The sequence below is a fragment of the Pelophylax lessonae genome, assembly GCF_965119305.1.
Source record: "Pelophylax lessonae genome assembly, chromosome: 10".
In the NCBI taxonomy this organism is placed as follows: domain Eukaryota; kingdom Metazoa; phylum Chordata; class Amphibia; order Anura; family Ranidae; genus Pelophylax; species Pelophylax lessonae.
This window is the reverse complement of record NC_138777.1, coordinates 220,603,889-220,892,246: the sequence shown is the minus strand read 5'-3', so window position 1 is coordinate 220,892,246 and position 288,358 is coordinate 220,603,889.

Below are 288,358 nucleotides of genomic sequence, written 5' to 3'. Positions count from 1 at the left end.
GCAGCAGGGACTCTTATGCACAGGGCAGGTGGCTCCGATTGCTTCCTGCCACCCACGATCACTCCCCGCTGAGAGAGAAGAGCGGTCAGTTGTTGTAAACACAGCTAACCCTTGTTCTCCCTGGAATGATCACAGAGCGCCTGTGATCCTTCTATATAGGAACACATGTCTCTATGGTCATTTCACAAGCCCTGCCCCCATACAGTTAGAATCACTCCCCTAGGCTCACATTTAACCCCTTAAACACCCACAATGTTAACCCCTTCCCTGCCAATGTCATTATTACAGTAACAGTGCATATTTTTAGCACTGATTACTGTAGTAATGTCACTGGTCCCCCCAAAAGTGTCACAAAATGTCAGTTAATTATTTTATACATTTTGTGCAAGTTTAGATGTTAGAATGACACAGTGTTCTTTTGAGATTTAGATGTTTATTTACTAAAGGCAATGTGGCTTTTCATTATGCAAGGGAATTTCCCCTTAGTGGTGAAATTTCTCTTTGCAAAGGAAGGATGCAATATAAAAAAAGGGCTTTTGCTTGCGTCACCTCATTCACTAAGCTCTGGGGTAAATTCCTGTGCAAAGTGAAAATTCCCTTACAACGTGAAAAGCCTATTTGCTTTTGGTAAATCAATTTCTTAGTTTTATATATACTTTAACCTTTCACAAAACCTTCATCCTGTGAACAACACAAATATAAATAAGTTGGTTGCTGTTGCGCTTCAGCGGGGTTTAAAAATACGAGAGGAATTTCCTTTTTTTAGAATATCGCAGGGACAAATGGAATTTTTCTCTGCAGGCAGCAGCACATTTCCAAGGCTGCAAGCCTGTTAGATAAATGTCACTCCGGGGTTAAGACAACAAATATATTACAGCGGTGTGACATCTGACCGCTGGCGTACAACATCGGAGGTCACCGAGAGAAATTGCACGGAGTCGCGCTTCAAAGCTGGATTGGATGAGAGCAATATGGTTCAGAGCACCAGGCACAACAAACGGCGGCTTGACATATTTCACTCAACGTCACGCGGCGACTAAGGCCAGCCAGTGGTCAGCGGGTTGCCTGGCAGTGCCAGTCCATGCAGAGAATTTCAAAATAGTAATATCTGAGTCGGTGGAGAGGAGGCTGACCTTGCTGTCAGGTTGTGTTCCTTCACAGTCTGACCGCTATGGTTTTTCTTCACACATGACCGCAATGTTCCTCAATGGGATGGGACAGCTGTGATTGCCACATTCGACCACCCAGCCAGAGCCTGCCTTTCTAGATCTCATCTACTTATACACGGACGTGACATTTCCAATGTCTCCAGCATCCCTGCATCTAAAATAGAATTTATTGTCAATCACAGTCAAGTTATAAACTAGAAAAGCTTGACTTGGTTTCCTCTGGTTATAAGTCTCGTAAGATTCCTAAAGCAGAACTAAAGTCTCTCCAAGTAAATGCTACAGCGCTGGATTGTCAGATAACTAGCATGGGTCAAATGTACATTAGGATCAAATCAGTTGAAAAGCTAAGTTTTTATGTGGAATTTCAAGTAGTGCCATGCGTGGGGCCACTGCTAAAGCCTCGTACACACGCACCGATTGTTGGCCGTGAATTTTCGGCCAACGTCCGATCGGCCGATTGTCGGCTTGTTATTATGATGCTTCCGACAACCGACTGCGACTTTTTGGCCGAACAAAATCTGGTGTGCATGCTATAAAATTTTTGTTGGCCGTCACCAGAACGACCGATTGTTCTTCAGTCGGTACAGATTTCACGAGACAAAAATGTGATGAGCAAGACTGGGCATGCTCAGAGAAGAAAAAACACACGAAAAGTAAACCAGAACATGACATCACTTCTGCAGTTGGTTGTTGTTGGCCGACAAAATTCGTGTGCAGTCTAGAGCACATTTCAACCAACACAACAACACTGGACAAAAGACAGAAGGTATAAACTCTGCGCAAAAGTCTCTATTTGAATGTGCAAAGGGCAAAAAAAGTGCAGATGTAAGTGACAATGTGGAAGTATAAATATATAAAATACAAGTGTGTGATAAATGAAAATATAAATATATAAAATATAAAAGGTAGTTATAAGGCTGCAGCCTCCCAGAATATTAGTCCGGAGACTAAATGTGATATGAATAGGAGATGGGTGTTGGCGCTGCCTTAGGTAAATAAGAAATCGGTGTATAATGTAAACATATGAAGTGGTAATGCAATAAAGTGGCAAGTGCAAATATTATCACAACTTATAAAGTGCACACTTCAAGTGATATTCAAATAAAGTGCTTAACAAATAAAGTGCTGGCATGCACGTGCAAAAAAGTCCTCAACTGTATCAAACAGTATGGTATAAGTGCTATAAGTGCTAGTAAAAAGCCAATTAACTCTAGGTTATAAAAAGTATGAAAACACAGTCCAGATTGGCAATAGTGTGCAACAAAAGGTTCAGCAGTCCAATATGGTGAAATCTCTAGAGTCCAATAGCTATGTATGACGTGAAAAGGTATAAGCCAAGACAGGTGGATAGTCAGGTGGGAAACACACTACAGGGAGATACTGTACCAGAAGGGATCACCTAGCACCTCACCGCCCAGCACGGGGTCACCCCTATAAGTTCACTTCTCGGTAGTGTGTTTCCCACCTGACTATCCACCTGTCTTGGCTTATACCTTTTCACGTCATACATAGCCATTGGACTCTAGAGATTTCACCATATTGGACTGCTGAACCTTTTGTTGCACACTATTGCCAATCTGGACTGTGTTTTCATACTTTTTATATCCTAGAGTTAATTGGCTTTTTACTAGCACTTATAGCACTTATACCATACTGTTTGATACAGTTGAGGACTTTTTTGCACGTGCATACCAGCACTTTATTTGTTAAGCACTTTATTTGAATATCACTTGAAGTGTGCACTTTATAAGTTGTGATAATATTTGCACTTGCCACTTTATTGCATTACCACTTCATATGTTTACATTATACACCGATTTCTTTATAAGTTGTGATAATATTTGCACTTGCCATTTTATTGCATTACCACTTCATATGTTTACATTATACACCGATTTCTTATTTACCTAAGGCAGCGCCAACACTGGACAAAAGACGGCCCATTGGTCAGCCAACAATCGGTGCGTGTGTATGAGGCTTTAGTTAAACAACTTCCTGTTTGTATGTGTGCCTGTGCACATCAAAGTCCAGTCTTCCTTTGAGACTGCCTATCCCATAATTCAGCGCTAACTGGTGTCTAAGGAATCAGAGGAGGGTGACGAAGATTTGGAGGAGCAATGAGAGATGCAAAGAAGCATTTTGTTGTTAGCTGGGCCTCCCAGTTATGGTGCAGGTGTCGAGGGCTCATCTGAGGCCCAGAACCTAAGTGATAGTTGGTCTTAACCAGAGCATCTGATGGTGGAGCTGGCCAGGAACCCTAGTGATCCTGGATACAGGATCACCCCGCCACAAGGGGTAGCTGCAACAGAAAGGGATTGGTGTGGAGATTGTCCATAGAGCTATAGAAAAGAGAATGGTCAGGTCGAGGCAGGGGTCTTGGAGGGCAACATGCAAGAGAATAGTCAGGTTCACGCAGGGGTCGAGGCTGGTGGCAAGTGATGAAGTAGTCAGGTCCAGGCAGAGGTCAAGGAAGGTGGCAGGTGAGAGAGTACTCAGGTCATGGCAGGGGTCAAGGAAGGTAGCAGGTGAGGCACTAGTCAGGTCCAGGCAGGGGTAAAGGAAGGCAGCAGGTGAGAGAGTAGTCAGGTCCAGGCAGGGGTTGATGCAGGCAACATATAGGAGTGTAGTAGGTCAATATGGATTGGCAGGGAACTGACATGTTCAACTCTGGAAGTCCTGGAAGTAGTAGAGGTCCTAGGAATCCTGGAAATCCAGGGATTCTGCAAGGTATCCTGGAACACCAGGCAGTGAACCTGCAAGGAATCTTGGAAGACCTGGCAAAGATCCTAAAAGGGCACCTGGAAAACCTGCCAGGGATCCTGCAAGGAATCCTGCAAGACCTAACTGGGATTCTCCAAGGAATCCTGGAAAACCTGGAAGAGATTCTACAAGTACTGTAACATACCCACCAGAACCAGTTGTCATTCTAAGCAGAGATTGGGCAGGGGAGGACTGGGCCAGGGGGCACGGGGGAAATTGCCCCCCAGGCCACTCTGATGCCCCGTAAAAAGGCTGCACCGCTTCTGCTACCAGACATGCCTAAAGGATTCCTGGTGAAGAGAAGTAAAAACTCCCCACCGCTGACTTACTGAGTGCGGGATAAAGACATGCCCCAACTGGAGACTCTCCTCCCCTGGAAACCCCCCGAAAAATAAGCTGTCCCAGCTCCCCCCAACCCCCCCCCCCAGTAGCCAGGTCGGGAACCCATATTCTGCCAGTGAGTAGAGAGTATCTAGAGCTTCAGCCTGGAATGGGGGTCAGGAGGAGGCCAGGGAGGAATGCCTGGTTTGTACTTGCCCCCTGGGCCGAATGTTGCCAGTTAGCCCCTGAGAGTTGGTGTCCTGGAGGGGGGAGAATCTCACACTGTATGAAACTGCCTACTGTAAAACATGTAGTACATGCTGTATCGGCATGTCCTTTCTGTAGCTCTCTTTTATGAGACAGCTTTTTGGTGGCTACGCTCCGAGCAGCATGGAGAGCCATGGAGAAACTGCATAGCCATTGATAACATGGAAGTGCTGGTGACCTGTATTAAAATATATTTTCCAGCGACTTGCTGCAAATGACCAAATACAAACTTCAAAAACCTGAAACACATTAAGTAAGCTGTATTATTTATTTATTTATTTTAATTTGAAGGCTTAGTTACATGTTAAAGATACAGCAGATCTGCTTCACGTTGAAGCGCAACTCCAGGAAACATTTCTTTTTATTGTTCTTTTGGGTAGAGGAGCAAGTGGAAAGAACTTTAGCTAGGTGTTTGAGATTTGGCATCACCATCTTTGCCACTAAATAGCTTAGTTAATTTCCCTGGATATGCTGTGCTGAGCCAATCCTTCTCGCGCCCTTTTGCCGATGCTCGACTGAACCTGGAAGTTGTCTGGTGGTATTGTTGGAACACCCTTCCTTTCTGGTTCTTTCACACATAAAGCTTGATGTTAAAGGAGAAGTCTCAGCAGAAAGTTCTGTTGTTCTTGATGTACCATGGGGGGGGGGGGGGGGGAGTGCAGGTGACTCCATTCAACTCCATGCTGTAGCTGGGAAAAAAAAGCATACTTGTTTATGCTGGTTGTCAGCTCCACCCTAGGCTAAAGCCCAATTAATGGGTATTCCTATGAGGGAGTTACATCCAGAATTATAGCCACTGCCCTCTTACCTCTATGTACTAGATGTGTGGGAAATGAAACCTTGTATAAGTACAATAAATGAGCTGATATATTTTATTCCAGATCTTTCTAGCAGTCATCCTACGCAAGATCTTCTCCATCATCTCCATTAAAGGGGGTTCTCTTTAACTATTTCTCCAACTGCTCTCCTGTGTGTGATGTCACTTACTTCTACATGCACTTTGTCCTGTGACTATTGTCTCAGGACAGAAAGCAATGGGAAATCCAATGTTTTGCAGTTGACCCCCGAAACAGGAGGTAGGGGGAAATGTTTTATTATGGACATGCATTGTAATAACTATCTAAGAGGGGATGTCCCCCCCCCCCCACACACACACACTTCTTGTTATCTCTCTAAGACAGGAAGTATAGAGAAATATCCACAGTGGAAAATAGACAACATAAAAAAAAGAAACCTGATAAGATTTCTGCCTAGAGATGGGCAAATTCAGAATTTTCAGTTTTTCAAAACTTCAGCAAAAATTTTGGCAAAAGAAAAACTGGGTATTTCTCTGCTAAATCCTTTTCAGGGAAATCCTCCACACATCCCTCGTTCTTAAAGTGTTACTAAACCAACAACAGTAATATCAGCCTGTATATGCAGTAAAGTATGCTTGTTATACACACTGTGGAACCTAAGGGGTTAATCCTGCACATTGTGTAAAAAGGCTGTTTGATTCTGTCTGATCGTCCTCTTCTTCCACAGTCCCCAGTCAATCTCCTGATACAACAGAGCCTTGGGAGCACTCTGCACATGCTCAGTTTGGTGTTTATTGCTAGAGATTTTTTTTTTCCTTGGAGGGTGCATGTGATCAGCGCACAGCCAATCAGCACTGTCCAGACAGAGGGTGAGGGGTCCTGCAGCCTCGCAGGACAGTCAGAGGAGAATGAAAACTCCTCCTAGAAGCTTTAACCAGACACTGATAGAAGTCACAAGACTGCTATATACTGATGTTGAGAAAAGGTAGTTAGCAGTTTATATTTACTAAAATAATTGCATTTCCATGTGCTGTGTACTGTGGGAGGCCAGATATAGTCAATGCAGGCTCCTGGGGAGACCAGATATAGTGACTGCAGGGTCCTGGGGAGAGCAGATATAGTGAATGCAGGATCCTGGGAAGACCAGATATAGTGACTGCAGGGTCCTGGGTAGACCAGATATAGTGACTGCAGACTCCTGGGGAGACCAGATATAGTGAATGCAGGCTCCTGGGGAGACCAGATATAGTGACTGCAGGGTCCTGGGTTTAGTAACACTTTAATAATCCTTACTCTATCCACATGTAAGGGGCTGAAGGATGATTGGATGAGAGGTAGGTTACATAACTTGCATTGGTCTTGGGACCAGGCTCCCCTTTTTTTCTGTACTGATGTACTGTACACTTGCTATGGAAAGCATGCAGAGTGGAATGTACTGTATGGATGAAAAGCTCATTTGCTATTTTATGTGTAGTGTTTTTTTTTTTTTTTCTTTCTAAACCAATGGTATGACTGTGGTAATGCCACACTGCTGCTTAAAAAAATAGACCCCAAAAATATATATTTTTTTCAAAAACAGACCAAAAAATACATTAATTTTTTGTGTTCTAGGTATTTCCCATCTTTGGAGACATGAAAAAAAAAATCTAATTTCTTCCTTGAATGAACCTGTATTTTTCTGCATTTGCAGACGCAGAGCTATGTGGGGGTCAAGCTGGTAACCTGCTGACATTCATATCCCCCCCCCCCGACTTATTCACGGAAAATGACAAGTGACACAGCACTAATGAAGAGCCAATCACACGATGTTTAGGAGAGCAGAGTCCATATGTCAGACTCCATCTGAAAACGTACATCAACCTTTGAGAATTACCTTATTGATTGAGAAGGGAGGAATCTATAATTCACAAACACAAAGCAAAAAATAACACGCAGCTCATTAATCAAACAAAATGCCAGAAAAGAAAATCTTGAAAAAATATAAAATAAAAGGGAAAAAAGTGCAACCTGAAAAATGTTTTAAAGTGAACCTGTCATTACAATTTACTCCCAAAGTGCTATTAAACCCAGGAGCCTGATTTTACTATATCTGCTCTCCCTTGGAGCCTGCATTCACTATATCTGGTCTCCCCAGGAGCATGCATTTACTATATCTGCTCTCCCCAGGAGCCTGCATTCACTATATCTGGTCTCCCCAGGAGCCTGCATTCACTATATCTGGTCTCCCCAGGAGCCTACATTCACTATATCTGGTCTCCCCAGGAGCCTGCATTCACTATATCTTGTCTCCCCAGCAGCCTGCATTCACTATAGCCGGGCCCCCCAGGAGCCTTCATTCCCTATATCCAGGCCCCCCAGGAGCCTGCATTCACTATATCTGGTCTTCCACAGTACACAGAACATGGACATGCAATTATTTTAGTAAATATACACTGCTAAATACCTTTTCACATCAGCAGTATATAGCAGTCTTGTGACTTCTATCAGTGTCTGGCTGAGCACTGGGTAAAGCTTAAAGTTTCGGAGTCTGCACCAAAGCCCGGGCGGGGCATGCGCACTCCTTTTTCAGGTTAAAAGCCCATATCTGAAAGGAAGTTGTGAAGTCTACTCCGCCATCTTGCTAATTCCACTGCCGCTGACGTCAGACGCCCTCCGGTTCCCTCCACGGCCGCAATCCCCCGCTTGCCTGGACTCACACGGTCGCCTGGCCTGGCAGCCTGGATCAAGGGCTTCTCTGCATTGCACGGACCGCCCTACACCACCTCGGAACTGCCGGCATATGACAGATGCTTTTACCCTAACTTTGATATAAGTTACTATGTAACTTGTGTTATAATAAATCACTATCTTGCACTCAAGAGGCGCTCTTCCCTCTTCCTTAAATGTGTACCTAGGGGCGTGTTTCTAACTGTATGGGGGTGTGGCTTGTGAAATGATCACAGAGACCTGTGTTCCTATATAGAAGGATCACAGGAGCTCTGTGATCATTCCAGAGAGAAGAACGGTCAGCTGTGTTTACAACAGCTGACCTTTCTTCTCTCTCAGCGTTGAACAATTGTAGGTGTCAGGCGGCAATGGAGTCCCCACTGACGAGTGGGGGTGGTAGCACGCCGCCAGCGGCGTGCACTTGTCCCCTAGTTGCAGGCGCACGACCAACGTATTCCTATGTCGGTTCACGCAGGAAAAAACCCGCAATGTTTCCTGATATTGCAATCAAGGATCTGTGCAACCGCATGCAGTGTGCCTGGTGGCTCCACTTGTGCCCCTTCCTGCTATTGCCCCCACCAGATGTCTTTCCCCTTTCAACAGGTGTATCCAACTTTTTACAGCTACACCCAGCTGTATATCTCTTGCAAACTTTCCTTTCAGTCCCCAGCGGTATCAGTAGTACATGTAAATGGCCATAGTGTGAATCCATGTAAAAGACTTTATTCAAAGAACATAATAGTGCACTTACATTTAAAAAGTAAACAATCAGCTCGTATCAGAAGCAGGAAGTCCGGGGCATGATGCGCTCCACAGAGCAAAACCGGAAGTGGTGCAATGATGCTTGGCTCTGCCCTACTCGTTTCGTCACTTTGACGTCATCAGGAGCGAATGAGGAATGAGTTGAGTCAGGAACTAGTGACAAGAGAAAAGCAGAATCCGAGATCAGGTCTGGAGTAAGCCGTATCAGCAACCAAGGGAACACACTGGAAGTACACAGGGCACAGGGAACAGCTGAAGACCAGTCAGCATTAGCAGAAGCACCCCAAAATAGTCCATCTGGCACCAACATGCACTGTGAGAATGCCCGTTTGCGTGCACATACTTCTGTGCACATTCCTGTGTGCAATTGTGCATTCCAGATTGCCGTTCTGTGGAGATTCCTGTGCGCATGCACATTTTTTATTAGCCAACCATCTCACAGGAATTCCCTGACAGGGAGTAAATCTTTCTAAGGGAGCTTTGGACAGAGATAAAAACACTTCAAAATAAAAATGCAAGCGAGCGCTCAGAGATAGAAGTGGCTTGCAGAGATAGGTGACCAACCAACCTAATATTCAAAAAAACCCAAAAAGGGAGCAACGCCTCAGCATAAAGTGCATCAAAGACTTATATAACAAAACGTGGATAAACATAAACATATAAAATGAAAGTGCATCCAACTGTAATTATATATGAAAAAAATTCATCAGGACGCTACTGACCATAAAGTGACAGTGTTTGTAAAAGTCCAAAAAAGTCAAAAAAAGTAGCATAACATTCACTTGAGATCCATTTTAGTTAATAAACACTACACTATATATCTCATCCATGGGGTCCGTGTGGTGAGCAATCTTTACACAGGTCCCCGGTTTGGATGTAAGAGGTCTGGATTGAGGATCAGAGAGCGAAGTCTATGTGTGGTTAACTTGTTATGCTAATGTCCATATTTTTCTGGTGATTGCATAAAGGTGGAGGTTCTTCACTTCTTGATCTGAGAATCACTGTCTTTCATTTACTTTATGCTGAAGCGCTGCACTCTATTTGGGTTATAGTGATAAAAACACAACCGGATTTCTAGTCTTTTTCTTTACTAGCCAAAACTAGAAAATATTTTTTTTTTGGCATGACATACACTTTAAAATAAAATTTTAATGCAGCCAGTATTGATATCCAAGTCTTTTCCAGTAATTTCCAAATTTTCCTGAAGTTGCACTTTAACTGCAGTTGGTAAACCTAAAGTCACAGACCTGGGAACTTGTTGACATGAGAAGATAGCAAAGTGATGACTTCATCAGTGTGATGATTGATGGTGATTTTTGTTGAGTAGAAGGGGAGCTTGTCCCTTTTTCTGCCCCCAGGGGTAGTGACTAAGTCTTAACAGAGCAGTGCCGGGACAAGATCATCTAGCCCCCAGGGCGAAGATGCCAAATGGTGCCCTCCCTCCCCCCAAAAGAAAATTGAGCACTATTCATTCTTCACACTTACCCCTAAGCATGAATTACCTTTGCAAGCCAGATTCTCCACCCCCCCCCCCAAAAAAAATAACCACTCCTCTTCCAGTACAAATCCTCCCTCCCAGCTCAAATCCTCTCCCTTCCCAACTCCCCCCTCCTAGCACAAATACCCTCCCCACCCAAATCCCCTCTCCTAGTACTTATCCTCCCCCCAGAACTTCCCCTCCTAGCACAACTCCCCCCCCCCATTCATTCCTACTAGCACGAATCCTTACGCCCCCCCCCCTGAATCCCCCCCTCAAATTTCCCTACTGAGTATAAATCCACTCCCCTCTCCAAATCCCACTCTCCCTGCACAAATACCCCCAAATCCCCTCTCCTAGCACTTATCCTCCCCTAAAATTTCCCCTCCTAGTACAAATCCCTGCAATCATGCCTACTAGCACAAATCCCCCCCCCAATCCACCTTCTTAACAAAAATACCCTCTCCTAGTAAAAATAGCCCCTTCAAATCACCCATTATAGCACAACCCTTTAAAATTTCCACTGCACCTAGGCCAGCCGCCCCCTCATTCCCACCCTTTGTTCCTACCCTGACCTTGAGCATAGGGCTCATGGAAAAAATAGCACCCTCCACTTTACATGAGGGATCAACTTTGGGGCAACCCATCATGGTCTACCTGGTTTATGTTGACTGTCTTTTGCATACTTGTTTCAGGCCTTACACCAACAGATCCTGCTCTGCCCTCTTGGACTCAAGTTTTGTTTCCAGGAGATGTCTCCATATACAGCAGTAGTTAAAGGAAGGAGGGGTCCACACCAAGAAAGCCTTTTTAATGGTTTATTGAATCCACAAAATATCAGTACGTACCTCTGCCATACCTTGAGGTGCTGCATACATCGTACAGTTAAAGATAGTTCAGCTTAGACCAGAGAGAGATGCAGAGTGGGTAGAGAGATAAGAGACCCAATACTTACAGAAGGGGTGTCCCAGAGTCCAATATCCCAAGACAGAGGTACATGAGTAGTCCAAAAACTTCATAATATCCTTACACTCCTTTAGGATTCAGCCCTAAGGATAAGCTAAATGAAATAAGGTCAAACTGCCTACATGTTAATCTGTAGAAATACAGAAATGAGCACTGGACCAAAACTGGATGAAAGAGTCCAAGAAATTTTGGTTGTGTTGGTTAATAAGACATAGATCAAAAATAGTCAACATGTTTTGGGGAACAACAACGCATTGAATATTTTGTACATGACTTGCTTGCTTACTAATAATTCAACTTATCTTGGACAATTTCATCTGGTATAGGTCTGGTGCTCTTTTTTGCATTTCTATGGTTTCTATGAGCCACTGTTGGGTTTTCTATTGAAGGAAGCCTTGATGTGTGGGAGCAGCCTTGCTTAAGCTAATGAGCTTGTTTGAATATTTCCTTCAAATGTTCCTGGTGTCTCTTGAGGATTTTGCTCCGGAGCGAAGCAACATACTCAAAGAGACACAGATCCCAGCAAATTATTGCCAACACTATATATAAGCCCAACTTGCCCCTCTAATGACAGGGGCAGGCTGGTATTTCGCTCCAACACTCCTAGTTGTAGTTAAGAGAGAATTACAATGGGCCACCTCTTTTGGTAGAAAGTCTGTATATAGCCCTACAGAACAGACAGTGCACGGTCCACGTGGGCTCTGCTGCTAAACTGCAGACAGGAAAAAAGGTACTTTATTATAAAGAGAAAAGACATAGAGTTTACCATAGAGCAGCTACAAACCTACACACTGCCATCTACTGGCAAAAGAATATCTGTAGTTCTTGTAAAAAAATCTTTGAACAATTTATTCCAACACCCCCATTCAACAACTGCTCCTACTAGTCCCATTTCAGATCTCAGTTCTATGGATCTGCTTCTTGTAAGAAGTTTTATCAAATCATCTGCAATCTTCATCAGCAGCTCTGATCCACTTTTTTTTCTCATGAGTTGGAAGTTTTGCATCTCATCCAATCAATCTGGCTCTGGTTTTAATGTGGCGCGAGCAACATAGGACAGACATTTGACTGTGATGCCTTTATTGCTTTTGTTTGATTTCCTGAATGAAGCTTCTTCTGGCCTGATTTCTATGTTTACAGTGTTTGGATTGTCTGCGTGCATTTATCATTCTGTGTCACTTTGTTGCAGCTGTGTTTCTGGCCATTTTCTTTTTGTTGTTATTGTAGTTTTCTTTCTGTTGCTGTATTTTACACTTATCTGCTGTAGCTGGCTATGACTGGGCTGTGACTGGTTTCTCAGCTTTTCTCTGGGTGGGTGTTTTTTCTATGTCTGGGCCCATAACCGCTTAAAAATTCTGTATATAGACCTAAAGAACAGACAGCCACCGTTGTCATGGGCTTTGCTGCTTAACTGCAGAAAGGAAAAAGAAACTTTGCTTTACAGAGAAAAGACATAGAGTTTGCCAAGAATGTCTACAAGCTTTGAAACACTGCCATCTACTGGCTGAAGAATATATCTATAGTTGTTGTACAAAAATACATGAACAATGTATTCCAACATCGTTAGTTTCAGAGTGACTCAGCTCTATTTTTTACCTGCAGTTGGGGGTCACAACTGAGCTGTGCTGTGTAACAGATGTTGTCTGGGTCATAAGACTGGCTGCGCAGAATTACAAATCCCTTAGCAGGTAAAATATTACATGTATTCTTACTTTGGCTGTCTGCCTGGAGCCCAGCTTCAATACCAGGGAACTATATAATCATTTCTTTTCAAGTGTGTCTCCAAAAACTTTGCTGTCATCTGGAAGGAAGAAAGACAGCCTGGCTAACGGACACATTGTTCATGCATGACCGCAGGTTTCAGAAATTGGTTTTATTCCTGCCACACGTAGACATGCAAACATAACTGGAAGCCCAAAGTCATCAAGGCAGGGAAATAGAGGAAGAAAAATTTCACTTGTCACATTCCTTTCCCCGTCTGATTCTTGGCATGACTGTCGTAACCTTTGAGTCATCTGCCCGGTTCTGCTGAAGGTAGCGCTGCGTTTTACTGACATCCAGATGGAATGGAATAAATAGCACACAACTCTCTGAGGGATCTCTCTCTCTGTCTCTGTAAACTTCGAAAACTCAAAAATAATCTCACAGGCAGTCAGGTAGAAATGTGCAAATCTTTTGCTGGGGAGCAAAAAAAGTAGAAATGAAAAAAAAAAAGAAAATAAACAAAACTGAACAATGAAAAAAAAAATCTGTCACCAAGAAGGATGGAAAAGTTAAGGGCTCAAAGAAATAGAGAACGAGGGCACTGGTTGTTACGCTGTCGTTGCACACAGAACTGCAAGCGGCATGGTTGTCCAAGGTGCGCTCGTTTATCATTTACAGGCGCGGGGACATTTCACAAAGTTGTCAAAGCCATCGGGCATAAAAGGCTTAGAGTGGAGAGCTGACGTGTGAGCCTGCCTGCCAGCTATTTGTTTTTTCTCCTAATTTTGTGTTAAGCCATTTGGGCGAAAATTGTTTATCGCTTAGATGTAAGAGACAGCGAACCAGCAAGCCACAAGTAAAATTAATCAGTGCTATGTAGGCAAGGTTGAGACGGGCTAAATTGATAATGCCCTTTCAGCTTACCTAAGTTTTTATTTTTGTTTAATTCCTATTATTGGACCAAGCAAGACTTTCAGAAGGTCTCTGGGTGGAGCTTCTCTTAAATGATTATGTGTAAAAATTTACACATGATCATTACACATGAGCATGCCGGAAAATGTAAGTGAATTAGAGTTTGGAACAGTTGGGTGTAGCATCACAAGTTTAGTTAATGGAAAAAAAGCAAGCATGATGCCAATATTCAAAAAAAGCCCAAGATATATACCTGGAAAAATACAGACCAGTTAGCCTAACATGAATAGTATGTAAACTAATGGAAGGAATTATAAGGGACCAAATCCAAGAATTTGCTGATGAAAAATAGTATAATTAGTAGTAACCGACATGGATTTATGAAAGACCATTCTTGCCAGACCAACCTTTTAACATTCTTTGACAAGATAAGTTGTAAATTGGACAGACTAACAAAGGTACACGTGTTTTGGGTCCTTCTAGGCACTCCTACCTTCAGGTCTCTGGAAGCCTATTGTTTTTTTTGGTCCAACTACTGATTGGATATAATATGTCTAGGATCATTAACCACAATATACACTTATTGGGGTTTTATTGGGATTTTTTTACCAAAAATATGTGGCAGAATACATATTGGCCTAAACTGATGAAGAAGTTTAATTTTTTTTTTCTTTATTGGTTGTGTTTTATAGCAGAATGTAAAAAATAGTTTTTGTTTTTTTTCCATAATTGCCATTTTTTTTAATTCATTTTTTTTGTTTATATTGCAAAAAATAAAAACCGCAGAGGCGATTAAATACCACCTAAAGAAAACTCTATTTGTGGGGAAAAAAAGGACATCAATTTTATATTATTTGGGTACAGCATGGCATGACCATGCAATTGTCAGTTATAGTAACGCAGTGCTGTATCGCAAAAAAATGCCTGGTCATTAGGGGGGTAACATTTTCCGTTCCAGAAGTGGTTTAGGAGCTACAATGGGATAAAGGCTTTGTACAGCAGGACAGATAGTGGAGAGAATCTTACCATCATGGCAGATAATAACAAATGCATTAGAAGACCAGAACATTAAGTAAACCCTCCTCTGCAACTTTTACCTATAGGTAAGCCTATGATAAGGCTTACCTATAGGTACTGTAAATATCTCCTAAACATGCACCGTTTAGGAGATATTTACCTTACATGCAGCCAGTGACATCACTGGCGCAGGCGCTCTGAAGGAACGGCCGCTGGTGGTGTTCCTTCAGTGCCCTGTGCCGTTCCCGTGTGCGGGAGTGACGTCACCACGACTCCGGCCAATCAGATGGATGGATGCCGCAATCCCGGAAGACGGGCGACTGGACATGTCGCCCGTCATACAGGTAAGCGGGCGGCACGGCGGGGGCTCATTCTAAGGTAAGTATTTCATAATGCACTAGGATGTGATGCATACTAGCTCATTATGTGTTTCTCTTTCAGGTTGAAAAAGAAAAAAAAATTGTATGGGTTTACAACCTCTTTAAGTTCTGCTAGATCACTTCATGCTGGCCGTTTTGTAGGTATACCTATGGAAAACATTAAAAATAAGTGCTTACTGTACACTATTTAAAATCCAGTAATACCTTCCTCATCCTGCTCTGCACATGCTCAGTCACTCTCCCTTTTTCATCAGTGTGCTGAAAATATAGAGGCTGCTCTGTTGACAGTCTAAAGATTTACTGTTGTTCAGGGGCCCTGGGCTTCAGCAAAATGGCAGCCTCCAGCAACAAGAAACAGAAACAATGCTGGAGGAAATTTACACCACACACTAATTTTGGTAGCAATATTATTAATGTGGAATGTATGTTCCTTGTTAAAGAACATTATTTTTATCAAGTTGCTATGAGTAAAGTTCCATTTTAAAGAATATCCAAAGTCAAAACCCTTTTCAGTTTAGAAGGTTCAGTTTAGAGAAAGGAAGGGTAATACTTTTTGATGTCTGTGTCCCATTGTGGAGATTTTCCTTCACTTCAAACACTGTAGACACAATGAGAAGTGAGGACAAATCTCTTCAAAGCTGGAAATGTCCTCCTTGAGAGAAATGGCCTCTTAGACAGTTGTCACTGGAACAAATATCCCCTTTGGAAGATTGTTGTTCTGGTGACAACTAAACATTTTGGATTCCTATCACTTTCAGTCTCAATTACAAGGGTCACCAGGACAAATAAATAGATTTATTTTTCCTAATAGGGATCTAACCTCTCATCTTTCTACTAATTTTTTTTCCAAAAACTGTGGCAGATGAACAGTCTTTGCAGATGACACCAAGCTTTGCAGTGGAATAACTTCCTCACAGGATGTCTCCAACTTACAAGCCGACCTCAATGCATTTCATTGGGCAACTATGTAGCAAATGAGGTTTAATGTTGATAAATGTAAAGTTATGCACTTGTGGGCTAAGAATATGCATGCATCATACATATTAGGGGGAGTAGAACTGGGGGAATCCATAGCGGAGAAGGATCTGGGTGTTCTGGTAGATCCTAAGATTAATAATAGCATGCAATGCCAAGCTGCGGTTTCCAAAGCAAGCAAAGTCCTTTCTTGTATTAACAGAGGCATGGACTCCGAGGAGAGATATCCTTTTGCCCCTGTACAAATCATTAGTAAGACCTAATCTGGAATATGCAGTTCAGTTTTGGGCACCAGTTCTCAAAAAGGATATCGAGGAACTGGAGAAAGGGCAGAGAAGGGCAACCAAAATGATAAGAGGCTCAGCTATGAGGAAAGATTAGAGGAACTGAATTTATTCTCTCTTGAGAAGAGGAGATTAAGGGGGGATATGAACACCATGTATAAATACATAAGGGGTCCATATAGTGAACTTGGTGTTGAGTTATTCACGTTAAGGTCAACACAGAGGACGAGGGCACACTCTTTACGTCTAGAGGAAAAGAGATTTTGTCTCCAAATATGGAAAGGTTTCTTCACCGTAAGAGCTGTGAAAATGTAGAATAGACTCCCTTCAGAGGTGGTTCTGGCAAGCTCACTAGATTGCTTAAAAAAAGGCCTGGTACAGGTCTCCCCAGGAGTGTGATGACTGCACGCCCAACTCTGTTCTTGATGACCGCACCACTCAGGGGGGGTGCCCTCCCCCTCAACAACTCACCCCCCCTTTTTTTATCCCCCCCTTACCCTACTTCTCGTCATTCCATACTTTCTGTACTGTTTTTACTATCTCTTTCTAACTCCCTTTAGCCTACAGGCCCACCTCCTCACGGACTATACTCAAGATAACGGAGCCCCTGTGTGAGACAGGTGGATCCTTTGGACCACAGGAATTACAGCATTCTCGTCCAACCTGGCTGTTCATCTTCTAACGCCTCTCTTTGGTACCTCTGGGGTACATGTATTCAGATCCCTGGTCAGATATCTGATAGTGGCGGGAGATATGAATTTCTGTATGGATCTAAGTCTTGATAGTACCTCGAGTGTAAGGACACTGTGAAAACAAAAACTAAAATTAAGAAAAAATTACATCAGATCCAATTAGTAGATGCATGGAGGATTTATCACCCAAAAAAAAGAGATTACACCTACTACTCCTCAGTCCACTTGATGTACTCAAGCCTGGACTATTTCTTTATAGATCACCGTTTATTGGAATATCTAGAAGGCACAGAGATAGGTATGATCACTCTATCCGATCATGCCCCCCTGACCTTAATAATCAAAATACCAATTTATCAAAGGAATACGGGAATATGGAGGTTAAATGAAGATTTAATCCAAGATGAAGAAATAGGAAACAGAATAGAAAAAGATCCCTGATAATTATTGCTTAAGTTGCCCGACCTACTCTGCCCTGCTATATTTGTGTAGGGTTATCACTGCTGCTTTCTTTCCTGAATAGCTCTTCGACAGCGTCCATTGAAGTATTATTCACTTTGTTACATTATGCGTGAATTCTTGTCTTTTTCATGCCATTTTTTGTCCTATTACTCTGTGGAAAATGTTTATCCTCAGTATGGTATCTGCTGTACCTCCTTTTATTTTCAATAAAAATTTTATGGAAAAAAAAAAGGCCTGGATTCTTTCCTAGGTGCACATAGTAAAAATGGGTACAAAAATGTATAAGTAAAGTTGATCCAGGGAATATCTGATTGCCTCTCTGGGGATCAGGAAGACCTTTTTTCCCCCTGCTGTAGCAAATTGGATCATGCTTTGCTGGGGTTTTCCACCTTCCTCTGGATCAACTGTGGGTATAAGATTGTGTATATGGGATTGTATGGTTGGGTTTTCTTTACTGTTTTTTTTTTTTTTGGTTGAGTCAGATGGATTTGCGTCTTTTTTCATCCTGACTAACTATGTAACTACAGTGCCTTGCAAAAGTATTCGGCCCCCTTGAACTTTGTGACCTTTTGCCACATTTCAGCCTTCAAACATAAAGATATAAAACTGTAATTTTTTGTGAAGAATCAACAACAAGTGGGACACAATCATGAAGTGGAACGAAATTTATTGGATATTTCAAACTTTGTTAACAAATAAAAAACTGAAAAATCGGGCGTGCAAAATTATTCAGCCCCTTTACTTTCAGTGCAGCAAACTCTCTCCAGGAGTTCAGTGAGGATCTCTGAATGATCCAATGTTGACCTAAATGACTAATGATGATAAATAGAATCCACCTGTGTGTAATCAAGTCTCCGTATAAATGCACCTGCACTGTGCTGGTCTCAGAGGTCTGTTTAAAGCGCAGAGAGCATCATGAAGAACAAGGAACACACCAGGCAGGTCCGAGATACTGTTGTGGAGAAGTTTAACGCCGGATTTGGATACAAAAAGATTTCCCAAGCTTTAAACATCCCAAGGAGCACAGTGCAAGCGATAATATTGAAATGGAAGGAGTATCAGACCACTGCAAATCTACGAAGACCTGGCTGTCCCTCTAAACTTTCAGCTCATACAAGGAGAAGACTGATCAGAGATGCAGCCAAGAGGTCCATGATCACTCTGGATGAACTGCAGAGATCTACAGCTGAGGTGGGAGACTCTGTCCATAGGACAACAATCAGTCGTATACTGCACAAATCTGACCATTATGGAAGAGTGGCAAGAAGAAAGCCATTTCTTAAAGATATCCATAAAAAGTGTCGTTTAAAGTTTGCCACAAGCCACCTGGGAGACACCAAACATGTGGAAGAAGGTGCTCTGGTCAGATGAAACCAAAATCAAACTTTTTGGCAACAATGCAAAACGTTATGTTTGGTGTAAAAGCAACACAGCTCATCACCCTGAACACACCATCCCCACTGTCAAACATGGTGGTGGCAGCATCATGGTTTGGGCCTGATTTTCTTCAGCAGGGACAGGGAAGATGGTTAAAATTGATGGGAAGAAGGATGGAGCCAAATACAGGACCATTCTGGAAGAAAACCTGATGGAGTCTGCAAAAGACCTGAGACTGGGACGGAGATTTGTCTTCCAACAAGACAATGATCCAAAACATAAAGCAAAATCTACAATGGAATGGTTCACAAATAAACATATCCAGGTGTTAGAATGGCCAAGTCAAAGTCCAGACCTGAATCCAATCGAGAATCTGTGGAAAGAACTGAAAACTGCTGTTCACAAACGCTATCCATCCAACCTCACTGAGCTCGAGCTGTTTTGCAAGGAGGAATGGGCAAAAATTTCAGTCTCTCGATGTGCAAAACTGATAGAGACATACCCCAAGCGACTTATAGCTGTAATCGCAGCAAAAGGTGGCACTACAAAGTATTAACTTAAGGGGGCTGAATGATTTTGCACGCCCAATTTTTCATTTTTTTTATTTGTTAAAAAAGTTTGAAATATCCAATAAATTTCGTTCCACTTCATGATTGTGTCCCACTTGTTGTTGATTCTTCACAAAAAATTACAGTTTTATATCTTTATGTTTGAAGCCTGAAATGTGGCAAAAGGTCGAAAAGTTCAAGGGGGCCGAATACTTTCGCAAGGCACTGTATGTAACTTTGTGGCTTTCGCTACACTTTAAACCAACCAATATGTTCTGTCAGCTACATACTCATTGCTGATGCTCAGGTTGAGTAGAGCCTTTGCAACCTCAAGGAGATCTTTGTAAAGTCAAAGTCATAAGTGGACCTAAACATGTAGCTTAGGTTGGCAGCACGCTTCTAGAGTACTGCATGATAAATAGGCCACAAAAAACTGCTATAGGTGGATCAGTGGAGAGAGCCAATCTCTATTTGCTCAGTGCGACTACAATTATAGCCCTCTTAATCGCTCTACTGATCAAGTCACCTGTCAACGACCGGTCACCAGCACCTACATTGCTGTCTTCAGCAACATCTAAGAAAAAATAACATTAAAAATACAAAGAAATGCCAGTTGGGGCCTCGTCTTCCGTTATTGTGAAGCCGTAGTTGATAATGTGCATGTGCAAGACATAATGAACCATTTCCTAAAAGAAGTGTAACAGCATAATGAATTTTTCAGAGGCAAAAATAGAAGAGGCAGGTTTTAAAAATACATGAGGTGCACATTTGATTGCATGTCAAGCGTCTGAGTGGGGAAAAAAAAAAGAAAAAAAGAAAATAAAAAAGTGAAGGTAAACGGCAGAAAAGGTTTTCAATACGAGTTTAGAATTTAAATCATCCGGTCCGAGCAAGCAAGGGAGTGCTAATGACTGATTAGCTAATTACCTTTGCAGAGGAAAAATTACATATGCATACTTGAAGTTGGTGCGTAACAGATCCATTTGTTGTGTCTATAGTAGAGCTATAAAAAGCTAAATAAAGGATTTTTAAAAAAGACATTTAATATTACATAATAGGATGGGTAATTTTTAGACACACAAAAAAAAAACCTCATGCCTCCAGGTTATTTTTCAATAGTCAGTTACGCGTTATACATGACAGTATTTTGCATGAATATTATGCATGCATGCTGGAAAATTGAATCTTATGCTCCTTTTTTTTATTATTCTATTTCTTTATTATATTCCCTGGGGTAATTTATGAGATCTCACCAGTTGCCATAGACATTAGAGAATCACATGATGGTTTTCAATCTGCATTGATGGATTCTTTACAGGGGGGGAGGGGCTTTTTTTTTATAACACTGTGACTCTGACATTCTCTAAACATTCACTGTAGGTAAATCTTCTGGGTGCATGTGTTTTTTATGGCAGTGATTGATTCATCACAGGTTAAAGCGAAGTTCCAGCCATTTCACTCACCTGTCCAACGGTCCAGCGATGCGGCCGCCCGAAGCCTCAATCCTCTCCCTCAGCGCTGGCATCACTGCTGTGGGCACCCGGCTGTGACAGTTTGCGGCTTTACAGCTGCGCGCTGCGCACCGTGATTGGCCGGCAATCTTCTGGGACCTCTGACACGTCCCAGAAGATTGCAGGGAGGGAGGGGGAGAGGAGAACTTCCGCTCAGGGCGCCGCGGCGCTCCGAGCGGAAGTGGGAGCGGGTACCTGTCAAAACTAGGTACCCGCCCCACCCCCCCAAAAAAAATGACATGCCAAATGTGGCATGTCAGGGGGTTAGGACCACCTAAAGCGGAAGTTCCACTTTTGGGTGGAACTCCGCTTTAATGTTTGATGAAAGTAACAATTACTGCTTAATAAATATGCACTTCGCTATAATGTTCTCCTCTAGTAATTGGCAGACTTCTCCCCTAGCAATTGGCTATCATATTGATCAAGTGATCAGGAGCTGGTCTCATCAGCTCCCAAAAGTTACACCAGGGATCCTCAAACTACGACCCTCCCGCTGTTGCGGAACTACACATCCCATGAGACATTGTAAAATTCTGACATTCACAGACATGACTAGGCATGATGGGATTTGTAGTTCCTGAATAACTGGAGGCCCATAGTTTGAAGACCCCTGAATTACTGAATTACACTAAGACCTGGAACTGTGGGTGACAGCCAATGCCGAGAAAAGGTCATCCCACACCCAGGGCAACGATGACAAACTGTGTTCCCCTAAGCATAAATTTCCTCTGCAAGCTAAAATTCTCCCCAATCAAATCCCTCCTACCAACACTAATCCCCCCCCTTCCTGCCTCCAAGCTGGCATTCACAGACATGACTAGGCATGATGGGAATTGTAGTTCCTGAGCAACTGGAGGCCCATAATTTGAAGACCCCTGAGTTTCACTAAGACCTGGAACTGTGGGTGACAGCCAGTGCTGAGACAATGTCATCCCACACCCAGGGCAAAAATGACAAACTGTGTCCCCCTAAGCATAAATTTGCTCTGCAAGCTAAAATTCTCCCCAATCAAATTCCTCCTACGAACACTAACCCCCCCCCCCCCCAATTTCTGCTTCCAAGCTCACATCTCCCCTAGCACAAATGTCCCCTCCCCAACCAAAAAGATCCTTTTTGCACACATCCTCCTTACCCTCAAATTTCCCCTCCAAGCACCAATTCTCCTCCCGCTTTCTACCCCCCCCCCAGCAAAAATCGTTCCCCCTCAAAACTCCCCTTCTAGCACAAACTTCCCCAAATCCTTCCTCCTAGCACAACCTTCCCAAATTACCCTTCACATCACAAAGCCGCCTCCCAATCCCCCTCTTAGGACAAGTCATTTCACCCACAACCCCCCCTCCCAGCACAAATCCCCCCAATCCCCCATCTTAACCCATATCAAAAGCCACAGTAGAATGATGGGATGTCACCAGCACTCTGTTGCAATCATACACATTTTTTTATTAGTGCAATGTCACATCAGTCAAGTAAGGCAAAGTTTTGGGGCCACAGCAGTCCCTTCCCCAAGACAACATAAGAGGGGACCCTTTGTGGCCCCATAATGTTGCCTTACTTAACTGATGTGACTTTGCATTATTAAAAAATGTATATGATAGCTGGTAAGGTCTCATTATCCCAAATAAGCAGATTTTGATTGATTCCTGTTCTGGTAAACACAAAAACTTACACGGCAGAAGTCCATCAGGTTGTTGGAGGAACCAAGTGGCTCGCCTTACTCAGTAGAGGACTTGTATAATAGTTCCTCCTGCCTGTATCAGACTGATAATGTCATCTCTGTCTACGCAAAGTCATTGACTGGAGCTCAAGGACGGCTTTTTAATGATTACAGGTGGAGCGTTCTTTTTGGAAAATTATACTGTTGCTGTAAAGGTCCACTTTAAAGATCTGAATGCCAAGAGAAAAAAAAAAAAAAAAAATATATATATATATTAGGATGGATAACCTCTAGCAAGTGAATAGAGATCAGTCTGCAGTATATGTTATAAATCAGCACATTTATGATCCTGCAGGACACTCAACTATAAAAAAGATTGGAACAAGAAACTTGCGCCTATGAATCATGTCTATTTACATTAATTCCAAATAATTAAAGTGTTACTAAAGCCTCATTTTTTTATTTTTTATTAAAATAACAGAACGATATATTGGGGGCCGATATGCGCTTTCCCCGATATATCGGTATCGGCTCCGGAACTGGCCGATATTGCTGATATTTCTGTGACGTCATTCTGCCTTCTTAGGTCGCCTTCCTGGCCTTGGACAGCCTTGTCTGGAGTCGGGAATAGTCTCGCGGGAGTATATCACAGCCATACACCCACCCACAGCAGCCCAGTGCCAGCCAGCCACCCACATCCACAGGCCCTGTACCAGCCAGTCAGCCACAGGCACTGTACCAGCGAGCCAGCCAGCCAGCCACCCACAGGCCCTGTACCTGCCAGCCACAGGCACTGTACCAGCCAGCCAGCCACCCTCAGACAGGGTGCCAGCCACTCACAGGCCCTGTACCAGGCAGCCACAGGCACTGTACCAGCCAGCCGCCCACAGGCCCTGTACCAGCCAGCCACCCACAGCCCCTGTGCCAGTCACCCACCTACCACAGGGTGTCAGCCAGCCAGCCACCCACCACAGGGTGCCAGCCAGCTAGCCACCCACCACAGGGTGCCAGCCAGCTAGCCACCCACCACAGGGTGCCAGCCAGCCATCCATCCACCACAGGGTTCCAGCTAGCCACCAACCACAGGGTGCCAGCCAGCCAGCCATCCACCACAGGGTGCCAGCAAGCCAGCCACCCACCACAGGGTGCCAGACAGCTACCCACCCACCACAGGGTGCCAGCCAGCCAGCCACCCACCCACCACAGGGTGCCAGCCAGCCATCCACCCACACAGGGTGCCAACAAGCCAGCCATTAAGCATAAAACAAAAATTAACATGTTCAGTACCAGATTTGTGTCAAAATTTGTCTTTATTTTTCAAAACTTTAAATGTACAAAATATCGGTCCGTACCAGCGGATACCGATACGTTGTGACCAAAATATCAGTATTGGACCTGAAAAAAACATATCGGTCTATCCTATAACAAACATGTCTATACCTACCTGCACTGTGCAATGGTTTTGCACAGAGCAGCCCCGATCCTCTTCTTCTCATGGATGAGCGAGTTTGGGGTCGAGGGACTTGATTGGCCTGAACAGAGTCCTAAACCTCAACCCGAAAGAACACCTTTGGGATGAATTAGAGCGCAGACTGCAAGTCAGGCCTTCTAGTTCAACATCAGTGCCCGACCTCACAAATGCGCTTCTGGAAGAATGGTCAAACATTCCCATAGACACACTCCTAAACCTTGTGGACAGCCTTCCCAGAAGAGTTGAAGCTGTTATAGCTGCAAAGGGTGGGCCAACCCAATATTGAATCCTACGGACTAAGACTGGGATGCCATTAAAGTTAATGTGTGTGTGTAAAGGCAGGCGTCCCTATACTTTTGACAATATAGTGTATTTGTTAAACATTCACATCATTCACACAGAATTCATTACTCTGTCACTCTGCTTTCTCCTCCTATCAGCATACTTCTTGTTAGCACATTAACTGATTGGCTCCTTGTGCTGCTTCTTCCTCTCACACTCAGCTCTGCTGTACAGGGACTCAAAGAGGCTGATCCACAACCTAACTCTCCTGCATTTAGGTGCTATGCTCAGGGAAAAGAAGTGTATCCTAGACTTTATTGAAGGCACCTGGGGTCTTGCTGCCCTCTCAGGACCATGGGTATCCACAAAGTACTAGAAGCGACAAAAATAAGAGAAGGGTGCACCGACCTAGTGCAATGCTATTAAATATTTATTGAAGACTAAAAAGTAACATACATCATACTTACAAACAAATGTAGTAAAAAGTGCATGTCAAAATACTGCATAGACGGGAATGCCTCCAGGACATGGTCCAATCCAATGCTGCAGGAAGACCAGATGGCATCTGTAATGGCTGGGTTGACGCGTTTCCAGAGAGAACCCTCTTACTCATAGGTAAATGACCCATTAGACATATATACCTGCAAAACTGGACCGCCTTCATTAGTCGGTCCCACCCCTTTCACATCATTGGTGGTGTGCATTATTCAAGGGTCCAATTGCAGTGCAAAGATCACCATCTGCAACTGAACCTACTCAGCAATCTGCATGCATGATGTTTCAATGCAATATATCATGTTCTAACATACAGTATTTCACAAAAGTGAGTACACCCCTCCCATTTCTGTAAATATTTTATTATATCTTTTCATGTGACAGCACTGAAGAAATTACACTTTGCTACAATGTAAAGTAGTGAGTGTACAGCTTGTATAACAGTGTAAATATGCTGTCCCCTCAAAATAACTCAACACACAGCCATTAATGTCTAAACCGCTGGCAACAAAAGTGAGTACACCCCTAAGTAAAAATATTCAAATTGGGCCCAACATGTCAATATTTTGTGTGGCCACCATTATTTTCCAGCACTGCCCTAACCCTCTTGGGCATGGAGTTCACGACTGTTTCACTGGTTTCCACTGGAGTCCTTTTCCACTCCTCCATAAGGACATCATGAAGCTGGTGGATGTTAAAAACCTTGTGCTCCTCCACCTTCTGTTTGAGGATGCCCCACAGATGCTCAATAGGGTTTAGGTCTAGAGACATGCTTGGCCAGTCTTGGAGGTGTGTTTAGGGGACATTATCATGTTGGAATACTGTCCTGCGGCCAAGTCCCTGAAGGGAGGGGATCATGCTCTGCTTCAGTATGTCACAGTACACATTGGCATTCATGGCTCCCTGAATGAACTGTAGCTCCCCAGTGCTAGCAACACTCATGTAACCCCAGACCATGACACTCCCACCACCATACTTGACTGTAGGCAAGACACACTTGTCTTTGTACTCTTCACCTGGTTGCCGCCACACACGCTTGACACCATCTGAACCAAATACGTTTATCTTGGTCTCTTTAGACCACAGGACATGGTTCCAGTAATCCATGTCTTTAGTCTGCCTGTTTTCAGCAAACTGTTTGTGGGCTTTCTTGTGCATCATCTTTAGATGAGGCATCTTTCTGGGACAACAGCCATGCAGATCAATTTGATGCAGTGTGCGGCGTATGGTCTGAGCACTGACAGGCTGACCCCCCACCCCTTCAACCTCTGCAGCAATGCTGGCAGCACTCATACGTCTATTTCCCAAAGACAACCTCTGGATATGACGCCGAGCAAATGCACTCAACTTCTTTGGTCGCCCATGGCGAGGCCTGTTCTGAGTGGAATCTGTCCTGTTAAACCACTGTAGGGTCTTGGCTACCCTGCTGCAGCTCAGTTCCAGGATCTTGGCAATATTCTTATATTGCTGATACTGTTTATCTCTGCAATGTGTATGCAACATAATGATTTAAAGTGCAATATAACATATTAATTAGCAAAAGGCATATAATTGCTCTTATTAGGGCAGCGGGTTCTAGTCAATGTACCCACCACTACCTACTTGGACCATCTCTGTGCTACCTCATAGGCGACGGGGGAGGGGGGTTTCACTTCAGCTGCCATTAGTCGTCAGTAGGTTTTTAGATAGCAAGTGATTGTGGGTTGTGGAGCCTCCTCTGTCGCTATTGCAGGACACCTCTACCGGAGTTGGAACGCACACTGTACTCCAAACACGGAAGTGCGGGCGAGTATGAGTTCCACCAGCCTACAACGTCCCTAGGGATGATCGAACTTTTGAAAAGTTTGGTTCGACCAGAACACCCGAATTTACCAAAAGTTCGGTTCAGATTCCAGAACCCCATTGAAATCAATGGGACCTGAACTTCTGGAATCAAAAAACACCATTTTGAAGCCCTAAAACCCAATAAATGCCCCTAAAAAGTGCCTAGGGTTCTGGGTCATGCCCCACGGACTATGAGTCAGGCAAAAAAAAGTTCTTAAAAACTGTCGTTTTTGATATATATATATGTATATATGTATACCCCTAACCCAGAATCTGCATAGTGGGGTCACCCTGACATGGCAGAGTCCGGTCACCCTGACATGGCAGAGTCAGTTCACCCTAAACTACACTATGGTCACCCTGACATAGCAGAGTCAGTTCACCCTAAACTACACTACGGTCACCCTGACATGACAGAGTCAGTTCACCCTAAACTACACTACGGTCACCTTGACACTTAAAGCTATCCCTACAAAAACTAGATTTTTGAATCTAACTATAGTGGTATATAGTACCCTAACTACACTGCATATCCCTTTCCTCACATTAATAATTGCAAAATGACACTGGAGCAACAGAAATGCTTCCACTCTCTTTCACAGCCTCTGCATTACAGTGCTAGAGTTTTGGCGGGGCTATGTTATATACTGGGGGGGCGTACGGGGGGCGTATTCACTCCTCATTGGGCTCTGGACCCCGTAGTCATTCCAATCACATTTTACTGATGTTTCTGGGCCAATCTTGGGCTTTTAAAGCCCAGTTCCTGTCCCATTGCATTTTGGGCGGTTCTGTTGGCCGAATTCCGAACTTTTACCGCAAAACGTTCGGAATTCGGCCGAATTTCGAACACCCAATGTTCGGGTCGAACCGATGGTCGACCCGAACCGTTCGATCATCCCTAACCGTCACCTCCGGCGTCCATCACAGTCACATCCGGCCCCATCTAGAGGCCAAGCAGTGATTGATCATGTGAGCGGCGGGCGGCAGGGGTGGGTCCACTGTTACTAAACCCTCACCTCACCCATTGGGTAAACAAAACCTACAAATAAAAGGACTAATTGCAACAGCGATCTATAATAGGCTTAATGCTTTAATAACATACCATGGTTTATCTGGGTCATTTACCTTCTTATAATTTCTTAAAGCCGTACTTCGACTCTACTATTGATAAGGGGAAATATAGTAAGCCGATTCCTAAATAGTAATAAATAAAAATAAAAATATTGATGAAAAAAACATACTATATCTGTATATATAAAAAATTTGATTATTTTTGTCGCTTCTAAGAGGCTGATACCAGGTCAGAGTCAGGTACTTCCACTGCTTGCATTTTTAAAAATACATTTTAATGATGTTAATTAGTGACTACAGGGCTGCTTTAATTTGTGTCTATTATATCTGCCTGAAGTTCATTTTTAAATGTTTCAGACAGAATATTTAAATCACGGTGCCTTTACTTTCCACTATAGGTCCACTTTGATGCTTTTCAGCTATAGACTTATTTCACTTTGTGTCCTACTTTCTCAAAGTTTCCCTTATCTGTTTTAATCTTGAAACTGGGAAGCTTATTTCTCATTATATATTTGATCTTGTTCTCTGTTCTATACAGCTCGCACGTTCACAATTATGGGCTTAATATCTTCTAGGAACACTTGAGAATTTTTCATCTCATTAGCTTCTCCCACCCTTATGTCCAACAGCGGCTGATGTCCCTCATTCATTATGCCTCCTGTGGTCATTCAACGTCCTCATCAAATTGTTCCTGTTGGTGTTGTACTGTTCATTTTCTAGCCGTGAATGTAACAGAGACGATCAGTGTATCTAAAAAAAAAGGAAATTAATGAGAAAATGAGTGGTGTATTTCTTGTAATTATAGGGGGCGGAAGGAGAGAAAGAAGGAAAAAAGGGAAGAGAAAGGGGGAAGGAAGGAAGGAAGGAAGGAAGGAAGGAAGGAAGGAAGGAAGGAAGGAAGGAAGGAAAACTTGGAAGGTGGAAAATGAAGAGAAGGGAGGATTTAAGCAAGGAAGGTAGAAGGAAGGGAAAGGAATAGTGAAAAGTAAGGAAAGGTGGAAGGAAGGACGGGAGGAAGGAAGGAAGGAAGGAAGGAAGGAAGAAAAACGTGGAAGGTGGAAAAGGAAGAGAAGGGAGGATGTAAGCAAGGAAGGTCGAAGGAAGGGAAAGAAATAGTGAAAAGTAAGGAAAGGTGGAATGAAGGAAAGAAGGAAGGAAGGAAGGAAGGGCAAACAAAGCTTGAATGAAGCAAGGAGGGGAGGAAGGAAGGACTAGAAGGAAGGGAATGATGGAAGGAATGAATGGCAAATGAAGGTGGAAGGAAGCAAGGAATGGAAGAAGGAAGGAAGGAAGGAAGGAAGGAAGGAAGGAAGGAAGGAAGGAAGGAAGGAAGGAAGGAAGGAAGGAAGGAAGGAAGGAAGGAAGGGGAAAGGTGGAAAGAAGAAAGGACATTTTGATGGTTAATAGAGAAGGAAGTAAGGAAGAAAAGGAAAGGAAGGAAGGAAGGAAGGAAGGAAGGAAGGAAGGAAGGAAGGAAGGAAGGAAGGAAGGAAGGAAGGAAGGAAGGAAGGAAGGAAGGAAGGAAGGAAGGAAGGAAGGTGGAATAAAGCAAGGAAGGAAGGAAGTGCAAACAAAGATGGAATGAAGCAAGGAGGTGAGGAAGGAAGGACTAGAAGAAAGGGAATGGTGGAAGGAGTGAAGGGCAAATGAAGGTGGAAGGAAGCGAGGAATGGAGGAAGGAAGGAAGGAAGGAAGGGGAAATGTGGAAAGAAGAAAGGACATTTTGATGGTTAATAGAGAAGGAAGGAAGGAAGGAAGGAAGGAATGAAGGATAGAAAGGAAGGAAGGAAGGAAGGAAGGAAGGAAGATGGAGGAAGGAAGAAAGGAAGGAAGGAAGGAATGAAGCAAGGAAGGAAGTGCAAACAAAGATGGAATGAAGCAAGGAGGGGAGGAAGGAAGGACTAGAAGAAAGGGAATGGTGGAAGGAATGAAGGGAAAATGAAGGTGGAAGGAAGCGAGGAATGGAAGAAGGAAGGAAGGAAGTAAGGACATTTTGATGGGGAATAGGGAAGGGGGAAAGAAGGAAGGAAGGAAGATAGGGAGGGAGGAAGGAAGGAAGGAAGGAAGGAAGGAAGGAAGGAAGGAAGGAAGGAAGGAAGGAAGGAAGGAAGGAAGGAAGGAAGGAAGGAAGGAAGGAAGGAAGGAAGGAAGGAAGGAAGGGGAAAGGTGGAAAGAAGTAAGGAAATTTTGATGGAAGATAGGGAAGAAGGAAGGAAGACTGGAAGAAGAAAGAAGGCAAATTAAAGGTGGGAAAAGGGAAGGTAAGAGAAAGGTGGAAGAAAAGAAAAGTATAGTTGGAAGTAAGAAGAAATGGAAGGAAGATAAGGAAAAGGAGGAAGGAAAGAAGGAATCACATAAATAAAACAAGGAAGGTTTCCAACACTTAGTATAAAGCATTTGCCAAAGCATTCAATACAGTTCCCCAAAAACGCTTAATTTACAATTTGAGATCTGTCGGCATTGACAATAGGGTATGTACCTGGATAATATATTTGGTTACAGAAGCATGTCCAGATGATGGTGATAAATGGCATATCTTCGGAATGGTCTGGAGTCATAAGTGGGGTACCCCAGGGCTCTGTCCTGGGACCAATGTTGTTTAAATTGTTCATAAATGATATAGTTCAATCGCAGTGTTTGCTGACAATACAAAGCTAAGCAAGGCAATAACTTCACAGCGGGATATAAAAAGTTTACAGGAAGACCTCAATAAAATAAAGGGGTGGGCAACTTCATGGCAAATAAGGTTTAATATTGAAAAATGTAAAGTAATGCATTTGGGGGCTAAAAATCTGAATGCAAGTTACACCCAAGGAGGAGAACCTCTGGGAATTGAGGACAGAAATAGATTTGGGGGGTCCTAGCAGATCACAGGCTCAGCAAAAGCAAGAAATGCCAAACTTCAGCAAGTAAAGCCAGCAGACTATAACGGGTTTATTTACTAAAGCTAGAGAGTGCAAAATCAGTCACAATTCTGCAGAGAAACCAATTAGCTTCTATCCTCAGTTTGTTCAATTAAGCTTTGGCAATAAAACCTGAAAGCTGATTGGTTTCTATGCAGAATTGTGACTAATTTTGCACTCACCAGCTTTAGTAAATAAACCCCAAAGTGTGCATTAAAAAGGGATTTGCTTAAGAGTAGTGTTGAGCGAACACGGACTGTATTATTCGTGTTCGTACCGAATAATTGGATTTTTTGTACCCGAACACGGACACGGACACTTTACTGTATGTTCGGGTAAAAATCCGTGTTCGGTCGTTTTATTTCCGGGTTTTGCATGCTTTGGCGCTCTTTTCATGGCGGGCTTTCAACAGCCAATCAACAATCGTTTAACTGGTGTGCCTTAAGCCATCCCAGCCATGCCTGCAAATGTCTCAGTAGCTGTGATTGGCCGTCTGAAGCATGTGACCAAGTCTTTATAAGTTCGAGGCAGCCGCAGCGGCGTCATTATGCTGCTTAGATTCAGGGACAGAGCACACATCAACGTGCTGGCTGCTGATTAGGGAAAGATAGGCAGGAAAAAACCATTTGTGTCCGGATAGAATTGAGGGACAGGTCGGAGTGTTTAGGCAGGGCGAGTTGTAGGCATTTTAGGGATAGAGTCTGCTGAATTATATAGGGTCAGTGTCTTCTACAAACTACAATCGATATTGCTGTGTGGGGGGTGGGGTCTGCACTCAATCCTGATCTACGATCTCTTCTCAATCCTGTTAGGGACAGAGTCTGCTGAATTTTAGGGAAACTGTGTTCTACAAACTACAATCGATATTGCTGTGTGGTGTGGGATTGGAGATAGGCAGGTGTCAGTGATCCACATCCATTTTTCTGTGTGTGAGCTGCAGTGAACACAATCTTTTTGGGCTGCAGTGAACACAATCTTTTTGGGCTGCAGTGAACACAATCTTTTTGGGCTGCAGTGAACACAATCTTTTTGGGCTGCAGTGAACACAATCTTTTTGGGGTGCAGTGAACAAAATCTTTTTGGGGTGCAGTGAACACAATCCTTTTTGGTGTGCAGTGAACACAATCTTTGTGGGGTGCAGTGAACAAAATCCTTTGTGGGGTGCAGTGAACACAATCTTTTTGGGGTGCAGTGAACAAAATCCTTTTTGGGGTGCAGTGAACAACATCCTTTTTGGGGTGCAGTGAACACAATCTTTTTGGGGTGCAGTGAACAAAATCCTTTGTGGGGTGCAGTGAACACAATCTTTTTGGGGTGCAGTGAACACAATCTTTTTGGGGTGGAGTGAACAACATCCTTTTTGGGGTGCAGTGAACAAAATCCTTTTTGGGGTGCAGTGAACAAAATCATTTTTGGGGTGCAGTGAACACAATCTTTTTGGGGTGCAGTGAACACAATCTTTGTGGGGTGCAGTGAACACAATCTTTTTGGGGTGGAGTGAACAACATCCTTTTTGGGGTGCAGTGAACAACATCCTTTTTGGGGTGCAGTGAACACAATCTTTTTGGGGTGCAGTGAACACAATCTTTGTGGGGTACAGTGAACAGAATCTTTGTGGGGTGCAGTGAACACAATCTTTGGGGGGTACAGTGAACACAATCTTTGTGAGGTGCAGTGAACACAATCTTTGTGGGGTGCAGTGAACACAATCATTGTGGGGTGCAGTGAACTCAATCTTTGTGGGGTACAGTGAACACAATCTCATACTGAAGGTTTGAGGGTGCTGCCTGTTCCATACTCCCCCTACTCCTCATCTAGCCTTTTAGGGGTACAAACAATAGTAATTGGGGCCTAGTGTGGTTGTGTACGTGTGATATACATACACTTTTTTGGGATCATATTTTCTATTCCGCTATTTAATCAAAAACCTTTGGGGATCAGTTAAATTGGGGGATAGTCTGTGTTGGTACGTGTGAGAGAGATCCACCTTTCCAAGTTGTTGGGGTTCATCTCATACTTCTGAAGGTTTGAGGGTGCTGCCTGTTCCATACTCCCCCTACTCCTAGCCTTTTAGGGGTACAAACAATAGTAATTGGGGCCTAGTGTGGTTGTGTACGTGTGATATACATACACTTTTTTGGGATCATATTTTCTATTCCGCTATTTAATCAAAAACCTTTGGGGATCAGTTAAATTGGGGGATAGTCTGTGTTGGTACGTGTGAGAGAGATCCACCTTTCCAAGTTGTTGGGGTTCATCTCATACTTCTGAAGGTTTGAGGGTGCTGCCTGTTCCATACCCCCCCTACTCCTAGCCTTTTAGGGGTACAAACAATAGTAATTGGGGCCTAGTGTGGTTGTGTACGTGTGATATACATACACTTTTTTGGGATCATATTTTCTATTCCGCTATTTAATCAAAAACCTTTGGGGATCAGTTAAATTGGGGGATAGTCTGTGTTGGTACGTGTGAGAGAGATCCACCTTTCCAAGTTGTTGGGGTTCATCTCATACTTCTGAAGGTTTGAGGGTGCTGCCTGTTCCATACTCCCCCTACTCCTAGCCTTTTAGGGGTACAAACAATAGTAATTGGGGCCTAGTGTGGTTGTGTACGTGTGATATACATACACTTTTTTGGGATCATATTTTCTATTCCGCTATTTAATCAAAAACCTTTGGGGATCAGTTAAATTGGGGGATAGTCTGTGTTGGTACGTGTGAGAGAGATCCACCTTTCCAAGTTGTTGGGGTTCATCTCATACTTCTGAAGGTTTGAGGGTGCTGCCTGTTCCATACTCCCCCTACTCCTAGCCTTTTAGGGGTACAAACAATAGTAATTGGGGCCTAGTGTGGTTGTGTACGTGTGATATACATACACTTTTTTGGGATCATATTTTCTATTCCGCTATTTAATCAAAAACCTTTGGGGATCAGTTAAATTGGGGGATAGTCTGTGTTGGTACGTGTGAGAGAGATCCACCTTTCCAAGTTGTTGGGGTTCATCTCATACTTCTGAAGGTTTGAGGGTGCTGCCTGTTCCATACCCCCCCTACTCCTAGCCTTTTAGGGGTACAAACAATAGTAATTGGGGCCTAGTGTGGTTGTGTACGTGTGATATACATACACTTTTTTGGGATCATATTTTCTATTCCGCTATTTAATCAAAAACCTTTGGGGATCAGTTAAATTGGGGGATAGTCTGTGTTGGTACGTGTGAGAGAGATCCACCTTTCCAAGTTGTTGGGGTTCATCTCATACTTCTGAAGGTTTGAGGGTGCTGCCTGTTCCATACTCCCCCTACTCCTAGCCTTTTAGGGGTACAAACAATAGTAATTGGGGCCTAGTGTGGTTGTGTACGTGTGATATACATACACTTTTTTGGGATCATATTTTCTATTCCGCTATTTAATCAAAAACCTTTGGGGATCAGTTAAATTGGGGGATAGTCTGTGTTGGTACGTGTGAGAGAGATCCACCTTTCCAAGTTGTTGGGGTTCATCTCATACTTCTGAAGGTTTGAGGGTGCTGCCTGTTCCATACCCCCCCTACTCCTAGCCTTTTAGGGGTACAAACAATAGTAATTGGGGCCTAGTGTGGTTGTGTACGTGTGATATACATACACTTTTTTGGGATCATATTTTCTATTCCGCTATTTAATCAAAAACCTTTGGGGATCAGTTAAATTGGGGGATAGTCTGTGTTGGTACGTGTGAGAGAGATCCACCTTTCCAAGTTGTTGGGGTTCATCTCATACTTCTGAAGGTTTGAGGGTGCTGCCTGTTCCATACCCCCCCTACTCCTAGCCTTTTAGGGGTACAAACAATAGTAATTGGGGCCTAGTGTGGTTGTGTACGTGTGATATACATACACTTTTTTGGGATCATATTTTCTATTCCGCTATTTAATCAAAAACCTTTGGGGATCAGTTAAATTGGGGGATAGTCTGTGTTGGTACGTGTGAGAGAGATCCACCTTTCCAAGTTGTTGGGGTTCATCTCATACTTCTGAAGGTTTGAGGGTGCTGCCTGTTCCATACCCCCCCTACTCCTAGCCTTTTAGGGGTACAAACAATAGTAATTGGGGCCTAGTGTGGTTGTGTACGTGTGATATACATACACTTTTTTGGGATCATATTTTCTATTCCGCTATTTAATCAAAAACCTTTGGGGATCAGTTAAATTGGGGGATAGTCTGTGTTGGTACGTGTGAGAGAGATCCACCTTTCCAAGTTGTTGGGGTTCATCTCATACTTCTGAAGGTTTGAGGGTGCTGCCTCTTCCATACTCCCCCTACTCCTAGCCTTTTAGGGGTACAAACAATAGTAATTGGGGCCTAGTGTGGTTGTGTACGTGTGATATACATACACTTTTTTGGGATCATATTTTCTATTCCGCTATTTAATCAAAAACCTTTGGGGATCAGTTAAATTGGGGGATAGTCTGTGTTGGTACGTGTGAGAGAGATCCACCTTTCCAAGTTGTTGGGGTTCATCTCATACTTCTGAAGGTTTGAGGGTGCTGCCTGTTCCATACTCCCCCTACTCCTAGCCTTTTAGGGGTACAAACAATAGTAATTGGGGCCTAGTGTGGTTGTGTACGTGTGATATACATACACTTTTTTGGGATCATATTTTCTATTCCGCTATTTAATCAAAAACCTTTGGGGATCAGTTAAATTGGGGGATAGTCTGTGTTGGTACGTGTGAGAGAGATCCACCTTTCCAAGTTGTTGGGGTTCATCTCATACTTCTGAAGGTTTGAGGGTGCTGCCTGTTCCATACTCCCCCTACTCCTAGCCTTTTAGGGGTACAAACAATAGTAATTGGGGCCTAGTGTGGTTGTGTACGTGTGATATACATACACTTTTTTGGGATCATATTTTCTATTCCGCTATTTAATCAAAAACCTTTGGGGATCAGTTAAATTGGGGGATAGTCTGTGTTGGTACGTGTGAGAGAGATCCACCTTTCCAAGTTGTTGGGGTTCATCTCATACTTCTGAAGGTTTGAGGGTGCTGCCTGTTCCATACCCCCCCTACTCCTAGCCTTTTAGGGGTACAAACAATAGTAATTGGGGCCTAGTGTGGTTGTGTACGTGTGATATACATACACTTTTTTGGGATCATATTTTCTATTCCGCTATTTAATCAAAAACCTTTGGGGATCAGTTAAATTGGGGGATAGTCTGTGTTGGTACGTGTGAGAGAGATCCACCTTTCCAAGTTGTTGAGGTTCATCTCATACTTCTGAAGGTTTGAGGGTGCTGCCTGTTCCATACTCCCCCTACTCCTAGCCTTTTAGGGGTACAAACAATAGTAATTGGGGCCTAGTGTGGTTGTGTACGTGTGATATACATACACTTTTTTGGGATCATATTTTCTATTCCGCTATTTAATCAAAAACCTTTGGGGATCAGTTAAATTGGGGGATAGTCTGTGTTGGTACGTGTGAGAGAGATCCACCTTTCCAAGTTGTTGGGGTTCATCTCATACTTCTGAAGGTTTGAGGGTGCTGCCTGTTCCATACTCCCCCTACTCCTAGCCTTTTAGGGGTACAAACAATAGTAATTGGGGCCTAGTGTGGTTGTGTACGTGTGATATACATACACTTTTTTGGGATCATATTTTCTATTCCGCTATTTAATCAAAAACCTTTGGGGATCAGTTAAATTGGGGGATAGTCTGTGTTGGTACGTGTGAGAGAGATCCACCTTTCCAAGTTGTTGAGGTTCATCTCATACTTCTGAAGGTTTGAGGGTGCTGCCTGTTCCATACTCCCCCTACTCCTAGCCTTTTAGGGGTACAAACAATAGTAATTGGGGCCTAGTGTGGTTGTGTACGTGTGATATACATACACTTTTTTGGGATCATATTTTCTATTCCGCTATTTAATCAAAAACCTTTGGGGATCAGTTAAATTGGGGGATAGTCTGTGTTGGTACGTGTGAGAGAGATCCACCTTTCCAAGTTGTTGGGGTTCATCTCATACTTCTGAAGGTTTGAGGGTGCTGCCTGTTCCATACTCCCCCTACTCCTAGCCTTTTAGGGGTACAAACAATAGTAATTGGGGCCTAGTGTGGTTGTGTACGTGTGATATACATACACTTTTTTGGGATCATATTTTCTATTCCGCTATTTAATCAAAAACCTTTGGGGATCAGTTAAATTGGGGGATAGTCTGTGTCGGTACGTGTGAGAGAGATCCACCTTTCCAAGTTGTTGGGGTTCATCTCATACTTCTGAAGGTTTGAGGGTGCTGCCTGTTCCATACCCCCCCTACTCCTCATCTAGCCTTTTAGGGGTACAAACAATAGTAATTGGGGCCTAGTGTGGTTGTGTACGTGCGAGATACATACACTTTTTTTGATCATATTTCCTATTCCGCTATTCAATAAAAACCTTTGAGGATCAATTGAATTGCGGGATAGTCTGTGTCGGTACGTGTGAGAGAGATCCACCTTTCCAAGTTGTTGGGGTTCATCTCATACTTCTGAAGGTTTGAGGGTGCTGCCTGTTCCATACCCCCCCTACTCCTCATCTAGCCTTTTAGGGGTACAAACAATAGTAATTGGGGCCTAGTGTGGTTGTGTACGTGCGAGATACATACACTTTTTTTGATCATATTTCCTATTCCGCTATTCAATAAAAACCTTTGAGGATCAATTGAATTGCGGGATAGTCTGTGTCGGTACGTGTGAGAGAGATCCACCTTTCCAAGTTGTTGGGGTTCATCTCATACTTCTGAAGGTTTGAGGGTGCCTCCTGTTCCATACTCCCCCTACTCCTAGCCTTTTAGGGGTACAAACAATAGTAATTGGGGCCTAGTGTGGTTGTGTACGTGTGATATACATACACTTTTTTTGGATCATATTTTCTATTCCGCTATTCAATAAAAACCTTTCTAGGGCAAGATCTTAAATTACAGAAATATGAGGAGACCGTCAAATAAGGGCCGTGGCCTGGGTCGTGGTGCTGCTGGTAGAGCTCCTGTTGCAAGGAGAGGACATGGTCGATCTGTGCCAGCTACACGCACAAGTGAAACACCTTCCTCAAGTGTGAGTAGGCGACAGAACCTGCATCAGTATTTGGTAGGGCATCAAACGCCCCTAGAAGTGATGAGGCCAGAACAAGTTGAGGCGATAGTAGATTGGTTTGCTGCTGACAGTGCCTCCAGTTCCTTCACATTGTCTCCCACCCAGTCTACTGCAGAAAGGTCAGAGTTGGCACCTGCAGCCAATGTCCAACCGTCTTTCACCTCACCCCCTTGCAAATCAGGCCAGCAGTCTGAGCCCCAAGCCATACAGCAGTCTCTTATTCTTTTTGAGGACTCTGTCAGCAGGGTTTCCCAGGGCCATCCACCTAGCCCTGCCCCAGAAGTGGAAGAGATTGAGTGCAGCGATGCCCAACCACTTATTTCTCAAGATGAGTACATGCAAGGATCATCGCAGCACGTCTCCGATGATGACGAAACGCAGGTGCCAACTGCTGCGGCGTTCAGCATTGTGGAGACCGACAAGGAGGGCAGGGGTGAAGACTGGGTGGAAGATGATGTGGAGGACGATGAGGTCCTCGACCCCACATGGAATGAACGTCATGCAGGTGAACTGAGTAGTTTGGAGGAAGAGGCGGTGGTCGCACAGAGCCACCAGCACAGCAGAAGAGGGAGCAGGGTGCAGAAGCGGAGCGGCCGTGCCCTAGACACTACGCCCGCTACTGCCCAACGCAGCAAGGGAACGAGCGCACCAAAGTCAGCTCAAAGGAGTTCTCTAGCGTGGAAGTTCTTTAGAAAATGTGCTGATGACAGGACACGAGTGGTTTGCACCCTGTGCAATCAGAGCTTGAAGCGAGGCATGAACCTTCTCAACCTGAGCACAACCTGCATGATCAGGCATCTAAGTGCAAAGCACGAGCTGCAGTGGAGTACACACCTTCAAAACCAAGAAACGTCTCTGGCTCATCCTGCTTCCTCTTCTGCTGCAGTCTCGGCCGCTCCAGCCACATCTGTAGTGATACCGGCACCTGCCACCCCGCAAACAGACGATCTGTCAGCAACACCACCACCTGGGTCACCAACAACCTTCTCCACAATGTCCCGTGGAAGCGTTCAGCTTTCCATCTCCCAAACACTTGAGAGGAAGAGGAAGTACCCCCCTACCCACCCGCGATCCCTGGCCCTGAATGCCAGCATTTCAAAATTATTGGCCTTTGAAATGCTGTCATTCCGTCTGGTGGAGACGCACAGTTTTAAAAACCTTATGTCGGTGGCTGTCCCACAGTACGTCGTGCCCAGCCGCCACTACTTTTCCAGGCAAGCCATCCCTTCCCTGCACAACCAAGTGGGGGAAAAAATCAGGTGTGCACTGCGCAACGCCATCTGTGCCAAGGTCCACCTAACTACGGATACGTGGACCAGTAAGCACGGTCAGGGGCGTTATATCTCCCTAACGGCACACTGGGTAAATGCAGTGGCGGATGGGCCTGAGGCGGATAGCAATTTGGCGCATGTCCTTCCACCACCGAGGATTGCAGGGCGCTTCAGTTTGCCTCCTGTTCCTAACTCCTCCTACTCCGCTTCCTCATCCTCTACCGCCTCCTCATCCGGACAGCGTAACACCTTCACCACCAACTTCAGCACGGCCAGGGGTAAACGACAGCAGGCAGTTTTACAACTTGCCTGTTTGGGGGACAAACCACACACCGCGCAGGAGTTGTGGAGGAGCATGGAACAGCAGACAAATGAGTGGTTGCTGCCAGCGAGCCTCAAGCCCGGCCTGGTGGTGTGCGATAACGGGCGAAATCTCATAGCAGCTCTGGGCCTAGCCGGTTTGACGCACATCCCTTGCCTGGCGCATGTGCTGAATTTGGTGGTGCAGAGGTTCCTTAAAAACTACCCCGATATGTCAGAGCTGCTGCAGAAAGTGCGGGCCGTTTGTGCGCACTTTCGGCGTTCTCACCCTGCTGCTGCTCGCCTGGCAGCGCTGCAGCGTAACTTCGGCCTTCCCGCTCACCGCCTCATATGTGACGTGCCCACAAGGTGGAACTCCACCTTGCACATGCTGGAAAGACTGTGCGAGCAGCAGCAGGCCATAGTGGAGTTTCAGCTGCAGCACGCACGCGTGAGTCGCTCTGCGGAACAGCACCACTTCACCACCAATAACTGGGCCTCCATGCGAGACCTGTGTGCCTTGTTGCGCTGTTTTGAGTACTCCACCAACATGGCCAGTGGCAATGACGCCGTTCTCAGCTTAACTATCCCACTTCTATGCCTCCTTGAAAAAACAATTCGGGCGATGATGGAAGAGGATGTGGCACAGGATGAGGAGGAGGAGGAGGATGAAGAGGTAACATTTCCAAGGCTTTCAGGGCAGTCATTCGCAAGGGGCTCCGAGGGTGGGTTCCTGCACACGCAAACGCCAGGGACGCAATTGTCCAGCAGGGGCACAGTTCTGGAGGATGAGGAGGATGAGGAGGAGGAGGAGCTGGAGGAGGAGATGGAACCATGTTCACAGCAGGGTGGCACCCAGGCCAGCTCATGGCCATCACTGGTGCGTGGCTGGGGGGATACAGAGGACACGGACCATACACCTCCCACAGAGGACAGCCTTTCGTTGCCTCTGGGCAGCCTGGCACACATGAGCGATTACATGCTGCAGTGTCTCCACAACGACCGCCGAGTTGCCCACATTCTAACTTGTGCTGATTACTGGGTGGCCACGCTGCTGGATCCCCGTTACAAGGACAACGTACCGTCCTTAATTCACTCACTGGAGCGCGATCGCAAGATGCGCGAGTACAAGCGCACGCTGGTAGACGCCATGCTGCTGGCATTCCCATCTGACAGCGGGGCCACAGTGGAAGCACAAGGCAGAGGAGGAGGAGGAGGAGGTCGCCAACGCAACCAGGGCACCGCCAGCACCTCAGAAGGCAGGGTTAGCATGGCCGAAATGTGGAAAAGCTTTGTCAGCACGCCACAACAAACAGCAGCACCAGCAGCTCAGATGGAACGTCTTAGCAGGAGGCAGCATTTTACCAACATGGTGGAGCAGTATGTGTGCACACGCCTACATGTAGTGAATGACGGGTCTGCCCCCTTCAACTTCTGGGTCTCCAAATTGGGCACATGGCCTGAGCTTGCCCTTTACGCCTTGGAGGTGCTGGCGTGCCCTGCAGCCAGTGTATTATCTGAACGGGTATTTAGCACGGCTGGGGGCGTTATAACAGACAAGCGCAGCCGCCTGTCCAGAGACAATGTGGACAAGCTCACGTTCATTAAAATGAACCAGGCATGGATCCCACGGGACTTTTCCGTACCTTGTGCAGAATAGCAATGGATACCGACCTTACCCACCCATTGTTCCATTTTTGCTCTTTCTCACTCTTTTGGGGTGTACCCTCATTTAAAATTTGTGAAAAGAAGCAGTGTTGGCTACCTCGTCCTCCTCCTCAGGGCCAGATTAATGTAGGGGCTATTGGAGCTGCAGCTCCAGGCCCCTACCTTTTATATAGGCCCCCGGGTTGGCCATATTCACTGTTACCGCTCTTCTGTCACTTGTAAACACAGAAGTCTAGCTTCTATGCTCACTTCCCCAGGCAGCACCCTCAGAACCTCCCCACACAGCGCGAAGGCCGGACAAGGAGGGACAGTTGGCGATGCATGGATGTGTTTATGGGCTTCAGAGACAGCATCCCATGTTGAATTAGGCATGCATGGCTGCACCCTTCCTCCTCTGGGTGCATGGCAAGGCACGGCCCTAAGGCCCTTCAAAATCCTCAGCACCAAGCCCATGATGCTGTTAATCCGGCCCTGGTCCTCCTCCACCGCCGCTTCCACCTACACCGCCCATAGGTGTGCGCAGCCTATTGCATTAAGGTGTGCACCCCAAAGTTGAAATACACATGCATGTGTTTGCCAGCAGGGAGAGTAATGTATCGGGGCCATGTACCTGTAGGCAAGGAGAAATAGAGCAGAGCAGGTCCCAGGGAGATCTTTCCCATCTCCTCACTGGCAATGCTATGTGCCCTAGGTGATTAGGGTGTGCCCAGGCACACCCAGCACACCCTGTGCGCACGCCTATGTCACCGCCACATCCACCACCACCTCAACCTCCCTCCTACTCCATATGGGCCTCGTCCTTCAGAGATGAAGAAGAACATTGTTTTATTTTTCTGTTTTTTTTTGTTGTTTTAAGTTATTTCCCTATCCACATTTGTTTGCAGAGCACTTGCCATGCTCTTAATTACGTTTTGCTGCCATTTGCAGCACTCTAGCCCTTTCCTTTGGTGTTTTAGAGCCATTTTAGTGCCTTAAAGTTCGGGTCCCCATTGACTTCAATGGGGTTCGGTGTCCGGGAAAAGTTCGGTAAAAGTCCGGGACACGGACCCGGACTTTTTTTTAAAGTTCGGCCGAACCCGTCGAACACGGACATCTAGGTGTTCGCTCAACCCTACTTAAGAGATAATAATTCTACCATATTATAAAATCTTGGTCCGGCCGCATTTTGAGTTTGCCATCCAGTTCTGGACACCAGTGCTCATGGAGGAGGTGCTAGAACTGGAAACAGCCCAGGGAACGGTAAAAAGCTAAGAGAGGACCTCGAGTGGCAACTACAAACATTAACCACTTTACCACCGGAGGATTTTGCCGCTTTTTCGTCCAGGCCACTTTTTGCGATTCGTCACTGTGCGACTTTAACTGACAATTGCGCGGTCGTGCAACGCCGCACCCAAACGAAATTTACGTCCTTTTTTTCCCACAAACAGAGCTTTCTTTTGGTGATATTTGATCACCTCTGCGCTTTTCATTTAATAAAAAAAGAGCGACAATTTTGAAAAAATAACAATATTTTTCTACTTTGACAGTTAAAAAATATCCAATATATTAAATTTTTGTCATATATTTAGGCCAAAATGTATTTAGCTACATATAAAATGAGGAGTTCCGCGCAAGTGGATTTAATTAAACTAAAGGCTGCAGCCTACCCCAAAATATAGGTAAACTATATCTAAAGATGTAAGGGTAGGTAGGGTATGTTGGCGCTGCCTATACAAATATGTGGGAGTGAAAATATTGGCAGTATATAAGAATAAATAGATAAAAAATGTTTTTAAATTAAATCAATCAATAGTGTAAAAGACTTAAAGAAGGAAAAATAGTCCTTCTTTAAGTCTTTTACACTATTGATTGATTTAATTTAAAAACATTTTTTATCTATTTATTCTTATATACTGCCAATATTTTCACTCCCACATATTTGTATAGGCAGCGCCAACATACCCTACCTACCCTTACGTATTTAGCTACATGTCTTTGACAAAAAAATTCTCAATTAGCGTATTTTTAACCGCTTTAAGACTGGAAGATTTTACCCCATTCCTGACCAGGCCATTTTTCGCGATTCGGCACTGCGTTATTTTAACGGACAATTGCGCAGTTGTGCGATGTTGTACCCAAATTAAATTGCCGTCCTTTTTTTGCACCACAAATAGAGCTTTCTTTTGGTGGTATTTGATCACCTGTGCGATTTTTACTTTTTGCGCTATAAACAAAAAAAGAGCGACAATTTTGAAAAAGTAACAATATTTTTCACATTTTTTATATGAAATTCCCCCCCAAAAAAATGTAAAAATCTAAATTTTTTAACATTTCAGGCCAATTTGTTTTCTGCTACATATTTTTGGTAAAAAAAATCGCAATAAGCGTATTTTGATTGGTTTGCGCAAAAGTTATCGCAGCTACTAACTACGGGAAATTTATGTCATTTTTATTGTTTTTTTTTTTAACTATTAATGGCGGCGATCTGCGATTTTTTTGCGGGACTGCGACATTGCGGCGGATAGATCGGACCCTTGACTGACATTTTTGACACTTTTGGGGGTACCAGTGACATTACTACAGTAATCAGTGCTATAAATATGCACTGTTACTGTAAAAATGACACTGGCAGGGAAGGGGTTAACTTTTATTGGTGATCAAGGGGTTAATGTATGCCTGGTGCTTTCTGACGTGTGTGGGGGGAGGGGACTGTGTGACACAGGCACAGATTGCAGGTTCAGCTATCCAGAATCCTGCAACCTGTCCCTGCCTGTCACTTAGGAGATCCGCCGGCTTTGTTTACACAGGCGGGCGGATCTCCACACTCGATCTCCGACGATTGGGGAAGAGCGGCGGTGATCACCGCCGCTCCTCCCCTGGCCCGACTCCCGCTGTGACTGAAAACAGTGGGAGGGAGCCCCCGGCGGCGCGCGTGCGCCGCCCATAAGGGGAGGAGTCCAGCGACGTAGGTCTACGTCGCTGGACGGGAACTAACCACTTTGCCGCAGTAGAGCTCGAGTGAGCGGTTGGCAAGTGGTTAAAAAGGGATTTTCTTAAGAGATAATAATTCTACCATATTATAAAATCTTGGTCTGGCCGCATTTTGAGTTTGCTATCCAGTTCTGGACACTAGTGCTCATGGAGGAGGTGCTAGAACTGGAAACAGGGAACGGTAAAAAGCTAATAAGAGAGGACCTCGAGGAGCAACTACAAACATTAAACATATTTTCCCTGGGGGAGAAACGCTTAAGAGGAGCTATGATCACAATATACAAATATCTCAATAGTAATCCTAGCAAAACGAGAAAATTACTTTGTATTCAATCTCAGGTTGCTAAAGACATGCGGCCACTCAAGCTGGAGGAGAAGCGGTTTAACCTCAAACTGTGTAAGGGATTCTTTACTGTTAGAGAGGTAAAGATATGAAACTCCCTTCCACGGCTGGTGGTGGCAGCGCAGAGTGTCGATAATTAAAAAAAACAAAAACTTTTAGATGAGTATCCTAATGAATGCAATATACAGGGATATAGGAAATGGTAATGACATAAACATACACCTACACACACAGCTTGAACTGGATGGACTGGTGTCTTTATTGAGCCTTACCAATTATGGTACGTAACTATGCAATTATATATCTTTGTATCCTTCACCTCTTCCAAGAAAACTGAGATAATGTTTGCTGTGAGTATAAAGATGTATTGTTACAATTTATTCACCATAAAATATACTCTGTTACATCTTTAGCAATCTGCCGTATCACAGCATGCATTCAAACAAAACAGTGATTACATGTTATTTATTCCCTACCAGCTAGATTTTTCAAAAAATAAAAACATCCTTTTATTATACATAACAAGACATACTAAAAACATACTCACATTTTCCTAAAGCCGTACAGACCCATTCCTTTTTCTTACAATTTCTAAATGAGCCATTCAATTATATTGGACACCTCATATAGTATAAATTTGTGGTAACCTTGACAATGATGCATATAAGCCCAGGAAGGTCAATTTATTATTTCAGCTTAAAGTTCTGTAGCCAGATGCCCCCTGGCTCTGTGTAAATGCCCACTGCTCACTCACACTCACCCCCTCCCTACTTCCGCTCTCTTACCGGTTGAGAGGAGCACCGAGCTATGTGTACTTCAACTGGCCTCCTTCCTCTCACTTTCCTCCTGAAGCTACATAGGCAGCTCCTGTTGAAGATCCCCCGCTCCCCCTCCCTTCTGGCAATGGCAAATCGGATCCATGGCATACGTGGAACAGCCGCTAAGGATCATGAGATATGTAGTCCTTAAAGGGGTGCTGCTCAATAGAAGTAAAAAGAGGCTAATGGCTGCAAAACGACAGGCCAAAAATTCCCTGTATACACAGAAGAGGTACATTTTCCTGGGCAAATTACCAGAACTTGGGCAGAATAGTCCAGGGGATCAATGAGTGCAGACCTTTTTTTGGAGTCAGGGCAGGATACCAGGAGGACAGCGTGGGGAAAACCAATGTGAAAAGACCTGTGTGCTGTGCTTGCCTACAACGAGGACAGAGCCCGTAAGGACCAGAGTGAGAGACTAAGACACTAAAAGAGTTGCTGTGTCTTGGAACTTGAGCTGGGTAGACAGACTGATGTGTGCAAACCTCAGAGAAGACCTGATTGCGAGGTTTTGGTCATGAGGAGCCGATCACGACAACTGAGAATGCTGGGCCAACTGATTGCCAAGTGTATGGGACCAGGCCTGTAGCATGCCAGGACTGGTGAGCAGAGGTACAGAGTTTAATTTCTTACCACCCACAGTTAATGCAATAGAGACAGATCCTCACCTAACAGGCCATTAGCTATCTTTTGTGAAAAGCATTAAAGAGAATGCTTTCAACTAGACTAACCATATAACTATGTAACTATGTACATATGCACCAATTTACAGAAGGGCCCCAATGATAGCCAGCTAATCTTGACAATCAGGCGCCAAGTACCTTAGCCACCACTGGGGGTACCCCTTTGCCAGTAATACATACACCCGCATGCTATTTGTGCTGCTCAATAGAAATAAAAGGAGGCTAATGGCTTCAGAACTACTTGCCCCAAATTCCCTGCATACACAGGAGAGATACAACATTTTCCTGGGCAAATTACCAGAACTCGGGTAGAACAGTCTGGGGAGCCAATGAGTGCAGAGCTTTTTCTGGAGTCTGGGCAGGATACCAGGTGGACAGTGTAGGAAAAACCAATGTGAGCAGACCTGTGTGCTGTGCTTTCCTACACCGAGGACAGAGCCTGTAAGGACCAGAGCGAGAGACTAAGGTGCTAAAAGAGTTGCTGTGCCTTGGAACCCGAGCTAGGGAGACCGATTGATTTGTGCGCACACCTCAGAGAGGACCTGATTGTGAGGATCTGATCATGAGGAGCCGATCACATGAACTGAGACTGCTGGGCCGACTGACTGCCAAGCATATGGGACCAGGCCTGTAGCATGCTAGGATTGACAGATCCTCACCTAACAGCCCATTAGCTATTTTTTGTTAATAACATTAAAAATATAGCTTTCAACCATATTATCTATATAACTATGTAAATATGTACATATGCACCAATTTACAGCCAGCTAGTCTTGACAATCAGGCACCAAATACTTTAGCCACCACCAGGGGTACCCCTTTTCCAGTAATACATACACCCGCACACTATAGGGGCTGTATACATGCCCACATTGCACCCAGGAACATTGTTTTGAGTAGCTATTGTTAAAGCGGAGTTCCACTCAAAAGTGAAACTTCCACTTTAAGGCCTCCTGACCCCCTGACATACCACATTTGGGATTTGTTTGGGGAGGGGGGACGGGAACCTAGTTTTGGCAGCTACCCACTCCCACTTCCGCTCAGTCTGACTAGGTGGCTCGAGGGGAAGTTCTCCTCTCCCTCTCCCTCCCTGCAATCTTCTGGAACATGTCACAGGTCTCAGAAGATTGCCCGTTCACTCAGGACGCGCAGCGCGGTTCGCACATGCGCAATGCGTACCTGTCACAGCCAGGTGCCCACAGTAGTGATGCCGGCACCATGGAGAGAAGAGGGAGAGAACCAAGGCTTCCCCCGGCCGCATCGCTGGACCGTGGGACAGGTGAGTGTGTGTTTATTAAAAGTCAGCAGATACACTTTTTGTAGCTGCTGACTTTTAAAAAACACAAAAACCAGTGGAACTCCGCTATATGAATTACAGTGAGGTTTATTTTACTCCATTCATGCTTTCATGAGTGATACTATTCTTACTGATACTGTGTGAACTAGTGTAATAGGGCTTAGCCTTATTGTAGCATAAAAGGTAGCGTTACAGTTCAATTCATACATTCACAGATTTCTAGCCAAACATCCACTTCCACACCTCCATAATCCTATATCCTGTGGACCGCTACAGGCAGAGTTATCTTCAGTGGCGGTTGGTGCATTGGGGGCGCAGGGGCACCACCCCCCTATCCATGCGCCCGGCTCCCTAATCTACATGCAGTTCAATGGGGCTTTTTTTTTTAAACCATGTGATTAGAGCCATAGGCTCTAATAGGCTAAAAAAAAGGGTGGGCTCAGGGCGCAGAGCACTGCGCCCCGAGCTTACCCAGTTGTGTGACAATAGCGAATGAATATTCACTATTGTCACACGGATCCTCCTCCTGGCCAATCAGGAAGCGTGTCCTGAGATCAGTTTCCTGATTGGCCGAAAGGAGAAGCCATGCCATTGGGCATGGAAGAGGAGGAGGAAGGAGCCGCAGAAGAGGAGGAAGAAGCCGAAGCCGCCGCCACCACCGCTGCTGCAGCAGATGTCCAGGCAGGGAGGGTGAGTGAGCGGGGGGTCCTGCTGTGGTCCGGCGGGGGGGGGGGGGTATGGTGTGCGGCCTGGTGTGGTCGGGGGGGTGTGTATGGTGCGGTCCGTCTGCCACCCCCCCCCCCCGTCCCATGGAGCACCAGCTGCCACTGGTTCTCTCATCAACTTGCGGGGCCCACGCCTGCGTCATATGAGCACCACTGTGTGTTCCTCTTCTAATTCAATCCTCCTTCTACTCATACTAGGTAAAACTGGTTCAGTATTGGTAGTATAATAGAGAGCAGTATAGCAACAGGTGTAGAGTAAACAGTAAATCAAGCAGTGAAGCCACAAATGTTGTATAATAAGTGCTGTATCAAGCAGTCAAGCAATAGTCTTCAAGACCCCTTGAAAAGACAGGTAATGCCGGCAAAATGTTTGGATTGTCAACCGAAATGAGAAAATCAGTGGTGTAATATTTGTAATTGTAACTCTTATATATTGGAATAATTTTATAATTAATGAGGAACTTCACTTCCTCTTGTCCCTTTTTTAACCCCCACTTACCTGTCATGCGGTGTTGTCCTCAATTCACATACTCCATTGTCCTGCTGTGTTTTGATGCTCAAATGTGACAGCCTGGGTCCTGTGCCACCATCTTGGTTCACCTCCATTATTGTTAGCTGCTTTACCCTACTTCTAGGATATGTAATATATATATCCTAGGAGGCTAAGAGAGCAGGTACTGTCATTATTGCCTAGGCAGATCTGTGTGATAAAAAGCTTTATGACAGCTTCACACCAACGATATCACACACATGAAAGCACCTTGTGCTTCATCATATTAAAGCAAAACATCTTTGTTCAGAAAACAAGGCACAGGTGCAGTTTCCTTGCCCTTGGGTTTGTGGCCAACATAAATGTATCAAGTCTGGCTTATTAAAGAAAAAAAGAGAGAGGAGAGGAAAAGAAAGGAAAACAGGCAATGAAAAGGAAAGGAAAGAAAAGGAAGGGAAAGGAAGGGAAAGGAAAGGGAAGGGAAGAGAAGGGAAGGGAAGGGAAGGAAAGGAAAGGAAATGAAAGGAAAGGAAAGGAAAGGAAAGGAAAGGAAAGGAAAGGAAAGGAAAGGAAAGGAAAGGAAAGGAAAGGAAAGGAAAGGAAAGGAAAGGAAAGGAAAGGAAAGGAAAGGAAAGGGAAGGGAAGGAAAAGGAAAGGAAAGGAAAGGAAAGGGGAAAGAAAAAGGAAAGAGGAAAGAGTAAAAAGGAAAGGAAAGAAAGGGGGGGGGGATGAAAAGTGAAAAGGAAATGAAAAGGGAAAGGAAAGGAAAGGTAAGGAAAGGAAAGGAAAAAGAAAAAGAGAAAGGCAAAGGGAAAGGATAAAAAAGGGAAAATGACAATAGGAAAGAAAGGAAAAAGGACAATGGAAAGGAATCAAAATGAAATGGAAAGGACAGGAAAGAAAAGGACAGGAAATTGGAAAGGGGAAAGGAATGGAAAGGAGAGGGAAAGGAAAGGAAAGGAAAGGAAAGGAAAGGAAAGGAAAGGAAAGGAAAGGAAAGGAAAGGGGAAAACGAAAAAGAAAATGAAAATAAAAAGTGAAAAGAAAATGAAAAGGGAAAGGAAAGGAAAAAGGAAATGAAAAGAGAAAGGAAATGAAAGGGAAGGAAAAAAAAGGAAAAAGTAACAATGGGAAAGAAAGGAAAAAAGACAATGGAAAGAAAACAAAACTAAATGGAAAGGACAGGAAAGAAAAGGACAGGAAATGGGAAAGGGCAAGGAAAGGAAAGGAAAGGAAAGGAGAGGAAAGGAAAGGAAAGGGAATGTGAAAGATAAGGAAAGGAAAGGAAAGGAGAGGAAAGGAAAGGGAATGTGAAAGATAAGGAAAAGAAAGGGAAAGGAAAAGGAAAGGAAAGGAAATGGGAAAACAAAAATAAAAAGTGAAAAGAAAATGAAAAGGGAAAGGAAAGGAAGGGAAAGTAAAAATGAAAAAGAAAATGAAAAGGGAAAAGAAAATGAAAAGGGAAAGGGAAAAGAAAGGAAAGGAAATGAAGGGGAAGGGGGAAAAAAAGGAAAAAATGACAATGGCAAAGAAAGGAAAAAGGACAATAGAATGGAAACAAAATGAAATGGAAAGGATGGGAAAGAAAAGGACAGGAAATGAAAAAGGGAAAGGAAAGGCAAGGCAAGGAAAGAGAAAAAAGGAAAGGAACAGAAAGGAGAGGGAAAGGAAAGGGAAAGTGAAAGGAAAGGTGAAAGGAAAGGAAAGGAAAGGGAAGGGAAGGAAAGGAAAGGAAAGGAAAGGAAAGGAAAGGAAAGGAAAGGAAAGGAAAGGAAAGGAAAGGAAAGGAAAGGAAAGGAAAGGAAAGGAAAGGAAAGGAAAGGAAAGGGGAAAATGAAAAAGAAAATGAAAAGTGAAAAGAAAATGAAAAGGGAAAGGAAAGGGAAAGGGAAAGGGAAAAAAAAGGAAAAAATGACAATGGAAAGGAAACAAAATTAAATGGAAAGGAGAGGAAGTAAAAGGGCAGGAAATGGGAAAGGGAAAGGAAAAGAAAAGGAAAAAAAATGAAAATGCAGGAAAAGGGAAAGGAAACCGTTCTTTTTTAAAGTGACGTTACAACTCTTTGATGTAAGTGGCATCAACAGATACTTTTATTATACAAATGTTACACAGACATTCTACTCACTATGATCACAACCCATCACCAAGTGTTCCCTTATTGACTTCATTCCCGAGCAGCTGTGAACTGTGAGCTGAATTTACTCTACTTATTCAGCCTCATCTTCTTGTTTCCTAAACGGTAATTTCTAGTATTTGTCACTGGCTTGGCGACAGGGGGGGGGGGGGATGGGGGGTTCTCTGTTATTAACTTATCATATGGAGAAAGTGTAAATTACTTAGCAGATAACCTATCATTCCTTTCTGAGGGATGCAAATAGCAGACTCGCTCCCCATGTATTTCCATTCTGTACGTGGGGGCGGTGTTCCAAAGGGCGCGCTGACTCTCTAGCCATCACATGCTAGATTAAACACGGCTGTACAAGTGATAGCAGAGTATTTGATCACACACCATGATTCTGCAGGAAGAACGGCTATTAGAGGATCAATAGAAATCCATCTCATGTACCTCGAGTGAGGAACCAAACAGACAACACAGGGAAACATATAATTACAATGACAGCTTTGTGCTGCTTGCTGAAATGTATCTGAAAGTACAATAATGAACTGCCTAAACTCATTTGTCTTTAAAAGTCATGTATTACAGGTAGATAGACAGATGGATGAACAGAGCGATCAATCGATGGATAGATAGATAGATAGATAGATAGATAGATAGATAGATAGATAGATAGATAGATAGATAGATAGATAGATAGATAGATAGATAGATAGATAGATAGATAGATAGATAGATAGATAGATAGATAGATAGATAGATAGATAGATAGATAGATAGATAGATAGATAGATAGATAGATAGATCCTATAAAGGCTCTCCCCTCTTTTTGTCCTTGTGACCACAAGTATTCCTTTACTTTAGGGCTCATGCACACAAACACATTTGCCAACACAGCATAAAACATGGCCGTATTTTGATGCCCGGGAGCAGAGCTGTGGCAAGGTTATCTAGAACCCAGGGCAAACTACCCCCCCAAGTTGTATGAGCGTTATGTGTAAGCAAAAATTCCCCCCAAACAATTAACATGAATCTGCATGCTTACCCCCTAAGCTAAGCATAAATTTCCCCTCCTCCCCAGGCAAATACACCCCCCTGCTGAAACCCCCCCCCCCTTACAAGGACGAATCTTTGCCCCTAGCACAAATGCCCCCCCCCCCCCCAAAAAAAAACACACCCCTCCTAGAACAAATCTTTTACCCCTTAAATTTCCCCTACAAGTACTCATCCCCCTCCCAGCACCATTTCCCTCCCCAATCCCCCCTTCTAGTGCAAGTACTCCCCCTCCAAACAAAATTATCTTCCTAGCACAAACACTCCCCAATCATCATTACTAGCACAAATTCAACCCCCTCCCCCCCAAAAAAAACCCACCCCCCCCACCATATCACCTCTTTTAGCTCAAACCTCTATATCCCCCTCCTAGCATGTATCATTTTCTCCCATCCCCCATCCCTACACAACTTCTCTAAATCACCGCTCCCACCTAAATTTCCCCTCCTAGGACAATTCTTACCCCCTGCTACCCCCCAGATCCCCCCTCCCAACACAAATATCCCCCCCCCATCTCCTCAAAGCTCATCCACCTTACATGAAGCCACAGTGCCCAGGGCAGCTAACACTGCTGCCCACCCCTTGTCCTGGCCCTGCTGGGGAGTCACAGGTGGTGCATACAACCCACTGCCAGCAGCCTGTCAAAATCAATGACAGACTAAAATATGTAGTGGATGTACGCACATCCAAGAAGTATTGCATACAGGGCCATATGCCTTCAGGAACCCTCCCTCCACACATATAGCCCTGTATGGGAGTACTGCTCAGATGTGCATACAGCTGTATACATATGCATGCACAGGAACTTAGAGTGATTTTTATCTCATTAAAAAAAAAAATAACAGTTTTTACCATTCCCTTATTTTCAAAAAAAAAATGTGATTTTACACATTGTATATATACTATATGCTTAAAGAGGAAGTAAACCCTCTGAAAAAAATTGTGAAAAAAAAACCTGTAAAGACAAAGGCATAATGAGCTAGTATGCAAGTTTAGGAGATATTTATAGCACCTATAGGTAAGCCTTAATATAGGCTTACCTATAGGTAAACGTCTTTAAAGTGGATTTACAACAACTTTAATAGAAAGGTTTGCACATCTCTAACCATTATCATAACATGTGCAATAAATTCCTTGTGTTTTTTGGGACGTTGGGACCAATATTTTAATTAGACAATGTTGTACTTTACAATAACTCACCATCTTTTCGGTTTCTTTTAGCCAGCCTCACTGTAAGCCAACCAGATAGTTTATTTTTTAGTGTCTAACCATATGGCCATTGTTCTGTTTGTCTCTAGTCTTCTGAGCATTTTTCCAGCAGCTGAAATTTTTCGGGAGATCCGTATTATTTATTATTATGTTTTACGAACTATGTTAAACCAATATTTTAACAAGGCAATGTTGGACTTTACAGTATCCCACTGGCCTTTTGGTTTCTTCTCTCCAGAAGCCCATCGAATATGTTATGCTTGTAAATTCCTTGCTGATGCCTCCAGCTATTGAAGCAACTCACAAATAATCTCCTCTTGGCCGGCTCACCTCTTAACATTTTTTACTTTACATTCATATGGCCATTGTTCTTTTTTGTTTCTAGTCTTCGGAGCATTTTAAAAGCAGCTGAAAATTTTCTGGAAATCCATATTTGGGTTTTTTTTTAGGGACTATGCACAACTAACATTTTAACAAGGCAATGTTGTATTTTACAATATCTTTTTGGTTTCTTTTAGCCAGCCTTACCGGTTATTTTATGCTTGTAAATTTCCTTCTAATGGCTCCAGATATTAAAGCAACTCACAAATAATCTTCTCTTGGCCGGCTCACGTCTTAACATTTTTTTATTTTATATTCATATGGACATCGTTCCATTTCTTTCTAGTCTTTGGAGCATTTTAACAGCAGCTGAAATTTTTCAGGAAACCTGTATTTTGTTTTTCAGGGACTGTGTACAAGCAATATTTTAACAAGGCAAGGTTTTATTTTGTAATATTTCAACAGCCTTGTGGTTTCATTTAGCTCACCTCACCGTAAGCCAACCTGTTATTTTAAGCTTGTAAATTCCCTTCTAGTGCCTCCAGATATGGAATCAACTCACAAATAATCTTCCACTTGGCCGGCTCACCTATGAACATTTTTTACTTTATATTCATATGGCCATTGTTCTTTTTGTTTCTAGTCTTCGGAGCACTTTAAAAGCAGCTGAAAATTTTCTGGAAATCCAAATTTGTTTTTCAGGGACTGTGTAAAAGCAATATTTTAACAAGGCAAGGTTGTATTTTGTAATATCTCACCAGCCTTGTGGTTTAATTTAGCTCACCTCACCATAGGCCAACCCATTATTTTAAGCTGGTAAATTCCCTTCTAGTACCTCCAGATATGGAATCAACTCACAAATAATCTCCTCTTGGCCGGCTCACCTATCAACATTTTTTACTTTATATTCATATGGCCATTGTTCTTTTTGTTTCTAGTCTTCGGAGCATTTTAAAAGCAGCTGAAAATTTTCTGGAAATCTATATTTGGGTTTTTTTTAGGGACTATGCACAACTAACATTTTAACAAGGCAATGTTGTATTTTACAATATCTTTTTGGTTTCTTTTAGCCAGCCTTACCGGTTATTTTATGCTTGTAAATTTCCTTCTAATGGCTCCAGATATTAAAGCAACTCACAAATAATCTTCTCTTGGCCGGCTCACGTCTTAACATTTTTTTATTTTATATTCATATGGACATCGTTCCATTTCTTTCTAGTCTTTGGAGCATTTTAACAGCAGCTGAAATTTTTCAGGAAACCTGTATTTTGTTTTTCAGGGACTGTGTACAAGCAATATTTTAACAAGGCAAGGTTTTATTTTGTAATATTTCAACAGCCTTGTGGTTTCATTTAGCTCACCTCACCGTAAGCCAACCTGTTATTTTAAGCTTGTAAATTCCCTTCTAGTGCCTCCAGATATGGAATCAACTCACAAATAATCTTCCACTTGGCCGGCTCACCTATGAACATTTTTTACTTTATATTCATATGGCCATTGTTCTTTTTGTTTCTAGTCTTCGGAGCATTTTAAAAGCAGCTGAAAATTTTCTGGAAATCCAAATTTGTTTTTCAGGGACTGTGTAAAAGCAATATTTTAACAAGGCAAGGTTGTATTTTGTAATATCTCACCAGCCTTGTGGTTTAATTTAGCTCACCTCACCATAGGCCAACCCATTATTTTAAGCTGGTAAATCCCCTTCTAGTACCTCCAGATATGGAATCAACTCACAAATAATCTTCCACTTGGCAGGCTCACCTATCAACATTTTTTACTTTATATTCATATGGCCATTGTTCTTTTTGTTTCTAGTCTTCGGAGCATTTTAAAAGCAGCTGAAATTTTTCTGGAAATCCAAATTTGTTTTTTTTTTTTAGGAACTATGCACAACTAACATTTTAACAAGGCAATGTTGTATTTTACAATGTCTTTTTGGTTTCTTTTAGCCAGCCTCACCGGTTATTTTATGCTTGTAAATTTCCTTCTAATGCCTCCAGATATTAAAGCAACTCACAAATAATCTTCTCTTGGCCGGCTCACCTCTTAACATTTTTTTATTTTATATTCATATGGACATTGTTCCATTTCTTTCTAGTCTTTGGAGCATTTTAACAGCAGCTGAAGATTTTCAGGAAACCCGTATTTTGTTTTCAGGGACTGTGTAAAAGCAATATTTTAACAAGGCAAGGTTGTATTTTGTAATATTTCACCAGCCTTGTGGTTTCATTTAGCTCACCTCACCGTAGGCCAAACCGTTATTTTAAGCTGGTAAATTCCCTTCGAGTGCCTCCAGATATGGAATCAACTCACAAATAATCTTCCCCTTGGCCGGCTCACCTCTTAACATTTTTTACTTTATATTCATATGGCGATTGTTCTTTTTGTTTCTAGTCTTCGGAGCACTTTAAAAGCAGCTGAAAATTTTCTGGAAATCCAAATTTTTTTTTTTCTTTAGGAACTATGCACAACTAACATTTTAACAAGGCAAGGTTGTATTTTGTAATATCTCACCAGCCTTGTGGTTTCATTTAGCTCACCTCACCATAGGCCAACCCATTATTTTAAGCTTGTAAATTCCCTTCTAGTGCCTCCCGATATGGAATCAACTCACAAATAATCTTCCCCTTTGCCGGCTCACCTATGAACATTTTTTACTTTATGTTCACATGGACATTGTTCCATTTCTTTCTAGTCTTCGGAGCATTTTAACAGCAGCGTAAAATTTTCAGGAAACCCGTATTTTGTTTTTCAGGGACTGTGTAAAAGCAATATTTTAACAAGGCAAGGTTGTATTTTTTAATATCTCACCAGCCTTGTGGTTTCATTTAGCTCACCTCACCATAGGCCAACCCATTATTTTATGCTTGTATATTCCCTTCTAGTGCCTCCAGATATGGAATCAACTCACAAATAATCTTCCACTTGGCAGGCTCACCTATGAACATTTTTTTACTTTATATTCATATGGCCATTGTTCTTTTTGTTTCTGGTCTTCGGAGTATTTTAAAAGCAGCTGACAATTTTCTGGAAATCCAAATATTTTTTTTTTAGGAACTATGCACAACAAACATTTTAACAAGGCAAGGTTGTATTTTGTAATATCTCACCCAATCACCAGCCTTGTGGTTTCATTTAGCTCACCTCACCATAGGCCAACCCATTATTTTATGCTTGTAAATTCTCTTCTAGTGCCTCCAGATATGGAATCAACTCACAAATAATCTTCCCCTTGGCAGGCTCACCACTTAACATGTTTTACTTTATAGTCATATGGCCATTGTTCTTTTTGTTTCTAGTCTTCGGAGCACTTTAAAAGCAGCTGAAAAATTTCTGGAAATCCAAATTTGTTTTTTTAGGAACTATGCACAACTAACATTTTAACAAGGCAATGTTGTATTTTACAATATCTTTTTGGTTTCTTTTAGCCAGCCTTACCGGTTATTTTATGCTTGTAAATTTCCTTCTAATGCCTCCAGATATTAAAGCAACTCACAAATAATCTCCTCTTGGCCAGCTCACCTCTTAAAATGTTTTACTTTATATTCATATCGCCATTGTTATTTTTGTTTCTAGTCTTCGGAGCACTTTAAGAGCCCATTCACACTGCCGCGAGTTGTCAGGCGACTTGTCAGCCTGACAAGTCGCGGTCGGTCGCGGTCCATTGAGTAGTACAGGACCCGTTCTATTAGGAGCGACACAAGTCGCTCCGACTTAGAAAAAGGGTCCTGTACTACTTTGGGGCGACCTTGGAGCGACTTGCATAGACTTCCATTATGTGAAGTCCCTGCAAGTCGCGCTGAAGTCGCGGTGCACAGCGGTGCACGCGACTTCACAGGTCGCCCCCCCCCCGAAGTCGTGTCGCCTCAGTGTGAACCGGCTCTAAAAGCAGCTGAAAATTTTCTGGAAATCCATATTTGTTTTTTTTAGGGACTATGCACAACTAACATTTTAACAAGGCAATGTTGTATTTTATAATATCTTTTTGGTTTCTTTTAGTCGGCCTCACAGGTTATTTTATGCTTGTAAATTTCCTTCTAATGCCTCCAGATATTAAAGCAACTCACAAATAATCTCTCCTCAGTCGGCTCACCTTTTAACATTTTTTTTTAGTGTATAATCATACAGCCATTGTTCCATTTGTCTCTCGTCTTCTGAGCATTCCAACAGCAGCTGGAAAATATCTGGAGATCAGCATTATGTCTTTTAGGGACCATGTTAAACAAAATATTTTAACAAGGCAATGTTGTACTTTAAAATATCTTACCGTCTTTTTGGTTTCTTTTGGCCCACATCACCGTAAGCCGACCGGGTATTTTATGCCGGTACGTTTTCTTGCAAATACCTCCAGATATTGAATCAACTCACAAATAAGCTTCCCTCAGCCGGCTCACCTCTTAACATTCTTTAGTGTATAATCATATCGCCATTGTTCTGTTTGCCTCTAATCTCCGGAACATTTTAACAGCAGCTGGAAAATTTCAGGACTTTCGTATTGGTGGATTGCATAAAATATTGAGGTGAGTTTAATGATTTCTCCTCTCCCCGAGTCCAGAAATAGCTGCAAAAATAAACATTAAATTAAACTCTGTTTAAGGCATCCTGGAAAATAAATGTCAGAGTACATCATGGAAAGGAAAGAATGCAAAAATCAATGCTTTTTAAATTAAACCAACATTCTATATTATGACATTAGCTTAGGATCAGTCCGTCCTTGTATTTTAAATGGTTGGTTAGTTTAGTAAAGTTTTTTTTTTTTGTATTGGAGTTCAAACTTCTGCTGATTCCTGACATATACCAAATGTTTGCTTAGGAGCTTATTAGAAAGAAATAGCAAGTAGAGTTCTAGAGTTAGTTTGGTTCTTCAGTTCCTATGTAACAATGGTCCCCCAGGGGCTGCTGGATTTTAACAAACTCATTTGCAGCCAGGGCCGGATTTACATCTCAGGAGCCATCTGGGGATATCTCTGAAAATCCTAATGGGAACCCAAACTTTTCTATTTTTTTCACAGTGACCAGAACCTTTCAGTCTGCAGGCTTGGACTTTCATTATCCTATTCATATTTTATGATCACCAGTGTTTTTCTTTGCTGGTTAATCCAAGTACTATACAGATATATTTGTCAGTACCCCGCCACCTGGCCTACTAGGAAGGATAAGCATATAACTGCCCTGCTCACACAGGTATATATCTTCTTATTATTATTTTCTTCACTACTTTTAATATCCCCCTTTTTTTCTGCCATAATAATCCCCTTTAAATATGTTGGCCTTTTTTGAAATATTACAAAAAAATTCTCATTTTTATGTTTTATATACTGTATGGGCTCTCTAAGTACCTGTGTTGGAGACATTTTTGGACTACCTTTCTAAACTATCTGTTGATGTTGCATCCTGGTCTTTTCTTCTTGCCTATGTCCTGGACCTACACTCCACCTCTATGTGGTTAGCGGATTAACCCATGGTATGTGCTCACAAAATACAGCTGACATAATCTGTCATATATGACTTTGTCCCAGTATGTAAATGCATAAAAAATGATGGTATATATTGCCTTTTGGCATATGTTACTACTTTTATATCCTTTATTACAGAAAAGCGATTTATGCATAGGATTTCCCATATCCACACACCCCTGATGAAGGGTATTTCCCGTAACGCATAGGGTGTATCTGGAAACCAGTGCTTTATCATCAGACTTTGGTGATCAGGATATGATTTTATATTCCTTTTTTGTATTTACTATTTATTGTGTTTTTTTCTATATATACATGTATTGCTGTGATTTTTAACCTTCAATAGTAAATTGATACTTTTATATTAATTTGTGGTGTTCCTTTTGGCCTCTAAAGTCCCGTTTCCATTAGGGGGGTTTCTTTTTGTTTACATCTCAGGAGCCATGGGCAGAGAATTCTGAAGTGCAAAACTTTTAGTAGAAAACATGCTAAAGTAAATTTTAGGGCAAACAAACACAATAAACTACCCATATTTGTGATAAAATATAAAAGACGAGGTTGCACCGAGTAAATAGATACCAAACATGTCAAACCTTAAATTTGTGTGCACCTGTGACATGGCAACGTACTTCAGTACCCAACATTTCCTATATTATAAAAAATATAAACAGTAAAACCAATGCGCCACCAATGCCAGCAGGTATAACTAGAATTGCACATGCATTAAATAAAAATTATATAAAAAACAATATAGCGATAGCAGCCAATCACCGTAGTGTCACCACATACAATAGCAATAATCAAGTAATAAATATCAGATTAGCGCTAAAGCAAAAAATCGAAAAGAGCGTGTAAATATAAAGTTCATCAATGAAAAACATCCAATCAGCACAACCAAATTATATAAATATAAACAGTGCATGACGTACTAATAACAAAAGTGAGTAAATAATTCCCATGTGTAAATACAAATCATGCGAGTGAAGGAATATATATAAATGTTCAAGTCTATAAACAATGTGAAAAAACGTGAAAACGTGAAGAAAAAAACAGAAGTCCATATGTATTGTGAGTAGCAATATCTCATGGTAAGGGTGTCACCAGTGTAGAATCCCAACAGCCACTATCCACCAACAAGTGCAATGGCCGCTCACCGTAAATAAAGGTAATATGAATATTCATATAGGGTAATCCAGTTGTAGGTGATTCTCTCCGTAGCAGGGAGTGCTCAGCTCATGTAAAACAAATAGGCATCTCCATAGTGTAGTAGATAAAATAAAGGTTTATTAAGCAATAAATAGTAACTTACAGAGTAGCAAACAAATCCAGGTATGGTTTCCAGGCAGGACCGAGGGGGCCACAGGTCACACAGCGTGTACATTTCTGAACTTCCTGTCTCGGCCGTAAACCGGAAGTGACGTCACCCGGCTCCTCCCGGCGAGTACTTAGTCTCGTGCTTGCGGCGCCCAAGGAGAACCCTAAAGGGACTATCTGGTTGAAAAACAATGGTCTTGTCTAGACCAGTTTTTTTCAACCTGAGTGTCCCTTTATGGTTCTCCTGGGGCGCCGCAAGCACGTGACTAAGTACGTGTTGGGAGGAGCCGGGTGACGTAACTTTCGGTCTACAACCGAGACCAGAAGTTCAGACATTTACACGTTGTGCGATCCGCCTGGAAACCATACCTGGATTTGTTTGCTATTCTGTAAGTTACTTTTCTTTTCTTAATAAACCTTTATTTTATCTACTACACTATGGAGATGCCTTTTTGTTTTACATGAGCTGAGCACTACCTGCTACAGAGAGAATCACCTACATTTTCTATAGGTGACCCTTGAAAAGCACCCTATAGGTCATCAGTTTAGTGTTACGGTGGAGGTCTTATGCTAGTATTATTGCTCTCACTCTGGTGTGTGCAGCGATATATAACACGTGCATCGCACCCAACGTTTTCATGTGTGTTTATGTTCGTACGTGCGTAAATTATTATTTTTTTTTTTCATCACATGTGATGATTTTTACGTGACAGATTCTCTTTAATAAAAAGTCTTTTAGACCCCCACATGTCTCCTCTGTGCTCCACTGGATGTATTGCAATGCAACTCACATTGCAATACATCCCTTCCTGGGTATGCTAGCTGGGGAAAATGACAGGGTGACCCGGAAAGTGACGTCATACACATCGATTTCTGTATCACCAAAAAGAAGGGGAGAAGAGCAGACGTCGGTCTGCTGTTCTCCATCCCCTCCACCCGCTGTCACCCGCCATGTCGGCGCGCACTTTTTTTATTTGTTTATTTATTTTTTTACGGCAGCGATCTGCGATTTTTAGCGAGACTGCGACATTGCGGCGGACAAATCTGACCCCTAACTGACATTTTTGACACTTTTGGGGGGACCAGTGACATTACTACAGTAATCAGTGCTATAAATATGCACTGTTACTGTAATAATGACATTGGCAGGGAAGGGGTTAACAGTTAACGCAGTGGCGATCAAAGGGTTAAATGTGAGCCCAGGGAAGTGTTTACTAACTGTGGGGGGAGAGGCTTGTGAAATGACCATAGAGACCTGTGATCCTATATAGAAGGATCACAGGCACTCTGTGATAATTTCAGAGAGAAGAACGGTCAGCTGTGTTTAAAACAGCTGACTGCAGTTCTCTCTCAGCGTGGATCGATCACGGATGCCCGGCGGCAATTGCAGCCGCCGGCCTTGTGCATCGGCATCCCCGCTGCCCAGTGGGGGGGTGGGGGAGCGCACCACCAGTGGCACGCGCTTGCCCCCCAGCACCAAGCACGCGACCGACGTAGGGCTATGTCGGTTCGTGCAGGAGGGCCAGCCTGCCACAGTAAATGTGCGGCGGCCGGTCCGGAATCTGTTAATGTAAATAGCAACAAAGAAGGTTTAACAAAAATACTGCATTAGTGCAGCCTCACCAGTGCCCATCAGTGCAGCCTCAGCAGTGTCCATTAGTGCAGCCTCACCAGCAGTGGCGGCTGGTGCTCCATGGGCCGGAGGGCGGCAGACGGACCAAACCATACCGCCCAGAACCACATCAGCTCCAGCCCGCACACCATACCCCCCCCCCCACCGCCGGCTCACTCACCCTAGACTGCCAATAGCATGGCTTCTCCTTTCGGCCAATCGAGAAACTGCTTCCTGATTGGCTGGGAGGAGAATCAGTGTGATAATAGCGAATATTAATTCGTTATTGTCACACAACTGGGTGGGCTCAGGGTGCAGTTCTCTGCTCCCCGAGACCACCCTTTTTTGCAGCCTATTAGAGCCTCTGGCTCAAATCAAGTGCTTCAAAAAAAAACCCCATTGGAATCCTTGCATCAGGCGCCCTGCATGTAGATTAGTGGGCCGGACGCATGGATGGGGGGGGGGCGCCACCCCTGCGCCTCCAATGGACGGGCCACCACTGCTCACCAGTGTCCATCAATACAGCCTCACTAGTGTCCATCAGTGCAGCTTCACCAGTGCCCATCAGTGCAGCCTCACAAGTGCCCATCAATTTGAGCTACCAATCAAAATCTGTCTTTCAATGAACAACAGGCAGAAAATCAAAATGTGATCAGTCGCTGTAGATTGTTGGATTTTGTATACCATCTCTTCTCTTCAGTGTGTAACTCTTCCATGCTACAGGCAGTCAGAGACCTTTCTGCATACAACTGCCATTTCATCCCCGGATGAATTTCCATCTGTTCAGCAATGGATCCCTGATGATTATTCATCTATTGCAGGTTGTGTTGTCTGCCATGACCCCAGCCAAGCACATCAGTGTTTCCAACGACTCCGGTCACCGTTGCAGAGATACACGTCATCGTTTGATAGATGAAGATATAGTGTTCTATTACAACTCTCTTCAAGGGTGGAGTATTTGGCTTCCTCGTATCCTCTGTCTGTTCTGCCAATGTCTGGCAGATGAACACAAGCTTGGGTAGACCTATAATGCTCAATATTTACATATCTGTTTAATATTTAACCACTTGCGTACCGCCCACCATACATATATTGCGGCAGGAAGACCGCTCTGCACAAGATCATATACTTAGCAAGTAATCTGCGCGACTGGGCAGGACGCTTTTTTGTCGCCAGCATGCGCCGATCGGCTCTGGTAATTATCTAAGAGAGCCCTGTGTATATAAAAAAAAAAAAACACAGAGCTCTCTTCTGACAGCAGCAATGTGCGCTTTTCAGCACGCACATTAACACTTGTTAAAGCGGTAGTTTGACTTTTAACTACAGGTAAACCTATAATAAGGCTTACCTGTAGGTACAATTAATATCTCCTAAACCTACACGGTTTAGGAGATATTTGCTTTGCATGCAGCCGCTGACGCACGCGGCGCATTCGCTCTGAAGGTCCGGGGGGACCTTCAGAGTTCCTTGGCGGGAATTGCCAGAAAATGACTCCCGCGCGCATGCGCGGGAGTGACGTCATCGCGGCACCGGCCAATCACAGCGCCGGAGCCGCCGAACCCGGAACAGACGCCGAGGGATCATGTCAGCACCCACAGCGGTGTCCGGGGGTCGGTGTCGGGACTTCGTTCTAAGGTAAGTGTTTCATAATGAGCAGGCCATTTTTTGTGATTCGAACAATTGCGCGGTCGTGCAGCGCTGTACCCAAATAAAGTTAAAGTCCTTTTTTTCCCCACAAATAGAGCTTCCTTTTGGTGGTATTTGATCACCTCTGTGATTTTTATTTTTTGCGCTATAAACAAAAAAAGAGCGACAATTCCAAAAAAAAAAACTATATTTTTCACTTTTTGCTATATAACATTCCCCCCCCCCCCCAAAAATTTTTTTTTTTTTTTAATCTAAATTTTTTTTCATACTTTTAGGCCAATTTGTTTTCTGCTACATATTTTTGGTAAAAAAAAAAAAATCACATGTCATTTTTATTGTTTTTTTACTAGTAATGGGCACATTGCGGCAGAAAGATCGGACCCCTAACTTATCATTTTCTACACTTTTGGGGGACCAGTGACATTACTACAGTAATCAGTGCTAAAAATATGCACTGTTACTGTAATAATCACACTGGCAGGGAACCTTATATGCATGTAGTGGATGGTGTCAGTAGGGCAGAGGATGGTGTCAGTAGAGCAGTGGACGGTGTCAGTAGAGCAGTGGATGGTGTCATTAGGACAGTGGATGGTGTCAGTAGAGCAGTGGATGGAGTCAGTAGGGCAGTGGACGGTGTCAGTAGAGCAGAGGAAGGTGTCAGTATCAGTAGAGCAGTGGATGGAGTCAGTAGAGCAGTGGATGGAGTCAGTAGAGCAGTAGACGGTGTCAGTAGGGCAGTGGATGGAGTCAGTAGAGCAGTGGGTGGAGTCAGTAGAGCAGTGGACGGTGTCAGTAGGCCAGTGGATGGAGTCAGTAGAGCAGTGGATGGTGTCAGTAGAGCAGTGGATGGTGTCATTAGGACAGTGGATGTTGTCAGTAGAGCAGTGGACGGTGTCAGTAGGGCAGTGGATGGTGTCAGTAGAGCAGTGGATGGTGTCAGTAGGGCAGTGGATGGTGTAAGTAGAGCAGTGGACGGTGTCAGTAGAGCAGTGGATGGTGTCAGTAGAGCAGTGGATGGTGTCAGTAGGGCAGTGGATGGTGTCAGTAGAGCAGTGGATGGTGTCAGTAGAGCAGTGGATGGTGTCAGTAGGGCAGTGGATGGTGTAAGTAGAGCAGTGGACGGTGTCAGTAGAGCAGTGGATGGTGTCAGTAGAGCAGTGGATGGTGTCAGTAGGACAGTGGATGGTGTCAGTAGAGCAGTGGATGGTGTCAGTAGGACAATGTATGGTGTCAGTAGGGCAGTGGACGGTGTCAGTAGGGCAGTGGATGGTGTCAGTAGGGCAGTGGATGGTGTCAGTAGAGCAGTGGATGGTGTCAGTAGAGCAGTGGATGGTGTCAGTAGGGCAGTGGATGGTGTCAGTAGAGCAGTGGATATTGTCAGTAGGACAGTGGATGGTGTCAGTAGGGCAGTGGATGGTGTCAGTAGAGCAGTGGATGGTGTAAGTAGAGCAGTGGACGGTGTCAGTAGGGCAGTGGATGGTGTAAGTAGAGCAGTGGATGGTGTCAGTAGGGCAGTGGATGGTGTAAGTAGAGCAGTGGACGGTGTCAGTAGAGCAGTGGATGGTGTCAGTAGAGCAGTGGATGGTGTCAGTAGGACAGTGGATGGTGTAAGTAGAGCAGTGGATGGTGTCAGTAGGACAATGTATGGTGTCAGTAGGGCAGTGGACGGTGTCAGTAGGGCAGTGGATGGTGTCAGTAGAGCAGTGGATGGTGTCAGTAGGACAGTGGATGGTGTCAGTAGAGCAGTGGATGGTGTCAGTAGAGCAGTGGATGGTGTCAGTAGGGCAGTGGATGGTGTCAGTAGAGCAGTGGATGGTGTCAGTAGAGCAGAGGACGGTGTCAGTAGAGCAGTGGATGGTGTCAGTAGAGCAGTGGATGTTTTCAGTAGAGCAGTGGATGGTGTAAGTAGAGCAGTGGACGGTGTCAGTAGGGCAGTGGATGGTGTAAGTAGAGCAGTGGATGGTGTCAGTAGAGCAGTGGACATGGGCAGAGGGCGGCGACAGAAGGGCAGAGATTGGTGTCATTAGAGCAGTTATTGGTGTCAAGAGCGCAGTGAATGGTTTCAGTACTTTTTTTTCATATATTGTATTTTTATGTTTTTTTTTTACAATTTTGTTTTTTTACATTTTTTTTTAGGAGCCTCATGGGGTGGGGGGGGGGGGGGCTTTCATGAAATATCAGACCTCTGTATATATATTTTATATATATATATATATATATATATATATATATATATATATATATATATATATATATATATATATATATATTCTATATTGGAAAAGTCAATATGTTCAGCCAACTAAAAAAACTCAACAACAATTTAATTCATTTTACATGCAATAAAATTTTGTTCTTCCTTTAGAAATCCTTCTAGACATGTTTTTGGCAAGAATGTGATGGCAATCAGCAATCCTAAGAGCCTCTTTCCTTTAGTGGTCCTGAGGCTGGAGGTCTGTCTTGTGCCTTTACAAGTTATGCCTAATGAGCTGAAAATCCTTGACAATTTATTTTTTCTCTCTATGATTAAAAAAAATTCTAAAATTATTCAGTTGACTATGTTTCCCTATTTTTATTTTTTTTTACATTTTTCGCTTGCCTTTATTAGAACTGCTTCTAGTCTTGCCTGTCTGATTGTCCAATTCAAACAGAGAGGCTTTAAATCGGACTGAAGGTCGAGCTATAGCTTAGCTGTCAAGCAGTTGAGTTGTTAAAGAACCCCGCTGGTTTGTCTCAGCATGCACACCTTCATGAAGAGTATTGGAAACACAAGCTGGACGACACTGAGCCAAAGTCTTTGTACTATAGTCACTACCTAAAAAATGTCTTTAAAATCAATGTGTCATTTTTGTTTGGGGGTGGGGGGGTTACTTTTGGCTTTAAAAACTCAAAAACAGATAGATAAATACATGGAAAGCTTTCTTTTTAATGTTTTCACCTAAGATTTACACAACTTTTTTTTTTTTAACAGATAAAATATTGACGGAGTTGAAACGTTATACATGTACATAACATAGAGAATACATTGTGTGATGTAACAGCACATAGTTATACAGTTTTAGATCAAACATACACTAGTTTACCAAAAGTATTGGGACACCTGCCTTTACACACACATGGACTTTAATGGCATCCCAGTCTTAGTCCGTAGGGTTCAATATTGAGTTGGCCCACCCTTTGCAGCTATAACAGCTTCAACTCTTCTGGGAAGGCTGTCCACAAGGTTTAGGAGTGTGTCTATGGAAATGTTTCACCATTCTTTCAGAAGCCCATTTGTGAGGTCAGGCACTGATGTGGACGAGTAGGCCTGGCTCACCGGTTCTTTATTGATAGGCAGATTAAACTATTGTGATCTATACAAGGTAAAATTTATGTATATATGGATATAAACATGAAATTGTAGATGTATTTCAATCAATACGTACACTATGTAATAACATGTATATTGTTTATTCTATAGATTGTATATGTATTGAAAATGTTTTGAGACAGCTGGAGCCTGAGGAAGCACTCACAAGCGAAACGCGTAGTTCCAGCAACACTTCATATGTTTTGTCACATTCCCTATGTGGGCTCTGTGAAATCTAAGTATTCCTGCTCAAATGTCTTGTGTATTTGTACTAATGATCAATGAATATATGTGTTTGTCTATTTTTAATGTCCTCTAAATAAATAAAACTTTTTTACCAATTTTAAAATATGGTCTGAACATGGAAAGAATTTATTGACATATGTGGCACATTTAAATCCCCTAGGTTCCACCCTTGCCATATCGAGACAAGGCTGGAAACCTCCCCCCCCCCCCTGTTCTGCATACTAGGCCTGGCTCACAGTCTCCGCTCTAATTAAATTCTGGAACTTTCACATCTCAGATCACCCTTTTCCTGAACTTCACAGCTCAGATCAGCCCTAATTCATCCACCTTCAGGCTTCAGATCATTCCAGTTCCTACACCTTCAATTTTCAGATTAGCCCCAATTTACGCACTTTCTCACCTCAGATAATCTCAATTCCTGCACCTTCAGATCTCAGACCAGCCACAATGCATGCAGCTTCAAACTTAGGATCAGCCTGCATTTCTGCACCTTCACACTTCAGATCAGCCCCAATTCTTGCACCTTCACACCTTAGCTCAGCCCAATTCCTGCACCTTCACACCTTAGATCAGCCCCAATTCCTGCACCTTCACACCTCAGATCAGCCCCAATTCCTGCACCTTCACACCTTAGCTCAGCCCAATTCCTGCACCTTCACACCTTAGCTCAGCCCCAATTCCTGCACCTTCAATCCGCAGATCAGCCCCACTTCCTGCACCTTCAATCCTCAGATCAGCCCCACTTCCTGCACCTTCAAACCTTGAATCAACACCAATTTCTGCACCTTTACATCTTAGATCAGCCCAATTCCTTCACCTTCACACATCAGATCACCTCAATTCCTGCACCTTTACAACTCAGATTAGCCCCATTTCCTGCACCTTCACACCTCAGGTCAGTCCTAATTCCTGCATCCTAAGACTTCAGACCAGCCCCAATTCCTGCACCTTTGGACCACAGATCAGCCCAAATACCTGCATTTTCAGTTTTCATATCAGCACCAGTCCATGAACCTTGGGACCTCATGCCAGCCCCAATTCCTGCAACTTTAGAAGTCAGATCACCCCAGTTTCTGCACCTTTACACTCGAGGTAAGCCCCAATTTCCTGAAATTTTACACCTCAAGTTAGCCCTATTTTCGGCACCTTCACTCCTCAGATGATCAACCCCATTTCCTACACCTTAAAGCCTCAGATCAACGCGTTTCCTGCACCTTTACAACTCTAATCACACCAATTTCTGCACCTTCACACCTCAGATGAGCCCCAACTTCTGCAGCTTCACACCTCAGATCAGCTGAGATGCATGTAACTTCACACCACAGATCAGTTTTAAATGCTTTACATTCAAACCTCTAATTATTTTTAAAACCTGCTCCTTCAGAAATTAGGGGGTTTTACGCAGAACTTTTTTTTCTCAGAGAATAGGTGCAGGAACTCCCCCTTCTAAGTTACTTTGTGTCTCCGCCCCCCCTACCCATCTCCGAACACTAACCCTTGGTTCTAACCCTACCGACCTCCGAGCACTGACCCTTGGTTCCACCCCTAGCCACCTCCGAGCACTGACCCTTGGTTCCACCCCTAGCCACCTCCGAGCACTGACCCTTGGTTCTATCCCTACCGACCTCCGAGCACTGACCATTGGTTCTATCCCTACCAACCTCCGAGCACTGACCCTTGGTTCTATCCCTACCGACCTCCGAGCACTGACCCTTGGTTCTATCCCTACCGACCTCCGAGCACTGACCCTTGGTTCTATCCCTACCGACCTCCGAGCACTGACCCTTGGTTCTATCCCTACCGACCTCCGAGCACTGACCCTTGGTTCTATCCCTACCGCCCTCCGAGCACTGACCCTCGGTTCCACCCCTAGCTACCTCCGAGCACTGACCCTTGGTTCCACCCCTACCCAGCTTCCAGTACAGCCTCTTGTAGAGAATATAGAGACAAGTATAAATTTGTATTGGAATGTATGGAATTTGGGTATGATAACAAGAAAAGCAATAAAATAGATCCCCCACAGCCAGCAGAAATTGACCCCCCAGCAGCAATAGACTCCCCCCCAGCAGCAGTAGACCCCCAGCAGCAGCAAAAGATCTCACAGCAGCCAGCATCAATAGATTCTCTAGCAGCCAGCAACAGTAGATCCCTCCCTGAACAGTAGATCCCTTCCAGCAACAAAAAGATCCTCCACCAGCAACAATAGATTGCCATGCAAAAATAGATCCCCTCCAGCAACAGTAGATCCCCCAGCAGCCAGCATCAGTAGACCTTCCAGTACCCCCTGGAGGTGCCGAAACTGCGTTCCCCCGTGTTCCCGCTGAAAAAAAGCCCTGGTTTTACGTACTTGCTGCTTATTTGGTTGCCAACACTTGAGTTAAAGTCTTGCCTGACTAGACTAAAACAAAATCTGCTGATGTCTTTAGTTTATATATCAGGGTCATGCACTACATATTGGTGAGGAGGATGACAAGACTCCCTGATCTGCCCCAAATTGGACCATTTAGTGTTTCTAAAGATCCTGCTTTCTTTCACAATGCTGGAAAACACTCTGAAGTGAAATAAATGACATTTAGCTTGCTGGAATCACTGTGTGTCAAAAACACCAGCCATTTTCTATATATAAATCACTGTTTTTATCTTTTTTCATTCTTTTTTTGCTGCTCAGTGTCGCTGACTCGCTGATCTCATGCAGCCTTTTTGCCACCACTGTCTGTCTACATGCACTCCAATGATAGCAGCACGGAATTTCTCAGGAGAGGTTTCTTGATAGTGACCATAGTTGCACAATGTATGTAGTACTTCTAGCCTCCGTTGGAAGCCCTTGTGACAGGAAGACAACCCAGGAGGACAGTTAGGGAGCAGGGACAGAGTATTTCTGTCCTCGTACAAATTTTGTTCCAATCATATATCCCTTGAGGAAGCCGACACAGGTGAAACGCGTCAGTATGAGTTGTCCTTTCCTACTTTGATACATGTTGTATACAATGTGAACTACATCTTGAGACCTATGCTATGATTATATGTATGCATGATATACATGTAGAGAAGAAACTCTACCTTCAAGGGTGTTCTCTTGGTTTGAACTAAATGTGTGGGAACAAATTCAAGTTTTTAAGGGGTATCACCCCCAGTATGTCTTTTTTTACCATATTTGTAATAAAAACATTTTACCTTTGTAGCACTGCCCCCTAGAGGACTGCTAAATATAACACTTTCTGTATTCCCCTGGGTTACCCGTAGCAACTGCTTGCAGAAACTTATCACTTCAAGTACTTAGCTCAGTCAATGATCAATCCAGGGGATATTGTTTTGTAGTTTTATTTGGAACTGGGATAGGAGAAGGGAGGAGTGGGATACTCCAACTATTTACTATTCACAGTATTGAGGACATCTGACTTGAGGATGCGGCAAGGCCGCTGCTTCACTGTGCCACTGGAATGAAGATAGAATAAATGTTCCTGCTTGTAATTATCTTCAGGGTTCTAACTTGGCTCCCCCTTTCTCTCTAACCGTGTGCTGACACCTGTCCACTGACTCTACACTCTGGAGGGGTCCACCTTCCTGGGCAGACCCCCGGGCAAGTTCCTCTGTACTGACGGACACTGTTTTTCCAGAGTCACCATTGCCCTCAACTCCACCAGTCAGCTTCTCCTTGACCTCTGGATTCCGCCACACACTCTGGTTCACCAGGCCGACCACCTGTGACCACCATCCACTGCTGCAGAAGAGGAGACAGCTGTCACCAGGGGAGGACTTGGCCAGGGGGCAGGGGGGAAATTGCCCCCTGGGCCGCTCTGATGCCCTGTAAAAAAGGCTGCACTGCTTCTGCCACAGGCATGCCTAAATGATTCCTGGTGAAGAGAAGTAAAAAGTCCACGCAGCTGACCTACTAATTGCAGGATGAAGACAAGGGCAGAGCGCAGGCCTCCCCCCCCCCCAGCATGGATGGTGTAAACTGTATCAGAGCCAGTTCCATGCCTCACTGGAGACTCTCCCCCGGCCAGCCCCAACCAAGCTGTCTCAGCTCCCCCCAACTGCCCCCTGCTGGCCAGGTTGGGAACCCGTATTCGGCCGGTGAGTAGAGAGTACCTGGAGTGGAGCTTCATCCTGGAATGGGGGTCAGGAGGAGGCCCGGGAAGAGGGAAAGTGGGAGGGGGGCCAAGTCGCTGCATCATGGGCCTCTGGGATTGTACTTGCCCCCTGGGCTGAAAGTTGCCAGTCAGCCCCTGGCTGTCACCCTCCTTCTGGGACCTGGCTTCCCACCCAAAGACCCCCTGTCTCATGTGCTCCTGGCTTTTTTACCCTATCCCATAATGCATCACTCTCAATGCCAAACCCATGAGATAGAACCAAAGCCTGTGTGTCATTGGCTGGGTTTCCTCCACTGTCCAACTTGCCTCCCCATTGGACACAGGGGGGACACTCCCTCAGCCCAAATGCATCACACACTGAGCACATGGAACATGCCTAACTAGGAATCATTCTCCCTTGAAAGGCAAAGGGCATCTATGTTTTGCCTGCTGCTCTCCTGATAAGCAGGCAGAGCCGAAACCACTCTCCTACCTAGCACCTATCTAGGAGGGGGCTACACCTTGATATATGCAGTGATATTCATTCTGAGAGGAGGTTTTTGCCACTTCTAAAGTCCCACCTATGCATTGTTTTTCTTCACATTTCTATGTTGCATCATCTGCAGTGATTGCGTCTGTAGAATTGACAACTTACATGCAAATGTTAAAATATCTAGTGAAGTCTTGTGATTATACGGAAACTAACAGAGGAAATAATCAGAAATCACGTTATTGAGAATTGTACCTCTCAGCAATGCTGAAGGAGACTGCTGAGAGAACATAATCTAACACTTAGTTGTTTGAAAGAGATCGCAAGTATTATTGAATTATCTGAGCTCCAAGCTTTGCATATTGAGAACAAAGAGTCTGCATCAGTTAATTCAAACTCCAAACCAGCATACAATGAGGGGTGAACCAAGGGCCATGTTCTGTCAGAAAAAGGTATTTGTAAAGAGGACAGGAAAATCAAAGCTAATTTGGATGCTAGAAACCCAGAAAATCCTACAGAAGTCCTTGATTTAGATTTAGGTTGGTGAATTACTGCGCCAGATTTCTTCCATTTATTCTAACTATTAGTTCCATGGAAATGGGGTGCCATGAAGGACATAAAGGTACACACTCTTCTGCAGTACTTACAAGTAGGGATAGACCGATTATCGGCAAGGCCAATATGCACTTTCCCCGATATATATCGGTATCGGCCCCGGAACTGGCCGATATTGCCAATATTTTTGTGACATCATTCTGCCTTAGGCCTCCTCCCTCGCCTTGGACAGCCTCGTCTGGAGTTGGGACTAGTCTTGTGGGAGTGTATTACAGCCATACACCCACCCACAGCAGCCCAGTGGCAACCAGCCACCCACACCCACAGGCCCTGTACCAGCCAGCCAGCCACAGGCACTGTACCAGCCAGCCAGCCACCCACAGGCCCTCTACCAGCCAGCCACCCACAGCCCCTGTGCCAGCCAGCCAACCACCCACCCACCACAGGGTGCCAGTCAGCCAGCCACCCACCACAGGGTGCCAGACAGCCAGCCAGCCACCCACAGACCAGGGTGCCAGACAGCCAGCCACCCACAGGCCCTGTACCAGCCAGCCACAGGCACTGTACCAGCCAGCTTCCCACAGGACCTGTACCAGCCAGCCACCAACAGCCCCTGTGCCAGCCATAAACCCACCAAAGGGTGCCAGCCAGCCACCCACCACAAGGTGCCAGCCAGCCACCCACCACAGGGTGCCAGCCAGCCACCCACCACAAGGTGCCAGCCAGCCACCCACCACAAGGTGCCAGCCAGCCACCCACCACAGGGTGCCAGCCAGCCATCCACCACAGGGTGCCAGACGGCCAGCCACCCACCACGGGGTACCAGCAAGCCAGCCATTAAGCATTAAACAAAAATTAACATGTTCAGTACCAGATTTGTGTCAAAAATTGTCTTTTTTTTTTCAAAACTTTAAATGTACAAAATATCGGCCCATATCGGCCGATACCAATACGCTGTGACCAAAATATCGGTATCTGTATCGGCCCTGAAAAAAACATATCGGTCTATCCCTACTTGTAAGCAATGTGTTTCTTTGTTACTGTAGCACCCTCCTAGGTAGAGAGTATAGTTTTGGCTCTGACTGCCTATCAGAGGAGCAGCAGGGAAAATCTATATGGCTCTTTGCTTAACAGGGAGCAGGATCTGTGAGTTAGGTCTGCTCATGGTGCTCAGTGTGTAATTCATTTGGTCTGTGGAGTGTCCACACTGGTCCAATGGGGAGGTATGTTGGACAGTGGAGGAAACCTGACCAATGGACACACGGGCTTTGATACAGCCCAAGTGATAGGCACAGGCTGCTGTCTTGGTGCATTATGGGGTGTAGTGTAAAAGCCAGGAGCACATGTGCTCGTGGTCTTTGGATGGTGAGCAGAGTCCCAGAAGGAGGGTGGTGGCTGCCTCCTCTTCTGCATTGGTTGGTGTGGGGTCACAGGCAGTCGGCCTGGTGAGCCAGAAGGAAGGAGCTGAACCCAGAGGTCCAGGAGAGCTGACTAGAGGGGTTGAGACACTGGAGAACCTGAAAAAACAGTATCGTGAGTACAGGGGATCGTGTCTAAGGGCCTGACCAGGAAGGGCGCCAACCAGTAGTAGAGTAGTCAGAGGGCGGGTGTCAGCTGGTGGAGTGAAAGGGGGTGCTAGGCGAGTACCCTGAAGACAGCGTGCTACCAAGTCTGTTGTTCAGAGACTCCGTATCTACAATTCATCTAGTGGCAAGGTGAAACTGCAGCCTGGCTGCACCTTCAGATAGGAGTCCTCATCAACTGTAAATAGTTCAGTTCTGGAGTATCCCAGTCTTCCCTTCTCCCATCCCTATTTATAATAAAACAACAAAAACAACCAAAAACCCCTAGACTGTTCACTGACTGAGCCGGAAAGTAAAGTGTTACGTTTCTGCATGCAGTTGCTAATGGTAACCCAGAGGGACCCAAAATGGTGAAGAATTCAGCAGTCCTCAAGGGGGCAGTGTTACATTACATATACCCAAAATATTTATACAGCAAATCAAAAATGTGAAAAGCAAATCTACACCAAAAAGTTTCAAAGTATTATCCAAAAGAGCATCCACTTGTTGTCAGGGAATTTTCTAACTCTGAATTTAGTCAGCTATGTCGATTGTTTAATCGATCGATGGACAACAGTGCCTCCAATACAAAAATAATCTATAAAAATAAATAACCCCTTCAATACCAGGCACTTTCATCCCCTTCCTGCCTAGGACAATTTTCAGCTTTCAGCGCTCTCACACTTTGAATGACATTTATGTGGTCATGCTACGCTGTACTTAACCACTTGCCGACCAGCCGCCGCCTATATATACATCGGCAGGTTCCCGCAAATCGCTGTACCTGCACGGTGCTTCACGGGAGCGATCCTGGGAGGCACGCACGCGCGCCCACTTGCCAGCTGGGAAGCCCATCCATGGGGCTGGTGGAGGCAATTGCCGCGGGGCACCCGTGATCGCTCCCCGTGAAGAGAGAAAGGCGGCCTGCTGTTGTAAACACAGCAGACCATTGTTTTCTCTGGAATCAATGCAGAGCTCCTGTGTTCCTCCTATTTAGGGATCACAGGTTCTGTGTTGATTTCACAAGCCCACCCCCCACCCCCCCACAATTAGGAAAAAAAACCCCCTAGGCTCACATTTAACCCTTTGATCGCCCCTGTGTTAATCCCTTCCCTGCCAGTGTCATTATTACATTAACAGTGCATATTTTTAGCACTGATTACTGTAGTAATGTCACTGGTCCCCCCAAACATGTCAAAAATGTCAGTTAGGGGTCTGATCTGTCCGCCGCAATGTCGCAGTTCCGCTAAAAATCGCAGATCACCGCAATTATTAGTAAAAAATATAAAATTAAACAAAAATGACATAAATCTTTCCCCTAGTTTGTAGACGCGATAACTTTTGCACAAACATATACACTTATTGGGATTTTTTCCACCAAAAATATGTAGCAGAATACATATTGGCCTAAAATGATGAAAAAAAAAAGCCCATTTTCATTCTCCGAAGAGCGCCCTCTAGCAGTGGCCAGCAGTTTTCACGGCCAGTCCCAAAGAGAAAGCGGGAGGCTGCAGGCTGCACTGATGGGAACGCACCAACCTCTTCATGTATGTTTCAGAATCCCATTAAGTTTTTTGCCTAGCCTGCAGGGACAATGGCAGCTAAGGGATCAGCACTGAAAGTGAAATTACCCTTCGCGGCAATATGAACCCTCAAAATTAAAATAACGTTATCAACAGGGCTCCCGTATCAGCAAATGCATCTCAAATAACAAGCAAGTCAACAGGAATTTCTCTGTAATGGTACAGTGTCCTTCCTATGACATACGTCGGGAAAATGAATTCAGTAATTAGATGTCTCAAACATTCATATTCAATTAGGCCCTAAGGGATTGCGGACATTGCATTAATCAAGATATTTTTATAACAAATGTTTTTTAAATGGCTGTTTTTGAAAAAAAAAAAGGGCTTAATTTTGTCTGCTAAAAAGCACGGTTATTAGTTCATGAACAGATTAATATTAAAAAATGGTTTTACATGGCATGTAGCCACTGGCAAATGTAATAACATATTTGTAATTGATACGGTGAATAAGGTCCGTAATCAACAACACTTCAATTTTAAATGGCAGCGATGACAGAAAGGAGAAAATATTATAAACAACACACAATAGCAAATTATGTTTTCATTGTGCAAAGGAATTAAAATGTTACAGTGCCAATGAACATGCATTATAAATTGTTACATGTATTTAAAAGGAAAATCCAAACAGCTAATTACATAGATTAAATACATGTATGAGAGCTGGTGTACCTGCCAAAGGATTTGTATTTCTGTCCTGAGATTTACACAACTCTTGGCATACAGCTCAGTTCTGTCTGGCAGGGCAGAAGAACAGATCTGCTGCAGTTTCACTTTCACTTACAGTCCCCTTCACCAGGGATAAAGGGATTGTAAAGTCAGAATGTTTTTTTTATCTTAACCACTTGCCGACCGCCCGCTGCATATATACTGGCTCGGCTGCGCAGATCGCCGTACTTGTACCCCCAGAAGCGGAAGTGCTCCTGGGGGCAAACGCGCACCACTGGCGGCACATGCCCTCCCCCACTAGGCATGCACCCGCCCCCACTGTACCATGCCCGCAGCCCCTGCATCTCCTGTACCATGTCCACAGCCTCTGGCATCTCCTGTACCATGTCACCAGCCTCTGACATCTCCTGTACCATCTCCACAGCCTCTGACATCTCCTGTACCATGTCCGCAGCCTCTGACATCTCCTATACCATGTCCACAGCCTCTCACATCTCCTGTACCATGTCCACAACCTCTGACATCTCCTGTACCATGTCCACAGCCTCTGACATCTCCTGTACCATGTCCACAGCCTCTCACATCTTCTGTACCATGTCCACAGCCTCTGACATCTCCTGTACCATGTCCACAGCCTCTCACATCTTCTGTACCATGTCCGCAGCCTCTGACATCTCCTGTACCATGTCCACAATCTCTGACATCTCCTGTACCATGTCCACAGCCTCTAACATCTCCTGTACCATGTCCACAGCCTCTGACATCTCCTGTACCATGTCCACAGCCTCTCACATCTTCTGTACCATATCCGCAGCCTCTCACAACTTTTGTACCATATCTGCAGCCTCTGACATCTCCTGTACCATGACCACAGCCTCTGACATCTCCTGTACCATGTCCACAGCCTCTCACATTTCCTGTACCATGTCCTCTGCCTCTCACATCTCCTGTACCATGTCCACAGCCTCTCACATCTTCTGTACCATGTCCGCAGCCTCTCACATCTTTTGTACCATGTCTGCAGCCTCTGCATCTCCTGTACCATGTCCACAGCCTCTAACATCTCCTGTACCATGTCCATAGCCTCTGACATCTCCTGTACCATATCCACAGCCTCTGACATCCCCTATATCATGTCCACAGCCTCTCACATCTCCTGTCCCATGTCCACAGCCTCTGACCATAGCCTGTACCATGTCCACAGCCTCTGACCACATCCTGTACCATGTCCACAGCCTCTGACATCTCCTGTACCATGTCCACAGCCTCTGACATCTTCTGTACCATGTCCACAGCCTCTGACATCTCCTGTACCATGTCCGCAGCCTCACACATCTCCTGTACCATATCCACAGCCTCTCACATCTCCTATACCGTGTCCACAGCCTCTGACATCCCCTATATCATGTCCACAGCCTCTGACATCTCCTGTACCATATCCACAGCCTCTGACATCTCCTGTACCATGTCCACAGCCTCTGACATCTCCTGTATCATGTCCGCAGCCTCTCACATCTCCTGCACCATATACACAGCCTCTCACATCTCCTGTACCGTGTCCACAGCCTCTGACATCCCCTATATCATGTCCACAGCCTCTCACATCTTCTGTACCATGTCCACAGCCTCTGACCATCTCCTGTATCATGTTCACAGCCTTTCACATCTACTGTACGATGTCCACAGCCTCTGACATCTCCTGTACAATGTCCACAGCCTCTGACATCCCCTATATCAGTGATGGCGAACCTTGGCACCCCAGATGTTTTGGAACTACATTTCCCATGATGCTCATGCACTCTGCAGTGTATTTGAACATCATGGGATATGTAGTTCCAAAACATCTGGAGTGCCAAGGTTCGCCATCACTGCCCTATATCATGTCCACAGCCTCTCACATCTCCTGTCCCATGTCCACAGCCTCTGACCATCTCCTGTACCATGTCCACAGCCTCTGACATCTCCTGTATCATGTCCGCAGCCTCTCACATCTCCTGTACCATGTCCACAGCCTCTGACCATCTCCTGTACCATGTCCACAGCCTCTGAAATCTCCTGTATCATGTCCACAGCCTCTGACATCTCCTGTACCATGTCCACAGCCTCTCACATCTTCTGTACCATGTCCACAGCCTCTGACCATATCCTGTACCATGTCCACAGCCTCTGACCATATCCTGTACCATGTCCACAGCCTCTAACCATATCCTGTACCATGTCCACAGCCTCTTACCATCTCCTGTACCATGTCACCAGCCTCTTACCATCTCCTGTACCATGTCCACAGCCTCTGACCATCTCCAGTACCATGTCTGTACTTTTACTACTTTTAACCGGAATTTGTTCTTAAATATATAAAGCGCTATTTGCTTTCATATCTGACGTATCTATATATATAATACACTTTTCAAATGTGCTTTAAAATGCATTGTTTTCCCTTTTATGAACAGGAAAATAATGACATTATGCTGTTGGGTCAATATAATAATGCCTTGGAGCTGGTATGAAATTGTTTCCAGGGCTGACTTTTATTCCCAGTCTGGCCTGTGTAGCAATCTGTGCGTCCCTCCATGGATATGTCTCCCCAGACCATCACTGACCCACCACCAAACAGGTCATGCTGAATGATGTTTTGAGCAGTGTACATGTACAAGCTATTGGGATTTGAGCAGAGGTATATCTTGTTTCTAAAGTCACAAGAAAATCACACTGCATAGTCGCACTGGTAATCGCATGATAACGAGGTTACAGCAATGAGAACCAATCTTATAATGTCATTAAATCTGCAAAAGTTAGAAAACATGTGATCTCTGTAGATTGGCTCAATATAGGTTTAATCCTAGTTCTGGTGAACAGGACTACTCATTAGTAATGAACTGTTCTGGGTTCGGTTTGAACGTTATTAAGCAAACTTTAGAAAACAAGGAAAAATCAATCCCAATGGGGATTGGCATTCGGGGAAAGGGACATTGCAATACCAGGGAGATATAATGGAGAATGTAGATGCAAAGGTAAATAAAAATGATCTTTTTACTGAGTTCAAATACAAAATTTTTAGTATCCTAAAATAGCAACATAGAATCATTGGTACAAAAACATTGCCAATACGACAGACAATAAAATACACAAGATTTTCAAATAGTACAAAAGTACAAAGAATCACTCATGTGCTGCAAGACATATGGACTCCAAAAAATTCCTACGCGTTTCGACCAAAGGTCTTCTTCTGGGGGTATATTCATCCAGAGTTTTTAACCATATCTGTATATACAATAAAACAGGTGAATAGTATAGACAACAATCATTAATTGTTGTCTATACTATTGTGTATACTATTGTGAGTGAGCATGTGCCCCCAGGTGGTCTCCAGACATCTCTATGACTCTTCGAGGATGGACGCAACGTTATGATGTCCGGCCCCGCAGTTGTAAACACTGCCATGTGTCCGGCTGGAAAGCCTGAGATTGTTTCTTTTTTTTTTTTTTATCTCAGGCTTTCCAAGCTAGAAGAGAGATCTGGGGTCTTATAGACCCACATCTCTCCATAAAGAGGACCTGTCATGCCCTATTCATATTAAAAGGGATGTTTACATTCCTTGTAACAGGAATAGAAGTCATCAAAAAACAAAAAAAAAAATTAAATTTAAAGTGTAAAAAATAAATAAATAAACAAAAATAAAATAGCCCCGTTTCCTTGTGCTTGCATGCAGAAACAAACGCATAGGTAGGTCGTGTCTGCAAAAGTAAACAACGTTCAAACCACACATGTGAGGTCCGCAAACGTTAGAGCAAGAGCAGTAATTGTAGCACAAAAACCTCCTCTGTAACTCTAAACTGGTAACTAGTGTTGAGCGAACACGGACTGTATTATTCGTGTTCGTACCGAATAATTGGATTTTTTGTACCCGAACACGGACACGGACACTTTACTGTATGTTCGGGTAAAAATCCGTGTTCGGTCGTTTTATTTCCGGGTTTTGCATGCTTTGGCGCTCTTTTCATGGCGGGCTTTCAACAGCCAATCAACAATCGTTAACTGGTGTGCCTTAAGCCATCCCAGCCATGCCTGCAAATGTCTCAGTAGCTGTGATTGGCCGTCTGAAGCATGTGACCAAGTCTTTATAAGTTCGAGGCAGCCGCAGCGGCGTCATTATGCTGCTTAGATTCAGGGACAGAGCACACATCAACGTGCTGGCTGCTGATTAGGGAAAGATAGGCAGGAAAAAACCATTTGTGTCCGGATAGAATTGAGGGACAGGTCGGAGTGTTTAGGCAGGGCGAGTTGTAGGCATTTTAGGGATAGAGTCTGCTGAATTATAGGGTCAGTGTCTTCTACAAACTACAATCGATATTGCTGTGTGGGGGGTGGGGTCTGCACTCAATCCTGATCTACGATCTCTTCTCAATCCTGTTAGGGACAGAGTCTGCTGAATTTTAGGGAAACTGTGTTCTACAAACTACAATCGATATTGCTGTGTGGTGTGGGATTGGAGATAGGCAGGTGTCAGTGATCCACATCCATTTTTCTGTGTGTGAGCTGCAGTGAACACAATCTTTTTGGGCTGCAGTGAACACAATCTTTTTGGGCTGCAGTGAACACAATCTTTTTGGGCTGCAGTGAACACAATCTTTTTGGGGTGCAGTGAACAAAATCCTTTTTGGTGTGCAGTGAACACAATCTTTGTGGGGTGCAGTGAACAAAATCCTTTGTGGGGTGCAGTGAACACAATCTTTTTGGGGTGCAGTGAACAAAATCCTTTTTGGGGTGCAGTGAACAACATCCTTTTTGGGGTGCAGTGAACACAATCTTTTTGGGGTGCAGTGAACAAAATCCTTTGTGGGGTGCAGTGAACACAATCTTTTTGGGGTGCAGTGAACACAATCTTTTTGGGGTGGAGTGAACAACATCCTTTTTGGGGTGCAGTGAACAAAATCATTTTTGGGGTGCAGTGAACACAATCTTTTTGGGGTGCAGTGAACACAATCTTTGTGGGGTGCAGTGAACACAATCTTTTTGGGGTGGAGTGAACAACATCCTTTTTGGGGTGCAGTGAACAACATCCTTTTTGGGGTGCAGTGAACACAATCTTTTTGGGGTGCAGTGAACACAATCTTTGTGGGGTACAGTGAACAGAATCTTTGTGGGGTGCAGTGAACACAATCTTTGGGGGGTACAGTGAACACAATCTTTGTGAGGTGCAGTGAACACAATCTTTGTGGGGTGCAGTGAACACAATCATTGTGGGGTGCAGTGAACTCAATCTTTGTGGGGTACAGTGAACACAATCTCATACTTCTGAAGGTTTGAGGGTGCTGCCTGTTCCATACTCCCCCTACTCCTCATCTAGCCTTTTAGGGGTACAAACAATAGTAATTGGGGCCTAGTGTGGTTGTGTACGTGTGATATACATACACTTTTTTGGGATCATATTTTCTATTCCGCTATTTAATCAAAAACCTTTGGGGATCAGTTAAATTGGGGGATAGTCTGTGTTGGTACGTGTGAGAGAGATCCACCTTTCCAAGTTGTTGGGGTTCATCTCATACTTCTGAAGGTTTGAGGGTGCTGCCTGTTCCATACTCCCCCTACTCCTAGCCTTTTAGGGGTACAAACAATAGTAATTGGGGCCTAGTGTGGTTGTGTACGTGTGATATACATACACTTTTTTGGGATCATATTTTCTATTCCGCTATTTAATCAAAAACCTTTGGGGATCAGTTAAATTGGGGGATAGTCTGTGTTGGTACGTGTGAGAGAGATCCACCTTTCCAAGTTGTTGGGGTTCATCTCATACTTCTGAAGGTTTGAGGGTGCTGCCTGTTCCATACTCCCCCTACTCCTAGCCTTTTAGGGGTACAAACAATAGTAATTGGGGCCTAGTGTGGTTGTGTACGTGTGATATACATACACTTTTTTGGGATCATATTTTCTATTCCGCTATTTAATCAAAAACCTTTGGGGATCAGTTAAATTGGGGGATAGTCTGTGTTGGTACGTGTGAGAGAGATCCACCTTTCCAAGTTGTTGGGGTTCATCTCATACTTCTGAAGGTTTGAGGGTGCTGCCTGTTCCATACTCCCCCTACTCCTAGCCTTTTAGGGGTACAAACAATAGTAATTGGGGCCTAGTGTGGTTGTGTACGTGTGATATACATACACTTTTTTGGGATCATATTTTCTATTCCGCTATTTAATCAAAAACCTTTGGGGATCAGTTAAATTGGGGGATAGTCTGTGTTGGTACGTGTGAGAGAGATCCACCTTTCCAAGTTGTTGGGGTTCATCTCATACTTCTGAAGGTTTGAGGGTGCTGCCTGTTCCATACTCCCCCTACTCCTAGCCTTTTAGGGGTACAAACAATAGTAATTGGGGCCTAGTGTGGTTGTGTACGTGTGATATACATACACTTTTTTGGGATCATATTTTCTATTCCGCTATTTAATCAAAAACCTTTGGGGATCAGTTAAATTGGGGGATAGTCTGTGTTGGTACGTGTGAGAGAGATCCACCTTTCCAAGTTGTTGGGGTTCATCTCATACTTCTGAAGGTTTGAGGGTGCTGCCTGTTCCATACTCCCCCTACTCCTAGCCTTTTAGGGGTACAAACAATAGTAATTGGGGCCTAGTGTGGTTGTGTACGTGTGATATACATACACTTTTTTGGGATCATATTTTCTATTCCGCTATTTAATCAAAAACCTTTGGGGATCAGTTAAATTGGGGGATAGTCTGTGTTGGTACGTGTGAGAGAGATCCACCTTTCCAAGTTGTTGGGGTTCATCTCATACTTCTGAAGGTTTGAGGGTGCTGCCTGTTCCATACTCCCCCTACTCCTAGCCTTTTAGGGGTACAAACAATAGTAATTGGGGCCTAGTGTGGTTGTGTACGTGTGATATACATACACTTTTTTGGGATCATATTTTCTATTCCGCTATTTAATCAAAAACCTTTGGGGATCAGTTAAATTGGGGGATAGTCTGTGTTGGTACGTGTGAGAGAGATCCACCTTTCCAAGTTGTTGGGGTTCATCTCATACTTCTGAAGGTTTGAGGGTGCTGCCTGTTCCATACTCCCCCTACTCCTAGCCTTTTAGGGGTACAAACAATAGTAATTGGGGCCTAGTGTGGTTGTGTACGTGTGATATACATACACTTTTTTGGGATCATATTTTCTATTCCGCTATTTAATCAAAAACCTTTGGGGATCAGTTAAATTGGGGGATAGTCTGTGTTGGTACTTGTGAGAGAGATCCACCTTTCCAAGTTGTTGGGGTTCATCTCATACTTCTGAAGGTTTGAGGGTGCTGCCTGTTCCATACTCCCCCTACTCCTAGCCTTTTAGGGGTACAAACAATAGTAATTGGGGCCTAGTGTGGTTGTGTACGTGTGATATACATACACTTTTTTGGGATCATATTTTCTATTCCGCTATTTAATCAAAAACCTTTGGGGATCAGTTAAATTGGGGGATAGTCTGTGTTGGTACGTGTGAGAGAGATCCACCTTTCCAAGTTGTTGGGGTTCATCTCATACTTCTGAAGGTTTGAGGGTGCTGCCTGTTCCATACTCCCCCTACTCCTAGCCTTTTAGGGGTACAAACAATAGTAATTGGGGCCTAGTGTGGTTGTGTACGTGTGATATACATACACTTTTTTGGGATCATATTTTCTATTCCGCTATTTAATCAAAAACCTTTGGGGATCAGTTAAATTGGGGGATAGTCTGTGTTGGTACGTGTGAGAGAGATCCACCTTTCCAAGTTGTTGGGGTTCATCTCATACTTCTGAAGGTTTGAGGGTGCTGCCTGTTCCATACTCCCCCTACTCCTAGCCTTTTAGGGGTACAAACAATAGTAATTGGGGCCTAGTGTGGTTGTGTACGTGTGATATACATACACTTTTTTGGGATCATATTTTCTATTCCGCTATTTAATCAAAAACCTTTGGGGATCAGTTAAATTGGGGGATAGTCTGTGTTGGTACGTGTGAGAGAGATCCACCTTTCCAAGTTGTTGGGGTTCATCTCATACTTCTGAAGGTTTGAGGGTGCTGCCTGTTCCATACTCCCCCTACTCCTAGCCTTTTAGGGGTACAAACAATAGTAATTGGGGCCTAGTGTGGTTGTGTACGTGTGATATACATACACTTTTTTGGGATCATATTTTCTATTCCGCTATTTAATCAAAAACCTTTGGGGATCAGTTAAATTGGGGGATAGTCTGTGTTGGTACGTGTGAGAGAGATCCACCTTTCCAAGTTGTTGGGGTTCATCTCATACTTCTGAAGGTTTGAGGGTGCTGCCTGTTCCATACCCCCCCTACTCCTCATCTAGCCTTTTAGGGGTACAAACAATAGTAATTGGGGCCTAGTGTGGTTGTGTACGTGCGAGATACATACACTTTTTTTGATCATATTTCCTATTCCGCTATTCAATAAAAACCTTTGAGGATCAATTGAATTGCGGGATAGTCTGTGTCGGTACGTGTGAGAGAGATCCACCTTTCCAAGTTGTTGGGGTTCATCTCATACTTCTGAAGGTTTGAGGGTGCTGCCTGTTCCATACCCCCCCTACTCCTCATCTAGCCTTTTAGGGGTACAAACAATAGTAATTGGGGCCTAGTGTGGTTGTGTACGTGCGAGATACATACACTTTTTTTGATCATATTTCCTATTCCGCTATTCAATAAAAACCTTTGAGGATCAATTGAATTGCGGGATAGTCTGTGTCGGTACGTGTGAGAGAGATCCACCTTTCCAAGTTGTTGGGGTTCATCTCATACTTCTGAAGGTTTGAGGGTGCTGCCTGTTCCATACTCCCCCTACTCCTCATCTAGCCTTTTAGGGGTACAAACAATAGTAATTGGGGCCTAGTGTGGTTGTGTACGTGTGATATACATACACTTTTTTTGGATCATATTTTCTATTCCGCTATTCAATAAAAACCTTTCTAGGGCAAGATCTTAAATTACAGAAATATGAGGAGACCGTCAAATAAGGGCCGTGGCCTGGGTCGTGGTGCTGCTGGTAGAGCTCCTGTTGCAAGGAGAGGACATGGTCGATCTGTGCCAGCTACACGCACAAGTGAAACACCTTCCTCAAGTGTGAGTAGGCGACAGAACCTGCATCAGTATTTGGTAGGGCATCAAACGCCCCTAGAAGTGATGAGGCCAGAACAAGTTGAGGCGATAGTAGATTGGTTTGCTGCTGACAGTGCCTCCAGTTCCTTCACATTGTCTCCCACCCAGTCTACTGCAGAAAGGTCAGAGTTGGCACCTGCAGCCAATGTCCAACCGTCTTTCACCTCACCCCCTTGCAAATCAGGCCAGCAGTCTGAGCCCCAAGCCATACAGCAGTCTCTTATTCTTTTTGAGGACTCTGTCAGCAGGGTTTCCCAGGGCCATCCACCTAGCCCTGCCCCAGAAGTGGAAGAGATTGAGTGCAGCGATGCCCAACCACTTATTTCTCAAGATGAGTACATGCAAGGATCATCGCAGCACGTCTCCGATGATGACGAAACGCAGGTGCCAACTGCTGCGGCGTTCAGCATTGTGGAGACCGACAAGGAGGGCAGGGGTGAAGACTGGGTGGAAGATGATGTGGAGGACGATGAGGTCCTCGACCCCACATGGAATGAACGTCATGCAGGTGACCTGAGTAGTTTGGAGGAAGAGGCGGTGGTCGCACAGAGCCACCAGCACAGCAGAAGAGGGAGCAGGGTGCAGAAGCGGAGCGGCCGTGCCCTAGACACTACGCCCGCTACTGCCCAACGCAGCAAGGGAACGAGCGCACCAAAGTCAGCTCAAAGGAGTTCTCTAGCGTGGAAGTTCTTTAGAAAATGTGCTGATGACAGGACACGAGTGGTTTGCACCCTGTGCAATCAGAGCTTGAAGCGAGGCATGAACCTTCTCAACCTGAGCACAACCTGCATGATCAGGCATCTAAGTGCAAAGCACGAGCTGCAGTGGAGTACACACCTTCAAAACCAAGAAACGTCTCTGGCTCATCCTGCTTCCTCTTCTGCTGCAGTCTCGGCCGCTCCAGCCACATCTGTAGTGATACCGGCACCTGCCACCCCGCAAACAGACGATCTGTCAGCAACACCACCACCTGGGTCACCAACAACCATCTCCACAATGTCCCGTGGAAGCGTTCAGCTTTCCATCTCCCAAACACTTGAGAGGAAGAGGAAGTACCCCCCTACCCACCCGCGATCCCTGGCCCTGAATGCCAGCATTTCAAAATTATTGGCCTTTGAAATGCTGTCATTCCGTCTGGTGGAGACGCACAGTTTTAAAAACCTTATGTCGGTGGCTGTCCCACAGTACGTCGTGCCCAGCCGCCACTACTTTTCCAGGCAAGCCATCCCTTCCCTGCACAACCAAGTGGGGGAAAAAATCAGGTGTGCACTGCGCAACGCCATCTGTGCCAAGGTCCACCTAACTACGGATACGTGGACCAGTAAGCACGGTCAGGGGCGTTATATCTCCCTAACGGCACACTGGGTAAATGCAGTGGCGGATGGGCCTGAGGCGGATAGCAATTTGGCGCATGTCCTTCCACCACCGAGGATTGCAGGGCGCTTCAGTTTGCCTCCTGTTCGTAACTCCTCCTACTCCGCTTCCTCATCCTCTACCGCCTCCTCATCCGGACAGCGTAACACCTTCACCACCAACTTCAGCACGGCCAGGGGTAAACGACAGCAGGCAGTTTTACAACTTGCCTGTTTGGGGGACAAACCACACACCGCGCAGGAGTTGTGGAGGAGCATGGAACAGCAGACAAATGAGTGGTTGCTGCCAGCGAGCCTCAAGCCCGGCCTGGTGGTGTGTGATAACGGGCGAAATCTCATAGCAGCTCTGGGCCTAGCCGGTTTGACGCACATCCCTTGCCTGGCGCATGTGCTGAATTTGGTGGTGCAGAGGTTCCTTAAAAACTACCCCGATATGTCAGAGCTGCTGCAGAAAGTGCGGGCCGTTTGTGCGCACTTTCGGCGTTCTCACCCTGCTGCTGCTCGCCTGGCAGCGCTGCAGCGTAACTTCGGCCTTCCCGCTCACCGCCTCATATGTGACGTGCCCACAAGGTGGAACTCCACCTTGCACATGCTGGAAAGACTGTGCGAGCAGCAGCAGGCCATAGTGGAGTTTCAGCTGCAGCACGCACGCGTGAGTCGCTCTGCGGAACAGCACCACTTCACCACCAATAACTGGGCCTCCATGCGAGACCTGTGTGCCTTGTTGCGCTGTTTTGAGTACTCCACCAACATGGCCAGTGGCAATGACGCCGTTCTCAGCTTAACTATCCCACTTCTATGCCTCCTTGAAAAAACAATTCGGGCGATGATGGAAGAGGATGTGGCACAGGATGAGGAGGAGGAGGAGGATGAAGAGGTAACATTTCCAAGGCTTTCAGGGCAGTCATTCGCAAGGGGCTCCGAGGGTGGGTTCCTGCACACGCAAACGCCAGGGACGCAATTGTCCAGCAGGGGCACAGTTCTGGAGGATGAGGAGGATGAGGAGGAGGAGGAGCTGGAGGAGGAGATGGAACCATGTTCACAGCAGGGTGGCACCCAGGCCAGCTCATGGCCATCACTGGTGCGTGGCTGGGGGGATACAGAGGACACGGACGATACACCTCCCACAGAGGACAGCCTTTCGTCGCCTCTGGGCAGCCTGGCACACATGAGCGATTACATGCTGCAGTGTCTCCACAACGACCGCCGAGTTGCCCACATTCTAACTTGTGCTGATTACTGGGTGGCCACGCTGCTGGATCCCCGTTACAAGGACAACGTACCGTCCTTAATTCACTCACTGGAGCGCGATCGCAAGATGCGCGAGTACAAGCGCACGCTGGTAGACGCCATGCTGCTGGCATTCCCATCTGACAGCGGGGCCACAGTGGAAGCACAAGGCAGAGGAGGAGGAGGAGGAGGTCGCCAACGCAACCAGGGCACCGCCAGCACCTCAGAAGGCAGGGTTAGCATGGCCGAAATGTGGAAAAGCTTTGTCAGCACGCCACAACAAACAGCAGCACCAGCAGCTCAGATGGAACGTCTTAGCAGGAGGCAGCATTTTACCAACATGGTGGAGCAGTATGTGTGCACACGCCTACATGTAGTGAATGACGGGTCTGCCCCCTTCAACTTCTGGGTCTCCAAATTGGGCACATGGCCTGAGCTTGCCCTTTACGCCTTGGAGGTGCTGGCGTGCCCTGCAGCCAGTGTATTATCTGAACGGGTATTTAGCACGGCTGGGGGCGTTATAACAGACAAGCGCAGCCGCCTGTCCAGAGACAATGTGGACAAGCTCACGTTCATTAAAATGAACCAGGCATGGATCCCACGGGACTTTTCCGTACCTTATGCAGAATAGCAATGGATACCGACCTTACCCACCCATTGTTCCATTTTTGCTCTTTCTCACTCTTTTGGGGTGTACCCTCATTTAAAATTTTTGAAAAGAAGCAGTGTTGGCTACCTCGTCCTCCTCCTCAGGGCCAGATTAATGTAGGGGCTATTGGAGCTGCAGCTCCAGGCCCCTACCTTTTATATAGGCCCCGGGTTGGCCATATTCACTGTTACCGCTCTTCTGTCACTTGTAAACACAGAAGTCTGGCTTCTATGCTCGCTTCCCCAGGCAGCACCCTCAGAACCTCCCCACACAGCGTGAAGGCCGGACAAGGAGGGACAGTTGGCGATGCATGGATGTGTTTATGGGCTTCAGAGACAGCATCCCATGTTGAATTAGGCATGCATGGCTGCACCCTTCCTCCTCTGGGTGCATGGCAAGGCACGGCCCTTAAGGCCCTTCAAAATCCTCAGCACCAAGCCCATGATGCTGTTAATCCGGCCCTGGTCCTCCTCCACCGCCGCTTCCACCTACACCGCCCATAGGTGTGCGCAGCCTATTGCATTAAGGTGTGCACCCCAAAGTTGAAATACACATGCATGTGTTTGCCAGCAGGGAGAGTAATGTATCGGGGCCATGTACCTGTAGGCAAGGAGAAATAGAGCAGAGCAGGTCCCAGGGAGATCTTTCCCATCTCCTCACTGGCAATGCTATGTGCCCTAGGTGATTAGGGTGTGCCCAGGCACACCCAGCACACCCTGTGCGCACGCCTATGTCACCGCCACATCCACCACCACCTCAACCTCCCTCCTACTCCATATGGGCCTCGTCCTTCAGAGATGAAGAAGAACATTGTTTTATTTTTCTGTTTTTTTTTTGTTGTTTTAAGTTATTTCCCTATCCACATTTGTTTGCAGAGCACTTGCCATGCTCTTAATTACGTTTTGCTGCCATTTGCAGCACTCTAGCCCTTTCCTTTGGTGTTTTAGAGCCATTTTAGTGCCTTAAAGTTCGGGTCCCCATTGACTTCAATGGGGTTCGGTGTCCGGGAAAAGTTCGGTAAAAGTCCGGGACACGGACCCGGACTTTTTTTTAAAGTTCGGCCGAACCCGTCGAACACGGACATCTAGGTGTTCGCTCAACCCTACTGGTAACCTGTAAAACATTTTAAAGTGTAACATAGGTAGATTTTTAAGTACTGAAGTTTAGCGCCATTCCACGGGTGCGCAACTTTAATGCATGACATGTTAGGTATCTAATTATTCGGCGTAACATCATCTTTCACATTATGCAAAAAAAATTAGCTAAATTTACTAGTTTTTTTTTTTTTTAAATCTTTAACCACTAGCCGACCGCCCGCCGCAGTTTTTTCCTGCGGCAGGCTGGCTCGGCTGCGCGAATCGATGTAGAGGTACGTTGGTTCATGGAAGTGGTGCTGGAGGGCGAGCGCGTGCCGCTGGCGGTGCGCTCCCGCCCCCTCTAGGCAGCGGGGATCCTTCTCTGTTGTTCCCCTCTGACAGAGAAGGACGGTCAGCTGTTGTAGAAACAGCAGACCGTTGTTCTCTCTGAAATGATCACAGAGCGCCTGTGATCGTCCAATATAGGAACACAGGTCTCTATGGTAATTTCACAAGTCCCTCCCCCCACAGTTAGAAAACACTCCCCTAGGCTCACACTTAACCCTTTGATCACCCATAGGTTAACCCTTCCCCTGCCAGTGTCATTAGTACAGTAACAGTGCATATTTTTAGCACTGATTACTGTAGTAATGTCACTGGTCCCCCCAAAAGTGTCAAAAATCTCAGTTAGGGGGTCCGGTCTGTCCGCAGCAATGTCGCAATCCTGCTAAAAATTGCTGATCGCTGCCATTACTAGTAAAAATAAATTAATTGATAAATAAAAATGACGTAAATATTTTCCCTAGTTTGTAGACGCGATAACTTTTGCGCAAATCAAAATACGCTTATTGCGATTTTTTTTTACCAAAAATATGTAGCAGAATACAAATTGACGGGGACAATTTTGTGGGAATGTTATATAGCAGAATGTGAAAAATATGTTTTTTTTTTTTTTTTTCAGAATTGTCGCTCTTTTTTAGTTTATAGCGCAAAAAGTAAAAATCGCAGAGGTGATCAAATACCACCAAAAGAAAGCTCTATTTGTGGGAAAAAAGGGACATCCATTTTTTTTAGGTACAGTGTACAGCGCAATTGTCATTTAAAGTAACGCAGTGCCAAATCGCAAAAAATGGCATGGTCATTATGGGGTAAAATCCTTCCAGTCCAGAACTGGTTAAAGTGTTTTTTTTTTTGTTTAAAAAAAAAATAATCGCGTTTTAAAAATTGCTGTGCAAATACCGTGTGACATAAAAAATTGCATTGACTGTCGTTTAATTCACTAGGGCAGTGATGGCGAACCTTGGCACCCCAGATGTTTTAGAACTACATTTCCCATGATGCTCACGTACTCTGCAGTGTAGTTGTGCATCATGGGAAGTGTAGTTCCAAAACATCTGGGGTGCCAAAGTTCGCCATCACTGCCCTAGGGTCTCTGCTAAAAAATAAATAAATAAATATATATATATATATATATATATATATATATATATATATATATATATATATACGTGTATGTGTATAAATATATATATATATATATATACACATATGTGTGTATATATGTATATATATATATATATATATATATGTGTGTGTGTGTGTGTATATATATATATATATATAATGTTTGGGGGTTCTGAGTAATTTTCTAGCAATAAAATTATGATTTTTGCATGTTGGAGAGGAATGATTGACTTCGCTAGGTATGGAAGCGGTTAAAAGTATTCACACTTGGGCGACTTGCCATGCAACTTTGGACATCAAAGTTGCATTACAAGTTGTTCCCCCTGTTTACCAATGATAACCATTCATATAAGTGCAACTTAAAGTTTCAGCGAATTCAAAGTAGTTCACGTACTACTTTGGTCCGACTTTCATGCAACTTGAAGGCCATAGACTTCAATGTTAACCCTAAAAAGTTGCATGAAAGTTGTATCTGAATGTTATACAATGCAACAGTTGTCTATTATTACTGGCCAAAGCCAAAGTCGTATTCAAGTTGCACCCATCCAAAGTTGCGTCAAAGTTGAACTCCAAAGTTGTTGCAGCTACAAACGTGAATTAAAGCGGAGTTCCACCTTCCCTTCCAAAAATTAAAAGTCAGCAGCTACACACACTGTACACATACTGTAGCTGCTGACTTCTAATATTAGGACACCTACCTGTCCTGGAGTCCAGCGATTTTGGCACCGCAGCTGATGTTTCCAGTGGCTGTTGGGTGCTGCCGCCATTGCCGGGAGGGGAACCCGGCAGTGAAGTTTTGCGGCTTCTTGGGTGAGTCCCTACTGCACATGCGGGAAGTACGCTGCACATTTCTTTTGGCTCGGTGGCGGGGGAAGCAGAAGGGGGCTGCGGCGCCGTGTCCCAGAAGTGGGGAAGGGTACCTGTCAAAAACAGGTACCCTTTCCCCCTCCCCCCTGAAAGGTGCCAAATGTAGCACCGGGGGGGGGGGGGGGAACAAAAGAGCGGAAGTTCCACTTTTGGGTGGAACTCCACTTTAAGCCTTACAGAGCTTGGATCTCATCCAGAGCATTACCTGTTGTTGAGTCGAGTTTAGTTTAGTTGAGTTGAATTGTTGAAATCCAACGTGTAGATTCCAGCCAGCACTATAAGATCCAACTGATATCAAGCTAGGGCCTCCTCATTTTTTTGTCTGTGGCTTCAGCAGAGATTTTAGCCCTGAGATTACATAGCAAAACGCGTCAACGCCATTTATTTTTGGCTTGCATGTGTAGAATCCCAAGCCTTTCCCTGTGCCACACCACCTCCGAATGATTGCCATACTAATGCAGCTGTTGTTTTGTGACAATTTAATTTACTCGAGAGCCTCTCGGCGGAAGAGGTAGAGGCTATAAAGTCACTTCAAAATAATTCCCCTTTGAATAGAATAAAGCACTTTTTTATGTTCCCTTTTAGCTCCAGGGGCTTTCTGACTGCGAATTTATTCGAGGCAAACTTAGTCGCTACTTATATAATTGTTCATAACAGACCCATTTTAACCCCGGCTAGCTTTATTCCCAAAAGGAGAGGCTCCGGATAAGCCGACAAAGACACATTCAAAAACAATATTGATCATATTGCAGGAGCGGCGGAGCGTGAATATGTTCGGCTGCAGGTTTTTTTTCCTACTGATTGACCGTGCAGCCATTAGTGTGAATGTGCTTTCTTAATGCTTTAGCAGAATTGACTTTTGAATGACAATGTTCTTCCCCCCAAGGCCTCTGCCATCCCATAAGTGCAGCGTGAGATGTAATTTTAGTGGACCTTGCTGAACCGAGGTCACTTATCCCCCAAACTACAAACTTGCTCCTGTGTCTCGTCTTACACAAAGTCAAATGAAATCAATCGCATTAGCTGCTCCTTTTTATTTTCCAGGAAGACCAAAATAGCAACACTTTACTGAGGAGTAAACAGGTTCTACCGATTAAAGGGGAACCCCGCCAGGCACTGGAAGACAATCTGAGGCCACCAAAATCACTGAATGTATCCAGATAAAATGTTTATCTCTTTCCTGGAGATTGGAAGAAATTAAATCGACGTCCAGAAGAACAAACAAAGTCCTTATTTCATCAGAAAGATCCACAAATGACATTTACCGATCCTAACTGTCACATTTTGTCTACATGTGCTAAATACTCCACAGACAGTATCTATCTATCTATCTATCTATCTATCTATCTATCTATCTATCTATCTATCTATCTATCTATCTATCTATCTATCTATCTATCTATCTATCTATCTATCTATCTATCTATCTATCTATCTGTCTATCTGTCTGTCTGTCTGTCTGTCTATCTATCTATCTATCTATCTACATATAAATAATCTATCTATCTATCTATCTATCTATCTATCTATCTATCTATCTATCTATCTATCTATCTATCTATCTATCTATCTATCTACATATAAATAATCTATCTATCTATCTATCTATCTATCTATCTATCTATCTATCTATCTATCTATCTATAAATAATCTATCTATCTATCTATCTATCTATCTATCTATCTATCTATCTATCTATCTATCTATCTATCTATCTATCTATCTATCTATCTATCTATCCATATAGGAGAATTTTAAAGGTAGATATCACACTGTGTAAGGGACCTATTCACACAGTGGATTACCAAGACAAGGGACTTTAATGGATTGGGTATAGCAATGGTGTATAAAAGAATACAAAAACGTTATTAATAATTATAAAAAGGTAGAAGTAATACCATACATTACATCACAGCGACAATGTTAAGTCGAGAACAATTCAATGTACAAACATAATTGGTTATATGGTTCGACGCGTTTCGCCAACTTGTAAGATGGCTTCCTCAAAAACCAATATGGTCGGTTGGTGTATCCTCTAATCATAAGAGAAGAAGACACACAAGTAAACATGCTCAATAGTTATTCCACAGATAATACAGTGTGCCTCGTATGCCTACAGGACACACGTACATTATTAATGTTAACATGCTCACCAAGTTAACAGAGATAATTCACATTAGGATTCATGATGTCACACCAGCCATAGGATCAGTGCAGATACCTTCTATCTATCCATATAATTAACTATATCAATATAAACTATCAATGCAAATTTCTATTCATCTATACTGAAATATTTTATATCTATCTATCTATCTATCTATCTATCTATCTATCTATCTATCTATCTATCTATCTATCTATCTATCTATCTATCTATCTATCTATCTATCTATCTATCTATCTATCTATCTATCTATCTATCTATCTATCTATCTATCTATCTATCTGTCTCTCTGTCTGTCTGTCTATCTATCTATCTATCTATCTATCTATCTATCTATCTATCTATCTATCTATCTATCTATCTATCTATCTATCTATCTATCTATCTATCTATCTATCTATCTATCTATCTATATATCTATCTATCTATCTATCTATCTATCTATCTATCTATCTATCTATCTATCTATCTATCTATCTATCTATCTATCTATCTACCTACCTACCTGTCTGTCTGTCTGTCTGTCTGTCTGTCTGTCTGTCTGTCTGTCTGTCTGTCTGTCTATCTATCTATCTATCTATCTATCTATCTGTCTGTCTGTCTGTCTGTCTGTCTGTCTGTCTGTCTGTCTGTCTGTCTATCTATCTATCTATCTATCTATCTATCTATCTATCTATCTATCTATCTATCTATCTATCTATCTACATATAAATAATCTATCTATCCATATAGGAGAATTTTGAAGGTAGATATCACACTGTGTAAGGGACCTATTCACACAGTGGATTACCAAGACAAGGGACTTTAATGGATTGGGTATAGCAATGGTGTATAAAAGAATACAAAAACGTTATTAATAATTATAAAAAGGTAGAAGTAATACCATACATTACATCACAGCGACAATGTTAAGTCGAGAACAATTCAATGTACAAACATAATTGGTCATATGGTTCGACGCGTTTCGCCAACTTGTAAGATGGCTTCCTCAAAAACCAATATGGTCGGTTGGTGTATCCTCTAATCATAAGAGAAGAAGACACACAAGTAAACATGCTCAATAGTTATTCCACAGATAATACAGTGTGCCTCGTATGCCTACAGGACACACGTACATTATTAATGTTAACATGCTCACCCAGTTAACAGAGATAATTCACATTAGGATTCATGATGTCACACCAGCCATAGGATCAGTGCAGATACCTTCTATCTATCCATATAATTAACTATATCAATATAAACTATCAATGCAAATTTCTATTCATCTATACTGAAATATTTTCTATCTATCTATCTATCTATCTATCTATCTATCTATCTATCTATCTATCTATCTATCTATCTATCTATCTATCTATCTATCTATCTATCTATCTATCTGTCTATCTGTCTATCTGTCTATCTGTCTATCTGTCTATCTGTCTATCTGTCTGTCTGTCTGTCTGTCTGTCTGTCTGTCTATCTATCTATCTATCTATCTATCTATCTATCTATCTATCTATCTATCTATCTATCTATCTATCTTCATATAACAAATATATTTATCCATCAAACTAACTATATTAATCTATCTATCTATCTATCTATCTATCTATCTATCTATCTATCTATCTATCTATCTATCTATCTATCTATCTATCTATCTATCTATCTATCTATCTATCTATCTATCTATCTATCTATCAATCTTTTTAGAAAATCCATAGTGCTCAGGGAATCCTTTGTCATGTATAAAGTGTTTATTTGCGGAAAAAAAATGTTATACACTTAAAATAATATACATATATCCAATCAATATTTATAGTGACCACCCTTTGCCTTCTTCTAGGTAGACTTACTCACAGTTTTTGAAGGAACTCGGCAGGTAGGTTGTTCCAAACCTCTTTGTGAACTAAGCACAGATCTTCTGTGGATGTCGGCTGCCTCTGATCCTTCTGTCTCTTCATGTAATCCCAGACAGACTCTACAATGATAAATTCAGGGCTCTGTGGAGCCAAATCATCAATTCCAGGACTTCTTGTTCTTCTTTACACCAAACATAGTTCTAAATGACATTGACTGTATGTTTGGGGGGGGGGGGTCAGGGGGGTTGTCCTGCTGCAGAACAATTTGGAGCTAATTATCTGCCTGTATTTCTTAGCATTGAGGATGCCATTGATCCTGACCTAATCTCCAACTCCATTTGCAGAAATGCAGCCCCAAACTTGCAAGGAACCTCCAGCATGCTTCACAGTTGCCTGCAGACACACATTATTATACCACTCTCCAGCCCTAATAAGTAACACTGATGGTCACTGATATGCAGCACTGATGGGCACTGATAGGTGGCACCGATATGCAACATTGATGGGCACTGATAGGCGGCAGTGATAGGCACTCATAGGCAGCACTAATTGGCACTGTTGGTGGCACTGATAGGCACTGATATGCGGCACTGATGGGCACTGACAGGTGGCACTAATAGGTGGAACTGATGGGTGGCACTGATGGGCAATGATGGGAACTGATGGGCGGCACTGATGGACACTGATAGATGAGACGTATAGGCAGCACTGATGAGGCACTGACAGGCATTATTAATGGGCACTAATTGGAATCCCTAATAGGCACTGATTGGCATCTTTAATTAACACTGATTGGCATTCCTGATGGCCACGGGTTGGCATCCCTAGTGACATGGGTTGGCATCCCTGGTGGGCTCTAGTGGGCATCCCTGATGGGTCTGCACAGATAATCAATGCGCTGATTATCCCCCCCCTGTCAGGAGAGCTCCCGATCTACTCGCGCCTTGTCAGTGCGAATAGAGGAAAGCCGTTAAATGGCACTTCCTGGTTATAATGTGACCAGCTGTGATTGATCACAGCTGATCACGCGGTAAAGAGCCTACGTCATACCGGGATCACAGATGCGGTGTGTCAGAGTGACAAGCCGCACTACCAATCGCCACTCTGCCACCAATCGCCACTCTGCCACCAATCGCCACTCTGCGCGCCCTTGCGGGTGTGCGCAGGCAGCTTATCCTGCTGAATGTCATATGACGCCTAGTCAGAATAAGTTAACCACTTTGCGGCCGTCATTCTCCTATATGGCAGGCCGGAAGTGGTTAAAAGAACTTGAACAGCATATCTTGAAACCCCAGTCTGCTTTGAAATCTTTGCCTGGGAGAGACCTTGCTGATATATTATAACTACCTTGTGTCTTGCCATGGTGTATGACCTGTGACATGAAGCTGTCTTCTACAACCTCACCTTAGTAGCAGAGTTTGGCTGTTCCTCACCTAGTTTGAATCCTAGTACTCAATTGATGATCATTAGCATTCGGCTTGCTATGATTGGTTTATCATACACCTGTCTCTAACCCTACAAAATCCCTGACTTTGTGCAAGTGTACAAAGTGTGCAAGTGTAAGAATTGATGCTGGTTTGAAGCCAAAGGGTATTCACACCAAATGCTGATTTGATTTAGATTTTTCTTCTGTTCCCTCACTTTGCATTTTGCAAATTGATAAAAATAAACAATTAATATATTTTTTTAAACCTTTTTTACTTTACAACATTTCTTCATACTTTCCTAAAACTTTTGCACAGTACTGCACAGTACTTTTGCACAGTACTGTATATAAGATAAATATATATTAGGGCAGGAATTAATTTATAACTGTAAAGGAATACGATGCCATGAAGATTCTGACACTTTGTATATTTTTGCATTCTTTCTATGTTATTCTCTTTTACCGTTCTCTTATTCATGTCTCTGCTATGAATAAGCAATGTTTTTATATATTTATGTCCCAGCACATATAGGTGAAATCTGGGCCATATTGTAATGTATTATTAACGAGCCCTGCTAAGTGGTGACAACATAATGTCACACATTGACACGACAGGAGGGAGTCTGTTGCATAACTAAAAAAAAGTTTCAGGGAAGCTGTTCTGTCTTTTACAACTCGCAGACTCACTCTGTGGACTTTGTTCCTGCAAAAAAATCAAAGGAAACTTTTGGAAATATTTTTTTTTTTTTTTTTTTTTTGCAGGCTATCCTTCTCTCGCAACAAGCAGGAATTATGTACAGGTGACATGAGACATACGAGACATTTTATGAATTGGTGTGCTCAGTGGTATTTTTTGGTTTTGTGCTGCCCTAGGCAAGACTAAAATCAGGCGCCCTCTATCTAAATTTGTCCCACCTCTTCCTGTTTACGATCCAACCCTTCATCTGTAAATGCCACCCCTTCCTCTTTAGGCTCCGCCTTTTTTTTTTTTTTTTTTTTTTTTTTTTTTTTTTTTGCGCTTCACCTGGTTAGGAGAGAGAGAGAGAGATGGGGTGAGAGAGAGAGAGAGAGAGAGGGGGGTGAGAGACAGAAAGAGGGGGAGAGAGAGGTAAGAGTGTGAGAGAAAGAGAGCGGGTGAAAGAGAATGGGGGGTGAGAGAGAGGGGAGGAAGAGGTGGGGGGAGAAGGGGTGAGAGAAAGTGGGGTGAGAGAGAGAAGGGGGTGAGAGAGAGAGAAAGAGGGGGAGAGAGTGGGGAGAGTGTGAGAGAGAGAAGGGGGTGAGAGAGAGCGGGGGTGAGGGAGAGAGGGGAGTAAGAGGTGGGGGTGAGAAGGGGTAAGAGAAAGTGGCGTAGAAGGGTGTGAGAGAGAGAGGGGACAGGAGAGAGAGAGAGGTGGGCGAGAGAGAGAGAGGAGGGGTGAGGGAGAGAGAGAGGGGGCGAGAGAGAGAGAGAGAGAGAGAGGGGGGGTGAGAGAGAGATGTGGGTGAGAGAGGGGGTAAGGGAGGGGGAAAGAGGTGGGAAGGGAAAAAGGGGGGGTGAGAGAGAGAGAGGGGAGGAAAAGGTGAGGTGAGAGAGAGAGGGGAGGAAAATGTGGGGAAAGAGAGAGAGAGGGGGGTTGAGAGACAGAGAGGGGGTGAGGGAGAGTGGCGCGAGAGAGAGAGGAAGCTCTGGTATGCCCCCATACTACACCAGAAGGTTCTCCAATCCCCCCCCTCTAAAAAAAGGACACTGGATAGAGAGAATTGTTTTTCCAACAGTACAAACAAATGACCCCTACACCCACCTATAACTGGCATTTGCAGCAAGGAGCACATGGAAGGACGACACATACCAAACAAAACCAAAGAAATTTCCCAGCTCAACTTACCAACCAACCTGCAACCAACCAAATTGTTCTGTCTAATAGTGTGTGTTAAAAACCTTCCATGTGCTCCCTTCTACGAAGGCCAGTTGTAAGTGGGGACAGGGGCCATTTGTGTGTACCCTTGGAATACTGGTGATAGGACGCACTGAACACCTTCGCTGCCATTGTGTTACAGTATATGCTGGGTGTCCTGCGTGCCCCTGTGCCTTTAAGGAGTGGTGGGCTCCCTCCAGGCTCACCTGCCCCCTATCTATCAATTAAAAATGCATGTGCTTCCTCTTTGGAGGCTCTCAAAATTAAAAGTTAGGACTGCAGATAATATGGAGGTGCCATGAAGTGGCTCTGCAGCTTATGCATGTATTTGCAAAAGTGTGCGAACTAAACCCTTTGTTTTTAACACATATTGTTGGACAGGATAATTTAGTTGGTTGCAGACTGGTTGGTAAGTTGAGCTGGGAATTTTCTGTGTGAGAATATACAGCCTTCACCTAGCACAGTCCTTTGGTGGGTGATTTAGCCATAATTGCTATGGGGTGCTTAGTTTTGACTCTTTTACCACCAAAGCTATTTTTGCCTTTTTTTGCACATGCGTTAAAATGCTCATTTTTTAAGCCTGAAGATTAGTTAAACACCCAACACAGCATAAATTTTCTGGAGACTAAAATAGTCATAGTTACTAGTGTCTGTACTTCTTGCTGTCATAGAGTTAATTATGTGCAACACTTCCTGTACCTGCTAGCTAGGTCAGAAACCCCGGACTTGAAGACTTTGATATCTTTATAAGGGGTCATTTCCAGAAAGTAGACCGAGGGAAAACTGAGCCACATGTCCTGTCCATGGAGTTGTTGCTGTTGTATTTTCACCCAGACCAGAAGAGACTATTATCTCTTGGTATTTAAGAAAATACTTGGGAGGGATTAAAGGGCAGAGTGGAGAGGCTGACCCTGAGTTCCTGTGCCACACCACAGTTTCTGATAGTGAGAAGTTCCATACCAGGCTGGTCAGACAACAATTGGACCTGATCTTGTCTTCAGGTCTCTGACACAAAGACAGACGCCGTATCATCCTCAGGGGCCCCTGCAACTAGACTTTGCTGCAGCATTCATCTGGAGATATCTTTAATAATAGGTATACAGTATCTCACAAAAGTGAGTACACCCCTCACATTTTTGTAAATATTTTATTCTATCTTTTCATGTGACAACACTGAAGAAATGACACTTTGCTACAATGTAAAGTAGTGAGTGTACAGCTTGTATAACAGTGTAAATTTGCTTTTCAATCAAAACAACTAAACACACAAAGTGAGTACAGCCCTAAGTTAAAATGTCCAAATTGGGCCCAAACTGAGTGTGGCCACCATTATTTTCCAGCACTGCCATAACCCTCTTGGGCATGGAGTTCACCAGAGCTTCATAGGCTGCCACTGGAGTCCTCTTCCACGACATCACAGAGCTGGTGGATGTAAGGCCCCTTTCACACATGCTGTCCGTTTGTCCGTTTTTCATCCATCCGTTGACGGATGAAAAACGGACATCAATGCATCTCTATGTAAAAACGGATGACAACTGATGATCATCAGTTAACATCCGTTTTCATCCACTTCCATCAATGTCCGTTTTTTTGAACGGATGAATGCCCTATTTTTCATCCGTCAAAAAAACGGATCGGACGAAAAACGGATGACAACGGATGAAAAACTGATGTCAACTGATGACAACGGATGAAAAACTGATGTCAACTGATGACAACGGATGAAAAAAGGATGAAAAACAGATAACAACTGACGAAAAACGGATGACAACTGACGAAAAACGGATGAAAAACGGATGAAAAACTGATGCAAAACGGATGAAAAACGGATGAAAAACTGATACATTTGACGTGACTGAACTGATGAACTGAACGGACTGTATGTGTGAAAGGGGCCTTAGAGACCTTGCGCTCCTCCACCTTCCATTTGAGGATGGCCCACAGATACTCAATAGGGTTTAGGTCTGGAGACATGCTTGGCCAGTTCATCACCTTTACCCTCAGCTTCTTTAGCAAGGCAGTGGTCGTCTTGGAGGTGTGTTTGGGGTCATTATCATGTTGGAATACAGCCCTGCCGCCCAGTCTCCAGAGGGAGGGGATTATGCTCTGCTTCAGTATGTCACAGTACATGTTGGCATTCATGGTTCCCTCAATGAACTGTAGCTCCCCAGTGCTGGCAGCACTCATGCAGCCCCAGACCATGACACTCCCACCACCATGCTTGACTGTAGGCAAGACAAACTTGTCTTTGTACTCCTCACCTGGTTGCCGCCACACACGCTTGACACCATCTGAACCAAATACGTTTATCTTGGTGTCATCAGACCACAGGTCACTGTTCCAGTAATCCATGTCCTTAGTCTGCTTGTCTTCAGCAAACTGTTTGCAGGCTTTCTTGTGCATCATCTTTAGAAGAGGCTTCCTTCTGGGATGACAGCCATGCAGACCAATTTGATGCAGTGTGTAGAGTATGGTCTGAGCACTGACAGGCTGACCCCCCACCCCTTCAACCTCTGCAGCAATGCTGGCAGCACTCATACGTCTATTTCCCAAAGACTACCTCTGGATATGATGCTGAGCATGTGCACTGAACTTCTTTGGTTGACCAGAGCGAGGCCTGTTCTGAGTGGAACCTGTCCTGTTGGTCTTGGCCACTGTGCTGCAGCTCAGTTTCAGGGTCTTGGAAATTTTCTTATAGCCTAGGCCAGTGATGGTGAACCTTGACATCCCAGATGCTTTGGAACTACATTTCTCATGATGCTCAACTACACTGCAGAGTGAATGAGCATCATGGGAAATGTAGTTCCAAAACAGCTGGGGTGCCAAGGTATGCCATCACTGGCCTAGGCCATTTTTGTGTAGAGCAACAATTCTTTTTTTCAGATCCTCAGAGAGTTATTCGCCATGAGGTGCCATGTTGAACTTCCAGTGACCAGTATGAGAGAGTGAGAGCGATAACACCAAATTTAACACACCTGCTCCCCATTCACACCTGAGACCTTGTAACACTAACGAGTCACATGACACCGGGGAGGGAAAATTGTTAATTGGGCCCAATTTAGACATTTTCACTTAGGAATGCACTTACTTTTGTTTCCAGTGGTTTAGACATTAACGGCTGTGTGTTGAGTAATTATATAGTTATACAAGCTGTACATTCACTACTTTACATTGTAGCAAAGTGTCATTTTTTCAATGTTGCCACATGAAAAGATATAATAAAATATTTACAAAAATGTGAGGGGTGTACTCACTTTTGTGAGATACTGTATATATGTATATATATATATATATATATATATTTATATATACATAGGTATATGTGCACACTTCCACCAGGACGCCTACTGGGCCCTTTGCTGAAAATACCTGTATGTACATTGGATGAATGTACTGTTTTTAATCTCCTCTTACATAAAGCTTGTATTATTTCTATACTGGTGTATGTTTTCATACATAGGTGCACCCCCTGCACATGTTTATGTTTTTATGTGCATGTACATAGTGGGGATAGAGAGTCGGGCCCTAGTGGGTAGGAGGTAGGGCACCAGGGGGTAGAAGGTTGGACACCAGTGGTAGAATGTTTGGCATCAATGGGTAGAAGAATGGGCACCAGGGGGTAGAAGGTTGGGCACCAGGGGGTTGAAAGTCGGCACTAGTGGGTAGAAGGTTGGACACTAATGAGTAGAATGTTGGGCACCAATGTGTAGAAGGTTGGGCACCAGGGGGTAGAAGGATACACACCAGGGTATAGAGGGTTGGGAACCAGGGGGTAGAAAGTTGAGCACTAGGGGGTAGGAGGTTGGGCATCAAGGGGTAAAAGGTTAGACGCTAGGGGGGTAGAAGGTTGGGCACCAATGGGTAGAAGGTTGGGAACCAATGGGTAGAAGGAGGGGCACCTGGGGGTTAAAAAGTTGGGCACTTTGAGGTAGAAGGTTGGGCACCATGGGGTAGAAGGTTGGGTACCAATGGATAGAAGGTTGGGCACCAATGTGTAGAAGGTTGGGCACCAGGGAGTAGAAGGATGCACACCAGGGGATAGAGGGTTGGGAACCAGGGGGTAGAAAGTTGGGCACTAGGGGTAGGAGGTTGGGCATCAAGGTGTAAAAGGTTCGAAACTAGGCGGGTAGAAGGTTGGGAACAAATGTATAGAAGGTTGGGAACCAATGGGTAGAAGGGGGGCACCCAGGGGTTAAAAAGTTGGGCACTTTTAGGTAGAAGGTTGGGCACCATGGGGTAGAAGGTTGGGTACCAATGAGTAGAAGGTTGGGCACCAGGGGATAGAAGGTTGGACACCAGGGAATTAGAAGATTGGGCACCAGGCATTGAAGGTTGCACACCAGGGACTTCGAGAGTACCTGTAGAGCAACTGTGAATGCTTGCCAGTGTTGACTAGCACTGCAAGTCTCTGAGGATGAATAGAAAACAGATTATTATTCTGGATCGGGGGGTGAGGCACAGTACAGTCCCAGCTGAGATATCACAGCCTTGCCAAGTGTTCATACAGAGATATCCAATATCCACCAAGGGTCATGATGATAATGTCAGGATCAGCGGATTAATGTATGCAGAGAGGGCAGTTAAAATATTCTGCGTTGCATTAATATTCTGGCAGAATTTATCAGCTTACAGCCACTTGTGCCCCCCTCTGTGACCTACAGAATCATGCCTGATTACACCATACATTAAGCTTGCATTTAATGTTAAGGCTTGGAGCATTAAGCCCCTCAAAAATGTTTTTTAATTAAACATACGATACGGAAGAGCTCAGGCTTAATGTCACACTTGAACTATTTCCATTGCTGTTTACAAGATGCGTTTCCTCCAATGTAGAGATGCCAGGGGATCAGACACTTGACGCGAGATGTGTCACAGTATCTCAGGATGCAGAAAAAAAAGTGCAAATCTACAAAGTGACTTTTTAAAAAAAAAAAAAAGTTTGAACATTTGCTGATACAGTGAAAAAAAAAAATGTGCTGCGTTCTTAAACACATTACTTCCAACTCTGAAGCTTTTTTCTTCGCCATGTACGATATTAGCTTATAAGGGGGCTTGGGAAGGGCTATGAAAGGGTGCCAAGAGCACAGGTCCACCAACAATCCACCTGCTTGAGGTTTTAGCCCTCCGCCATATTTTGCTTATCTCCTTACCAGAGGCCTTCTCATGACATTCCCAGCCACCTTTATATCCTAAAGAAACATGGGCGTCTGCAAAGGGGGGCAAGTGCCCCCTCCTGGAAATTTCCTGGCCTGCTCTAAGGGGGGAATTTATGGGGACCCTGCTCTAAAGAGGGATCTATTGGAGACCCTGGCCTGCTCTAAAGGGAGATCTATGGGAACCCTGCTCTAAAGGGGATCTATGGGGTAACCTGGCCTGGCCTGCTCTAAAGGGGGATCTATGGGAACCCTGCTCTAAAGGGGATCTATGGGGTAACCTGGTCTGGCCTGCTCTAAAGGGGGATCTATGGGGGACTCTGGCCTGGCCTGCTCTAAAGGGGGATCTATGGGGACCCTGGCCTGCTCTCTCTCTCTCTCTCTCTCTATATATATATATATATATATATATATATATATATATATATATATATATATTTATATTCTTTGCAGGAAGAGCCTGGAGTACCTGGTGGTGCAGGAAAACCTGGTGGCATGGAGAATATAGGTGAAAAGGTAAGACTGAAGGGGGGTCTATGGGGACCCTGACCTGCTCTAAAGGGGGATCCATGGGGGACCCTGGCCTGGCCTGCTCTAAAGGGGGATCTATGGGGACCCTGCTCTAATAGGGATCTATGGAGGACCCTGGCCTGGCCTTCTCTAAAGGCAAAAATGGGCGGAGCATGGGGAGCCTTAAAATGATACCGCCCCCTTAATAAAGTTCTGCGGACGCCCATGTAAAGAAAGAATGTCCACGCAAAAAAGTTAGGATTGCTTCACTTTCCTGATAGGCAGGGCTGCTGTTAGAAATCACAAGGCCCCCTACAGCCTACCTGACAGGGCCCGCCCTTCCCGGCTGAAAGTGACTGAGGACATAGATGTATCAGTCCCTTTCTTTGCAGCCTTAGCAGCACAGATGAATGAATAGGAAACACTCTGAGGCTTCCTGCTCATTTAAAAACTGAAGCATATTAAGCACAGTTTACTATGCGTCAGTGATGAATAGACACAGAAGTGATTGGTACAGATCACTCACTGTGTTCATTCAGGAAAGGATGCAACCAGTAAATTACATATTTACCAGCCCCTTCCCTCGCTCTCTATCCTGAAACATCTCCCTTTGTGCCCACAGTAGCTGCTGGCAGGAGAAGAGGGAAGCCAGAAGTGCTGCCGGGCAAAGGAGCAAATGGGGGGGGCTCGGAAAGCAGATGGAAGGGGCACATGTGCTAGGACAAATCCACCTGCAGTGCAGCCGTAGAAAGAAAGAGGAAGAGAAGCTGGCAGCGCTGCAGGGGTTGGCAGAAAACAGCACAACCTGTCCTCCTGCTCAGAAGGTGCCTGGGCCCCCCTTTTGAACTGATGGTGCCTGGGTCCAGTACAGGAGGGCTGGCTGCACTGCCTTATCAGCAGCCCTGCTGATAGGATAGCATCACAGTCACATCACATAGACATAGACTACTCGTGGTCACTTGACAGCATTTTTTCAATCACTTATAGTGGTCGAACTGCCACTGCTATAGCAAGATGACAGCTGGGCCGGAATCTCGTCAATTCGGGTGGATGTCAGACGTCAGCTTGGGCTCAATGAAAGTCGAATAAGTAATTTTGGCTATAATTCACCCCCCCCCACCCCCAAGTTTGAGGCCATCCAGTGGTCTAAATGAAATACTGAAGGGGACAGCTTTGGATTAAAGGTGACTGTTGCAGGAATTGTTGCATTTTATTCTTTGCTATTACCGGGCTCTATTCTCTTTTTGCTCCTTTAGTCAGCCCCAAGGGCAAGTCCATTACAACCTGGGCTCAGAGGAAGTTGGTTGTGTGAGGTTGGTTGCCATTCACCCTGCAAGGCTGAGGACATCTAGTGGAGGAAAGAAGTGACTGCATGGGATAGCTCTGAATCAAAGGTCCTTTACAACTTGGGCATAGAGGAAGTTAGTTAAGCGATGTTGGCTGTCATTTAACCCCCCCCCCCTTCCCTTTCCCAAGACTGAAGCCATCTAGTAGTCTAAATTAAATACTGCAGGGGACAGCTGTCGATTAAAGGTGACTATTGAAGCAGTAGTTGCTTCTTATTCTTTTCTACTAACAGGCTCTATTCTCTTTTACCTCTTACAGCGGCCCCAACGACAGGTCTATTACAGCCTGGGCTCAGAGGAAGTGGGCTGAGTGATGCTGGCTGCTATTTAACCTCCAAGGTTACTGCCAAACAAGATGCTGATTAGGCCAGTGCTTTCAACTCATATTGGAATAAATACCATTGTGGGTCCAGTTCACTACTGGTTTATTCACCTGGTTACCAGCGAAGCCCTGATGAAGGGGCACGTAGACCCCTGAAACGCGTTGGCTATTTTTTGATCTGTTTTCCTGACCTTTATTGCAATAGAGTTGGATCTGGCCCTTTTAGCAGTGGCGTGGCGCTTAAATTTCAACCCTTCTTACATTACACTACAAGCCAAGGAGACTCTATGACTGAAGCCAACGAGTGGTGGAAATAAAATACTACAAGGGACCAGCTCTGGATTAAAGGTGACTATTGCAGCAAAAGCTTATTTTTTTTTTTTTTAGTATTTTTGCAATTACTAGGCTCTTTTATTATTATTATTTAATTTTTTTTAGCTTTAATCAGTTTACAGTACATGTTTTCTTCGCATTCAGCTTTAATAAAAAAACAGAGTGACTAATCCCCTGGATCAGTATTGTCCTCGTGGCTTGCCTCTAACCTCTCTGTTGTAATTTCATAAAACTGCTCACATAGTTCTGGCTTCAGTCGATCATCACAAAAGACGTGCCGCTATCAGGGGAGCTATGAAGGCAGGCGGTAATGTATGGTGTATGAGCGGAGATGGGAAGTGTTCCAAAGCAGATCCTTAAGTAGAAAACAACATAAAGAGGCTTTTAGCATTTGACTTTGTATAAAATTTCCAACGCAGCCACCTTCTCATTAGAAGAAGGCACAAGGGGGGACTGGAGTTAAGTGCTTCCACACAAGGAAAGCATCTTCGAAAAAACTGGCAAGCGGCTCGCCAACTTGAGATGGGCCTGCGTGTTTACAGAGCTTTGAGAAGTTTCATTACCTTCACATCAATGTGTATTTCTGCTTGCAAAGAAAAGACGCGTTTCAGCTTCGGCAATTTTCAGTAAGTGGTTTGCTTGGTGGGTATGCGGAGATTGTGGAGAGGTGCCAAGTGCAGATGGGCTTCCACAATTTTAAGTTGCTGGTGAGTGCATGATAATACTATTTATTTGGCCTTACCAGGGCTTTTTTTCTCAAAGAATAGTGCAGGAACTCCCCCTTTCTGAGTCCCCTTATTTCTCTGCCCCTATCCACCTCTGAGCACCATTCCTTAGTTCCACCCCCTACCCACCTCCAAGCACCATTCCTTGGTTCCACCCCCTACCCACCTCCAAGCACCATTCCTTGGTTCCACCCCCTACCCACCTCCAAGCACCATTCCCTGGTTCCACCCCCTACGCACCTCTGAGCACCATTCCTTGGTTCCACCCCTACACACCTCTGAGCACCATTCCTTGGTTCCACCCCCTACCCACCTCTGAGCACCATTCCTTGGATCCACCCCCTACCTACCTCTGAGCACCATTCCTTGGATCCACCCCCTACCTACCTCTGAGCACCATTCCTTTGTTCCACCCCCTACCCACCTCTGAGCACCATTCCTTGGTTCCACCCCCTACCCACCTCTGAGCACCATTCCTTGGTTCCACCCCCTATGCACCTCTGAGCACAATTCCTTGGTTCCGCCCCCTACCCACCTCTGAGCATCGTTCCTTGATTCCTCTCATCTACCCACCCCTGAGCACCATTCCCTATTTCCACTACCTACCCACCTCCGAACACCATTCCTTGGTTCCACCCCCTATCCACCTCTGAGCACCATTCCTTGGTTCCACCCCCTACCCACCTCTGAGCACCATTTCTTGCTTCCACCCCCTACCTACCTCTGAGCACCATTCCTTGGTTCCACCCCCCACCCACCCCTGAGCACCATTCCTTTGTTCCATCCCCTACACACCTCTGAGCACCATTCCCTATTTCCACTCCCTACCCACCTCTGAGCACCATTCCCTATTTCCACTCCCTACCCACCTCCAAGCACCATTCCTTGGTTCCACCCCCTACCCACCTCCAAGCACCATTCCTTGGTTCCACCCCCTACCCACCTCCAAGCACCATTCCCTGGTTCCACCCCCTACGCACCTCTGAGCACCATTCCTTGGTTCCACCCCTACACACCTCTGAGCACCATTCCTTGGTTCCACCCCCTACCCACCTCTGAGCACCATTCCTTGGATCCACCCCCTACCTACCTCTGAGCACCATTCCTTGGATCCACCCCCTACCTACCTCTGAGCACCATTCCTTTGTTCCACCCCCTACCCACCTCTGAGCACCATTCCTTGGTTCCACCCCCTACCCACCTCTGAGCACCATTCCTTGGTTCCACCCCCTATGCACCTCTGAGCACAATTCCTTGGTTCCGCCCCCTACCCACCTCTGAGCATCGTTCCTTGATTCCTCTCATCTACCCACCCCTGAGCACCATTCCCTATTTCCACTACCTACCCACCTCCGAACACCATTCCTTGGTTCCACCCCCTATCCACCTCTGAGCACCATTCCTTGGTTCCACCCCCTACCCACCTCTGAGCACCATTTCTTGCTTCCACCCCCTACCTACCTCTGAGCACCATTCCTTGGTTCCACCCCCCACCCACCCCTGAGCACCATTCCTTTGTTCCATCCCCTACACACCTCTGAGCACCATTCCCTATTTCCACTCCCTACCCACCTCTGAGCACCATTCCCTATTTCCACTCCCTACCCACCTCTGAACACCATTCCTTGGTTCCACCCCCTATCCACCTCTGAGCACCATTCCTTGGTTCCACACCCCACCCACCCCTGAGCACCATTCCTTTGTTCCATCCCCTACACACCTCTGAGCACCATTCCCTATTTCCACTCCCTACCCACCTCTGAACACCATTCCTTGGTTCCACCCCCTATCCACCTCTGAGCACCATTCCTTGGTTCCACACCCCACCCACCCCTGAGCACCATTCCTTTGTTCCATCCCCTACCCACCTCTGAGCACCATTCCCTATTTCCACTCCCTACCCACCTCTGAACACCATTCCTTGGTTCCACCCCCTATCCACCTCTGAGCACGATTCCTTGGTTCCACCCCCTAACCACCTCCCAGCACTGCCCTTTTTAGAGAATACAGAACCACGTATCATTTTGTGGTGTTAAGTAATTTGTATGGAATTTGGTAACAATAACAAGAAAAGCAGTAAAAATAGATCCCCTGAAGCCAGTAACAATCGCCCCATTCAGCGATGTTGCAGGCATGTCTCGACTGCCCGGGACTCCCCTCCTCATTGGCTGAGACAATAGCGTGGTGCCATTGTCTCCCGCTGATGTCAATCAAAGTCAGTCAGCCAATCAGGAGAAAAAAGTGGATGGGGCTGGGCTGTGGCTTTGTGTCTGAATAGACAAAGTGAGCTGTGACTCGGCTCGTGTACCCCCATAGCAAGCTGCTTGCTGTGGGGGTATTTAACAGGAGGGAGGGGCCAGGAGTACCAAAGAGGGACCAGAGAAGAGGAGGATTGCGGATGCTCTGTGCAAAACCAATTGCACAGAGGAGGTAAGTATAAAATGTTTATTATTTTTAACTAAAAAAAAAAAAAAAAGAGGCTTTACAATCACTTTAACCTGTTTTGCTTTCTTTTTTATTTTTCACATGCATGTAAAAATCGTAATTTTTGTCAATACAATTATTTAAATACCTAGAACATTATATATGTTCCGAAAAATGAACTTAAAAGAAAATAAGAGATGGCGCTCAGATGTGCATATAATAAGTAATGAACCCCAGTGCAGACTTGGGTGAATAGTCTCATGAACACTTTATTTGCATTGATCCAATGATTAAAACATGGTATGGGATAAGCAAACACAGTCCTACCGCCCCTTGAAACCTCTGGATCTTCTCACCGATGGTTTTAGGAAATCCTTAGGGAACCGGTGGCTGCTGTTGGGACCTGGCTGGCAGATGGATAAGCAGATAGGGTCGCAGGCAGGAGGGCTCAACCGGTCTGATGTGCGGCCGCTTCTTCAGACCGGAGCCTCTGTGTCAGACTCCCCCGGGGTCTCGTGTAAGCATCGGGAGTCGCACTTCGATGACGTCACTGCGTGGGACCGAAGATCTGCTGACGGCCGGCTCCGAAGTTACCTGGAGGTCAAGGAGGACGGGGGACTGGCTGGGTTTGCTTCTGAAGAGCCTCCCGATCGCCACAACGACATGTTTCGCTACACTAGTAGCTTTGTCAAGTTGTGGCAAGAGGCGATCGGGGGCTCTAAGAAGCCAAGCGATGGGTGGGGTTTAGGCACACTGGCCAATAGGATGACCCCAAGCAGCTGTATCAGAAAAAGCACTATGAAAATCAATACAATAAAAAATAATAAATATAAACGGGATTTGAACATGAAAAATAAATAAAAAGGAAATAAATCACTCCAAAAAAAAAATAAAAAAAAAAAAAAGGAGAAATGAAAAAAATTTAAAAAAAAGGGGCGGAAAATAAACGAAAAATTATATTAAAAAATATATTAATGGTATATTGAAGGTCCAGAATGCTTCATGGGGCTAACAAAAGTCAGTATTCATAAAATAATATATCACAATTATATGTATATGGTTGTAATACCTTGTTATTCTGTTGACATACATAGATGAATCTAAAAATTAATAGGATAATAAATATGTGTCAGTTCCATAAAAATACATATCTATAAAATATATATGTATATATATAAAAAAGAATTAACCCATAAGCACCTGAATCTCTATAGGCCAGCGGGTTTAAAATTTAAACGTCATTATTTCAGATTAAATATTACTTTAAAAATGTATTAATAAAAAATATGTTTGGATTATAAAATACGTCAGATAAGACAATTTACTTCTAATTCCTCGTTGAGGCCTTGAGGTGCTAAATAATTAAATTTAAAAATCCAGTATGTTTCTCTTTTGCATAACAGAGAAAAACGTTCATTCTCCGTCAGTGTTCCTTTCGGGATGCTTTCTATCGCCATAACTTCAAGTTTCTTGAAGTCTTTATTGTGGTATTTTAAAAAAAATGACGTGGGACGCTGTGCTTATCACATCCTTTGTGGATGAGCCGGCGGTGTTCTCCTATTCTTTTTCGCAATGTCCGCATCGTGCGTCCCACATAGATCAATTTACATGGACATCTAAGCACATATATGACGTATTCGGTCGAACATGTGATGAATTGTTTAATGTAAAAAGTATCGTCCCTATTGTAAATAACAGTACAAGCTTGTACTACCAACTGGCATGTCAGGCAGCCACGTTTTTTACACTGATATGTGCCTACGCGGTTATCGAAATAAAACCTAATATTGTTGGGGGCACGGGCCTGAGGCTTTAATTTGCTGGGAGCTTAAATGTTTTTAATTGTGCGTGTTTTTCTAAAAGTCACTTGTGGTGCGGTGGGTAAGATGGGACCTAATCTACTATCAAGCTGAAGAATATTGAAGTTTCTCTTGACAATATGTGAGATCGCCCTGTATTGGTCGTTGTAACCAGTAATAAACCTTACGTTGTTCGTGTTACTAACTTGGTTCCTTTTTTGGGGTGGTTCAGGCTCCAAATGAACTTTGAAGGCCTCCTAGACGAGGGGTAAGGGGAACCCCTTGTCCAGGAAGCACTCCTTCATTTTAGTTCCCTGGTCACAATAATCTGCCCTTCTCGAACAATTACGGCGGAGTCTGTGGAACTGACCACCCGGAATATTTTGTTTCCATGCAGGGTGGTGGCAACTTGCATAGTGTAAATATGAATTCCCACTGGTGGGTTTTGAGTGATTCTTACTGATGATGTTCGGGCCTTCATGGGAAAGTACAAGATCTAAGAATACCAACTCACTAGGGTCAATAACCGATGTAAAGGATAGCCCCAGTGAATTGGCATTACAATGTTCCACAAATGCCCTAAAGGTCACTGTGCCACCACTCCAAATGAGAATGACATCATCAATATATCGTCCATAATAGACGACATATTGAGCAAAAGGGTTATTATTCCAGATATGGCGCTCTTCCCACAGACCCATGGTTAAGTTGGCATATACCGGAGCAAAATTGGCTCCCATAGCGGTACCCTTGATCTGTAGATAGAACTGGTTCAGGAAAGAAAAATAATTGTGACGCAAGCAGAACTCGATACAGTCCACAATGAATATGGACTGTAGGGAGTTAAATGAGCCAGAATGACTTAAGAAGTGTGTAGTGGCCTGAAGTCCCACTTCATGTGGTATTGACGTGTATAGTGACGTGACGTCAAGGGAGGCCCACATATAGTCATCCTCCCAAGTGTAGGACTTAAGGGCTTCTAAAACCTGTGAAGAATCTCTAATATAAGAGGGTAGTTCACATACTAAAGGTTGGAGGAAGAAGTCTAGGTATTTAGCAATACCACTCGTGAAACTATTCGTACTCGCCACAATAGGTCTCCCTGGTGGCTGTATCAAGGATTTGTGTACCTTTGGCAGGTGGTAAAAGTACGGAGTACTGACTTCACTTGGGAGCAAGAATTTTTTCTCTTTATCATTAATGACTCCTTGGTGCCACGCTCTCTCAACCATAGATCTAAGCTCGAGTTGGTATTTGGGAAGTGGGTCACAAGTCAGTTTGGTATAGGTCTCTGTGTCGGCCAGTAACCGATTGGCCTCACTGAGGTAGTCTATTTTGTTCTGGACAACCAAACTACCTCCCTTATCTGCCTGTTTTACTATGATCTCGTTATTGTTCGTTAGTGCCTTTAGAGCTACCTTCTCTTCTCTACTTAGATTACTCCGGAATGTGTCCCTCGGGGATTTACAGAGTTTAATAAAGTCCCTGTAAACCGCCTGGTAGTAGGTCTCAATGTAGGGACCCTTTGAATGAACTGGGTTAAAGGATGAGCTGGGCCTAAAACTACTGTGACGTACCTCAGGATCAGTCAGTACAAGTTCTGATAATTCTAAGCCTGAATCATCTATCCATAGATCTTCCAGTATTTGTAGGGCTTCTTCGTCTAATGTAGTGAAAGGATCAGTTTCAATCAGCTGGGGTTCATCAATCCCGGCTCGATTGGAAGGTAGCTCATTCGTTTGATTAGTGGCAAAGTGCCTCTTTAATGTTAACTGGCGGATGAATCTATTTAGATCCTTGAATAAATTAAATACGTTGGGTGTTTTTCTCCATCGATAGGGCCCAACGTATTTCATTTATTCAAGGACCTAAATAGATTCATCCGCCAGTTAACATTAAAGAGGCACTTTGCCACTAATCAAACGAATGAGCTACCTTCCAATCGAGCCGGGATTGATGAACCCCAGCTGATTGAAACTGATCCTTTCACTACATTAGACGAAGAAGCCCTACAAATACTGGAAGATCTATGGATAGATGATTCAGGCTTAGAATTATCAGAACTTCTACTGACTGATCCTGAGGTACGTCACAGTAGTTTTAGGCCCAGCTCATCCTTTAACTTTTATAATCCAAACATATTTTTTATTAATACATTTTTAAAGTAATATTTAATCTGAAATAATGACGTTTAAATTTTAAGCCCGCTGGCCTATAGAGATTCAGGTGCTTATGGGTTAATTATTTTTTATATATATATACATATATATATACAGCGGAAGATGCCAAGTGTCTTGGGCAGTGGTGGAACTACCAGGCCCTGGCTTTCCTTTCCACCACTGTTGGAGGGGTCCCAAAAGGCAAGAAGGGAGCCCCCCAGAGTGCTGCCTAATCCTCTATAGGTGAAGCTGAGCGGCAGGACGTGACTCTCTGCACTGAGCTGGTGGGCAGCCGTTTATTTCCCTGGGTCGGTATTAAGCAGGGATCGGAGGAGAGCTGAACCTGAGCCGGAGCTTGGCACGGGAGGGTGGAGCCTTTACTGGGGCAGAAGCGACGAGGCACCAGAATGGTCTGAGGATGTTGGTGATGAAGGACGTGCGGAGCTCTTACTGCTGCTTTTCCCTCCACCAGGAGCCACAGTTTAACAGGGGTTCGGGGTCACCAGGTGTACCATGAGGAATTGGGATCCCTGGGTGTGCCATGGGGGACTGGGGTCCCCAGGTGTGACACGGAGGAACATCAGGGTCCCCAGGTGTGACACGGAGGAACATCAGGGTCCCCAAATGTGACATGGAAAAACATCAGGATCTGACATAGAGGTACATCGGGGTCAGTGGGTATGACAGCATGACATGGAGTAATATTGGGGTCCCAGAGTGTGACATGGAAAAACATCAAAGTCCCTGGGTGTGACATGGAGGGACATTAGGGTCCCCGGGTGTGAAATGGAGGAATATGGGGGTCACTGGGTATGACAGCATAACATGGAGGAAGCATCAGATCAGGGTCACATAGAGGAGTTTTTAACCCCTTCCCTTTTTTTGTGGGGGAGGGCGCAAGTAGCTGGTCTTGCCTAGGGCATAAAATAGTCTGCTCACTACCCCAAACCTCCTCATTGATGCATATTGATGTGTATTACTGAATTTCTATGTCTTTCTCTCCCTCACAATTTCACACAATTCTTAAGCACCCTGTTATACTTACTGAATATTACCTTGTACTTTCAGTTTGTTACTGAACATGCTAACTAATTGTTTGTAATATGAAAACACCTTTAATAAAAATCTTAAAATAAAATAAAAAAATAAAAAAAAACTTTTGGCCATGGCTGTTGTATTTTATCCCAAAAAGGAACAATGCTCGGAGAGCAGGTGCCCCAGATATGTCTCATGGTATCAGTGGCCTGTACACATCTCCAACATGTATGTGGGATGGTAAGGTCAATTCTATGTAGGATATTAGGGTAATAACAATACTTAGAAACATAGAAACATAGAATGTGTCGGCAGATAAGAACCATTTGGCCCATCTAGTCTGCCCAATATATCTGAATCCTATGAATAGTCCCTGGCCCTATCTTATATGAAGGATAGCCTTATGCCTATCCCATGCATGCTTAAACTCCTTCACTGTATTTGCAGCTACCACTTCTGCAGGAAGGTTATTCCATGCATCCACTACTCTCTCAGTAAAGTAATACTTCCTCATATTACTTTTAAACCTTTGCCCCTCTAATTTAAAACTGTGTCCTCTTGTGGTAGTTTTTCTTCTTTTAAATATGCTCTCCTCCTTTACTGAGTTGATTCCCTTTATGTATTTAAAAGTTTCTATCATATCCCCTCTGTCTCTTCTTTCTTCCAAGCTATACATGTTAAGGTCCTTTATCCTTTCCTGGTAAGTTTTTTCCTGCAATCCATGTACTAGTTTAGTAGCTCTTCTCTGAACTCTCTCTAGAGTATCTATATCCTTCTGGAGATATGGCCTCCAGTACTGCGCACAATACTCCAAGTGAGGTCTCACCAGTGTTCTGTACAGCGGCATAAGCACTTCTCTCTTTCTACTGCTTATACCTCTCCCTATACATCCAAGCATTCTGCTGGCATTTCGTGCTGCTCTATTACATTGTCTTCCCACCTTTATGTCTTCTGAAATAATTACTCCTAAATCCCTTTCCTCAGATACTGAGGTCAGGACTGTGTTAAATATTCTATATTCTGCCCTTGGGTTTTTACGCCCCAGGTGCATTATCTTGCACTTATCCACATTAAATTTCTGTTGCCAGAGTTCTGACCATTCTTCTAGTTTTCCTAAATCCTTTTCCATTTGGCGTTTCCCTCCAGGAACATCAACCCTGTTACATATCTTTGTGTCATCAGCAAAAAGACAAACCTTACCATCAAGGCCTTTTGCAATATCACTTATGAAGATATTAAACAAAATTGGTCCCAGTACAGATCCCTGAGGTACCCCACTGGTAACATGACCTTGTTCTGAATGTTCTCCATTGACTACAACCCTCTGTTGTCTGTCACTCAGCCACTGCCTAATCCACTCAACAATATGGGAGTCCATGCTCAATGACTGCAGTTTATTGATAAGTCTTCTATGTGGGACAGTGTCAAAAGCCTTACTAAAATCTAGATATGCAATGTCTACTGCACCTCCACCGTCTATTATTTTAGTCACCCAGTCAAAAAAATCTATAAGATACCATCTAGACACAATGAGGTCATTTAGTTCCCGGGCATAAGATGATATAGATAATTTAAAAGACAGCGCATTCAACTCCCACTCCCATTCAGTTAGGAACGGCGGAGGCAGGACCATCTTACCGAATGGGCACGCTGGGCAGTTGCCCGGGGGCCCCAATTGCCTGGGGGGTCCCACCTGCCCAGCGACCCAGCCCCAGCCACAGCCAAGCATTAGTCCCGAATTCTGTGTGCATCCCGCTGCCGAACTTAGCAGGTGGCAAGCGCCTGTCAGCCCTGCGCTGCTGTCAGACCACTTGGACCATGGAGGAGGAGCCCATGACTGAAGGAATGCCTGTCCTCCTTCTCGGGAACAGGCACACACAGGACAGTCAAATCTGACTCCCATCCGTGTGTGTGATCACTGGACTTAGCTGCCAAACTTGGAAGTTGTCATTTGCCTGGCACTGCTGTATCAATAAATATCGCCTTATCGATAATTTGCATTTGTATTCTTGTGGGTGATTGTGTAGGCAGGGACCCAGTGCACTGCATTGCCCGGGGGCCTATAATGCTCTTAAGATGGCACTGGGCGGAGGAGCTGCATAGGAGGCGTTAATAAAAATTTGATAAATCTGGGACGATAAGTGTTCCGGTCTGGTAAACTGGGAAAGCAGCGACTCAGTATTAGCAGATTTAGATACACTAACAAATTGAAGCCAGACTCCAGCTCACACTTCTTTATCAGCTACAGCAATAAATGCTTTTTATTTTTGGGATAAAGGTTGTACATGAATAAATAAAAAGCCCACCTGCCAGTGGTAAATGGTTTGTCTCATCTATGTAAACCGATACATTTTGCTGGAGAGCTTGAGATATAAGCAGACTTAAAGCGGTATTAAACCCAAAAAGAAATAGTTTATTATATTGCAGTTTACCAATTCTTAGATGTGATGGTTGCATTAGTAAACTTTTTTTTGTCTTTCTTTCATCTATTTTCATCTGGTGATCCAGCCAGTATGTCTGTTATTTTTCAAAAGCTCAAGCTCTCCAGTTTACCGGGATGAGAAAAACCACTTAACATTGATAGGGGTGCTTACAATGATCAGGGTTTATTCATTCATGTAAAACCTTTATCCCAAAAAGAACAAAACAGTTTACTGCAACTGATTATAAAGTGTGAGCTGGAGTTTGACTTAAATTTGTGAGTGTGTCTAAATCTACTAATATTAACACTCCCTTCTCCCCTGACTGACAATGCTGCTGTCTTCTGTGCCTCCTGTGCTCCTTCATCCAGAGTTGTGTCTAATAGGGATGAGCCGAACACCCCCTGTTCGGTTTGCACCAGAGTATCTCGAACAGAGAAAAAGTTCTAGTGAACATCCAAACTCTATTAAAGTCTATGAGACACGAACATGAAAAATCAAAAGTTATTGCCATAAAAAAATGTATGGGGACCCGGGTACTGCCCTGGGGGGGCATGTACCAATGCAATTTTTTCTAAAAAACAATAGTTTTTACAGGAGCAGTGATTTTAATGCTTAAAGTGAAACAATTAAAAACAAAAAATACCTTTAAAAATCTTGTCTGGGGGGTCCCCTTAGGCTGGCTGTAAAGTGGCGCATCTGTACAATGTATGGAGCCTGCTGCAGCAACACTGACATTTCTAAAGGAAGAAATGGAATTTAAACTTGCTCCCAGCTGTAATGTATTATCAGCTCTCGGCAATACAGATTAAAAAAAATAAATAAAAAAACAGTGTCATGTCTCCCCCCATCCCCCCCCCCCCCCCAGTCCATACCAGGCCCTTTGGATTTGGTATGGATTTTAAGGGGAACCCCACGCTGAAAAAAAAAAAAAAGCGTAGGGTCCCCCCCAATATCCATACCAGACCCTTATCCAAGCATGCAGCCTGGCAGGTCAGGAAAGGGGGGGGCGAGCTAGCACCCCCTCTCCTATACCATACCAGGCCACATGCCCCCAAAATGGGGAGGTGGGTGCTTTGGGGTACCTTGTCCCCATGTTGATGGGGATAAGGACCTCTTCCCGACACCTGGTTGTCGGGGTCTGCAGGCAGGGGGCTTATCAGAATTTGGAAGCCCCCGCAATTTTGTTGCCAGCGGTTTAGACATTAATGGCTGTGTGTTGAGTTATTTTGAGGGGACAGCAAATTTACACTGTTATACAAGCTGTACACTCACTACTTTACATTGTAGCAAAGTGTCATTTCTTCAGTGTTGTCACATGAAAAGATATAATAAAATATTTACAAAAATGTGAGGGGTGTACTTACTTTTGTGAGATACTGTGTATACCCTAAAACCCCTCCCATCATTATCACCCACATGTGATGACATTAACAAGTGTAATGTTCCAGCTAAAAACAATCAGGGGAAAATGCCCAGGTTTGGGAGAACAAAAAACAACAACAAATGTACCTGCAAAAAAAAAAGAGAACAAAACCCAGGCAGCAAAGACAAAAACAGACAGGGTACACCAAAAAAAGTGTATCAATTTTTTCTTTTTTTAATCTTTTAAATAGAAGGGAGGGGAATAGAGGTCTGTGTGCTTGTAGTTGTCTGGGTGCTTTTCTATGTGATTGCTACATGTACATTGTTTTATGTATAATGTTTTCAATACTTTGGGTTGTGCATAGCCTTTCACCATTGGACAAAATGCAATGCTATTGGGTGTAATTGTATTTTTACTCCTCTGTTATGAGAACAAAATGCCTAAAAAAGAATTACACAGCCCCTACTATTTGATGCTTTGGCCAACAGGGTGTGAAGCAGGGCCTGATCTAGGGGGCTCTGGGGTGGGCTGTGCCCCTCCTGATTCTAGTTGTGTCCCCCATTGAGTGCATCCATTGATCCATGATCCAGTCTAATGCAAACAGTTGTTGTAGGGAGGCACTCTGAGGACAATCCATGTAGGGAACACTCTGATGAGGACAATTGTGGTAAGAGTGGACTCTGTTGGGGACACCTCATTCTAAGGGGCACTTTGATTAGGATACCTGATGTAAGGAGGCACACTGATGAGGAGACCTGATGTAAGGGGGCACTCGTGATGGGGACACCTGATGTAAGGGGGCACTCGTGATGGGGACACCTGATGTAAGGGGGCACTCTTGATGGGGAGACCTAATGGAAGGGGGGACACTTGATGGGGACACCTGATGTAATGGGGCACACTGATGGGGGAACCTGATGTAAGAGGGCACTCTGATGGGGACACCTGGTGAAAGGGGGGAATCTTGATACCATTGTCACATGAAAAGATATAATAAAATATTTACAAAAAATGTGAGAGGTGTACTCACTTTTATGAGATACTGTATGTATGCGTGTATATATATATATATATATATATATATATATATATATATATATATATATATATATATATATATATATATATATATATATATATATGTATATATATATATATATATATATATATATATATATGTATATATATATATATATATATATATATATATATATATATATATATATATGTATATATATATATATATATATATACACACACACACATATATATATATATATATATATATATATATATATATATTTATGACTATTTAAAAGTTATTAAATTAATATTATTATTATTTTTTCTTCTTTTATTTACCATAAAAAGTGAAAGTAGTAAATGACATGTCATCCCAATAGTGATTTTTTCTTTAGATAGATAGATAGATAGATTTTTTAATATTTATATTTTGTATATTTATTTATATTTATTTTTGGAATCTGTTACTTAACCACTTACCTACAGTGCACTTTCACCCCCTTCCTGCCCAGACCGATTTTCAGCTTTCAGCGCTCTCACACTTTGACTGAGAATTACTCAGTCATGCAACACTGTACCCATTCAAAAATTGTGTCCTTTTTTTCACACAAATAGAGCTTTCTTTTGATGGTATTTAATCACTACTGGGTTTTTTATTTTTTGTGCTATAAATAAAAAAAGACTGAAAATATTGTGAAAAAACGCATTTTTCTTTGTTTCTGTCATAAAATTTTGCAAATTAGTAATTTTTCTTCACAAATTTTGGCCAAAATTTATACTGCTACTTATCTTTGGTAAAAAATAACCCAAGTAAGTGTATATTATTTGGTCTTTGTGAAAGTTATAGAGTCCACAAGCTATGGTGTGAATCATTGAAAATTGATCACACTTGATCACACCTGATGTACTGAAGGCCTATCTCATTTCTTGAGACACTAAAAAGTCAGGAAAGTACAAATACCCCCCAAATGACCCCTTTTTGGAAAGTAGACATTCCAAGGTATTTAATAAGGGGCATGGTGAGTTTTTTGAAGTTGTAATTTTTTCCCACAATGCTTTGCAAAATGAAGATTTTTTTTTTTATTTTATTTTTTTTTTACAAATTGCCGTATTAACAGGTTATTTCTCTCACACAGCACATGTATACTTGCAACTACACCCCAAAACACATTCTACTACTCCTTCTGAGTATGGCGATACCACATGTGTGAGACTTTTTCACAGCCTGGCCACATACAGAGGCCTAACATCCAACCAGCACCGTCCGGCATTCTAGGAGCACAAATTTCACATATAATTTCCTGACAACCTATCGTACTTTTGAAGGCCCTGGAGCACCAGGACAATGGAAACCCCTATAAAATGACCCCATTTTGGAAAGCAAACACCCCAACGTATAATTTTTGAGGCATAATGAGTCTTTTGAATATGTCATTTTTTTCCACAAGTTTTTGGAAAATGTGGAAAGAAAATGAAAACACATTTTTTTTTACACAAAGCTGTCCATTTATGCAATATTTCTAACACATAGCATGTACATAGCAAAAATTGCACCCCAAAATACATTCTGCTATTCCTCCTGAGTATGGCGATACCACATGTGTAACACTTTTTCACAGCCTGGCCACATACATAGGCTTAACATCCAAGTAGCGCTTTACACAAAGTTGTCCATTTATCCACTTTAAGACTGGGCCTATTTTTGACACTTGGTGTTTACAAGCTAAAATCATTTTTTTGCTAGAAAACTACTTGGAACCCCCAAACATTATATATTTTTTTTTAGCAGAGACCCTAGAGAATAAAATGGAGATCGTTGCAATATTTTTTATCACACCATATTTGCGCAGCAGTCTTCCAAATGCGATTTTTTTGAAAAAAAATCACTTTTTTGATCTAAAAAATAAGAAAACAGTAAATTTAGCAAATTTTTTTTCCATAATGTGAACGATAATGTTACGCCGAGTAATTAGATACCCAACATGTCATGCTTCAAAATTGCGCATGCTCACAGAATGGCGCCAAACATTGGTACTTAAAAATCCCCATAGGCAACATTTTAAAAATTTCTGCAGGTTACTAGCTTAGAGTTACAGAAGAGGTCTAGGGCTTAAATTATTGCTCTCGCTCTAACGATCGCGGCGATACCTCACATGTATGGTTTGAACACCGTTTACATATGTGGGCGGGACTTGCGTATGCGTTTGCTTCTGCGCGCGAGCTAACGGGGACAGGGCGCTTTAATTTTTTTTTTTTTCCTATTTATTTTATTTATTATTTTTTTATTTTTACACAGTTTAAAAAAAAAAATGTTTTGATAATTTTTATTCCTATTACAAGGAATGTAAACATCCCTTGTAATAGAAATAGGCATGACAGGTCCTCTTTATTGTGAGATCTGGGGTCAAAAAGACCTCACACCTCACAACTACACTAAAAAAGCAAAAAAAAAAAAAAATTGTTGAAAGAGGAAAAAAAAAAAAGCAAAAAAAAAAAGCGGCCCTTTAAACCGGTTGCTAGGCAACATCTTTTGACGTAGCTCCGGTCCTCCAAGACCATAGAGTTGAGTGAGGGCCATCTTGCCCTCACTCGACTTCCTGTCTCTGAGGATCCGGGACCGGATAGTTTTCCCCGCTGCCGGCGGGTCCGGTAAGCTGGGAAAACGTCTGGGACGCGGCAGGAGGGGGGGGGGGCACCTCTTCCCCTGCACCGTAAGGGTAATTCCGCGGCGAATCCGCCACTGGGACCACCCTTATCTGAAAGCCGACCGCCCGCCGTTTCAAAAAATACCGGGGTTATGGGGGCTATCTTCTGCCATAACCCCAGTATTTAGCTTTTAATGGCCGACGCATATAGTCGTTAGGCGGTCAGTAAGTGATTGCATGTATATGGCAAACAGGTGACGATGACTGATGGGGTGACAGGTGACGATGACTGATGGGGTGACAGGTGACGATGACTGATGGGGTGACAGGTGATGATGATTGATGAGGTGACAGGTGACGATGATTGATGAGGTGACAGATGACAATCACTGACCGGGTGACATGTGACGATGATTGATGGGGTGACAAGTGACGATCACTGATGGGGTGTCAAGTGACGATGATTGATAGGGTGACAGATGACGGTGACTGATGGGGTGACAGGTGACGATGACTGATGGGGTGACAGGTGACGGTGACTGATGGGGTGACAGGTTACGATGACTGATGGGGTGACAGATGACGATGACTGATGGGGTGACAGGTGACGGTGATTGATGGGGTGACAGGTGACGGGGCGATGGTCACTGATGGGTGACAGGTGACGGGCGATGGTGCACGGCGGTACTGATGGCAGTCTCTGGTGACCGGTGAACTTTAGGCTACATTCACATGTGAGCGTAGCGATCACGGGCAGAATCACTGCGATTCTGCCCGCGATCCAGAAATCATTGCAAATGGCGGGACGCCTGTGCGTTGCCCGCTGTGCGATGTTGCTGCGATTTCCGCCTGCCGAATCGCGGTAACATCACGCAAACAACGCATGACGCCCCAAAGAAACTCTTGTACTTTTTTGGGCGTCATGCGATGTTTGCGCAATGTTACTGCGATTTGGCAGGCGGAAATGGCGGCAACATCGCACAGCGTTTGGGGTGCTATTGCAAATCACGGGCAACGCACAGGCGTCCCGCAATTTGCAATGATTTCCGGATCGCGGGCAGAATCGCGGTGATTTTGCCCGCGATCGCTGCGCTCACATGTGAACGTTATGGGTGTCAATTTCTGGGCACTGATGAGGTGACTGTTGGGTGACAGGTGACATTGGGGGGGGCTGGGGACTGTGTGGGGACCTTTATTACTGTGATTTTAGTGTGATTTTACTTTTTACATGTGTACAGAGCAGTAACTCACTATTTCTAGCTCTGCTCCCCTCATACTGGAAACTGTATGAGGGGAGAAGAGCTAGTAACAGTCAGTTACTGCTCTGTGTTTACATTTTGTGATCGGCTGTGAATGGATTCACAGCCGATCACTTAGTAAACAGTCACTGTCAGTGACTGTTTACTACCGCCGGTGACAGCTGTGTTCCTACGGAACACAGTGCCACCGACATGACCGCGCTGCGCGCTCCCGATCGCGCATGCGTGGTCATCTCCCGGCCGCCTCCATTGTGATCGGCTGTGTCATTGGAACACAGCCGATCACGTGGGAAACAGCCATGCCTATTGGCTGTTTCCCCCCTGCCGGTGACCGGCTGTGTCCCGGGGACACGCCGACACCGGCAGTGCACGGCGGCGCGCCCGCGATCGCGCGCCTGCCGTGCATTTACTGGGTCACGTCATATGACGTCCGCCCAGGATAATAGCCGCACCGTCCCGCCGTCATATGACGGCGGGCGGGCGGTAAGTGGTTAATCTTGCCACATTAAGTGCCGGTGTAACGTGAGAATTACCTACCCCGTGAGAAAAACCTACCCCTCGTCACTTCCGGCCAGGAGCAGCTGAGCAGCGCAGCAGTGCGCATGCTCACAGCCCCGGATACCTAATGGAAGAGCTGAGGATCAGACTAGTGCGCATGCGCACTAGTCTGAAACGATCTCGGTGTCCGTTAAAAAAACCTACCGACGCGGCGGTGACATAAAATAGCTGTGCTGCACTATGAGTCATCTCCGCTCCTGTCCCGGTCACTTCCCTGATCTTGGCTAGTAAATATAAAAGCGGCCGGCGGCTCCGTGATTTATCTTTTCATATAGCCGCCGCCGCTTTTATATTTAGTAGCCGAGAGCAGGGAAGTGACCAGGACAGGAGCGGAGATGACTCGTGGTGCAGCACAGCTGTTTTAATGTAACTGCTCGCGTTACACAGACTGCCGTGAACCGGAAGTGACGAGGGTAGGTTTTTCTCACGGGTAGGTAATTCTCACGGAACACCGGTTCACACAGTACGACTTGCCAGGCGACTTGTCAGCCTGGCAAGACGCGGACCGTCGCGGTCCATTGTGTAGTACAGGAACGGTTCTAATAGGAGCGACACAAGTCGCTCCGACTTAGAAAAAGGGTCCTGTACTACTTCGGGGAGACCTCGGAGCGACTTGCATTGACATTCATTTTATGAAGTCCGTGCAAGTCGCGTCAAAGTCGCGGTGCACGCGACTTCACAGGTCGCCCCCGAAGTCGTGCCGCTGCAGTGTGAACCGGCACTAACACCTATCAAGTTGTTTTTACAATAACTATCAACAAAATACTTTACATTATAAGTTATTAAATTATTATTATTTTTTTTTTATTTAACTTAAAAAATAGTAAGGCTGCATTCACATGTCAGCTTATAATCGCGGGCAGAACCGCCGCGGTTCCGCCTGCGATTCGGAGATTTATTGCAAATTACAAAATCGCGGGATGCAATACGCTCCAAAGAAGCTCTTGTACTTTTTTGGAGCGTATTGCGTCCCGCGATTTTGTTTGCGCGATGTTGCCGCGATTCGGCGGGCGTAAATCGCGGCAACATCGCTCGGCGTTTGGGGGGCTATTGCAAATCAACGGGCAACGCTAGGCGTCCCGCGATTTGCAATAAATCTCCGAATCGCGGGCGGAACCGCGGCGGTTCTGCCCGCGATTATAAGCTGACATGTGAATGCAGCCTAAATTTAATTTCATCCTAATAGGGATTTATTCTATTTTAATATAAGTAGCAATTAAATATCTTATATGTATACCTATATTTTGTAATTTTTCTTGTTTGTTTTGCAATCTGTTGCATTCAGATTTCATAGTGTCCAGCCATAGTTAATATCTATCTAGTGGTTTTAAAATAACAAAAAAAACACTCGAAAAAGAAGCAATAAACACCACGGGTTTAGATCCCTTCACTACGTGTGACAAGACAGGCTACTTGCCTGAGGGTTCATTTTTTTTGTTTTGTTTTAATGCCACCTGGAAACTAGCCAGTCTTGTAGAAGTTTTTCTTTTTAAGGACATGCAAGAGCAAAGGTGAAAAATGTCCCTGTCTGGCCGAATTAATCAAACATTTCTCAGCGCCTCTCCAGCTTAAAACACTCCAGATTTCACAACTGTTTGATAAATAATAGGTATTCATCAAATCTTTTTTTTTTTGTAATCACCATCAACTGAGTCGGCGTGGCAGGGCCATAAATTACCGATCAAACCGACAGAAGGAAAAGGGCTCTTAAAGGGCTGTTTTTCGCTACAATGTAACTTGTGCGTCTATTGATGCCTTCCTAAAAAGACATGCATAATTTAAGGGCACCATCTTCCGCCTGCCAAGTCAGTGTTATTCTAAAGAGACTCGCTGCCACTTTTAGCTGACTGCGCTCTCCAAAATAATGATTTAAGGTTTTCTAGAGGCGTATTAAAATTCACAGTGTTAAAAATAAAAAATGGCTGAATTTGCCTGGCTGCGACGCTGTGAAGCCATGGATGGATTTAAAGATCAACCGTAAAATAATTATACAGTAAAAATGGGGACTTGTAAATGAACAAGGGCAAAAGATCAAAGTCAGAAGTTCCCAATTTTGCCCAATTTTCCTAATCTAAAAAGTTAAAGTGGAACTCCATCAAAAGATGTATAAAAATTTTAAGCATTGGAGCCCCGTAGGTAAATAAGGCTACATTCACACCATATTTTTTACCGCCATTTTTACCGCAATTTTTACCACGATTTACAGGCGTTTTTACAGGCGTTTTTTGTGAAGGCATTTTTAGATTGAATAGAGACCAATGGAAAACGCCTGTAATCTGCCCAAAAAGAAGCTCATGTACTCAGATGTGAACAGGGGCCATTGAAATGAATAGGATTTGTCTTGTTGGGCGTTTTGAGAGCTGATCCTAGAGCAGAAAAACTCCCCAAAAATGCCCCAAAACGCCTAGATGTGAACGGAGCCGTAAACTCCAGGCGCAAAAACATTAATTTAGATAAGGTCATTAATAGCCACAAAGGATATAAATCTATTTTGAGTGCACCAAATACCCATATATCACTTTGTAGAAGTAAAGGATAAAGACTCAAAAAAAGACGAACAAGAGAAAAAATTAAAGTAAAGATTTTGGAGCTACAGCATACACCAATAATGTGTTACCACACCAAAAATCACAAAAAAACAAAAGAAACAATGTCGCGTTACTCCCAATTATATATTATGTATATGGTGACTTCAATCAAAAAAAAAAAAATAATTATATCAATATTAACCAATTCAGCCCCGGAAAGTTTTACCCCCTTAATGACCAGGCCATTTTTTGCCATTCGGCACTGCGTTGCATTAACTGACAATTGCGCAGTCGTGCGACGTTGTACCCAAATACAATTGATGTCCTTTTTCCCCACAAATAGAGCTTTCTTTTGGTGGTATTTGATCACCTCTGCAGTTTTTCGTTTTTGCGCTATAAACAAAAAAAGATCGTCAGTTTTGAAAAACACCAATATTTTCTACTTTCTGCTATAAAACATTCCCAATAAAAACCTTTTAAAAAAATCTAATTTTTTATCAATTTAGGCCAATTTGTATTCTGCTACATATTTTTGGTAGAAAAAATCCCAAAACACGTAAAATAATTGATTTGCGCAAAAGTTATATATATATATATATATATATATATATATATATATATATATATATAATGTATATATATATATATATATATATATATACAGGGCTTTTTTTCAGCAGGAACGCGGGGGAACGCAGTTCCGGCACCTCCAGCTCTGAATGAATGTAATGGCAAGGAGCGCTGGGTTGTGCTACATTGTCTGTCGATGCTGGCTGCTAAGGGATCCATTGGTGCTAGAGGGGACCTATACCTGCAGGAGGGTTTATTGCTTCTGGGGGGATCTAGTCTGGCTGCTGGGTGATCTATTTTTTCTGGAAGAGATCTCGTTTTACAGGGAGGTCTATTGTTGATGGGGTGGGTCTTATGTTGCTGCGGGGTCAGTTGTTGCACGGAGGGATCTACTGTTTATGCAGCAGTCTGTTGTAGCTGGCTGCTGGCAAGTCTATTGATGCTGTCTGCTGGGAGATCTGTTGTTGTTGCTGCGGGCCCATTATTGCTGGTTGGATCTATTGTTGCTGAGGGGGGGGGGGTGTCTATTGTTGTTGGCTGCAGGGGATCTATTTTACTGCTTTTTTTTTATCATTAACACATTCTATACAAATTACCTAGTACCACAAATGTTACTTGGTTCTGTATTTTCTAAAGGGGATGGTACTGGGAGGTGGGTAGTGGGTGGAACCAAGGAACGGTTCACGGAGGTAAGTAGGGGCAGAGACAAGGGGTAAGTCCAAAAGGGGGAGTTCCTGCACCTATTCTCTGAAAAAAAGCACTGTATATATATTCATATATATATATATATATATATATATATATATATATATATATATATATATATATATATATATATATATTTATATATATATATATATACACACACAGTGCATTCAGAAAGTATTCACAGTGCTTCTCTTTTTCCACATTTTGTTATGTTACAGCCTTATTCCATAATGGATAACATTCATTATTTTCCTCAAAATTCTACAAACAACACCCCATAATGACATAGTAAAAGAAGTTTGTTTGAAATCTTTGCAAATTTAATAAAAAAACAAAAACAAAATCACAAATACATAAGTATTCACAGCCTTTGCCAGGACAATCACAATTGAGCTCAGGTGCATCCTGTTGCCGCTGATCATCCTTGAGATGTTTCTACAACTTATTTGGAGTCCACCTGTGATAAATTCAGTTGATTGGACAAGATTTGGAAAGACACACACCTCTCTATATACGGTCCCACAGTTAACAGTACATGTCAGAGCACAAACCAAGCCATGAAGTCCTAGGAATTGTCTGTAGACCTCGGAGACAGGATTGTATTGAGGCACAGATCTGAGGAAGGGTACAGAAAAATGTCTGCATCATTGAATGTCCCAATGAGCACAGTGGTCTCCATTATCAGTAAATGGAAGAAGTTTGGAACCACCAGGACTCTTCCTAGAGCGGCCGCTCGGCCAAACTGAGCGATTGGGGGAGAAGGGCCTTAGACAGGGAGGTGACCAAGAACCCGATGGTCACTCTGACAGAGCTCCTGTGGAGAGAGGAGAACCTTTCAGAAGAACAACCATCTCTGCAGCACTCCACCAATCAGGCCTGTATGGTAGAGTGGCCAGAAGGAAGCCACTCCTCAGTAAAAGGCAGATGACAGCCCACCTGGAGTTTGCCAAAAGGCACCTGAAGGACTCTCAGGCCATGAGAAACAAAATTCTGTGGTCTGATGAAACAAAGATTGAACTTTTTGGCATGATTGGAAAGCATCAAACCTGGAGAAACCAGGCACCGCTCATCACCTGGCCAATACCCTCCCTACAATGAAGCATGGAGGTGATAGCATCATGCTGTGAGGATGTTTTTCAGCGGCAGGAACTGGGAGACTAGTCAGGATGGAGGGAAAGATGAATGCAGCAATGTACAGAGACATCATTGATGAAAATCTGCTCCAAAGCACTCTGGACCTCAGACTGGGGCGAAGGTTCATCTTCCAACCGGACAATGACCCTAAGCACCCAGCCAAGATAACAAAGGAGTGGCTATGAGACAACTCTGTGAATGTCCTTGAGTGGCCCAGCCAGAGCCCAGACTTGAACCCGATTGAACATCTCTGGAGAGATCTGAAAATGGCTGTGCACTGACGCTCCCCATCCAACCTGATGGAGCTTGAGAGGTCCTGCAAAGAAGAATGGGAGAAACTGCCCAAAGCTTGAAGCATCATAATCAAAAAGACGTGAGGCTGTAATTGGTGCTAAAGGTGCTTCAACAAAGTATTAAGGAATGGCTGTAAATACTTATGTATATGTGATTTTTCTTTTATTTTTAATACATTTCTAAAGAGTTCAAACAATCTTCTTTCACGTTGTCTTTATGGGGAATTGTTTGTAGAATTTTGAGGAATATAATGAATTTAATCAATTTTGGAATAAGGCTGTAACATAACAAAATGTGGAAATAGTGAAGCCGCTGTGAATACTTGCTGGATGCACTGTATATATATATATATATATATATATACAGGGCTTTTTTTCAGCGGGAACGCGGGGGAACGCAGTTCCGGCACCTCCAGCACCTCCAGCACTGAATGTATGTAATGGCAAGGAATGCTGGGTTGTGCTACACTGTCTATTGATGCTGGCTGCTGAGGAACCTATTGTTGCTGGAGGGGATCTATTCCTGCAGGAGGATTTATTGCTGCTGGGAATATCCAAATGTGGCTGCTGGGGAATCTATTGTCTCTGGAACAGATCTCGTTTTGAAGGGGGGTCTATTGTTGCTGGGGTGGGTCTTATGTTGCTGAGGGGTCAGTTGTTGCTGGAAGGGATCTACTGTTTAGGCAGCAGTCTATTGATGCTGGCTGCTGGGAGATCTGTTGCTGCTGCTGAGGGCCCATTGTTTCTGGCTGGATCTATTGTTGCTGGAGGATATATTGTTGTTGGCTGCATGGGATCTATTTTACTGATTTTTTGTTATCATTAACAAATTCCATACAAATTACCTAGTACCACAAATGTTACTTTGTTCTGCATTTTCTAAAAGGGATGGTACTGGGAGGTGGGTAGTGGGTGGAACCAAGGAACGGTTCACGGAGATCAGTAGGGGCAGAGACAAGGGGAAAGTCCAAAAGAGGGAGTTCCTGCACCTATTCTCTGAGAAAAAAAAAGCCCTGTATATATATATATTATCCAATGGCTGCCACCACACACAAATCAGGGATAAAAAATGAGCCCGGGTGCACAGCAGAGACTGCAGTGCATATAAACCAAAAAAGAGAGCAGAACTCACAGGTCTTGAAAGGTGAACTCACAATCAATGTTTTGACGAGGCACAGGCTTGTCTTCCTCAGGATAACAAACAAGTGAAGCAACACAACATATATATATATATATATATATATATATACCCTACCCCCCCCCCCCCCATCATTATCACTTGACATTAACAAGTGTTCCAGCTAAAAACAATCAAGTGAAAATGCCCAGATTTGAGGGAACAAAAAACAACAAGAAACGTACCTGCTAAACAGACATAAAAATAAGAGAACAAAACCCAGGCAGCAGAGACAAAAACAGACAGGGTACACCAAAAAAGTGTACTGATTTTTTTTCTTTTTTTTTAATCTTTTAAATAGAATGGAGGGGAACAGAGGTCTGTGTGGGTGCTTTTCTATGTGATTGCTACATGCACATTGTTTTATGTTTAATGTTTTTAATACTTTGGGTACTGCATAGCCTTTCACCATTGGACAAAATGGGTGTAATTGTGCCCCTCCTGGTTCTAGTTGTGCCACCCCCCCCCCCCCCCGTTCTCTGAGAGTGCATCCATTGATCCATGATCCATTCTAATGCAAACAGTTGGTGTAGGGAGGCACTCTGAGGACAATCCATGTAGGGAACACTCTGATGAGGACGATTGTGATAAAGGTGGACTCTGTTGGGGACACCTCATTCAAAGGGGCACTCTGATCAGGATACCTAATGTAAGAGGGGGAAAAATGATGAGGAGACCTGATGTAAGGGGGCACTCTTGATGGGGACACATGATGTAAGGGGGCACACTGATGGGGGAAACCTGATGTAAGAGGGAACTCTGATGGGCACACCTATTTTAACGGGGCACTCTTTATGTGGACACCTGATGAAAGGGGAGAATCTTGATGGGGACACCTGATGTAAGGGGGTACTCTTGATGGGGAAACTTGATGTAAGGGGGGACTCTGATGGGGACACCTGATGTAAGGGAATACTCTTGATGGGGAAACTTGATGTAAGGGGGAACTCTGATGGGGACACCTGATATAAGGGGACACTTTGATAGGGACACCTGATGTAAGGGAGCACTCTTGAGCGGGACACTTAAAGTGTAAGGTGGAACTCTGATGGGGACACATGATGTAAGGGGGCACTCTTGATGGGGAAACTTGATGTAATGGGGCACACTGATGAGGAGACCTGATGTAAGGGGGCACTCTTGATGGGGACACCTGATGTAAGCAGGCACACTGATGAGGAGACCTGATGTAAGGGGGCACTCTTGATGGGGAGACCTGATGGAAGGGGGGACTCTTGATGGGGACACCTGATGTAAGGGGGCACACTGATGGGGGAAACCTGATGTAAGAGGGAACTCTGATGGGCACACCTATTTTAACGGGGCACTCTTTATGTGGACACCTGATGAAAGGGGAGAATCTTGATGGGGACACCTGATGTAAGGGGGAACTCTGATGGGGACACCTGATGTAAGGGGATACTCTTGATGGGGAAACTTGATGTAAGGGGGGACTCTGATGGGGACACCTGATGTAAGGGAATACTCTTGATGGGGAAACTTGATGTAAGGGGGCACTCTGATGGGGACACCTGATATAAGGGGACACTTTTGATAGGGACACCTGATGTAAGGGAGCACTCGTGAGCGGGACACTTAAAGTGTAAGGTGGAACTCTGATGGGGACACATGATGTAAGGGGGCACTCTTGATGGGGAAACTTGATGTAAGGGGGCACACTGATGAGGAGACCTGATGTAAGGGGGCACTCTTGATGGGGACACCTGATGTAACGAGGCAAACTGATGAGGAGACCTGATGTAAGGGGGCACTCTTGATGGGGACACATGATGTAAGGGGGCACTCTTGATGGGGAGACCTGATGGAAGGGGGACTCTTGATGGGGACACCTGATGTAAGGGGGAACACTGATGGGGAAACCTCATGTAAGAGGGCATTCTGATGGGCACACCTATTTTAACGGGGCACTCTTTATGTGGACACCTGATGAAAGGGGGGAATCTTGATGGGGACGCCTGATGTAAGGGGGAACTCTGATGGGGACACCTGATTTAAGGGGATACTCTTGATGGGGAAACTTGATGTAAGGGGGAACTCTGATGGGGACACCTGATATAAGGGGGCACTTTTGATAGGGACACCTGATGTAAGGGAGCACTTTTGATGGGGACACCTAAAGTGTAAGGTGGAACTCTGATGGGGACACCTGATGTAAGGTGGCACTCTTAATGGAGAAACTTGATGTAAGGGGGCACTCTGATGAGTAGTCATGATGTAAAGGGGGACTCTGGTGGGAACATCTGATATCAGAGGGCGCAGTTTCTGTTTATCAGTGTTTCCCAGGTCATAGCACTGTGCAAAAAAAAAAGTCAACGACTGCAAATTACATTATTGTCAGAGAAACAGCCATGCTGCAACTGGCGACTCTGCCAGTACTTCCAATGGCCGCAATGGACTCAGGCCATAGACTCATTGTCAGTGAAATGGCTGTGCTGCAAACTGGCAACTTTCCAGTACTTCCCATGGCCGCAATGGACTCAGGCCATAGACTAATTCACTGGCCTATAAAAGGGCTCTGCTCAGCCCATCAGATTGCTGGATTGTCTTCAGCTCTTCCTGTTTCCTGTGCATTGCTACTTCCTGGATTCCAGTTTGACCCGGCTTGTTCCTGACCTGTCTGCTCTCTCTCCTGGCTTTGACCCTCGGCTTCGTCTGACCATCCCTGCTCCAGTTTGGCTCTCCTGTTATCTGATCTCGGCTTGGCTCACGGACTTGCTTCCTGTCTACCTGCCCTCCAGTACCTGATCTTGGCTTCCCCACGGACTTGTCTGCTTCTGGCTTTCCTAACATACCTTTGGCTTGCACCTGTTGCAGCTTCCTGTGTTTGACCCCCGGCCGGTCTTACACCTACTGCCTGGTTGTTCCTGGTTCCTCCTTGGACTGTCCGGTGTATTCCTGCCCAGCACTCTGCTAGAGACCGCCTGTTCACCATCAGGACCCTGCTGGCAACCAGTGCTTCTGTGGGCGCTACACCCTCTGTCTCAACCCCAGGGGTGTGTCGCACTCAGCCGCAAGGGGAGCCCTCTCTGCATCTCGGCCTCGGATCAGGTACGTGACAGTACAATCCAGCCATGTCAGAGGCCGACAGAGGTGCTTCCCCAATTGAGGCTTTGTGCCAGCAAGTCACCGCCCTCACTCAGGCAGTGCAAAGACTCCAGGAGGGTTATTTCCAGTTGGAAGGTCGCCTGCAACACCTGGCCGTTTCGCCTCCTACAGACTCCAATAAATCGCCTGCCAGCACCTCTTCACCCCCGTTACAACAAGGACACGCTAGCTCCGCCCATTCCATGCTAGTCCCGCCTCCTGAACCACGAGTACCCACGCCTGAGCGATTTTCTGGATATCGAAAGAAGTTCAGGGCCTTTAAGAACGCCTGCTTGCTATACTTGGCCTTGCAACCCCGGACCTTTTCTCTGGACTCTGTGAAAGTGGGGTTCATCATCTCTTTGCTGTCTGAAGGACCCCAAACCTGGGCTCATAACTTAATGGAACAGAAGAGCCCTGTTCTGGACTCTGTGGACACATTCTTTGAGGCTATGGCTCAGCTTTACGACGACCCCCAGCGCACGGCCACCGCAGAGGTCGCCCTACACTCCCTGCTACAGGGCAAGCGCCCAGTGGAGGACTACACGGTTGAATTCCGTAAATGGTCCGCTGACACTGATTGGAATGAGGCTGCCCTCAAGTATCAGTTTCGCCAAGGACTTTCTGAGACATTAAAAGATGAGCTGGCTCGAGGGGAGACCCCCGCTACCCTTGAGGGTCTCATACAACTCGCCATTCAACTTGATAGACGTCTGCGGGAGCGACGCTCGGAGCGTCTCCAAACATTCCGGCCCACCTGCATGCTTCCCAAGATCTCTTCTGCTCCACCTGCACCTCCTGTCTCTTCCCCCATGGGAGCATCTGAAGGGGAACCTATGCAGCTGGGCCTGGTCCGTTCCTCCCTGACTCCTGATGAGAGACTACGTCGTCGGCAGGCCAACCTATGCCTCTACTGCGGCGGGGCTGGACATTTTCTTCGGAACTGCCCCGTGAGACCCAGTAAGCCTTACTCTCAGCCCCCATTTAACTGCCGAGTTTCTGAGCTTTCGCTCTCTCACCTTATTCTCCCGGTCTCCTTACAGGTGGCGGAAGGGGAGGTCCAACTTCGAGCCATCGTTGACTCTGGGGCCTGCAGCTGTTTTCTGGACATTTCTTTGGCCAAGAGACTCCATATTCCTCTTATCCCTAAGACACAAAGGCTCGAGGTCCATCTCGCCGATGGGTCCCTACCCAGTTCCGGACCAGTTATCCTAGAGACTGGACCCATCCTCACCACAGCAGACTCCGGTCATCAGGAGTTCATCCGTTTTGATGCCCTTTGTTCCCCCATGTTTCCCGTCATACTGGGACTTCCTTGGCTGCAAGCCCATAACCCCCAAATCGATTGGGCCAAGAAGGAACTCAACTTTTCTTCTGCCTACTGTCAGCAGCATTGCTTCCCTCAAAGACCTAGTGGGCCTGCTAGTTGCTTGTCTGTTCAACCAACACCTGAGCCACTCCTGGATATCCCACCTGCTTACCAGGACTTCAGGGACGTCTTTGACAAGAAAAAAGCCGAGGTCCTTCCTCCCCATCGGCCTTACGATTGCCCTATAGAAATGCTTCCCGGAGCCGAGATCCCGTTTGGAAGGATATTCCCCCTTTCTGAAAAGGAACTGGAGGCCCTACGGGTCTATATTGATGAAAATTTGAAAAAGGGGTTTATTCGCCCATCTTCTTCTCCTGCAGGTGCTGGTATATTCTTTGTGGAAAAGAAAGATGGCACCTTGAGACCCTGTGTGGACTATAGAGAGCTGAATAAGGTCACTATCAAAAACCGGTATCCGCTCCCCCTTGTCCCCGAACTCTTCCAGAGGTTCCGGACCGCCCAGCTCTTTACCAAGTTAGACCTGCGGGGAGCTTATAACCTTGTCCGGATACGGGAGGGAGATGAGTGGAAGACCGCATTCAGAACTCGTTTTGGACATTATGAATACCTTGTCATGCCCTTCGGCCTGTGTAATGCCCCAGCCACATTCCAGCACCTGGTAAATGATATCTTTCGGGAGTTTCTTGACCACTTCGTCATCGTATACCTTGACGATATCCTCATTTTTTCTGCCTCACTGGAACTCCATCGGGTTCACGTTAAAAAAGTCCTTTCTACCTTGAGAAAACACGGACTCTATGCCAAGGCAGAGAAGTGTGACTTTGAAAAGGGGTCCATTCAGTTTTTGGGACTCATTATTTCCACAGATGGGATCGCTATGGACCCACAAAAAGTGAAAGCGATCCTAGATTGGCCTGCTCCTTGTGACAAGAAAGGTGTTCAGAGATTCGTGGGCTTTTCTAATTTTTACAGGCGTTTTGTGAAAAATTTTTCTTCCATCATCTCCCCCATCACCCAGTTAACCCGCCATCAGTCCCGCTTTCTGTGGTCTCAGGAGGCCCAAGTGGCATTTGACAAACTTAAACAGCTGTTTATTTCTGCACCTGTCCTACAACACCCTGATCCGGCTCTGCCCTATGTGTTGGAGGTCGATGCCTCGGAAGTGGCCACCGGGGCAATCCTGTCGCAACGTCAAGGGCCCAAATCTCTCCTACATCCTGTGGCCTTCTTTTCTAGGAAAATGTCACCTCCGGAGAAGAATTATGACGTTGGCGACCGAGAACTGTTGGCCATTAAATTTGCACTAGAAGAGTGGAGATATCTATTGGAAGGAGCCACTCATCCTATTATGATCTTCACGGACCACAAGAACTTGGAGTACCTCAGGACTGCCAAACGGTTGAGACCCAGACAAGCCAGATGGGCGCTGTTTTTCTCCAGGTTTAACTTCCATATTTCTTATCGACCTGGCTCCAAGAATGGGAAAGCAGATGCTCTCTCCCGGATGTTTCCAGATACCCCAGAAACAGCAGAACCTGATACCATCCTTTCTGCCCATAATTTTCTCCTTATCCAGCCTGACCTGATGACGGCAATCCGACAGGCCTCAGCCCTTTGCTTGGATCCTGCCCAAGTAAGACCTCAAGTTCTTAAAATATTTCATGACAGTAAACTTGCTGGGCATTTTGGGGTGCGGAAGACCTCGGAGCTTATCCAACGCTCTTTTTGGTGGCCCAACCTTGGGCAGGATTGCAAGGATTACATCGGCTCTTGTACCATCTGCCAACGTAACAAGGGGTCAAGTACCAAGACTTGGGGTTTGCTAAGACCACTTCCCATTCCTGAGCAACCCTGGAAAAACATATCTATGGACTTTATTGTTGAACTACCCCCTTCAGAAGGATTTTCCACCATCTTGGTGGTAGTGGATCGCCTTTCCAAAATGGCCCATTTTCTACCCATGGTTGGCACACCTTCAGCCCTGGACACAGCCAACATATTCATAAGGGAGATAGTCAGGCTACATGGCCTTCCAGATAACATTGTCTCAGATAGAGGAGTGCAATTTACCTCCAGGTTCTGGAGGGATCTCTGTAAATCCCTGTCCATTGAAGTTTCTCTTTCTTCTGCATACCATCCTCAGAGCAATGGGCAAACAGAGAGGACTAATCAAACTCTAGAACAATACTTACGATGCTTTTGCACCTGTTCCCAAGACGACTGGGTCTCGCTCCTCCCCTGTGCGGAATTTGCTTACAACAATTCTCTTCATGCATCCACCAACCAGTCCCCTTTCTGGGCAAATTATGGATTTCATCCCTCCTTTCTGCCTAACACCCTTCCGGAAGCATCAGTTCCTGCTGTCCAAGATCGGATCAGCTTCATTCAAACCAACTATCAAACCCTACAGGAAGCCATGCGTAAAGCCCAGGAGGACTATAAACGGTTTCATGACTGTAAAAGAAAGAAGGGTCCGAATCTCAAGATTGGAGACAAAGTCTGGCTGTCAGCCTTAAACCTTAAACTCTCATGCCCATCCAAGAAGCTCGGGCCAAGGTTCATTGGTCCGTTTGAAGTCAAGAGGGTGATCAATCCTGTGGCTTTTGAGCTGGCACTTCCCGACTCCTTTAAGGTACACCCAGTTTTTCACATCTCCTTGCTCAAACCAGTTGTCCCCAGTCCATTTCCTGGGAGAGACGAGCTACCTCCACCTCCTGTCTCAATCGAAGGGGAGACAGAATTTGAAGTTGAGTCCATACTGGATTGCCGAAAGAAAGGGAGACAAACTCAGTATCTTATTAAATGGAAAGGTTACCCCCCTGAAGACAATTCCTGGGAACCCGCTAGTAACCTGCATGCCCCCAGGCTGGTACAGGAATTCCACAGGAGATTCCCGGGAAGCGTGGCCCGGTTGGGCATCCGGAGGCTGCCCCTTGGGGGGGGGCACTGTCAGAGAAACAGCCATGCTGCAACTGGCGACTCTGCCAGTACTTCCAATGGCCGCAATGGACTCAGGCCATAGACTCATTGTCAGTGAAATGGCTGTGCTGCAAACTGGCAACTTTCCAGTACTTCCCATGGCCGCAATGGACTCAGGCCATAGACTAATTCACTGGCCTATAAAAGGGCTCTGCTCAGCCCATCAGATTGCTGGATTGTCTTCAGCTCTTCCTGTTTCCTGTGCATTGCTACTTCCTGGATTCCAGTTTGACCCGGCTTGTTCCTGACCTGTCTGCTCTCTCTCCTGGCTTTGACCCTCGGCTTCGTCTGACCATCCCTGCTCCAGTTTGGCTCTCCTGTTATCTGATCTCGGCTTGGCTCACGGACTTGCTTCCTGTCTACCTGCCCTCCAGTACCTGATCTTGGCTTCCCCACGGACTTGTCTGCTTCTGGCTTTCCTAACATACCTTTGGCTTGCACCTGTTGCAGCTTCCTGTGTTTGACCCCCGGCCGGTCTTACACCTACTGCCTGGTTGTTCCTGGTTCCTCCTTGGACTGTCCGGTGTATTCCTGCCCAGCACTCTGCTAGAGACCGCCTGTTCACCATCAGGACCCTGCTGGCAACCAGTGCTTCTGTGGGCGCTACACCCTCTGTCTCAACCCCAGGGGTGTGTCGCACTCAGCCGCAAGGGGAGCCCTCTCTGCATCTCGGCCTCGGATCAGGTACGTGACAATTATGCCCTCTGACTTTTTTTCTGTGCAAAAAAAAACCCGTCAACGACTGCAAATTACATTATGCCCTCTGACTTTTCTGCACCCCTAGATCAGATAGTCTAGATCAGGGCCTGGTGTGAAGGCAGGCAGTTGGCAGGGCATCAGTGTTTAGACTTTAAATGGAGTTATGGAGTCTGCAGAACAGTAGAAGGCAAAAATTGATGTCACTCTCCTTTTCTGCTCAGCTCTACAGCCCAACAGGGGTATCATTTGGGTCTCTCTTACCCAAACCATTTGGCCTGTACCAACTGTGTTATTAACCAACTGTCCAGAGTTGCCCTTTAAGTGTAACCAATCTTTCTTATTCTCTTGAGATGCATCTGAAAATACAGAGAGGGGGGTCAAAGTGACTTTGAGGATGTCAGTCGTCAACTATTAGGAGAAGTCACTTTCCGCAGAGAATTGTGGATGCAAATCCGCAGACCGAGCACAGAACATTCCGCTGATGTCATCAATTTTAGGGGAAGGCAGATCAAGTAGTTTATGAACTGCAGCAAATCCCTCTGATTGAATTACAGTTCTCATATCCAATTCACGAGAGTTTATTGTTACCTGACTGCTCCGGAGATAAAAATGAATATTAGTGCGCTCCAAGTACATAAAAATCTATTGAAGTTCACTAAACTGCCTCGTGTAAGTATGATTTTCAGGCATCTGAGCCTGGAAGAGAAAAAAAAAGTTATTAAAATGTTATGTGTTGCAAATGTGCATAATATATCAAGCACTTGTTCATGCACAAATAGCTATTAAAAATGTATAGGCTGAATGGGAAGCACCAAAGGCTTTTCAGCACACTGTATGTTGACTGGGTGAACGCCAAAGATTGCGGCGATTAAAGAGAAAAGCCAAGCATTGAGTAAAATCATTGAAAGATTGATGATGTTCACAATGTCCACTCAGTTTACCTGAGTTTAACCACTTGCCGTCTGCTCACTCGAGCTCTACTGCGACAAAGTGGTTCGTTATCGTCTAGCGACGTAGACCTACGTCGCCAGACACTCCCCTTTCTCGGCGGCGCGCGCGCTCCGCCGGGAGCTCGCTCGCGCTGTATTCAGTCACAGCGGGAGTCGGGCCAGGGGAGGAGCAGCGGCGATCGCCGCTGCTCTTCCCCGATCGTCGGGGAATCGAGTGTGGAGATCCGCCTGCTTGTGTAAACACAGAGGCAGGGTCAGATTGCAGGGTTCAGCATAGCTGAACATGCGATCTGTCCTTGTGTCACTCAGTCACCTCCCCCCCACACACGTTAGTAAGCACCAGGCATACATTAACCCCTCCCTCTCCAATAAAATTAACCCCTTCCCTGCCAGTGTCATTTTTACAGTAACAGTGCATATATATAGCACTGATTACTGTAGTAATGTCACTGGTACCCCCAAAAGTGTCAAAAATGTCAGTCGAGGGTCCGATCTGTCCGCCGCAATGTCGCAGTCCCGCAAAAAAAAATCGCAGATCACCGCCATTACTCGTTAAAAAAAAAAACACCAAAAATGACAGAAATCTTTCCCTTAGTTAGTAAACACAATAACTTTTGCGCAAACCAATCAAATTATGCTTATTGTGATTTTTTTTACCAAACATAGGTAGCAGAAAACAAATTGGCCAAAAATTTTAAAAAAAATTAGATTTTTACATTTTTTGGGGGGAATTTCATATAAAAAAAATGTGAAAAATATTGTTATTTTTTCAAAATTTACGCTTTTTTTTGTTTATAGTGCAAAAAGTAAAAATAGCACAGGTGATCAAATACCACCAAAAGAAAGCTCTGTTTGTGGGGAAAAAAAGGACGTAATTTTAGTTTGGGTACAGCGTCGCAGGACCGCGCAATTGTCAGTTAAAGTCGCACAGTGCCGAATTAGGAGAGTTCCAGCATGTCTTCTCTGTTGGACTGCAGACTCTTCTCGGATGACTCTGTAGTAAGTAGGGATGATGTTTTGTCACGTTTTTGGGGTTGTGTTCAATATGTGCAAAGAGAGATCACACAAATACTTAAAAGTATAACATTTATTAAAAGTAATAAGGGATACTTAATTTAGTCACGTCTCTTTCCATTAGACATACAATGGAGGCTTGTATATTGGGCATGGTTGAACCCTTGTCACCGACTGAAATGGAGCACACTTTGATTGGCCTTCTTCTTTTCTATGCCAGAAAATCTATTACGATGCATGGGAAACGACCTTCTCTGCCCTCCCTCTCTTTCTGGAAACAGCTTGTTACATAGTTACATAGTTTGTGAGGTTGAAAAAAGACATCAGTCCATCTAGTTCAACCTATCTATGATGTGTGTGTGTTTGCTGTTAACCATACATTGTATACCCCTGTATGTTGTACATTGTATACCCCTGTATGTTGTACGTTGTATACCCCTGTATGTTGTACGTTGTATACCCCTGTATGTTGTACATTGTATACCCCTGTATGTTGTACGTTGTATACCCCTGTATGTTGTACGTTGTATACCCCTGTATGTTGTACATTGTATACCCCTGTATGTTGTACATTGTATACCCCTGTATGTTGTACATTGTATACCCCTGTATGTTGTACATTGTATACCCCTTTATGTTGTGGCCTTTAAGGTGCCCATTTAATAGTTTTTTGAAACTATCAATGCTCCCTGCTGATACGACTGCTTGTGGGAGAGAATTCCACATCCTTACTGCTCTTACAGTGAAGAACCCCCTACATATTATAAGGTTAAACCGTTTTTCCTCTAGTTTTAGTGAGTGGCCACGTGTCTTATTGTATTCCCGTTCTCTGAAAAGTTTGTTCCTTATGCTAGGGTCACATATAGGTATCTCAGATCCCAGGCAGATTCCCGCGATCCCGAATCATTGCAAATCGCGGGACGCCTTTGTGACTCCCTTGACTTGCAATGGCACCCCAAATGCGGCACGGTTTTGCCATGATTGTCGCCTGACGGTAAAATCGTGCAAACCGAATCGCACGACGCTTGTCGTCCAAAAAAAGTACAAAAAAAAAACTGATTCTGCCTGCGATCAGTGTTCATTTAGTCGATTAAAATGTTTTAGTCAACTAAATTAACACAATTTTAGTCGACTAAAATACGACTAAAACTAAAACAATTTAGATGACTAAAATACAACTAAAAATAAAATGTCATTTTAGTCATAAGACTAAAATATGACTAAAACTAAAAATGGCATTTTAGTTTAAAGACTATAACTAAAACTAACTTAAAAATTGACATCAAAATGAACACTACTCTGCTGGCCATTTCTAAATCGGCAACACAATTCCATCCAGAGCATGTAATAATCGCACATGAAAGTTTAAACATGTATTACACCACCGCATAAGCATAGGTAAGGGGCATTTACTAAGCTGCTGAAAGAGAAAAAAAAATGGGAAAAAGGTTTATCTGATATTTTTTCTTAATATTTAATGCTGGTAATATTGTCAGGTAATATGTGCAATTACATTACAGCCAATAGAGTGTACAGTTTTTTGTATTTTAAAGTTGCACTTCTGTTTGTCAAAAAGCAATATTTTTGCTTGTTTATGAAACTTGGTTTTATTTAGAAAGACGTTATTTATCACAATGGCTAAGAGTCGGTTCACACTAATCCGACTCGAAGTCACCCGTGCAGCGCGACTTCAGCGCAGCTTGCAATGACTTCTCATAATAGAAGTCAATGCAAGTCGCTCCGACTTTGCAAAAAAGTAGTGCAGGACCCTTTTTCTAAGTCGGAGCGACTTGAGTCGCTCTGATTAGAACGGTTCCATTGCACAGCATTGGAAGCTACTTGTCAGGCGACCAAGTCACCTGACAAGTCGGATCAGTGTGAACTGGCAGTAAATCTGGGTCTGTAGTTAATACCAGAAATAATAACATATTATTAGATTTTTACTCCAAGAGTATAATAATTTGTTTGGAAATTCTAGAGAAATGTTTAAATAATGCATTACAATTTACCTTAAGCTATTCGATTGGTAGTTGACTAAAACGTATGAGATTTTAGTCGACTAAAACGTACTGGAGATTTTAGTCGACTAAAATATGACTAAAACTAAAACAATTCAGATGACTAAAATATGACCAAAACTAAAATAGCATTTTAGTCAAAAGACTAAAATATGACTAAAACTAAAATGGCATTTTAGTCAAAGGACTATAACTAAAACTAGATCTAAATTTGCTGGCAAAGTTAACACTGCCCGCGATCCAAGATGCCTATATGTGAATGGAGCCTTAGACCCTTTTGAGTTTAAGGCACTGAAGACCTTTAATTACACAGTGTGACGGTACTCACCGTCACTATGAGTAAAAGACAGACACTTAATGGTTTGGATTGCTTCAAGTGGGACAGTAATATTCGTCAGCAATATCTCTCCTGAACTATGAAGATTTAAACCCACTTTACACTGTGACACCTAGATGTGTATTCCATGTATTTCAAGGAAGGAGACACACAGACTTTCATTGGCAGTCTTGTCCTATTGTCTGTTTTGAGATGGAATGTGTATTGTGTTAAAGTCTACCTTTCCCATTGTTAAATGTTAATGACCTCACATTGTTCTGTCCAGATGGCCAGCTAATTAGTTCAGGTTAATTCTGTTTCTGTATACAATTTCATCTGCATAGGATAATGTAATCAGGTAACCCCTGACATGTAGTAATTTGATCAAGAGGGGGATGTGCTTATGTGTGTATACATTGAGTGTGTGTCTGTTCAATAAATTGTCTGTTTTTACCCCTTCCTGAAGTCTCGACTCATGTTTGGGGGAATCTGCTACAAGGGAATGCTATGCTTTTCATACTCCCTTGAATAATCACTAAGCTCTTGTAAGAGCTTGTTCCTGTTCCTGCTTCACTCTCTGGGGAAAGAGAGGTTCACCCACTCTAACCTGGCGCCTTGTCGTTGGTCCAGGGTGGGTAGGAGATGGCGAGACGCCAACCAAGCTGCGGCGGTTCGTGGGGTCTGTAGTGGTTTGGTGTGTGGTGGAGTGCTTGGAGCCCTCGGGAAGCACTAGGAGCATCCCTCAACGGAGGTACCCAGTTGGGGTGCCGGTTGATCCGTTACACACAGTGCTTATCAAACCAGTCACCATATATTCTTTCCTCCTAAAGAGATTGTTTTTATATAATTGTTATATGTGTATTGTGTTTATTTTTTATTTTTGATAAAATAAAAATATGGATTTTATTGAATCATTAATATCTCTCTGTTTGGCCTGTACAGTCCGACTTTTTTTCTTTCTTTTTTATATATACATATATATATATATATATATATTTATATTTTTTATATCTTTTTTATATATACATATATACATATTGTGGATGGTGGCCACATGTGCCACAGGTATCTTTTACCATAGTGAATTTCAGGGTTAAGGGTTTAGTAACTGTAACGGAACAGGGCACCCCTGACCAGGTACCTCCGTTAACAGATGCTCCTAGTGCTTCCAGAGGGGCTCCAAGCACTCCACCAGACACCATAACCACTTCAGACCCCACAAACCGCCTCAGCTTGGTTAGGGTCTCACCGTTTCCTATCCACCCTGGACCTCCGACAAGGCTCCAGGTTCCTGTGGGTGAACCTCTCTTTCCCCAGAGAGTGCAGCAGAACAAGCTCTTACACAAGCTCTTACAAGAGCTTAGTGATTCTCTAAGGGAGTATGAAAGACCATAGCAATCCCTTATAGCATATCCCCCCCAATAAGAGACAGGACAGATTGAGGGTGAACTAACTCTAGAACAACTTTATTGAACAAGACTTACAGTTTTCACCCACAAGGTTACCACCCAGATGGACCTTGTTGAAGACTGGACGTGATATTCAAAATCCGATAGGAACAGATTTTTACACTCTCATACAGTGTACACAATCCCTCCCCTCTGGCTGATTACAGAAGCAAATACAGATGAAAGTGTATACAGGGACTGAACTAATTATCTAGCCATCTGGACAGAATAATGTGAGGTCATTAACATTTAACAATGGGACAGGCAGGTAAACTTCATCACAATACACCTTCCCTCCCAATACACAAACAATAGGGAAGTCTGCGAATGAAAGTCTTTGTATCTCTCTCACAGCCAAGCATGGAATACACTGTGTAAGGTGGTATTAAATCTTCATATTTCTATATGAAGATTTTGCTGACAAATATTTAAAACGGAGTCCCGGGCACAGAAAACATTTTTCAGTAAACATACCCCCGGGACAGTCAGGGCTAGTACATTCCACAATGGCTAGCCTCTCATCTGTCCCGGTTCGCACTTACCTGCAAGATGAAATAAATGAATTTCTTCCACAGTGTTGCCATCTCTCTTGTGGGCAGCTGAAGCCGGTGCGGTCCTCTTCTGCGTCTTCTTCCGCGTCCTCTTCTCCCAGAATGCGCCTGCACCGGCCCCTCTCGTCACTTCCGGTGCGGCGCCGCATTCCTCCACAGCTTCTGGGCATGCCCAGAAGCTGTTTAGTAGGGGAATGAGGCGTCGCCCCGGAAGTGACGAGCGGGGCCGGTGCCGTCGCATTGATTCCTGGGAGCGATGATGTTCAGCTCCCAGGAATCATCGCGAGACAGGAAGTGAGGGCGGAGCCACGGCGCTGAAGGAGGAAGTACACTGAGGTGAATATTTACGATCTTCAATTACAAGGTGAGTAAACAAAAAAAAAAAAAACCTAACTATCCAATTCCTTTTCAGGTGATGTCGAACTAGCGGACGGACACAAAAAAAAATATCGATTTTGTGCCCGGAACTCCGCTTTAACCATTTAAGCCCCAGAAGATTTTACCCCCTTCCTGACCAGGGGGTATTTTGCGATTCGGCACTGCGTGAATTTAACGGACAATTGCGCGGTCGTGCGACGCTGTACCTAAACGAATTTTATGTCCTTTTTTTCCCACAAACAGAGTTTTCTTTTGGTGGTATTTGATCACCTGTGCGATTTTTTGATCATGCGCTATAAACAAAAAAAGAGCGACAATTTTGCAAAAATAACAATATTTTTCACATTTTTTTTATATGAAATTCCCCAGATCGGACCTTTGACTGACATTTTTTGACACTTTTGGGGTTACCAGTGACATTTCCCCAGAGCCTCACAGGCTAGTGACGTATATATACGTCACTTTGCCTGTGAGGGGCTGACCGCCGCAGTATATGTACTTGCGGCGGTTGGCAAGTGGTTAAGCAATCCAAACCATTACTTATCTGTCTTTCACTCATAGTGACGGTTAGTACCGTCACAGTAACACTTTAATTGAACAAGCCGAAGTTAGAAGCTGATTGGCTCCCATGCAAAGCTGCACCAGATTTTGCACTCTCCAGTTTTAGTAAATCAACTCCAATTAACGCCAATTGCATCTTTGAAAACCACAAACATTCATTTAGCCTTCTCCAATGACTTCACTGCATTTTACTAATTGGTTGAATTATGCAAAAATGTTCAAATCAGCCTTTGCTGCAGACTCTCCTCTTGGGACTTTCTAAAAAATGACAATGTACCATTCTAATCACTGAGGAAGTGAAGACTGAGGAAATGCTTCCTCCTGCCTGCAGCAGACTGGTGACAGCATCTCACCCTAGGCAATGTTCGCAGGAAAAGAACTCAAGGATATGTGCAGACTTGGACAGCTTTAAAACGGTCTCCTTTAAATACAGAAAAGGTAAAAATTCTAGTAATAAAAATAGATACAGGATTAGCGCGGCTGAAAACAAGAAATATGTCAATCAAATCCAACCTCCTGAAAATTCTTTCACAGATTGGATCCACAGGAAGCGCACAGAGCGAAATCACAGGTATTCACCAAGGTTTGTTTTTGTTTTTTTTCGATGCGCCATTTGCAAGAAGGCGCGTGTTGTTCCAGAATGTTTTGACTATATTATATTTTATTTATAAGGTGTCAACATAATGTGTTGCACTCTATGTAAGAGTATACGGTAAATGTACATTACCACCAACGCAGAGCATTAAAAAAGATCCTTGCTCATCACACTTTACCATCTACTAAGAAAGAGGCAATTATGCAAAAGGTATATGAAATCTACGGGGGATGGGCCAGACATATGTAATGCAGACTATATCAGAAATTTACATGCCCTCAATTGCCGTGCAGCTGGCATATATCTGAGTGCCATTCTAAAGTGCTTTAGCCTAGGGGAGCAGATGTGATTACTGGAAAGTCTTAAAGCATATGTAATATGAATCAGATGTGGAGTTAATAAGGAAAAAAGTATGAAACAAGGATTCCAATAAAAAGTGATAGAAGTGAATAGAATACTGTGTTTAGTGGATGAAAATATAAAGCTATTTGGTCTGGAAATGAATCCTCAGGGTACCTACCCATTACACACAATGTAATTCCATCCAGCAAGTGCTTCCTCCAATTTAAAGGTCCAGTCTACTTTTTTCGGGGGGGGGGGGGGGGCATCATTTTGAGGTCTATGACCTTCAGAGTTCCTTGCCGGGAAGTTGCCAGAAAGTTAATCCCCCAGTGATGTCATCACGGCTCCGGCCACTCACAGCGCCGGAGCCGCCGAACCCGGAAGAGACGCCGAGGGATCATGTCCGCTCCCACAGCAGTGTCCGGGAGTCCGTGTCGGGGCTTCGTTTTAAGGTAAGTATTTCATAATAAGCTAGTATGCGATGCATACTGGCTCATTATGCCTTTAACTTGCAGGGGTTTTTTTTTTTTTGAGTATACAACCGCTTTAAAATTATGGACGGTCTTGAGACGCTGCATTGTTAAATATAAAAACTATTCTAAGTTTTACATAATGCAGCAATATCCACAAGTCCAAGTAGGACACCCAACATTGGAGGTGTTTATTCTTCCGAAGCAAATGCGCTTTTGCAAACTGGTACTGACTAGTATTTCAACGTTTCACCATCACTCAGCTAATGTGACCCACGGCTGATGGAGAGGGGCAAGGGAAGGTCAAACAAGGATGCTATGCAGGTGACTGACATCCACTTTATCAACCGATGACGCCATTGGTCATTAGGCCCCTGGTGTTCTGCCGAAAAAACTCCAACTTGCCGAGAAATCCAATCACGTCACTTCCGGTGACTGTACATCATGAATAATTTCAACAGCTTGATGTTTTCACAGAACAGGCGGCGGCAACTAGTCGGTGGACTAACAATGTCCACTCATTATAGCATGTATCAGCAGGGGAGGACTGGGCCAGGGGGCAGGGGGGCAATTGCCCCCTGGGCCACTTTAATGCCCCATAAAAAGGCTGCACCACTCCTGCCACGGACATGCCCAAAGGATTCCTGGAGAAGAGAAGTAAAAAGTCCCCACCGCTGACCTACTGAATGCGGGATGAAGACAAGGACAGAGCGCAGTCCTCCTTCCCCAGTATGGATGGTGTAAACTGTGTCTGAGCAGAGGCCAGTTCCATTCCCCACTGGAGACTCTCCTCCTCTAGCTGTCCCAGCTCCCCCGTACCACCCCCTGCTAACCAGTTCGGGAACCCGGATTCGGCCAGTGAGTAGAGAGTACCCGGAGCGGAGCTTCAGCCTGAAATGGGGGTCAGGAGGAGACAGGGAAGAGGGGAAGTGGGAAGGGGGAGGAATTTCTGCAGCATGGGTGTCTGGTTTGTACTTGCCCCCCAGGCTGAAAGTTGCCATTCAGCCCCTGTCTACCAGACTGTAAAGGCTGCCGGTGTTCTGTGAATAACACCAAGTGGTCAAAATCTCCAACTATTCCTGGTGTATACTCACCAGAATTAACGTCGTTGGAGTTCTCGGGCAAGTTGGAGTTTTCGCCAGAACACCGGCAGCTAGAAGGTAGTAATGGTGCACAATGAAAGCCTGTGACTTCATCCACACGCCAGCTTGTATACATTTTTTAGGCAATTTTTAGGTATATTGCCAAGGCACTCCTGAAGAAACCTCAAGGCACCCCAAGGTGCCTGGGCACCCTGGTTGAAAATGGCTCAGTTAGATGATGCTGGATGTCCTCCAGCCAGGAAATAAGGCAGGCTCTGGCTGCCTTGCTGCAGTTTCTAATGCACACTGTGAGAGTCTCACAGCAAGCAGTAAAATGAAAGTAAGCAATTTCAGTACAGTTGTGCAAGACTGAAGGGAAGGTTGGTGTTCTTTAGTGCTTTAGCAAAAAATTTCATTCAGTTAGGGTTTACATCTATTTTAAATAGTATTTGTCTTTATCGGATTGAATTTGAAAAGTAAGCAGAGCCTAAGAGCCAGAAGCATATAAAGAAGTAAAGGAATGATAGTCGCAGACAAAGAGCAAATTAAGGATATATGGTATTGGAAAATTTGAACTTGGTAATACCGAAGCCTTGATACCTCTGGCAAGTCGATCTTTTCTGCAAAAGCCATTGCACAAAGCAGACATGGATAAAGAAAGGATATTAGCATGTGTCTGAGAGGCAGAAGCAAGTTAATTTCAATTCACACGAGGTGGTTTAACATACAAATTATCACCAAGTTTAGCGAGAACCAGAAAATAACGGGGGCTGGATGGCTTATTTATTGCTTGTAATCCACAGATGAGACGTGGCAGTATTCCCAGAGAGATTAGCATAACGTGTCTTTGCATTTTTAAAAGTAGCTTATGGTTGATCTCTAGACGAAACTTCATCATCAAATGGCTTTGGGTTGGATGGAGCCATGGCACTGCTGTACAGCCAGGCACAACGCCAGGGCTGCAAATAAATTGTTTACGCAGAAGTATTACTTACTAGCAGTGCTTGAATTTGAGTTGTGCCTCACTCCAAGTGGCTTTTTATAGTGCTGTCCTCTTGTGGTTGATCAGACCATGGGGCACAGATTTAGTCCTTGCCGATTCGTTGGAACTGTCTTAACCCTGTCTCCTGGTAATCACAGCAGATGGAGGCAACTTTGCTTTACTTACCACCTCTGGACATTTAAGTGGATGGGGTACACTACATGGAAATTTGAAATTTTACAAATGTATGGAGCCCTTCACTTCAGTATCGGTTCACACTATGGCGATCCGACTTCGGGAAGACCTGTGAAGTCGCGTGCACATAATGGAAGTCAATGCAAGTCGCTCCGATGTCGCCCCGAAGTAGTACAGGAACTATTTTCTAAGTTGGAGCGACTTGAGTCGCTCCTATTAGAACGGTTCCCGTAGCACAGAATGGACCGCGACTTGTCAGGCTGACAAGTCGCCTGACAAGTCGCGGTAGTGTGAACCGGGACTCAGGCCTTTGTTGGCACACTCAAGATAAACAAAAGAAGAAATTTCTGCTCTACTATTGACAACCTGTTCCTCGATGGACCTTGTGGGACAGGTCCATTTTCCCCATGTGATGGAGTAAAAAATGTGTCCATCCTAGTTTGACTGGCCTGGTATATTGCAGCTTGATGGCCCTCAATCCCTACTTTTGAATCCAGCCTCTAATTGGGGAAGACCAATCTATTCACGTAACCTGAAGCCACTTCCCCAGTGTAGGCAGATATCAAACACACTATATGGCCAAAGGTTTGGCAGGTGTATCCAGTAAAACATATTGTTAATATTATAGCATACAAAGACATTTTAGGCAATTGTGCTATTTCAACCTTGTAGGATGTAGGATGACTTGTATAATATATTTGCACAGGAAAACAACTATGTAATATTGATCACCTGCATTAACCCAAAATCATAAAATAACTTATGTTCCTCCTCATCATTCCTTCTCCTTATATGTAGAAATAAAAAAACATAGCAAAGAAAAAAGGATATAGCCCTGGGTCATTAAATGAGGTGTACACAAATGGTCAATTGTAATGGAGTAGATATAGCAGCAAATTTATTGAGTATAAAAAAACATCAACAAATGTGCAAATGCATGTGCCAATACAGACATAATTACAGTACATGATAAAGAACATGATGGTTGGTATACTGTACATGCTTGCGCATAGCAGTAATAACATTCAATGGTGAACTAGATGCATCTTTCTAACTCAACGCGTTTCGTGAGTCAATCACTCACTCTTCAGGAGTAGATGCGTACAAGTATATTTAAAAAATACATAATATCGGTTTTTAATTATGAAAAATAGCCAAAAAAGAATGGAAACTTGTGGAGAGCCCTATGTAGGGAAAAACCATACTCACAAATTGGCTGAGCCAGTGTACAAGAGGACAAAGCAAATGTCTGGCGGCGACCAAGTAGTCTGACCCGGGAACTGAAGGAAGCGGGGGCCGAAAAGATAGCCTAGTGCATTGGGCCATAACACCTTATATTAACCACTTGCCGACCAGTCACGTTGACTGTACTGCGGCAAAGTGGCTCGATTCCGTCCAGCGACGTAGACGTACGTCGCTGGACTCCTCCCCCTGTAGGCGACACTGGCGCGCCGCCGGAGGCGTGCTCCCGCTGTTTTCACTCACAGCGGGAGTCGGGGAAGGGGAGGAGCAGTGGCAATCGCCGCTGCTCTTCCCCGATCGTCAGGGAATCGAGTCTGGAGATCCGCCGCTTGTGTAAACAGAGCGGGCGGATCTCCTAAGTGACAGGCAGGGTCAGATAGCATGGTTCAGCATAGCTGAACATGCGATCTGTCCCTGTGTCACTCAGTCACCTCCCCCCACACACGTCAGTAAGCACAAGGCATACATTAACCCCTCCTTCTCCAATAAAAATTAACCCCTTCCCTGCCAGTGTCATTTTTACAGTAACAGTGCATATATATAGCACTGATTACTGTAGAAATGTCACTGGTACCCCCAAAAGTGTCAAAAATGTCAGTCAAGGGTCCGATCTGTCCGCCGCAATGTCCCAGTCCCGCAAAAAAAATCGCAGATCACCGCCATTACTCGTTAAATAAAAAAACACCAAAAATGACAGAAATCTTTCCCTTAGTTAGTAAACGCAATAACTTTTGCGCAAACCAATCAAAATACGCTTATTGTGATTTTTTTTTACCAAACATAGGTATCAGAAAACAAATTGGCCAAAAATTAAAAAAAATTTAGATTTTTACATTTTTTGGGGGGGGGGGGGAATTTCATATAAAAAAATGTTAAAAATATTGTTATTTTTTCAAAATTTACGCTCTTTTTTTGTTTATAGCGGAAAAAGTAAAAATCGCACAGGTGATCAAATACCACCAAAAGAAAGCACTGTTTGTGGGAAAAAAAGGACTAAATTTCGTTTGGATACGGCATCACACAACCGCGCAATTGTCAGTTAAAATCACAAAGCGCCGAATCGCAAAAAGTGGCCTGGACGTAAGACAGCAAAATCCTCCGGTGGTAAAGTGGTTAAATGAAAAAAAAAGTTATAATCAAAAAGCATGTAGAGCTACAAGCTCAAAGCAAATATACAACAGAACAACCAGAGCCTGTAACACTCCTTCAGATGGACTGAAGCGTTGCCCCTGGATTCTGCAGGCACTTAGACCTTTCAAGGGTACCCCTCTTCAATAGAGCAAAAGCCTTATACCTTAGTGCAGATGTGATACTGTTACATATACATTTTGTGTGTTTTTTCTCCTCTTATCTATAAATGAATATTATTTTTTGAAACCTTGTATCTTTATTTGTCTTTTATAGTCCTTAGTCATGAGACATCTAAAGATACAAGGTTTTAAATTGTAATTTAGAGGGTTGTCCTCGTTTCCTTTTTGTCCAGTATTAATATTACTTTTTTTTTTTCATTTTCATTTCAAAAATATTACCAAAAACATATTTGTCAGAGCAAGGGGATGTTAAAAAAAAAATGTTCTACCTTGGGTGTCAGATGCTTTAGGTATGCCCCATTATTCTTTTGTTAATTATTAGTATATCTATGTCATACTGATTGTGCTAATCTGCCATTGGCTGTAGATATAATAGTTTTAGCTGAAGTTTTTTTTAAGACTTGAAAAATATTTCAAGGGTTCCTTCAGGGTAAAATAACTGAGAAACTTTTGTTAACCCCCCTTCAATCCCCATCCCAAATAAAGTGATAAAACTACAATTTTAAATTTCTCTTGGGCATCCTTTTTATCCTCATTTATTATATTCTTTCTTTACTTTTGGCCACTTTAAAAGCCTTTTTATTTTCAAGAACCTTTTTTATAAAGCCTTTCAGTTGTTTCAGCACCCTGTTGTTTAAAAATCTCAATTTCCGTACAATTCTATTTAATTCTATAGAATTGGTCTGGGAATATTACTTATCCACTTTGTATGATGGCAGCTCTCTGCTCTTCGTAGACCATTACAATCAGGGAGTTTCTGGAAGGTTTTGGCTTACCAGTTTCGTTATTTCAAATCTCAAGTCTAAAAAAAAAATGATCCACTTCTATGATATATGTTTTACAAAGTTTCAAATGCCAGTCTGGAGTATTAAATGGTTCTAAAACTGTTTCAAAGTTTCTTTTGAACCTCTTTAACCACTTGCCGACCGGTCACGTTGACCGTACTGCGGCAAAGTGGTTCGTTATCGTCCAGCGACGTAGTACTATGTCGCTGGACTCGTCCCCCTGTAGGCGCGCCCATGCTGTTTTCATTCACAGCGGGAGTCGGGCCAGGGGAGGAGCGGCGGCGATCGCTGCTGCTCTTCCCCGATCGTCGGGGAATCTAGTTTGGAGATCCGCCCGCCTGTGTAAACAAAGCGGGCGGATCTCCTCAGTGACAGGGAGTGACAGATCGCAGTGTTCAGCATAGCTGAACATCCGATCTGTCACTGACTCACTCAGTCACCTCCCCCACACACGTCAGTAAGCACCATGCATACATTAACCCCTCCCTCTCCAATAAAAATAACCCCTTCCCTGCCAGTGTAATTTTTACAGTAACAGTGCATATATATAGCACTGATTACTGCAGTATTGTCACTGGTAACCCCAAAAGTGTCAAAAATGTCAGTCAAGGGTCCGATCTGTCCGCTGCAGTGTCGCAGTCCCGCAAAAAAAATCGCAGATCGCCGCCATTACTCGTTAAAAAAAAAACACCAAAAATGACAGAAATCTTTCCCTTAGTTAGTAAACGCAATAACTTTTGCGCAAACCAATCAAAATACGCTTATTGTGATTTTTTTTAGCAAACATAGGTAGCAGAAAACAAATTGGCCAAAAATTTAAAAAAAAATTTGATTTTTACATTTTTTTTTGGGGGGGGGGGGAATTTCATATAAAAAAATGTTAAAAATATTGCTATTTTTTCAAAATAAACGCTCTTTTTTTGTTTATAGCGCAAAAAGTAAAAATCGCACAGGTAAACCAATACCACCAAAAGAAAGCTCTGTTTGTGGGAAAAAAAGGACGTAAATTTTGTTTGGGTATGGTGTCACACGACCGCGCAATTGTTAGTTAAAGTTGCACAGCGCCGAATCGCAAAAAGTGGCCTGGACGTAAGACAGCAAAATCCTCCGGTGGTAAAGTGGTTAAATTGCAGCAAAATCCCCTATGAGCAACACCAACACATTGGGATTGATTTACTAAAAGTCAGAGTGCAAAATCTGGTGCAGCTGTGCATGGTAGCCAATCAGCTCCTAACTTTGGCTTGTTCAATTAAGCTTTGCCAAAAAAAAAAAAAAAACTGGAAGCTAATTAGTTTCAGAGCTGCACCAGATTCTGCATTCTGCTGTTTTAGTAAATCAAACCCATTACGTTTTTTTTTTTTTGCTAATACTGGTGGTATCAACTTATTCCCACATTCTGATAAATCAGCAAATTCCAGTGAAAATTTGCACCCCATAGCTGATCCTTAATTTCTGATTATAACATTCCCTTTAAACCAAAAACAGTTATTATTCAAAACAAATTCCACAAAATGCTACATAAAAATTATTTTTCTTTTATTTCCATACCAGTATAGCTGTTCCAAAAAATGTCCTAAAGCTTACATCCCCTTTGTATTTTCTGTACGTAGAGAGAGAAATTTTATATCTTTCGAAAGCAATTTATTTTTCTTAATTTATTAACCTCCCTGGCGGTATGATTCTTTCCGATTTTAGGTGCTGAAAGCGGTACCATTATTTTGCATGTAATTGTAAAGAACGAGCAGCCCAAACCATCTATTTACATATGATTTTCTTTTCTACTGTGCGTTCTTCTTTATAACATCTCGGGTATGATAAAGTTTGAAACACAAAATCATAAATTATATTAATAAATAACTATAAATAAGTTAAAGTATGTATGTATATATATATATATATATATATATATATATATATATATATATATATATATATGTGTGTGTGTGTATACATATATTGTGGCTGGCCAGAGTTGGCTACATATATGAGATGGAGGAGACTTTGGCTATAAAACTGGAGAGAAACGATATCTTTCAAAAAATGTGGTCCCACTGGCAAACATTCACGGTCTCATCAGAATACAAAGACCTTATGGCAGCTCAATAAGACTTGATAGGTCATTCACTCAAATACGGATACATTGACAACTTTTACCCCACACCCTACTCCCTTCCTACCCCGTCCCGTTTCTTCTAATATCTCTACTTCTCACTCCTTTATATTCTTAATTTCTCATCTTTCTTTTTCTTCCTTTTTTCTGTTTTCTCTTCATTATATAGACGAGACACGTCATGTGACTCGTCTGTTTGATAATATCACAACAGTAACCGACTTACACTCCTCTTTATAGACTATAAACTTATAAAATGTATACATTTGGAAATTTATATGCAGGATTGTTTTCATTTATGCATCTCACACCTTCTCATCGAGACTGGATTGTAGATGCCGTATGTGAATGTTCATCAGCCTTACCTGAATGTTACTGAACAAAATGTCTAAACTTAATATGCACTTTACTATTGTAATGCATACTATTACTTGTTTGTTCATTTTCACGAATAAAAGTTTTATATTGAGAAAAAAAAAAAACATATATTGTGTGTGTGTGTGTGTGTATACATATATATATATATATATATATATATATATATATATATATATATATATATGTACGTGTATGTATACATATATATATATATGTCTGTGTGTGAATATATATATATATATATATATATATATATATATATATATATACACAGTATATACACATATATATATATATATATATATATATATATATATATATACACACATGAAAAGTACAGTAAAACTGCAGGAAAGGGCACTGGGGGGCAAACTAATGTGAATTTATTTTATTTTGTAATGTATCAGTGTGTTTGGTGTGTTTTACTATTTGAATTTGCCGCCGGTTCCACCCCCCTGCGAGCATCACATCGCAGGAGACGGAAGCCGGGTCACAGAGCATCGGGAGGAAGATCCGCCACCGCACACTGCCAGAATATATATCTGGATCCCAGGGACAAGGTGAGTACCCTCTCTTACAGGATCCAGCAATCTCCCTAGTGGTACCCCGAGTGTGGCTCAGGGTTACCGCTTTTGGCACTGAAATTTAACCCCGAGCCACACTCTGGAATACGGCTAAGGAGGTTAAAGAGGAATTCCAGGTTTGGATATATTTACATAGTTAAATTGGTCTAGCTTGGGCACAACAAAATATATTTAAATATTTTCCTCAGTAGACCTTTGTGTGCACCAAATGTCTTTGTAAACCTATATATTATCTTGTAAAAGTATTACCACTGTGCTGTACATAGCCGTGCAGAGAGCAGAGCTGTGCGAGGGGCCCATCAGGCTCCACCCACTACAGGCTGCCTGCAGAAAACTACAGGAGGGGGTGGAGACAAGACCAGTCCCCCTGCACAAGGAGAGAGAGAGCAGTGAGCGGTCTTTGTTACAGGAAGTCTCACACTGGATTACTGCACAGATCTGGAAGAAATACACAAAGCTCACTGAGATTCAAGATAGAATACTTATAACTCTTGTATTTTAGACAACATTTACTTATATTTAGCTGTTTTTGTCAAAATCTTTTTACTGTCATTTTAGCAAAATTGTACATACAAAATTAAGTGTATTATACAAAAAAAAAAAAATAAAAAAGAAATAAAGAGACCTTCACACAGTCAGGTTAACAATCAAAATTCTGTGACAAGTATAGTATAACCTCATCCAAGAGAACAAATCAAGATGTTTAAAATTACCCCCACACTCAATTTCTCAACCCTTTAACTGGCAATTAAGGTAGACAGAAAGGATGTGATCCCACTCAAGACCTTCCACAGGATTGTAAGTATCAGACATCATATACAATGTAGAGGATGATCTACAAGGCCAACACTTAGATCAGTGTGCATTAAAACTATAGATCGACCGATTATCGGCAAAGTCGATATATCGAGGGCCGATTTGCACATTCCCTGATATATCGGAATTCGGCCACCAAGGGGACCTATATTGCCAATATTTCGGGAAAGTGCTTGTACCGGAATGATGCCTGCAGCTAGAGGCATCACCCCGGTACCGGCGTCCATAGCTGACGGTCGGCTGTCTTGTAATGACATACGATGCAGCTGAGAAGCCGCTCAGCTTTCATTACAAGGATCGGGAGGGGACGCCCCCTCCCGCCGCCTTCCGTGGCTCGCCCGGGTCTCCCGTCCCACCAGGAGACCTGGCAACCAGCCTGCATGGCCGCCGAAGACCCGATCTAAGCCACATTCGGCTCTGATAGGGTCTCCGTGCAAAAACCCAGAAGCGATGTCATGAGTGACATCACTTCCTGGTACTGTCTGGTGCTGCCTGGTACTGTCTGGTACTGTCTGATTAAAAAAAAATGACAGCATTCAAAACAGCCAAACCTGGCGTTTTGAATGCTTTTAAGTGCAGATGAGAGGTTTGGGGTCTTGTAGACCCCCAGATCCCTCCAAAAAAAAATAAAAAATTTAAATGTACAAAAATATCAGCCCATATCGGCCGATACCGATATGCAATGGCCAAAATATTGGTATCGGTATCGGCAAAGAAAAACCGATATCGGTCGATCACTAATTAAAACAGGGCCCCCAAAATACAAGAACCATACAATTACCTCTAATAAGAGAGGCGGTTGATGTGAAAGAGATCCATCCACCTCAAACCTTGTCAAATTTTAGAGGTACATTCCTATTAGAATAGTTGGCCTTATAAAATAGAAGAGAGTTGTTCACCAGCGATTTCCAGGCTGTCAGTCAGCTTTCTTGCATTAAAAAATAACAAGGTAAGAAAAGTGTGAATTGGGAGTTCAGCTTTAATGTGTAAATATTTATTTTCTTCCTTATAATCTTTTCCTTTAGTCTTCCTTAAGCCCCTATTTTACTATTTTCCTAGTTTCCTTTCTTTATACTCAATGTAGTTTCCCTGGAAAGAGTTAGTAAGTCTCCATACGGCTTAATTGTTGTTCTATTTCTTATTCATAATTTTCTATTATGACCCAGGCCTCCCTGCCCCTTTATCGGCTGGTTTAATAAGAATGGCTTGATCTCTTTCTAAATTATGCAGTGTCTCTCTCTTTCTCCCCTTGAGAGGTTAAAATGTTTTGGCTTGTTAATCTCTAATGTTTCTACAGCTTTTAAATCCTTTTTCTTTTTTTAAGAATCAATGTATCCCCCATTTTTATATGTTGGATTAAAAGTATTTATTTGTTAACCACTTGCCGACCAGTCACGTTGACTGTACTGCGGCAAAGTGGTTAGTTATCGTCCAGCGACGTAGACCTACGTCGCTGGACTCCTCCCCTTGTGGGCGGCGCGAGCGCGCCGCCGGAGGCTCGCTCCCGCTGTATTCAGTCACAGCGGGAGTCGGGCCAGGGGAGGAGTGGCGGTGACGTAGGTCTACGTCGCTGGACTCCTCCACTTGTGGGTGGCGCGCGGGCGCCGCCGGAGGCTCGCTCCCGCTGTATTCAGTCACAGCGGGAGTCGGGCCAGGGGAGGAGCGGCGGTGATCACCGCCACTCTTCCCCGATCGTCGGGGAATCGAGTGTGGAGATCCGCCCGCTTGTGTAAACAAAGCGGGCGGATCTCCTAAGTGACAGACAGGGTCAGATTGCAGGGTTCAGCATAGCTGAACCTGCGATCTGTCCCTGTGTCACTCAGTCACCTCCCCCTATACATGTCAGTAAGCACCAGGCATACATTAACCCCTCCCTCTCCAATAAAATTAACCCATTCCCTGCCAGTGTCATTTTTACAGTAACAGTGCATATGTATAGCACTGATTACTGTAGTAATGTCACTGGTACCCCCAAAAGTGTCAAAAATGTCAGTCAAGGGTCCGATCTGTCCGCCGCAATGTCGCAGTCCCGCAAAAAAAAATCGCAGATCGCCGCCATTACTCGTTAAAAAAAAAAAGACCAAAAATGACAGAAATCTTTCCCTTAGTTAGTAAACGCAATAACTTTTGCGCAAACCAATCAAAATACGCTTATTTCGATTTTTTTTTTTACCAAAAATATGTAGCAGAAAACAAATTGGCCTAAAATGTTAAAAAATTTTGATTTTTACATTTATTTGGGGGGGGAATTTCATATAAAAACATTTGAAAAATATTGTAATTTTTTCAAAATTGTCGCTCTTTTGTTTATAGCGCAAAAAGTAAAAATCGCACAGGTGATCAAATACCACCAAAAGAAAGCTCTGTTTGTGGGAAAAAAAGACGTAAATTTCGTTTGGGTACGGCGTTGCATGACCACGCAATTGTCAGTTAAAGTCGCACAGTGCCGAATCGCAAAAAGTGGCCTGGACGTAAGACAGCAAAATCCTCCGGTGGTAAAGTGGTTAAAGTGGTATATTTAGATTCACAGAGCCCATGCTTTTTATGTGTGACAGTCTGTAGCTCGTTCTTTTCGTACCACTTTAAACACCTGGAAGAAGGTAAAAGTGTGAACATTCCTCACTGTAAAAGGATTCTATGATGGCCGGACGTAAGAGGATTGTAATCATCCTGTGGTCTCCCTGGAGCTGATTCCCATCTCCCACCTGAGATAAAGAGCTGGAGATAACACCATAAGCCTGTGTGACCTTCCCTAATAGAGGGTTCAGGCTATTTGGTAAGAGTCCATCTTTATTTGTGGTGGTGGTGGTGATCTCACCTGATGGAGGTTTTACATTTGGTATTGAAAACTTAAGAGTTTCTTCACATATTATCACCATTTTCGAACTTTTGGTCTATTAATAAGACTGTTTTCATTAGCACTTTCATTATTTGCATATGTTCATTTATTTGGTTTAGCAATGTATTTAACATTTAGATTTATTCTGAATCTTATTTGTTTTAATTGTGGATAACCATTACTTTTTTTTTTTTACATTGGCCTTCTAATGAATTTTTGTCCATCTTTAAAGAGTCCACCAGCCCACAAGTGTCACCCAAAGTCTCCCAAGCAGCCGGTCCTAAATAGACCATCGATGCCCTCTGGTGAACTCATGAGGTTCATAGTCGTTATGGGGACAAATATCATTCCTTTTCCATAGTTATTTAATGTACTCTTATTTGTTTGTCTGTTCTGAACATTTTCCACCCCCTCCTCATTTTCCTGCTCTCTTCCCTCTACTTTTCTTTTCTACACTGCACATCTCTACTCTTTCCTTCAATTCCCCTTAGGTAAAAGTTCCCTCTATCAAGATCTTCTTTATGTATAGGAAGCTGAAATCTTTTTTCCTGAGTATATCTATCATTTTCCCATTCACTCCATCATCTGGATACCCAGCATGATCTCTCCATCCAACTTTAGTCCTCCTGTTATGGCCTGGACTTGAACCTGGGACCTCTGCTATGTTTGGCAATGACTCTGATTGCTAAGCCACCTGAAATACTGACCAGTTCCCTGGACAATTTATTGAATGATCCTGCCTTGAATCTTGTTTGTCTTAAACCTTGAACTCTTTGCTCCTCCCATGAACTTCTTGATTTAAGCCATGTCTCTGCACTTCCTGTTTGCCAGATTATTGTGCCCTCTCCAGCCAATATCTTGCTTTTATCTCCAGCTGCTGTCCGTATCTTCGCTACCATTCTTTACTGACCTTTGACTTGTTCCTCGGCTACGCTTCTGCTTGATCCCAACCTGCTATATCTGCTACTAGATCCCGGCTTGCTCACCTTCAGGGCAATCCTGAAGACCGCGACCTGGTACAAATACGCAGTTAAGCCCATCTTCACCATCAGGAGCTGTGGTGAATACTGGTTAGTTACTTAGACCCCGCACCTCAGGTGAACCTGTGTCATCAGCCAGAGTGACCTGCATGTTTATCAGTCCCCCTTGTTGGTGGGTGGTGCCCAACTGCTATAGCTACTGGCCCTACTCCAGACTGTGGCACCTCCTCACCCCCCATATTGGACTGCCCCTATTATCCCCATGATGTTCATCTACTTAATTTGGATACCAATATTCAGTTTTATAACTCTAAATTTAATTATTGTGTTGAATTCCCCTTTTCTGTCTTCATCCTTTCTAATTCCCTTTTTCTTTCCTTTCTTCTTCCTTTCCTTTCTTGGGCATCCTTTTCATACATTTTCACTCTCTTGTTCTTGCAATCCATCATCATATCTTCATCATAGTCTTGTTACATAGTTACATAGTTGGGGAGGCTGAAAAAAGACTTCAGTCCATCCAGTTCAACCCAAAATGTGTGTGCGTGTGTGCTTACTGCTAACCGTACATTGTATACCCCTGTATGTTATGGTCTTTAAGGCGCCCATCTAATAGTTTTTTGAAATTATTGATGCTCCCTGCAGATACCACTGCTTGTGGAAGAGAATTCCACATCCTTACCGCTCTGATAGTAAAGAACCCCTTACGTAGTTTAAGGTTAAACCACTTTTCTTCTAGTTTTAGTTTGTTGCCCGGTGACTTATTGTATGTTGTCTTGTTGTTTTATTGCGTTTTTTTTTTGCTACAAATGTATTGTATTCCTTTCTTGTGATCATCCATTTCCCCTCTGTTAACCTCCTCTCTTCATTCTAAAAGTGTATATCTATTCTAATTGTGTAAAGACTAATATCTTCTAATCCTTGAAAGAGTGTCAATTTCGCTTTTAACTCCCACACTTCCATATGTCTTCTGACTATGTTACCCTAATATTCCCATATCATCATTTGTGTTAAATCCAAAGCATGATCATCTAATTTCTTATAAAAATTTTCTTTCGATCTCCTCACTTATTTGTATAATGTTGGGTTCCATGTACAATCTTGGAATTCTTTGTACTATTCCCAGATGTGGTTACATTTGTACCATAGTTTTATATCATCAATCCATACTTCATCTACCATCAGCGTCTCTAATTTTTTAAAATTTACTTCCAATTCAACGTCCTTCACTAACATTTTATTTTTTATCATTATTTATAAATTCCTTCTGCAAAACACTACAAAATATTGCATTAAAATACATTTACTATTCTTCCATCTATCTAAATGTCCCATCCCTGGTGCCAATATATCCACTTGCCGACTGCCTAACTGGGAAAATACATAATTTGTTTGACGGTAAATATCGGGGTTATGGCTGCAGCTAGATACCATAACCTTGGTATTTTCTTTTCCCTCAGGTGCTGGACTTTCAGATAAAAGTGATCCTTGCGGCAAAATCGCTGTGGCAAGACTTTTAGAAGTGGCAGGACGGGTACCCTCCCTCCCGAAGAATGAGTGTTTTGGCCCAGAAACATTTTTTTTTTTCAATCTATTTTTCAGCAATTAAAGTTGCCTTGGATATTTTCTTTGGTCTGGCACTTCTGTTCTGTATTCCTATGGTTTGAGCTACTGTGAAGTACCCAGTGGAAAAGCCTTGCTATGTGAGAGCTGCCTCGTCAGAGCTATTAAGCTTATTTGAAGTTCTCCTTCAACTGACTGCACATCCAAAATTGAAAATTCCCAGCACCTCTTTAAATTTGTTTTTCTGGAATGGAAGACATGACTGGCACTTGGGAGGGAAGTCGCCAGGCGAGATGCTAAGGATATGGAGGAAACAAGGTAGGAGCACACTGCGAGAGCTTGTTGGAACAAGATCAGAGAAACAAGGCAGGAGAACACTGGGAGAGCTTGTTGGAACAAGATCAGAGAAACAAGGCAGGAGCACACTGGGAGAGCTTGTTGGGACAAGACTGGAGAAACAAGACAGGACGCAGGAGTTATTTGAATGGACTCTGCAATGGGTTTGGTACTGTTATATGCTTTTAAGAGCATGTGGAGGTAACTGTCTACTAAAGAATTACATTCATGTTTAACCTCCTTAGCGGTATTCCCGAGTGTGGCTCGGGTGAAATTTTTGTGCCATTAGCGGTAACCCGGAGCCACACTCGGGGTACCGCCAGGGAGCATCGCTGGATCCTAGTAGAGGGTACTCACCTTGTCCCCGGGATCCCTCAATGTGTCCCTTTGGCATATTTCTTCCACCCGATGCTGTGAGCCCCGGCTTCCGTCTCCTGCGACGTGACGCTCGCAGGGGGGTAGAACCAGCGGCAAATTTGAAAAGTAAAACACACAAACACACTGATATATTGTAATAAAATAAATTGACATTAGTTTGCCTCCCAGTGCCTTTTACTGCACTATATATACATATATATAAATAATATATGTATAAGTATCTATCTATCTATCTATCTATCTATCTATCTATCTATCTATCTATCTATCTATCTATCTATCTATCTATATATATATATATATATATATATATATATATATATATACTGTATATATACTTTAACTTATTTATAGTTATTTATTATACAGTAAACCCCCCTCCATTGCGGGGGTTACGTTCCGGACCCAGCCGCGAAAAGTGAAATTCCGCGAAATAGAAAAACCCTATTAAAATGCATTGTAGGCATGATTTTTTTACTGTCACTGTACGTGTAGAAGCATTTTAAGGTCTTTAAACACACTTTTAAAACAATAGAAACTCATTTAAACACATAAAAGATACTGAGAGACATAGCAAGAGCTATGAAAAACACAAAAATCTTTCATTTTTAATGATTTATATAGTAAAATAACATTACAAAAAAAACCGCGAATTACCGGGACCGCAAAAACTGAACCGCGATGTAGCGGGGGATTACTGTATTATAATTTATGATTTTGTGTTTCAAACTTTATCATACCCGAGATGTTATAAAGAAGAATGCACAGTAAAAAAAAAAAAAACATATGTAACTAATTGGTTTGGGCTGCTCGTACTTACGAATTACTAGCAAAATAATTGTACCGCTTTCAGCACCTAAAATTGGAAACAATCATACCTCCAGGGAGGTTAAACAACAGGAGATAAACATGAGGAGAAAGCACAGGATGGACCTTCTGAGTGTGCTTCTGCTCCTTCACTATCCAACCACACAAGCTGGTGAGGGCTCAGATGAAGCTCTGTTGTTCAGGAACCTGGCTGACAAGGTATCTGAATTAAAAAACTGGTTGATCAGAGTTATTATTTTTGGTAGGACAAGACAGGTCACACTTGGTAAATTTGACTGTGAATTCAGCTGTTTGTCTGGACTTCAACTTTAAAAAATGTTCACATTAAATTTCCTTTGATAATTTTGGCAAAGTATGGATTTAAAATAAAACTGAATATTAATTTGTGTGAGCCTTTCCATTTTATTTTGGCCTTATTATATTTTGAATGCAGGTATTGTCAGGATTGAGCATTTTTTCTCATGAGGTTGCATTTTAGTATGAATAGCACTGCATCCCTAGTTATAATTGTAGGCGCTAAAAGCACAATTAGGAAATGGGATTTTCTGCAGAGCCAAATTCTCAGAAATAAAGTCCCAACTCAAAACATTTACAAATTATTTGTACATTTTATAATATACAAAAGGTTAAAATAAAGTAAAACCAACATTCAAATTTTTATTTACCGACCCTTATGTTGGGCCTAAATCTCATCCTACATGCTGTTTTACTCTCAGACCAGAACCCAATACTAGAACATCATGCAATGCCATACACTGTAGCTATTGGATAACATTAATAGTATGATAATCCTCAATAGTTGGAGATTGTGCGTCTGTAGTATGCAAGAAGGTCCCAATGCATTTTGCAGTAATCACTTCTTCAGGAGACTTACGAAAGGTATCATCTACAGCAAAGTGTATCTATAGATGATGCTGCATATTACGCAGTGGTGGAGAAGAAACCCCTAAAGCTGTAGCCCAAAGATCAGAAAGGAATGAAGTAGGCAGCAAGGAGCCCTAAAGTAATGCCTCGTACACACGCATCGATAGTTGGCCGTGAATTTTAGGCCAACGTCCGATCGGCCGATTTTCAGCTTGTTAGTATGATGCTTTCGACAACCGACTCCGACTTTTCGCCTGAATAAAATCTGGTGTGCATGCTATAAAATTTTTGTTGGCCATCAACACAACGGCCGATTTTCCGTCAGTCAGTACAGATTTCGGCAGACAAAAATCTGATGAGCAAGACTGGGCATGCTCAGAGAAGAAAAAAAACACGGAAAGTAAACCAGAACATGACATCACTTCTGAAGTTGGTTTTTGTTGGCCGAGAAAATTTGTGTGCAGTCTAGAGCACATTTCAACCAACACAACAACACTGGACAAAAGTCGGCCGATAATCTTTGCGTGTGTACGAGGCATTAGGGCCATCCATGTAAATGAAGACAAGGTGTGTCACCAATAGATTGGTGGAAAAAGTAATGATTCTTCCAAGGATCACCCAACAGGATCATGCTTAACTATATGCATCAGCTGTCCTCCTACTCCAAAGGATGCCAATCAACAAGTGAACCACGCATCAGCAATTTTTGTTTTAGCCAATGGGAAGCATTTTCAGGTGCTCCCATTGAAGTCTATCAATGACAAAAATCTCTGACTCTGCCCCAAAGAAGCTCATGCACTTTTATGAGCTTCAAGTGACAAGCTTTAGGTGAAACAATGCTCGGGTATGAACAGGAACCTTTAAATACTGCATCACGGGAATCTTGATGTTGAGCATTGAAGAGCTTCAGGAAACACACTTCAAATTGCTCAGGTGTGAATGGGATCTAAAAGCAGACCTTTTTTTAATAAATTAGACCATGGAGGTGATTTACTAAAAATGTAAAGTCTCAAAATCTGGTGCAGCTGTGCATGGTAGCCAAGCTTCTAAATTCAGCTTGTTCAACCACTTTTGACAAAATAAACTGGAAGCTGATTGGCTTCTATATAGAGCTGCACCAAATCTGGTCTGTTTATACTACTAACCCACCTTTACAGAGTTCGCTTGTGCAGAAGATTTACAGAAAGCTAATATGAAGACAAATTAAAGGTTTTTAGTCTAGCTAAAAAAACAAAAATAAGTAAAACACGTTTAACAATATGTTAAAAACCAGATCATTGGATTTAAAGTTTTTTCTTTTTGTATGTATGCCAAGAGTTTGGCTCAAATATATTTTGTTCTTTCTTTCCTTCTCTTCCGTGGCATGTTGAAATATACAGTAGACTTGTGTCTCTTTTTTTTTTTCCTGCAGACCTGATCTGGAGCATGCTGTAATATCCCATGACATCTCTGAGTAACAAGGGCTGTAGGACTCGAATTCCCTTTTTTACTTAAAGTTCCACCTTGAAAGCTCATTATTTGCAGATATCCAGAGGGAACGACTTGTATTGTGTGTGGTGATGGTCGACAAGTTTTGACATGTTGGCCAAGAGCTGATGCATGTTGCTATTTTAATTAAATGAAGCACAGATGCACTATGCAATACTTCCTCCCAGAAGTTATGAGAGATGACTGCAGTAAATAAACTTTGCCTCTAAAGTGATTCTCTCTCCGATGTCTCTGAAAGGAGAGGAGGGAAGAAAGAATCTGCTTATTTTTAGTCTTCTTATCAGTTGAAACTAATTCAATGCACCATTTAGGCAAAAAAACCACTGATGTGCACCTGTCACCATGGATTAAATGTATTAAAATAACATACAGTTCGAAAATGCCTGTAAAGTAACCACAACAACAGTAGGAAAAATATTCATGTTTATTTTATTTAAATGTTTTACTCTCCGAGAGATTTATATTTCTGTCCATCTAGACTAGTGATCTCCAAACTGTGGCCCGCAGGCCACATGCGACCCTTTACCTACCCTAATCTGGCCCTTGGGGTACTATTTCTTCCACTAATACGAGGCAATAATCTTCCCACTGACATCAATAGAGGGACGTAATTCCCCCATTGACAACAATGATAGGGCACTATTCCTTTCACTAATACGAGGCAATAATCTTCCCACTGACATCAACAGAGAGATGTAATTCCCCCATTGACAATGATAGGGCACTATTCCTTTCACTTATACCAATAACAGGGCACTATTCCTCCCACTGATACCAATAATGGGGCACTATTCCGTCCACTAATACCAATAATGGGGCACTATTCCTTCCACTAATACAAGGCAATAATCTTCCCACTGACACCAATAGAAGGTTGTAATTCCCCCATTGACACCAATGATAGGGCACTATTCCTTCCACTAATACCAATAACGGGGCACTATTCCTCCCACTGATACCAAATATGGGGCACTATTCCTCCCACTACTATCAATAATGGGGCACTATTCCTCCCACTACTACCAATAATGGGACACTATTCCTTCCACTAATACCAATAACAGGGCACTATTCCTCCCATTGATACCAATAATGGGGCACTATTCCGTCGACTATTACCAATAATGGGACACTATTCCTTCCACTGATACCAATAATGGGGCACTATTCCTCCCACTGATACCAATAATGGGGCACTATTCCTTCCACTAATACCAATAATGGGACACTATTCTTTCCACTAATACCAATAACGGGGCACTATTCCTCCCACTGATACCAATAATAGGGCACTATTCCTTCCACTAATACCAATAATGGGGCAGTATTTCTTCCACTAATACCAATAATGGGGCAATATTACTTCCACTGATACCAATAATGGGGCACTATTCCTTCCACTAATACCAATAATGGGGCACTATTCCTTCCACGAATACCAATAATGGGGCACTATTCCTTCCACTAATACCAATAATGGGGCATAATTCCTTCCACTAATACCAATAATGGGGCAGTATTTCTTCCACTAATACCAATAATGGGGCAATATTACTTCCACTGATACCAATAATGGGGCACTATTCCTTCCACTAATACCAATAATGGGACACTATTCTTTCCACTAATACCAATAACGGGGCACTATTCCTCCCACTGATACCAATAATAGGGCACTATTCCTTCCACTAATACCAATAATGGGGCAGTATTTCTTCCACTAATACCAATAATGGGGCAATATTACTTCCACTAAAACCAATAATGGGGCACTATTTCTTCCACTAATACCAATAATGGGGCACTATTCCTTCCACTAATACCAATAATGGGGCAGTATTCTTTCCACTAATACCAATAATGGGGCACTATTCCTTCCACTAATACCAATAATGGGGCACTATTCCTTCCACTAATACCAATAATGGGGCAGTATACCTTCCACTAATACCAATAATGGGGCACTATTCCTTCCACTAATACCAATAATGGGGCAGTATTTCTTCCACTAATACCAATAATGGGGCACTATTCCTTCCACTAATACCAATAATGGGGCACTATTCCTTCCACTAATACCAATAATGGGGCACTATTCCTTCTACTAATACCAATAATGGGGCAGTATACCTTCCACTAATACCAATAATGGGGCACTATTCCTTCCACTAATACCAATAATGGGGCAGTATTTCTTCCACTAATACCAATAATGGGGCCAGTGTTGGGGTAGTTACTCAAAAAATGTAACTAGTTACTAGTTTCTTCTGTAAATTGTAACGAGATTACTTTACTAGTTACTGCATATGAAAAGTAACTTCACTACTTATTACTTTACTTTCCTCTTTCTTAATTGACCGTGTAGAAGAAGATACATGACACTCTTTCTGCATAGAGTTTATTGTATAAACACAGGCTTTGGGAAACATGAGAACAAAACCTGAAAAAACAGAATAAAACATAAAGTGCAACAAAAAGTCATAAACTTCCTCCCTCTCTATTCTTGGAAATAACGATTGTATCGCACGGCTTGGGTAACGCAGGAAAGCGCGTTCCTATAGCCTAGTAAAGTAGTGTAGTTACTTCCTATAGCCTAGTAAAGTAGTGTAGTTACCAATATTAGTATTGTAACTAGTTACGTTACTTCGTTACCAAAAAAAGTAATGTAGCTACTGTAATCTGTTACTTTGTAACTAGTTACCCCCAACACTGAATGGGGCACTATTTCTTCCAGTAATACCAACAATGGGGCATAATTCCTCCCACTAATACCAACAATGGGTACTATTTCACCCACTAATATCAATGATATCAATCAATCTATGGTTTTAATAAATATATTAATATTTTTTGTTATTTTCTTTACAGGACGGGGAAACCTGCAGCACTGGGGGCGGGCACAGTGAAATAGGGGCACATGGGGAAGGGGGGTCAGAAGCAGGCACAACAGGGAGGGGGATCGGTGTAGGGGAAGCAAACATAGGATTGATGCCCTGTGTCTACATCTTTCCCTGCAGGAGCTGAAATCTGGCAGGAGGGGAAGAAACTGTCTTTCAGCTGCTGCTGAGAGCCACACATGGCTTCCTTCCTTAATTGCCCCTCTGCCCGACCGCACTGATTTCTCATGCTGCTGGGGCCCGGGCCCCATACAGGTGGACTGGTGCCCCCCCCCCCTATCGGGGGCCCTGCCTACAACAGATGAGTTTATCAGTCAGCTTTTACTTCAGTCACTTAATCTCTAGTCACATTGCTCTCTCCTTCTATCAGCATGCTCCTTGCACTGCAGTGCAACCGATTGGTGCCTTGCATTGCCTCTAGCTCTCCCAGTCTGAGCTCTACTGTACAGGGACTGTACCAAGTCAAACTCAAGTCTTTACATTGCTTGCATTTAAAAAAAACATACACTCAGTGATGTACCAATGAATACTGAGCAGCATTAATTTGTGTCTTTAACATCTTCCAAATGTTTAACTTTAATAAAAATATCATTTCATGAGTCAATACATGGCCTTTCATTATTTAGCCTTGTCTCCGAATCTGCGGAAACATTTCTTTCTCTACTGTACATATTCACTGACTCACTGACTGGTATAGGTCAGAGCAGCTGACAAGCAGCCAGTGTACTGTACTCATTACCAGTGCAATGACGGTAATGGAGACTCGTTGTGTAGGGGAGATTGATCAGTGTACATTTCATGATTAAACATTACATTGTGATGCCCGGTGACTTCACAAGAGACTTCCGCTCCGTATCCAGTGATAAATGGAAATTCGTTTTATTAGTCATTCCTCACAGATCCATCGTAGCATAAATAATAAAGTGCCTATACGCAGCAGATTGCCTGTGCCAGTTGTACACAATACCAACCTTAAAATGTTACTATAAATATTCATGATCGCTGACGCCATTGTTTCTTATTAAAAAGACTCCATCACTCTTTATACTCCATGTATTTACACAGGATAAAGCAGATCTAAACCCCAGCTGAATGAAATCTAGTTAAAGCACTATATTTAATTAATGGCTGCAATGTTTGTTTTTCGTTAAACCGTTCTTCCCCATTTTTGTGCATTATATTTTCTATGTCAGTGCTGCAGATCTCCCGCATTCTCTTTCAACTGCTTCCTGTCTACATGCATTCACTCCAGCAGTGGCTGCACATCATTGGCCTGGATTAGCTTTTTGATGGTGACAAAAACTCTGTAACTAAATTTTCCTGACCTCTGCACTCCCAGTGGTACTTATTCCTGACCTCTGCTCCTACTTCAAGCGTTACTTATGTCTGACCACTGAAATCTGCATATTGCTGACTCTTGAACGCTGCCCTCTGTGCGTTACTTTCTCCTGACCCCTGCACCCTGTGTGTTACTTACACCCAATCCCTTCACTCTGTGTATTACTTACATCTGGCTCATGCCCTCTGTGCGTTACTTACTCCTGAGTCCTGACCCCTGCACTCTGTGTGTTACTTACTCCTGGCCTCTGCTCCTACTTCAAGCGTTACTTATATCTGACCACTGAAATCTGCACATTACCTACTCCCGACCGCTGCCCTCTGTGCGTTACTTACTCCTGACCCCTGCACTCTGTGTGTTACTTACACTCAATCCCCGCACTCTGTGTATTACTTACATCTGGCCCATGCCCTCTGTGCGTTCCTTACTCCTGACCCCTGCACTCTGTGTGTTACTTACTCCTGGCCTCTGCTCCTACTTCAAGCGTTACTTATATCTGACCACTGAAATCTGCATATTACCTATTCCCGACCACTGCCCTCTATGCGTTACTTACTCCTGACGCCTGCACCCTGTGTGTTACTTACACCCAATCCCCGCACTCTATGTATTACTTACATCTGGCCCATGCCCTCTGTGTGTTACTTACTCCTGACCCCTGCACTCTGTGTGTTACTTACTCCTGACCTCTGCTCCTACTTCAAGCGTTACTTATATCTGACCACTGAAATCTGACATTGCCGACTCCTGAACGCTGCCCTCTGTGCTTTACTTACTCCTGACCCCTGCACCCTGTGTGTTACTTACACCCAACCCCCGAACTCTGTGTATTACTTTATATCTGGCCCATGCCCTCTGTGCGTTACTTACTCCTGACCCCTGCACCCTGTGTGTTACTTACTTCTGACCTCTGCTCCTACTTCAAGCGTTACTTATGTCTGACCACTGAAGTCTGCACATTACCTACTCCTGACCGCTGCCTTCTGTGCGTTACTTACTCCTGACCCCTGCACCCTGTGTGTTACTTACACCCAATCCCCGCACTCTATGTGTTACTTACACCCAACCCCTGCACTCTGTGTGTTACTTACATCTGGCCCATGCACTCTGTGTGTTACTTATTCCTGACCCCTGCACTCTTTCCATTCCTTACTCCTACCCTCTGCACTCTGTGAAGTACTTACTCTTGCATAGCTCCCAACTGTCCCTGAGTTGGAACAAACTCCCTTTGTCCCTCTTTCCTCCTATTTTGTCCCTCATTTTGGTCTGATCTATATAGTTGTATATAAAATGCACTATTTATCTTTCAAAATGTGTTTCCCAGTCCTAAACCTTTCATCCAAATTCTAAATTGCTGCATTTGTACATTTCAAAAGCCAATATAAAGGGAAATAGTGTTAAAAAAAAGCAATTTTGGATTTAAACAATTTAAGACCGGAAGAAAAGTAATATACTGCGCTAACTGGACTATATAGGAAGCACAAAACAACTGACAAACTGTGTTGTTATCAAACATAAAATAAAATATAAAAGTTCAGCACTAAATTGATGAGTGAACCATAACAGTTCACATTACACAAAAAAATAAATAAACCAAAATAGTTCAAATGTGACCAAAAATGATGATCATAAATAAAAGTCCCATGTGTGAAGGTGCAGTGATATATCCAAAGTGGTAGAAGTGATCACAGTGGTTGCCAGATCCCGACACCAATGGAGAAAGATATATAGATAAGCGCTCACCAGATGTCATGGACACACATTACCATATAGCATATGGATCATATGAGGCTCATACCCTGGATTCCTCTCCATCAGACTGCACCCACGGACAATCCAAAGATAAGTATCAAATGGAGTGAAGAGATGCTGAAAATCTCGCTCAACGTGTGATGTGCCATAAGCGTACAAACCAAAGGAAAAGAACATAGTGTAAAACTGCTAAAACAGGTTTATTAATCAGGCAGAAATACACTTACAAGCATCCACTGGTACAGACAAATAATATGCAATCAAGGCAGGCTGTCTATAACGAGATATTGACGCGTTTCGTCGTATCAGAAATTTTCAAAGGATATTGAACAATTGGTACCAATCACTCCTGTATCCATTCATCACTGAGGAATGCCTCAGAGCACTTCCTATTTATTCATCTGTGCAGCTGAGGTTGCAGAGAAAGGGACTGATAAATCTTTGCCCTCATTTTTGGCCAGGGGTCCCTGTCAGGTAGGCTCTATGGCAGGGGTGGAAAACTTAATTTCAGTGTGGGCCACATCAGCATTATGGTTGCCCTCAAAGGGCCGGTTGAATCTGAAGAACGAGATGTCCAGTGCATCTCACCCCCCTTACATCAGATGTCAAGAGCCCAAATCACCATCAGAAGTCCCAAAACCTCCCTTACATCACAGTGCAACCCACTTACCTGCTGCCTGAAAGAAGCTTGGGTAGGAGCTGGGAAACAAAAAAGTTTGAATCTGGAGGAGGATCCTAGGAGGGTGGGAGTCTGCTGAAAGCGAAAACCAGGGGAGGCTGATATGAGGGGTTCTTTGGCTGCACAGAGAGGTGCAGGATCTGTAGGAGGAGTTTTGTCTTTTATGCTGACAACTGCTGAGACGGGGGCAGAGAGGACACTTTCCATGGCTGCACAGAAAAAAAGAAGGATCTGGCGGAGGAGTTCTGTCCTCTTCTCTGCTGCCAACTGCTGAGATAAGATGAGGATGAAGGGAATGCCGCAGCTGGAGGAGATGTGCGAGGGCCACATGAAATGGCCTGGAGGGCCGAATTCGGCCCGTGGGCCTTGTGTTTGACACATGTGCTCTATGGGGTCCTGTGATTTCTAACAGCAGCCCTTTCTCCTCCTCATAGGTTCACATATAATGAAGCAGAGGGGAAGGGGGGGGGGGGGTCACAATTTGGCATCTTTGCCCTGGGCACTGGATGATCTTGTCCTGGCACTAATAATAGGAAATGAAAGGTCTGGTGCGCTAAATGATGAGGTGTGACTCTCTTGTGTATAATGGTGAGCAGTGCCAAACCAAATCAAAAGGCAAATTAACTAATTGCCAAAAACTACATAAATACCACATACATTAAAAATAGTGTATAGGTATGCCTTACAGAAGTTTCCCACACATCAGGAAATATCCAAGGCAACCCAAAGAAGTGCAAAATAGTTTCCAAGTGTTGATATCTACAGTCCAAAAATGTGTGCAGTGACAAAAGCCAGTGACAGTCCAAACAATAGGTGCAGATAAAATAAGAGCGATGCTTCAGACGACCACCATGTGTCAAGTATAAACTCCTGATGTCCCACCACCTGTTCCGGTTTTCTTCATACCAGCAGATAAATAGTTAGGGCGTAAAGACAGCCACCTCAAGAACAGACTCCTAGTGTCAGAAAGAGAGGTATATATCTTCCCCCACCTCTTAAGCGGGGTAGGTGGGCCTCTTACCAGATAACGGAGGATTTTAGGCCTGTATATACTCCCATCTAGGGACTCTCTCCTTCCTCCACTCCGGGTCACCTCTGGGGTGAATAAGCTGGAGAACTCCTGTGGTCTTACGCTACTGTTCTGGTTCCCCTATATCTCCAATTGGCTGGTGCACAACAGCTGACCCTCTGTGATTGGCTGGCTTGGTCTGTTCAGTGAAACGAAGAGTGGGATGGAACGCTGGCTTCTTTAACAATGAGAGCGCTGCGCGGGGGGGAGAGTCGGCTGTATTGCCGGAGGTGAGTCGACGTATGGAGCTGGGCGGGACGGGATTGGGAAGCCCCTCGACTGCGGCACTCTGCCCCGTCCATTAGTCTCACCTCCACCGGACTATAGTGTTCTGCTGTGAGGAGGGATAGTCCTAAAGGAAGGTACGCACTCAGTCCTGGGGAATTCTCCCCTGCTAGTATGTGTAGACTTGTCCCAGTGTGCTACGTTAATAGGAAATACCTAGACAAGAACCTTCATGTCAGGACCAGCAGATATTATTTCAATAAAAGCTTCAGATGTAAAAATACTAAAAAATGGGAAAGTTACAGTAACGACTTAGGAATTGTATGAAATTTTAATGGTTGGGTATTTAGCTCTTTTTTTTTGAGTGGGTTGGGGCATAAATTGATAAACCAAACCTAAAAAGTGGCAATAATTAGGGAAAACAGAGAGAAATGCATCCAAAGGGGAGACCGCTGTTTCCAAAGAAAGACAGTTCAACGCGGCGGATGGAGCGGAGTCTCGCTGTTGGCGCCAGAAGTGGGATACAGGCTGGATCCGTATGACATGTGCCCCCAGAAGCTCACCAGGCATAGCAATGTAAATTGAGAGAGACAGAAGGAAGTTCCTGCAGTACCGCCCGCTCATCTGTAACACCGCAGACATTTTCGGCCGTCCTACTTCCTGGTTCGCGTCCTCCGGCCACCTGATTGGCACAGAGGCGCGATAACGTCACTCCTGGGAATGCGCGCGGGTGCCGCCATTCACGGCACAGGGCTCTGAAGGAACGGCACGGGCACCGTTTCTTCAGAGCGCATGCACTGGTGACGTCATCGGCTGCATGCAATGTAAATATATCCTAAACGGTGCAAGTTTAGGAAATATTTACAGTACCTATAGGTAAGCCTTATTATAAGATCACCTATAGGCACAAGTCATTAAAGGGGGTTTACAACCTCTTTAACAAAAGTGGAGTTATACTTTAAAATACTAAAAAATTTGAAAGTTACAGTAATGACTTAGGACTCGTTTGAAATTTTAATGGTTGGGTATATAGCTCTTTTTTTTTGGGGGGGGGGGGGGTTTGGGCATAAATTGATAAACCAAACCTAAAAAAGCGGCAATGATTAAGGAAAACAGAGGGGAATGTATCCAAAGGGGAGACCGCTGTTTGCAAAGAAGGACAGTTCAACGCGGCGGATGGATAGGAGTCTCACTGTTGGCGCCAGAAGTGGGGTACAGGCCGGATGCGTATGACGTGTGCCCCCAGAAGCTCACCAGGCATAGCAATGTAAATTGAGAGAGACAGTTGGGAAGAGGTATTATAATTTATGCTAATTTAAAATGACAGAATGGGAGCGCACCGTATCTCCTTTCATCTCCGTTTACAAAATGACATGATTATCACTTTCCTGAGTGCTGGGCCAGGCTCACTAAATGGGGTTTTTTATGTTCGCAGTCTACACCATGTTCAAGGAACGCGCAGTTAGCGGTTGTTCATGGCTCTGCCCAAAACTCCAAGCAGCTGTGCCGCACTTTCCCGATGTGCTCATGTACGAGCTGTAATTAGCATTTGTATGTATTAATATGTGAAAGCGGTAATTTTCTCTTCTGCATATTTCTCCTTACTTAATTAAAAATTGATAAATTTGTTTTATGTACAGTGCTTCCGGAAAGTATTCACAGCGCTTCACTTTTTCCACGTTTTATTATGTTCCAAATTCCAAAATGGGCTAAATTAATTATTTTCCTTAAAATTCCACAAACAATACCCCATAATGACAGCGTGAAAGAAGTTTGAAATTTATTTTTTAAAAAAATGAAAAAATATTTTTAACAATATTATTAATTTGTGAAAACTGTAATTTTCTCTGCATATTTCTCTTTACTTAATTAAAAATGGATAATGTTTTATGTACAGTGCATCCGGAAAGTATTCACATCGCTTCACTTTTTCCACATTTTGTTATGTTACAGCCTTATTCCAAAATGGGCTAAATTAATTATTTTCCTTAAAATTCCAGAAACAATACCCCATATTGACAACGTGAAAGAAGTTTGTTTGAAATCCTTTCAAACTTATTAAAAATAAAAAATGAAAAAAAAAATCACATGTACATAAGTATTCACAGCGCTTCAATTTTTCATAATTTGTTATGTTACAGGCTTATTCCAAAATGGGCTAAATTAATTATTTTCCTTAAAATTCTACAAACAATACCCCATAATGACAGCGTGAAAGAAGTTTGAAATTTAACTTTAAAAAAAATGAAAAAATATTTTTAACAATATTATTTATTTGTGAAAACTGTAATTTTCTCTGCATATTTCTCCTTATCTAATTAAAAATTGATAATGTTTTATGTACAGTGCATCCGGAAAGTATTCACAGCGCTTCACTTTTTCCACGTTTTGTTATGTTACAGGCTTATTTCAAAATGGGCTAAATGAACTATTTTCCTTAAAATTCCACAAACAATCCCCCATAATGACAACGTGAAAGAAGTTTGTTTGAAATCTTTGCAAATGTATTAAAAATAAAAAATGAAAAAAAAAATCACATGTAAATAAGTATTCACAGCGCTTCAATTTTTCATAATTTGTTATGTTACAGGCTTATTCCAAAATGGACTAAATTAATTATTTTCCTTAAAATTCCACAAACAATACCCCATAATGACAGCATGAAAGAAGTTTGAATTTTATTTAAAAAAATAAATAAAAAATATTTTTACCATTAATAATTTGTGAAAGCTGTAATTTTTCTCTGCATATTTACTTAATTAAAAATTGATAATGTTTTATGTACAGTGCATCCGGAATGTATTCACAGCGCTTCACTTTTTCCACGTTTTGTTATGTTACAGGCTTATTCCAAAATGGGCTAAATTAATTATTTTCCTTAAAATTCCACAAACAATACCCCATAATGACAGCGTGAAAGAAGTTTGAAATAAATTTTTTAAAAAAATGAAAAAATATTTTTAACAATATTATTAATTTGTGAAAACTGTAATTTTCTCTGCATATTTCTCTTTACTTAATTAAAAATGGATAATGTTTTATGTACAGTGCATCCGGAAAGTATTCACAGCGCTTCACTTTTTCCACGTTTTGTTATGTTACAGGCTTATTCCAAAATGGGCTAAATGTATTATTTTCCTTAAAATTCTAAAAACAATCCCCCATAATGACAGTGTGAAAGAAGTTTGAAATAAATTTTTAAAAAAAATGAAAAAATATTTTTAACAATATTATTAATTTGTGAAAACTGTAATTTTCTCTGCATATTTCTCTTTACTTAATTAAAAATGGATAATGTTTTATGTACAGTGCATCCGGAAAGTATTCACAGCGCTTCACTTTTTCCACGTTTTGTTATGTTACAGGCTTATTCCAAAATGGGCTAAATTTATTATTTTCCTTAAAATTCTACAAACAATCCCCCATAATGACAACGTGAAAGAAGTTTGTTTGAAATATTTGCAAATGTATTAAAAATAAAAAAAATTAAAAAATCACATGTACATAAGTATTCACAGCACTTCAATTTTTCACATATTGTTATGTTACAGCCTTATTTCAAAATGGGCTAGATTAATTATTTTCCTTAAAATTCCACAAACAATACCCCATAATGACAGCCTGAAAGAAGTTTGAAATTTATTTAAAAAAAAAAATGAAAAAATATTTTTAACATTAGTATTAATTTGTGAAAACTGTAATTTTCTCTGCATATTTCTCTTTACTTAATTAAAAATGGATAATGTTTTATGTACAGTGCATCCGGAAAGTATTCACAGCGCTTCACTTTTCCCACGTTTTGCTATGTTACAGCCTTATTCCAAAATGGACTAAATGAATTATTTTCCTTAAAATTTTACAAACAATATCCCATAATGACAGCGTGAAAGAAGTTTGAAATTTAACTTAAAAAAAAATGAAAAAATTTTTTTTAACAATATTATTTATTTGTGAAAACTGTAATTTTCTCTGCATATTTCTCCTTATCTAATTAAAAATTGATAATGTTTTATGTACAGTGCATCCGGAATGTATTCACAGCGCTTCACTTTTTCCACGTTTTGTTATGTTACAGGCTTATTCCAAAATGGGCTAAATTAATTATTTTCCTTAAAATTCCACAAACAATACCCCATAATGACAGCGTGAAAGAAGTTTGAAATAAATTTTTTAAAAAAATGAAAAAATATTTTTAACAATATTATTAATTTGTGAAAACTGTAATTTTCTCTGCATATTTCTCTTTACTTAATTAAAAATGGATAATGTTTTATGTACAGTGCATCCGGAAAGTATTCACAGCGCTTCACTTTTTCCACGTTTTGTTATGTTACAGGCTTATTCCAAAATGGGCTAAATGTATTATTTTCCTTAAAATTCTAAAAACAATCCCCCATAATGACAACGTGAAAGAAGTTTGTTTGAAATATTTGCAAATGTATTAAAAATAAAAAAAATGAAAAAATCCCATGTACATAAGTATTCACAGCACTTCAATTTTTCACATTTTGTTTTGTTACAGCCTTATTTCAAAATGGGCTAAATTAATTATTTTCCTTAAAATTCTACAAACAATACACCATAATGACAGCGTGAAATAAGTTTGAAATCCTTGCAAATTTATTAAAAATAAAAAAATAAAAAATCACATGTACATAAGTATTCACAGCCATGACATTAAAAATTGAGCTCAGGTGCATCCTGTGTCCACTGATCATCCTTGAGATGTTTCTACAACTTAATTGGAGTCCACCCCCCCCTCCCGCCGCCTTTCGTGGCTTCGCTCGGGGCTCCCGTCCCACCGAGCACCCAGTCGGCACGTCCGCCGGCTGGATGGATGCGGAACGGCATCGATCGGGTCTCCGATGACGTAACCTGGAGGCGGCGTCCATGACGTCACTTCCGGGTTACCGTGCTGCAAAAGGCGGCACATTTGAAAAACGGCTGTATGCAAAAATGCCGTTTTTGGCGTTTTGCATAGAGGGAAGTGTAGTGGAGGGGTCTAGGGTCCCTCCCCTCCATCCCGCCATAAAGTGTACCTGTCACTGCCTATTGCTGTCACAAGGGATGTTTACATTGCTTGTGACAGCAATAAAAGTGATCCGATTTTTTTTTTTTAAAAAAACCTGTAATAAAGTTAAAAAAAACGAAAAAAATAAATAGAAAAAAAAAAAAATTTAGCCGCCCCCGTCACCGTTAGCTCGCGCACAAAAAAAACGTATACACAAGTCGAGCCGCGAATGAAATCGCTGTTCAAACCACACATGTGAGGTATCGCCGCGATCGCCAGAGCGTGGGCAATAATTAAAAAAAAAGAGCTATACTCTAACTCTAAACTGGTAACCGTTAAATAAATTTTAAGCGTCGCAGATTGAGATCTCTATTGACCGTAGTTTGTCGCCATCCCACGGGGGGGGGGGGGGGGGGTGCAATTTTAAACCGTAACATGTTGGGTATCTATTTACTCGGCGTGACATCATCTTTCACAATATACAAAAAAATGGGCTAACTTTACTGTTTAGTATTTTTTAAATGCAGTGAAATGTGAATTTTCAATTTTTTTTCCAAAAAAACTGCGTTTTTAAGACCGCTGCGCAAATACCGCGTGCCAAAAATTTTTGCAATGACCAACATTTTATTCTCCAGAGTTTGGGGGGTTTTAAGTAGTTTTATAGCAAAAAATACTGATTTAAACTTGTAAACAAAAAGTGTCAAAAATAGGCTTAGTGGTAAAGTGGTTAAAATTCTACAAACACCCCATAATGAGAATGTGAAAGAAGTTTGTTTGAAATCTTTGCAAATTAAATCTTATTAAAAATAAAAAATTTAAAAATCACATGTACATAAGTATTCACACCGTTTGCCATTACACTCAAAATTGAGCTCAGGTGCATCCTGTGTCCACTGATCATCCTTGATATGTTTCTACAACTTGATTGAAGTCCACCTGTGGTAAATTAAAAATTGATAATGTTTTATGTACACTGCATCCAGAAAAAATTCACACCGCTTCACTTTTTCCGCATTTTGTTAAGTTACAGCCTTATTCCAAAATGGATTAAATTCATTATTTTCCTAAAATTTTACAAACAATACCCCATAATGAGAACATGAAAGAAGTTTGTTTGAAATCTTTACAAATTTATTTAAAATAGAAAGTGAAAAAATCCCATGTACATAAGTATTCACACCCTTTGCCATTACACTCAAAATTGAGCTCAGGTGCATCCTGTGTCCACTGATCATCCTTGATATGTTTCTACATCTTGATTGGAGTTCATCCGTGGTAATCTCAGTTGATTGGACATCATTTGGAAAGGCACACACCTGTCCAAATGAAGTCCCACAGTTAACAGAGCATGTACGAGCACAAACCAAGCCATGATGTCCAAGGAATTGTCTGTAGACCTCCGAGACAGAATTGTATGGAGGCATCTAGGGAAGGGTACAGAAACATTTCTGCAGCATTGAAGGTCCCAATGAGCGCAGTGGCCTCCTATCATCTGTAAATGGAAGAAGTTTGGAACCACCAGGACTCTTCCTAGAGCAGGCCACTCAGCCAAACTGAGCGATCAGGGGAGAAGGGCCTTAGTCAGGGAGGTGACCAAGAACCCAATGGTCACTCTCACAGAGCTCCAGGGTTTCTCTGTGGAGAGAGGAGAACCTTCCAGAAGAACGACCATCTCTGCAGCACTTCACCAATTAGGCCTGTATAGTAGAGTGGCCAAACAGAAGCCACTGCTCAGTAAAAGGCAGGAGTTTGCCAAAAGGCACCTGAAGGACTCTCAGGCCATGAGAAACAAATTCTCTGGTCTGATGAAACAAAGAATGAACTCTTTGGCCTGAATGACAAGCCTCATATCTGGAGGAAACCAGGCACCGCTCATCACCTGGGCAATACCATCCCTACAGTGAAGCATGGTGGTGGCAGCATTATGCTGTGGGGGTGCTTTTCAGCGTCAGGAGCTGGGAGACTAGTCAGGATCGAGGGAAAGATGAATGCAGCAATGTACAGACACATACTTGGTGAAAACCTGCTCCAGAGTTGTAGCAGAGAGCACTATTTGTTGCCTCATATGTTTTGTATATACATTGCAGATGGACAGCTACAGTGATTGGAGACCGGGAGATCCAGGTTCCCTCATTTGAAACAAAGCGCTGATTGACATTCCTGTTATAAGGGGTCATATTAAAGCGGAGTTCCGGCCTTAAAATCGACATAATCGATTTTGGGCCATCCGCTTGCTTTAGGTCACCTGAAAAACAAATGGATAGTTACGATTTTTTTTTGTTTACTTACCTTGTTTTTGAAGAAAATATACTCATCTTTCTTCCACTTCCTCCCTCTGCGGCCACGGCCTGTGCCGTCACTTCCTGCTTGCATTGATTCCTGGGAGCTGAACGTCATCGCTCCCAGGAATCAATGCGCCTGCACCGGCCCCGCTCGTCAGTTCCGGTGTGGGTGCCTCATTCCCTGCTAAACAGCTTCTGGGCATGCCCAGAAGCTGTGGAGGGATGACGCGCCCACACCAGAAGTGACAAGCGGGGCTGGTGCAGTGCATTCTGGGAGAAGAGGAAACGGAAGAGAAGAGGACGCAGAAGAGGGCGCGCTGGCTTCAGCTGCCCACATCCGAGATGGCAGCACTGGAGAAGAAATTTTCAAGGTAAGTATTTCTTCTAAAAGGTAAGTGCGACCCGGGACGGTACAAAGGCTAGCCATTGTGGAATGTACTAGCCCTGACTGTCCCGGGGGTATTTTTAGCTAAATTTCACCCCCGAGGCCGGAACTCCGCTTTAATGAGGTGAGCGGCCGATTCTCTCTGTGGTGGAGGTGTTGCATTCAGTTTAGGCCACTTGCATGATAGATCTGGACGCACTCCTGCACAGTGGCTGAACCTTTCTGCTTATTTCATTCATCCACACATATATATTTTGGAGACATGGACTTTTATATATTACATTTTATTTATGGTTTTATTTTGTGCTGCACTTTTTCTCTGACTGCGTAATTTAAAAGATGTGATTTGACCTTTCAGTGTGCAGCTGCATGTTGTTCGTTTTTGGCTGTTTGCGCTGATTAGTTTTTTGCTATTTAATAGACACAATATATAGGCCACACCAGTATGTGGTGCTTCTGTCGGTAGCATCAATAATCCACCCAAAGCCAGAGAAGAACAGAGAAAACAGGATTTGTATACATGTTGATTTACATTAACCACTTACTGCCCGCACACCGTGAAATGACGGTGGAGCGGTGCGGCTCTCATTCTGGGAAGACGTCATATGACGGCTCCCCAGAATGGCCACTCTTGTGCACCCGTGGAATCTCGCAGTGCGGCAGCCACGCCATGTTCCTTGGACACGGCGCGACCCCGATCTCAGTAAAGAGCCGATGACGCGACTCTTTACCCATGTGTCCAATCACAGCCAGTCACATGTAAATCTGGAAGTGCTGTTTATCCAAATAAGTACCGTATTTTCCGGCGTATAAGATGACTGGGTGTATTAGACGACCCCCCTGATTTTCAAGTTAAAACATAGGTTTTGGGCTATACGTATAAGACTACCCCCCTTCCGAAGCAAGGCAACCCCATTGAAAAACATCAGATTTCTCATAGATCTCCAAGGTACCCCAAGTACTGTAATACATGTAATCTCTCATAATATCTCCAAGGTACCCTAAGTATAAGTATTACCAGTAGATGTAATCTCAAGACGCTGGCTGTGCGGGAATCCTGTTCCGGTATACCGTATGTACCGTAGCTTCAGCTACATACAGTATACCGCGCTGAGCCAATCACAGTAAGCGATGTATTCTTGAATTGAATGCGAAGCCTGCTCAGATTGGCAGAGTCAGAGAGGCGGGCTGATGTTACTGCACCAATCCGAGCAGGCTTTGCATTCAATAATAGAATACATCGCTCTCCCTGATTGGCTCAGCGCGGTACACTGAATGTAGCCAAAGTTACGGTACATACGGTATACCGGAGAGATTACATCTACCGGTAATACTTATACTTAGGTTACCTTGGAGATATAATACTCGGCATATAAGACGACCTCCCATTTTTGGGGGATTTTTTTGAGGTTCAAAAGTAGTCTTATACGCCAGAAAATACAGTAATCAGGGCACTGATCATCAGTGCCCTGATTACAGTAAAGCCCCAGCAGTGTCCATCAGTGATATCAATCAGCGCACATCAGTGACACCAATCAGTGCTGATTAGTGATGCCAGTCAGTTCCCATCAGTGTCACCCATCAGTGCTGCCCATCAGTGCCCATCACAGCTGTGTGTGAACTGGCCTGTATCTGACAGGAGCATGTGAATGGTGCTGTTTTTCATTTGATTTAAGGGAGATCTCACAGTTTGAACATCCAAAACATATAAGACGTCACGGGGGGAGACCCAGCCCATTCGTTTCCATCTGTAACCAAAATATCAGTTTTCGGTAAACTGACCCTTTAACAGTCCAGCATAGCATGTAAGAAAATGACAATACCTATGTAGCAAAAAAAATAATCTTGCTCCATATCCCAACAACGGTCTCTTCCTTTTCTTTCCACTCATCTGATAGGAGGGTCAACACACACCGGCTTCCCTTCTAAAACCACAAATTAAACCTTAAGCATTGATTGCAGTGGGGTAGATTAATTTATTTCTCATAATTAGCCAGTCAGAGGTCTTAGTTGGAGGTTAATGCCAATATTAAGCCATTGTGCATATTATAGCAAGTATCCATTTCAAGTGTCAATTACGATTAGTGTGATATATGGGAGAATAGATTTATGGGGAGGGAGCCGCATTGGTCTCATAAAAGTATCTCTGCACAAAGCACTTTCAGTGTGTCTATAGCATGGCAGTGGACAGCAGTAGAGCTCTGGTTGCGCATGGAGTACACCAACAGCCACATTCATATCGGCAGTCCATTTTCTGGCAGCAAGTCCATGTGAAAATTTTATTCCAGGACCTGACCATTTATCAGAAATCTTTGTTTTACAGATGGCAATCGTCAGTATATACATTATGACAGTTTCTAGTCAATCTCTGCTCACCATTATATATATAAAAACAAAATGTTATTTTATTGGCATTACTTACAGCTAATAATTAGAGACGAGGTTAAAGTGGAGCTCCCCCCATGCGGGAAGGTCCACTACCCCCCCCCCCAATCCACTACCACATTTGGCACTTTTTGGGGAAGAGGGGGTACCTGGTTTTGACAGGTACCCACTCCCACTTCCTGGTAAGATCGCCGCACAGCGATCTTCATTATGTCCAGCCCCCCCCCCCCCCCCACTGGCTTCTGGGGCTTGTGTGTGTCCCAGAAGATAGTGGGACCATTCAGAAAGTGCAGCACTACTCATGCAAGCACAGTAGGAAACTGGCTGTGAAGCCTGAAGGCTTCACTGCCAGTTTCCCTTACTTGCAATGCCGGCGCCTGCACCCGGGCCGAATCGGCTTGGGTTACTGACATTGCGGGATCCCTGGACAGGTTAGTGTCCTTATATTAAAAGTTAGCAGCTTCAATATTTGTAGCTGCTAACTTTACATTTTTTCCCCCCCAGACTGGAACTCTGCTTTATGGTATGATGCTATAATGGGTTTGCAGCGAATCCCGACTCATAGGCACTAGAAGGTCTGTTAACCACTTGCCTTCTGTGCACTTAAACACCCTTCCCATCCAGGCCAATTTTCAGCTTTCAGCGCTGTCACACTTTGAATGACAATTGCGCGGTCATGCTACACTGTACCCATATGAAATTTTTATCATTTTTTTCACACAAATAGAGCTTTCTTTTGGTGGTATTTAATCACCTCTGGGTTTTTTATTTCTTACAAAAAAAAGAAAAAAGACAGAAAATTTTGAAAAAAAAAAAAGTTTTTCTTATTTTCTGCGAGTAAATTTTGAAAATAAATTTTTCTCCTTCACTGATGTGCGCTGATGAGGCGGCACTGATGGGCACTGATAGGCTGCACTGATGGGCACTGATGAGGTGGCACTTATGGGCACTGATGAGGTGGCACTTATGGGCACTGATGAGGAGGTACTAATATGCCGCACTGATGAGCACTGATAGGCGGCATTGATAGGCGGCACTGAGAGGCGGCACTGAGAGGCGGCACTGATGAGCACTGATAGGCGGCACTGATGAGCACTGATAGGCAGCACTGCTGGGCACTGAGAGGTGGCACTGCTGGGCACTGACAGGTGGCACTGCTGGGCGCTGAGAGGCGGCACTGAGAGGCGGAGCTGACGGGCACTGATAGGCAGCACTGATGGGCACTGGCGGATGGCACTGGACACTGACGGGTGGCACTGATGAGCGGCACTGATGGGCAGCACCATCAGTGCCCACACTCAGTGCCCATAGTGCTGCCAGTCAGTGCTCATCAGTGCTTAGATGAGCAGGCACTGATGGGCACTGACTAGCAGCACTATGGGCACTGATTGTGGGCATTGATAGGGGGCACTGATGGCGGGCACTGTGGGCACTGATGGGGGGGCACTGTGTGTGTGTTTTTACCTCTAGTAATCAGGGCACTGGTGATCAGTGCCCTGATTACATTCTCCTGTGTCCCCGGCGCTGTGAGGCTCCCCCTCCTTCCTCACACTGCAGGCTCCGTGTGAGGAAGGAGCGCCCGCGATGAGAGATGATCTCATATGTTTACATATGAGATCATTGCTCATTGGACGGCCCGATCACGTGGTGAATGGCCGCTGTGATTGGCCATTCACCACGATCTGTGATCGGCCGTGTCCAAGGGACACGGCCGACACAGATTTCCCCCGCAGCGCGCTCGCGGGAGCGTGTCACTGGGAGGCCGTTTAAAAACGGCCTCCCGAAAATTTGGTTTTCCAAATTTTTATGTCATACAATATTTACGCAGCGGTTAATCAAACGCAAATTTTCAGGAACGAAATACACTTCAATGAATTTTAGTGCACACAAACACAATATAATACACAATTTTTTGGTAAAATATAAAAGATGATGTTACGCCGAGTAACTAGATACACTTGTGACACTTTAAAATTGTGTACGCCTGTGGAATGGCGATAGACTATGGTACCTTAAAAGGCAACTATTTAAAAGCTTTTACAGGTTACCTGTTTAGAGTTATACAAGATGTCTGGCAATAGAATTATTGCTCTCACTCAGAAATGTTCTTGCTCTCACTCAACATCCCTTGTGATAACATATGTCGTGACAGTTCCTCAAATAAACCCCAGATCTCTCCTCTGCACAAAGCATGTGATCAAACCGAGATAGGTGTGATCAGATGCTTTACAAGCCGTTACCAGCTTATAAACATAAAAAAAACAAAACCGGAAATTAGGAAAGCTTCATTGCTTCCAGTTTCTGACATCACAGTGTGGGAGGAACAACAAAAGTTCCTCTCACTTTGTCTTGGGCATCGGATCTGACTGGTTACATCATTACCGGACTCCCCAATGGGATGGAAAACCTCAGGAAAGGGAGGGGGGTGGATCACCGCCTGTAAAAGTGATCGAGCAGCTGTATAGCCACTCCAATCGCTTTTACTTTTTAGGGAAGCTGCCACTAAAAAATTAGATATCGATCATTGCTGTAGCGATGACCAAGATATCACTGCTCCCATCTGAGGATGTATATATACATACGGTGGGTGGGAGGAGGTAAAAGTAGATGTAAACCGTTACTGAATGTCATGTGGATAGCAAAAAATGCTGTGTATCCTAATGCTGTTGATGGCCCGCATCCTCTTTATTGACTGTCCCTGTCCACAAGCATTATAGTGATAACAGGCTGCATGTGCTTTTTCATAGTTTACATTTCCTTATTGTTGCAGGCTGCTTCTGATGCTTCAGAGAGACAGTGATGATTTTATTGTGTCACACTTCTGCCTTTCCCAAAACAATTTGAGAAGGAGAGCTGATGTTGGCACCGTATTTCTGCAAACACTGTTATGAGCACCTAAAATGGTTAGGTCACAAACCCCTTCATGATACTTCATGATGATCTACTACACCACTGGGTTGAGGAAATGTGCCAGGTAAAGTACAAGTGTAATTTTTCCCAGGCAAAGGGCAGCAAATCGTTGTCACTTTAGCTTTCTTTTCGGCAGTTTCAGAAGGCAGCCAATGCCTGCTGTGATCAGTAGCTGCACTATCATGCCACTGTACAATGTTTGTGGCTACTGTCTCACAGATAATGTACTCAAAATAAAGTTATTGTTTAACTCAAGATAAAACCTGACTCGTCTCTCCCTCCTATATTGCGGCCTAATCAAGCTGCTTACATACTCTCCGGTCACTAATATTTGTGGCTATTGTCTTTCAGATAATATACTCTAACTTTTATTACACAGCAAATCTACCTTGCCTCTAATAGTGCTGGTATACTATCTTGACAGCAGCCAATTTCTACCAAGCACATACCTGAAATCTATATTTTGAATTTTTGGGAAATAATTGGCGATTTGGAGATTTGGGGCAGTGTTAATTTTGGCAGCAAATTTCAATTTAGTTTTAGTCTTAGTCTTAGGACTAAAATGGCATTTTAGTTTTAGTCTCATTTTAGTCTTCTGCAAGTGTTTTAGTTTTAGTCGTATTTAGTTGACTAAAACTCCAGTATATTTTAATCGACTAAAACGCCCTACATTTTAGTCGACTAAAACTCATTTTAGTCATCTATAATCAAATGGGTGTAGTTCAATTGTAATTTGTAATGCATTATTTAAGCATTTCTCTACAATTTCCAAACTCATTATATACTACTGCTGGTCCTGGAGTGAAAAATCTAATATGTTATTATTTATGCTTTGAGCATGCACCAGTGTTAATTTTTGGCAGCAAATTTCGATTTAGTTTTAGTTATAGTCTTTTGACTAAAATGCCATTTTAGTTTTAGTCGCATTTTAGTCTTAAGACTAAAATGCCATTTTAGTTTTAGTCGTATTTTAGTCATCTGAGTTGTGTTAGTCGACGAAAACGTTTTAGTCGGTTTTAGTCGACGAAATTAACACTGATTTGGGGATGGGAGAGTTTGTTGGGTTGTATTTTTGAAGTTTTTTTTTGTGCACTCTGTTTTCATGTTTATTAAAATTTGTGTTGTACTGTGAAACAAGAAGCTAACAAGAATATCTAGCAGATTTGGTCACATTCGAGTAGACTTGTTCTGTAAAGTTGAAGACGTTTCTTAGTTTGTCCAAGCCCTTTTTCAGTTCTAATTAGAGTCAGGAAAATTTTGCAGCATTTATAGCCAGAAAAGTAGCACAAACATCTTGATCCAATTACCATGGAAATGTAGATTTTATTTCTGAGAACTAGATGTGAGGTGTGAAAATTGTGGAACAACCCTATACTAGTTACATAATCCCATCCTTTGTTTTGGCAAGGCTTCAAAAATGTTAATCCTACAATTTACAAGACTAAAGGTGTGAATAGTTGTCAAAACATTTTTTTTTTCAGTGAACTTGTGAAATGGAACAAAGAATCCATTATCAGTATGGGTGAGTGAAATTTAGATTTTTTTTACATTAATTAAAACATTTTGGCCAAAATTTGACATTTTAATTAAATGACATGGAGTCAAGGGGTAAGGTGACTTAAAGGGTAACTCCACTTTCGTGGGGAAAAAAATAGCAATAAAAGAAAAACTAATATAGTGTACACAATTGCGACACAAATCATATTGTAATTGAATTTTATTAAAAATTACCTTTCCTTTTCAATCTGCAGCTGTTGTAATTTTCTGAAAACGCAATGCAATATGGCTACCTGGAGCTGTTCTGTACACAGAATGTATACTGACCACACCCCCAGAAACATCATTTCCTGCTTGTGTGATTGACTTACCAATTTTCCCAGAAGTCTGTATAAGATTTGAGGGTAATAATAAGATTATTATCTAATCATATGATTAGAAATCTGTCAGATTTCCGGCATCCCCTGCAACAAAAATGACATTTTTGGTGAAATACTCCCATTAGGAACACGTCTAAAGGGATGCAGGCCCAGCAGATTTCCTCATTAGAGCCCTGCAGCTACCACAGCTGACAGATAATTATGAAACCACTCCCATTTGACCCACTCAGCACAGAGGAACAAACAATGATTTCTTCAGAATAACAAAAGGTAGGATTCTGCAACAAAGTTTGTTAAAATCCCTGAAATGTACAGAGATCACCCAGAGGGGAATGTATTTTTCTCAACAAAAGTCAAGTTACAAAGTTACACTTTAAAGATATTTCTATGGGTGCAATGAATATTAAAAAGCCCGCTTTTAGGGTTAGGAGAGCTCCTTTCAATTATCCTGGAACTGGGAACTGTTCTTGTAGCCCCCCCCCCCCCCCTTAGCTGGGAACATGTCGTTAGTTGTTGAGGAACAGAGTAACCCAAAGATTTATTTTTCATATTTTTAAATTAATATTTTCATGATTTTTTTTTTTAATCTCTTTATTTTTGTAAGAATCTTTATTCAACCAATATACGATACAATAAGAATGCAAGGGATAAGAATAATAGTGGAAAAAAATGATGTTCATTCTTAATCTCTTTATAACTAACTATTTGTTCTTTATAAAAATACAGTATCAGCTATCATTCAAATGATCACAGCTTTAGTAAAATTATGATTTTTTTTTTGTCAAAATTTTAATAAATGTGAAATCAGTCATTTTGCAGCAACATTTATTTACACTTATCCCTACTCACCAATAGACTTTGCAGTAGCTACAAAAACTCAGGTTCCAATGGAGCAGAGGCCTAAAGGAATCTATGAATCGATTAAGATCCCTGTTATGTCAGATTTGGGAGGTGGGGGGGGGGGGTTGATGAGGTGTGCATTTCCACCCCTTATTAAGCCAATTAACTTAAGTATTAAGTTCATTGGCTTAATAATAGTTTTTTTTGGGGGAGGGGGTGGGAGGCAGAAAACCCATTGGCCTTGGTGGCAGGGGCGTAACTACAGGGGTTGCAGGGGTTGCAATTGCAACCGGCCCCATGCTCCAGGGGGCTTGTGCGACTACCCTGTACACCTGGATAGGAGGGGGGGCAGCATATAGTGAAATCACTGTCCTCCTTTTTCCTCCTGTAGCTGCAGGAAAAAAATGGAGGAGATTGGTTCCTCTGTATGCTGCCCCCGCCACTCCTCCTATCCAGTTCACTTGTGTTCTGCTGTCTCTGGGCCCCTGTGTGCTCCCCTGGTCCCCCCCCCCATTGTGCTGCCCCCTACCCCCACCGTGCTCCCTCCCCTCTCCTTCCGGCTACTGCAGGGGATGTGTCACAAAAGAGAGTCAGGAAGGGGTCAGTAAATATGTAATTTACCAGCTCCTTCCTTTTCTGAATGGACAGAGTCATAGTCAGTGACATTGTAAAAAAAAATAAAATAAAATGATAAAAAATAATACAATTAAAATACCAAAAAATAAAAACGACTGACACCAGTGGGTGAACTTCCAGGATTGCAAAGGTCACACTTGTAACCGGGCCCTGGCATTCCCCCACGGAGGCCCCAAGATGGCAGGAAGGGGGCCAACTGCAGAACTTGTGAAAGGGTCCCGTTACTTGACCGTAATTAAGGGCCCCGCTATGAGAGTAAAGGGCCCCAGGATCAGTGGGAAGAGCCTCAGGCTTGAAGGGAAGTGCCCCGACCAGGGCTCCGGGGGTCCTTCATGGTTTCTTGCACTGGGGCCCCGAAGGTTCTAGTTACGCCTCTGTTTGGTTGGGGTTATTCCTGCCCCATAACCTTATGTTTCATTATAAGTCACTTTAAGGTCACTAATAAGGGGTGGAGTTTCCTTGGTCCAATGAAACATGGGCTTCATTAACTCTGTATTAGCCCAAATTCTATTAGTAATAGGTCCAATGTATGTGTTTAATAGTTCACCTCATACTGGAAGCAATATCTGTACCTGTAGAACGAATTACAGGTCTCGCAATGCCAAACTATTGATGGAACAAGTTTTCTATTATTCGCTTATTACTATTCACTTTTTTTTTTGTCTCGTGTTGGTCTGAAAATTTTATCATAAGTGTTTATTGACTCGCTTCCTTTTAAAGCAGCTAATTGAGGTTCAACCAAATATCACTTACCTTTGCCGCTGTGTTTGCAATTGTGATTGTTCTTCTGGACAAATGTAGAATAGTAAAATATGAAACCCAACCATCCACACTCCTCTCTATGTATCTGTGAATGTTGTGACATGTTTTATTCCCTGGAGGCCGATAATAAAATATGGATTTAATTTCAGTTGAGAAGTAAAGTAAATCTGTTGAGCGCAGCCTCTGTGTATTCTTTCCAATGGATATGGTGAAACGTTTGTTTTCTTATTGATTAGCTGCTGGGTCCCTTGCAGCAAAACCCCAGGTTACGGCTCATCAAGCGTCACTATTAATCTGTCCAAGGCAGTTTTAGAGCCTCACATCTCTGAGAACGCAAGAATCCCATTATTGGCCGAGACGACAGTCATTCATCATCAGTTTTTACTCCTACGGTAGGCTTGTGGCAGTAAAGTCATGAAAAGGATACAGTATGGATGTTTAGTTACATATGGAGCTTCCAGAACCAATAAAATAAATATATTTCACTTGGGAAGTGCTAACAATTTGTCTTGAGTTTCATCAATAACCCAACAGGGAGGGTTGGCCGCTGCCTTGGAAAACTGTACTCAACTGTCGACGGTCTTCATGGAATTTGAGGTTGACTAAACTCAGAGGGTGTGATTTACTCAATGGAAACCACTCAGCAGTGTTTAAATATCCATTCTTGAATTGTTTTCATACTACAGCTAATTGATTTTTTTTACTTTGCTTGTATTCTTTCCTTGTCAGAGCGGAAATATCAGATTGACTGCTGTTTATAGCGCATAAAATAAAAATTGCACAGGTGACCAAATACCACCAAAAGAAAGCTGTGCTTGTGGGAAAAAAGGACATCAATTTTATTGGGGTATAGCGTCGCACGACCGTGCAACTGTCAGTTAAAGTAACGCAGTGGCCTGTTCATTATCCACCTAAGCCCCGTGGTGGATCGCCAGGGCCGGTCGCAAGTGCGATGTTTGTGTGGTATTTCTTCCACTGGTGTCAATAATTGAGTTAATCGGTGGAAAAAACATGGACTATTACTATATCGGCACAAGGATATGATAAAAATAAACATTTTATTATTGTAAATTTTAAAAGAACAAAAGCAGCGCCTATGCGGCAGCAATATGCCAACAGTTCAGTGATTGACATTCAATGTAACAAAAGTACAGTACACATAAACACATAGGTAAAAATATTATTGCATAGTTATCTGTGATGAAGTCCACATGAATGAGAACCGTCAGGAAAGACAGGTAGGTAAAGCTGTCCTGCGACAGGATCTATCAAGGTGGTCACCACAGGTACATGTAATTAGTATCGTATCTTGAGCCAGAACACTCAACATGGGAGCGAATAGGGGGCAAACGCGTGTGACCGGTGGACCCGATGTCCGCCGGTCACTCGCGATTGTCGGGCAGAGAGGGAGAAAGGCAGGCGGCTAGTGTTAACAAAGCCGCCTGTCATTCTCCCCTGTGTAAAAACACAAATCACTCGGTCCTGTTATGTAGGACCGTTGATCTATGCTATTACACCACTAGCCACATCCAATGACAGTTAGAAACATTCCCCTAGGGACACACTTAACCCCTCCCTCTCCAATAAAGTTAACCTCTTCCCTCCCAGTGTTATTTTTACAGTAACAGTGCATATGTATAGCACTGATTACTGTAGTAATGTCACTGGTACCCACAAAAGTGTCAAAAATGTCAGTCAAGGGTCCAATCTGTCCGCCGCAATGTCGTAGTACCGCAAAAAAAATCGCAGATCGCCGCCATTACGCGTTAAAAAAAACCCAACAAAAATGACAAAAATCTTTCCCTTAGTTATTAAACGCAATAACTTTTGCGCAAACCAATTTAAAATACGCTTATTGTGATTTTTTTTACCAAACGTAGGTAGCAGAAAACAATTGGCCAAAAATTTTAAAAAATTTTGATTTTTACATTATTTTTTGGGGGAATTTTATATAAAAAATATTGTTATTTTTGCAAAATTTACGTTTTTTTTGTTTATAGCGCATGATCAAAAAATCGCACAGGTGATCAAATACCACCAAAAGAAACCTCTGTTTATGGGAAAAAAAAGGACATCAAATTTTTTTGGGTACAGCGTCGCATGACCGCGCAATTGTCCGTTAAAGTCACGCAGTGCCGAATCGCTAAATACCCCCTGGTCAGGAAGGGGGTAAAATCTTCCGGGGCTTAAGTGGTTAAATTCATAACTCTATACTATACAGTGATACCTCGGTTCACAACGCTTCTGTTCACGAACAACTTGGTTCACGAACAGAAAAGTTCATAATAATATGCTCCTGTTCACGAACTCCGCTTCGGTTCACAAACAGGAGCCGCGGCCATTTTAATGCTATTTCCAGGCTGTCACATGGCCGTGACTTCCTGTAGGAAGATCAGGGAGAGAAGAAGAGACACAGAAAGAAGTACTGTGAGTACTGTGAAGACACTTTCAGTGACTTTTTGGTGTGCTTTTTAGCACATACAGTACTGTACTGTACTACTGTATTGTACAGTTCACCCGTTTGAGTGCTTACTGTACTGGACTCCCAATATGGCTTGATAAAGGAGAGAGGAAACCCCTGAATGAGATCCCCGGATGGGACTTTCCCTCCAAACAATAACCGCCTCCCACCCGCCTCCCACCTGCCTTCCTCAATGCCAGAAGTCATCTCAAGCAAGGTTAGTGTTCTCTCTTTATACATTACTATACTGTACTAATGTGTAGTGTAATTTGTTTCATATTTTTGTGCTTCAAAAACAAAAAAAAAAAAGGTCAGAACGGATTAACCGGATTTACATTGAACCCTATGGGAAAATGTGCCTCGATTCACGACCAATTCGGTTCGCGACCAGAGTCAGTTCACGAATTAAAGCGGAGTTCCGGGCACAAAATTGACCTAATGGATTTTGTGTCCATCCGCTTGCTCTTCTTCACCTGAAAAGGAATTGGATAGTTAGGATTATTTTTTTTTTTTACTCACCTTGTATTTGTAGAAAGAAATACTCACCTATTTTCCACTTCCTCCCTCTGTGGCCCGCGCCGTCACTTCCGGTGCATGCCCAGAAGCTGTGGAGGAATGCGGCGCCACACCGGAAGTGACGAGAGGGGCCGGTGAAGGCGCATTCTGGGAGAAGAAGACGCGGAAGAGGACGCAGAAGAGGATCGCGCTGGCTTCAGCTGCCCACAACAGAGATGGCAACGCTGGAGAAGAAATTTTAAAAGTGAGTATTTCTTCTTGCAGGTAAGTGCAAACCGGGACAGATCAGAAGCTAGCCATTGTGGAATGTACTAGCCCTGACTGTGCCGGGGGTATGTTCATTGAAAAAATGTTTTTGTGCCCGGAACTCCGCTTTAAGTTTGTGAACCGAGGTATCACTGTACTTGCAATTGATATATACACACGGAGGCAAGGGAGGTGAGACCACAGGAGCCAGGAACCATCTGAGATGACTAGGAATCATGGACACTGATTCCAATTATAGTAAGGACTCATGGAAATCCATGGCCCAAATGTCCTAAATATAGCCCACTCAGAGAGAAGAGGGTCAACGGTATTTATGTCCAATAGTCCAAATATACAATCTGGGGTAACCATGGGTTACTTAGAGAGGAATATAAAGACCTTTACCCGGCTCCTATCTGTCCTGTTCACCTCCCCAGTATGGGGGCTTACCACCAACTGGTGTCAGTCATTTTTTTATTTTTATTTAATTTTTCTACCACGTGTTTTATTAATTTTCTTTACAATATTATTTTTTTTTTATATTTTTTTACAATTTTTTAGGAGCCCCATTGGGGGGCTTTGGTGAAATATCAGTTTTCTAATCACCTCTGATGTTCCATCTTTGAGACAGAGAAAGGAGAATGAGGACACAACCACAACCTAAGGTTCCACTGAACTCTCATTGAGAAATCCTGAATTAGAGCCACCCCATCCCCACAAATTCCTCCATCACAGAGCCCCCCAGTCACACAGTCCACCTATCACAAAGCCTCCCAATCACACAGTTCCATCTTCAAAACTGAATTCTACCTTTTTACTTCAGCAGCATGACAAAGGGCAGAAGGTGAAAGGGTTCTTGAGGAGGTGGATTCCATCTTCTCCTGAACGCTGGGAGAGGCCCTGTTGTCTGCCCTGGATCAGGGTCATGTATTGCCATGTTGTTGGTGAGCTGGCCACCATCGTTATCGCAATGAGTGATGTGTCTTTGGATTTAAAACATCACTGGTTGTTATGGTGCTGGTGGCCAGCTCGCAAAATCGCAACAAGGTACAAATCGTCTCCAGGTTCCTATATTGCACTGAATTTTACAGAAAGTAACAGCAGTGCAAATTGAAAAGGAAAGGTAACCATTAATAACACTGTAGCTAGATGCTGGGCTACAGCATTATAGAGGAGATATTCCCTTTTATTCTTCTCCCCCTCTACTGAGATACTTATATTATGCTGCACCATTCTCCTCTGCAGAGGGAGTGCTAAAGCCAAGCAAACCCATAGACTTCTATACAAAGCACTGAGAGTTCTGGAAGTGGAAGTTGGAGAATGGAGATGGCAGCCATATAATGGGGCACATATCTGCATCTGAACCACATCTACCTTGCACCTGTGTCGAGACCATACCGTATCTATACTGTACCTATACTGCATGGTGGTTAACTGGGACTGCCATTAAGTGCACCAACGCTCTTAAAGGGCCCCAAAAATAAGCTGCAAAAGAACATCTCAAAGGACTGCCACTCCCATAAAAATTATTTTGCAAGTCTCCTTTGTTCCCCTGATCTGGTTTCCTGCAAACAAGATGCTTGCCATTCAGGCCAAAAAATTCAATCTTTGTTTCATCAAACCAGAGAATTTTGTTTCTTATGGTCTAAGAGTCCTTTAGGTGCCTTTTAGCAAACTCCAGGTGGCCTGCCATTTGCCTTTAACTGAGGAGTGGCTTCTGTCTGGCCACTCTACCGCACAGGCCTCATTGGTGGAGTGCTGCAGAGATGGTTGTTCTTCGGGAAGGTTCTCCTCTCTACAGAGAAACTCTGGAGCTCTGTCAGAGTGACCATTGGGTCCGTGGTCATCTCCCTGACTAAGGCCCTTCTCCCCCAAACACTTAGTTTGGCCAGGCGGCCCGCTCTAAGAAGAGTCCAGGTGGTTCCAAACTTCTCTCATTTATGGGTGATGGAGGCCACTGTGCTCACTGGGACCTTCAATACTGCAGACATTTTTCTGCACCCTTCCCCAGATCTGTGCCTCGATACAATCCTGTCTCGGAGGTCTACAGACAATTCCTTGGACTTCATGGATTGGTTTTGATCTGACATGCACTGTTAAACAGGTGTGTGCCTTTCCAAATCATGTCCAATCAACTGAGGTTACCACAGGGAGACTTCAATCATATTGTAAAAACATCTCAATGTATTTTACACACACACACACACACACACACAATGTATACAGGTGATTTTTTTTTTGTTTTTTATTTTTAATAAATTTGCCACAATTTCAAAAAATTTTTTTTCACATTGTCATTATGGGGTATGGTTTGTGTAGTATGTAGAGAAAAATAGTGAATGTATTATTATTATAATTATTATTATATAGCGCCGACAGTTTACACAGCGCTTTAATGTAAATAAATGTAATTATAATGTAAATAAATGCAATCCATTTTGGAATAAGGCTGTAATATAACAAAATGTGGAAAAAGTGAAGCGCTTTGAATACTTTCCTGATTCACTGTATATGCTATAATATTATTATTATTTTCATAAATATTTTCCACAAAAGTGGAGCTACCCTTTAACCACTTGCCGACCGCTCACATTGAGCGTACTGCGGCAAAGTGGCTTTTTATCGTCCAGTGACGTAGGTCTACGTCGCTGGACTCCTCCCCTCGTGGGCGGCACGCGCGTGCCGCCGGAGGCTCGCTCCCGCTGTATTCAGACACAGCGGAAGTCGGGCCAGGGGAGGAGAGGTGGTGATCACCGCCGCTCTTCCCTGATCGTCGGGGATCAAGTGAGGAAATCTGCCCGCTTGTGTAAACAAAGCCGGCGGATCTCCTAAGTGACAGGCAGGGACAGATTACAGGATTCAGCATAGCTGAACCTGAGATCTGTCCCTGTGTCACACAGTCCCCTCCCCCCAAACACCTCATTAAGCACCAGGCATACATTAACCCCTTGATCACCAATAAAAGTTAACCCCTTCCCTGCCAGTGTCATTTTTTTCAGTAACAGTGCATATTTATAGCACTAATTACTGTAGTAATGTCACTGGTACCCCCAAAAGTGTCAAAAATGTCAGTTAGGGGTCCGATCTGTCCGCCGCAATGTCGCAGTTCCGCAAAAAGAATCGCAGATCACCGCCAGATCGCCGCCATTACTAGTTAAAAACAAAACAATAAAAATAACATGAATTTCCCGTAATTAGTAGCTGCGATAATTTTTGTTTAAACCAATCAAAATAAGCTTATTGCGATTTTTTTTACCAAAAATATGTAGCAGAAAACAAATTGGCCTAAAATGTTAAAAAATTTTGATTTTTACATTTTTTTGGGGGGGAATTTCATATTAAAAAATGTGAAAAATATTGTTATTTTTTCAAAATCGTCGCTCTTTTCTTGTTTATAGCGCAAAAAGTAAAAATTGCACAGGTGATCAAATACCACCAAAAGAAAGCTCTATTTGTGGGGGAAAAAAAGACATACATTTAATTTGGGTAAAGCATCGCACGACTGCGCAATTGTCCATGAAAATAACGCAGTGCCGAATCCCAAAATATGGCCTGGTCAGGAATGGGGTAAAATCTTCCGGTCTTAAAGCGGTTGAAAACGGTCATTGAGAATTTTTTTGTCAAAGACATGTAGTTAAATACATTTTGGCCTAAATATATGACAAAAAAATTAATATATTGGATGTTTTTTAACTGTCAAAGTAGAAAAATATTGTTATTTTTTCACAATTGCCGCTTTTTTTTATTAATATCGCAAAAAATAAAAATATCAGAGGTGATCAAATACAACCAAAAGAAAGCACTGTTTGTGGGAAAAAAAGGACGTAAATTTCGTTTGGGTACGGCATTGCATGACCGCGCAATTGTCAGTTAAAGGTCGCGCAGTGCTGAATCGCAAAAAGTGGCCTGGACGTAAAGCAGGAAAATCCTCCGGTCCTAAAGTGGTTAAAGAGCTGCAAAATCTGTCTGTATAAAAAAAAAAAAAACGAAAGGAATAATAAAAAGATATATATTTTAGGTCTAGTGTGTTAAATTTTTATCTATGAGAAACAGTTTAGTAATGGAAATGTCAGCGGTTGATGTGTGAGTTTAAGTCCAAACAAAAAGACCTTTTAATCTGGGTGAGCCAATTTTTACCTTAAATCAAATGCCACCTTTGAAAGAGAGTAAAGAGGACAGCTTCCAAAACTATCGTGTTAGCGGCTTACAAGCGCACAGTAAGGACAAATCCACTCCGGAGGCTGTGCTAGCCTGGCACCGTGCCCTTAATCTGAAACTTCATTATTGGAGCCAAGGGAATCAATACATCTTCCATGAGCCATCCTAAAGACTGGAAATATTTACTGTACATCATTACGTGGTAAGAGGCTGATGTGAAAGGGAATATATTGAAGTCATTGGCACTGAACAGTTTCATTTCCACTCCAGACAATATGCTGACTTCCAATTGTGATGTCATGGGGTGAGCATAACTTTACAAGAGGCCCTGGCGCCAAACTTTAAGGGTAACTCCACTTTCGTGGGGGAAAAAAAAATCAGCAAATAAAGAAAAAACAATATAGTGTATACAATTGCGACACAAATCATATTGTAATTGAATGTTATTAAATATGACCTTTCCTTTTCAATCTGCAGCTGTTGTAATTTTCTGAAAATGCAATACAATATGGCCGCCCCCCCGCTGCCTTCCGCGCTCGCACAGGTCTCCTGAAGACCCGAACAAAGCCGTTCTTTAGGGTCTCCAATGTAGAAACCCAAAAGAGAAATCATGATATCAGTTCCAGTTACTGGAGCCTTAAAGGTACCAGATTTTTTTAAAAAAATGACGGCATTCAAAACAATCAAACTTGGCGTTTTGAATGCTTTTAGTGCAGAGGAGCGATTTGGAGTCTTTTAGACCCCCGATCCCTCCATAAAGTGTACCTGTCACTGCCTATTACTGTCACAAGGGATGTTTACATTGCTTGTGACAGCAATAAAAGTGATCAATTTTTTTTTTAAAGGGACAGTGTAAAAATAAAAAATAAAATAAATAGGAAAAAAAAATGTAACGAGCCCCACCCTTGCACACATAAGCGAACGCATAGGTAAAAGTGATCAGTTTTTTATTTAAATGGACAGTGTAAAAATAAAAAAATTAAATAAAATAATAGAAGGAAAAGGCCCCCTGTCCCTCTGTGCTCGCGCACATAAGGGAACACATAGGTAAAAGTGATCAAAATTATAATTTTGTTAAATGGGCAGTGTAAAAAAAAAAAATAAATAATTAAGAAAAAAAAACATTTCAAGCACCCTGTCCCTCCATGCCGAGAAGCGAACGCATATGCAAGTCGTGCCAGCATATGTAAACGTGAGGTATCGCTACAATCAATAGAGTAAGAACAATAATTCTAGCGCAAATCCTCCTGTGTAATTCTAAACAGCTAACCATAAAAAATGATTTAAGTGTCGCCAATGGAGATTTTTCAGTAACGCAATTAGTTGCCATTCCACGAGTGTGTGCAATTTTAAAGTGTGACATGTTAGGTATCTATTTACTCGGCGTACCATCATCTTCCACATTATACAAACAAATTGGGCTTACTTTACTATTTTGTTTTCTTTAATTCATGAAAGTGTATGTCTTCCCAAATAATTGCAATTGAAAGACCGCTGCTCAAATACCGCGTGACATAAAATATTGCAATCGTTATCATTTTATTCTCTCGGGTTTCTGTTAAAAAAAAATAATAAAAAAAAAATATATATATATACTGTATATATATATATATATATATATATATATATATATATATATATATATATATATAATGTTTAAGGGTTCTAAGTAATTTTCTAGCAAAAAATACAGATTTTAACCTGTAAGTAACATATGTCAGGAAAAGGTTTAGGCTCAAAGGGGGTTAAAAAATTAAAAAGTTGACTTTCACGTTAAATCTTTAAAAGTCCACAATTTTTGTTTCATTAATTTTAACAGAAAAAAAACTATCTTTGGGCCTATTAACAAGTCTTCACTCATTTCATTAGTGCCGAGCATAAAGCATATGGCAGCCAATGACTAATTTTTCGCAATACCTGATTTAGACCTGAATAGCTAATTAGAACTTTAAAATAAAACTTCTCTGGCTCAGCTGTAACCTCCTGTATGTAGTGTTCCGCACATACACTCCATACTCATTTCAGCCATCTGGATGTTTGATGTTATCTTATCTCTTGGTTAATGGGCAATTTTTAATCACCTTGTCAAAAGGAATAGCTGATATGTTTTAATCTTTCGAGCAAACTGAAGTGGTAATTAATTGCAGTAATAAATCTGTAATATAGAAATTGTATTTATGTTCAGATAAGAAAGGGAAAAATGTCCTATGAAAATGTCTTACAGGGGATTCTATACACACAGACACTCCCACGCATTGTTTTGTATTATATTCAGGACTAAAAATAAAATGAAAACATTCCTATTTTGTAATTTAAGATCACATAACATGTAGATGAGAATGAGGCATGACTCAATATTGTACAGGGTTACAATAAGAGAGAGACGGTCTGAAAGGAAACAGTTACTGCTCTTGTTTATCTTTAGTTCTGTGACATGTTATGTGCGCATCTTGCATTAAAAGGCTATTGGTAAAATCATTTCTTTTCATATAATAGTACAATAATACTTTAAGCTTATATTACATGTTCAGCCCTGGCCAAAAGTTTTGAGAATGACACAAATAATAATTTTCACAAAGTCTGCTGCCTCAGTTTTTATGATGGCAATTTGCATATACTCCAGAATGTTAGGAAGAGTGATCAGGGGATTTGAAATTAATTGCAAAGTCCCTCTTTGTCATAAAAATGAACCTTATCCCCCCAAAAAAAGCCTGCCACAAAAGGACCAGCTGACATCATGTCAGTGATCCTCTAGCTAACACAGGTGTCAGTGTTGACCAGGACAAGACTGGACATCACTCTGCAATGCTGACTGAGTTAGAATAACAGACTGGAAGCTTTAAAAGGAGGGTGGTTCTTGAAAGCATTGTTCTTCCTCTGTTAACCATGGTTACCTGCAAGGAAACACGGGTAGTCATCATTGTTTTGCACAAAAAAGGGATTCACAGGCAAGGATATTGCTGCTACTAAGCTGATGCGTTAGGGGCGCAGGGGCGCACCCCCCCCCTATCCATGCGTCTGGCCCCCTAATCTACATGCGGGGAGCCGGACACATGGATTCCAAGGGTTTTTTTTAAGCATGGGATTAGAGACAGAGGCTTCAAAAATGGGTGGGCTCGGGGCGCAGAGCACTGCGCCCTGAGCCCACCCAGTTGTGTGACAATAGCGAATGAATATTCGCTATTGTCACATGGATCCTCCTCCTGGCCAATCAGGAAGTGGGTCCTGAGACCCATTTCCCGATTGTCCGAAAGGCGAAGCCATGCCATTGGCCAAGGTGGAGGAGGAGGAGGGAGTACTTGAAGAGATGGGAAAACTCGAGGAGACTGAATAGAAGCCACCACTGCCTGCCTGCCTGCCCTTCACGGTGAGTAAGCCGGGGTGTATGGTGTGCGGGCTGGTGTGGTCTGGGGGGCGGGGTATGGTGTGGTCCGTCTGCCGCCCTCCCCTTCCGGCCCATGAAGCACCAGCCGCCATTGCTACTAAGATTGCACCTAAATCAACCATTTATTGGAGAGAGGTTCAGTTGTTGTGAAGAAGGCTTCAGGACACCCAAGGAAAGTCCAGCAAGCGCCAGGACCATCTCCTACAGTTGATGCAACTGTGGGATCGGGGCACCACCAGTGCAGAGCTTGCTCAGGAATGGCAGCAGGCAGGTGTGGGTCCATCTGCACGAACAGTGAGGAGAAGACTTTTGGAGGTTGGCCTGGTGTCAAGAAGGGCAGCAAAGAAGCCACTTCTCTCTGGGAAAAACACCAGGGACAGACTAATATTCTGCAAAAGGTACAGGGATTGGTGCTGGGGACTGGGATAAAGTCATTTTCTCTGATAAATTCCCTTTTCGATTGTTTGGGGCATCTGGAAAAAACCTTGATCAGAGAAGAAAGCTGAGCTCTACCATCAGTCCTGTGTCGTGCCAACAGTAAAGCATCCTGAGACCAGTCATGTGTGGGGTTGTTTCTCAGCCAAGGGAGTGGGCTCACTCACATTTTTGCCTAAGAACACAGGCATGAATAAAGAATGGTACAAAAACATCCTCTGAGAGCAACTTCTCCCAACCATCCAATAACAGTTTGGTGAGGAACAATGCCTTTTCCAGCATGATGGAGCGCATTGCCATAAGGCAAAGGTAATAACTAAGTGGCTTGGGGAACAAAACATGGAAATTTTGGGTCCATGGCCAATAAACTCCCCAGACCTTTATCCCATTGAGAACTTGTGGTCAATACTCAAGAGTTGGGTAAACAAAAAAAAAACGCACACACTCTGACAAACTCCAAGCATTGATTATGCAAGAATGGGCGGCCATCAGTCAGAATGTGGACCAGAAGTTGATTGACAGCATGCCAGGGGGAATTGCAGAGGTCTTCATAAAGAAGGGTCAACACTGCAAATTTTGACTCTTTGCATAAACTTCCTGTAATTGTCAATAAAAGCCTTATGACAATTATGAAGTGCTTATAATTACACTTCAGTATACCATAGTAACATCCGACAAAAAGATCTAAAAACACAGAAGCAGCAGACTTTGTGAAAATTAATATTTGTGTCATTCTCAAAACTTTTGTCCATGGCTGTAGATGAGAATGAGGCATGACTCAATATCGTACAAAGTTTCTATTAAAAATAGACAGTCTAAAATGAAAAACTGCTCTGCTCTCCCTTTAGTTCTTTGACATCAATTTTTGTGCATCTGGCATTAAAAAACTATTCGTAAAATACATTTTTTATATAATAGTATTATTATAGTCCAAGCTCACGTTACATGTAGAGGTGAACAAGTCAGAGACATAGTTCCGTATCTTCTAGGGTTTCTTCTAGAGAGACAGTCTGATAGGAAACAGTTAAGGCTCTTCTTTTTCTATAGTTCTATGACACAAATGTTATGTGTATCTATATAGGAAATTCGCGCTATGGTTGATATGTCTCCCTGGCTGCAGCCTGCCTCTAATATAGTCCCAATAAAGGATATAGTAACAGAACAAAAAACAGGAGGAAAATGGCGCTGCCTGGGGCTGCCTGGAGCAGAAATTAGGTAGAAATTAGAATACGGGATTAGTGAAAATACTCCGCTACTTCTAAAAAATCCCAGTGGTTGAAAGTACTATAGTGCAATAAACAAATCGATAAATAAATATATAACTAAATAAATAATGTGCATTGAAAGGTATCACATTGACGAAACGCGTAGGGCGTCACCACATCACTTCCGCTCACTTCCGGCCCATGGGAATGCACAGCATTCTGGAAGCACTGTCTCTTAACCGTATTATTACACTGCGATCGTATTATTAAAGTTTTGTGAGTATATTACCTATATTTAAATAAACTTTGTGGACTATACAGATTTACACTATGTGGATAACTTTCTTTTTATATACCTATGGCCTTTGAGACAAGATCTCTCTGCATTGGGAACAAGGTTCTTTATCCAGCTGGGCAAAGTTATAATAGCCATCTCTAATACCAAAGAGGCTTGCTACCCCTGCAGGGGTTTGGTGATCTAGTGAATGTGGTCCTGGGAGAGTGGGGGAGCATGCGTGTTCTTTAACAATCACAAATCACCATTGAGGATTGAATATTAGATATCAATTGTGAATTTTACGGACACATTGTTTTTGGATTTTTATCTCATTTTTTCTAATGTGAAAGTTGATCAGTACTATTTTATGAATTTATATTTCAATGCACATTGTTTTTTGGATTTTTATCTCATTTATAGTTCACACGGACAGCTTTTTTTGCACTTTTCACTTTATTGGAAATTTTTTTTTAATGTGAAAGTTTATCAGTACTATTTTATGAATTTATATTTCAATGCACATTGTTTTTGGATTTTTATCTCATTTATTGTGCACACGGACAGCTTTTTTTGCACCTAGTCACTTTATTGGGAATTTTTCTAATGTGAAAGTTGATCAGTACTATTTTATGAATTTATATTTCAATGCACATTGTTTTTTGATTTTTTATCTCATTTATTGTGCACATGGACAGTTTATTTGCACTTTTCACTTTCTTGGGAATTTTTTTAATGTGAAAGTTTATCAGTACTATTTTATGAATTTATATTTCAATGCACATTGTTTTTTGATTTTTATCTCATTTATTGTGCACATGGACATTTTTTTTACACTTAGTCACTTTATTGGAAATTTTTTAATGTGAAAACGTATCAGTATTATTTTATGAATTTACCTTTCAATGCACATTCATTATGTATTTATTTATTTATTCATTTGTTTATTGCACTATAGTACTTTCAACCACTGGGATTTTTTAGAAGTAGTGGAACATTTTCACTAATCCTCTATTCTAATTTCTACTTAATTTCTGCTCCAGGCAGCGTCATTTACCTCCTGTTTTTTTTTTTTTTTTTGTCCACAAATGTTATGTGTATTGCATTAAAAAGCTATTGGTAAAATACTTTTTTTGTATAATAGTACAATGATACGTCTACCTCATGTTGCATGTAGAAGTGAATGAGTCAGAGTTGAGACAGTATCATACAATGTTTCTATTAGAGATAGACAGTCTGAAACTAAAAAGTTACTCCTCTGTTCTCCCTTTAGTTCTTTGACACCAATGTTTCTTTGTGCATCCAGCATTAAAAGGCGATTTGTAAGTGAACTTATTTTAATGTGTATCTTGTATTAAAAGGTTATTTTTAAAATATATATATATTTTTTTATATAATAGTACAATAGTTTGACTCAAACATTTGACTCAGTATTGTACACGGTTTCTATTAGAGAGAGTCTGATAGGAAATAATTACTCTTCTATTATATGTTTTGGAATATCCATAATGTTCTGTGTCACCAGTATCATGTGTGCACCTTGCAATAAAAGGCTGTTAGCAAAATACTTTTTTTTTTCCTTTAATAGTACAGAAAATATAAAAAAATTGAAAAAAGCATTAACCCAAAAACAAATAAATAGAGGACAGATAATAAAATAAATATTTAAATATTTATAACAGTTATATACTATTAAATAAAATGGCATAAACTTTACAATCATTAAATGAATAAAATTAAATGAATAAAATTATCAAACCATTGCACCCTCTCATTAAATTCTCTTCTTTACAGGAGTTCTGAAAATGATGCCCACTTCTCTGTGTGTTTTACCTGGATTTAGCCGTTTAGATGGGACTGCCCCTTAATTAACTGGCAGCCTTTCAGATATGTACAAGAGCTGGAACCGCACAGTTACTGTACTTCAGTAAAACCACTGCCATTCATTCTAGTAAAGTTTATTGGGTACACATGTAAAATGTCATGCCTTACAGGGCAAGTAAATTTCCAGTTGATAGATTTGATTTGAGGGATTTTACCCCTAAAGGCGTGACTGATTAGCAGGACCCATCTCATCAGCACATTCGCCAAACCAAAAATACTGACTGTTGCTTGTTATTGTTTTACTATGAGTTTTTTTTTTATCTATTTATTATTTTGTTCCATGAATTCTGTAAGAACTAACACAGCATCAGTCCAGACCTTAAGGGTCTTATTTCTGAAACTATAATGGGATTTAGGGGCCATGTCCTTATGGTCAGTCTTTACTTTGCTGGGTAGAAAGCACACTAATGAAGCTGGTGCGTGCTGCATTCATGTTAGAGCCAGAGTTAGAGGTCAGTGGTCCCACCCTCCTAAAGGGAGTCAGCAGGGGCAGACTGTCAACTTTCGGCCCAGGGGGCAAGTAGAAACCAGAGGCCCATGGTGAAGCGACTCCCCCCCCCCCTCACTCTCCCTATTCCTGTCCTCCTCCTGACCCCCATCCCAAGCTGAAGCCCTGCTCCAGATACTCTCTACTTACTAACTGAATCCGGGTTCCCGACTTGGCCAGCAGAGGGTAGTTAGGGGGAGCTGGGACAGCTCGGTCGGGGCTGGCCAGGGGAGGAGAGTCTCCAGTGGTGCATGGAACCGGCCTCTGCTCAGACATAGTTTACACCATGCATGCTGGGGGCAGGTCTGCGCTCTGTCCTTGTCTTCATCCCGCACTCCGTAGGTCAGCGGTGGGGACTTTTTACTTCTCATCACCAGGAATCCTTTAGGCATGTCTGTGGCAGAAGCAGTGCAGCCTTTTTATGGGGCATCAGAGTGGCCCAAGGGACAATTGCTCCGTGTCCCCTGGCCAAGTCCTCCCCTGGGGGTCAGTGTGTAAAGAGGGCTCTCAGGTGCACGTCTCCCCGTACTGTCCAGGTCAGGACAGAAAAAGGCCCGAGCCTGTGAGGACGTAGCAGTTGGGAGATGCAGCAGAAACAGTCAAGCAGACAAAAGGTGCAGCGTTTTGTGCATGAGCACTGGAACTGTGTGTTTGACAGTCTGGAAGACTAAAGTGGGGTATACACTATAAGAAAATCGGGCGAACGATTGTCCAATTTTCCTCGTTGTTTCACAGCAAATTGGAACTGATGAACGAAAATTCGTATGAAAATTCTCGTACGACAAAGGCTTTTTTGTTGTTGTTTATTGTGTCTGATCATGCACAGTCTTTTTTTCAGATTTTTCTTGTCCAAAAATCATACAAAAATGGTACACAGTAAACTAAAATCGTAAATTTTTTTCCAAAACGAGAAAAATTTTGGAGTTTGTCCCTTTGAGAATTTTGAAAATCGTATGAAAATTCAGAATTGGCTGTCGAAAGTTGTGTACACACTATACGAAAATCGTACAAAAATTCTTTGGATGAAAGTGTTCGCCTAATTTTCTTATAGTAGTGTGTACTAGCCTTAAGGCATGGGGCCTGAGCAGTGAAGCTGCAAAAAGAGCCACAAGGCTAAATTCTATGTTTTGTTGCATTGATGGTGATAACTCCCTGCGTGGGAAACTATTCAAGTGTGACCTTTTTACTTTGTTTAAAATAATTGTGGGCAGAAAAAGCCCTGAAAACGTACTTCTGGCATAGCGTAAACTCACTGTTTGACGCTTCTAAAGGGGCTACAAATTCCCCATTTTGTCATAATATGCATACAAGCTTAGATGCATAGAAAGAGCAATTGCCGTTGTAAAGGAAAATGTTTTTTTTTATCTTAATGCATTGTATCCATTAACCACTTAAGCCCCGGAAGATTTTACCCCCATTCCGACCAGGGGATATTTTGCGATTCGGCACTGCGCTAACGGACAATTGCACGGTTGTGCGACGCTGTACCTAAACGAATTTGATGTCCTATTTTTCCCACAAACAGAGCTTTCTTTTGGTGGTATTTGATCACCTGTGCGATTTTTTGATCATGCGCTATAAACAAAAAAAAAAAAGCGACAATTGTGCAAAAATAACAATATTTTTCACATTTTTTTAATATGAAATTCCCCAAAAACAAAAATGTAAAAATCAAAATTTTTTAACATTTTCGGCCAATTTGGTTTATGCTACATATGTTTGGTAAAAAAAATCTCAAAAAGCGTATTTTGATTGGTTTGCGCAAAAGTTATCGCGTTTACTAAAAGAAAGATTTCTGTCATTTTTGTTGTTTTTTTTTTTAACGCGTAATGGCGGCGATCTGCAATTTTTTTTGCGGGACTGCGACATTGGGGCGGACAGATCGGACCCTTGACTGACATTTTTGTCACTTTTGGGGTTACCAGTGACATTTCTACAGTAATCAGTGCTATACATATGCACTGTTACAGTAAAAATGACACTGGGAGGGAAGGGGTTAACTTTATTGGAGAGGGAGGGGTTAAGTGTGTCCCTAGGGGCGTGTTACTTACTGTGATTGGATGTGGCTTTGTGTGTAACAGCACAGATCAACGGTCCTAGATAGCAGGACAGAGTGATCACTGCTTTTACACAGGGGAGAATGACAGGCGGCTTTGTTTACATTAGCCGCCTGCCTTTCTCCCTCTCCACCCGACGATCGCGAGTGACCGGCGGACATCGGGCCTGCCGGTCATACGCACCGGCTTCTTCGGGTACGAGCGGGGGCGGGAGCGCTCACCCCCTATTCGCTCCCAGGCTAGTGACGTATATATACGTCACTTTGCCTGGGAGGGGCTGACCGCTGCGGTATATAGTTGGGCGGCGGTCGGCGGTCGGCAAGTGGTTAAGGCATGGGGCCTGAGCAGTGAAGCTGCAAAAAGAGCCACAAGGCTAAATTCTATGTTTTGTTGCATTGATGGTGATAACTCCCTGCTCGGGAAACTATTCAAGTGTGACCTTTTTACTTTGTTTAAAATAATTGTGGGCAGAAATAACCCTGAAAACGTACTTCTGGCGTATCATAAACTCACTATTTGATGCTACGAATGGGCTACCAATTCCCCATTTTGTCATAATATGCATACAAGCTTAGATGCATAGAAAGAGCACTTAAAGGCGTTGTAAAGGCAAAAGGTTTTTTTTATCTTAATGCATTGTATTCATGTGCAGCAGCCCCCCTGAACCCCCTAATAATTACCTGAGCACCATCTCTATCCAGCGATGTTGCAGAAGTGTCTACGCTGCCCAGGACTCCCCTCCTTATTGGTTAAGGCAGCAGTGTGGTGCAATTGGCTCCTGCTGCTGTCAATTTAAGTCAGTCAGCCAATCAAGAGAGTGAGGGGGCAGGTCGCGTCTCCATGTCTGAATGGACACAGGGAGCTGTGACTCGGCTCGGGTGCCCCCATAGCAAGCTGCTTACTGTGGGGGCACTCAAAAGGAAGGAGGGGCCAGGAGCACAAAAGAAGGACCTGAGAAGAGGAGGATCCGGGCCACTCTTTGTAAAACCAACTGCACAGAGCAGGTAAGTATAACAAGACTTTACAATCACTTTAAAGTGATTGTTGAGTTAACATCAAACTTTTTTGCTCTGTGCAATGGTTTTGCACAGAGCAGCTTTCATCCTCCTCACTCTATCACCACCTTGGTAAGAAGTCCACCACCATGGTTGATTTAGATATCAATAGTCATTTGGAAGGGCTGCCTCAGAGGGACCACTGGTATAGTATCAGGAAAACCATGTAACACTGAAAATCCTCCTCGATCCTTCTCTTCTGGGGTTCCTGCTGGCACTCTGGGCTCCTCCTCTTCTCTGTGTGCCACCATAGAAATCCACTTCCTATGGTGGCACACGTGTGGGTTTGATCCCGAGCAGCAATGCCTGCATCCATAGACACTCAGTGTGACACAGCCCCACCCCCTGCTTACTCTTTATTGGATTTGATGGATTTGATTGATGGCAGCAGGGCCAATGGCTGCTGCTGCTCACATTGAGTCCATTGAGGAGGGAGAGAGAGCAGTGCACCCGCCGCTGCCGCTACTCTTAGGCACAGCGCTGCATTGCGATTGGGTTCAGGTAAGTGTTTGGAGGGGGGAGCTGAAAATAGAATGTTTTATACCTTAATGCAAAGAATGTATTAAGGTAAGAAACATTCAGCTTCTAAAATGACTTTAACTGTAGACCTAGGGTTGCAAAGTTTTTAAGGCTATGAAGCTGCCTGCTTGTAGCAGTGCACAGTCCCCTATAAGTTAGAACTTCCAGTTTTAAATGGTATGGTCCTTGTCAAGTGAGGTAGGAGATGGGCATTTGAGGGAGGAGCAGTGTAGGTGTGAGATTTCTCGAGGAGAAGAAGGATCTAGGACACAGTTTGTACATTAACACTTTGCCCTTCGCTGTAAAACTGGTGCTTAAAAGAACACTTAGAGGACAATATAGGATTAGTGAGTACCTCAGCACCTCGCCTGTATCATCTAACTTTGGGATGAGCTATGTGACATTTTTAAATAAACGTTCAAAATTTTGGAATAACTGCAAATACAACTGAGTGATATGAAAAATGTACACAAGAAACTTCAGTAAATGTTTTAATTCAATGGTGTCTCTGTGACAACTGGGGGTGTGGGAAACTGGTTGGGGTCCAGAATAGAGTGGTGGTCTAGTCAGGGAGGGTCAATCTGCTTGGTATTGGGAGGAAGGTTCTTCTGGGCGATTCTCTGCAAATCATGGAGATCTGCTTAGAAATATCCAAGAAAATAAAATATGTAAAAACATCTAAATCCTTGAATTCTATTATGAGCATTTCTTGGGATGGGATTTGTTATGGACTGACTGGCACCCATCCTGGGTGCTTCCTTCAGAATACAGCTTCCTCCACTCTGGAACCATCAATCAGGTATTATAGCTGAGCATTGCACCCGGGAACTAGACGATACTAGCTTAGGTTCAAACTGGAACTAACCTTTTATTGTAAGTTCACACAGAATATATACCACAAAAATCAGGTAAGAGCTTTCTTACAATATCCTAAACAATGCAAACTTTAAACAGTAATATCATTAGTACTTCTAATGAACAGCTAACATAAACATAAACAGTAAGCTATTCAACAGCCAGCAACAGCTAACAGTGATCTCATTAACAGTTAGTTAATTAATAACTTAGACAAGCCTAGGTGACTCAGGTCAGTGTCCACCCAAACAATTTGGCACCAGTTCTCCAGAAAGAAGACCCAGGGCTATACAAATCTCATTAACCAACTTTCACGTGAGTAATCTGTCCACTAGACAAGTTATCTTAAGACAAAACATAAACAATGTTCCAATAGTCTGAAAAAGTGGAAATAATTTATCTTCATAGATTTCTTGAGAGAGATTGTTGATAAATATTTCTGTCCCAAGTGGAGGAGCTGCTCCAACCCAGTCTGCAGGAGTGCCACCATATTTCCTCTGACCATTAACCTGTATAAGGTTAATATTACACCTTTCCATTCACTCCAGAAGGGAAGCCTTATTGTCCTTATTCAGAGGATTAAACCATGCCTCGCTCTCAGTGTTCATCACTTTGCTCCCTCCATGGGATCAGAGGCGGAACTGGGATCTCCTCCATGCTCTGACCGGGAGAAGCAGACAAAATCCCCGGTCTCCTCAATGGGCCATAATCAGTGGGTACAGGCTAGCCCCTAGTCCCCTCCAAAAGCCTCTGTCCCAGTTGGGTTTGTCACAGAACTTATGTATCACTTGGCCACGATTCAGAATCAGACCTGCTCCAAAAGTGTGATGACGTGGAAAAAAAAAAAACAATTTAGGAACAAATTGATGTATAAGACCCAGAATTATTTCATTTTTTTCAGTGCATGCAAAATAATATTCATGAATTATAAGCAGTTTGACGAAATTACATTGTTAGAAAATTGATCAACCTACTGCATGTGAGTGGCTCTTGGACAATACATGCTGAGACCCAGCCAGGAACACTAGGTGGCACACTTTTATGCCACATACGCAGAGCACAAAAGGCTCTTTATAGACCTTTGTGTAAATCTTCCTTTTGAATCTCACAATTAAAAGAACTGTGTAGGCAGGTTTCATAAAAACAGCAGCCATGTGAAATGTTTTGATTGTTTAAATGAGACTTTTATACCAGTAGCTTTTCTTTGTTAAGCCTAAACTCTGAAACTGTGTTTCAATCCAAAATTAAAGTTTTAGGTGTATTATTAAGTTAACCAGTTATTATAATTCTTATTAGTTATTAGTATTATTACATTAATCTACCACCCCCACCCCACCCCTATGGGTGGGGCAAATGACCCTTGGGTCCTGTTGCAACAATTAATGTATAGTCATTTGCGTTGTCTTTGCTCACCTCTCTACTATGCAGTCCAAATGATGGTACTGCCCAAGGCTTCAACAGGGTGCTTCCGCCAGCCATGTGAACTGGCCTAACTAACACTATATTCCAAGCTACAAGTATATCTTATTAATAATAGCTGCACCAACCATAAGAATATGCATTTGAGGCAACTTTATGACAATGGGAACCTCCATCTTTGTGTGTGAGTCGCTCAGGCTGTATGCAAATGAAGTGTGATGTCCTTTGATGATGCTCGGGAGGGTGGGCGAAACGCGTTGACGTAATTTTCGGTTTAACCAATTGCGTCACTAAAGCATGCGAGACGGCGTTCCTGGAAGTTTCTTAACCTATTACCTACTGCCCATGTTTTTCTTCGACTTTGTGAGTATTTGAGATCTACTTTATTAAATTAATCTTTATGAAACAATATCACACTACGATCTTCTTATTTCATTCTGGCTGAGTCTGCTAAGGAAGCGATTTCTGGATTCTTGAACCCAATATTACTGCTGGATGGTACTCAGGACTCCACACTCACTGCTAACCATTAAGGCGGCATTTGACCCATAGGGGGTCTCTATTTCTAGTGAGTGGGGGTGCAAGAGGGGAGAGTGGCAACTTGACATGGGAGAGCACCTTCCAGCAATAAGAAAATAAGGCACCTGAGCACTTTTTTGAGCACCTTTGCACAGTTTTTTTGAGTATTTGATGAACTTCATTATTGCATGCACTTATTTATGAACTGAAATCTATTAGTGGAAGCATTTATTTATAAACTCTATTATTTTATATATATATATATATATATATATATATATATATAATTACATTGCTTATTTTGCACATGTATTTATTGACCTATTTATTATAGGGATTTCTTTGCACTTTTAATGCTGATACACATTTTTTAGCACGTCTATCACTTTATCATTTTAATTGTTATCTATTTTATTTAGCAAGCGCTGTTTTATTAATTTTTTTTTTTTTTATGAATTCCTGTGCTTACCGCTGTGAGTGCTGGCCGGGAAGGGAGCTTGTCTATGCTCCAGGCTATAGTAGAGAGTGATAGGTGTCCAGGGACTGCTGTGTGATAGTAAATGGCAGCCTGGACCCCCGTTGGGCCGCACCACCAACACGTTTCACTCCACCCACCAGAGCCACAGACATGCCTAAATGATTCCTGGTGAAGAGAAGTAAAAAGTCCCTGCTGCTGCTGACCTACTGAGTGCAGGATAAAGACAAGAACAGAGCGCAGCCCCCCCAGCATGGATGGTGTAAACTGTGTCTGAGCAGAGGCCGGTTCCATGCCCCACTGGAGACTCACCTCCCCCAGCCAGCCCCAACCAAGCTGTCCCAGCTCCCCCCAACAGCCCCCTGCTGGCCAGGTCGGGAACCTGAATTCAGCCGGTGGGTAGAGAGTACCTTGAGCGGAGCTTTAGCCTGATATGGGGTCAGAGGGAGGCCAAGAAGAGGGAGAGTGGGAGGGGGGGGGGCGAGTGTACTTGCCCCCTAAGCCGAAAGTTGCCAGTCAGCCCCTGGTTGCTGCCATGGGGTAGAACTGGTATGAAAGGCCAACAAAATCATAATTTCCTTATGATATCAGGGCATTCTTTTGAATGTAACATTTTATCCATATTTGTATTAAAAAATAGATTTTAATTAGAGAACTTTCGAAAAAGAAAAGTAGAGAAATCTCAAACAAAATGCTACCAGAGAAAAAAATAAATAAAAATTAAATGCATTGAAATAGTAACTGCCATTGAGCGCCAGACCAACAAAAGAGTATTTGCCCTTTAAATATGATACGCTTAGAAAAATGCTTTCCCCGAACAAACACAAAGAACAATTTTCATCTCCCATTAAAATTAGCATTATGAAACCGTGCAGACAATATAACCTGCAACACAGTTACTGATGTTTAATCATCTATAAAATTCAAGAGCTTTCTTCAGCTCTTTGTTCTGTAAAATTATCTCCACACCAGAAAATCAATGTATAATGCATAGAAAATATAAACCTCCATTTGTGACACCAATATAGCATTTTTCACTCTATTTTTTTTTTTCTCCCGCAAGGCAATTTTCTGTGAAGGTGGAGTCCATTACTGTGATACAAAGAAAAAAAAAAAAGAGAAAAAGAAGGAAAAAAAGAAAGAAGGATGGAAGGAATTAATGTCTAAGGTGGTTCTCTTGTTGGTCGTTGTTGTATGACTTTTACCATGGAAAACTGAAGTTTGAAGGTGTGACACATTATTCCAGTATGATGTCACTTCCTGTGAGCTTCACCAAAGAATATCTTCCGTCCTAGCAATCTTCTATAAATTACTAACTGCCCATGTAATGGAGATGAAGAGATACAGAAAAGTTTGTAGTCCATATCAGGGAGCAACTAGGATGACAGCCATGGATTCCCCCATAGATAAAGTGGAGGAGTGACATAGCCACCCAGGGACAAGTGTGTTATTTGCAGAATTACCAGGTGAATATAAGCGCCGGTTCACATTACCGCGACGCTACTTGCAGGGGCGACCTCCGAGATCGCGGTGCGAGCAGCGCGCCGCGACCTCGGAGCGGCCGCCACGGACTTCATAACATTGAAGTCTATGGCGGTCGCCTCCTGGTCGCCCCAAAGAAGCTCCGGACCCTTTTTCTAGGTCGGAGCGACTTGTGTCGCTCCTATTAGAACGGGTCCGCAGCTTCCCTATGGGAGGCGACCTGCGGCGACCTGTGAGGCGACCAGGTCGCCTCACAGGTCGCCCCAGTGTGAACCGGCCCTAAAGCAAAATTATCTGAAAAAAATAAAAAATAAAAAAATAGAAAACAAATGCAGCTACAACACCCAGGGTGACATTTTTGGTTTGGGGTTTAGATAAACTTTAACTACTCTAGAGGCTAATTCCAGCACCACCACTCAGGCCTCTCCTCCCCCACCCTGGAGGCTCCCTCTACATGCATTTATTTATTTTTTGATTATTCTTAGTATACTTAGCTTTTTTGTCAGATGTCCCTTTTGAATTTTTGTCTCCATGATGATATCTACTTTTTTTTTTTTTATTACTTTTTTCTTAACCACTTCTGGACCGGAAGATTCCCCCCCCCCCCCCTTAATGACCAGGCCATATTTTGCCTTTCGGCACTGCATTATTTTAATGGACAATTGCGCGGTCGTACGACGCTGTACCCAAATAAAATTGATGTCCTTTTTTTTTCCACAAATAGAGCTTTCTTTTCTGCGATTTTTATTTTTTGCGCTATAAACAAAGAAAGAGCGATAATTCTGGAAAAAAAACAAAAAAACAATATTTTTTACATTCTGCTATGTGACGTTCCCTAAAAAAAAAAAATTTGAAAAATCAAAACTTTTTAACATTTTAGGTCAATTTGTTTTCTGCTACATTTTTTTGGTAAAAAAAAAAAAAAAAAAGCGTATTTTGATTGGTTTGCGCAAAAGTTATCGCATCTATTAACTACGGGAAAGATTTATGTCATTTTTATTGTTTTTTTTTTTTTACTAGTAATGGCGGCAATCTGCGATTTTTTTGCGGGACTGCAACATTACGCCGGACAGATCAGACCACTAATTGACATTTTTGACACTTTTGGGGGGACCAGTGACATTACTGCAGTAATCAGTGCTAAAAATATGCACTGTTACTGTAATAATGACACTGGCAGGGAAAGGGTTAACACTGTGGGTGATCAATGGGTTAAAATGTGAGCCTAGGGGAGTGATTCTAACTGTAAAGGTGTGGGGCTTATGGAATGACCATAGAGACCTGTGATCCTATATAGAAGGATCACAGGAGCTCTGTGATCATTCCAGAGAGAAGAACGGTCAGCGGGGAGCGATCGCGGGTGTCAGGTGGCAATCGGAGATGCCTGCCCCGTGCACCGGAGTCCCCGCTGCTGAGTGGGGTCGGGAGCGTCCCGCCGGCGGGGCGCGCTCACCCCCTAGCTGCCAGTGCGTGACCGACGTAGCCCTACGTTGGTTCGCGTAGCAGGGCCAGCCTGCCGCAGTATATATGCGGTGGGCGGTCCGGAACCGGTTAAATAAAAAAAGGAAACAAATGGGTCTTTAAAGAAAAAGGTAAAAAGATGTATGATTTTTTTTTTTTTTATATATTTTTTTTTTTTACAGTGGTTATGTTTTTATTTTAACTTTTACTTGTCTTGTGTAAATTTTTAACCCTTTGCCACTCATTTATAAAGTGCCAAAGAGTGTGGGCATTAATGACCACATGCTGTATATCTGCATGCCTAGATGGCTAAGGTTTCTGTGCTAAGAGTGAGCTCACTGTGCAATCTCAGTACTGTGACCAAGGCTGCTGATAAGGCAGTACAGCCAGCCCTTCTGAACTGGACCCCGGCCCCATCAGTTCAAAAAGGGGGGCCCAGACACCTACTGAGTAGGAGGCCTGGCTGTACCGCCTTACTGCAGACAGACACTGATCCTCCACTGCCTCTCCCTGCAGCGCTGCCGGCTTCTCCTCCACTCCCTCCAGTCAACTGTGCTGCAGAGGGTTCATTTCTAGCATCTGCTCCCCCATCCCCCTGCTTTCCGGGGGCCCCCTGTTACCTCAATGCTGCCGGCTTCCCTCCTCTGCCTCCATTCAACTATGCTGCAGAGGGTTCACTTCTAGCATCTGCTCCCCCATTCCCCCGCTTTCCGGGGGCCCCCTGTTACCTCTTTGTTCCCTCAATGCTGCCGGCTTCCCTCCTCTCCTCTCCCACTGGCAGCTGCAGCGGGTACACAAGGGGATGCTTCAGTATGGAGAATGGGAGAAGGGGTAGTAAATGTGTCATATACTAAAAATTGAAGTGTATTTTTGGCCAAATCATAATTTGATATTTTCTGGGGCTGGGGGGGGGGGGTTGGTTCTGTCAGGTATCGCTATTTTTTGTTTATAGCTCAAAAAATAAAAATTGCAGAGGTGATCAAATACCACCAAAAGAAAACTCTATTTGTGGGGGGAAAAAAGGACATCAATTTTATTTGGGCACGACCGCGCAATTGTCAGTTAAAGTAATTCAGTGCCGAATCGCAAAATATAGCCTGGTCATTAACCTTCCTAGCGGTATTCCCGAGTGTGACTCGGGGTAAGATTTTAGAGCAAAAAGCGATAACCCCGAGTCACACTCGGGGTAGCGCTAAGAAGATCGCTGGATGCTGGAAAAGGTTTTACTTACCTTTTCTCCAGGATCCAGCGAAGACTGCAAGCAGTGTGCGGCGGCGGAGCTTCCTCCCGATCGTCTGCGAGCCCCGGCTTCCGTCTCCGGCGACGTGACGTCCGCCGGGGGGTGGAACCGGCGGCAAATTCAAATGTAAAATACACCAAACACACTGATACCATTCAAAATAAAATAAAATCGCATTACATTGCCCCCCAGTGCCCTTTCCTGCAGTTTTATGGTACTTTTTATGTAAATATATATGTATATATATATATATTTATGTATATATATATATATATATATATACACATATACATATATATATATATATATATATATATATACATATATATATATATATATATATATATATGTATATATATATATATATATATATATATATATATATATATATATATATATATATATATATATATATATATATATATATATATATATATATATATATATATATATATACGTATATACATATATATGTATATATATATATATATATATATATATATATATATACACGCATATATATATATATATATATATATATATATATATATATATATATATATATAATTCTTGTGAATGAGCAGCCCAAACCAACTGTATACATTATATATATATATACGTATATATATATATATATAATATATATATATATATATATAATATATGTATACATAATATATGTATACATATATATATATATATATATATATATATATATATATATATATATATATATATAATATATATACTAAATGTATACAGTTGGTTTGGGCTGCTCATTCACAAGAATAACATGCAAAATAATGGTACCGCTTTCAGCACCTAAAATCCAAAAGAATCATACCGCCAGGGAGGTTAAGGGGTAAAATCTTCCAGTCCACAAGTGGTTAAACAGTGCTATAAAGGGACTCTTCCTATACCTACTTACTATTTTTTTTTTTAATAGCAAGACAAAGAAAAAGCATTATCAGAAAAATATTGGCACATTTGTGGATTCAAACATAAAGCATTGGAGTGGAGTGGAGAATTTTGCTGGTAGAATTAATTTCAAACTTCATTCATCTCTATCTGTGACTGAAGTAATAAATGTGAACAGACAGACCCTTTTACAATCTTGTTTAACCTTGAAATATGTACATATATATCCTTCTGTGACCTTGTAAAATAAATCTTTTGACACTCAAGTGTCTTTAATTAAAAAAAAAAAATGATAAAGATGGACTCTACTTCACATTTCATGGACAGGGAGAATGAATATAATAAAAATTAATGTGCTTCCAAGATTAGTGCATTTTACGCAGACAGTGCCAGACGAACTCCCGAGTTCTTTATTTATTTATTTTTTTTAAATCACTTTCATCCATCTTCTCATAATGTATAAAATGTATTCAGAACGGGTCCATCTGTAGATTTAAAGCGTAACTCCGCTTTTGTTGAGAAAAAAACATTCCCCTCTGGGTGATCTCTGTACATTGCAAGGATTATAACAAACTTTGTTGCAGATTCCTACCTTTTGTTATTCTAAAGAAATCATTGTTTGTTCCTCTGTGCTGAGTGGGTCTAATAGGAGTGGTTTCATAATTATCTATCAGCTGTGGCAGCTGCAGAGCACTAATGAGGAAATCTGCTGGGCCTGCATCCCTTTAGACGTGTTCCTATTGGGAGGATCTCACCAAAAATGACATTTTTGTTGCAGGGGATGCCAGAAATCTGACTTGTATCTTAGTGCAGACTTCTGGGAAAATTGGTGAGCCAATCACACAAGCAGGAAATGATGTTTCTGGGGGTGTGGTCAGCATACATTCTGTGTACAGAACAGCTCCAGGGGGCCATATTGTATTGCATTTTCAGAAAATTAAAACAGCTGCAGATTGAAAAGGAAAGATAATTTTTAATAACATTCAATTACAATATGATTTGTGTCCCAATTGTATACGCTATATTGTTTTTTCTTTATTTGCATTTTTTTTTCCCACGAAAGTGGCGTTACCCTTTAACCACTTAAGCCCCGGAGGATTTGGCTGCTAAAGGACCAGGGGTTTTTTTGCGATTTTTTACTGCGTGACTTTAACGGACAATTGCGCGGTCGTGCGACGCTGTACCTAAACAAATTTGACGTCCTTTTTTTCCCACAAACAGAGCTTTCTTTTGGTGGTATTTGATCACCTGTGCGATTTTTTGATCACGCGCTATAAACAAAAAAAGAGCGTAAATTTTGCAAAAATAACAATATTTTTCACATTTTTTTATATGAAATTCCCCAAAAAAAAAAGTAAAAATCAAAATTTTTTAACATTTTTCGGCCAATTTGTTTTATGCTACCTATGTTTGGTAAAAAAAATCGCAAAAAGCGTATTTTGATTGGTTTGCGCAAAAGTTATCGCGTTTACTAACAAAGAGAAAGATTTTTGTCATTTTTGGTGTTTTTTTTTTTAACGCGTAATGGCGGCGATCTGCGATTTTTTTTTCGGTACTGCGACATTGCGGCGGACAGATCGGACCCTTGACTGACATTTTTGACACTTTTGGGGTTACCAGTGACATTACTGCAGTAATCAGTGCTATACATATGCACTGTTACTGCAAAAATGACACTGGCAGGGAAGGGGTTAACTTTATTGGGAAGGGAGGGGTTAAGTGTGTCCTAGGGGCGTGCTTTCTACTGTGTAGGGACATTGCTATTGGTGTAAAAGCAAAGATCAACCGTTCTACATAGTAGAACGGTCAGATCTTTACTTTTACACAGGGAGAACTGACAGGCAGCTTGTTTACACAAGCTGCTCTGTCTTTCTCCCTTCACAGGAGCGATCGTAGTGTGGCCGGCGGACATCGAGTCCGCCGGTCACACGCACTGACTTGCCTGTGAACGAGCCGCGGCGGGCGCGCGCCTCGGCGGGCGCGCGCCCGCTCGCTATAGGCTCGCAAGTCAGTGACAGGCGAGTGACGTACCGATACGTCACTCTGCCTGGCCGGGGCTGACCGCCGCAGTATATAGTCGTGCGGCGGTCGGCAACCGGTTAAAGTCGTAATCCTGTGACTCCAATATTGTCTACTCTAAATACAAGTCATGTGTATTCTTTGTTGAAACTTGGTGTGCTTTGTTTCTTCATTTCTTTGAGATCTGTGCATTGGTCCATCATGAAACAATGCCTGTATAACTCCTGTAGTACAGATTAGTCCAAGTCCTGTAATGATCACCGCTGGGAGTGCTGGTTTCGGGAGGGAACTCATCCCGCCTCCTACAATGGCTTGAGGTGTGTGGCAAACTCAGTCTGGCGCCAACTAGGCCACAGCCCCAACGCGTATCAATCTGCCCCTTGGAGCTTAGTCCTGATCGTCACGACTAAGCTCTGAGGGAGGAAGCGAAATGCGTTGGAGGCGTGGGCTGGTTGGGGTCCAGCCTGAGGTTGGCACAATCACACACCTCAGGAATATGATGGATGTGAGGTCATAGGGAGACCTTTCCTTCACACAGACTAGTCACTGCTGCCCTCTCTCTTGATGTGCAGGGTGACTAGTCTTGTCTACAACCCCTCCCCCCTCCATAGTTTTCTGCAGGCAGCCTGCAGAGGATGGAGATGCTGGGCCCACTCACAGCTCTGCTCTCTGCATAGGCTGTGTACATCACAGTGATGATCTTACTGCTACTTTTACAAGGTAACAGGTCCGCTGATAGGGGGGGACCACTGGTCCTCTTGTAGAGGGCCCAGGAGCACAGGGGGCCCGGTCAGCAGGAGAAAGAACAATGCCCTCTGTGTGTCTCACCCAGCAACTAAAAGCCAATTTCTCCCCTTCTCCCTCCCGTCGGCTTTCAGTTGCTTGATGAGAGACACACATGACCGGATTTAGGGGGTGCTGGGGTGGGTTGTGCCCACCCAGATTTCAGTTCTGCCCCCCTGGCCAGCCACCAGGGATGTAGCCTGTACGGGGCCTGTGATTTCCAACAGCAGCCCTGCAAGGTAATATATAGGTTCCCAAATGCATTTAGTACACACAAAGGGTATTTATGTCCTTTGGGTCTAAAAACTACAACAAAAGTTTGTGTGCCCAGAGTAGAGCTTTAAAACCCATCCATGGGCAAAGTGAGAATCATAAACGCTTCTCTTAGGCTTTGTTCATACTAGCGGCAATGACTGCCATGCCTCTGAAATATGATCAGCAGATTTAGCCCCCTAAATGCCACCCTACCGCAACCCGCAATTGCAGCGTGGCCCAATTCACTTGGATGGGCTGCGTTTGGCGGGCAGCAGCCAATGCCAAATGGGATAATTCTTGCTAAGGCCATAAAGCAAAGTCTTGCAGCTGCGCCATTTGTATACTTTCGGCCATTGCCTTTGCAGCTTAGGAGGGAGCGTTTAGGGGCGATATGAACTGCTGAGCCGAGCCCCCAACCACAAATGTAAATAAATTCATTTTAAGGCGTCATCATAGGATGGCGCTATGGACACTTGAGTAGATCTGTGGCCTCATCCCAATATATATAGAAAGAGATAAGGATCTAAGGATGGACTTTATTGGCACACCACAATGACACAATGTCGTAAAAAATAAATAAACAAATAAATAAATAAATAAATAAATAATATATATATATATATATATATATATATATATATATATATATATATATATATTATATTATATATATATATATATATATATATATATTTTTTTTTTTTACGACATTGTGTCATTGTAGTGTGCCAATAAAGTTTACAAATTTGTAAATAAGCCAGAGTCTGCCATTGTGTGGCCCTAGGGGCTAACATTTCTGGGGGTATAGACCAGTGATGAAGCTCAGGCCTGCTGCCGGCCTTGTTGCCATCCCTTGTTTTGATGTTATGAGTGAGAGGACTCCATTGGTGGACAGCTAATGAGAAATATTAATGTCACAAGGCAGTGGAATGGGCATCTGACAAGGCAAGGACCTTTCCACTCGCCAGTCTAAAAGAAAGCAGTCTTGGGACCCAATGCATGACTAGACCATCAATGTAGGTATTTAGGCCCCTTAGGTAATTTAACCAGTTCTGGACCGGAAGAATTTGCCCCCGTAATGACCAGGCCATTTTTTGCGATTCCGCACTGCGTTACTTAAATGGAAAATTGCGCGGTCGTGCGTCGCTGTACCCAAATACAATTGATGTCCTTTTTCCCCACAAATTGAGCTTTCTTTTGTTGGTATTTGATCACCTGTGCAATTTTTATTTTTCGTGCTATAAACAAAAAATAAGCTACAATTCTGAAAAAAGAAAATAATAATATTTATATATATATATATATATATATATATACAGGGCTTTTTTTCTCAGAGAATAGGTGCAGGAACTCCCCCCCCCCTTTTATGTCATCCCTTGTCTCTATCCGCTACCCACCTCCAAGTACTGTTCCTTGGTTTCACCCCCTACCCACCTCCCAGTACCACCGCTTTTAGAGAATACAGAACCATGCATTGTGGTGTTAAGTAATTTGTATGTAATTGAATGCAATGATAAAAAAAGCACAATAGACCCCATCCCAGCCACACAAGATCCCCCAGCAAAAACAGATCCACCCAGCAACAATAGATTCCCCCCCGCAAACAAAGACACCACCCAGAAACAATAGGTTGCCCCCTAGCAATAATAGACCCCCCCCCCAGCAACAATATATCCCCCTAGCAACAAAAGTCCCAGACCCCCAGCAACAATAGATCCCACCAGCAATGATAGATGCCTGGTACAAAATACCACTTTAGCTACAATTAGCAGCAACAATGGATCTTCCAGCAGCAAGCAACAATATACCTCTCCCTTAACAGTAGATCATTACCAGCAACAATTGATCCCTCTGCAACATAAGACGCCCTAAGCAACAATAGACTCCCATGAAAAAATAGATCCCCGCCAGTTACAATAGATCCTTCAGAAGTCAGCATCACAGACCCTTCAGCATCCCTTACCTTACCATTACATGCATTCAGTGCTGGAGGTGCCGGAACTGCGTTCCCCCGCGTTCCTGCTGAAAAAAAGCCCTGTATATACATATTATATATATAATTATATTCCCCCAAAAAAATAAAAATCACACATTTTTCATCCTTTTAGGCTAATTTGTATTCTGCGACATATTTTTGGTAAAAAAAAATCCCGAAAAGCGTATGTTGATTGGTTTGCGCAAAAGTTATCGCGTCTACAAACAAAGGGAAAGATTTATGTCACTTTTTATTTATTTATTTTACTAGTAATGGCGGTGATCTGCGATTTTTAGCTGGGCTGCGACATTGCAGCGGACAGATTGGACCCCTAACTGGCATTTTTTACACTTTTGGGGGAACCAGTGACATTACTACAGTAATCTGTGCTAAAAATATGCTCTGTTACTGTAATAATGACACTGGCAGGGAAGGGGTTAACCCAGGGGGTGATCAAAGGGTTAAATGTGAGCTTAGGGGGTATTTTCTAACTGTATGGGGGGATGGGCTTGTGAAATGACCATAGGGACCTGTGATCCTATATAGAAGGATCACATGTGCTCTTTGATCATTTCAGAGAGAAGAACGGTCGGCTGTGTTTACAACAACTGACCGTCCTTCTCTCTCAGCGGGCAGCGATCGCGGGTGCCCGTGGATCTGCATCCCCGCTGCCTAGTGGGGGCGGGAGCGACGTACCCCCTTTGCGCAGCCGTGGCAGTCAGTCTGCAGTAAAACTGCGGCGGGCAGTGGACAAGTGGTTAAAGAAGGTTGGGATGAGTTATATTTACTGGAAGGGGAATGGGCTCAGCCTGGTGTTAAACATTAAACACAACCTTTTTATTATTATTTTTATTATTAATATACAGGATTTAAATAGTGCCACCAGTTTGAGCAGCGCTTTACAACATGAAGACAGATAGCAAGGTTACAATACAATACAAGACAATACAAGACAGGAGGAATCAGAGGACCCTGCTCGTTGGAGCTTACAATCTAAAAGGGAAAGCCACGTGATACAAAAGGTAATAACTGTGGGGGATGGTCTGATGGCGAAAATAAAAATATAGTTGTTAGGTGGGGGCAGCATAGTCCTCTCTGCAGAGAAACGTTTTCAGGGATCGCCTAAAGTGGATAGTGTTGGGGATAGTCGACCAGATTGGGGTAGGGAATTCCAATAGATGGGAGAGGCTCGAGAGAAGTCCTGGAGGTGAGAATGGGAGGAGGTGACAAAGAAACTAGAGAGCAGGAGGTCTTGGGAGGAACAAAGAGAATGATTTGGGTGGTATTTTGAGACTAGGTTAGTGGTTTAGATGGGGGCAGAGCTGTGGATGGCTTTGTAAGTTACAACTTTAAATGTAATTAGTTGGGTGAGTGGCAGCCAGTGGAGGGATCGGCAGAGAGGGGTAGCAGACACTGAGCGGTTGGTAAGGTGAATGAGTCTGGCAGTAGCAATCATAATGGACTGAAGGGGGAAAAGCTTATGTAAAGGTAAGCCAATGAGGAGGGAGTTGCAGTAGTCGAGGCGAGAGATAACCAGGGAGTGGATTGGGAGCTTTGTGATGTCATTGATTAGAAAGGGGCATGTGTTCTAGATGTTACGGAGGTTGAGACAGCAAGTTTTGGAAAGTGATTGGATATGGGGCCGAAAGGGCCAAACCCTTTGAACATAGAGTTGCAACTCTCAGCTACTCTCTGCTACTGTTTAGACTTGTTGTCTCCAAACTGTGGCCCAGGGGCTCTGTGGCCCTTTCTTGATTATTCCCTCCACTGTTAACAACAGTGGGGCATAGTTTGTGCCACTGACAATGACGAAGGGGCATTACTCCTCCCGCTGACAACAATGATGGGACACTATTCCTCCTACTGCCAGCAATAATGGGGCACTATTCCTTCCACCGACACCAATGATGGGGCACTATTCCTCCCACTGACAATAATGATGGGGCACTATTTCACCTACTGACACCAATGATGGGGCACTATTCCTCCCACTGACACCAATGATGGGGCACTATTCCTTCCACTGACACCAATGACGGGGTACTATTCCTTCCACTGACACCAATGACGGGGTACTATTCCTTCCACTGACACCAATGATGGGGGACTATGCCTCCCACTGACACAGATAATGGCGCACCATTCCTTCCACTGACACCAATGATGGGGCACTATTTCTCCCACTGACAATAATGATAGGGCACTATTTCACCTACTGACACCAATGATGGGGCACTATTCCTCCCATTGACAAAAATAATGGGGCATTATTCCTCCCACTGACACCAATGATGGGGCACTATTCCTCCCACTGACACCAAAAATGGGGCACTATTCCTACCACTGACACTAACGATGGGCACTATTCCTCCTACTGACACCAATGATGGGGCACTATTCCTCCCACTGACAAAAATAATGGGGCACTATTCCTCCCACTGACCATAATGATGGGGCACTATTTCACCTACTGACACCAATGATGGGGCACTATTCCTCCCACTGACAAAAATAATGGGGCATTATTCCTCCCACTGACACCAATGATGGGGCACTATTCCTCCCACTGACACCAAAAATGGGGCACTATTCCTACCACTGACACTAACGATGGGCACTATTCCTCCTACTGACACCAATGATGGGGCACTATTCCTCCCACTGACAAAAATAATGGGGCACTATTCCTCCCACTGACCATAATGAGGGGGCACTATTTCACCTACTGACACCAATGATGGAGCACTATTTCTCACACTAACACCAATGATGGAACACTATTTCTCCCACTGACAGCAATGATGGGGCACTAGTCTTCCACTGACACCAATGATGGGGCACTATTCCTCCCACTGATACCAATGATGGGGCACTCTTCCTCCCACTGACACCAATGATGGGGCACTATTCCCCCCACTGACACCAATGATGGGGCACTATTGATCTTTTATTGAAAAGAATCAAGCAACATATTTTATACAAAAGTAAAAAACAGAACTATAGTACAATATTCCAACAAAAAAAAAACAAAGGAATTCACATCCATGTGCAGAATATATACAATATATACATAATCCACTTCCAACATTCTTAGAAAACTATTTACATAAAGCAGCAGAGAGGGCCTAAGAGGCACAACCCATCACCTATGTATGCAGCCATTTATCAAAAACTGAGCATTAAGAAAAAATCTAGGGTGATAAGAGACAGAAAGCCACACCCGGGAAAGAGACTCCTGGCAGTCAGGGAGGCTTGAAACCCCTCCACGCCTTCAGCCAAGCCCTCTGACCCCACTTGTCTCTCTCAAGCGCCCGAATCTTCCCCACCTCATGCAGAATGTCACACACCACCACCTGAACAGGAAGGATTTTACGCCGAAGGGTGACCTGACACCATGCGTTCCATGTGTAATAACGGACTACTAAACTAACTAAAAAAAGTGTATCCAAACAAAAGCCCTCACCAGTATTGAATGCTCCGTACACCCACTCAGCATAACCCAGCCTGGAGAGGAAAGGAACACCGAGGGCCCGCCCAACCTGTTTGTATACCTCTATGTTAAAAGGGCAACGAAGCAGAAAATGGTCCATAGTCTCCTCCTCACCTGCACATTCCTCCCGAGGACAACCACGATCCATCCCACTGCGGAATTTCAAATTGCCCCGAACATAGAGCCTCCCGTGGAAGCACAACCAGGCCAGATCCCTGAATTTAAGGGGGACTCTAGCCAAATTAATCAATCTTAACCCTTCCCTCAAAATTGGGCCTGGGCAATCCCTTAAGGCCAGTGGGTCATGAAAGACTTCACTCAAGACTCGGCTCATAAGGACTTTCCTCGGAGCGGATCTGAGATCTTCAGCCGACAGTCGCCACAGCCGCAGCAACTTCAGACACGGAGCGACATAGGCTGGGAGCTGACCACGATGACCCCTGAGATTCTTCACTTGGCCACCTTCTTCCCAAAGTCGCAGAAAAGGCCTAAACCAAGATCTAAACATGCCTGCCCATCCAGGAGGTTCCACTGCAAGCATACTACCAATGTTAAACTTGAGAAATAGCAGTGAAAAGAAAAGAACGGGGTTGACCATACCTAAGCCACCCTCCCTCCTGGATAGATAGGTGACATTCCTCTTGATGGGGTTCAGTCTGTTCCCCCACAGCATCTGGAAGAACACACTATAGATCCTAGCATAGAGAGACACTGGCAAGATGCAGACAGGGCTGACATACAAGAAGATCGGTATCAGGTAAGTCTTAATCAGATCAACCCTTTCCCTCAGAGATAACTTCCATCTCTTCCAGCTGACCACCTTAGTATTGGCAACTTCCAGCCTGCCTTCCCAGTTTTTGAGGCCATAATCGCCAGGTCCAAATTCAATGCCTAATATCTTAATTTTTTCCTGGGGCACTGGAAAGGTGTCCGGGAGATCAAACCCCTCACCTTCCTTTCCCATCCAAAAAACTTCACTCTTTTCCTGATTGATCTTGGAGCCTGATGCTTCAGAGTACCGTGATGTCAGAGAGACCACCTCCTCCGCTTCATCTGTCCCAGTGACAATCACTGACACATCATCCGCATAGGCAACAACCCTCAAAGGCGGCTCACCCGGGATTCCCACTGGTACCCCACACAACATGCTGCTCTCTAGCCTCCTGATGAAGGGGTCGATTGCAAACACATAGAGCAGGGGACTCAGCGGACAACCCTGGCGCACCCCAGAACCAACCTCAAAGGACTGTCCAACCCAACCATTAACAAGAGGGAAGCTTTCTGCCCCCTTATACAAAACTTTTAACCAATCGACAAAACCACCCGGCAGACCGTACTTACTAAAGAGCAACCACAGGTACTCATGGTTGACACGATCGAAAGCCTTTGCCTGATCCAATGCCAGTAGATACTTTCCCCAGCCTGCAGCCCTGCACTGCTCCAAGGCCTCCCGGACAGCTAAAACCGCTGTGAAGGTGCTCCTACCCTGGATCGAACAGTGCTGATGGCGAGAAAGCAAAGACTCTGCTACTGCCGATAGGCGCCAGAAAAGTATCTTCGCCAGCACCTTCCTATCGACATTGAGAAGGCTGATGGGGCGCCAATTCTCAATCATCGAAGGATCTTTACCTTTTGAAAGAAGAATCACAGCTGAGTGTCTCATGGAAGGGGGAAGCACCCCCTCCGCAAGACAACTGTTAAAAACCTCTACCAAATGTGGGGCCAGAATAGACTTAAAGGCTTTGTAAAACTCAGCAGTCAGACCATCCGGTCCAGGTGACTTTTTGATGGCAAGCTGTTCAATTGCCCTCGTCACCTCTTCAACTGTGATCTCTTCTGTCAAATTCATCAAAGGGACATCTCCACCATTTAGACCTGGAGTAGAGTCCAAAAAGCTTTCCATCTTGTCTCGGTCAAGCTCTTTCCTCCCAAGAAGTTCAGCATAAAAAGACCTCACGACCTCCAGGATCCCTGACCTGGACTTTGTCAAGGAACCTGTACTATCCTTAAGGCCAACGACCATCTTAACAGCTACACCCTGTTTGCAGTTCTGGTAAGGGTCAGGCGAGTGGTATTTCCCATAGTCCCGCTCCAGAACCAAAGAGGTATGCCGGTCATATTGACACTTCCTGAGGAGGATTTTCACTTCAGAGATTGCCCCAGGATCTCCTCCTCTCGAGACAAGAATATCCAGCTTCCTCCGCAAACGTTGGTAGGTCATGTATCTATTAAACTGTTTTTTATTGGCTAGGCCCCTGAAGAAACCAGCAATCCTCTTTTTGGTCAGCTCCCACCACTCAGCCTTGCTGCTACAAAAGTCCAGGATGGTCACCTGTGCCTGAAAGAATTCCTCAAAGGATTGTCTAACATGTTCTTCCTCAAGGAGAGTCGAATTTAATCTCCAGATGCCTTTGCCCCTCTGAGGGAAGTCTGAAGCATTCAAGACCACAGATAGCATACAGTGATCAGAGAACTCCACTGCCTGCACCACTGGGGGTGAGAAAGCAGAGGCCTCCTTCAAAAAAAACCTATCTATTCTACTCTGACTATTACCTCGATGAAATGTGAACCCTGTGTCATCCGGAAGGTGCTTAATGTGCACATCCACAAGACCAGCATCCCTAACCATACTATTTAAAAAAACGCTATCATATCCCAGCCGGTCATTGAAGTCCTTCCTGTCCTTGGGCCTAGTCACAGTATTAAAGTCACCTCCAAAAACCACTTGCCGGGATGTAAAAAGAAATGGCTTGATCCTTGTAAAAAGGCATTTCCTGTCCCACTTTGTGTGCGGCCCATAAATATTAATTAGGCGCAGGTCCTGCCCTCCCACAAGGACGTCTAAGACCATACATCTCCCAATCTCCACCTCAATAACCCGCCGGACAGTTACCATGCCGGTTTTAAACAACACCGCCACCCCGCCGTAAGGCTCGGCCGCAAGAGACCAGTAAGATGGACCATACCTCCACTCTCTCTTGGCCATATGAATATCTGCCAAGGAGGTGAGCCTAGTCTCCTGCAAAAATAAAATTTCAGCATCTAATTGGCTGAACAAAAAGAAGGCCATAGAACGAGCTCTTACTGACTTAATACTGGCGACATTTATTGTCACCACTTTTAACGGAGGGGGAACCGCCATTTGGGTTATTGAGTGGATTGCTTCTTAGCTCCCCTCTGCTGCTCATCACCAGAAGCCTCTCTCTTTCTTGAAGCCTCCTCCAACTCTATTTCAATTTCTGAATTCTGCTCAGAAGAATCCCCAGATGAGGAGATATCCCAAGCAGAAACCCTAGAACGGTTGGGGACAGACACTGGGGCATCCTGTCCCTGTTCCGTCCTCACCGTCTGTCTCTTCCGCCTCACAACCTTCCTTCTCTCCTCCAGGTACTGCAGGTCAGATTCAGAGATGCTTCCATCTCTTGTTTTCTTCTTCTTCTTTGAAGTATTCACAGAAGACTTCTTTACAGAGGAAGCCGCAGCAGCACCCTTTTTGGTACCCTCTACCACTCCTGGTGGGTGGGGGGCTTCTTTAAGGTCACACTTAGGAAGGGAAGATTTATCAGGAATAACTGACTTGGGGGGCACAGACTTGGAAGGTTCTGACACAAGAGGAGCAGGGACAGTAGGCTGGGGGGACACAGGGACAGACACAGAAGGAATACTTACAGATACAGGAGGGGTGGGCACAGGGACTGGGGAGGGATCCTGAACAAGACCAGGGGGGTCAGTCACCGCAGAGGAGGGTGGTACACCAGGGGCCTCATCCTCCATCCTGTCCAGCCTTAAGAGGTCATCTATCACCTCTCTATCCATATTATGCAAGGCTTCAGGACATCGGCTGTAGGGGTGGCCAAGGCGCAGGCACAGGTTGCACCTTATCGCCTGGGTGCAGTCCCTGGCCACATGACCCTGCCCCCGACACACTGAACAGATCAGAGCTGAACAAGAGGAGCTAAAATGCCCCTTTTCTCCACAGCGGTGACACAGTTTTGGATGACCGGGATAAAAAATAGTCATCCTATCCCTCCCTATAAAGGCAGAGGAGGGCAGGTGACGGACAACATTCCCATCCCTTGCCAACCTGACCGTTACCGACCAACCCCCGGTCCAGATGCCACGCTCATCATAAATTTTATCTGGCCTGGTCAAAACATCCCCATAATTTCTCAACCAGACCTCTAAGTCCCGAGCAGGAACACTCTCATTTGTGAGGATAATAGTGATTTTCTTTACTGTTGACCTTTGGGAAACTGCCACTGGCACCAGACCTTCCCATTCGGGTCTTGACCTGCACCGAGCCATATATCGTTCCCAGAACAGGTCAAGACCCTCTGGTCTGGTGAAACTAACCGTGTACTCCCGACTTCCAGCCACATGTATCAAGGCATATAGGTCATTAGCCCCAAAACCCATATCCAAGATCAGGTCCACAACCATACGCCGTGCTACAGGGACTGCACCACCTTCCCATTTAAGGAGGACTACGTTCCGCCTTGGACCCCCAGCAGGAGCCATAGACCCAAGACCAGATCCAATGGTGCTCATAGTGGCAGCCTGCAAGGGAAAACCCCGATTGGAAGCGGAGCTCCTCCTTGATTGTATTCCTGGCTTGATGATATTGCCAGGAGCACAGCTTACCACCTGTGCAAATGTAGGCTTATTAGGGCCAAGACCCCACACTGATGTCACATTATCAGGTACATTTCTATTATTATTTTCAGCTTGGCCTAAATCAGCAGCATTATCAGTTAAACATACAATGGTGGGTCCCACCACACCTGCAATGTTATTAGGTGTAGTTACTGTTTCTAATGCAGTACCAAATGCTTCCTGCTGCTGCGCTGTAGAGTCCTGGTTAGTTATTACTGAGACAGTTTTGGGCTCAGCAGAAGCAGGGTTAATCGGCTCTTCTGGGTTTTGTAGTTCCTGAGCAGAAATGTCATTTTTTAAACGTAACATTTTCTCAGCAGGGAAAGCATTGCTGAGTACAGGGGTATCATCCTGGGTGTCACTGGGAAAACCCTCATTATTAGGCAAGGTGCTAAAAGGCACAAAAACAGTTTTGTCTTTTACCTGAGACTTGATAGCTTTTATCTTATCAGGTACATGATCCGGCAAGTCCTCCACATCACCAAACACCAGCTTATCTCCCTGTACTGGAGACTCCATTACCTGGATTACCTTTAGCATGCCTCCTGAGCCCTGAGATGGCAATGGGCTGCTTACCTCACCTTGAGGGGGAAGGGGGTCAGAACATGGGGTCTCCTCCTCCACCTCCATCTTTGCAAACCTTCGGTCGTTGCTAAACTTCTCCCTGAAGGGACCATCCCTGCCTTCCATCATGGCCACGATGGTTTCCTGATGTTCCACACGGACCTTAGCTAATTGGACCTCTGAATCCATGGATCCGCGGTTCTTGCTGAACAAGCCTTCACGCTGCTTTCTCAGGCGCTTTAAATCCGCTCTAAGCTTGTAGAGCTTGTCTCTTTCCTTATTGAGGACTTTGATCCCGGCCACCACTCGCTCCCGAATGGATCCAGCATCTTCATCCTCACCAGGTGCAGAGAGATCACCAACCACGGCTTGTCCAGGAGCAGGGGTGCCATCCATCCGACCAGGGGATGGCTGAGAGCCTCCAGCAGGAGAGGCCCCGCTGGCCTGCATGGCCTCCCCAGAAAGGAGCCAGCAGGGCTGGGAGGGATTTCACCTCACTCCCCTCTCAAACAGATCACCTGGAGCAGCTCCAGACACACAGCCAGAGAACCTTGCCGCAGCCACACCCGAAGCTGAATGATGGGAAACGACTCCTCCCACTGACACCAATGATGGGGCACTATTCCTCCCACTGACACCAATGATGGGGCACTATTCCTCCCACTGACACCAATGATGGGACACTATTCCCCCCACTGACACCAATGATGGGGCACTATTCCCCCCACTGACACCAATGATGGGGCACTATTCCTCCCACTGACACCAATGATGGGACACTATTCCTCCCACGAACACCAATGATGGGTCACTATTCCCCCCACTGACACCAATGATGGGTCACTATTCCTCCCACTAACACCAATGATGGGGCACTATTCCTCCCACTGACACCAATGATGGGGCACTATTCCTCCCACTGACACCAATGATGGGGCACTATTCCTCCCACTGACACCAATGATGGGGCACTATTCCTCCCAGTGACACCAATGATGGGGCACTATTCCACCCTCTGACACCAATGATGGGGCACTATTACACCCATCTGACACCAATGATGGGGCACTATTCCACCCTCTGACACTAGGACATTTTCTACTCTTGCTGGCCACAATTCAGCCACTCTAAGGTTTGAAGAACAGTATATTTGCCCTTTGTTTAGAAAGTTTGGAGACCCCTGGTTTAGACTAACTTCCCAGAAATGTCTTTTATGCAAACTTCCTCTATTATTTTTCAGCTGGAAAAAAAGGCCACTTTTTTTTTAAAGAAACTTAATCTGACCTTACATAAATAAAGGATTCATGTACTAAACGCAGCTTTTTTTTTTTTTTTTTTCTTTATAAAACGTGGCAAATTCAAACGTTTAGTATAATGACCATTGTTGCTGCACACTGGGTATGATTATCACATCTCTGTTTAGGACTTTTTATTTTATTTGTCCCGCTGAGAGTACAATTACAGGATAATTATCATTCATTTTCTATTTATATTATATTTAAGCAAGAGTTTAGAGAGCATTTTTTGTGACTTGTATTTTGTTTCCTGCGGTGGATAATGCCTTTAGATGTATATTGGGTCTTTGACACCTAGGTCTTGTTTTCTTCTGTAATTAAACATTTTCAGAACTAAAACTCAAAGCGTAAAAACTGGAAAAAAAGAACAAAAAAAAAAAAATGAAAGAAAGAAAAAGTCAAATTAGGACAGGCAGTAATGTTGTCGGTTAAGGTATGATTTATGTAAAGAGTAGTTATTTACGTGACTTCAGGGAGTCAATAGTTATTGCAAACTCCCACTCCGCTTAAAATGGAACTTAAAGTGTTACTAAACCAACAACAGTAAAATCAGCCTGTATATGCAGTAAAGCATGCTTGTTACACTCACTGTGGAACCTAAGGGGTTAATCCTGTGCATTGTGTAAAAGGCTGTGTGATCCTGTCTTCTCTGATCCTCCCCTTCTTCCACTGTCCCCAATCCATTTCCTAATAGAACAGAACCCTAGGAGGCACTCTGCACATGCTCAGTTTGGTGTGTAGTGCTTATTTTATTTAGGGAGGGTGCATGTGATCAGCACAAGGCCAATCAGCACTGTCCAGACAGAGGGTCAGGAGTCATGCAGCCTCATAGGACAGTCAGAGGAGAATGAAAACTCCTCCAACAAGCTTTAACCAGATGCTGATGGAAGTCACGAGGCTGCTATATACTGCTGATGAGAAAAGGTATTTTGCAGTTTATAATAACTAAAATAATTGCATTTCCATGTACTGTGGGAGACCAGATATAGTAAATGCAGGCTCCTCGGGAGACCAGATATAGTGACTGCAGGCTCCTGGAGGGTCCAGATATTGACTGCAGGGTCCTGGGGAGACCAGATATAATGAATGCAGGCTCCTGGGTAGACCAGATATAGTGACTGCAGGCTCCTGGGGAGACCAGATATAGTGAATGCAGGCTCCTTGGGAGAGCAGATATAGTGAATGCAGGCTCCTGGGGAGAGCAGATATAGTGAATGCAGGCTCCTGGGGAGACCAGATATAGTGAATGCAGGGTCCTGGGGAGACCAGATATAGTGAATGCAGGCTCCTGGGCAGGGCCAGATTAACGTAGGGGCTATTGGAGCTGCAGCTCCAGGCCCCTACCTTTATATAGGCCCCAGGTTGGCCATATTCACTGTTACCGCTCTTCTGTCACTTGTAAACACAGAAGTCTGGCTTCTATGCTCGCTTCCCCAGGCAGCTCCCTCAGAACCTCCCCACACAGCACGAAGGCCAGACAAGGAGGGACAGTTGCCGATGCATGGATGTGTTTATGGGCTTCAGAGACAGCATCCCATGTGGAATTAGGCATGCATGGCTGCACCCTTCCTCCTCTGGGTGCATGCCAAGGCACGGCCCTTAAGGCCCTTCAAAATCCTCAGCACCAAGCCCATGATGCTCTTAATCCGGCCCTGCTCCTGGGGAGACCAGATATAGTGAATGCAGGCTCCTGGGGAGACCAGATATAGTGAATGCAGGCTCCTGGGGAGAGCAGATATAGTGAATGCTGGCTCATGGGGAGAGCAGATATAGTGAATGCAGGCTCCTGGGGAGACCAGATATAGTGAATGCAGGGTCCTGGGGAGACCAGATATAGTGAATGCAGGCTCCTGGGGAGATCAGATATAGTGAATGCAGGCTCCTGGGGAGACCAGATATAGTGAATGCAGGGTCCTGGGGAGATCAGATATAGTGAATGCAGGCTCCTGGGGAGACCAGATATAGTGAATGCAGGCTGCTGGGAGACCAGATATAGTGAATGCAGGGTCCTGGGGAGATTAGAGATAGTGAATGCAGGCTCCTGGGGAGACCAGATATAGTGAATGCAGGGTCCTGGGGAGACCAGATATAGTGAATGCAGGCTCCTGGGGAGAGCAGATATAGTGAATGCAGGCTCCTGGGGAGATCAGATATAGTGAATGCAGGCTCCTGGGGAGACCAGATATAGTGAATGCAGGCTCCTGGGGAGAGCAGATATAGTGAATGCAGAGTCCTGGGTTTAGTAACATTTTAACCGTATCTGAGCACTACAAACCAAAAACGCTACCCAATTCATGTCAGTGGTAATATTGACATCAAATTTCAATTTCGTTTTAGTCATAGTCTTTTCACTAAAATGCCATTTTAGTTTTAGCCTTATTTTAGTCTTTTGACTAAATTGCATAGCTTCCAACTCTCCCTGATTTGGAACAAAGTCCCTCTGTCCCTCTTTCCTCCTCATTTGTCCCTCATTTTGGTCTGATCTCTATAGTTGTGTATTAAATGCACTATTTATCTTTACAAAAAGTGTTTCCCAGTGCTAAACCTTTCATCCAATTTCTAAATTGTTGCATTTGTAAATTCCACAAGCCATTCTAAAGGAATAATAGTTGTAAAAAAAAAAAAAAAAAAACTTGTGGGTTTAACTAATCTTTTTTTTTTTTTTTTTTGTATAATTCTCCTTTAACCGCCTAAAGACCAGTACGGCGGGTCGCGGGAGCGAGTCTCCGCCGCACGGCGTGATCATGTGCCCGCTCTCTAGTCTCGCCCTACAGCTAAGGAACCCGGTGATCGCTGCAGGGACTGACAGAAGGTGGTGTGCCACTGCTTATCTATTACTGATTGAAACAGGGCTCCTGTGTTCCTGTTATCTTGGAACACAGGAGCCCTGTTTCCATCCACCAAGTCTGGCCCCCACACAGTTAGAAAACACTCCCTAGGCTTGCATTTAACCCTCTGATCAACCACTGTGTTAACCCCTTCCCTGCCAGTGTCATTATTACAGTAACAGAGCATATTTTTTAGCACTGATTACTGTAGTAATGTCACTGGTCCCCCCAAAAGTGTCAAAAATGTCAGTTAGGGGTCCGATCTGTCTGCCGCAATGTCGCAGTCCTGCTAAAAATCACAGGTTGTCGCCATTACCAGTAAAAAATAAAAACAATAAAAAGTGACATAAATCTTTCCCGTAGTTAGTAGACGCGATAACTATTACGCAAACCAATCAAAATACACTTACGTAGCAGAAAACAAATTGGCCTAAAATGTTAAAAAAAAAATGATTTTTTAATTTTTTTTTTTGAGAATGTTATACAGCAGAAAGTGAAAAATATTGTTTTTTTTTTCAGAATTGTCGCACTTTTTTATTTATAGCGCAAAAAAATAAAAATTGCACAAGTGATCAAATGCCACCAAAAGAAAGATCTATTTGGGGGAAAAAAAAGGACATCAATTTTTTTTTTGGGTACAGCTTTGTACGACTGCACAATTGTCCGTTAAAGTGACGCAGTGCCGAATCGCAAAATATGGCCTGGTCAATAAGGGCACTTGGGGGTCGAAGAATATGCATGCATCATACATGCATCATACATACTAGGAGGAGTACAACTGGGGGAATCCATAGCAGAGAAGGATCTGGCTGTTTTGGTAGACCATGAGCTTAAGGGGGCAATTCCTTCCGGTCCAGAAATAGTTAACTTTGGAGGATAAAGTGGGCCTGAGCTCAAAAAGTGAAGATTTGTTAGGTGGAAATGTTAGATATTCCTAAGCAATACCCTGAAACAATCTTCCTTTTGTCTTGAATTCTTCCTAAAAATATAGTAGTACCAATTCTTTGTTTGGGCACTCATGTATCTGGAGCCTCATAGTTTTTAATCTGAAGTTTGTTTTTGTTTTTTTTGTAAATTCTCTTAACCGGTTGCCGACCGCCGCACGACTATATACTGCGGCGGTCAGCCTCGGCCAGGCAGAGTGACGTACCGGTACGTCACTCGCCTGTCACTTCCTTGTGAGCCAATAGCAGGCGAGCGCGCGCCCGCGGAGGCGCGCGCCCGCCGCAGCTCATTCACAGGGAAGTTAGTGCGTGTGACCGGCGGACCCGATGTCCGTCGGTCACTCGCCGATCATCAGTACAGAGGGAGAAAGTCAGGCGGCTGATGTAAACAAGCCGCCTGTCATTCTCCCCTGTGTAGAAACAGTGATCAGACGGTTCTACTATGTAGGACCATTGATCACTGTTCCTACACTAGTAGCCACAGCCAATCACAGTAGAAAGCACGCCCCTAGGGACACACTTAACCCCTCCCTCCCCAATAAAGTTAACTCCTTCACTGCCAGTGTCATTTTGCAGTAACAGTGCATATGTATAGCACTGATTACTGCAGTAATGTCACTGGTAACCCCAAAAGTGTCAAAAATGTCAGTCAAGGGTCCGATCTGTCCGCCGCAATGTGGCAGTACCGCAAAAAAATCGCAGGTCGCCGCCATTACGCGTTAAAAAAAAACACCAAAAATGATAGAAATCTTTCCCTTAGTAAACGCAATAACTTTTGCGCAAACCAATCAAAATACGCTTTTTGTGATTTTTTTTACCAAACATATGTAGCAGAAAACAAATTGGCCAAAAATGTAAAAAAATTTTGATTTTTACATTTTTTTGGGGGGGGATTTCATATAAAAAAATGTGAAAAATATTGTTATTTTTGCAAAATTTACGCTCTTTTTTTGTTTATAGCGCAAAAAGTAAAAATCGCACAGGTGATCAAATACCACCAAAAGAAAGCTCTGTTTGTGGGGAAAAAAGGACGTCAAATTCGTTTAGGTACAGCATCGCACGGCCGCGCAATTGTTCGTTAAAGTCACGCAGTGCAGAATCGCAAAAAAAACCCTGGTCGGAATGGGGGTAAAATCTTCCGGGGCTTAAGTGGTTAATTGATTTTTAATACAATACAATAAAGAAAAACATTAAGGGTTGCTAAGCCACATAGGGTAAGCAGGCCCAAAATAGAGAAAAATACACAAAAAAGAAAATTACACAAAAAAGAAAAACAGTGCGATACACCAAACTCTGCCTATGAATCTGGCAGCCGCAACCCCGGACAACACATTCTTAATAGAAGTATAGACTTCTCTGCACTCAAATAACATTTATAATGAACCATGATATAAACAGCCCACATCCATTACAGAGCACAGGCTAAGATTCCATAGCATTGTAATGGCAAGAGAATCGTGAAACCGACCCGATAAAGGCCAATAGGAGTATACACTAAACTCACACAAAATAATGAAAGGAAGACAGTGCTAATTCTAGCTGAAACTAATCAGTGATAGTAAGAGGGGAAGCCAACCCCCCCCAACCTTATCAATTTTAGGTAGTACCCCCTGTTCGAATACATGGCTTTATAAAAGGGTAAGACTCTACTCACCGAGACCTTTCAAAAATCTACAGATGGGGGATTCTATTTCTTCCAGGATAAAACTATAAGCTTTCTGGCATGAAAAAATCACAGGGTAAGTAGTGTTTGTATTAGTGACCGACCTATATCGTTATTTTATTGCCAATACCGATATTTTGGTCATCGCATATCGGTATCGGTCGATATTTTTGTATTAAAATGTTTTTTTTTTTTTTTACAGGTACTCTTGTGGAGGGATCTGGGGGTCTAAAAGACCTCAAACCCCCTCCTCTGCACTTTAAAGCATTCAAAACGCCAAGTTTGGCTGTTTTGAATGCTGTAATTTTTTTGAATCTTGCGCCGAGTACCCGAAAGTGATGTCATGACATCACTTCTGGGTTTTTACATGGAGACCCGATCAGAGCCAAATGTGGCCTTGATCGGGTCTCTCTTCAGCACCTGTGCACTGGGATGGGAGACCCGGGCAAGCCGCGAAAAGCAGCGGGAGGGGGGGGACGTCCCCTCCCGCTCCTTGTAATGACAACCGAGCGGCTTCTCAGTTGTCATTACAAGACAGCCGACCCTCGACTATGGATGCCGGTACCAGGGTGATGCCTCTAGCTGCAGGCATCACTCTGGTACAAGTACTTTCCGAAATATCGGCAATATCGGTAACCTCAGAGGCCGATTCGGATATATCGGGGAAAGTGCATATTGGCCCCCGATATATCGACTTTGCCGATAATCGGTCGATCCCTAGTTCGTATAGCTTTAGTGGGGGTTAGATCATCTACCAAGCTAAGAAGGCAATGTCTTATAGAGGGACATAAAGGAACAGTAGTCTGAAGTTTGGGATTTAAGACATCCTCTCACTACTGCCTCTTACTGTTATTCTAAACAGATTCGGGTTGAGATTTGGGAGAACTCATTACGGTGCTGCTCACGGTTCTCCTTGCTGAAAAGGAAGCTGTACCCAAGGGCCTGCAGTGGAAGACTCTCCCTGCTTCTGCCTAATAAAGTCTGTGGATCTGTGCTTAATGTATCTCTCCTGCTGCACCAGTCTCCAGATCACCAGTCACCAGGGATGGAACTCTGATGTGAGAAAGCAAAGCCCAGCTCTTCAACCAAGATGGCTACCTCCACAAAGAGACTGTTAGGTACCTGTGAGGCAAAGTCCGAAGTGGAGCTTGAGTGCTGAGGATTCAGATGAAAATGTAGTCAGAGAGGTGGGGCTGGCAACAGATCGGGCAAAGCGGTATACAAAAAAAATCCAAAGAATGGTCAGGCAGGCAGAGGTCATACACAAGCTAGCGGTGAAGTACGGAATCGGCAGGCTGGAAAGGAGCCAAGACTTCAGGCAAAAGTTCATACACAATAATCAGTCAACGTGCATACAGCACACCCAGGGAGATAATCCAAACAAACGGGCACTGAGTAACAGGAAGTGCTGCTTTTTATGGGCTGGTTAAATTGTAAATTGTTTGCAGCTGGTAGCAGGTGGGGCTAGTGAGTCCAAAGCAATGCATCAGGTTGGAAAAATTGCTGCAAATACTCCAAAGCTTCCCAGTGGCAAAACAGGCAAGGCTGAAGGTTGCAAAACTGGGAACCTCCCAGTTCAAGGACACCCAGGTACATGACAGAGACATAGTGAAGACCTTCACAGTGAAGACTGAGGCATAATAAGTCATTCATGGAGACTATATCAGCCACAAGGAGACCATGGGCAATTCTGGTGACTAGTCCTTTTTTAGGCACAATTTCCACAGTACAGGACATTATGATTCAGTGCAAAATTGCCTGGCCATGAATTAATTTGGAAATCAAAAATTACAAATAAAATTTCAATTCTAGTAATTCAGGTTGGTTTATAATAAACCCAGATCTCAACACTATTAGCAATGAGGAATGTAAAGAATTGGATCCACACTGCGCACTGCTAGACAAATGTTTATTTAGATAAATAGAAGCTTATTCCAGATAAGTATCAAGGTAAATATTATTGATGATTTATGTACACAAAGTGCTTTTTAGTGAGGTCCTATGTACTAAGTGCCTTGTGTATTAAACTTGTCAAGGCTCCATTTCTTGTATGCAATCTGCTTCTGTTTGTATCCATAAACCTTGGTCTAGCAATGAGTAGCATGCACCCAATTCCTTAGATTCCTTCATGTTCATTCAAGTTGAGATAAATAGCGTTAATGCATTTCGCACACAAAGTGCTTAGTCACAAGGTCCTGAAGACTATGGAGTTGATTTACTAAAACTGGAGAGTGCAAAGTCTGGTGCAGTTGTGCACGATAGCCAATCAGTTTCTAACTTAAAGCGGTGTTCCAGCCTCCAGCCCCCACCCCTCCAAAAATTAAAAGTCAGCAGCTACACATACTGTAGCTGCTAACTTTTAATATTGGACACTTACCTGTCCTGGAGTCCATCGATGTCGGCACCTCGGAGGTGGGTAGGGGATGGAACCAAGGAATGCTGCTTGGAGGTGGGTAAAGGATGGAACCAAGGAATGGTGCTCGGAGGTGGATAGGGGATGGAACCAAGGAATGGTGCTTGGAGGTGGGAAGGGGATGGAACCAAGGAAAGGTGCTCCCGCCGCCATTGTCAGTCAGGGAGCCCGGCAGCGAAGCCTTGCGGCTTCACGGGCAGGTCCCTACTGCGCATATGCGAAGCGCTCTGCGCATTCGGATTGGCTCAGCGGCGGAGGAGGGGTCCTCACTTCACCACAGGGGCCGTTCCCAGAAGTGGGGAAGGATACCTGTCAAAAACAGGTACCTGTTCTCCCCTCCCCCCTGAAAGGTGTCAAATGTGGCACCGGAGGTGGGAGGAGGAAGCAAATGAGCGGAAGTTCCACATTTGGGTGGAACTCTGCTTTTAAGCTTGTTCAATTAAGCGTAGACAAAAAAGAAAAATCTGATAAATGGGTTTCTATGCAGAGCTGCACCCGATTTTGCACTCTCTAGTTTTAGTAAAATAACCCTTAAGTATTTTGTATGTATGTATGTATGTCTTGACACCTGTATGTGTTTGTGTTTATATCAATAAACCTCAGTTAAGCAGTGAGCAGCATGGACTCATTTCTTTGGATCCCTTCACATGCAATTAGACCAGACAAGGTCTATGACCTGCAGGAGACTCCTGTGAGGAAAGGTTCTTCATGGCTAGACATATAGACTTTTGGACCGCCATAGATAACAGAGAAACTTTAGTATGCCCTGGGCTGCTTTTTCCTATCCAATGTTCTTTCATCACAGATCGTTTACCACCAACTATAATTTCACAAAATTATATTGACCAGAACCCTTTACTCCTGTGAGTAAAAGTACTTCATGACTAGACATATAGCTATTTGAACCTCTACAGATGATGATAGACATATAGTTTGCCGTAGGCTGCTTCTTCCATTCCAACATTCTTTCATCACAGATCATTTACCGCCAACTATATATATTAACAAAAATATATAGACCAGAAACCTTTACTCTTGTGAGTAAAAATACTTCATGGCTAGACATACTGCCCTTTGGACCTCTATGGCTGACAGTGGACCTTCGATTTGCCATAGACTAACTACTTCTTACCATCCAATGTTCTTTCAGCACAGATCATTTACCAAACAGAACCCATTACTCTTGTGAGTAAACGTACTTAATGGCTCGGCATATACACCTTTAGACCTCTATAGATGGCAGAAGTCCTTCGGTTTGCCGTAGACTGCTTCTTCTATTCCAATGTTCCTTCATCGCAGATCATTTACGGCCAACTATAAATTAACAAAAAGATATTGACCAGAACTCTTTACTCCTGTGAGGAAAAGTACTTCATGGCTAGACATACAGCCTTTTGAACCTCTATAAATGATGGTGGACCCTTGGTTTGCCATAGACTGCTTCTTCCCATCCAACATTCTTTCATCACAGATCATTTACCGGCAACTATATATATTAACAAAAAGATATAGACCAGAAACCTTTACTCTTGGGAGTAAAAGTACTTCATGGCTAGACATACTGCCCTTTGGACCTCTATGGCTGACAGTGGACCTTCGATTTGCCATAGAATAACTACTTCTTACCATCCAATGTTCTTTCAGCACAGATCATTTACCAAACAGAACCCATTAATCTTGTGAGTAAACGTACTTAATGGCTCGGCATATACACCTTTAGACCTCTATGGATGGCAGAAGACCTTCGGTTTGCCGTAGACTGCTTCTTCCATTCCAATGTTCCTTCATCGCAGATCATTTACGGCCAACTATAAATTAACAAAAAGATATTGACCAGAACTCTTTACTCCTGTGAGGAAAAGTACTTCATGGCGAGACATGCAGCCTTTTGAACCTCTATAGATGATGGTGGACTCTTGGTTTGCCATAGACTGCTTCTTCCCGTCCAACATTCTTTCATCACAGATCATTTACCGGCAACTACATATATTAACAAAAAGATATAGACCAGAAACCTTTACTCTTGTGAGTAAAAGTACTTCATGGCTAGACATACTACCCTTTGGACCACTATAGATGGCAGCGGACCTTTGATTTGCCATAGACTAACTACTTCTTCCCATCCAATGTTCTTTCAGCACAGATCATTTACCAAACAGAACCCATTACTCTTGTGAGTAAACGTAGCTAATGGCTAGGCATATACACCTTTAGACCTCTATGGATGGCAGAAGACCTTCGGTTTGCCGTAGACTGCTTCTTCCATTCCAATGTTCCTTCATCACAGATCATTTACGGTCAACTATAAATTAACAAAAATATAGTGACCAGAACTCTTTACTCCTGTGAGGAAAAGTACTTCATGGCTAGACATACAGCCTTTTGAACCTCTATAGATGATGGTGGACCCTTGGTTTGCCATAGACTGCTTCTTCTCATCCAACATTCTTTCATCACAGATCATTTACCGGCAACTATATATATTAACAAAAAGATATAGACCAGAAACCTTTACTCTTGTGAGTAAAAGTACTTCATGGCTAGACATACTGCCCTTTGGACCACTATAGATGGCAGCGGACCTTTGATTTGCCATAGACTAACTACTTCTTCCCATCCAATGTTCTTTTAGCACAGATCATTTACCAACAACTATAAATTAACAAAATTATATTGACCTGAACCCTTTACTCCTGTGAGGAAAAGTACTTTATGACTAGACATACAGCCCTTTAAACCTCTGGAGATGATGGTAGACCCTTTAAACCTCTGGAGATGATGGTAGACCTTCAGTTTGCCGCAGACTGCTTTTTCCCCTCCAATGTTCTTTATTCACAGATCATATACCACCATTTATAAATTAACAAAAATATATAGACCACAACCCTTTACTCGTGAGTAAAAGTACTTCATTGTTAGACATATATATCTTTGGACCTCTATAGATTAGATGATGGTGGATCTTTGGTTTGCCATAGACTGCTTCTTACCAATCCAACATTCTTCCATCACAGATCATTTACCATCAACTTTAAATTTACAAAGAAAATATATTGAGCAGAACCCATTAGCTTCCATGCTTCAGCAGAACATTTGTATGTGATAATGGTTCCACCACCACAAATCAATAGGAAATCAATGGACATTTTGCTACTTGGTTCCCCTGATGGACATTGAAGATGAAATTCACTTGTTGTGTCAGCACTGCGTAATGACTTGCACTTTGTAGTATTGATGGCCTCAGGAATATAGATGAACCCTTCGAGTGAGGAAAAATGAATAGCAAAAAAAGACCAAAACAACAGAAAGCAGCCCCCCCTTGCACTGACAGTTCTTTGATTTGTGAACCCAATGTGATGGCTGCCAGGGAACGCCCCATTGCCTCTTCTCGATTAGCTATGTCAATGTGTTTACGGAGCATAACTCTAAAGTCAGCCCCTATTGGAATCTATTTTTGACTAAGAATTATCTAGTTTGTCCATTTGAAGCCAAACCTATTGATTTTTTTACAGAAAGTGAGAAATTAGCAAAGTTGATGCTCATTTATGAAAGTGCCAGGTTTGCTGACACTGCAGACATGAATGAAATATTGAAAAGCACTTAATTTATGTCTTTTGCCTTTCTGTGGCTGCTGGAGCTGCCTTAGCATTTCTATATATACGAGCAGCGTTGAGATGTTGCCTAAATCAAACAGGTAAAGTAATTTTAGGACCAAAACTTTTATTTTAATTTTAGGTTAAAAAAACCAAGAGATTTCCCTTCACTTCCTGTCCTGTAGCCACAATAGGAAATCATTCAAAAGTGAGGCAAATCTCTTATAGGACCACTGAAAAACAAACTATATAAAACTAAATAGGACTTTATGTATACCTTCCCAGTGCTGTACATCAACCTTACCAATAGAACATTGTACATAAAAAGTGATTTTTTTATTGGATACAAAAAATAAAACCAATATTAAAACATAAACCCATGTAGACTCGATCTAGACATAGAAGCTTCTGTTTACACGTTTTGCAGAACCTCCGCTTCCTCAGGACATCCAATGAAGCTGTTTACATGTCAGGAGAGTAGAAAAACCCAATAAATGATAAAATTATCCAGCCATATTCCCCTCAGGGAAAAAGGGAAAAAAAAAGGGGAGGAGAGTGGCGGGGCAAATACACAATCCAAAGGACACCCACCTCACAATCACATATATCAGCGGATGTGGTAGGTGTGCTCCCACTGGGTCCCCCCACCTGGCCTGTGGGAGAGTGTATAAAGCAAGAATAGGAGGGAGAGAGAGGAAAAAGAAGGACCACCAGGGCTTACACCCTATTTGTGTAACGAAGAAGGGAAGTATTTTAACCACTTCCCACAAATCGGCGTACCTGTACATGAGCTTGAAGAAGTAGTTGTACCGGGGTGATGCTTACAGCTGTTTTTTAGAGCCGGCTGTCAGGTCTCTAATGATAACAACCAATGTGGCTCAATAGCCGCTTGGCCGTTATCACAGGGAGCGGGATGGGACGTCCCCCTCCCATCTGAAGTGTATTTCTTCCCAAAAAGTTGCATTTGAAAGATCGCTGCGCAAATACCGCGTGACAAAAAATATTGCAACGACCACCATTTTTAGCCTTTGCTAAAAAAAAAAAAAAAATATATATATATATACAGTGGGTACGGAAAGTATTCAGACCCCCTTAAATTTTTCACTCTTTGTTATATTGCAGCCATTTGCTAAAATCATTTAGGTTCATTCTTCTTCCTCATGAATGTACACATAGCACCCCATACTGACAGAAAAACACAGAATTGTTGACATTGTTGCAGATTTATTAAAAAAGAAAAACTGAAATATCACATGGTCCTAAGTATTCAGACCCTTTGCTTTGACACTCATATATTTAACTCAGGTGCTTTCCATTTCTTCTGATCATCCTTGAGATGGTTCTACACCTTCATTTGAGTCCAGCTGTGTTTGATTATACTGATTGGACTTGATTAGGAAAGCCACACACCTGTCTATATAAGACCTTCCAGATCACAATGCATGTCAGAGCAAATGAGAATCATGAGGTCAAAGGAACTGCCTGAAGAGCTCAGAGACAGAATTGTGGCAAGGCACAGATCTGGCCAAGGTTACAAAAAGATTTCTGCTGCACTTAAGGTTCCTAAGAGCACAGTGGCCTCCATAATCCTCAAATGGAAGACGTTTGGGACGACCAGAACCCTTCCTAGAGCTGGCCGTCCGGCCAAACTGAGCTATCGGGGGAGAAGAGCCTTGGTGAGAGAGGTAAAGAAGAACCCAAAGATCACTGTGGCTGAGCTCCAGAGATGCAGTCAGGAGATGGGAGAAAGTTGTAGAAAGTCAACCATCACTGCAGCCCTCCACCAGTCGGGGCTTTATGGCAGAGTGGCCCGACGGAAGCCTCTCCTCAGTGTAAGACACATGAAAGCCCGCATGGAGTTTGCTAAAAAACACCTGAAGGACTCCAAGATGGTGAGAAATAAGATTCTCTGGTCCGATGAGACCAAAATAGAACTTTTTGGCCTTAATTCTAAGCGGTATGTGTGGAGAAAACCAGGCACTGCTCATCACCTGTCCAATACAGTCCCAACAGTGAAGCATGGTGGTGGCAGCATCATGCTGTGGGGGTGTTTTTCAGCTGCAGGGACAGGGCGACTGGTTGCAATCAAGGGAAACATGAATGCGGCCAAGTACAGGGATATCCTGGACAAAAACCTTCTCCAGAGTGCTCTGGACCTCAGACTGGGCCGAAGGTTTACCTTCCAACAAGACAATGACCCTAAGCACACAGCTAAAATAACGAAGGAGTGGCTTCACAACAACTCTGTGACTGTTCTTGAATGGCCCAGCCAGAGCCCTGACTTAAACCCAATTGAGCATCTCTGGAGAGACCTAAAAATGGCTGTCCACCAACGTTTACCATCCAACCTGACAGAACTGGAGAGGATCTGCAAGGAGGAATGGCAGAGGATCCCCAAATCCAGGTGTGAAAGACTTGTTGCATCTTTCCCAAAAAGACTCCTGGCTGTATTAGATCAAAAGGGGGCTTCTACTAAATACTGAGCAAAGGGTCTGAATACTTAGGACCATGTGATATTTCAGTTTTTCTTTTTTAATAAATCTGCAACAATGTCAACAATTCTGTGTTTTTCTGTCAGTATGGGGTGCTATGTGTACATTCATGAGGAAGAAGAATGAATTTAAATGATTTTAGCAAATGGCTGCAATATAACAAAGAGTGAAAAATTTAAGGGGGTCTGAATACTTTCCGTACCCACTGTATATATAAAATAAAAAAATATATATATACTGTATATATATATATATATATATATATATATATATATATATATATATATATCTATAATGCTTGGGGGTTATAAGTAATTTTATAGCAAAAAATACTGATTTTAACTTGTAAATAACATGTATCTGAAGTAGCCTTGGTCCTTAAGTGGTTTATTTTTTTATGAGAATATACAAATGCCAACAATAAAGGACAAAAAGAAAAACCAACACACATAGAAGTAATATAAGTACTATCTATACTACTAATACCTATAGTATAGTATAGTATAGTATAGTATAGTATAGTATAGTATAGTATGGTATGGTATGGTATGGTATGGTATGGTATGGTATGGTATAGTCAGTGTTGGGGTAGTTACTCAAAAAAATGTAACTAGTTACTAGTTACTTCTATAAATTGTAATGAGATTACTTTACTAGTTACTGCATTTGTAAAGTAACTTCACTACTTATTACTTTACTCTCCTCTTTCTTAATTGACCGTGTAGAAGAAGATACATGACACTCTTTCTGCATAGAGTTTATTGTATAAACACAGGCTTTGGGAAACACGAGAACAAAACCTGAAAAAACAGAATAAAACATAAAAGTGCAACAAAAAGTCATAAATTTCATCCCTCTCTATTCTTCGAAATAACGATTGTATCGCACGGCTTGGGTAACGCAGGAAAGCGCGATTCTATAGCCTAGTAAAGTAGTGTAGTTACTTCCTATAGCCTAGTAAAGTAGTGTAGTTACCAATATTAGTATTGTAACTAGTTACTTTACTTAGTTACCAAAAAAAGTAATGTAGTTACTGTAATCAGTTACTTTGTAACTAGTTACCCCCAACACTGGGTATAGTATAGTATAGTATAGTAGTACTATAACATTACTATACTTCCTTCTAGGGTAGGGGTCTCCACATTTCCTAAAGAAAGGGCCAGATTACTGTCCTTTAGATTTCAGGGGGGCCGGACTATGCCCAGTGGGAGTAAACAATGCCCAATCTTTGGTATTAGAGAGGAAAAATAGTTTGTGTCAGTGGGGAGAATAGTACCCCATTTTTTTCAGTGGCAGAAATGATGTCCGGTTTTTGTTGTCAGTGGCAGGAATGATGCCCCATTGTTGGTGCCAGTGGAAGGATTAGTGCCCCATGGTTGGTGTCAGTGGAAGGATTAGTGCCCCATGTTTGGTGTCAGTGGAAGGATTAGTGCCTCATGGTTGGTGTCAGTGGAAGGATTAGTGCCCCATGGTTGGTGTCAGTGGAATTATTAGTGCCCCATGGTTGGTGTCAATGGAAGGAATAGTACCCCATGGTTGATGTCAGTAGCAGGCATTATGCTCCATTGTTGGTATCAGTGGCAGGAATTATGCTCCATTGTTGGGGTTGGTGGCAGAAATAATGCCGGATAAGGGCCAGACAAAATGCAAGCAAAGGGTCGCATCTGCCCCATGACCACAGTTTGGGGAAACCAGTTCTAGGTTATATCCAAAACAAGATCCAGAGAAAACTATGATCAGATCAAGTGTTGGGAGGTTTTAAACAAGGCCACTAAGCACAAAAGGGTACCCAGTGTAGAATGACCCCCTGGATCAACAAGATGGGCCATCCAGCAGCTGTGTAAAACCCCAAACTGGAGTATAAGGCCACAGGGTCCACACAATCTCAGAGGGGCCCCCAGAAAAGAAAATGACACAATGACTCACATAGTCCTGCACAATGACATCTGCAATCTATACCTGTCTGCAGGACTATGTGAGTCATTATGATATGTTCATTAATTTTCAGTCCTGGTGACAATGGTCCCAAGGACAAATAGAAAGGATGAATTTTCCTACCATGGAATAAAAAAATAGAAAGCCTAATGAGAACACAAAATCAAAGAGTCCAACATTTTTCAATATTGATCTTGATTAATAGCAAGAAACCATAAAAACCCAACCCATTTCAGGGTTCAAAGATCTCCCCTTTATTCAGAGCTAATGAAATATAAATATAAATGATCTCATATTATTTCAATTATAAATTTCCAATTGATTTACAAATAAACTCAAACTAATACAAATAAACTCAAAATAAAAACAACATTTATTGAAATCAAAAATGCATGTAATTGCTAACTTATGAACCAAGACAGCAGATTTAATTAGAGATGCAAAATAAAAATTGTTTTTATTTGTAGTTTTGACAATAAAACAACTGGTAATAAATACATTTAAAAAAATTAAAATAGAGTCTTATTCAAATTGATCTTACAGTAATTTACCAAGGAAACATTTGAAGAAAATCGGAGACCTGATTTTTTTTTTTTTAAGTATTTAAGTAACAGCAGTTAAGAGAGATGGGATCATCATCTCATCATATTATCCTCTCTCTGCTCTCTCTTCCTCTCAGCATGCCTCTTATTAACATACAGTTTGAACACACAGCACAACTGATTGGCTGTTTGTGATGCTTTTTCCTCCCCCAGTCTGAGCTCTGGTTTACACGGACTGCTAAAGGCTGATACTAGCTTTATTACACTGCCTGCATTAAAAAAATAACTATACTGATTTATAATAAACATAGATGTCACAGTCAGGGGTCAGGCTTGGAGACCAGTAGCTATAGCAGTACTGAGGCTCCCACTGACCAGTAGGATAAGTAAATAAGCAGGTCACCCTGGTTCACCTGAGGTGTGGGGTCTAATTACTAACCAGTGTTCCCCAGAGCTCCTGATGGTGGAGATGAGTTTTGCTGCATATTAGTACCAGGTCACAGGCCTCAGGATCGCCCCACCGGGAGATGAGCAGGCTGGAGTCCAGTAGAAGATATAGCAGGTAGGGATAAGCAGAAGTGTAGTCAGTAAACAAGCCAAAGGCTGCTAACAAGTGGTTGCAGTTTGGGAACAAGCAGAAGCATAGTTGAGGAACAAGCCAAAGGTCGTGGACAGCTCTAGGTATGCAAAAGAGCAAGATATCAGCTGGAGAGAGCACAATAATCTGGAAAACAGGAAGTGCAGTATAATGGCTTAAATCAGGAAGCTGAGGGTAGGAGCAAGAAGTTTAAGCTTCACCAGAAACAAGGTACAAGGCAAGAAATTCTAAAGCATGTGTCAAGGACAAAACCTGCCGGCCGAATGTGGCCCACCAGACAACTATTTATGGCCCTTACACCTCTCCCCACCTCCCCCCATCACAGCAATCAGCAGCCAAGAGGAAGACAGAATTTTTTCTAAAGATCCTGCTCCTCTCTGTGCAGCCGCAGCACCCCCTCATTTCCACCTTCCCTGGTCTCAGAATTTAGCAGACCCCATAAGCTGACTCCAGGGGGGTGCACTGTGATCTAAGAGAGAGTGGAGGACAATTGACTTCAAATGGTGCGGCGCGCGTGATGTCTGATGCAGGGTAGGGGGTGCTTTGGACATCTAGTCTTAGGCTCCATTCACGCCTGAGCGTATCATTTCAAGCATTTTTGCAAGCTTTTTTTACATTAATTTTTCACACCTTTTTTTGCAGGTGTTTGGAGGCAGGCATTGACATCTAACAAAAACACTGCCAAAAAAGAAACTCATGTAGTTTTTTGAGCTTCAGGCATTTTGCTTCAGGCGACAAAACGCTCATACGTGAACAGGGGCCATAGAAATGAATGGAAGACAAACACAGAGCGCCTCTAAGTGCAGTATTTAATAGAATGATGTGAACACAACAGTATAAACTCACATGGTAATAGATATTGGTAAGCTATGACAGCTCCGGCGGTACATAAGGGAGAAGATGTTGATCCAGAAGGTCCCGGAGAGATGAAAGTCTGTAGCCGGTACGGTGTTCTCCGTCGACGGGAAGAAGCTGGCCGAAGGATCTTCCGTCTTCCGGGTTCGGCTAGTGTCCAGGGACCAGGTAGGAACGCAGCGTACGCTGCATGACGTCACCGGAGCTGCGTTCCTACCTGGTCCCTGGACACTAGCCGAACACGGAAGACGGAAGATCATTCGGCCAGCTTCTTCCCGTCGACGGAGAACACCGTACCGGCTACAGACTTTCATCTCTCCGGGACCTTCTGGATCAACATCTTCTCCCTTATGTACCGCCGGAGCTGTCATAGCCTACCAATGTCTATTACCATGTGAGTTTATACTATTGTGTTCACATCATTCTATTAAATACTGCACTTAGAGGCGCTCTGTGTTTGTCTTCCATTGTATCTACCCACAGAGTTGACTTCCCTGTGCCAGCCCTTGCAGCAGTATTGAACTTTTAATTCTCCTCCACACAGTGACTCCTTTTTGGGACATTGTTTTTATTTTGGACCTGAATACCCTTCACCCACTCACAGCCATGTAAATTTCCCATTACATGAACTATAATAGAGCCCTTTGATTTTTACTCCTATTAGCATTTATCCCACCCCTGTAAGCCTATTTCTAGGAGCGCTTGTTTTCTCTCCTTTGTCCATAGAAATGAATGGAATTTTGCTTGTTGGGCGTTTTGAGACTTCAGAGATGAGTGTTTTACGAGCTGAAAAACGCTCAGGTGTATACAGGGCCTTTAAAATCGAAAAACAAACACAAGGATGCACCAGCCTAGTGCATTATCCTCCACAAAGGTTTTATTAAATAAATGGTATAAAATTACTCACAAACGAGTTCTTGGTACATGCATATAAAATTAATATATTGCCATCAGCATCAGAACCGAAGGGTGTACCGTCCTCTAAAGCTTGAAAAGGCTCCTTCTCAAGCCTTTTCAAGCTTTAGAGGATGGTACACCCTTCGGTTCTGATGCTGATGGCAATATATTAATTTGATATGCATGTACCAAGAACTCGTTTGTGAGTATTTTTATACCTTTTATTTAATAAAACCTTTGTGGAGGATAATGCACTAGGCTGGTGCACCCTTGTGTTTGTTTTTTTAGATTTTAGTGGTCCCAGACTACCCTGGTCTTGAAAGGGGCTGCAAGGCCGAAGCATCCAAGAGAAGCCAAATAGAAGGTCTTTGGTAGCCAAATAGAAGGTCTTTGGTAGCTGAGTGTGGCTTGATGTGGTTAAAAGATCACCTCTCAGAGCGCAGAAGATAAGTGCCTTGCACCATTTTTTTTTTTGGTTTAGGTTTTTTTGGTTAGGGCTACAGGATTGTGGAATTCTCTACCACAAGAGGTGATTTCTGCGGGAAGTATGGTTGCTTTCAAAAGACTCTTGGACGTACATCTCAATGATCAGAACATTTAGGGGTATGTGAGATGATTACAGCCACACACACCTACACAGGTTGAACTGGATGGACTATTGTCTTTATTCAACTTCAACTACTACGTAACTATGTAACTAACGAACAGGGCCTTACAGAGACAACCGGCCCTTTGAGGGAAACCATTAGGCTGTTGTGGCCAAAAATGAAATTGAGTTTGACACCCCTGTTCTAAAGGATCAGACAGGGAGCTGTCCAGCATCTGAGGTGCCTCAGCAAGAAGAGCCATGGCGGGACACAGCAGAGGTTGTGGGTTCAGATCCCAGTCCTGACAACTGAGCTGCATTCATTTGTGTTAGACTTTTGTATCTGCATAGAGTGTTACTTTAATGATTGTGACGTTTTAGACACTTTTTTCCTGATTAGCAACTCATCACAGGAATCTGGCTCTAGTCTATAATACACTCAGGGAATTTTTCACAGCCGGTGGCAATTGTGACATTGTGCAATAACATTATTCTTCCTTCTTCAACAAATTCTTTCAAAAGAAGAAGTGGAAGATTACAGTGTCCCTTTTAATCTGAAATGCATACCCGATCTTCTGTTGAAAATAATAATCTTACTTTACAATGGTGCACTAGATAATGGCGCGTTTGCCTTTCGCAGTAAATGGATGCAGGTTTACATTTGTTTAACAATGACAGCAAACTCCTGAATGGCGGATAATCCAGAACTACATTGTAGCAGGTGATGATCAGCATTTCCAGGGAGGGGGGGGGGGGGGTGTTGGGTGTCGGTCCAAGAGTATAGAAAAGGCATGTAAGCCAAAACAAGACCACCAGTACATGGGATATATTTAGAAATGGCTTTACCCAAGGTCACACAACTTTTAACCAGAATTCACACATTTTTTTCAAATAAATTCAATTTAAAAAAAATAAGAAAAGTATATGGCCTGGAACTGAGTGAAACTAAGAAGAGGGCCAGCATAAATGGGGAGTGCAGAAGAGGTGGCGTTGTACAGGGGGTGTTTGGTGGGTTTATTTAGCAGTATAAAATGTCACAACCATCTAAGGACCAAACCTATTTCTGACACTTGTCGTTTACAAGTTAAAATCAATATCTTTAGCTAGAAAATTATTTAGAACCCCCAAACATTATTTTTTTTTAGCAAAGACTCTAGAGAATAAAATGGCGGTCCTTGCAATATTATTTGTCATGCGGTATTTGCTCAGCGGTCTTTCAAATGCAATTTTTTTTAGGAAAAAATACATTTCACTGCATTTAAAAAAATAAAATAAACAGTAAAGTTAGCCCATTTTTTTTTTTTTTTTTTATATTGTGAAAGATGATGTCACGCTGAGTAAATAGATACCTAACATGTTACGGTTTAAAATTACGCACACTCGTGGAATGGCAACAAACTACAGTAATTAAAAATCTCCATAGGCAACGCTTTAAAAATGTTTAACAGTTACCAGTTTAGAGTTACAGAGTAGGTCTATTTTTAGAATTATTGCTCTCACTCTGGTGATCATGGCAATACCTCACATGTGTGGTTTGAACAATGTTTTCATTTGTGGACACAACTTACGTATGCGTTTTCTTACGTGCGCGAGCTCACAGCGACGGGGGGCGATTTAAAATGTATTTTTTCCTATTTATTTTATTATTATTTTTTTTTTTATTTTAGGCCTTCTCATGCAACATTAATAAAACAATAACTGTGGAGCTAAACCCTGATGAATGTCCCAAATGAATAAACCAAAGGCAGTCCTTGAGGAATAGCTTCACACTGAAGATAGATAAAACAGCCTCAGAATCGAAGAACCGCCACCAAAAGCACTCCAATCTCACCACAGCTTACCAGATATATTTGATCCCCATGACAGAGATCACAAGAGCCCAAACAACATGTATTGGAACAGGAACTCCCACTCACTGGTCCCGGACTGGCAAGCTCAACAAATGGTGCGATATGGAACAGAAAAGCAGGGACACTCACATAGCGTAGACTGCTAGAAATGTTATTCCCACATAATTAAAATTGCACTTACAGTGTTAAAAAGATGATCTTCGCATCTCAAATGTGTGTAAAGGACCTCCCCTCGATGTTCCATATCGCAAGGTCATCACAAGGTCATCCAACGCCCAGGGCAAGGATGCCAAACTGCGCCACCCTTTCCTTAGGATTAGGGTCAAGGTGCCCCCCCCCCCATCCCTGCAATAAACCATTGCACCCAGGGCAACCTCCCCTCCTGCCCACCCCTTATCCCGGCTCTGGCCTTCCCAGAAGAGTTGAAGCTGTTATAGCTGCAAAGGGTAGGCCAAGTCAATATTGAACCCTACGGACTAAGACTAGGATGCCATTAAAGTTCATGTGCGTATAAAGGCAGGTGTCCCAATACTTTTGACAATATAGTGTATTTGTTGTCTGGTCAGTTGGGATGGGAGGAGGTGTTGTAGTTGGGATTACCAGGTTGGAGATAATTGTATGCCACAAAATGTGCAAATCATGGGGGAAAACATTTATGAATAGACTCATAATATAGTAAATCCCCTGATATTTATTCAGTGGCTCTCCCACTTCTCCTGATCATGAATGCTCTGCAGGGACCCTATACATTTTCCATCACGACCTGCCATCACTATCTGCCATTGCACAGGAAGATGGAGAATAAACTAAAAAAAAAAAAAAAAAAAAAGTCATCAAAAATATGGCTGTAAATATGCATTGGTACATAACAGCTTATTAGCATTCAGTTCTGTTTTTCTACCTATATTTCTCAGTCATTCCAATTGCATTTTATCTGACAGGAGAGATGCTGGGCCTCAGAGCTGCAAGGATTATGTCAACACCTATGTGCAGAAAAAATAAATTGCTCCCATCTTTGTGTTATGGTTAAAGTGTATGTCAAGGCAATTTGAAAACAAATGTGGCCATATTAGTTCAATGATGTCACAAGCATCCCAGCCCCTTTGACTATGTGCAGCTGGTGAGGAGGGAATCTCCTGCCCGCAGCTCATTGGCCTGGCCCTGACAGGGTTCTGACTACAATCATGCTCATTCCTATTTAATAAATCTCTGTCTTACACGTATATTTTCACATGATTATTCCTTTAAAATGTTGCAAATACAGAAAAATACACTGTTTTGGAATCGTCCAGCACCCAGTTTGGGTACCTCCATCAAGATATGGCTTCCTTTAGTCTGGACCTAGGAACCGGGTGTCAAGGTCTTACTTTACCTTCCTGTTGGCAGCCATCTTGGACATGTGCAGACTGCTGTCTCTTATAAACTCTGTTTGCATAATCCCTTGCCTGCTGCCAGGGCTTTGCTCAGTGATGATGTTGCACACCTGACTATACACAGTATATCACCTGAGGGCTTTCAGTCCTTGCCCTTGTGTTTATGCTCCAAGGTGCATCACTGCTAGCAGTCCTCTGTTCTCCATGTTCCTCCATGCATGACCTGGCTTGGCTGATGACTTTCCTGGCTCTCGATTCTGCATCGGCAGACAATCCAGCATTGGCAGACTATCCTTTATTGGACTCGACCCCGGCTTGGATGACTACCCGCTTCTAGACTCGATCCCGGCTTGGATGACTACCCGCTTCTGGACGTGACCCCGGCTGTTCCTGATTTCGCTTCTCACTCTTGCTGTGTGTTTATTGCTTTATTTTACTTGCATCTTTGTGTGGTTTGGTTTCCTGGCACCCTGACCCTGGGTATTATTGATGAGCATCCAAGACTAGCCAACAATAGCTTAGATGCAAACTGGAACTAACTTTAATGAACAATCACACAGAATATATAGCACTCCAGATCAGATGAGCCTTATCGCATTATTGCACGCAAAGAAGACTGTATACAGAAATAAAATTAGCATAGCTAACAACAGCCAACATAAACAATATGCTAATGCACCTCTAGAAACTAATAGCTGACAGTGATCTAATTAACTAATTACCAACTAGCCACTTAAACCAGCCTAGGTGACCAGACCGCCCGGCACCCAATCCACAACCCTGGATACACAGTACAATACACATTATTACAATCACATAACATTCCACAATGGTTGAATAACAAGGTAAAGTGGTCACAATATTAATTAAATCTCCAAGAGATGATCAGCCAGACAGAAATAATAGGTGACTCAACCAACAATGGGAATGCACACCTAGGAGGCACACAATGGGAGAGACACCCATAACAAACCTTGATCCCACCCCACCTGTGGCACAAGTCTACAACAGTCTATGAGACAAACTTATACAATGTTCCAACAGTCTGAAAAGGTAGAAAAATGTATCTTCATAGATTTTTTGAGGGATATTGATGATAAATATTACTGTCTCAAGTGGAGGGCTTCTCCAACTCAGTCTGCAGAAGGGCCACCATATTTCCACTGACCATTAACCTGTACAAGAATAATATTACATCTTTCCATCTACTCCAGAAGTAAAGCTTTATTGTCCTTATTCAAAGAAATAATCCAAGCGTTGTTGTCCATCATTAGAGAATGATCTGCTCTCTCCAGGAGCCTTAATTAGTGGGTAGGAGGCTTGCCCCTAGTCCTTTCCAAAACCCCTTTTTCCAGTTTGGTCTGTCACATACACATTGACCTGCCAGAAATCCAGTGTGCTCCTAACTTCCTGTTTAGGCTGATAACAGAAGTACTCTGTTCTATTGAGATCCCAGGCAGTGTTGTCAGCCTTGCCTGCTGGAATACAGACCTTCCCCTATCTTTCTCCCTCTATGTCCCTCTCTACATGCACAGATTGATTTCTTTTCCAGCAAAACAATGCTGAAAATGTAAATTCCAAGAATCTACCAGCACATATTTCAAGCTTTACAAAAACTTTAAGGTTGCATTTAGGCAATGCCTGAACATACCATTTAAAGCGGAGTTCCAGCCTAACCGCCCACTCACCTGTCCCACGGTCCAGCGATGCGCCGTCTTCTCCCTCTCTGCTCCGCGGCGCCGGCATCACTGATGTGGGCACCCGGCTGTGACAGTTTGCGGCTTCACAGCCGGGTACGCACTGCGCATGCGCGAGTTGCGCTATGCGTCGTGATTGGCCGGCAATCTTCTGGGACCTCTGACAAGTCCCAGAAGATTGCAGGGAGGGAGGGAGAGAGGAGAACTTCCGCTCAGGGCGCCAAATGTGGCACGTCAGGGTGTTAGGACTATTTAAAGCGGAAGTTCCACTTTTGGGTGGAACTCCGCTTTAAGTTCAAAATAATTGACCACTGAAAATTTTTCAGTTATAGTAATTAGGCAAAGGATGAATAAGCAGCAATGGTATCCCCAAAAGGGCACACTTTGTGGAGTCAGGTTGGTTGAAAATGACTCTCTGGAGTCAATCTAATTCAGTCCAATGGGAGCGCCAATCAAATGTCCAAGAGTCCAAAGTTTTTAATGTTGAAATTGGTTCAAAGCAGAAAAAAGACAATGTGTTTCTGAGGCTATAGAGACCCAACCTCTCCTTCATCAGGGCTCAGAAATATTTATTGTCCTTAAATAGATTGAGATAGACAAATACTAGATAAATCTGGTGTTCTCTGCTTGGAACAGTATCAACCCCTTCCTGTACCCCATAATGACCCTTTAACTGGGCCTTTACACTGGGAAGTTGGAGAAAGTGGAAAAAATAGCATGAGACCCAATAGTTTATCTTATCTGTATTGCTGTCTTACAGTATTGATTTTGATGTATATTCTGTCCCCTGGGCAGACAGCTTCTACACCCCAGAGGATCTCCACTGTCGCCTTGGCTTGTAGTGTAATGTAACAAAAATGGGAATTGAAGTGCCGCACCACTGCTAAGAGGTACAGATATGACTTTATTCCAATAAAAGTCTGGGGGGGGGGGCAATCCAAGAGGCTACTCTTTGGATTGCCCCCTAATTTTTATTGGAACAAAGTTGTATCTGGACCTCTTAGCAGTGGTATGACACTTTCATACAACACACTGTGATTGTCTGCCACAGTGGTCACATGATCGGGAGCCTTTCCCACCAACCCAAGATCATAACTAGTGACTGAGACAGATCAGTCACTGTGCTAGGAGTGTGCAGTAAGCAAGCCCTCAGCACAGAAACCACGACCACCAAGAATGCATATGTGCAGCATTTATTTAATAAACCCACCCTCCTCGCCACTCCACATATGCATTATGTATTTGGCAAAATGATTAAAGGGAGCAGCACTAGCGTAGTGTCAGGGATCCCAGGGGTTGCAGTTGTGACCCTGCCCCTGTTCCGGGGGGGGGGGGGCTGGGATGGCCTCCTTGTTACTTCAGGCATCATGACTGGTCGAGGTCCTCCACCACTGTTATTCTCTTCAAGCCGTCTGCGGGAGGCAGCACGGATCTGGATGGAGGACGGGAGCTGCCTGAGTTAACAAGCAGGTGATTGATTGTTAGGATGCAGTTTTCCAGTAGATTCACCATAGCCAGCCACTCAGTCACAGTCACTCTTTTGGCTCAGTAATCAGTCTAGCCGTATGATTTTTGATAATTTATTGTAGAACTTGAACTTTGATGGGTGCTGGACAACTGTGGGATACTCCAGAAACATTAGGAATTGACTTGATGACAATAATCCTCCTTCTAAAGAATCTGGGTACAGTGCTTGTAGAAGTACATAATGGCCCGAATTACCCCGGGACACCTTGAACAATGTCCTCATTTGAGCAAAGCTGACTCTGTTCTTGGATAATTGGATGCCTTCTACTAATACCTTCCAGACAGCTCTCCTGTGAATTTTTCAGACCAGATCCCCAAAAAGAAGTCCCTCAGTCAGCTCCAACAGAACAGACGCCCCAGCTAGCATAGTTGGGACCTTGATGAGTAGTGGAAGCATGGCAACCCTGCTCAGAAAGGCAGCAGCCCTCCAGGCTCGGATCTCGTCCTCTAGGACAGTGGTAGTCGGTTACAGGAGCGCCCAATGTCAACAATAAGAATCCCACTTGGATCAAAAGATTGTCGTTTGATTGATAGTAGCATAAAATGTTAAAGCGGCCCTCTCTCATCACCCACTCACAGACCCTCTATTGAGTAGGTCAGTCCAGCGCAGTCATCAACCTTTTAAAAAAAATGAGTCCTCTAGGACAAGAACCTCTCTGTTCCAAGCCCCAGACTATTAATGCTTCCTCCCAGCCACCATCTGGGCACCATAAACCATTGATTGGCTAGGACAGCATAAAATAATCAGCTGCTGATTTGACTCTTCTAGGCCACTATCCTCCAGAATCCTCCAGAAAGACAGGGGGAAGCAGTCAGCCCTGCAGCCAGTGAAACACAGTACAGACCAAAATAGTCTCATACAGCTCAATTGAGTTCAGTGAGCTTGTAACTAAATTTACCTAATCAAGCACCTATCTAGGAGGGTGCTACACCGGTGACTAGACATTTGCCCTCTATTTGCCTTTTTTTGCATATATTCCACAATTCAGGTGTTCTAAATGGATGACCTAGAAGGCTTTAATAAACTGCAAAAGTATACAGTAATGGTATCTTCTGCATTAGAATACTGTCAGCTGCAAGACTATATGAGCCGTCTTGAATTCCTACCACATTCCTCCCTTTTTTTTTTCTTTAGCTTTTACACCTCCATATAAATGTCCTCAGGACAAGATGATCTAATTAGTAAACCTTGATTTCTTGTTACTGAGTGTGATATGTAATCGCGAAACAGCAGAAGTAATTATGAGAATATACAAGGATAAGATTTTGTGGTTCAACTTGAATCAAAGGAATGAATATAAAAAAAAAACAGAATGTTTTTCAAGAAAGTTCCTTTTCTCATTAAAAATGGATGTAGAGAAGCATAAACTTTGCCACTGAGGTTCTTTGTTTTGTCTTGGGTAAACCATCTACTTTTTATATTATGTGCAATAAAGTTACTGGGAATTTTGTACAATGTCTAAACCTTTAAGGAGCATATAAAGCTTTGAATCTGAGATTTAACATTCACTGCAGCTGAATGTTTTAGATGCAGGTGTTTTAAATATCATTCATTGATTTATTCACCATCAGTGAATACTTGGTGAAAACCACATTTGTGGCTTCAAATATGTCCCTATTTTTTCATAGGGAAAGGTTAACATTTTTTTTTTTTTTCTGATTTTTCTTTCTGTCTGTGAGCCCATTAGGAAGAATTTCTGACACTTCTAGTCTCTGTGATGCCCAGACCAGAAATAGGGTGTCAGGATCTGCGTCTGAACCTGCAACCTTGTAAGAGAACGTTTGCTGTGCAAAGACGTCTTCCTGTCAGAAACCTGACAATGGCCAATGCGGATGTGTGAATTCGCGCAACCGCGCACGCACGTTCGCGAGTACGCGAACGCACGTGAGACATTGGCGCCAAAAGGACTATTTAAACCCAGCCATTACACTGCTCTAGTGCTGCTTTGTCTTCAGCCTTGGATTCCTTGTTCCGGTTTACCTGCGAGTACGCGAACGCACGTGAGACATTGGTGCCAAAAGGACTATTTAAACCCAGCCATTACACTGCTCTAGTGCTGCTTTGTCTTCAGCCTTGGATTCCTTGTTCCGGTTTACCTGCATCTTGTTCCTAAGTTCCAGACCCGGCTTGTCCTGACGATTCTCTGATCTCCATCTGCACCGACCTTGGCTTATCCCGTGACCTCTCTTCCTGTCTGCTCCTACTGGCTTCTACGTTACCGATTGGCTCCTGACCCGGCTTGTCTTACCACGCTTCTGTCATTCCCAGATCCGTCCATCCTGCATAGGAAGCTCCTCCTGTTACCCAGGAACCCTTGCTTCCAGCACCTGCTGCCTGCTCAACACCCTGCTCATCGGACTTCTCTGGCAACCTTCACCAGTAGCCATCGTCCGCTCCAAGCAAATCTCCAGGCGCTCGTGCTACTCTACACTCAGGTGTCCCCTGTCTGCACTATCAGGGGTCCCGAGTTGGAGGCGCAAGGGAGGCCTTCCTCACAGTGTCAGGCTCATCTCCAGGTATGTGATAAACCTGTACTATGTCTCGCGCTGTCTCTTCTTGCTAAGCCTCCTGAAATGCTGGACAGCTCCCTGTCTGATTGTTTGGAATTTCTGGCCTTATCTCTTGTTATTGGTGAACCTTGAACTCTTTCCTCCTCCCATATCACTGCACTTGCTGTTTGCCGGATTATTGTGCCCTGTCCACCCAAGATCTCACTCTTGTTACTAATGCTGTATCCCTGCTACCACTTTATAAAACTGGCCCGGCCACACCTGGAGTATTCTGTCCAGTTCTGGTCACTAATCCTCACAAAAGATGTGCTGGAACTGGAAAGAGTCCAAAGAAGGGCAACTAAACTAATAAGGGGATTGGAGGAACTTAAATATGAGGAACAATTACAAACGCTTAATTTATTCTCCTTGGAGAGGAGACGCCTGAGAGGGGACTTGGTAGTGATTTACAAATACCTCAATGGTGATCCCAGCATAGGTAAAAAACGATTTAGTCTCAAAGAGTGCAAGAAGACACATGGCCACACAATGAGATTAGAGAAGAGGCGGTTTAACCTTAAGCTGCATAAGGGCTTCTTCACTGTAAGGGCAGTAAGAATGTGGAACTCTCTTCCACAATAGGTGGTAACTGTGGGGAGTATGGTTACTTTTAAAGGACTCTTGGATGTGCATCTCACAGATCGCAAAATTCAGGGTTATGGGAAATGATCAGGCCACTGACACCCACACACACACCTGTACAGACTGATGGACTGATGTCTTTATTCAACCTCAACTACTATGTAACTATGTAACTCATTACCAACTTTTTTCTTGCTCGGGAACTTTGCTTTTGCTTGATCCCAATCTGCAGCTACTTGTTACTGACCTTTGGCTTGTTTACTGACTGAGCTTTTGCTTTATCCCTACCTGCTGTATTGGCTACTGTACCCTGGTTTTCCCACCTCCTGGTCCTGATGACCACAACCTGATACTAGCATACAGCAAAACCCATCACCACCACCAATAGTTTAGGTGAGCACCGATTAGTGCTTAACACCCACTAGGATAACCTGCTACTGCACTTATCCAGCTGGTCAATGGGAGCCTCTCTACTGCTTTTGCTACTGGTCTCTGAGCCTGACCCCTGACTGTGACATGGGGGAGCAGACATCGGCAGATAGGCACAGATAGACTTTCAAATCCTTCTCCACACTACAAAAAATGTGTGTGATGATCAGATTTGAATCTTTGCTATCTTTTGGTCATTACTCATTACTGGTTTCTACCATCCACATCTGACTCTCATTAGTGGACTTTAAATCAAGGCCATAACTTTGAGCCAATGCCTGATCCACAGGTTTTAGAAGGTAATTTTGATAACCAGCACATTATATACTTTTCATTAACTTCTATTTATTAGTCACACTAGAGAAAGTGACCAAGCAGGTGCATACCCCTCCCATAGAGGAACGTTAAGTGCCCCTCCTAAATTTTAAACAGTCAAAACAACTTACTAAACCACTGGCCACAAGTGAGAGCTGGACATCCAAATGGTACAAAGCGCTGACACAAGTATACTTTATCAATTTAAAAGACATATAGTAAGTGAGATAAAAAAGGCAGATACAATATAAAATCTGGGTAATCCATGTCTAAGCAATCTCTCATGTCTCCTGGAATGCTGGGGCTAGAGCTGTCTCCAAGTACAGCCCTCCTCATGTGCCCAAGGAGTAGGGTAGGTCTGGTTTGTTTCTGGCTTAAACCCATTAGACCGGCCAAAAAAAAATTGCCAAGTCACCTAATGTAAATTCAATCAGCTTAAAAAAAGGAAGAGGATATTTAGGCAACCACCCCGCATCAGAGGGGGGTTCAAATAAAAGCTGAATTCAAGGAATAAAATGTGAAGGCACAATATGTGCTAAGTCCAATGAGCTGTATGACATATCTTGGGCTTATCCCTATTATTTACATTTGACAGGTTTATTGTTCTGTCAAGAGACACTCCAGGGATCTGGGAGGAGAGAAATACACAGAGCAGCTATGTCCACCCCTCCCCTCCCCTCACCTCAGCTGCATATTCATAGAAGCCTTTGCATTTAGTGAATGTGTTTACATAATACCAAGGCTTCTGTGATTGGACAGGAGGAGGGTGACAGGATTCTGTGGTAGTGAGCCCTTGTAGATCACCAGCTCAGGGTTCCCCAGGACACAGAGTCCAAGTCCCAGCCTGCTTCTTCACCAGAGCCCCTGATGGTGGGGATGGAATTGCAGTAAGCTGGAACCAGGTCGCAGCCCCCCAGGTATGCTAAGCTGAGGATGCAGAGACCACCCGAGTGTGCGGAGTACAAGCAGCAGATGAAAGGAAATCCAGGAGACAAGCCGAGGTCAGGGCGGGTAGCAAACAAACACAGATGGTAAACGAAGCCGGGGTCAGTACACGGGTAATCAGACACAGTATAGTTGTACTTATCTTTTGCATATATTTATCTAGGCCAGATTTCCATTGCTTCCCTTCTATTGGGTTTCTAGTCTTCATCCCTGTCATCTCCCTTCTTTCTTTGCTTGTTTGTTTATTCTCTACCCTCCTTTTCCTGCTCTTTTCTTACTCCCCTTCTTTTCTGCAGTGGGATTTTATGATGGCCCTGTACCATATTATAATGGTGAATTTATTTTGCCATTGATTAGTGTCCCCCATGTCTGCCGGGGGGAGCTTTTTTGGCTGAACTGGTATGGGATTTGGGGACCTGTACTATCTCCAGGTGAACCCAGACCTTTCCCCATTAATTCACATTTCTGTTTTTGTATTACCTGTAATCAGTATTACTATATCTGCATTGTGGATAGTACTTATTTATGTGCTGTCATGTGCAGAGGGCACATGTATCTCATGTTCCCCACTGAAGTGCATGTGATAACACTCATATGAGGTAACCCTTTTGAAAAATGTTATTCATTTTGTTCTCTTGATCGGTAGTATCAATTCTCAAAACTTGCAAAAATTGCAAAATGGGCAAACTTTCAATCTAAAATGTACCCAACATCCTATTAGCCTATCTAGGAGGATGCTACACTTGAGCTGTGTTCTGTAAGTGCTATGTAACATTGGGATATCTGGACTTCACTTCAGATCCCTGGTTTAGTAAGTTGTTTAAAGTGTTTACAATTTTGGAAGGCTGCCTGCTTTCCATATTAGGAGGGGTATGCACCTACAGTAACTGGCTATGGGTACTTTGCCTTCTGTTTGTGATGAAGGAACTGATTGAATAGCTCTGAAACATTGCTTTTATTTATGGGACTAATAAAAATAGGCTACAGAGAAGTACATAATGTTACGGTGAGCTACAAGACCTTCTGTGACTTTTCAATGGCCATCCCCTGGTGATCACTACAACACTCAAATACTGAGGTCCAGGACTATTTGGAGTTCCGTCCACATTCCTTCAGGAGATGTAAAGTGCCACACTAATGCTTTTGGAGTCCAAAAATATATACATGGTCATGCAAGTCTAAGACATTAAGCTAACACATTTTTTGGGGGGCTACATGGTATCCCTTTCATTAGGTCTGATTTGGATGAAATTCATGAACTTTAATGGACTACAAACTCTTGAGTAGGATGATGTATCAGTTGTGGATATGTTTTAACTGATTCATGAGGAATGTTCCCATACATAATAATATCTCTCACCCACAGGTAGCTTAATGAGCTTTGACATCGTGTGTAAAGATGGCTGCCACATATCCAATTGACCATGTGGTTTTGGGGGGAAGTGCAACCATGTGTTGCTGACCTCACTCACTAAATGACCTGTGAGTGGTCAAGAGGAATGATTACATCCTGTGGGCGGTCTCTGGTATACAGGACTATAGAAAGAGTCTATAACATAAGGAATAGTCTGTTTTTTGGAGCTGTGGAAAGACCAAGCATGCAGCCAGGATTTCTTATTGTCCTGTTCCTCCAGCTATCCAGTGTAAGCTGTTAAAATTTAACTACCAGAGCTAAGTATTATTTGATATTTTGGGAAATTGGGAATAAGACTGTATGTTTAAGTTGTGGTATTTTGTGTAATGTTTATGGTAACTTTTGATGGATTTGTTATTTTTTGTTGTATTTTGATGGATGGATTTGCATGGGGGGAAGCTTAACCACCCACATTTCCGCCGCCAGAGAGACAACACGGCAGGCGTGGGGGCAGAGTCTCTCGATCTGTAGCCATTTTCCTTCCTGTATAAACAGGAGAGGAAGATGGAAATCCCTGTTGGACATCACTTGGATCCTTCCTTTTGGAGGGGGGCTGTACAGGGAAGAATTACAGGCGGCTTTGTTTACATTAGCCGCCTGCCTTTCTTCCGGTGTAACGGACGATCGCGAGTGCCCGGCGGACATCGGGTCCGCCGGGCACACGCGCGGGGGGGGTCTGTGACCGAGCGGGAGCGCGCCTCAGGCGGCGCGCGCTCGCTCCCTGGAGCCTCACAAGCTAGCGACATAGACCTACGTCGATTTGCCTGTGAGGGGCTGACCACCGCAGTAAATAGTCGTGCGGCAGTCGGCAAGCGGTTAATAGTACCTGAAAATATGATACGTTATGTATGATTACTAATGTACTGTGAACTTACATCTCCCAGTGTTGACAAGTTCCCCTGAAAAAGCTACAAGTGAAACGCATTAAAAAAAAGCGATCCTGGGATCCTTTGAGATACCTGAGATACCTGTGAAATCCAGTGATTTTGATATATTCATATATGCTATACTGTATGTTTATTCTACGGGTATTTATTTAAATATTTCTCTCTCACTACCTAGGAGAGAGTTTGCCTTACAATTCGAAGATATACAGTATATGTTCTATGTATTGATTTTATGTAATTCATCTTTTAATGATGTTCCAATAAAATGTAAAGACTTTTTATCAAACACTTTAGTTTTTTTCTCCACTGGGTTATTGGTGGTTACCTTAAAGATCTAATTTTTCCTCTTTTCCCCTACAAATTACATATGGGGATGTGGAGCCACAATTTATTGAGTCCTGTCTCATACAATTTTGTTCCATGTGTTTTGATGTCCAGTAAAGTTTTGTTTTATGATTTTTATCAAAACTGCTCTTGGTGTGTCTGTTCACTTTAAATATTCACTAGATATTTCAGTGGCTGTCCAGTATACCTTCATTATAAATTTTGTTGTTTCCACATTTGATACAGATGACTTCTTATTAGTGTTCAGTCTATACTTGGTTGTCAGAGGTAAATTCAGCTAAAGCCGGTACAAACAATTCAGGTTTTTATTGCTTTAGAGCAGAGATCTCCAAACTTTCTAAACAAAGGGCCAATTTATTGTCCTTCAAACTTTAGGGGGGGGGGGCAAACTAGGGCAATTGAGGGTTGAAAATGCCCTGGCATCCAGTGGGAGTAAACAATTAGAGGTGATCGAACGGTTCGGGTCGACCATCGGTTCGACCCGAACATTGGGTGTTCGAAATTCGGACAAATTTTCAGCAAAAAGTTCGGAATTCGGCAACCAGAACCAACCAAAATGCAATGGGACAGGAAATGGGCTTTAAAAGCCCGTGATTGGACCAGAACCATCAGTAAAAGCCAATTGAGGGGGCAGGAGAATGCTATGAATGTGATTGGAGTGACTAGGGGGTCCAGAGGCCAATCATTAGTGAATAAGTGTGTGTGTATATATACCCCTATACAGAAGTTCAGATATTTTGCCTGCCTCCAAAGACCCCAAAAAAATGCCCAAAAAAAACGCCTGCAATAACACACCTGGGCGGTTTTTTTATGGCGCAGGCGTTTTTTTGGGCATTTTTTTGGGGTCTTTGGAGGCAGGCAAAACATCTGAACTTCTGTATAGGGGTATATATACACACACACATATATGTATTTATACACATACACATATATAGGTGTGATAGGAGCGGAGCTATATGCCTGTTAATTATTTAATTAGCTCAAGCATAGGGTTCTGCTACTTTCACACCTATATATGTGTAGGTGTATATATACATCATACATGTGTGTGTGTATATATACCCCTACACAGAAGTACAGATGTTATGCCTGCCTCCAAAGACGCCTGGTTCTGGACATGCTACAGAGCTGAAACTTCACAGGTACACTTTTTAGACCCCCCCCCCAGACACTAAATCCAAAGAAATCTCATTTTTCTTTTTTTAATTTTTTCAATAATTGGCTCTCTATCAAAAATGACAATTTTTATGAACTTTTTTTGTGTGATTAATAGTCCCTGGGGCATGACCCGGAACCCTAGACACTTTTTAGGGGCATTTATTGGGTTTTAGGGCTTCAAAATGGTGTTTTTCAATGGGGTTCTGAAACCCGGGCCGAACTTTCGGGAAGTTCGGGTGTTCTGGTCGAACCAAACTTTTGAAAAGTTCGATCATCCCTATAAACAATGCCCTGTTTTTTGGTGTCAGTGGGAGGACTAGTGCCCCCATCGTTGTAAGTGGAAGGAATAGTGCTTCATTGTTGGTGTCAGTTGGAGGAATAGCGCCCCATCAATGGTGTCAATGAATTTTGCCCCATTGTCGGTGTCAGTGGGAGGAACTGTGCTCTTCCTATGATGACAGTGGGGGGAATAGTGCCCCATTGTTGGTGTCAGTTGGAGGAATAGCGCCCCATCTTTTTGTATCAAAGGAAGGAAATTTGCCCCATTGTTGGTGACAATAGAAGGTATTTTACCCCAAGGGGGCAAGGGCAATAAGGGCAAGCAAAGGGCCACATCTGCCCCTGGGCCACAGTTTGGAGACTGCTGGTTTAGAGCAACAAAAATGTTCCAAGAACAATACTGGTTGAGCAGATATTATTAAACTGAATTTAATCTGAAAGGGTTGTTTAGGTAGGACCTTGTGTAAAATATGTGGCCAGCTTCAGGTTGACCACAGATGGTCCAGAGTATCACAGAAAATGATGGATGGCGGGACATCTCTTCATCATCACTTCAATCCCCCCAATAACTAGATCTGCAAAGATGAACTGATGGGGCTTGTGCATCAACATGGGTACACTCCTTTCTCTTCAGATCAGTTTACTATAGATTTTTCCAGCATGTCAGGAAATATCTGAGCTTAATATTGAGTACTTCCAATACTAAGACTCATCTATTATGCTTGCTATCTTTTATTAGGTCATGTACAGCCATCCATTTGTAGCAACTCACATTGAAGACATCAAACTTTTCTTTTCCGCTATCAAGTAATTCAAAGATATAATGTTTCCTATGCTGAATAGAACTATTTGCTGGGGACCCAAGTTCAACAGCACCCTGCCTAATTGTGAAAGCATTTACTTAAAGCATAATTACAGCAATTTCTTATATTTTATGATTTTTTTCAGGCATTTTTAGCAAATCATGTTCAATAGGCTCTAATTATTCTCTGCAATGTTATTGTTCAATATGCTAGCCATCATCTTCTAAAATGCAGGTTATGTAATTGTTATTTTCTGATGGTTGAATATTTAGAGAAAAAGTATAACAAAATAATAATAGAAATAAATATTATATAATTTAACTGTAATACATTAAATAATGATGTAAAATTGAATGTAAAATATAATTTCAAATATAATATAATTTAAAATGCAATAATATAAAAATATATAAATCGGGGCGTGGCTTGGCGCGCAGACAGCATGGACGCTTAGAGAAAGAGCTCCGGGGGAACACTCGCTTTACGGCCGCATTTAAGCTACTGTGGACCCACAATGGGAAGACCCTCTAAGCCCTCAAACAGCACCAAGACCCAGCGCACCTCAGGCTCTTCATCGCAGCGCAGCATACCGGCTATATTCCATGCAAAACAGAATCGTCGGAACACTGTGTCTGCAGGCAAGATGGCGACGGCGCGCCACGAGGAGGACTCGGGAGACGAATCACTTGCACCCTCGGATGAGTTGGTAAGAGACACTGACCGCTCTGAGACACCACTCACGCTGACCGAGATGACTCACATAGCTGCAGATCTAAAGAGATCCTTTACAAGTGCCATTACTGACTTGAGATCGGATCTGCTGACCTTATCCGAGCAAATGGCGACCCACAAGAAGGCAGGGGCTAACAGAGACAAGGCCATATCAAGGCTAGAACAGGTCACTGAATCTCATTCCACCCACCTTATTGCCTTAAATAGACACTTGGAGGACCTGGATAACCGAGGTCGAAGGCACAACATTAGAGTGAGGGGGCTGCCTGAAAATATAAATGCGGAACAAATCAGGCCTGCTATACAATCCATTTTTAATAATCTCCTTGAACGGCCAGAGGACTCAGCCATTGAGCTGGATAGAGCGCATAGAGCCCTTAAGCCCAGGTCAGCAGAAAATGCTCCTCCAAGGGATGTTATCTGCTGTGTCACCAGCTTTACTTTAAAAGAGGAGATCCTCAGGAAGGCAAGACAAAATGAACTAATCACATTCAACGAAGAGACTATACTCCTGTACCAGGATCTGTCACCTATAACACTGAACAACAGGAGAGCGCTTAAACCTCTCCTGACTGCTTTAAGGGAAAAAGACATAATATACCGCTGGCGTTTCCCATTTGCCTTACAGGCCACTTACAAAGGCAGACAATATACACTAAAGATGCCTGCTGAGCTGACAGATTTCTGCAACAACCTGCAGATACCGGTGGTAGAAGTACCGGAATGGTATGCAGAATTTAAACTACCCGCACCGGCTTTAAGGAGTGCACAGTCACCTGAGAAATCAGCCGCCCCTAACTCAGCCCGCAAGAAAGACAGACAAAACAGACAACGCGGCAATAACTCCGGTTTTTCTTCCCCCAAATCAAAGCAGTCCAGATTCAGGGAGGACCCGGACGATCCTTGATTTCTATATAAAATCTTTACCTCAGGCTGACGTTCTGGATATTTCCACTATGTCACCTTTCTTTGTAGATCTCCTCAGACGCCTCTGAGAAGCTTACTGTGACCATTTACCAAGATGACACGTGTATTCCAAAGAGGCACTAAACTCGGTACAATACAGACAGACAAGATGATCTCTATGCCCCTTCTGGAAGAAACTTTTGGGTAAACCGACATGGAATAGACTACTTTCCCTGCTGAAAGACTGGAACTCATTTACCATCAAAAGAGCTCATACTGCTGACTGAGCCATGAACCAGCAATCACAGGTTTGCAAGTCTATCCCCAAAGGGGAAATGACTCACATAGGATCGTTTTACCCATTGATTATGTGCACCCTCTCATAGTTGTCCCACGACGTTAAGACGGAACTTTACTGTCTTCTTGGACCTGCTTTATATGAGAGGAATGTCTAACACAATGAGTAACAGACTGTATAATGATCCTGCTCTGCATACTAGGTATTTGACGGTTACCCACATATATGCCTTCAAAGGAAAAGGGACTCTCATAGAAGCATACTACCCATTGATCAGGTGCATTCCCTCATAGTTGTCCTATACTGTTGGGATGGAACTTACTGTCCTCCTGGACCCCTTTTTCTTTTCTTTTTTTTTTTTTTTTTTTTTTAACATGAGGAGAATGGCCAGTCAAGGGAGTAACAGATCCCATAATGTGCTTGTTCTGTCTGTTATATTTCTGAATGTTACTATATTTTTCCCACAATGTTCACTTTAATATCTGTAGGCACAAACGAATCCGTACTTGTTAATGGTTTATATGTCTTCTCCACATGCACAACGGAATGCTAAGTGCCTTTATATTTCAATGTTTTGCGGCCGTGGGCGGGATGTTGTCCCGTGTTTAATGTGGATATATCTAGTGTAAGTTAATCAGTTTATATCAAGAGGTCTTTGGGTGTATGCGGTAGTCCATTCAGGGTACGGTGTACACCTGAGGCCACACACAAACTAGAAAATATATCTACCCTGCTACTGACACCTCCCACCAACCCCCTCACCCTAGTGGTTTAAACTGTTTAACCATTGACACAAGTTGTCAAAGGTTGTGTTAATCTATTTCCTTGACTTTTTAAGTCAAAACCCTTACAACCTAACTCCCTTTACCTCCCCCCCCCATCCTCTAAAGTTCCCACACCCAGCGACCCTCCATTCCCCTCTTCTCTTCCTCTTTTTCACCCATTTCTATCCCATTCCATCTCTTTCTTTCATCACCGCTTCCTTCCCCCTCCCACACAACCTCATTTACCTGTTCTCACTTCTTCTAACATCATGGCTTACTCCACATCTCTGGGCAGTGAACCTTTACTAGTCTCACATAATATCAGAGGTATGAACACTCCAGAGAAGAGGTCGCAAGTCCTCACTGAGCTTAAGAAGATCCGACCTAAAATAGTGTTTCTACAAGAAACGCACTTTAAATCGCACTACATCCCTAACTTAAAAAACAGCTATTTTGTCAAATCTTTTCATGCCACGAATCCCTTAGCCAAGACCAAAGGGGTCTCGATCCTAATAAGCAAAGATGCAAATTTTTCGGTAACAGAACAAATGGCAGACCCAGAAGGTCGTTTCTTATTTCTGAAGGGCACTTGGGCAGGCAAGCCGGTAACGCTTGCAAATGTATATTTTCCTAACAAATCTCATATTTCCTTTTGTAATAGGTTAATGGACGAGCTGAAGGGTTTTGCCTCAGGTTGTGTGATACTGGGCGGGGATTTTAATGTCCCGTTGAATCCCCTCCAGGACACCTCAAATGGCAAAACAGCAATTGCTTATGGAGTTCTCAAAAGAATCAAGCAGGCATTAAGATCACTTCTGCTGGTGGACATTTGGAGATTACTACATCCCTCAGGTAGAGACTTTACTTGTTTTTCCCCCCCACATAACAAATACTCACGTATCGATTATATTTTTGTTACACAGAAAGACCTCCCTGCTGTGACAGAAGCCCATATAGGTATTCAATCTCTTTCAGACCACGCACCCATTTCATTGCACATGAATCTAGAGGAGAGGCAGGAGAAGGTCTTTAATTGGAGGCTTAATCCAGCACTACTCTTAGATTCAGAGATCTTTTCAGATATCTCAAACACAATCAAATGTTCTTTGAGACAAACCCACCAGAATTAACCTCACACATTTTAAACTGGGAAGCGCACAAATGCGTAGTAAGGGGAGCACTGATAAAATGGGGAGTCAGGAAAAAAAGAGAAAAACTGAAAAAAATTGCAGAACTGTCCTCCACCATAGACGATCTCGAAAACGCACATAAACAATCACTCGCTTCAATAAATATGGTGAAATTGAATGACGCAAGGAGGGAACTTCGTGACCTTATTGACGCAGACTACAAACGGGCCCTTTTCTTCAGGAAAAGAGTATACTACGAAAAGGGAGATAAAAGCGGCAAATTACTTGCTAAAGCGTTGAAAGAGGCTAAAATGGTGGAGAACATCTTTGGCATTAAAAACAAGAAAGATGAAGTAGTACATGACACCAAATCCATCGCGGACGTGTTTCAAGAATATTACACTAAGTTATATAATCTACCGGCTCAACACAAACCCTCCCATATATCTCACGATAAGACAAACGCCATTAAAGACTTCCGTTCAAATAGTAAGATGCCCCACCTCTCCGCTTCCGAAACCCAATTACTTGAAAGACCCATAGAATCTCAAGAACTATTAGCGGCTATTAAAAGTCTAAAAGCAGGGAAGAGCCCAGGTCCGGACGGACTGACGTCTCAATACTTCAAATCTTTTAAAGAACTACTAATAGTCCCTCTATGCGACACTTTCAACTCTCTTTCCAAAAGTCAGGACATCCCTCCCTCCTTCCTCGAGGCCCACATAGCTGTAATCCCCAAGAAGGACAAAGATACATCAGACTGCTCTAACTATAGGCCAATATCGTTGCTAAACAACGATATTAAATTGTTTGCAAAAATTCTGGCCAATAGGCTACGTCCCTTACTTACGAAATTAATAGGCCCAGAACAGGTGGGCTTCATGCCGGGCAGAGAGGCGAGGGATAATATATCCAAGGCGCTCAATCTAATATATAGTGCTAAGCGGGGCCGTGTCGAAGGCCTTCTCCTCTCGACAGATGCGGAGAAGGCCTTTGACCGGGTTTCATGGGACTACATGTTCTCGGTATGCTCACATGTTGGACTAGGCCCGACGATGCTCAGCAGAATTTCCTCCTTATATCATCACCCCACCGCCAAGATCAAAATAAATGGATCTCTATCAAAAGATATTCACATCAAAAATGGCACAAGACAGGGATGCCCCCTATCCCCACTCCTTTTCATCCTATCACTAGAACCCCTGATCAGAACAGTTAACCTTAATAATTCCATCCGAGGTTTCCATCTAAATGACAGAGAATACAAGGTTGCTGCATACGCAGACGACCTCCTGTTTTTTCTGACCAGCCCCCATATATCTATTCCAAATTTGTTACTAGACTTTAAAACATTTACGTTCCTTTCCAACTTCAAGATAAATCATACCAAATCCGAAGCCATGAATATATCCCTGCCAACTAGAGTCAAAAATAGAGCACAGAAAAATAGCTTGTTCCGATGGGTACAAGATTCCCTCAAATATCTGGGCATCTGGCTGACCCCTCAATGGAATGACCTATACAAACAAAACTACATTCCACTACTAAACAAGATTGACTCAGATCTCAAAAGATGGAACACGAACAATTTCTCTTGGTTTGGAAGGGCGGCCATTATAAAAATGGTAATCCTACCAAGGCTTTTATACTGCATGAGCGCCCTCCCAATCAAACTTCCTCTCCTTTTCTTCAAAAAATTGCAACAACTCCAGAGATCCTTCATGTGGGCAGGCAAAAAACCTAGGATTAAATTCCAACTTATTACCCGCTCAAAGAACTTCGGTGGCATGGGCCTACCGGACTTCAGGAGATACTACTATGCTATCATAATTGGTAGGGTAATAGACTGGAACTGTCACGCCAATGACAAGGACTGGGTCAACCTGGAACAATCACATACAGATACGCCACTTGGCCTCGCTCCTTGGATTGCCAATTCCTCCTATCCAAGTAAACTAACGGAATACCCACTTATATCTAACACCTTGGAAATCTTTCACAAACTGGCGATACACTTTGACCTTGCCAGTATCCCGGGTCCCCTGACCCCGATCTTTAATAATCCAGACTTTCCGCCCGGTTTGTTCTCTCACTTGACACTTAAAACGACAAACAACAAACCCCTACGTATTGCACAATGTCTTAAAGACTCAAAGATTATTACCAAATCTGAGTTACAAATTGTTTGCAACAATACCAAAATCCCATTTTGGACTTATTTACAAATACATGACTTTCTTACCACACATAAGAAAAAATCTCAATTCTCACATGAACTCACCGACATCGAAAAAATCTGCTTGTCAGGCAAACCTACAAGAAAGACCACATCTCTAGCCTACTCTTGGCTACAGGCTAAACATGATGACACCTCAGACAACTTTAAGAAGCGATGGGAATCAGAGCTAAACTTAACAATCTCTGAGGATCAGTGGAGCACAGCTTGCGCTCTGACACACAAATGCTCCATTAGCACAAAAATGCAAGAATCATCTTATAAGCTACTTACGCACTGGTACGCCACACCAGACAAGCTTCAGAAATGGTTCCCGCAGACAAGTGATAGATGCTGGAGGTGTGGTCAAGAAAAGGGAACATTACTACACATTTGGTGGACTTGCCCCTTAATAACCACATTTTGGTCGCAAGTCTGCAACCTCATACAAGAGATCTCAGGTGCTCAGACACATAATGACCCAGCCCGTTGCCTTATTAATGTACACTCTCACTCTATCACGCAATACAGGAACACTCTGACAAGACACCTGTTAAATGCCGCGAAAATACTCATACCGAGGAAGTGGAGATCACAGGATGTACCCACTATAAAAGACTGGCTAGTTGAAATTGGGAGAGTTTACGAAATGGAAAAAACACTGACAATGTCAGATGACAGACTTGCTAAATTCAGGAACATCTGGGCCAATTGGCAATTGTTCACCCTCTCTGATCATTATGCGGAGTGGATGCCTGCTTGATCCTTGATCAATGGATTTATGATACGTAATTCATGACTCCTTGCCTATATTCTTTGAAATGCTCATTGTATGCACTGAACTCCTAATGTTGTCTTGCGGTAAAATGCCACTAATATCCTGAGTAGCACCCACAGAAGTTACCGATTGTACTAAACAAATTTTGTTATATTACATCATAAACTCTTGGTTTTGCTACCTTTTTCATTTCCCCTTCCCCTTCACCCTCACCCCCCCCTTTTTTTCCCTTTTATCCACCCCCCCCCCCTACAAACTCTAATCCTAATTATTCCTCTTTATTTTGTTTTCTTCAATGCTTAAATTACTAAATTAAACTTTATGGAAACGTTTTTGGTGACGTTATGACCTCACCGGTCAAAGTAACGGGTGATGTTTACATTTAACTAATTTACGCTATTGCGAGTTATCATATGACTAACTGTTCTTAATTTACCATTGCTGTAAAATCTTTTTCCATTGTAATGTTTTACAATACGCATGCTCACCATTTCATATGTCTTTCTTTGACAGAAAGACCACAAAGTTTTTGTTATTGTATTCTTTGTTCTTTCTCAATAAAACCAAACTGTTTAAAAAAAAATATATAAATATAATATTTAAAAACATAAATAATAATCAATCAAAAAATAATAAATATATAAAGATAAATAATATAAATAATAATAATTGAGTGTGTGATTGTAACTTATCTATTTGAACACGACTGTATTTTATATATATTTTTTTTATTTTTATTTCGCTTTCCTTATTTTCAAGAAAACATCAGGAAATATTATAATGTACAGCAAGTATAAAGTCTATAAGCAATCAACAACAAACTGAGCATACTATATATATATATATATATATATATATATATATATATATATATATATATATATATATATATATATATATACATACATATATATATATATATATATATATATATATATATATATATATATATATATATATATATATATATATACATATATATGTATGTGTGTGTGTATGTATATATATATATATATATATATATATGTGTGTGTGTGTGTGTGTATATATATATATATATACACACAGTAACATTATAGTAAGTATTTTATTATATCTTTTCATGTGACAACACTGAAGAAATTACACTTTGCTACAATGTAAAGTAGTGAGTGTACAGCTTGTATAACAGTGTAAATTTGCTGTCCCCTCAAAATAACTCAAAACACAGCCATTGATGTCTAAACCGCTGGCAACAAAAGTGAGTACACCCCTAAGTAAAAAATGACCGAATTTGGCCCAAAGTGTCAATATTTTGTGTGGCCACCAATTTTTTTCCAGCACTTCTCTAACCCTCTTGGGCATGAAGCTTCACAGGCTGCCAATGGAGTCCTCTTCCACTCCTTCATGATGACATCACGGAGCTGGTGGATGTTAGAGACCTTGCACTCCTCCACCTTCCTTTCTAGGATGCCCCACAGATGCTCAGTAGGGTTTAGGTCTGGAGACATGCTTGGTCAGTCCATCACCTTTACCCTCAGCTTCTTTAGCAAGGTGGTGGTTGTCTTGGAGGTGTGTTTGGGGTCATTATCATGTTGGAAAATTGCCCTGCGGCCCAGTCTCTGAAGGGAGGGGATCATGCTCTGCTTCAGTATAACACAGTACATGTCGGCATTCATGATTCACTCAATGAACTGTAGCTCCCCAGTGCCGGCAGCACTCATGCAGCCCCAGACCATGACACCCCCACCACCATACTTGACTGTAGGCAAGACACACTTGTCTTTGTACTCCTCACCTGGTTGCCGCCACACACACTTGACACCATCTGAACCAAATAAGTTTATCTTGGTCTCATCACACCACAAGATATTGTTCCAGCAATCCATGTCCTTAGTCTGCTTGTCTTCAGCAAACTGTTTGCGGGTTTTCTTGTGCATCATCTTTAGAAGAGGCTTCCTTCTGGGATGACAGCCATGCAGACCAATTTGATGCAGTGTGCGGTGTATGGTCTAAGCATTATCAGGCTGACCCCCCACCTCTTCAACCTCTGCAGCAATACTGGCAGCACTCATACGTCTATTTCCCAAAGACAACCTCTCGATATGACGCTGAGCAACCAACTTCTTTGGTTGACCATGGAGAGGCCTGTTCTAAGTGGAATCTGTCCTGTTAAACCGCTGTTTGGTCTTGGCAACAGTGCTGCAATTCAGTTTCAGGGTATCGGCAATCTTCTTATAACCTAGGCCATCTTTATGTAGAGCAACAATTCTTTTTTTCAGATCCTCAGAGAGTTCTTTGCCATGAGGTGACATGTTGAACTTCCAGTGACCAGTATGAGAGAGTGAGAGCGATAACACCAAATTTAAAACACCTGCTCCCCATTCATGGGTCAAAGAAGCGAAGAGATTTCCAGTCACTACTTACCAACCAGCCAGCGACCAACTGAATAAACCTGTCTAACAGTATGCGTTAAAAACAGGGGTTTAGTTGCACACATTTGCAAATACATGCGTAAGCTGCAGGCCCCGGCAAGGAACCCTGATATCTGCAGACCCTAACTCTATCTTTAGAGTCTCCACAGTGAGAGCACATGTATAATAATGGATAAATGGAGGACAGGTGACTAGAGGGAAGGATTTATGTGGTTCCGCGCTTAGGATAGGGGGTATATATGTAAAAATTGACAACGCACCTGGCTGCTGCCCACTTCAAAAAATGCAACCCTGAAAGGGGAGCATTTAAATAGATAGAAAAAAGGGGAAGGAAGTGATTGGCGCTGCCTGGTGGGGTGTTTTGGGAATATAATTTATGGTTCAACACTTCTAGTAGGGTATTGTATGGGGGTCTATACAGTAAAATTTATATTAAGACCTGTGTATAATATTTTTTAAAAAAATTTGTATCAAATGAGAAACCTGTGTAAATGCAGAACAGGTCTATGTGCAAATTCTAGACATAAAGTAAAACCTCTTAAAATTATATCAGCAATTGTATACCATATGTGCAAATGTGCAAAAAGGTGCAAAGGTGAATACCAGAAGTGAAGTGATAAGTAATAAATGATTCAATAATAAATATCAATTAAATAATGTCCAATAATAAATTAGCAACCATAAAATGACAATCGGTAAGTATAATCATAAAGGTACCAATAAATATAAGTGCGAAAATTAATAATATATATATATATAGCTGCCAATGAATAAATAAGTGCAAAGGTGCAAAGGTGAAAAAAATTCCTTCTAATATATAACTGTGCAAAAAATGGCAGTATAAAAAGTAAAAAGTAAAAAAATATAATAATAAAACGGTGTCCGTATAAATTATCAAGCGAATGGGTCCAAACACATGTGCAGTCTCGGTGATTTTAAATCCAGAAAGAGTCCTAAATAAGTGTAGTCCGTATATGGTGGTTAAAAGTGCTCTTTTCTCTATGCCCAAAGTATGGTGGGTGGGCAGAAGGAAAAAGTGTTCCCCTGAGCCTGGGGTCCTGCGCTTACCAGATTCCCTTACCCCTGCAGGGGTAAACAGCGGGTCGATTATTAGGGGATCGCTCCCACACACTGGCAATCAGGATATCCCCCGACCTCGATTCCTCTGTAGGAGAAAAAGGAAGGAGCCTCCAATAGTGTAAAATTGTTTTTACAAAAGGGCTTTATTAAATTAAATTTCGGTAGACGGAAATGACGTGGTCACGCTCTCGACCGGTTTCGTCTCACTGACGTCATCTGGAGAAGGCTTCTCCAGATGACGTCAGTGAGACGAAACCGGTCGAGAGCGTGACCGCGTCATTTCCGTCTACCGAACCCGAGGCTTGGAACGCACATCCGGCGGTTGGTACGCACGCTATCTCTGGGCGTGCACCGCGAAAGAGGAGGTTGCAGCTCCTATGCCAGACGGGCATACATTTGGTTTTTATATTATGTGAGTACATGTCTTTTATTTAATAAAGCCCTTTTGTAAAAACAATTTTACACTATTGGAGGCTCCTTCCCTTTTCTCCTACATACCCGGTTACTGTACTGGATTTCTAATACACTTACTGAGCTGACATCTGTACACCACTAAGGAGAGGAATCGAGGTCGGGGGATATCCTGATTGCCAGTGTGTGGGAGCGATCCCCTAATAATCGACCCGCTGTTTACCCCTGCAGGGGTAAGGGAATCTGGTAAGAGCAGGACCCCAGGCTCATGGGAACACTTTTTCCTTCTGCCCACCCACCATACTTTGGGCATAGAGAAAAGAGCACTTTTAACCACCATATACGGACTACACTTATTTAGGACTCTTTCTGGATTTAAATTCACCGAGACTGCACATGTGTTTGGACCCATTCGCTTGATAATTTATACGGACACCGTTTTATTATTATATTTTTTTACTTTTTACTTTTTATACTGCCATTTTTTGCACAGTTATATATTAGAAGGAATTTTTTTCACCTTTGCACCTTTGCACTTATTTATTCATTGGCAGCTATATATATATATATTATTAATTTTCGCACTTATATTTATTGGTACCTTTATGATTATACTTACCGATTGTCATTTTATGGTTGCTAATTTATTATTGGACATTATTTAATTGATATTTATTATTGAATCATTTATTACTTATCACTTCACTTCTGGTATTCACCTTTGCACCTTTTTGCACATTTGCACATATGGTATACAATTGCTGATATAATTTTAAGAGGTTTTACTTTATGTCTAGAATTTGCACATAGACCTGTTCTGAATTTACACAGGTTTGTCATTTGATACAAAAATTTTTTTAACATATTATACACAGGTCTTAATATAAATTTTACTGTATAGACCCCCATACAATACCCTACTAGAAGTGTTGAACCATAAATTATATTCCCAAAACACCCCACCAGGCAGCGCCAATCACTTCCTTCCCCTTTTTTCTATCTATTTAGGTGACTAGAGGGAGCCCACCCCATGGCACATTGAACACCTAGCACATTGCACAATGGCAGCAAAGGGGTCAGTGCATTGCCTGACCAATTTAAACGACAATACAAAAAGTGGTCACCTCCCCCACCTATAACTGTGCCTTGTCAGGGCCTGCAGCTTATGCATGTATTTGAAAATGTGTGCAACTAAACCCCTCTTTTTAACACATACTGTTAGACAGGTTTATTTGGCTGGTCGCTGGCTGGTTGGTAAGAAGTGACTGGAAATCCCTTTGCTTCTTTGACCTGCTCCCCATTCACTCCTGAGACCTTGTAACACTAACAAGTTACATGACACCGGGGATGGAAAATGGCTTAGAGAGTGAGAGTGATAACACCAAATTTAATACACCTGCTCCCCACTCATTCCTGAGACCTTGGAACACTAACGAGTCACATGACACCGGGGATAGAAAATGGCTAATTTGGGCCCAATTTGGACATTTTCCCTTAGGGGTGTACTCACTTTTGTTGCCAACAGTTTAGTTATTAATAGCTGTGTGTTGAGTTATTTTGAGGAGACAGCAAATGTACACTGTTTACAAGCTGTACACTCACTACTTTACATTGTCATTTGTCATTTCTTCAGTGTTGTCACATGAAAAGGTATATATATATATATATATATATATATATATATATATATATATATATATATATATATATATTTATATATATATACATGTATATATAGACACACACTCACACTATTCTCTGTAAATGAAAGTAAATGGTTATCATTTCCAACACCAGCACTATATAAAACAGAGTGGAAAAACATGGAACGATAGCAAATTGCAAGCTGTGCGTTAGGTTGATGGAGGATTTGAACATGTAAAAGATGAAAGAGTTACTTTACAGATGATGTGATGAAACCCGTGAGAGATGTACATTGCTTCTTTACTTTATGTGGAACATCATTTTTAATGTTTGCCCAATAACACATCACAAGTTCCTCGATGTTCCATTTCCATCGCAACTATATTATGTGCAATACCAGTTATATATTCAACTGCCTGACATGCTGAGAAGCAGTTGTGATACATCTCCGCACCGTCTCCAAACTGCACTTCTTTGTGAATCATGCCAATTTGTTTTAACCACTTCGCATCAGGGGCAGTTTTTAAACAAACGTTAAAATCAGCACTTTTTTTCCAAAAAAAAAAGAAAGAAAAAGTACTTTAAACCCCCCAACACAATTCATTTGGTGGCAGTTTCAATTTTGTATGCCGCATGATATTTGTAAAGTGTTTATCAAATGCATAGTTTCAGGAAAAAATACAATAATATGAATTTTAGTGCACATAAACACAATATAATACCCATTTTCCGGTAGGATATAAAAGATGAGGTTTTGCTGAGTAAATGGATACCAAACATGTCAGGACCAAAAACTATGCATGCCCATGAAATGGTAAATAACTAAGGTGATGTTTTAAAAGCCTTTACAGGTAATCAGTTTACAGTTAACTGTGAATTATGGCCCCAGATTTATTGCTCCTACTCTGACTTTCGTGGCGATACATTACTTGTTTGGCGTAGTTGCTGTTTACATACACATGTAGGCCCTATGCAATTATGTGTATGCGGGGGGGGGGGGGGGGGGGATAAGGGTGCTTTTACATTTTTTAATATTTTTTATTTATTTACAATTTAATTGTTTTTACACTTTTTGTTAATTTTTTATTTTTTTCATTAAACTTTATTGTTCACTAGAGGAACAGGGAATGGTAGAGGGGCTGCCCTTAGTACTGTAGAAAGTTGTTTTAACCACTTGAAGTCCAGAAAGTGTTAACACGGCCGAAATGTAAGAAATTAAAGAAATACTCTGAGAACAATAATAAAACAGTTCAACTCTAAGGCCTCTATGCCCCTGATGACGTCAAATATATGACAAAACGCGTTTGGTTGGATTAGACGTGACGTCATCATGCCCCCCTGGCTGGCGTTTTCTCGTGTATGCTGCAGCTAAATTTTTCTCCTTGAAGTTTTCGTGATGCTCGTGTTTTACTTCTGTCATGTGAGTGCTATAACTTTTTAATAAAAGGTATATTTTAAAGGGCATTATGCTACAGTATGTATGCTTGTATTCATTTTATGCATATCGGCTCCCTATCTACCCATATTGGAGGCTTACCTGAGTAGACGTCTGTGACCGTTTGTGCCTGGTGGGATCTTTCCCTCTCAAGTGTCTTTTGGCTTTTCCATTAGTTTGGAGGCCAATATAATCTGGTAAGCGGCCAATTTTTTCCTCCATCTTCACTGGGTGTTTTCTTTCATCGTTCAGTGAGAAGACTTTCATCCGCATGCTGTGACTTGTGGTTCCCCCTTTTTTTCTTACACATTTGCCTCTTTATCAATGGACTTCTAAATCACTTTTCCTGACAGACTCCATGGCAGCACACGTATGGGTAGGCTCCGCCTCCTCTCCTACCCTATAGGACCCCACTCCCATAAATTTTTGCTCCAAGCCAGGAGCCGTGTTCCTTTTTTGTCCTCCTTCCGCAAGAGAAGTCTTACCTTATAGGATGCGTTTTCTTACATACCTGGTGGCGTGTGGCTTTCCTGGATGATGCCTTTCTACCTTAGTCCAGCAATCTCAGTACTACTGGGTGGACCCGGGCAATTTGAAATGATGCCGGAAGATGCCATAAATCCTGAATGAGAGGTGGGCTGCATCGCTTGGCCAAACGTCCTTGCTACTAGCGGGAGGCCCTTATGCCCTGACGCACACGCTAGTCTCCGGTTGAGGAGCGTTCCAGGTCCTTCTGTCGGTATTGGTGGTAATGTATTGCTTACTTTTATATTTTACATCGTTTTGCTTCCTGGTTAGTATGGCGGCTGGAGCGCTCCTGCGTTCCAGGCCGTCGCTCTCGGCTCCTCCCCTGCCTCCTGATTCCCAGTTGGGTGTTCATTGCGAGGCTTGGTTCCCAAGTGGTCTGCGCATGTGCGCACGCCACTTCCGGTCCTCCATGACGCGGTGGCGTCGGGGGGGGGGCGTGGCTTTACGGCTCCCGGGAAATTTAAACAGCTGATGGAGCTGTCATTCTTGGGATGTCTGTGGGCTTTTGCGGCGGCCTCCCCACGCTGTGTCTCTGCCTGTGTTTGGTAAGTCCTGTGCTGGGTCAGTCCTGCTTGAATGGGGGAGGGGAAAGGCGGCTATGGGAAGGTAAGATTGAGTTCTTACATCCTTCCTATTGCAGGTTATCTCGCTGTGATTTGCAATGGATGCCTCACCGCCCCCCGGTGGCCAGTCCCTGCGCAACAGGTGAGCTTTAGCTTTTAACTCTCGCTTGTCTGCCAGCTGGCTTACTGTAGCCTGAGCTTTTCTTTCCTTTGTTTTCAGCCCTTTTAGGTCTGACCAACGTCCTGCATCGGGATCAAAGGATAGATCACCTTCAGGCCATCACCATGCATCATCCAAATCCAGGCACCATAGATCCAGGTCTAGGTCTAGGCGCCATGATGATTGTCCAAGCCGGTCTTCCCGACATGCTGACCGCCCCGCACACAAATCGTGCTGGGGTTGTAGGGCTGTAGTCCCTGAGGATAGATCCTTGTGTGATGCCTGCTATTCTCGGGCAATCAAGGAAAAACAAGTCCCAGATCCACCAGTGGAAACCCTGGTCAGGCGGATCGTGCAAGAATCCTTAAGGGATTGGGATCCCAACCGGCTGTCTGGTCATACAACTGATACTCCAGTTCTCCCTCAGAGGGAAGACGTAGAGCCAGGCACTTCCCAGCCTAGTCGCTTCTCGGATTCCTCTGAAAGTGAGGATGACCTAGAAGACCAAAGTTCAGGTTTTGATTTTGCCATGATCTCTCCGCTAGTGAGAGCGGTAAAAGAGGCGTTAAAGTGGGAAGAGCCAGCAGACTCCCCAACAAAACAGAAGAAATACTTTAAACATCTCAAGAAAGAACGGGATCATTTCCCTTTTCTGAGTGAGCTGGGGGAAATCATTACAGACGAATGGCATGGAGTTGAAAGAAAGAATTCCTTATCGTCCAAATTTTCCAGGTTATATCCTTTTAAGACCGACAAAGTGAAGCATCTTGATTCTGCACCTACAATAGACGCAGCCTTGATGAGGCTAGTCAAACACGTTACCCTACCTTTGGAAGATTCCGTCTCATTTAAAGATGGTCTGGATAGACGAATTGATACGGATCTCAAAAAGATCTATCTGTTAGCTGGTATGACCTGCAAGCCAGCCCTAGCCCTTGCAGCCACATCCAAAGCTATGGAGGCTTGGGTAGATAACGTGGAGACCACACTGCAAGGCGTCTCAGAGGAAGCAGCCAGAAGCTCGGCTGTGTATGAACTAAGGTTGGCAACGGCCTTTTTGGGAGAGGCTTCCATTGATATCATTCGCCTGGTGGCGCGGGTCATGCTCTCTTCTGTCACGGCCAAACGTGCTTTATGGTTACGTCCCTGGCTGGCCGATCCTGCTTCCAAACAAGCCTGGTGCAGGATTCCGTTTGAGGGTGCGTCCCTTTTTGGCAACAAACTGGACAGTGCCATTACCCGTGCCACTGGTGGTAAATCAGGTTTCCTCCCTCAGGATCGCCGTTTGCTTGACCGCAGAAGATTTCAGCACAAACCAAGTTCGGATCGATCCAGAGAAGCTCGCTCTTACAGGCCTGGACGTGAGTTCAGAAAGAATTGGAAAAGATCTCAACCTACAGGTCAGAAGTTCAACAAGGGAACACCTTCCAGTGGTCGGGAGACCACAAAGTCTTTTTGATATCAGGCCTGCTCAAGCGTTGCGAGTAGGCGCTCGTCTACGTCAGTTTGCGCACGTTTGGGCAGCCTCGATTACAGACCAGTGGACCGTCAAGACCGTGTCTCATGGTCACGTTTGGTCTTTCGAAGAAACTCCAATTCTGCGGTTCATCCCTACGGCTCTACCTCGCGTGGAAGAAAAGAAGTCAATTCTTCTGTCATACGTAGATTCCCTGATCTCTCAAGGTGCTGTCATCCCAGTTCCGGCCGAAGAAAGGTTTCAAGGCCTTTATTCACCTCTATTCATGGTTCTAAAGAAGAACGGTTCTTGGAGGCCGGTCATAGACCTGACTCATCTGAACTCTTTCATAAAGAAAGAGAGGTTCAGGATGGAGACACTCTTCACTATCCGCCAAGTGGTGCAACCAGAAGATTGGATGATCTCCATAGATCTAAAAGATGCCTATTTCCATGTCCCAGTGGCAGCAGAACTACAAAAATTTCTTCGCTTTGCCGTGGGTCAAGTGCATCTCCAGTTTACCTGTCTCCCTTTCGGGCTTACCACCTCACCTCGAGTCTTTTCAAAGATCTTACTGGCTATTGTAGCTTTGATCAGATCGAAAGGGATCCGACTGTTTCACTACTTAGACGATCTGCTTCTTCTTTCTCAAGACCAAGCACAGATTCTGCAACACAGATCTCAGGTAATCTCCACCCTTCAAGAATTCGGGTGGCTCTTGAATCTGGAGAAAAGCCATCTGGATCCGACAAAATCCTCGATCTTACTGGGGGCACTCTTAACACCTCCAGAGGCACCATCTCTCTTCCAGTGGAGAAGATTCCGGTGATCCGCAGCAGAATACAACCGGCAATGTCAACCCCTTATCTTCGGGCATCACAGTGTCTGAAAATAATAGGGACCATGGTCTCCACGGCCCCCATGGTCAAGTGGGCACAGTGGAGGATGAGGCCCTTTCAAATCGGTTTCCTCCGCCAATGGAGCTCCGGGAATCCAGACACTCCTGTACGGATAACATCCTCTATGAGGGCGAGTCTGTCTTGGTGGCTACAACGGGAAAATCTCCTGAATTGTCATTCGATCGTTCCCGTTCCTTGGATCGTTGTGACATCGGATGCCAGCCAGACGGGCTGGGGTGCGCACTGCCTGTCAGAGGTGGCCCAGGGCAGGTGGGACTTTCCCACCCTCGGGTTGGTCTCAAATGTCCTGGAGCTTCGGGCAGCTTTTCGTGCCATCATGGCCTTCCATCACTTGGTGAAAGGGTCCTCGGTCCTTCTATGGCTAGACAATACGACGGCAGTCGCATATATCAAGAGGCAAGGGGGCACCCGCAGTTCCTCCCTTCTGGAAGAAGTGAAACCGATCATGGCATGGGCCCAACGGAATCTTTCCAATCTATCAGCTGCTTATCTTCCAGGAGTCCAGAACGTTCAGGCAGATTTTCTGTCAAGAACCAATCTAGACAACAACGAATGGTCTCTTCATCCAGAAACCTTCAAGTGGGTCATCTCTCTGGGGATTCTTCCGGAGGTAGACCTGTTTGCCTCTCCAAACAATGCCAAACTGACGAAATTCTACTCGAGATGGCGTTACCCCCAAGCCTACGGGGTAGATGCTCTGACGGACCACTGGAAGTTCCACAAAGCATATGCTTTTCCCCCGGTCCCAGTGATATTCAAGTTCCTGCAGAGACTCAGGAGAGAGAGGGTAGAAGTCATAGCAATTCTTCCGTTTTGGCCAAGGAGGCCCTGGTTTCCTCTGCTGCTCCAACTGAGCTTTCGGGATCCTGTTCCCCTGCCATTCAGGTCGGACCTTCTATCTCAGGGTCCAGTGCTGCATCCATGCCCAGCGCAGTTACATCTCATGGCATGGTCCTTGAGAGGGAAAGACTAAAAGCTCTTGGCTGTCCAAGTGCGGCAATGTCCACAATGATGAGTGCCAGGAGACCGGGCACCAACAAAGTCTACGAGAGGATCTGGTCTAAGTTTGAGGATTACATGTCTAATGAGTCCGATTTCATCACTAATCCTAAGATCCATCATATTCTGGGGTTCCTCCAGACAGGCTTAGACCTATCTCTGGCTGTTGGCTCTCTCAGAGTACAGATCTCAGCAATCTCTGCCTTCACGGGGACCTCATGGGCAAAACATCCTCTGGTCCGGCAGTTTTTCAGAGGTGCGTCAAGAATGAGACCTCCCAGGAAACCCAGGTTCCCCAAATGGGACCTTCCACTAGTCCTTGAGTTTCTCTCAGCAACAGTTTTGGAACATGGAGATTCCTTCTTCCTTAAGAATCTGTCTATGAAGACGGCCTTTTTAGTAGCCATCACATCGGCTAAACGTGTCTCTGAAATTAGTGACCTGGGTTGCAAAGAACCTTTTCTGACATTTTTTCCTGATCGGGTCGTCCTGGTCCCTATGCTAGGGTCCAATCCGAAGGTAAATTCAGTTTTTCATGTCAACCAAGAGATTGTTTTACCTACATTCAAGTCTCAAGATGACCAGAGTACCCATCCGTTGGATGTGGGCGAAGTCCTTCAAACATACTTGAAGTTCACAGCTTCCTTTCGCAAGTCAGACTATCTATTTGTTCTCTTTTATGGAAAGAACAGAGGCAAGAGGGCTTCTTCCAGAACAATTTCTAGCTGGATAGTTCAGACCATCCAGTGGGCATATAGAGCCAAGGGACTGGCTCCTCCGGAAGTGGTGACGGCGCATTCCACCAGAGGGATTTCTACGTCTTGGGCGGCTTCCCTTCATGTTGCACCAGATGTCATTTGCAGAGCGGCCTCATGGTCCTCAATTAACACTTTCATGTCACACTATTGTGTTGAACCTGCTTCTTTATCCTCAGTTGATTTTGGTTTAAAAATTTTGTCTGTTGACGGTGCAAATTAAACCTATTTCTGTTTGACCAGCAGTTGCCCACCCGGGTGTGTATGGCTAGTTATTTCCCATACGTGTGCTGCCATGGAGTCTGTCAGGAAAACGGAAAATTTATATCAATACTTACCGTAATTTTCCTTTCCTGATAGAACTCCATGGCAGCAGGAGTTCCCTCCCATCTGCTGGAGTAGTCTATATATGGAACACGGCTCCTGGCTTGGAGCAAAAATTTATGGGAGTGGGGTCCTATAGGGTAGGAGAGGAGGCGGAGCCTACCCATACGTGTGCTGCCATGGAGTTCTATCAGGAAAGGAAAATTACGGTAAGTATTGATATAAATTTTCCGTTTTTTTTATCATTTTTCTTAGGGATTTATATGGACTTTATGCACATTTATTATTTTGTCGCTATTTATGAAATTTACTTCATTTAGGTGTGCATCATTATTTATGACTTATTCATTATCATTAGCGCTGCACTTATTGTTATCATTTTAAGGCCTCATG